Source organism: Aricia agestis, chromosome 14 (assembly GCF_905147365.1).
Source record: "Aricia agestis chromosome 14, ilAriAges1.1, whole genome shotgun sequence".
In the NCBI taxonomy this organism is placed as follows: domain Eukaryota; kingdom Metazoa; phylum Arthropoda; class Insecta; order Lepidoptera; family Lycaenidae; genus Aricia; species Aricia agestis.
This window is the reverse complement of record NC_056419.1, coordinates 12093398-12321410: the sequence shown is the minus strand read 5'-3', so window position 1 is coordinate 12321410 and position 228013 is coordinate 12093398. Positions and strand designations below refer to the sequence as shown.

The window sequence follows — 228013 nt, the reverse complement described above, 5'->3', positions numbered from 1 at the left end:
TATATATTTTACGAAAGAGTTAACGTTTAATCCGGGGTTAACTGTAACCCAGATCTGCGCAAGTGGGCCTTAGTGACTAAACACACTAGGCCGAAGTTACGCGGCGTAAATTCCGCATGATTACGCCCGCAATGTATTTTCAATTACCGATGACACTATTCCGTCGCGTAAGAGCTGGCGCGCACTACGACTTTTTGTCGCGCGATTATTTTACCGACCAATAAAAATTCAAGTAAAATGACATAAGCTATATATTTAATTTTGCTCTACGCCATTGAAAAGCAGTGGCAGCATGGGTCGCTAGACAAATGTCGGTAGAAAATGAAATCTGTAGACTATTTCATAAAGTAACATTTTATTTGAATTTTTGTCGGTCGGTAAAATAATCGCGCGACAAAAAGTCGTAGTGCGCGCCAGCTCTTAAGTCCGTATTTTGTATGCGTTTGACATTGCGGACGTAATCATGCGGAATTTGCGCCGCGTAACTTCGGCCTAGTGTGTTTTTAGTAAAAAACACACTAGGAAAAGTATCTTTTCCTGGGACTCAAAGTATCTCCTAACCAAAATTCAGCAAAATCGGTTCAGCGGTTTGGTCGTGAAGAGGTAACAGACAGACAGACACACTTTCGCATTTAAAATATTATTAGTTTGCACTAGCACAAATAAACAACAATCCATTTTTAATTTGACAACAGACTTCAACCACAAATAAAGAGTATAATTCGTGTGTATACTGTATAGTGTATAGGCTTGTTTTTCAAAATATCGTAGTGTGCACATTGTAGTGTGTGTAATGTTTTATTTATTAAAATAAGGTAGGTATAATAAAAGCATAATTTTAAAACAATATTGGCTCGATGCACGCCTTCTCCATATAAACTATAACTGTGCGAAATTTCATACACCTACGTTTCCGCATTTTTCGTCAAAAGGGGTCCAAAGTTATTTGCTTACGTATATTCATGCCGCCCCCCCCCTGGATCATGTTGACGTCCCTACTAAGTATATTATCTAGTACTTTTATCTATAAGAATGAAAAATTGAGAAAACGATTTTTTGCCATTTGTTTGCAATACTATATTTTTCAACAAAACATTATTAATTTTTTATTCTTTATAAACACCTAGCTTATGAAAAATCTGATTTGCCCCCCCCCCCCCCCCCTGGCCCAGAACCTGGGTAATTTGCGCCTCCCCCCCCCCCCTGGCACCAGAACCTGGGTAATTTGCCCCCCGCTGGCCCAGAACCTGGGTACGCCCATGCGTATATTAATAATATTATGTACAAGTACATAGATTATCATGCGTCCCTTATGTTCTTATTTCTTGAGCTCTGGTTTAAGTGGGCCTTGTTACTATTGAAAATGGAAAGGATAGAAGTGTACTCCTAAACAATAAAAACTTTCTAGTATCAACAGAATTCGTGCTTCACGCAGGCTCCAAAAAAGTTTTTGAAGACCTACTTCATTGGAAAGTGTAGGTGGAAAGAAAGCTCAGTAAATTCGATGTTTCAAGAGATTGGCACATTTGTAATATACTTCTTTTTTATGAAATAAGGGGGCAAACGAGCAAACGGGTCACCTGATGGAAAGCAACTTCCGTCGCCCATGGACACTCGCAGGATCAGAAGAGCTGCAGGTGCGTTGCCGGCCTTTTAAGCGGGAATAGGGTAATAGGGGAGGGTAGGGATGGGAGGGGAAGGGAATAGAGGAGGGTAGGGAAGGAAATAGGGTAGGGGATCGGGCCTCGGGTAAACTCACTCACTCGGCGAAACACAGCGCAAGCGCTGTTTCACGAAGGTTTTCTGTGAGAACGTGGTATTTCTCCGGTCGAGCCGGCCCACTCGTGCCGAAGCATGGCTCTCCCACGTATTATAGTGATTTAATTCAAAGATTAATAATTGACAATTTTTAAGGAAGTACTTACCTAAATTGCTTACTTAAAAAATATCCACAGCCGATGAGCCGAACAACCTCCTCGTTTTTGGAAGTCGGTTAAAAAGACCCCGAGCATCTTTGCAGTGTCGGCAAATAAATATTTCCTATCTAGGTAATACATTGGTGACTTAGTGTGTTAGTCACCTACTTAAAAATGAACTTATTTTAATTTAGAAATAATATTCGGCACTCTAACAGACTACACAGTAAACAATAAAATAACAAAAAAAGGATATGGACGAACAGTCCATAGACGGCCCCAATTTTATAATAAAAAAAAAAAAAAAAACAGACTACACAGAATACAACTCTAATTTAAAAACTACAATGGAGAGAATCAGAGAGGGCGTATGCTAAAAGCAACACCGAACATAATATAATTGTGACTATAGTCTAATATTTAATCCATTTATAGACTATCAAGTCTATCAGTTGGATTAAAGAGTGAGATTGGAAAAATAGGCCGAACGATTAACTAGGATTGTAGAGGTAATTATTGGTGATTTATCCATATTGAGCTACCTTTGTCATAATATAAAATTAGTGGGCAAAGGAGCAAACGGGTAACCTGATGGAAAGCAACTACCGTCGCTTCACCCATGGACACTCGCGACATCATAAGAGTTGCAGGTGCGTTGCCGGACTTTTTAAAGAGAATAGGTACACCCGCTTCTTGAAGGTTTGGTTATCCCCGCCCCATTGATAAGGTTAATGAAAGAACTGGCCAGTGGCCATGGGCGTACCCAGGTTCTGGGCCAGGGGGGGGGGCAAATTACCCAGGTTCTGGGCCAGGGGGGGGCAAAATACGCAGGTTCTGGGCCACGGGGGGGCAAATCAAATTTTTTATAAGCTAGGTGTTTATAAAGAATAAAAAATTAATAATTTTTAGTTGTAAAAATATTGTATTGCAAACAAATGGCAAAAAATCGTTTTCTTAATTTTTAATTTTTATAGATAAAAGTACTAGATAATATACTTAGTAGGGACGTCAACACGATCCAGGGGGATCCCCCCCCCTCCCCCTCGGTATGTAATATGCCAGTGGCTGTTACGTTTTGCTCAGTAAAAAACACTAATTAAGTGCATAATTCCCATCAAAATTTCAAGTTTAATTAAATCTCTGCTAATTGAATTTTCTCAGAAACTTTACGTACGTAATTCCGTAAAGTTTTTTCCTCGCGAAATAATAAGCTTTTAAAGCAATTAAAACTCACGATATAAAATTATTATCTAGCTTTGATTAAGTTTACCGTCTAGTGACTGGACTTTATTATCTAGCCAATTACCAACATTGTAAAAATATAATAAACCTGTTTTAATTTAATGAAAGCTTTTGCACTAAGTAAGTTAAAACAATTAAAACTGCGTACTGATTAGTATAGCCTTTCCCAAAGTGGGCGATTACGCCCCCTTGTGGGCGCTGAATGTCTCAAGGGGGGCGGTGTGGGACCCAGAAAAAGAATGGGTGCGTTGTGTGGAGGATTGGGGGGTAATTTGTAATGTCATATTTCATCTGGATGCATTTTAAATTGAAACAATGGGGGGCGCTAAAACATTTTTTTTCTCAAAGTGGGCAGTGGACAAAATAAGTTTGGGAGCCCCTGGTATAGACCAATATATTTTCTTTAGATGCAAGAACGAAACCGAAATGCAGTTTTATTTTGTAGGCAGCTATTTTTTTTTCTTGCTGGAAAACGTAAAGAAAATATGGTAGATATACTTTTTTAAAGATATCAAGCAGGCTGCAGGAACAAAACCGAAACCAAACAAAACCGAAACCAAAATTGGCGAAGCTTAACAGTTTCGAATCGGAATCATTTTAGATTAGACTTGAATTAAATAAAGTCAAGGAAATCCCTAATTGTGTCCAAAGACCTTAATGGACCAAAACATCGAACAGATACAACGAAAAAAGGAACCGAAGTATGTAAGTACTAACTTTGTTTCTAACTTCCTAACTTGTTACAAAACTCATAAAAACGGAACCACGAACTGACAGTTACAACAACGAAACTAAAAAATCGGCCAAGTGCGAGTTGGACTCGCGCACTAAGGGTTCCGACTTACGTACCGTTGTAGATCAAAAATAGACCAAAAATTGTGTTTTTTTGTATGTGGCTCCCCTTAAATTTTTATTTTATTTTAATATTATTGAAGTAGACATAAAATAAAGGCCTTTGTGAAAGTATCATGTCCCTAACAGCTGTTGCCATTACTAATATAGAGCAAAAAAGCCGAAAAAATCACGTTTGTCGTATGGGAGCCCCCCTTAAATATTAATTTTATTTTATTTTCAGTATTTGTTATTATAGCGGCAACAGATATATATGCTCTGTGAAAATTTCAACTCTCTAGCTATTACCGTTCTTGAGTTACAGCCTGGAGACAGACGGACAAACATCGAAGTTTCAGCAATAGGGTCCCGTTTTTACCCTTTGTGTACGGAACCCTAAAAACGGAACCACGAACTGACAGTTACAACAACGAAACTAAAAAACTCCGATTAAGTTACCAACCTAAAGCAGAAAAATGGACCACAACCTTTGACAAGTGCAACGGGACCAAAATCTTCGATTTTGTTTCCAGCTTGACACAAAGAAATGGGACCACAACAGGTTCAACAACGGAACCGAAATCTCCAATTTTGTTCCGGTGGTTCCGGTATTCGCAAGGTCATCGACCCGCCATTGATGTATCGAGTAAACGTTCGGAACCAGTTCTGCAATTACCGCCGTACACGGAGCTTCGCGTTTTTGTTATATTATATAACACAGGTTCTAAGACCCCATTCGCCCATTCGCTCCGGTGCATCTAAACACTGTTAATAGATGTGGATTCCTCTGATATTATTAGCTGAGAGGTAGTACCGATTTGGAGGGTGTTAGAGGCAACGGGCTAATAAAGCCTTGGCCTAATATTAGAAGACGTATTATGCTTACATTTTGAGGAAGGTCAAAAAAAGAGCGTCAGCGAGCCCCTAGACGATCAATTTTACTGTGCAATATCACGTATTGTGCAATATTATTGACCGTCTAGGGTTAATATTCAATCTTGTTGTCAAATAAGTATTTCATTGATAAATATTGCGTGCAATATTGCGTAGGTAATTAAATTTGATCCTCTAGGCCCCTAGACGATAACGGCTAAACACTGTTATTAATAAAATAAATAAATAAAATAAAAATTGTTTTATTTCTGAATAAATTTGAATCAAATATTTTCAGAACGTTGAACTACATGTTGCCTACCACCGGTTCGGGAACTAACCCGGCGAGAAGAACCGGCGTAAGAAACCCGCACGGGGCCACTTTTTAGTAAAAAAGTGGAAAAGTCTTTTAAAAAAAAAAAATTTACAATGTAAATAACTTAATCTATACAATATGAATACACAATTGTAAGTCACATATAATAAATGTAGAAGCAGCCTTGCAAGCAGCCATCCTACTCCCAAGATGTGCTATCGTTTAGGAAATCTTTGACCGTATAGTAGGCTTTGGCACACAAACGTTCTTTAATTACTTTTTTAAATTTATTAATTGATAGATTTTGAACGTTTTCCGGGATTTTATTGTAAAGGCGTATACATTGACCTTTAAAAGATTTACTTATTTTGCTAAGTCTGATCACTGGTATTTCCAGCTTGTGCCTATTTCTAGTGTTTCTACCGTGACTATCACTTTTAGTTTTAAATTTAATTAAATTCTTATAGACTGTGGATTCCTTTCCTCTGATATTATTAGAGAGGTACTTCCAAATTTGGAAGGTGTTCGAGGCAACGGGCTAATAGAACCCTCAGCTTATTATTAGAAGATGTCTTATACTTAACCCTGTATGAGTATAAATAATCGCTTAGTTTTGTTACAACCTGTATTTCGAGGAGGGTCCGAAAATAGAGCGCCAGTGACCTAGTGGATACTTTTTTTTTGACCTAGTGGATAGTGGATAGACCTTTGATTCACACTCGAGAAGGTGCAGGTATGATTCTATCTGTTGGCTATACACAATATGAGAACTCCAATCTAATCACTTAAGGCCCAGTAGTCCCTAAAATTAGCAGGTCGATGTCTGTCAGTACGAATATCAACGTTAAGGACATTAAAATAACATTCATATCAGCGTTGTACAGTGGCTGTTACGCGCTCGCCACTTGCCTTGATAATAGAAAATAGGAGTAAAAACCTTTTGTTTTTAGTATTACACAAATCAAATATATCAAATCGTTTACGTTTGGTTACGACACATATACTACATTTTTTGTTTTTTCTAGAAAGTGTAATTTAGCCATAAAATGATTTAATTATGAAAAACAGCGTTATAACAGTCATCTTTGAGATTTTTTTCTATCGAGCAGAATTTTTCAAATTGTGTACTGATATACCTTTCCGTATATGAAATTTTCTCAATTTTAAAACGATACTTATTTTATACTTAAATAATGACATTTTCTTTACTAAAAACGTGTTTCAAAAAACCCATTTTACGTAGTTGCAACAACCACAGCGCCTTAAACGTTTAAACGGCCCTACAAAAGAGTGGATACATATTTATAGATAACTAGCTGTCCCAGCAATCGTTTCTTTGCCATATAAAGTATTTCGGCCGTACTATTTTATTGAAGTGACTAAATAAGTATGTCACCATGGCAACGTCCATCGCTATCCCGTCGCACAAACAATTATTTATTCAACAAGTGCACTTATCAATATAAAAAGTACCCAGTAGCCGATTCTCAGACCCACTGAAAATGTATATAAAATTTGGTTAAAATCAGTAAAGCCGTTTCGGAGGAGTACTCGGCCTAACATTGCGACACGAGAATTTCATTTATAAGAAGATAGTATGAGCTTAACTAATTTTGCAACTTATATGTAGTATCAGAGAAGTTGATTCCTAGGCAGATGGGGGTCCTACGTAGTTTGGTCGCGTTACGTCAAACCCAGCCGACAGATCACAATTAACATTGAATTGACATAATCCGACCAAATGACATTGGTCTGTCAATTGCCTAGGAATCAATTTCGTCGATGGTACATTAGCTCTAAACTTGTACAACCTTACCTAAATATACCTCTTTCTTTGATGTCGGTTAAAACAGCTACAAAACATAATCAAAAAGAGATCGCGTAGTTTTTAGTTTTGTTACTTTCATAAATTTCTTACAAATACATACAAACTGTTACAAACTACAAACGCATACAAACTGGTATCGATTGTATGGAAATATTTTTCAGTTTGCTTTGTGGAGCTGTAACTTTTGTCACACTTTTCGCAACTAACAATTCTATTGGACAACTTTGATTGCACGGCGTTTGAATATTTACGAATTGAATACACTATTTTTGTACCCGACTACCAAATAAGAAGGCTATTATTTGTGTTACTTTTGAATTCGTGGGATATCGACCATCAGCTTTCAAGCTAAGACTACAATTAAACTAAATAAATTACCGCTAAATCTATTGATTTATTTGGAAAGACAATACAGATAAATGAAATCTAATATACAAAATTATCACCATGTTCGTTTGCGAATTCCTCGAAAACTTTTGCTGGGCCAATTTCGATAATATTTTGTGAGCTTATCAGGCAGAGCTGAGAATCGGCTCACATCTATTATAATATTGTGCAACATGTTTACCAAGTTAGTAGTAGTTAGCTATTACGTTACAAAATAAGCAGAAGTGGTATTGATGAGCTAAATTGATTTTGCTTTATTTGCAAGTCCAATTTTGCAAAAAAAAGTTGGTCTTGCTTTATTTGCAAGACCAGACTAAACTAACTAACTTGCAGTATTGGTCCTGGTCTTGCAAATAAAACAAGATTAATTTCGCTCAAAACTACCATAGCACTTCTGTTATTTTTCCAATTTTGCTCATAACTAAGAACTAGACATTCCCAAGCATTTCCTCACAGCAAGTACCTATATAGAGAATAGAGATATAATTTAACAAAGAAAAGAGCATGTAGCAGATGTGTGCTCGGACGATATTTATCACCGCCATTTCTCAGGCTTACTTACCTGGGATTAGCTAGGTTACCGTTTTCTTTATGTGTAGCGTTACTGCTCCTCCTATGGCTATAGTTAAGTTAACGTGTTTGAGGTGAAGAATAAGTATAGTAATTATCTGAAACGTACAAAAATAAGATCTACAAGATGTAACAAAACTAAGTGATAATACTTTAGGGCAGGGCTTCTCAAACATTCGGCTCCACGAATGCCTGTTAAAATTTCCAGGTGACAGCGAACCCCTTACTAACTAATGCAACCCCCCCAAGAAAATAATAAAATAGATTGTTGAAGAAACACATACAGTGCCAAGAAAAACAAAAAAGGTGACACATACAGTGCCATAAAAATGTCGCGCGTGCCCTCCACTTATCAAGCCACCATTAAGTAAATCTTGTCGCGAACCCCCTGCCGTCGAATGGCGAACCCCACTTTGAGAAACCCTGCTTTAGGGTGTGTATGTGTTCCTTGTATTGAGTCCACTATGAATACCAGCGCTGAAAGAACATTTTTTTTATTTGTATGGGCAAGCGCCCTCGCGTCATGAATTTTCCATACACAGGTGAAAAGAAAAGTTACTTTTTCATCGCTGCTACTTTCACAGTGAACTCTATATAGAGAACCCATACACAATTATATCCTAAAGTATTATCACTTACTTTTGTTACACCCTGTTTAATGCAATAAAAATTATTGTTAGACCACATTTCCACTTATGTTTATTGGCATTTCGTTAAGAATTTCCCCCATAACTCAGGCTGTTTGGGGGACTGATATTTTTGCAAATTAAAATTTTCTATTCTTGTGCAGAGAAAAGTTTAAGTTGATGATATTATGAGCTATATTTCAATTAAGTACATTAGATTAGGCTTTTCAATTTTATCGTCAGAATCAAACTAGTATTTAAGTTATTTGTCACCAAAGATCGTAGTCGAAATATTTCCAGAACTTAGATACTTACTTAGACTTAAAGACTTGGAAATTACAACCTAAGTTGTAATTTGTTTTGGTGCAATAAAGTATTTTCATTAGGTTAGTAAAATATTAAATATGTATTAAAATAACATTACTAAGTAGTGAAGTTATGTTATTAACTTTTATCAATGTCAATTACACGAATCAAGTTTCACATTTACATTATTAATGATCTAGTAGGATAATAGCATAACAACCTTACCGAGGAGAATTGGTAACCACTTTACCACCTAATTCACGGATTGGTAATCTACATTCGATATGAAGCAAGATGAGTGAGATAAGGTGATAATTTGTGGACGCAATCCGCCAATCAAACGTAGGGCTCCTATTGTTGAGGGAATTGGGCAATCTCAGCAATTGCCCGGGCATCATCTTTGAGCAATCCGAGAGATCATTTCGTCAAATGAAATGTTTCGTCTTACTGTTACAAGTAATTGGCCTCGCTAGAGCTCTGGCCATTTAGCCAAAACTTTTCGTTATCGCTTCGTTATAGAATCGCCAACAAAATATGTATGGAATTGACCTAAGCTTTGACGTTCGAGTTTCGACTCATCTTATGTCAATACAATACATCGGCAATTCTACAAAGAAGCGATAAAGAAAAGATCTTGGCTCACCCCCCAGTTCGGATTGAAGAATTTGATTTATTTTTCTACCAGATGTTGCCCATAATAATTGGAAAGAGGTTCGTTTATTATGTAAAGCCTTATTATTTATTTTATTATTATTTATTTTTTATTAATTTAGCTGACGTATTCTTTACCCCGCATACCTACTACTTTTAGTTTAAATTTTCCTCTCTCGTAGGGTTGCCTGGAAGAGATCGCTCATAGCGATAAGGCCGCCCTTGCCCACATTTATGTTTTTTGTTATGTTTAGTTTTAGTAACATTATTGTATTATTTAGTTAATGTGAGCAATAAAGAATCTATCTATCTATCTATCTATCTAAAGCCGTGCATCCTTCCGCGATAAAAGCACAAAAGTATAATGTCAAGTTTTTTCCCAAAAATTGAAGAACCTATTATACCAAGTATCATCTAAATCGTTTGAGCGGTTTATGTAGAAGACGCAGCAGATCAACAAACATACCATATTGGCATTAATTAATAATATATTAGTATGGAGCAAAAATATTCTTATGATAAGAGTGCTTTTCAAGACTAAAAATACTGATGTTACTTTTATCAGCAACATAAACTTGGCTATAATTAACATGCAAACGAATTGAGCGCAAGCTTTTGGATGAGCGGTCGGTGCTCACCAAAACTCATTTTCTATTCGTTATTTCTGACGTTGTGGTATAGGATACAAGAACAAAACGAATTCCAAATCACCGGATACAAAGTTCAAATTGTTAATTCATACCCAAAACGAAAATACAAACTATCACGAAATGAAACAAAACTTATATTTTGGCCACACGGATGTTTTTGGCCAAGACTGTTTTTTTTTTTTTTTGCATATATTTCATAATGCGAATTAAATGTGCCATCAGAGTAATTGATTTGAAGGGAAAAGGTGGATCTACAAAATTTGGAAGGGTTTCAAGTCCAGCTGACAGATCGTACATATTGATTTGTATGACATAGGGCCACTAATTAATATTATTATCATACTTCCGTCCCCGTACCTATGATTATTATATATGATACCTATTTTGAGCGTTCTGATCGTTTTTAACGTCAAGTGGAACGCGGGGATTGTGTTCTGCTTTTCCTACTGAATTCATTTTCACATGGAGAAATAGACAAAGGAAAGAGTTCAATATGAATCTATGGGTTTGGAAATCGAAGTATGGATTACAAACAAAATTAAATCTTACTGCACTAGAACAAGGCACACTTTTGTACGGGTTTCTATACGGACAATGTTTTATGCAGGTGTGCAAATACAGTTTTACACTCGCATGAAAATTCTATATCCGTAAATGTGTTTTAGTGACATACAGTGAAAATTATGTTTCCGATACTATGTCGATATACAGGGTGTAACAAAAACAAGTGATAATAAATTAGGGTGTGTACGTGTTCCCTGTAGAGAGTTCTCTGTGAAAGTAGCAGCGCTGAAAGACCAAAAAATTTTTTCACTTTTGTATGGGGAAACTCGTGACGCTCGGGCCCTTGCCCATACAAAAGTGAAAAAAAAAATTTGGTCTTTCAGCGTTGCTACTTTCACAGTAAAATCTCTACAGGGATCACGTACACACTCTAAAGTATTATCACTTGTTTTTGTTACACCCTGTATAAAGGGACTTTCTCTGGAACTAATCGTGAACAATCGAACGTACTAATTACTAATGCAATGTGAGGACAGACTTGGCTGCTTCTTGTTTGTATTGTGAGTGGGTGAACGAACTTGGCTGAGTGAAAAATGTTTAATTTGTACGAACATGTACGAAGAATGAAAAGCGTTATTGGATGCTGTTTTGATGTCAGAATTAATTCGGTTTTTTACTGGTCTGACCCAAAAGTGTAATGATTTCGAGTATAAGTTTAATTTGTTGGTACCCTGTAGAGCCTGAGTTGACTTGTCCCATTTGAGTATTAAATTTTAATGTAAGTACGAGGAAGAATTTCTCAATTTTGATAAAGATTTTGTAACAAAATTTATCATGACCCTTGAGATTTAAAACTATCGTCAAATAAAACCGTAAAAAAAACTATACATGTCTGACATATTATTTTGAGTAACCAAAAAAATCTTAAAAGTACTTAATAATTTAGCAAAATAAAAATGTGTGTCTCTACATAAAAATTACAGCAAGTTTTGTAATATAACCACTTTCTAAACAAACTGCAAGTATCACGTAAAGTACCATTTAAACATTAACATTTTATTTACCATAACTATTATTTTATACATATTATAACAGTCTATTAATCATCATCATTATTATTTATTATTACTTATAGATCTAAATTAGCCGATGCCAAAAGGCAAGGTACCTAATGATTGTGGCAGTCCTTATAATATGTGTTATGAATAAATTATAAAGCTAGCAGGGGCTACGTATTATAATGACTTTAATCCGAAAGCAAAAGTAGATAAAGGCCGGATGCGTGTCCAGGGACCAGGACACCACAGAGCTCACGAGAATGTTTAAGCTCAATTTCACTGGTGTATAACCACAGTACAGATATATACAGTAAGCCATCATTGCTAAGTACCCACATACGGTTTTGCTCGATCGAGCAATAACGTCGAGCAAAACCCGCGGCTCGGGATTTTGTCCACACATTCAGACTGCTCGATAGTTTTATTCTATATAGATATATTTTATTCCATCGAGCCGTTCGATGCAAGCGTTCGAGCTGTGAGTTTTGCGGTCCACACAGTAATTATTACTCGATTTAGAGTAAAACTATCGAGCAAAACCGCATGTGAGTACTTAGCATAATAATATGATGATCTTGCATGATTTCGGATAACAAGGTCAATACAGTGTTACACGCACGCGAGTTTTCACAGGAGCTGAGGGGAGGAAATAGGGGAGGGGAGGGTAGGGAACGGAATAGGGGAGGGTAGGGAAGGGAATAGAGGAGGGTAGTGAAGGGAATAGGGTAGGGGATTGGGCCTCCGGTAAACTCACTCACTCGGCGAAACACAGCGCTAGCGCTGTTTCACGCCGGTTATCTATGAGAACGTGGTATTTCTCCGGTCGAGCCGGCCCATTCGTGCCGAAGCATGGCTCTCCCACGTATATTGAGTGACTGTTCGGGTTAAGCTAGCTACCCATAACCCATGTAACTAATACGGCTAAGTCACTCTACTATAATATGATAATTATATTATGGTATAAGTATGCAAGCAACGTATTTGACCATGACCGAACGCACACCGTCTTGAATACAGACTTGGCGACATTTCTCTTCAGTTCATTTCCATGTTCATCATAATTTCAAAAATCGCTTTATCGACTTCAAAAAGGAGAAGGTTTCAATTATTCGACAGTAGACATAATATAGACGCGAACAAATATAAAAAAATACATACATATATTTTGTTTCTTTGCGGATAACCTAACAGTTTGTTGACCGATTTTGATGATTCTTTATATTTTGTTGGAAAGAGGATAGTTCATAAGTGGTCCCATAATATGATCCCAGATGACAGCCCCGGATTTATTAATAGGCCGTTACAAGCCACGGCCCTGGGCCCTAGGGGCGGCAGCGTCCATAGAAGCCCTACAGCTTACGTACACAGGGCGGCGGTAATAAAGCGGCCTATTCTCATCCATACATCTATATATGTATATATATGTATATGATACATGAGGATGAAAGTTTGTATATAATAATACTTCTTAACGCGAGCGAAGCCGCGGGTAAAAGCTCGTTATATATATAAAACTCAAAGGTGACTGACTGACATGGTGATCTATCAACGCACAGCCTAAAGTGCCTAAACCACTGGACCGATCGGGCTGAAATTTGGCATGCGGGTAGATGTTATGACGTAGGCATCCGCTAAGAAAGGATTTTGATCAATCCCCCCCCCCAAGGGTGGGGGTATGGGGATGAAAGTTTGTATATAATAATTAATAATACTTCTTAACGCGAGCGAAGCCGCGGGCAAAAGCTCGTGTAACAATAAATGCGACATTACAACCATAGTTATTTAACTACTCAACCGATTTTGCTGAAATTTGGCATATAGATACTTCGCATTGTCCCGTAAAAATGTGCGGTTCCCGCGCGATGAACCTATTTTGGCACAACTGCTGGCGCCATCTAGTAAAAAATATAAATTGGTACTACCAGAAGATAGTAAGTGAAGTTCTCATAATCGGGTCACTGTACCTAATTTTAAGTTATCACTGTAATAGATAAGTCCATAGATTCTCATCGACACGTCCAGTCTAGATCGTGACTGTCGTGGCCACTTTTACCTGGATTCATGTCGTACTTTTACGAGTTGCAAAATTAATTGTATAAGTACAGTTGTGCTGACATACTTTTTTGTTGTTTGTTATAGAGCTGAGAGCAGTAAACTTTTGTCGTTTTTGTCACACAATATTCTAAAATTACAAAGCGTTATGAACATCGCATGGTCTTTCCAAAAAAAATCACATGTAATGCTCTCCGTTGCGCCAAAATTCGGTTTTCGCACTTGCGCTTTGCATTTTTCCAGGATACAAAGTATTCATGTCCTGTCGCGGATCTTAAAGTTTCTCCATACCAAATTTCAGCAAAATCGCTTCAGCTGTTTGGGCGTGAAAAGGTAACAGACAGACAGACACACTTTCACATATAATATAACATTTGTATACGTTATCGCTTTTAGGGTTCCGTACCCAAAGGGTAAAAACGGTACCCTATTAGTTATTACGAAGACTTCGATGTCTGTCCGTCTGGCCGTCTTTCTGTCTGTCTGTCTGTGTGTCGCCAGGCTGTAACTCAAGAACCGATATATAGCTATAGTTTGTGCGTTTTATGATGATATGCGTGACACATTATAATTGACAACAGTACACCTAACAAAAATTAATCGATAGTTTAAAAATTTATATATAATTTGTATATTATTGTTCTGAACTAGTATCATGTAGTGTAAAACACTTTTCAATGGCCAAAACTATTGCCAGACGTTTTAAAAATAACTTTGTTGCTATTTTTTTTCAAAGGCATTATTTTTATTTTATAAATTAATATAACACCTTAGAAAACAATACGATATTGCAAGAATTTATTTTCTACTAGCTGTTGCCCGCGACTTTGTCCGTGTCAGCATACTGCATAGTATAATAACATAGATGGACAATTTCCCCCTGTTTCCTTACCCAAAGGGTATATGACCAAAAATACTCAATTGTATCCATACTTTAATAATATTCACTACACGTTAGAAAGGGGAGGTACAGTCTGGATATGGACATACAGACAGACGGACAGCCTGAAATATCTTTGTTATCGGGTCCCGTTTTTAGTTTTTACCCTTTGGGTAAGGAAACAGGGGGAAATTGTCCATCTATGTTATTATACTATGCAGTATGCTGACACGGACAAAGTCGCGGGCAACAGCTAGTAGAAAATAAATTCTTGCAATATCGTATTGTTTTCTAAGGTGTTATATTAATTTATAAAATAAAAATAATGCCTTTGAAAAAAAATAGCAACAAAGTTATTTTTAAAACGTCTGGCAATAGTTTTGGTCATTGAAACGTGATACTAGTTCAGAACAATAATCTACAAATTATATATAAATATTAGCCATTTGAAAATAAGTAAAGTAAGACTCATTTTTAGTCCACTTTGGTTCCTGGTACCTGACCAGGTGTCACACTTAGAGCTACACAAATTTGCAGGTATTCTAAGTACACGAGGCACTATTAATAACCTATGGTTTCATCCATCAGAGAGTAAGTTATGTCTTATCCTTCTGGGATCCAGGTCTAAAAGGAATTGCAATCGAAATTATCGATTTCGTACTGACATTTCTGCAGTGGTGCCGGCGATTTAAGATGGCCGCCCTTTTTTATCGATTTGATTTCGATTCAACAGAGTCAATCTCTATTGACATAAGTTCCTTTTCATGCATATGACATTTTACAAATGTTTTCGTAACAATACTTTTATACTCCTTTTTTTCTTATGAAATAAGGGGGCAAACGAGCAAACGGGTCACCTGATGGAAAGCAACTTCCGTCGCCCATGGACACCCTCAGCATCAGAAGAGCTGCAGGTGCGTTGCCGGCCTTTTAAGAGGGAATAGGGTAATAGGGGAGGGTAGGGATGGGACGGGAAGGGAATAGGGGAGGGTAGGGAAGGGAAAAGGGTAGTAAGGTATTCGTGCTGAAGCATGGCTCTCCCACGTATATCCTATTTCACAGTTAACATTTGTAATTTTTATTAATAAGTTAGCATTTAGCATCTTTTCATTTTTATTCATTTACAATAATTATAGGAAACGTTTGTTTTTGTAGATGGAATATAATTTATTACATTTTGATTTTTTTTGTTTTCTTGTAAAAAAACCCGTAGCAAGGAACATGAAAACTGTCACCCATATCATCTTAGAACGCACAAACTATAGACTTCTATATAATTATCCGCTCCGCTATAATAACAAATATACAAAGAAAATAAATTAAATATTTTAGGGCCCATACAAAAAACGTAATTATTTTCCTATCTTTTGTCGATATCAATAACGGCAACACATAGGCACTTAAAATGTTCACTAAATACTCAGTTGTATTTGTATTATAATAATGAATAATAAAAATGAAATAAATCAAATAATTAAGGGGGGTTACTAAATAACACTTTCAGCCTATTTTTGCTCTATCGTGGTACGGAACCCTTCGTGCGCGAGTCCCACTCGCACTTGGCCAATTTTTCTTACACTTATCTAAATTCGATACATAGTAAAATAACAAAAATTTTGTTCACCGCGTTTTCCGCTAGGTCGATCTCTCAATGATAGAATTTTATACAATGTGTTAAAATATTAACTTAGTTCAATGCACGGTTATGGCAATAAATGAAAAATTCGTAAAAATTAGATGCATCTTTGTGATTTTTTTCTATCGAGAAAATTTTAAGATATCGTGTTTTTGCTCAGATCGAATTCTTGGAAATATAATGTAGTATCTAATTTTGGAAAATGAAACAATTCGGAGCTTATTTTCAAGTATAAAAATGAATTATAAAATCGACACTTTAGGGTTAGTCGCCCCCTTAAGTTAGGCTATTGCTAAATATTCGTTTTTGTTTAGATTTGCGATGTCAATAGAAGAGCGAAGAAAAAGATCGGAGTAAGTAATAAACTGTATTATCATAGAGATTACTACATGACGCCCGCAACTCCGTTGCGCCAAAACTCGTTTATCGCACGGGAACCGTACATTTTCCCAGGATAAAAAGTATCCCTTATCCTTTCCCGGGTCTCAAAGTATCTCCATGCCAAATTTCAGCAAAATCAGTTCAGCGGTTTGGGCGTGAAGAGGTAACAGACAGACAGACAGACAGACGGACGGACAGACAGGCAGGCACACTTTCGCATTTATAATAATTATTATTATATTATATAATATTATATTAAGTAGGTACCTATACCTACTTCATAATAATAATTATTAATCCCTATTGAGTATTGGCCATCATTATGATGAGATATACCTAGATGTATTTTGACTATTTTTGGTTAAAGGTAGCTGATGTTGATAATTGTCAATATACAAACTGTACATAGTTCCTAGCCAAGTATGAACTAACTAAGAAAAGCTTTACCAAAACCAAAACCACATACCTACCTACATTTCTTTGGAGCGTTTCATGCAAATTCGCCAATTAAAATTCAGTTATCATGCAATTGGATCCGAAAAATCCATTTCCATTATTTTTTAAAGGAACTGTTTTTAAAGGAATTCCGTTTATATCTTTCATATCAAATGGAACCAAACTTCATAAAATCTTTTGTCAATATTATGAAGTTTTGTAAGGTACTTAAGTGTCGTGGGTTCTTTCAGGCGTATATCGCAATGGGAGGAGCTCATGCGCAAGTTTGCCCAATCTCACAAGGAAGAGTGCAGGTAAGGGAGCATATCCATACTACATGACCCATTTAGGGGGGGGGGGGGGCCGTCTTCAAAATACTACGCTCGGTCACGAGAGGGGGGGAGGGGGTCTAGAGTTTTGTCACGTAGTCAATTTCGCCGAGAGAAACGTCATACGAAAATTTTTTTTCTCGTCATTTAATACATAACACTAGCATTTATTATGGTTATTTATAGCCAACAGGCAACAGCCATTAAAAAAACAGGCGCTGTTGTCACTTATCAGGCATTTTGAAGTTTGGTGAAGCTGTCAAGCTTGGTGATCTTATTTACTATATATTTTAGTGTTCGATTACAATTTGAACTACAGTCGTGACTAAAATAGTAGGTAGCATCGAGGAAATTGATTCCTAAGTAGTTGACAGACCAACGTCATGTAGTTATCTGTCGGTTGGGTTTAACTTTAAACGCGACCAAATTACTTAGGTCCGCCATCTGCCTAGAAATTAATTTCTCTGATTGTTCTATTGTAATTTTAGACTATCACTAAATATTATAAAATAAAGTTTTTCTCCCATGTCCCTTTGTTCCCTTTAATCTTTAAAACTACGCAACGGATTTTGATGCGGTTTTCTTTAATAGATAGAGTGATTCAAGAGGAAGGTTTATAAGTATAATGAATTTCCTTAAATAGTGGAGAAATACTGTTATTGTTGGGGTTTCTAATGTGATGTCGTAAATAATTACATTTTTTTCCGCTTACATTGCAAACGCAGGCTGAACCCTAGGAGATTTATCAAAATAATGTTCCAAGTACTGTACACATTGAAAAGGTCTACAGAAAACTCCGCAATCGTATATGTCTACCTCTTATGGATATCCCACAATAACAGTTTTTTGTCATTTACTTTTAACGACAAAATATTATAATGGCTAATTTTGGAAGCGATTTTAACCAATACGGCTTAATCCTTATTCAATAAAACCACTTTAAATACATTGTAAATTGAATATCTATACTAATATTATAAATGCGAAAGTACCTCTGTCTGTCTGTCTGTCTGTCTGTCTGTCTCGCTTTCACACCAAAAGTACTGAACCGATTGTAATGAAACTTTGTACACAGATAGTATAAAGCCTGAGAAAGGACATAGGCTACTTATTAACTGAAAAAAGGGGTTGTAAAGGAGTGTTTAAAAATTACGTAAATTTGTTCAAATTAAGTTAGTTCCAAAAATTCATAATAGATGACGCTGTGCGTCGTCCTACATCGCACAAGCGCTTACTCAAACCTGTTTCTATAAGAGGTGGTAAGGATAACGAAAGTTTTTCGCGAGGTTATTTGATGTTATAGAAGATTTTTGAAGTTTGAAATAATCGTACCGCGGAAGCATTTCTGTAGCCTATATGGAAACGGGAACTACCGCACGCTACAAGCTGAAGTCCATGCGGACGGAGTCGCGGGCAACAGCTAGTAGATCTATATGGCCCTTTACAGCATATGATTTTAATAAATATATTTTCGAAGATATAACAAATTAAAAAATTGCGAGACTTAGCTTTGGCGGCGGTACCGACTAATGCGGGCCACCAGCCACGGGCTGATATAGATTATAAGTAAAGAACATGAATCAAAACTGCTGAATCGATTTTAATCATTTTTTCAGTGGCTATATATTTTATTATACCCGGGCCGTGCGAAGCCGGGGCGGGTCGCTAGTTATTATACAATATTATACATAAATCTAAGTGATAATACTTTCGGATGTGTATGTGTCCTAACATAGAGGTCACTGTGAAAGTAGCAGCGCTGAAAGACCATTTTTTTCACTTCTGTATGGAGAAAAAAAAATTTGCTCATTCAACGCTGCTACTTTCACAGTAAAGTTTTTTTATTGGTGTCAAGTATTTCTTTTTGGCAATCTATTGGGTAGTAGTATTTTTATTCCCTTATGTAATTAAGTAGTAATAATTATTATAAACATGCAAAGAGTCTTTTGTAATAAATAACTTAATATGCACAAAATATATGAGTCAAATTATTTTCATTTGCTATCTAGTATCTACTCTTTCAACTTGCAAAATGATTATAAATTATTCTTGTCAATACCACGTGAACAATTGAAGGGGGGGGGGGTTTGGGCATATACCACGCGTGGTCACCAGGGGGAGGGGGGGGTCAAAAAATCTTAAAAAGTAGGTCACGTAGTATGGGTATGCTCCCTAAGCATAAGGGAAGGTCTTTATAGACTCTATATTCGTTTTTCTCATTTCTTTGATATCGGATCAGATGGATATAAAAGCTCTCTTCCAGGGTATACTCGCTAGCCATACCTCGAGTGGAGAGGTCTGAGAAACGGTTCCCCACTGGTTCCACCTACTGCGGCACCTGGGATGTTCTCGGCATGAGCGGCGATGTAAAGTATACCTTTCCTAATGGTAAGTGAAGTTCCCAAAACCCGGCCCTGAGCCCTGCGGGTAACTAAAAAATATACATAATATTATTATGTATATTTTTTAGTTTTTTCTTCAAGCTGGTTCAAAATGGTTCCCAATTAGCACATTTGTTAGCAGCTCGTATATCTCGCTATATATGCTAAAGCAGCGTCATTGTAACGTAATATTAATTAATATTCATACAAGAAACATAATATTATTATAAACTGTAGTATATTATAGAATTTAGCTTTAGTGTCGAAACTTCGCCAGTGAGTTACTTTGCCATTTCAATATTATACTCTTCGTGAATACTGCAGCAGACAACGTCGCCATAGCTAACTCCTAGTTAGTTTCAGCACTACAGTCACAAGTTCACAACTCACAACTCTGTCAAGAAGTGCCAAGAAAGTGAAGAAATTCAAAACTTGGCAACATCGTAGTGTCATCCCTTTTTTCTTAGATTGATTTGAAAAGGATGACACTACAATGTTGCCACTTCTTAACGGGTCCTTCCCGTTTCATACCACAAATTTTTCATACCGCGGTATGAAACAGCGAAGTACTATTTTTGATTTGCCTGTTTCATACCGGCGTCAGAAACAGCGAAGACCTTTTTTGAAGTAGTCGATTCGTACCGCAGCGCAGATTTTAGTACAGTCAAGCTCAAAATATCTATACATATTATATAAATTATAAAATAATAAATTATTTAATTTTATTTTATTATTTATTATTATTATTTATAACATATTAGTATTTTATTTGATTATTTAAATTAAATAAATTCATCTCAGAGAAACCAAATACATATTGGGCAATTTATTGATGGTATACGAAAAAACTCCAAGTATTATTGTGCTTTATTAAAAAAACCTGATGATGTAAAAAAATCAAAAAGATCAACACATTCAATTGAAATAAATCATAGAATATGAAACGAGCAACGGTCACCAGATGGAAAGCAACTTCCGTCCTGGGGGACGCAACTGCAGCTCTTCTGATGTTGCGAGTGTCCATGGGTGGACACTCGCAACATCAGAAGAGCTGCAGTTGCGTTGCCGTCCTTTAAGGGGGAATAGGGTAATAGGGCAGGGGAGAGTAGGGAAGAGAATAGGGTAGGAGATTGGGCGGTGGGCCTGTGTGAAGTGCGGTTTCACACCGGTTTTCTGTGAGCCCGTGGTATTTCTCCGATCGAGCCCACCTATTCGTGCCGAAGCATGGCTCTCCCATGTCACAACCATACAAAAATTAAAAAAACTAGCGGTACTACGGAACCCTACCTATATTGCGCGTGGCCCGACACGCACTTGGCCGGTTTTTTTATTTGTATTTTCTAAACTATCTATTTTCATCCAAAAAATCAATGCACGCTATGAGGGCACTTTTTAGATTGACAGCTCCCGGACCATAAGTACATTTATATTCTTTTTGATAATTTATAATGAATTATATAGTGTTAGGTTAATTTTAAAGTTCTATGTGTAATCAATCTGTGATTCTATTGTTAGAAGTCTGATAGTATATAATATATTTTTTGATTTAGAAGGAAATTACATTTCTTTATACAAAATATTGTTTTATTTCTCCTTGTTACCACTTTTCTATACGCCAGTATAAATAAGTGATTAGACTAAAAATATTTAATAAAATTCATGGTACGAATCCACCCATACCAAAAAAGAATTCGTCGTTTCATACCACTCCAAGCACCGCGGTACGAAACAGGCAATTCAAAAACAGTACTTCGCTGTTTCATACCGCGGTATGAAAAATAAGTGGTATGAAACGGGAAGGACCCTCTTGACAGACTATATAGTATATAATTCCTCATTCCAGGAGCAATATACCAAGGTCAGTTTGAGGATGGCATGTTCCATGGTGAGGGTATTCTGAAGTACCCCAGCGGCATCAAGCTTCGCACCAAGTGGAAGAGGGGAGAACTCGTAGAGAAGACTTTGGTGTATTCTGATGGATCGGAGTACAAACCTGATTCCAGCTACTGCGTCTTGCCGGATAGACGGTAAAGACACATTTTTGTTCAGCCGATACATTATCTACGATTGAACTAAGACCGGCTCGGAGGACCATGAAGAGGGTATTGTTTTAGGGGTACAGTTTCAGGAGGTTTGGTTTGGTTCATTGGTTGTTCTGATGGTTCAGTTTATGGTTAACACACGCGCGGTTGGTAGAGTTAAAAGATTTAAAACTGGTTAAATTATTTATTCACTATTACTACACTGGTTTACACTGGTTAATAATTATTATGGTAAATGGCACTAAATAGTAATGGTTATACGCGACAGTATATATTAATGCCCGGTTCCTATATCTAACGAATCGTCACTGTACATCAGCTACCAAACGTTTTACACTTACGGGTAACGAACCGTTAAAGGCGTTTCACAAAGTTATTTTAGCTTCTACCTGCTACGAACAGTCGTTAGTAACGCGCTAACCGAAGCCCTCCCGACGGTAATACTTCGTTTTGATATTAAAACCCTACTCATTTCAAATTTATGGTAACCAATGTTTATTAACGGCTTGATCACTTTAATAATCACTTAAATAATCCGCGTTTTATTTAATTTGGTTTGTTACGATGAAGAAAAAAAACATTTTAGTAGAAAATGTAGTTCGGCAATAATTGGTAAAACTTGGTAAGTTTTACCAATTATTGCCGAAGAGAACAAAACGCAAAATACCTATTATATACTGTGATCATTGATTTGACATTTAAAATAATATTTAAAATTAAAATTTAAAATGCTTAAAATAATGAAATCTAAAATTAATAAATAAATTAACATATCCCTACTTGATCACAGTAGGTTAACCAAATTTGGAAAAAAGTATAGTATTAAGTGTTTATTCAATTGGTATAAACAAAAATAATGTTACTTGATTAGTTTTTTGTAAATTAAATTTTTTTGCAAAATGACCCGGATAAAGGCCAACTTTGACTCTCTTTAAAAAAAAATTACAAAGAATATCGATCTCGGAGTTTTACTCTAATGTTTATATAGCTATCAACTATAATATTTTGAAAGAAAAACAAGGTGGAACAAAATTGAGGTTTTTATCACACTGTGCATCGTAAGTAGGTTCCTTTCCAGGCACCAAAAGTAAAATAATTTTGATCATTCTATTTTTAAGCAACAAATTAAAACAGTCACTACATACATACCTGCAGGTTCCCTTCACTTTTAAGTAAGGGTATATTATATTTTCAGCAAGTAAGCTTTCAACGCACGGTTTATCCAGTCGAAATCTAAGCTAAAAATCTGAATGATCCTATGATTGTTACCACTATTTTCGTCGGAATCAGATCCATTCCAGTCTGATAAAATTTCTAGATCACTAAGATCAGTCTGATCACTGTCTGAATGAGACATAATGAGTATTTCTCACAATATTAAAGAACACAACAACGTTCAACCGCCTGATTTCGCGCGGTATGTAAACAACTAACGTCTAGTAAACTTGGACGTAACAAAATAATTTATAGAAACGCCACATGCTTCCATGCCCATACAATAACCTAACGGTCCGTTATAAAAGCCCTCCCTACCGCCTACCATCCGCAGGTACCAAGCATACGGTAACTTTGCTTACGAAACGTTTTTTATAGAAACACTTTCGGGTTACGCCTCGTCCTCGAATCTACCATCCGTAAGCAAAACGATTCGTTTTGTGTATATTGGAACCGGGCATAAGTCTATGGTTATACGAGCTGCCGAGGCAGCGACTCGGACGGCGGACCGATTGGTTGACAATTCGACAACTCCGCTTGCAAATGCGAAAGCGGTTAATATTATAATGTTAAAAGTGCTAAGCTGTTCGATGTACATCGAACAGGGGTTGACCTGCCACAAAGCATCTGTTAAACTTTATTATTTATAGAGAACAAAGCTAACCATTGAAGATCTATAAGCTGTAACAAAACTCAGTGATAATACTTTTGCTCTTTTACAGTAAATCCTCATATTATAAGGAACATACACATACACTCCCTAAATTAGATATTATCACTTAGTTTTGTGGCACCTGTATAAATCATTTTATTAAAGAGTCCGGCCGTTATTATTATTGTTAATATATTATAATACTTACATCACCATTACAACTGCTCAAAAACAATATTAGAGTTTTCTAGTATCTTCTATGACACCTAAGATATTATACTTAGGTGCCAAGTTAAAGTTTGTCTCGCAAGAAAGCTTAGATTTCCCAGGGAGTGCACTAACAAGTCATTTATCTTCCTTACTCTTGCAGTGTAGCTTCTCAGTTCTAGATGGTTCTAGTGTATGAATTAATAATTGCATTATATAAGTGCAATTGTTTACTTTCAGCTCAAGAATCGTTTATTTGGAAAAAACGTTGTATTATTCTTACGCAATTTGAGACATATTTCTATTGAATATTATTTAACTTGAATTTAATGATGAGTTCATCGGCGCTGAACATATACTTTTTTAAAATTAATAATAAGTAACAATTAAGTTTTTTTTTATGAAATAAGGGGGCAAACGAGCAAACGGGTCACCTGATGGAAAGCAACTTCCGTCGCCCATGGACACTCGCAGCATCAGAAGAGCATAGGGTAATAGGGGAGGGTAGGGATGGGAAGGGGAGGGAATAGGGGAGGGTAGGGAAGGGAATAGGGTAGGGGATTGGGCCTCCGGACTCCGGTAAACTCACTCACTCGGCGAAACACAGCGCAAGCGCTGTTTCACGCCGGTTTTTCTGTGAGAACGTGGTATTTCTCCGGTCGAGCCGGCCCATTCGTGCCGAAGCATGGCTCTCCCACGTTTCTCTGAGTGCGGCTCTTAGCGGCTGAAAATGCGAAGCGTACTTGGAATGAAATGGAATTCAAAGTTAGCGTTCTTGTCCTTATTACAACTGCTACTAACGAGCTCGACCACAGAGCTCGACGTATATATATTACGTGTCAGTGAAAGCCCCATAAAAATCGGTACAGCCTTAGAGCTTAGCCGGAACAAGTAGACAGAATGACCTATTTAAGTTCTATCTTACCAGACTACGTATTACTATCCACTCGAATGAATGCTTAATTTCTCTTTGATTCTGAATACATTCATGAATTCAGAGTATGTAATAGATGAAAAATGTAAAATGAACAAAAAATTATAAAAATATTTGTAAAGAGTCATTAAATTATATTTTATCAACCCTCAAATAACATAAAGTTATAAAGGGGTTCGAACATTTTTGTATGGAGCCTATGGAGATATTTGGAAGTAAAAATCGCCATATTAGTCCAAAGGACACAAATGGCGATTTTTACTTCCAAATATCTTGGAAACATGACACTTTAGAATACCATGTTATACAACATTTTTTGTTCGTATAAGTGTACTCTATCCAAATATACCACTTTTATTGTGCTCGAAAATTTTGAAAAAAAATCAAAATGGCCTATGCCACAAAGGTTCGTACCCCTTTATAATTATTAAAATATTATAAAACAAAACACAATAGAGAATGTAGCAATGGTATTTTTGTATCAAGCATTTTCCGATATCCTCGTTTGCTGATATTGGGGACTACATTGTTGAGAGCTTCTTCGGTTTTAATTCCGTTGGGAACAGCTAGCGGAAGATTTTTATTTAAGATTCGAATTTCTATAAACTTTTACCCTTGAGATTCGAATATTATTACATACTTATAACTTTGTAGAGCAAATACACTGACTTTATTTCAGGATTTTAAGATTTTTACTAAGTAATAACAAGTAATATTTCTACACAATGAATATGGCTCGTCTTGGCGGAGGCACTTCCATGCCCCAGATTTCATATTTTAAGTTTTTTCGAAAAAAAAGGTAAGTAAATAGACAGTACTAGACTTCTTTCTCATAGAAATCGCCTGCTCTAACATAACAGGACCGTCTTCACAGATTGAAAATCTATACATGGTTATAATAAAATCGTTTATTATACTTAACTAGCTGCCCCGGTCCCCGGCAAATGTTGTTTTGCCAAAATTATTTTTCCCTATTTTCCTGCTTATCTCTTGAAGTTTTTTCTGATAATTTTTTCTATAGACATCACGGAGCCCGAGACCTTTCCAACGAATGTAAAACCGTGGAAATCGGTTCGTGCGTTCTGGAGTTATAGCGTCAGGAAGGAAAACCCGACTTATTTTTGTAATATATTAGAAGATAATACGAGTATTATTAATATTGTCTAGATTTCAGGCGCTACAAAACATAATCAAAATTTAACTTAGCTTATCTAGATTTTTATTCGGCAGGTTCACTATAGAACTCGACAACGGTTTACAACCAGCTGGCAAATCATATTTAACAGCTGAGCAGCCTACGAGAGAAATACCGCTTGGTTACTACGACACGGGAGATGGTTTCTACAATCCTAATTCTAAAATGATACATAAAAGTGATAATATTTATGGCATTCTCAGGTATTTTCTTAAATATAAATTACAGCTACCGTCTTTTATTTTATGGAGTCCGAACATAGGCTAACATACTAGCTAAGCATGTATTGGAATCACTATGTATATATAAAAAAAAAGATATAATAAATAAATAAATAAATAAATAAAAATCACAATCTCAGAAAAATTTGGGAATTTTTAGTTTATGGCAACTGGCAACACTGAACATCAAGCGGTACTCCGATCCGAATTTTCAGGTTTATATTATTTTTCTGTGCTAATGACGATTTATATAATATTTACTGATGGTATGTGATGCCAGTACCTTTCTTGTATAAAATATAAATCATATACCCTACTCACCCTTGAGTCTTATCAACGATCGAGAGTTATCGACGATTAATGATTGACTTGGCTAAAAAAAACATGAAAATAATAATATCAATAATAATTTATTTCTATTTCAAATTGTTTCAGGGCTCCCTCAGAGTACGAGCAAAAATGGATTGTAGAAAATTGTCGTAAGTCACCTATGTTGCCTGTCGGTCCTAGAAAAGATTTGTACGAGGAATGGGTGGAACCACCACAAGTACTTAAACGATGCAAATGTGCCTGCCCCAACTGTATTCAAGAGTGAGGTGGCTTATGACTAGTTAGGTTAAATTACCTATACACTTAGAGTATACATTAGCAAGCTATAGAGCGCGCGCATCGCTCGTTCCCCGTTGTGCCGATCGTAAGCAGAAGTTCTATAGATACTTGTCAAACGTATAACGCAAGTCTAGTGATGTTCCATGCGCCATCGTAAGACGCTTATAGGAAAATATGTTCACACTCGTGCTTACAGTTCATACCTTGTTAGAAGCACTCTATAGCTTGCTATAATGTTTACTCTATGCCTATACATTATACAATGGTCAATGATATTGATAATAAAAAAATATGGTTCGTATAACCTCAAATTCAATCACAGTCCTGTGGGTCAAGTGCGCGCATTTAAACTTTGAGCTCAATTAATATTACTAGTACAATGAAACAAAACTGTGTTAATTTGTAAGAATTTATTATTTACGTAGTCACTATCGATACTCGATACCGACTACGTAAATGTTTAGTATGGCGATTTTAGTTCCGCAAGTAACCACTAGAGGCGCTGTAAAATTTGCCATACTAAAAATTTACGGTAGTCGGTAACGAGTATCGAAAAATACTATAGATTTAAACTCATGGTCTAGAGCTACAGGCTCCACAAAAGAATACTGTTCGCCACGTCCATTATTTTTCGTCATTCTCATAATATATCAAGTTCAACTTCGTTTAATATAACTGTTTATTAGGTATATCAACCTCTTGCTCCTTGGTGAATGTCAAAGAGAGTCGTCCCAATCTAGTTGCAGTCTTCCTAGCTTTCAAACGTTTTCGCAGAGTACTTTCCTTTAGTCCGACTTGAGATGCAGCTTTTCTTTTACTGGCACCCTTTGAAATAAAAGATTTTCCGGTTTCCAGCTGCGGGGCTAAAATGGTCGCTTAGTTGAATCATACAATGAATCATTTACGCGATTCATTTTTAAACTTCTCTTAACGTGCAATTCATTTAATGATTCGTACTAAGCAATTCATTTCTTTGACATTTTTCTATGAAAAGTCGTAAAAATGGTCCAATAAATCCGAATTGCTTTTCTGTCAAATAGCAGAATCATCAAATGTTACTATAAACGTCATCTTTAATCTTAGAACTATTCATAAACTATACATTACTAACTATACATTAAAGAAATTGTTTAACTAAAGTTTAAAATTACAAAGTCGGTTTCAAAACTTTGAAGTTTGTATACGTAAACATGACTAAAGTAAAAAATGTTGCCAGCATATAGCATGGCTTCATAACATTATCGATTACTAGAAAAATTACCGTTACGTACCGTTATTTTTATAAGGGTAGCTTAACGATATTTTTAACGATATCTAGTAGGTAACATAACATATAAATATAGTTTAAAAATGCCGTTATTATTGCCGGTAAAAATATCGTTATTTTCTGGTATGCGACGTTGCCAGTTCAACGCGACACATTTCGTTAATATTCATACAAGTCTGTCGGTAACATTTTAGTTACCTATAGGTATAAAAATAACGTTATTAATACTCATATTTCTAAATACCGACCACACCGCAACCACATCGCAACCACAACGTTGCGTCGATGCAACGAAACGCCGCCCGCGCTCTTCCAAAGCAAAAGTTCGTACTGAGTAACGGGTACGCCATCTAGTACGAATTGGCCGATGCGATGCGATGATTTATATTTTGAATAAATACCTATGTAACACGGACATAAAAAAAATACGGACGTAACCTTCTTATAATCACGAGTGAAGCCTAGTTATGGCCGCCCGTGTAGGACGTGTGCGTGATATGAGGGTTGCCATATAAATCATAAATTTCCCTACTTTTTAAATTTTGTAAACTCAGACAAGTTAAATGTATTTTTTATACTTAAACATATTTTTATGTTTTTTTCGCTTCAGAAATGTAAGCGGTTGTTAAAGATGTCATAATGAAAATATTATTTTTATGACACTATAGATAGAAAAAAAACACATGTTACGTACAGAGAAGTATATTATTTACATAACATTATTAGTAATAATGATTATGTACAAACATTTACAATAATAAAATTATTACTAGCTATTTGACCGAGCTTTGCTCGGTATTCGATAAAACACGAATAAAATGACATTTTCTAAAAATAATTCCTAGCTAGATAGATTTATCGCCCCCGAAACCTATATACGAAACCTGTATACGAAAAGATATAAGATACTTATGTCCCGTAACCCGTTTCATCAAACAATCAAGTAATTTTAAATAAATAATGGCTTGTTAAATCAGTTAACGGCCTGTTAGAGCTATCGAGAGTTCTACCATGCGCTAACGTCAAATCAAATCACCTAACATGGTGTTAAATTTATTCCTGGTCTAGAGGTCCATTCAATATTTTCATTCCTACTAGGTCTCAATGACGCTCGGGTGACTACACCAATAGCACCTTTCCTCCCCTACTACTGAAGGAAATCTAAGACAACAATTTTATCTATGGACGCTTACGCCACGTCAGTCTAACCCCGTGCTAAGTACCTGAAGGACTTGTGTTACGGGTACCAGACAACGGAAATATATTTAATACTGTTATACTATACATATATTTAAGATTTTTATTATATGATACACATATTTAATACACACCCATGACCCAGGAACTTTGAAAACTTTTTGTTCCGTTGGCAGGATTCGAACCCGCGACCCCCGGGTTGAGCTACCGACAGCCCACCCACTGAGCCACAGAGGTCGTCAAACAACAATTATATCCACTTTTGTAAATTAAGAAATTAATAGGGGTGTAGACTATTTTTAGGAAATATATTTATTTTACAGATGTACCATCAAGGAAGTTGATTGCTATGCAATTGACAGACCAACGTTATTTGGTCGAATACTTATGTCAATTCAATGTTAATTGTGATCTGTCGGCTGGGTTTGACGTAACGCAACCAAACTACTTATGTCCCCGATTTGCATAGGAATCAACTTCTCTGATAGTACATAAGTATTTTGGTACACCTAAAAATATGTATAAAAAATAAATACACTCTTATTTCAATTAAAAAATCACTTATTAAATATAAAAAATATTATAAAGTTATTAAGTAAAATATGTCCATTTTCGGTAATTCTATAATACAAACTCTCAAAAAAACAATAATTTGTATTAGATTTCGTTTACTGTCTACACCCCTATTATTGTATTCCTGCCTAATTACTGGTCAATAGTATGCTAAATACTTACATGACACTAATAAAAGACAATAAAATTAATTATTTGATTATTTAAAAATAATTTAAAATTTTCCCCGGTTTGGGGAAAATTTCCCCACTTTGTTATGGACATTACTGACCTGTTGAAGTTGAATTAATATTTACATTATTTTATCAAAATACTTTAAAAATATGTTATCTTACCTATGAAATATTATTCCTTGATGTTTTTTGTGTAAGGTTGTATTGTTCTTGCACCATTTTACAACACAAGATGGCATATTTATTTTTATTTATGAATGACAAAGACGTGTCACCGCGATGCAGTCTAATTGCGTAATGGCGGTACGATCGGCTTATTACAGTGCGAGTGCGTGTGCAAGATGTGTACGTATGATCGCCTGGGCTTATTAAGGGTGCTTCACTCATTTCTTAATGGCGATCCGTCCGTATTTTTTTTACGTCCGTGCTATGTAAGTACTTAATCAAAATACGTACTTAATATTTAATAATATTACGTTTCTTGCTCTTTGGTCTCATTAAAATATATGATCCCACGTTCCATTTGATGTTAAAAACGATCAAAACGCTCAAAATGCCTCCTATTTTTAGCGTTTTCATCTTTTTCATTAAATGGAAACGCGGGGATTATGTCATCACTCATCATGACGTTTTTATTTTTTTATGGCTAAATTGCTCCCATGCCAAATACAGCTCACAGCCACAGACTACTACTACTGGATACTACTACTATGCTCACAGCTGTCAAAACTGCTGCGGAGTGCGCGGTGCGGTATTGTGGATATTGTGCATTGATCTAATTTTTCGGATCACAATAACTACATAAATAAAGCGAAATAATTGTTTCATCGAGTTGAAAATCCAATTAGATTTACTTAAAGTATTTCATTTTTATTACTAACATATGTGACAAAAAAATCTTATTTCTGAAATTACCGTAAAAGGTTACATTTAATAAATTCTACCTAAAAATAATGGTTTAAAATCGAAAATGAAGTGCCACTACGAAGTATTGTGTATTGAGAGGGATGCTAATCCCTCGGAGATCAAAAAAGCTTATCGCAAGCTCGCGCTGCAGTGGCATCCAGATAAAAACTTAGATAACTTGCAAGAAGCGAAGGAGCAGTTTCAGCTCGTCCAAAACGCTTACGAAGTGCTGTCAGACCCACAGGAGAGAGCTTGGTGAGTACTTAAACTATTTTAATGATATAAGTAAGACAATTTTTCACCTAAAAAATCCTTTATTACTATCTTTTCTACCATATCCTTTTGTATAGTAAAATGACAACTCATACAATTCCAGGTATGACAACCATCGTGAGCAACTGTTACGAGGTGCTGGCAGTTCTTATGATGATGACAGCCTCGATGTATTCCCATACTTTAGTCCATCTTGCTACAAAGGCTTTGGGGACGACCCAGAAGGGTTTTACGGAGTATATGCTGAGGTATATGTCATTACTCATCACTGCTACATTTCAGTACCTATTTGGTATTTACTGCTCTTAAAATTTTAATTTGATATCATTTATTATTATTAATCAATGAAAATGTGTACGAAATTTTGTGATATGTATTTTTTGTCTTTTCTGTTTACAGTCATAATATTAGAATAACTTTCATTTGTTTGTGGATGCATATTTAATATGTTAAAAAATTCAAACAAGTGATTTACTTACTATATTTTACAGGTATTTAGCAAATTAGCTTCTGAAGAAGCTGACTTTTTGGATGATCCAGAAGAAATCAATAGTATTCCTAAGTTTGGAACTTCTACTTCACCTTATGAAGAGGTGAATGAATTCTATGCATATTGGATGGGATTCTCTACTAATAAGAGTAAGTTTTTTATCCCTCTTACTCTAATATATTATAGTGCAATACAATAAACATAGTTTTTACTTTTTAACCTTTAAAATAAATCATGAGTATGTTTTCTTTTTTTTAAATATTATTGCACCAAATTTTTTCAGGTTATGTATGGTTAGATCAACATCAAATATCACAGGGTGACAATCGTAGGATAATCAAACTTATGGAGAAAGAAAATAATAAGATAAGACAAAAAGCACGCAAGGAAAGAAATGAGGAAATAAGAAGACTTGTTAGTTTTGTTAAAAGAAAAGATAAAAGAGTAATTGAGCATGCAAAGCTCTTGCAAGAAAAAGCAGAGGAGAAAAAGATTAAGGTGACTTGTTCTTTATTTTATTCTATCCACTAATTTGGGCAAAAGATATTACCTTTTTTCTGATTTCAACTTTTATGAACTGATTTGAATCTAACAGTATAGCATAATTGAATGAGTTAAACTACCATTTTAGGTTTTTAAAACATGATTAAAAGTATAATTAAATTAATAAGATTTTGTAAATTTATAGGCTGAACAGTTGAGAAGAGAGAGGATAATTCAAAGGCAAAAAGAGATAGAAGAAGCTAAGAGAAAGGAAGGGGAAACTTCATTCCTGCAAAGTGAAGACTACCAGAAGAAGTTGAGTGAAATCGAATCTCTTTTGGCTGAGGAGTTTGGTTTTTCATCGGACGATGATACTATTAGTGAGGGTGGTATGGAGAGTAGCAATGAAGAGAGTTCTAAAACTGAAGAAGTAAGATATTTTTTAAACATAATACAATACATACATACAATACTAATTAATGCTAACTCCAACTTTGTTGAGCCAAAATTTGTTTCTAAGTTGACATAATCTGACCAAATGATGTATGTCCATCAACTTCCTATGACGTTGGTTACACGATCAGTTTCTCATCAATCTGGTAAAGATTGACGGAAAACTGATTGGAACCCACTGATTGATGGACTGATCATTTATTTACATAAGAACTATTTATAACCATCTATCTTTTTTTTTATTCAAATTTTTTACGAGGCTTAAAATGCACTTGGCATCAATGCCAGCCTCATAGTATTATTCAAAATATTAAAAATTAAACTATGCAACCCTTCATAGACAATAAATAAAATATTATTAAAGTGCGGGCCTCTTGCGAAAGTATTAATTTGCCCCCCAAACAAATTTCCTAAAAACAACTGGCTTCTGAGACCATGATTTTGTCCACAATCCACCAACAAGTGCATTAAGTCTTCTGTAACCCTACAGTGAATACAATGAGGGGACTCTTTCTTTCCTATCATATGATTAAACTTGTTGAGTGGAACGTTCATCAATCTTTGAATCAAGATTGACGACAGATTGATTGTGTAACCTACGTATATGAATCAATTTCTTCAATGGTACATTGTACACACTTTTGCATTTATATTACTTACTGTAGTTTTAAATGTTTAATACATAATGTATCCATGACTAGTTTTAGAAGTATGTCCAACATAATACTAGCCATACACTGGTGATAGAATAGCCTGTATTTCACACTCTTAGGACCTGTTTCACCACTTCCTGATAAGGCTATCCACCAATTAACTTGACAGATCAAGTATGGAGAATCTGTCAAAAATGTTGTGAATAGCCTATTAAGCTCTTTATCAGAAAGTGGTGAAACAGGCCCTAAGTATTCTTGCTTTATTTTCTGTACTATTTCCTCTTGGCTCTGACCTAATATCTAGCTAATTAATTATGTTTTACTTATCATTATAGGTCAGTGACAAACCCAAGTCTGCTACCAAACCAAAACAAGCATTGAAAAACTTGTTTTGCTCAGCTTGTAGTAAGTTGTTTAAGAACATCAACTCATTCGAGAATCACGAAAACAGCAAGAAACACAAGGAGAATGTAGCTAAAATGACGTTAGAATATAATATTGACATATCAGATGCTGAAGAAGATGATGATGATGAAAGCCCAATAAATGAGGACAGTAAAACCAATGGGGAATGTGAGAGAGTTGATAATTCCACTTCAGATATAGAAGATAATGATATACGAGAGACACTCAGTGATGATTCTGACAAAGTGCAAGTAAGTTTTTTGTTAAAATTTTAATAAAAAAAATGCTTACTATTTATAAATTTTATACACTATTTTTACATTCATAATAACAATGTCCTTCTGACCCACAGTTCCTGGATGTTCTATGAAGGTGACATTAGTAGAACACAATATACTTTTTAATTTTCATGGAATGTACTGAATGTTTTTGTTATATTCCAGCCCTTGCCAAAGAGTCACAAGAAAAAGAAAAATAAGAAGAAATCATTTATCCCCATGCCAGAGAGTGAAGGGAATGACAGTCATGACGAAATGAGCTTTAATGAAATCGAGGGGCCGTCACGCTGCCGTAAAGCTAAGAAGTTTAACATGCTCAAGAGTCAAATACAAGCTAAGAAGGAAGCCACACTTAAACTGGGATCTCAATCACAAACGTCTACGGAGAATTTGTATGAAGTGTCCAGTACAACTCCTACCGATGATGTTATTGTGGAATCTGGCTTTCCCAAAGACAGACCGGCTCTTCCTAAGGTGCAACGAAATTTAAAAAGCAAGAAGGTGGTAGACAGGAAATCAGTGCGACCTAAAGCTAGCGAGACCGAGGATTCCAGCAGCACGATAAATCTTAAGTGTGTTGTGTGCAAGACAGATTTCCCATCAAAGAATAAACTCTTTGAGCATTTGAAGAAAACAGGGCATTCCGTGCCGCTCCCTCAAACTAGCTTCACACAAAAGAAAGGAAAAAAGGGTTAATAAGTAAGCTCTATGTGCAATGAATTAGCTAGGTAGATATTGTTTTATTCATTGAAAAATCTGTGGATTTTTGTGATTCCTTAATATTATAATAAAAATTTATTTATTAAATTTATGAATCATCAATAAAGTATACCTCATAAAGTGTGTTTAATACAAATAATAAACCTTATAACAAATTATGAACTAAATACAACTACAAGATCGTTTTTAAAATATCACATGATTGGGGTGCTGTATTGCATAATATGTAAAAACTCAATAGCAGTAAAATTTTACTCAGGGCCCTCCCGCTACCATATGTGCAATGTGTGCATTGCACACGGGCGCCATCCTCTAGGGGCGCCAAATCGCCATCTTTAGGGGCGCCACAACCAAGGACCCAAAAATTTGCCTAAAAGGGGCGCCAAAATCCTTTTTTTGCACACAGGTGCCAGTATCCCTTACGGGGGCCCTGATTTTACTACACTTTCAAAGTGCATAAAAATAATAGAAAATACAGAAATGGAATTGTAACTAATGAAGTGATAAAAACTTCAATGGCCCAAATCTTAGTAAGTATTTTGTATCAAATATCATTATTCTAGTTCAGGTATGTCAGAAAAACTGTAACCTGGATACCCTCTAAAGGCGCAATAAGCGATTCTCATATGATATGCACCTGGCACCATCATGATTAGCCCTAAAACGATTACAGGCCACATCTTCTCGTAGTGTTTATTGTCTAAATAGCCCGTCGCAATAAGGCATCCAACAATCAAGGTTATTGTGCCACCGCCGCATAGAAACGCCGATAAACCTATGGCTTTCCATGGGATCTTCTCCGGTGGAGCTTCAAACTGGGCATCAGAGAAGCCACTATCATCGTTTGGTACTGGTGAGTATCCATCACTTCTCCGAGGCCTATACCTCGACATTTTCATTTGTACTTCCTAAAACAATTCCGGCATATTAAAAACCTAAAAATCCGTTATTATCAAGCATCAATTTAAATATAACACCTACTTTTTATTATTAAAATAAAAATTTTAGGAAAACAAACAATCGATGTCTTCTTCTTCTTATTTTCTTCTTCGTCTTCCGGTAAGTTGTCCGCAAAGTAATAAGCCAAAAAGCAGAGATTGATAATTTACATGTTATTGTTATTATATTACATAAACTTATACGACAGTATAATATAAGTTTATGTTATATTATAACATTTCTATCTCTTGCTTATATTTTTTAAATAATTAGGAGCTTCTTAATTATAAAAGATAATAATTTAGTTTAAAATATTATTAATATGTTTTTACATTTCACGCAACATACTTACAATAAATTATTTTATTGTATACTTACCTTTCAGCGTGTAAGAACTGACGATATACGATCGCCTAAATTCTAAAAGATAAGATAGTGATTGAGAACTCAGATTAACAGCTGCTATTACAAATAGTAGGTAGGTACCTAACTACCTAGTACTTACACTAGATAGACGTAGTACCATGGGTGTAGCCAGGATTCTATATAGGGTGTGGCCATAGGTCTTTGGTGGGGGGGGGGGGGGGGATTCGATCGCGGATTCTTAGAAATCTATTGTTATCGCGGCCCGCTTGGGAGTTGATAGGTTAAAAACAAATTATGAGCGAGCAAACAGGGATTGAATGCCTCCCCTCTTACCCCGCAACTCTCTCCGCTCTACGTTTATGTCGGCTGTACACTCTCGCCGAGAGCTCTCGGGCGAGAGTCTTGTGCGAGAGACCCTTGCCCGAGTGCGATCATGTACATTCTCGCTTAGTTCAATCGCAGTTATAACTCAGAGAAGATGGACCATTATTATTTATTTTTCTCTATGAGATGGACGAAAACACTTCTCTAGCAGCTGCCGTAGCTCTCTGTGCTATGAGCTATAGTAAATTACCAAATATTTACACAATAAAAATAAAAAAAATGGTGAAAACGTATCTACGAATTCTACGATCAATGATCATTGATCACCATTCACCATGCATCGAAAGATATCATTGTAATCCAAATTCCAAAGATCTATAATCATATTTAACTTTATTTCTCACAGAATAAATAATGGCTGATAACGGCGTCTATTATTGTTATTTTTCTGTTCTGCACTGTCTAGCGGCGCGACTAGTAGTGAAAAACGCGAGAGTGTACAGTAATGCGCTCGCTTTCCTCGCGAGACCCTTTGTCTCGGGCGCAAAATACCGACACCGGACCGAGAGGGTCCAAGACAGGCGAGACAAGGCGAGCGCACCCATTTACACTCTCGCACTCGGGCCGCCTCTTTGTGTCTCGGCGAGAGTGTACAGCCGACATTAGGTATGAAACTCGTGAGGATTAGCCAATGATCGCTCTTGTAGGGGGGGGGGGGGGGGGGGGGGGGGGGGGGGGGGGGGGGCTTGCCCCAAAACACCCCCCCCCCCCGTACCTTGCTACGCCCATGCGTAGTACAAGTTATAACTAAGTACAACATAATAATAAACAAACATTAATTAACCAATTAATTAATTGTATATCCTGCAATATGGCCTGAATTTTAATGTAGGTTATCTAATATTAATTGTGTCATACAATTAACATAATAGCTTAGTAATAAAAATCGGCCAAGTGCGAGTCAGACTCGCGCACGAAGGCATAGTAAAAGGAAGAGAAGTAAGTTATCTTCATACAAAGGTACCGCGCGCGGCTTGTATGTGTGCGCCGTAGTATCAGTGCGTCGCCACGTACGGCACACAACAAAATCTCGGCGGTACCAGCCTAGTAAAACTGGCCGAGATTTTGTTGTGTGCCGTACGCGGTATGTAGCGACGCATTGATACTATGGCGCACACATACAAGCCGCGCGCGGTGCCTTTGTATGAAGATAACTTACTTCCCCTCCTTTTACTATGACGAAGGGTTCCGTACCATTATAGAGTGAAAGTATGGAAAAAATGTGTTTTTTTTTTTGTTGTTGTTTATTTTGTTTTTACTATTTGTTGTTATAGCGGCACCAGAAATACACAATCAGTGAAAATTTCAGAAGTCTAGCTATAGCGGTTCTTGAGATACAGCCTGGAGACAGACAGACAGACGGACAGACATCGAAATCTTGAAAGTTTTATGCGTAGATAACCACTACGAGTATTATCTAACCATATTATAACATAGTAAGCGAAATTGTGGTAAATGCTTGCAGTTATCTAAGCGATGCTGTAATTTCCAAACTTTTATTTTTAAAGGTTCAGGAATTCTGTTCAGTGACTTTGGACCAAGGGACCTTCGTATGGAATTTCTCTTATTATTAATACATGTTTAACTTACTAGAAAAAACATTTTAACCACTATGAGTGTTTTGATAAATTTCAAGGATTTCCCTCGATTGCTCATAGATCCCATCATCAGCTCATCACTTTCGTAATTTTTGTACAAAATTAAGATTATATCCTATACAACCACACAAGAATTTTGAAAATCTGTCCACAAACAGCGAAATAATCATCAAAAACATCTACTTCGATCCAAAATATCACGAAAAGTACCAATAATAATTATTGGGTCATAATGACGTGATGACCCATGGTATAATTATGGTTATGATGATGATGATCAATCAAATTGATGAGTTAGCTTATGCTTTCAGTTGTTTAAACAACGCCGAAATTCCCGAACCTGTATCTATACCTGAGGATTCAAAAGTTATCTTCAGTTCCAGGGTATAACCTGGTGCCAAGTTTTACTTTTTGGTAGCATTTTCAAGGAGTTTCAAGGATTTCAAAAAGTCCCCTCGATTCCTCATGGATCCCATCATCAGATCACCACTTTTGTGAGCATAGTACCAAATTCGAAATCAACCCTGTACAACAACAAAAGAATTGTGAAATCGGTCCACAAACGGCGAAGTTATGGTTGAACATACAAAAAAAAAATTTAAACAGACGAACATAATTATAACCTCCTCCTTTTTGGAAATCAGTTAAAAACCGCATCAAAATCCATTGCGTAGTTTTTAAGATTAAAGGGAACAAAGGGACATGAGGGAAAAAAAGCGACTTTGTTTTATAATAATATTATGTACATAATACACCGTAGTAAAAAAGTACTCAGACGAACATAGAACCTCTCTCCTTTTTGGAAGTCGGTTAAAAATAAATGATTTTTTTACTTTTTAGTTTTTGCAGTACCTAATAATGAAGATGTAGAGTCCTACAATGATCTTTTGGCGCGTTGCGAATATCAGAATGTCTGGATTGTCACTCGATATCCCCATCACAATGTAAAAGTGCTACAAGATCGTTGTTAGTTTTATTCAAACAATTTTCTGCACTTTACAGTATTTTTTATTATTTTGGCGTTAGAATTATTTTTATTAAATTGTTCTGTTAATTTTCTTAAAAGCATCCACGAGGTTTAAAACTTATGAAGAAATAATATTAGCTTATTAGTTTGTTACACTCATGTCTTGAAAATCGCTTAGTAACCAGATTGTTAGCGCTGGAATGGCGCCAACACAAAGAACAACCAACAACCGCGGCGAAAGTGGCTGGAAATCAATATTCTACACCATTTCATATTTTACAAGCATCCATAGGATGTAAGTGCTCAAGTCTAAAATGCCTCTCACGTAAGTTGAGTGTGCGCAATACTCAGGTGGCAGAAGCAGCCCCGGATTATAGGCCGTTCAAGACCACGGCTGGCCGGCAACGTGCATAGGCCATAGATGCGCCTAGATTACGTTCATGGAACGGCGGAAACGAAGTGGCATATACTCCCTACCGTAATCAATATGTACCTATAATATTATATATTTTGGTCTTCCAAATGTGTAGAGAGTTCTCTGTCAAAGTAGCAGCGCTGAAAGACCAAAAAATTTTTTCACTTTTGTATGGGGAAACTCGTGACGCTCGGGCCCTTGCCCATACAAAAGTTATTTTTTTTTATTTTATATTATATTAATCTGCTACTTTCACTGTGAAATCTCTACAGGGAACACGTACACACCCTAAAGTATTATCACTTGTTTTTGTTACATTCTGTATAAATAAAATTCAAAGGTGACTGACTGATTGACATAGTGATCTATCAACGCACAGCCCAAACCACTGGACGGATCGGGCTGAAATTTGGCATGCAGGTAGATGTTATGACTAAGGCATCCGCTAAGAAAGGATTTTGATAAATACCAACCCCAAGGGGTTAAAATAGGGGATGAAAGTTTGTATATAATAATACTTCTCAACGCGAGCGAAGCCGCGGGCAAAAGCTCGTTACAATATAAGGGCGTTCGCTGCGTTGAGCGTTTGCGGGCGGCCGCGCCGTGGCCTCGACGGCTGACCCGCGTCATAGTCTACAGGCCCATGTCGAAAAGGGATAGGTCATATGAACCACCTGGTGACGCATATAGGACGATATTAGAGCATAAAATAATAAGATTTAGCACTATGTCGTCACTTGTAATTCAAAAGAGCATGTAGGGTGAGTACATTTTGGTCATATGATTCTGTACGGCATTTTTACCATCGATAGACACATAAAAAATATTAAGAAAGCCCGCAGTGCCGTACAAAAATGATGCGCCACTAAGTCGATATTTTTATTTTATTTTCTGACAATTTCCATGGTTTTGGTCATTTCATTTTTAACGGCATAAGTTTAATACTGTTTGAATACAGCTTCGAATCGAAATCGATTCCGCAACGCCGTACAAAAATAATGCGACAATGGAAAAAAATCGACGGTTACACTTACAACCCTTTTTCAGTGTTCCGGGGGGTGTTTTGAATCAACATAAAATTAATTTATTTTAGCCGAAATCTTTCATTTGTAATCAAAATATACTTACTCGCAGTGTGACTCCTAATTAAAGAATTACCATTAAGTAAGTACCATGAAGTAAGTACCATTTTAAAGAAAATGGTACTTACCTGAAAATCGCTGATATTTGTGAAAAAATGTGATAGCGTCCTTAAGTAATATGTAGTATTTTGGCAAAAATAATTTAGTGAAAACATCGTGGGATGTCTTAATGGTTAGGTACATGAAAGTGCTTGATCACGAAATAAATGTTCAATAAGCGAAAGCCTCGATTTTTTCTATTTCTTCTAAACTGGCCAACATTAAAATGTTTTTAATAAGCTTCAAAGAGTGAGCATTAGGTGAGAATGGCCTTCTGAGGATTAAGTACAATGAATTCTAAAAATATCACGTTTGATTTTCGAGACCACTTCACGTGCACGCTTATTTCTTTTCACGACGACTGACAGGCTTCCCCAACCCCACAAAGCTCAAGCAACGCTCATTGCCAATTCCCTTTAGCGACCCGTCAACTTCATACAGGTGCTATGCTGATCCTAAAGTACACAGTACATCAGGGATGTGGCTACACCACGGCTACACTGTATGCCGAAATGGTTTACAAGAGAAGGAACAACGTGGTTTTATACCCACTGTACAAAAATAATGGATAATATACAGAATGTAACAAAACTAAGTGATAATAGTTTAGGGTGTGTATGAGTCCCCTGACCCCCTGTATTGAGTACTCGGGAAAGTGAATAAAACAACACTAATAAACTATGTAGATGACGCCAGCAACTCCGAAAATTCGTTATTCGCGTGGGAACCGTGCATTTTTCTGAGATAAAAAATATCTTACGTACATTTCCGGGGCTCAAGTATTACCATACTCAGCAAAATCAGTTTAGCAGTTTAGGCGTGAAGAGGGAACAAACTGACAGACACACTTTTTATTTATAATACTAGTATGGATTAACCGAAATTCAAAAAAGGAGTATACAGTCAACCTTGACAAACAATTTTTGCGAAATAAAAATTCTCAGGATAAAAATCCTCGTTTAGCTGAATGCCGCATAGCCTTACTATTTACAAAAGTGGCGCTGTGGTGGCATCAACTTGTATTTTATTCCTGTAATTTGTGTGTATCTGGATTTGATTGTATATGACTGTTTTAGGCCTTAGGGTGATGGCATACTGTACTGTTACACCGCGCGATTTTGTAGAGTAATCATTACCTTAGTACTGTTGGACCGCGCGGTTTAGTAGAGTAATCATAAAACTTAGATATCCATCGCAAACACAAACAAATAATTCGATAAATTCATATTGCATGATCGCTTTCTAAAGAGGTATGCCACTAAATAAGAAAAATATGAAAAGACTACACCGATGATCACATTTCTTTGATATTTCCGATGCACCACTCAGCACCAGCATCGACGTCTTTTTAGACGAATTTGTGGCGAAGCTCGAAGGAAGAAAAATATCGTATAAAAATACTTATTACTTATATTATTCTACACTGGAAAGTTTTATTCAAAATTGGTATATACAGGGTGTAACAAAAATAAGTGATAATACGTTAGGGTGTGTACGTGTTCCTTGTAGAGAGTTCACTGTGAAAGTAGCAGCGCTGAAAGACCAAAAAATTTTTTCACTTTTGTATGGGGAAACTCGTGACGCTCGGACCCTTGCCCATACAAAAGTGAAAAAATTTTTTGGTCTTTCAGCGCTGCTACTTTCACAGTGAACTCTCTACAAGGAACACGTACACACCCTAAAGTATTATCACTTATTTTTGTTACACCCTGTATATTAAGTAAGTATATACTTTTTAAAAGTAGTCTATCTATCAGCTATCTACACCAAGCGCGCGCGCTAACAGGACTTCACAGACCAATTGACGTAGATTTGTTGACCACTTTAATTTAAGAAAAAAAATCATGCCGCATAAAAACCTAACCCCTTCCACAGTAGTCGCAATCGCGTTTAGGGTGCAACCCTTACCTGCGGCAGGGCGCACGCGCGGTGCTGCAGCGCGCGCAGTGCCGGCCGGCTTGTGTGCTGTCACTCCGCTCCGACCACCCCGAGCAGTCGCACGAGCTAGGGCTCGCGGCGCCCTAGGCCTCACCAGTACACAGGCCATCGGCTTCGCACACAGGGCCCGGCGGATAAAAGGTACGTGGAGGCCATCCAACTTCCGGATTACTAAAAAGTTGCCATTTTTGTTTTCCGGATCGAACGCAAAAGCGGAGATTCCCCGACGGAATTTTCAGCTGATTCGAAATAACTTAACGCCTATACATTTCCATAGTAATTGCCAACGTGGTTATCATCCGCCGTGGAATTTCCGCCTGACACACTTAGAATAACCCCCGGTAGCGATTAAAAATCAGTCCCCTAGCTGGGTCCGCCGCCCGTACAGGGGTTGCTCTGTATTGAACATCTATATATTTAATCTCATAATCCTGCTCATATAATCTCATTACTAGACCAAATTTCACCAACGCGACGACTGTTAAAGTTAGTGCTCGAATTAGTATCACGTTAGCTCTTTCGTTTTTCATATGAATAAAAGAGAAGACAGGTCATTTTAACAAGCTGTTAACACTAACAGACGTTGGTGAAATTGGGCCTAAGCATTATATCGATACCAAACTTCACACAAGTTATCGTTGCGTGGAACCGCGTAATTTTATAGCATTTTTGCACAAAATGTCTTTTCTACAGCTGTTTATCTGTAGGCAATGGAGTAGGTTTTCATTGATTATATACTACTAGTAACTCCCGCAGTCAGAATATTAATTACTTAACCGTAGTTATATGAAGATTTTGACATAAACCCCATACATTATATTAGGTACCGTAGCTAATGTTAACGTTCTTAAAATCTACTCAGAAATACAACAATTTTTATTTTTATTTTATGTCAAACTCGCCATTTAATTACAATTTAAGTAATTAATATTCGTCTCTCACTCAGAGACGCATATCACAATAACTGTCATGTTTTTGTGTAGATATTCTGATTTTTTTTCAGAATACTGTTTGCGGACTCTTTGTTTTTATTTAGAATGTTGAGTACAAGATATCTATAGCTTTTATCTTGATAAACTTTTATTACTAGCATGTCGCAAAAATATCTAATAAAGTGATAAATTCGACAGGATATTATATTTTAGCTCGCTAAAACCTAACTTTATGACGATTAAATATATTATTATGTGTCATATATGAATAATGATTGCATTCTAATAAGCCAATTAAATTTTAGAAAAAAATTTAGCAACGATATAAGTAATTTATGAACCGCGTTATTTTAAGAGTTGTGATAAAAAAATTACAATATTACTTACTTACTTGCATAGTTAGTGCAGATTATTTACTTATTAAATACATAATATTACCATAATATTATGTTACCTATTAATTCTGTCCGCTTGTTTATGTGAATCGAAGAATATGCACTTGAATAAACATAGAATTCTACATAAAATTTACAGGGTGTAACAAAAAAAGGTGATGATACTTTAGGGTGTGTATTCTTAATTCTTATACTCTTATTTATTATAGAGTTCGCTGTGAAAGTGTGTCCCTTATATAGTGTTCCCTGCAAAAGTAGCAGCGCTGAAAGAGCATTTTTTAATGATTTGTATGGGCAATCGCCCCAGCGTCATGAGTTTGCCCATACAATAGTTAAAATAAATACTCTTTCAGCGCTGCTATTTTAACAGGTGATTTATATACAGGGAACTCGTGTGCGCATCCCAAATTATTATCGCTTTGTTCTGTTACACACTGTATATCACAAAATCTTGCCTTACTAAGAAAAGTAATCTTATCCTATAAAGAAAGTAAATCGCAGGTACATTTTGTTACAATAGTTTCAAATGAAGCACTTAGCGAGAATCATGGTCTATTGTCTCTCACACGAAAGACCCACTTCAAAGGACTCATCTAATTCAATAAAGATTAAATTTTACTAAGAATTCTATTCTATTTGAAGTGGAGCTTGAGTTATATTAATTCCTATTTACTTATGAAGTAGCCGCCAACTAAAAAAGACTTTGGTTATATAAAGCCGTAGGTTTAATCTACACTAATATTAAATACAAATTCAAAGTACTTAAATAAATAAATATTTATAAAAATTAAATGTATCTGTCTGTCTTTTAACTCCTTACGCTTAATCCGCTGAATAGGTTTTGATGGAGATCTGTCGAGATAATTATTGACATTACGAGATAAAGTATGGTCATAGAAAAAGGAGGGGAAGTAAGTTATCTTCATACAAAGGCACCGCGCGCGGTTTGTATATGTGCGCCATAGTATCGATGCGTCGCCACGTACGGCACACAACAAAATCTCGGCCAGTTTTACTAGGCTGGTACCGCCGAGATTTTGTTGTGTGCCGTACGTGGCGACGCATTGATACTATGGCGCACACATACAAGCCGCGCGCGGTGCCTTTGTATGAAGATAACTTACTTCTCCTCCATTTACTATGGTATGGTCCCTGCGCAACCAAACAAATTGTCGCGCAACTTTCAGCGTTCTAAGGGCCAGGTCACAACACTGCGTTGCGGCGTCGCATCGTAAAAATCTACGACGCCGCAGAACGCATCGTGGAAATTTTCGATGCGACAGTGACTATTTCCAATGAGCGCTCCGACATCGCATCGCATTTCTGTGCGATGTTGTTTTTGCGATGCGACGCCGCAACGCAGTGTTGTGGCCTGGCCCTTAGAACGCTGAAAGTTGCGCGACAATTTGTTTGGTTGCGCAGGGACCATACCATAGTAAAAGGAGGGGAAGTAAGTTATCTTCATACAAAGGCACCGCGCGCGGCTTGTATTGTGTTATGTTAAGAAATGACTTCTCAAAAGCTAAGCCTGCATTTTTAGGGTTCCGTAGTCAACAAGGAACCCCTATAGTTTCGAACCCTGTCTGTCCGTCTGTCGGTCTGTCTGTCTGTCTGTCTGTCCGCGGTTTTGCTCAGAGACTATAGGACCTACAAAACTGTAATTTGGCATGAATACACATATTAATGATGCCGACAAAATGGTCGATGAAATGGTGATGGTGTAAATATATTTTTTTATGGTACCTTCCATCCACGCCATCGTGTGGGGTGTCGTTGGATAGGTTTTGTAAAACTATTATGAGTATTCATAGATCATTTTCCGATTTAGGGATCCGTTATCCGTAGTCCAGTGTCCACCCCTTCTACCAGCTAAAGCTAAACGATTGCTTCTGGAAATGTGATAAAATTAATGGGAGTACGAAATACGCTGAATTAAAAAGGAAAACTATCATGGCTAAGAAGACTTCATAAGTTATTGAGTAATAGTCGATCAACTAAAAAAAGTGTATTCGGCGAAGTATAAAGGAACTTTTCGTTCAAATTCCTTTGTGTAGCTACTTAGATGATGTTGTTACTTAGTGTACGTTATAAATGTACATTCAATGACCATACAAAAATTTAAAAACCTAGCGGCACCTACTACGGAACCCTACATTGCGCGTGGCCCGACACGCACTTGGCCGGTTTTTTATTGCAGAATCTATTTTTGTGCTAATGCTTTATGCTATACTAAAAGCCACGAGTCTAATCAAGGAACTTTACATTTACATAATATTATTAAAGTGTAATAGCAGAGACCAGTATTTTCCTTAGTCTATGGTGTTAGTAAGTAATTCTATGCCTCATTATTTTGATTACCATAAGATAGGTGTAAGTATCAAAATAAAAAAGCCTAGACTCATAAACGTAGAAAAAAAAGGCGGACGGAGTCTTATTATACACAGCACTCTGCACTGTGTCTTCAGTCGGCCAGCCGCCAGGCTCAGAGGCGGCGCAAGGCGTGGGCGGTGTGGGCGACCGCCCACGGCCTCGCAGCCTAAGGGGCCTCGCGCCCCTTGGACCACGAGGTTTTTAAAGGTTTTACGAGTTAAAAACTCAAATATTCATAAATAAAAAGTTTCATAAATTAAACTTTGGGTAAGTAGGTACTTATCAGAAATTATTTCTCTCAACAAATCCGTTCTTTAGCATCATCCATCAGGGGGCCTCGCATAATATTATATTTTAGGGGGCCTCGTAAGATACATCTTGCCCACATAAAATGTAAGGCTTGCCCCGCCACTGGCCAGGCTGACTGCATGTACATTTATTTGACAATCGTAAGAATGTTAAGAATGTGTGCGTGGCCGACTCTGAAGACCATAAAGTTAATATACCTAGCGGAATAGAGCAACAATCTCGAGCTGTCAAACGAAACCGAAATTGGTTTCATCTGTGTGTAAAAATATGACGTGTACGTATACATACACTTACACAAGCATGATTGAACATGAATTCTATGAGATTTAAATTGTCAACGTGCGGCATGTGCCGACTGGACGTCAAAAAAAGAGTGCTGCTGTCATGTATCACACGTCTCTTTTTACCACGCAGTGTTACTGATAGTGACATCTCTCTTGCTCAGGCCTTTGTTTCTCTATTCCGCTAGGTATATTAACTTTATGCTGAAGACACAGTGCTGTATATAATAAGACTCCGTCCGCCTTTTTTTCTACGTTCATGCCTAGACTTTTAACTTTGAGCAAGTATTTTTTATAGCTAATGTATTTTTGTCTGCGCTAGAAGCTTTTCCATTTCTTTACAAATAGATTTATTAAATTGTATATTTATTCTATTACTTGAAAATTCATTATCGTAACAAAATGGAACAAAGTAATGTTTACAAAATTACACGATGCCTTTGAAAGGAATCGGTGGCGTGCGAAAAATAATATTACATCACATCTTAATATTATTGAATACATCTGCAGAATATTATCCAAATGGATATCGAGTGAAGCTTTCGCCTTGAAACCTAAAGCCTTGGATGTTTGCACAATATCAGAAGCCAACGTATATTGCTACGTCATTTACGACATTGTTACATGAACATTAAAAAAATGTGTATTATATTAATGAAAATAAAGCACTATACTAATAATTTAAATTTTCAGACGAAACGTTTCAGAGAAACAAACTATCTAGCTAGGTTCAGGAAATTCCTTTCCATAAACTTCTAGCAATCCCCTCCAAATCCTGATATCCATGGGCGTATATAAGGGGGGGGGGCCCTGGGGGTCCCCCCCCCATTACTATCCCCATCTTACTTGTGAAAATAATTCAGTATTATTTTAGTGTGGAGCGTATTATTTTTTTTTATAAATATATTTAACATTCCGATATTCAAACTTAAAAAAAATAGTTTTGATTTCCTAAACACGTTAGTGACGTTACCTATTTGCTGCTGTGGAACCCTACATGGGCGAGTCCAACTCGCACTTGGCCGTTTCTGTATAAACGCCCGTGCTGATATCCAAGCTGGTCCTTTAAACTTGGTCTGGCACAAGTGGTCCTTGGTTCAGTTTTCATTGCAACGTAAGTAATGAGGTGAATTCGTTACATCTTAAGTAAGCCATACAAAAGTGATCTTTATTTAAGACACATTGTAGCTGTTATTAACACACTTGCCAATTTTGGGCCATTTCACGCATTTAAAAATGCATTGCCTCGGCACGTTGCAGTGTGAAGTGACCCTAAACCCTATATTTTGCTGATGTAACTTTCCGGTTGCCGAGATTAGATCTGTAGATCGCTGGGATCGAGATTGCTTTTCCCATTCGAATATTACTTTCATCTAAAACTGCGAAAATATTGGTGAACCTAGATATCTAAGTAAGGTTTCACAAGTATTTTATTAATGATTTAAAAAGTGAAAATGTCAAAATTTACATCACAACATCTTACTTGTGTTTTAAAAAGTCCAGACGTCAAAATCGAAAATTGTTACCACCAGAGACATGACACAAGCAATGAATTTCCTCAAAAGTAGTAGGAGTCTCGAGGGGATGTAGCATACCTGTATAACAAATTATGAGAATAGTATGAAAGCTACGGAAAAACTGCCAAAACTATCACAATCATTATTATTTTGCTACCCTCTGAAAAAACATTGAGGGCCTGTGTCACCACTTCCTGATAAGTGATAAGTTCCGGATAAGCTATCCACAACTTATCTGACAGATAGAGTATGTAGTGTCTGTCAGATTCGTTGTGAATAGCCTATCCAGCACTTATCAGGAAGTGGTGAAACAGTCCCTGAAAAAACCTCATATACGAATAGCCTTCAAAATAACGAGGCTTAATATCAAAATTTCTAAACGGTTTTAGAACAAAGCATTCGCTCGATGTATGGCCGGCCTTGACCGAGAACACTTTAAAGCTGAAATTAAATGCACTTTCAAAGGAAAATGCGGATAACATTTTAGACAGCCTTGTAGGAAATGTATTTAGTTTTAATTAATGGCAAGGCTAGCTAGAAACGTGGAGAAATTTTTGCTGCGGATTTATGTATGTAATACTACAAATAATAAAAAGTAAAAACTAAGGAAACGTAACCCCCATACTATTTTAAATTGTTTGGTTCCTTTCGAACTGTCGTGTAACTCCAGTGCAGCCTGATATCGCTCAAGGACACTATTGTTGCAAATGTATTAGGCGGGTCCACATTAAGCGAGCAGCCTCGAGCGAGGCGGACGGGCGTACACAGCAAGGTTGCCTCGCGCGAACAGCCCGAGCCATTGCTCACAAAGACACGATGGCACCGCACGTACGCACACCCGTGGCAGCTTATGCTTTTATTCTGCTATACACAACTATAAATACATACATACATACATACATAGTACATACAGGCCAAAATCATAACCCTCCTTTTTACTTCACCGTAGTCGGGTAAAAATAGGAGAATCTCGTCTGTATGATCCTAACAAAGACTCTATTTTTTTAGATCCTTAACAGGAATATTCATTTTGCGGCTGATTTTTCTCCAAGAATCTTCCCTCATCCCTCTGTTAGAGTAATTGGGATCCCTGGCATCCCAAAGCCATACATTTGCGTCGTATAAACTTATTAGTTGTCGACTCTGATCGTTCATTTTTGACCGCGGCACAAAATGAAGCATGTGACGTCCACACCGCGCGAGGCAAACGACCGAGGCACCTTTGAGCTTTTCAAAAAACCGACACCGCTCGGCTCGACCGCGCGCGCGCTCGTCCACACCAAGCGAGCTTACGGCGCATGTCGCGCGAAGCGTGCCTCGGCCGCGGCGCGCGGCGGCTCGCTTGGTGTGGACATAGTAAAAGGAGGGGAAGTAGGATAACTCCGGCCCAATCCGCGATATAATTACCTACTGTCTTAGTTGTCTACTTGTTGCCTAAGTTGTCAACTTTAGGCGGCGCGGAGGCGCGGCGGGTTGGTGTGGGAGCGGCCGTCCGCGCTTCGTTCGCGCAACCGCATGAACAGCGACAACGTCGCAGACTTTTAATAAAAAGTAAATCCTTATTGTGCATATTTTGAGCAAGTATATTTCGGCCATTTTTCGTGCATATTTGCATGCATATTTCGGCACTTTGATCGTGCATATAATCCGATGTCTAAATAAAATTATAAAAATACCCTGCAAAACAACATTAAAAACTAACGCCTGTCTCTTATACTTACTATAAACAAATCTGTTGTTATGATTCGAACTTTGCTTTATGTGTATTGTGATTTACAATTAGTCAATTACTTATTTTTATTTTACGATTTAAAATAAGTAATTGACTGTAAGTAATTAGTTAATATACAGTCTACAACACAGAGAAATCGGCAAATTACTATTACGTAAACAAAGCAATAGCGGCAAATTAGTTGACGGATCAAAAGTACATAAAACATTATCTTATTTATACTATGTTCTAGTGGGAAATTAGCCCTACCTACCTACTTCCTTTGTGTGATAGAAAACTAATACAATAAAAAAAGAAGTAAGTAGGTATCTGATCATCAAGTAAAAATTATTATATTATGCTAGAATAAGTGCGTAGTACTGACCTTTCCTGTGCAACAGGTAATTTAAACAAAGACAATTCTGGAATTCCTACCTACCTACTTCCTTTGTGTGATAGAAAACTAATACAATAAAAAAAGAAGTAAGTAGGTATCTGATCATCAAGTAAAAATTATTATATTATGCTAGAATAAGTGCGTAGTACTGACCTTTCCTGTGCAACAGGTAATTTAAACAAAGACAATTCTGGAATTGTTGCATTACTATTAAAACACCCAAACACACAGCAATATCTATTACTCCTGCGATTATGATCGGACATTTTTGATTCGTTTAGCCGTGGCGCGGCGCGGCGCGAGCGTGCAGCGTAAAGTGTTAGCCCCGACTGGTAATGCCGAAATATTGTCCGAGATTTTGTTGTGTGCCGTGTGACGACGCATTGATACTATGGCGCACACATACAAGCCGCGCGCGGTGCCTTTGTATGAAGATGACTTACTTCCCCTCCTTTTACTATGGTGTGGACCCGCCTAATTGAAATGTGTACCATAGGAGCGATTCCATTATCGCGGGTGCAACATTTTGACGCCCTTAAAGCGTCCTACTGACAAAATAAAACACATTTATTAATAAATTATCTTTTGAAGGGATACATTTTAACTAGTTCAATCATAAATTGTAAATGAAAACTAAAATTAAATCTAAGAAAAGCCATAAAACATGTTTGAAGTACTATCGCGGGTGCAACCAAATTGGTTCTCTATTAAGAGCTCGGACGAGTTCATTTGAGAATACTGCTAATTGTGGAACTTTTAGTAATTTATTAACCCATATTTCAAAAGTGTTTAAGACAAAGAAATGATTTAACTAGATACAATTAATTTAAGTAATTAGTACTAGGAATTATTAACAATTTTCACGATCGCGGGTGCAACATCAGATTATCGCGGGCGCAACGAGTCTAAAGAAATTGAATTTATTCATAAGTCTGCGACTAATTTCTACATTTTTGATATGCAATACATAATATTATTAGTAAATTGTAATAATACTATTTCAAATTTTATTATTTTTTAATTATCAGTCATTTATCGATCTGAGAAAAGAAATCATCTAATTCACTAAAAACAATTAAATAATGTAACTTAAGCAAACCTTTTTTGATGTATTGTTATAAAACCGAACTGCAGCACTCCTTTAATTCAAAATTAAAATTTATAATTTATAAGAATAGGAGAGAATTATAAGTAAAAATATTTTTTTCAAAGAAAATTATTAAATATTTATGATTTTTCCTGTCATTTGTAGCATTTCTTCTAAAATATTTAAAAATAAAAGAATATAAATCATCATTTTGAAACATCTGTTAAGTAATACATGAAATATTTCGAAAAATATAAAACACGATGTGACTCCATTCAAATTTTTATAAATCTTGTAATTACATGTAAAGTATTGGTAACAAAAATAATCTAACGTTATTGTTTACCTTAATAATATGAAATAAGACGAAAATTACTACAATAGTCAAAAAATAATTTGTTGCATTTCCAATTGTACTGCTTCGATCGCGGGCGCAACCACTTTAAAGGTTCTGTTTTTTTATTAAAAATAATAAAATAGTTTGTTCCAATGATTAATTCTAATTTCCCTCACATTTCTCCTTATTTTCACAAAGTTTTAAATTATTAACAACATATTTTAGCGAGAAAACTAAACTTTTGTACCTTTTTTATCGCGGGTGCAACCATGGCAATTTTCCTTTAATAATGTTTGAAAACTATTTCAAAATTGTTGTTTTTTTTTGCACCGAAATAGAAACTTATGTTATACAGTCAATATTATGTAATGAAATTCAACTTCGAGATAGTGATTTAGAGTAAAAATGATCATGTGTGGCATAAGCAGTTTTTCTCGCGCCGTTAGATGATATCACTTCAAAATGCTCTAAATCGTTCAAATTACAATTTTTACTCATAAAAGTTCTTTTGCTAGTAAATATACATCTTTTTATTTATAATTCAATAAAAAAATGTAACAAATGCCATACTTTAAAAATTCGTGTTGAGGGTCGTCTCTAGCGGAATCGCCCATATATAGGCTGCTTTAGGTACAAATTTTTGAAGCAGCCTCTACACGTTGGCCGTGTTTGCCGAACAGAAGAGGACGGCGCTATACTAAAAAAAGATATTGAATTATTTTTTAGCGTCTTTCTTTCTGGTATAGCGCCGTCCCCTTCTGTTCGGCAAACACGGCGAACGTGTAGAGGCCCTATCACAAGTATTGTAGAACATGTTTTTTGCAAAGACTTCTATTTAATAGAAGTTTTTGGTTTTTTGACGGAGTTACTTTTCCTTAGTTTTTATTATCCGTAGATCACGGACGTAAAAAAAGTACCGTAGATGTAATACGTTTATTTTGCTGACATATCGCGTACAACCAAAAAAACAGACCATGATAATAGTATTAATTTACTGTAATAACGTAATAATATCTACTAATTGATTCGGAATACGTGGTTTTGCCATGTAGACGATGCCTAAGTTATTTCGATAATGAAATTATCTTAATGATTTTTTTATTCTCAGACTTACCTAATAAACGTGCAAAATTTCATCAAAATCAATCCAGCCGTTTCGGAGAGGTTTGGCACAAACAAGAATTATTACAACTGGCTTCTATATTTTTCCAAAAGTTTTTGTTTTGATTTACAAGTTTTATTCATGAGCAATTTATAAAAATATTCAAATATGTTATACCCAAAAAATCTTATGCAAATATAATACAATGTTCTACTTTGTATTGTTACTTTTATGCGTTTTATTAACTTTTAATTTGCCAAAGAAAATAATTTTCTTTGTAACAGGCTCCTGGGTGTAATCGTCGCCCCATCTTGTAGAAGCTCACGCTATCCCGACACGCAACCACCCAGAGCCTGTAGCCAAAGGTCAAGATGTTTTCTTTATCGCTTCTTTATTGAATCGCCGACGCGAAGATCGCCGATCAAAATGTATGGAATTGACATAAAGAAGCGCTTACACGGGCAATAATTACGGCAATAATTGCTCGGCGACACGAATGGAGCGATATGGAGCAATTACCGCCGACGGGACAAAAAGTTTTCAATGTTCCCGGGTCTGAATGTGTATTAAATATGTGTATGATATAATAAAAATCTTAACTATATGTATAGTATAAAAGTATTAAATATATTTTTCCGTTGTCTGGTACCTGTAACACAATGTTTTTAGGTACTTTAGCACGGCCTATTACTACCACGGGGCCAGACTGACGTGGTGTGAAGCGTCCATAGATAGATATTAAATCCATTCGCTGCGTACGCTCCGATTCCAATCCGGTGGACGCGCAGCTTAAAAAATTAAAGGAAATGAAACAATGTGCCTTGAAAAAGCATCAAATAACGTGACACATATTATTTTTGTATTGCTATTAAAAGTCGTCGTGTCACGTTTCGCGAACACGTTTTGGTGTGTACTGATTGCCTAAGGCTGCCGGTGGTTTAGGTATTCGATTTCCGAATTCGTTTTCCGTACACAGAAATCCGATTGCAGTAGAAAATACCTTTACATTAACACGTTCATTTTTTTTCAAAGTTAGCGAATCGCGAGTGAAGAAATATGTACGTTTGCGACCTGCGTCTCACGGAATTCCAGATCGAAATTTCACTTTAGGAAATCGAATACGGTAAAAAAGAGGTTTTACTGTAGATACCGTCTTGTTTATGCGATTGATAAATATTGTTTGGTAGCATAATATTATGTTAGCTTGGGGCGAGCGTGTGGCCGCAAGTCAGCTTTTCAACTTTTCCTCTCTTCCGATTAATTAACCCTTTGCACCAGCTACTTTTTAGTTTTCTAGTCCATTTGAATAAGGTTGTGACTTAAGACGAAGTGAATACTATATAGCTTTTATACCTAAAATCTTCACTGATAGTAATTATTATTATAATTGATATGATCAATGAAATAATATCATACATATTATTATTGATAGGGGAAAAAGTATTGTCATTATTCTATAAATACATACAGTACTCCCAAACTAATAATACGCATGGAAATCTTCGCTAATTGTCGTAATCACGGAAACACCTGAATCTATGAAACGTAAGAGCTCCAAACAATGCACTTGCATTTTGCACCCTGTTCAAAGGAGATAGAAGTAATTTATACAAAGGAGATAGAAGTAATTTGTAGTCAATAAGTGCTATAGCACTTATTGACGGACGGACGGACTATATAGTTCTAACTCACCGGGAAGCCATCGCGGCGTTACCATTTTAACGTCCAAGCAACGTCAGGCGCCTCTACGTCGCTGCAAAGCGCTGTTTCTCTTAAAGTTAAATTTAAAACAGCGCTTGCAACGACGTCTTCCGACGCTCGGGAAATACGACCGTTGCCGAAAAATTACGAAAATTTCTATGCGCATTATCACTTTGGGAGCACTGTACTAGCAAGCGTAGAGCATGCTATGCTTTTCGTAGCAAGCCTACGTAGTTATTAATTTGCCTTTGGCGGACTCTGCAGGTTGATATTTTTGAACAATATAACCCCATATGGTTGCGATGTATTCTAGGTATTCTAAAAGTATAGCATGATATTCTTTTATATGAAAACATTTAGTTTAGTACAATAATACTATGTTTGTAGTAGTCACGACAGTCTTAATATTACATAATCTTATATATTTAAACGAGCAATTCTTGTATATAGGTTTATAATTGGAATCTCGGAATCGGCTCCAACAATTTTCATGAAATTTAGTATATAGGAGGTTTCGGGGGCGATAAATCGATCTAGATAAAAATCATTTTTAGAAAATGTCATTTTATTCGTGTTTCATTGAATACCGAGCAAAGCTCGGTCAAATAGCTAGTATAATTATTATTGTAAATGTAATTCCTGTAAAATCTGGTAAGGTGAAAACTGTGCCTCATTATTAATCAAAATAAATGGAGCATGATATTGTTCATAATACCTGTTAAAAACTTAAAACATTCCCAAATCCCGGTGGATTTTGTCTCAAATATTAAGGAGAGCTCCTAATCCTTTATTAGTGCCTCTAAGGTGTTTAGTTAAGGCTTATGAATTCCATAGCACCGAGTAATGAGGCACTTGAATATAAATGCCGACATCGTTATACAGATTTAGGGTTAGGTCACACTGGGACGCGACGCAACTTAGCACGCGCCTCTTAAGACTTATGTACCTGTAGCAAAAATATTAGTCGTATATTATAACTTTATTTAGAACTAATACAACATTTTTACAGCAAAAGCAAGAGATATATGTTATCAACTTTTGTATTTATCTTTTATTATGTGACAGATCTGATTAGAACTTTTCTGTAAAATAATTACGCATGCGAACTTTGTAATTGCGATTTTTATAAGGCTGGCATTGTCGGTTTCGACACGAGCCTTAAAATAAAGAAAAAACTGGCAGTCTGTACATACTTTGAACTCATAGGCAGTACATAAAATTTTGTACATTTAAAACTATTTTTTGTTTTTTCCCGTGACTCGTTGTACTATCTCTAAACTGATTTTCATTTAAATTGGTATAGCGTTCCAAGCAAAAAGTGTCACATTTAGAATGTTATAGTATGGACGTTTATTAATAGTAATAAAGTTAAAACAAAAAAATATAGTAAATTAGCCACGTGATATAATATAATTTTATTTATTACAAAAAATGCACAACTAAAAGCAGCCAACTTATGTCAATGAAAGCAGCACATTCTAATGTCGTGTCGCGTTCCACCTCGGTGTGTCCTGACCTTTATAGCCAGTTATAAAGAGGTTGAAATATATCAAAGGAGTATTTTAAAAACAGCTTTACAATGGTGTCTGGTTTTTATACTTTTTTATATTTATCTCTTTTGCGCATAAACCTCAGTTTGTGAAGCGACTAATTTAAATATTACGTCGGTTTTCCATACCGCTTTTGAATCACTTCTTCACAAATCACAAAGTTCCAATAAAATTACTAGATGACGCACGCAACTTGATTGCGCCAAAATTAGTGTATCGTACATTTTTCCGGGATAAAAAAATTTCTTTGTCCTATCCCGGGACTCATTACTCAACCAAATCAAATTTCAGCAAAATCGGTTCTGCGGCATCTAATAATAATAATAGCTCCCACACCGATTTCGGTGACGGTGGCCGGTTTCATTGAAACCAGGCCAGCTACGCAGGAGTAATTTTATAGTGCCCAAGTGTGTGCGCAGTACACAAGAGCACTCTCTATTCCTTTACTCTCATAACCCAGTGGGACGGAAGACCGACACGACTGGCGAGAGATCAGGCGCAGGACCGACTTTTTACATGCCCATCCGACGCATGGATCATCTTACTTGTCAGACAATCAGGTGATCAGCCTGCATTGTCCTAACCAAACTTGGAAATAACATGTTTCCAACGCGGGAATCGAACCCACGACCTCCGAGTCAAGAGCCGCGCTCTGTACCACTAGACCACGGAGGCGTCTGCGGCATCTATACATATTATGAAACATGAAACAAAGTCGCTTTTTTCCCTCATGTCCCTTTGTTCCTTTTAATCTTTAAAACTACGCAACGGATTTTGATGATTATTTCAGTGTTAGATAGCCCATTCATCGAGGAAGGCTATAGGCTATATTTTATCACGCTAATACTAATTGGAGCAAAGAAATAGAGGAAAATGTGGAAAAAACGGGGAAAATTAAAGTAGCTAATGTACTATTATATTTAATAGTAGACTAGACGCTCTCATTACGTTTATTCGCATTGAGTATATCTAGTGAAACATCAAGCCAAATGTAAGAGTTGACCAATGACTTGAAACATTAACAAATTTTTTTGATTTTAAACTTGAATAGAATAATAATGATTATGGATTTTGTTAAAAAAGTCACTTTAGATTGGCACTCGAAAAAATCGTACAAAGTAAAGTAAATAAAATTGTAAAGAATCTCGCAAAGTAAATATTACAAAATGATGCAGAAAATTAATTTTAAATAGCTGCATCACAAAGTGAAAAAGTTTGGCTCATTTCAAGACGTAGAGGGTCTACGAGATCGTAGCCGCTCGTAGTGGGTGCTACGATTCAAGCACTTGAGCTACGAATAATAAATTTTATTATTCGTAGCACTTGAGGCATTATTTTGCTAATATTAAGCAAAAAACAGCAAAAAAAAAGCCACTGTAATGTTTTTAGGAATTTTATGTTTTTGCTGAAATAAAGAATTTTTGTTATTTATTTATTTTTAATTTTGACGACCTCTGTGGCTCCATGGTTAAGAGTGTGTTCAAGCCGGGGTCGCGGGTTCGAATCCCGCCGACGCGACGGAGCAAAAAATTTTCAATGTTCCGGGATCATGGATGTGTATTAAATATGTGTATGATATAATAAAAATCTTAAATATGTGTATGGTATAAAAGTATTAAATATACATATATTTCCGTTGTCTGGTACCCGTAACACAAGCCCTTTAGGTACTTACCACGGGGCAGACTGACGTGGTGTGAAGCGTCCATAGATATTATTATATTATTTATTTTTGACTACCCGTAATTTTATTTATGGCTTGACTGGCTGGACGTTGCCAGCAACTTTTCAAGCATTTTGTGTATCGCGGTAGCCGTACATTTTGCCGGGAAGTAAACTATAATATGTCCTTTCTGCTCAAAGAAAAGCGGTATGATTACGAATAGCTATGTCCAGACTGTGCACTTTCATCTTCAATTTTCGTCATCAACCTTCATATTGGCGCATTCAATAACTGAATGCGTCAAGGAACGCAACGCCAATATTGTCATTTTTTTAGTTTTGGATACAGTCAGAGGGCATGCGTCGCGGGCATGCCTCACGTTCGCTGTTGACTGCGCTATAACGCATGCCCTTGACGAACAGAAAAAGGCACAGTGTGGACAAAGCTAATAGGTATGAGACAGATTTTATTGATTTCCAAAGGTTTGGTCGTAATAAAATAGAATCTGATGATGTAACGTCATGATAGTGACATAAATAGTCTGCTACCGGTAAAATTTCATGCGAAATTCCGTTAATTAACAACTGTAAGGACAGGCCATGTTCCAATTAGGCACATGAAATGTTTACGAGGCTTTTCATTTTTACGGTTTTTCGATACAGTGGTTACATAGCAACAATTTTGCCTTAAAAGTTCTATAATTAAATACATGACAAGTATAACATGTTTAGGGGCAATAATTATTCTTGGACCTAACAGTAAGAAGTATTTTGAGATAAATCTGCTGTAAAACTTCGAATCTATATAATAAATAGAAATGAAATAAAACCGTTTTATCACAAAGCCCCCGATTTCATGCAATTTTGGTGTAGTTAAATTGTCCTATTTGGGGCAATAATATCATGTTGTTATTTTGAATATCGGTAGAGTTTTGGTTTGTTTATAGTTAAGTTAATATGCTATAACTTTAGTGCCCATAGTTTTCTTTTAAAGATTATTTTTCTCGCAAATACCAAATTTGGTAGGTAAATTTTGGTGGGTAAGAGGGTGTGTAAAACATTATTTTTACAAAATACCATTGATTCTTGAAGCATAAAATATACGCCATTCACTTCATTCTGTCTTAAGCTAACTCGTCTAGGTGGTGGTTGTCGTACCAGTTTCCCGTAAACACCTAATCCCCAATTTTGGTGGAAACAAAAATTTCCACCAAAATTATATAAAAAATGCAAGTTGTTGAAATCCACTCTATTTTCGTTTCGTCTTTATTTAGCTGATTGAACATTTTCTGAAAAAAAAACTGGCCTTCTGGAATGCTTACCGCAGCTCACTTCTATAATTTTATTTTCATAAACTAATTATTCTTTTTCAGCTTTAACAACTATAATTTCATCGTCTAGCTTTAATTGATCAAATATTTGAAAAACAAATCTGGCCTTTGCAGATTCAAATTTCTGTTAAAAAATATACTGACCTTCTCCAATAATTACTGCAGAATTTTCAGTCCACTTGTATCATTTTATTAACATATTATCAGCGGAATGTCTAGCTTGCAGCTGATCGATCGCTGATGAGGACTGCAGTAGTTCTGCAGACTCAAGGGCGCGCCGCTGAGCCAATTTACACGCATCCAACTGTGTTTTTTTTGTAGTCTATGATCAGAGATCACAATTTTCATAAATCGAATGTTTTCATTATTCTGTGATGTGTGAGTGACCAGTGTGACACTGACAGGAACATGTTTTGTTCTTTTGTGCTCTGTGATTACTGTAACTTTTTTATAGTCCGAATAGATTTTGTTTTCTTTTTGTACGTGTGCTATAAACTTTGGTTCTATAAACAAAAGTCTGAATAATTTTCTTGCAACTTGATGATTGGTAACTTTTAAATAGTACTTATAAAATAAACCAAATTCATACAATTAAAAAAGCTGAATTTATCACATAGAACTTCAGATCTGAAGATCTCAAAGATTGAGGATTTTAGCTTTAAATAGTAAAATATATAATAATAATAATAATAATATCTATGGACGCTTCACACCACATCAGTCTGGCCCCGTGGTAAGTTCCTAAAGGACTTGTGTTACGGGTACCAGACAACGGGAATATATTTAATACTTTTATACTATACAATTATTTAAGATTTTTATTATATGATACACATATTTAATACACATCCATGACCCAGGAACTTCGAAAACTTTTTGTTCCGTCGGCGGGATTCAAACCCGAGACCCCCGGCTTGAGCTAACAGCCCACAAACTGAGCCACAGAGGTCGTCAAATAATATGATTATGTGACTTTCTAGGTAAATGGTAGAAGCATAATGTATTTTTGTATCAACATATGACTCCAAGTGTTGCAAAGTGTTTATGATAATGATGTCACTGCACATAAATCGTAATATGAAATTCTGAATGAGTTCTAAATTAATAAAAGATGCTTTGAAATGAACTATATTCTACAAATGTGCTGGCTGCTCATGAACTATTTATATGAAATGCTCTAGTCCCTATTTTAATATTCCTTTTAATAAATGTACAATTACATGAATATATATTTACTTCATAATAATATTTTTAAAATCCTTAACAACTTACTGCTTGTATTTGAATCTATAATAGGGGTGTAGACAGTAAACGAAATTTAATAAGTGCAAAAAATTGTTTTTTTTTTTAGTTTGTATTGTAGAATTTTCGTTAAAATGACATATTTTTACTCATTAACTTTATAATATTTTTTTATTTTACTAAACAAAAAGTAAATATTTTATCCGTAATATCACGTACCTATTCGCGAACCGCCATCACAGAGTGTGACGTCACGATCTCCAAAACATTGTGTGTGACAGTGACATTTCGATGTCAAACTCATACAAAGATTTTTTATTGTTTGGCGGACGTTTGTTTGTGACGAATTGTGACGTCATAGCGACGCCATGATGAACTTTAGCGTTTTTGCGGGATATTTTAAAACGAAATTGAATAAGTGTTTTTTTAAATTTAAATAAGAGTGTATTTATTTTTCATATATATTTTAGGTGTAACAGATGTACATCTGTAAAATAAAATATATATTTCTTAAAAATATAAGTCTACACCCCTATTCATTAAATAAGTGACTTTAGTCCTTATATTATGAATTTTTCTGATTTTCGTTGTAGCTTGTCCTAAGTTTATCTTTGCCTTCAAATTACAATGTAGTCATTTGAATTTTGAAGAGAAAAAAATCGTAGCCGAAAACTTTAAATCTCACTTTAAACTAAAAAAAACACAATTCAATTAATAATAATAATCGATACAAATTCCGAATGCAAAAGTTGTTTAAGCAATAATTTATTTAGAGCAAAAGAATAAATATTTATAGGACTTCATTCAATACGATAAAATAAATATGAAGTTTCATTGCTATTATCCAAGATTAAAATACATGAAACAGCTTTCACGATCTACTCTTTTATTTAATCAAATGATTTAAAATTCTTGAAAAATCTTTAAATAAAAACTGCTTTACTTTTTAAAAGTTTCGTCCATAAACGTCTTTTTTACAAACGATTTTGCGGAGCCTTATTTTGGCTTCCCGCAGGGTACGTCGGCTTAACTTACCATAAAATTGTAATTTTTCATTTTCTTATTGAATTGGTTCTCCAGATTGTTACAAAATATATTTTATCCGAAATACTTAGTCGGTAAATTTGTCATTTGTTTTATGGATGAACGAGCTTTTGCCCGCGGCTTCGCTCGCGTTGAGAAGTATTATTATATACAAACTTTCATTCCCTATTTTAACCCCTTGGAGGTGGAATTGATCAAAATCCTTTCTTAGCGGATGCCTACGTTATAACATCTACGTCCAGTGGTTTGGGCTGTGCGTTGATAGATCACTATGTCAATCAGTCAGTCGAGGCTTTGAGTTTTATATATATATATAGATATTTTTGTCTGATGGTCTTAGTAATTCATTTGAATTAAATTGTTCTTGCCAAAATCTTAATTTGATAGTTTTCTGTAAAATACAAATCAATATTTCTGGCTAGTAATAAGCACAACCACAGAGCACAACAAATCTTAGCCAGAACTTTCCTGATCTATTCCTATGCGAATCTCAAAATCGACTAATCCGATATCGAAAATCCTATCACTGATGGAAACTTACTGTACCTGTGAGTGTAAGTATAATTCAAGACGTGAGTGGAAGAATAAGGTAAGTAACATGAAAAAACTTCCCTTTTTTGCTTAAATGGAGGCTTTAGGGCCGGAAAATTATTTTAAATAGAAAAACTGTGGATTATATAAATGTGTAGCCAGATATATAAGCTAGGTTATGAAGTAGATAAGTTACAAGCTTTATGAAAATAATAAGGAAAAACAAATGAGTTATTGTCCGTACGTTACGAAATGTTACTTGTTCGATTCTTCCACTCTCGTCTTTAATTATTACTTCTATAAAATGTTAAAAAAATAACTAAGTTTGTATGCCACAAGCACTTTCTAATGCGAGCGAAGCCGCGTGCAAAAACTACTATTCTACGTCCATTCCACAGTAATATATTCCACAAAAAGCGATGTAAAATGTAACATATTATTACGTTACATAATTACGAAGGTTGTGCATCGTGCCGCAGAGCCTTAAGGCCTTGACCGTATGCGGGACTGCATGCACGTGCGACCACGTTTCCTGATATAAAGGGCATACTGCAGTGTTAGATTTACGATAGAATTTAAACAAAGAATTTCATGATGGTAAAATATATGTCAGATATGACTTATGATGAAAAACCTAAATCAAAACAAATATAGCGTTATGTTACGGCAACCTTCAAGAAGCTTCCCTTTTTAAATAGTGATAGAAGATACACCGATTAGTTTACTTGAAAGTACTACTCGGTCGAAATGTCTGTAGACCATAAAGTTAATATACCTAGCGGAATAGAGAAACAAAGGCCTGAGCAAGAGAGATGTCACTATCAGTAACACTGCGTGGTAAAAAGAGACGTGTGATACGTGACAGCAGCACTCTTTTTTTGACGTCCAGTCGGCACGTGCCGCACGTTGACAATTTAATCTCATAGAAATCATATTCAATCATGCTTGTGTAAGTGTGTACGTACACATATTTTTACACACAGATAAAACCATTTTCGGTTTCGTTTGACAGCTCGAGATTGTTTCTCTATTCCGCTAGGTATATTAAGAGCTCACCTGACTCTAAAAATCAAACATCGTCCTTCTCTCTTCACACTCACGCCCGTCTTTCATATGCCAGGTGAAAAAGGACGGCGCGGAATCATCGCCGAGTTAGTTTTACTTGAATAAAAGACGAACTATAATGATTATGAAAAAAGTGTTTTGAGCAAATTTAGGTTTTATCAATACCTTTTTAGATATTAAAAAATATTAAAGAAAAGACAGCAAACTTCGAAGATCCAAGCAAAAATGTGTCTAAAACAAGGTTTTTTGTAAAAAAGAAACTATCGTGCATTTTTGAGTAATCGTGTTTTCGTCTTGAGCATTTAATCTTTATGAACTGAAGTTACTTGTGTCAAAAAATCAGTTTTCTAGACCTAACAGATTTTGAGATCTAGGTTAAAGTATGTAGTCAAGTTAGGGTCATATGGGCTCTTAACTTTATGCCGTAGACTTGATTTGATGACGTCATAAGAAACGTAAGACACGTGACGTAAGAAAGATGGTGATACAATTTTATAATTTATAAAAATACAACAAAAATGTTTAAATATTTACTAGTAATCTGCAGAGAGACATTCCCTAGGACGTGTGCAATCGTTTACTTTTTATTATAAAAAGATAAAGATAGAACAGATATAATATTATGATATATAAGTTCCAACTTTTATTAACACCTTTTCTTACATTGATTCGAAATGTGAAATAGTTATCGAGATATAATACTCGTACAACCTTAACTTTAACAGACCTTTTCGAAATTGGCACTATACTTCCCTTGTAAAAGTTCAATATAAAAGGCGTCAGGTACCTATTATTACTTCTATCATATGAATGCTATTGAGATATTATAAAGGCTGCAATCTATTGTCAGCTGAGCTTGAATAATAAATCCTTGCTTTGTAGTTCAACAAAAGTGGTGAAACTTATGTAATATTAACTTACAATTTTTTTTTAAATGAAATAAGGGGGCAAACGAGCAAACGGGTCACCTGATGGAAAGCAACTTCCGTCGCCCATGGACACTCGCAGCATCAGAAGAGCTGCAGGTGCGTTGCCGGCCTTTTAAGAGGGAATAAGGGTAATAGGGGAGGGTAGGGATAAGAAGGGAAGGGAATAGGGGAGGGTAGGGAAGGGTATAGGGTAGGGGATTGGGCCTCCGGTAAACTCACTCACTCGGCGAAACACAGCGTAAGCGCTGTTTCACGCCGGTTTTCTGTGAGAACGTGGTATTTCTCCGGTCGAGCCGGCCCATTCGTGCCGAAGCATGGCTCTCCCACGTTTAATTCAATTTGGGCGATAAGCTTTTAATTTAAATAGTTTTTAGCTAACAGCGCGTGAAGGCCATTATTTTAGCAATGCAATAAACTTTTGTTTTCATATTAAATGGCTTTCTTAACTTTTGAGTATTAAACAATAATAATTTATTCTTCCGTAGTTTACAATTTTTTCTACAGTTTAATCTGCAGTATTCGCAAGGTTATAAGTCTAATTACGACACTCTTATACAAAAGTTTTCACTAGTAATACAATATTCAAACGGGCCGACAATGTATTTCAATTGAATAGAATGGAGCTATTTCTCAAGCATTGTTCTTGTAACTCGCAGAAGTCTTATACAGTTAAACCGCTTTTGTTTTCAATTCCAGACTTTTGTTTGGACTTCTGGCTTTTTTGATAGGTTAGCCGACGTTCAAAAAAACGTGACTTTTGATTACTTTTGATTTTAAATTTAGAACATTTTTATTTATAAACGTATTGTCGTACACGGTACACACAATAGTTATTTTTAATTTAAAAATAGAATACTTAATAAACTTTACTTTTGTAGGCAAATATTTTGTTAGAACTTAGACTACTGTTTAAGTTTGCTAGTCACGTCCTTTATTTTCTTCATTGATTTTCTAGATTTAGAAATTTATTAGTTGCGTTCGTTACTTTTTATTAATTTTATTCTTATCAGGATATACCTAAGTATGATTACAGTCTATATATTATAAGATTTCGACGAATAGCAAGTTTTTAGCGGTATGTGAATTTGCAATTCGTATTGAAAATTCTATTTTGTAAATGCTAAACTGATAAGTGATAAATCACTACCCTAATTATAAAGAGAGCACTTAAAATCTGTAACCCTACTGAATGTTGCTGTTTTTTTTCGATTCAGTTCTTTTCCTGTCAACAAAAATGTTTCCTCGTATTTATTATACTTACAAGCATTATAGCAGTACAATATGAGTACACTGAATTGACGTTTCATATTTTGAACCATTTTGTTGTTGAATACGAAACAGTCGGAATCAAACAAAGCTGCATTAATGTGTTGCATTTAAATAGTAAAATTGGGATACTGTTTAACCAACTTAAAAAAGGAGGTTATCAATGCGACCTAAGTAAGTAAGGTAAAAGCACTAATGGCAGACGCTTTAAGGAAATATAGAACATTTGAATGTTGTAAAATATATATATTTATTAAAATAAAGGATTGATAACTTCTTCCATGTCTTCAGTAACTCTTACAAAATAAAACTATTATGATTATTCATTGACAAATCAATTAAAAAATAAATTATTGGTCTTTTTGTAAACTTAGTCATAACAACTAATATATGACATCACAGTAAACGAACATCACTAATAGTAGACACCAATATGAACTAATAGTTGACATAGAACATTACATTACATTTAACATTTTTCCTATTATTAGGTATTTATTTGCCGTTTTTTAAAAAGATTTCATTTACTTCATCATAGTAACTACATGCATATGCAATATTATCCACGTTGTCTTCTATCTTCTTCCATTCTAAAACTATCTTTCCTTTTATTTTTATATTTCATATATTTTTCTGGCAAATTTATTTTCAGGCTTTAGTCTCCATGCTTCTCTTGTCTCTTCTTTTTTCTTCTTTCTCTTCTCAGCTCTCCTTTTTCTTTTTACTGCTAAAAAACTAAAGCAATCGATTTTTAGATCAGACAAGGTCTAATATGTCAATTTTTAGGTACAGTAGTTCTAATTTGTTAGCTTGTTAATAGAATTATATTTTCAGAGAATATTGATGATATTTGCAGTAGAATAAACTTCAAAATAACTTTAGTATGTATTGCAAAATGATGATATGAGTTCCATGTCATCTATTAGGTTTTTTTACATTTTCAAGAACTAATAGTAGACACCCTTTATATTGTTAGGGAAAATGAATAAAAAATCATAAATAAACATTAATTAGTGTAAACAACATGACCATTAATCCAATGAAATCAATATAAGTAAATTACAAAAAATCCAATAAATGTATTCAAAACTTACGTGCAAAATTTTGCCTCCCTTAATCTATTTGCTAAGAAACTGCCGAGCGCGTGTTGACGCGGTCACATTTTTTACGAAAACTGATCCCATTTTAAAATTTTGTTCCCGAAGGCGTCCCTAATTTATTTTTTCACGTCAACAGATAGCTTGAGAAGCTTATAAAATGTATAGTGTTGTGAAAAAATTAGAGTAATTCTTATTTCTATGGTATTTTTGTCGTAAGTGTCATCTATTAGTTCCGAGTCTACTATTAGTGCTTTTACCTTATATATTATGTATGTAATAATTCCAGAATTTCCTAGTTTTCGTCTAAATCAGCGTCTGAACTTAGGTGCCAAATTTCAAAAGTATATGTATGTATGTTTTTATATTTGTGTTCGCATATCTCCGGAACTCAGACCAGTAGGTCTGATTTAATGTAATTATTTCATTTTTTTTTTGTACTAAGTATTGTTTAACTTAGGGAACACTGCAAGTTTCATCAAAAGTTTAGTAGTTTTTAGAGAATTTTAACTCTCAATTACGTACAATTTTGAAGTCGGTTTCATTCCTTTTAAAATTCTATGAATAATATGGGGAAACGATTTACGCATCCCCGGCAGATTAGTATGTGGGCGTATAGTGACCACTAAAGCCCCAAGGTGCTCCACTCCCCACTCAAGGCAGAGTTGCGGGTACGATATAATTTACTGTAAAGAATTGAGATACTAGAATGTACGTAGGTAGTAGAAAATTATTTGTACTGATTTCATGGGAATTTCGCAGTAGACGAGCAATTGTCTAATAAATTATAACATAATGATTAGTGAAGGCTGGATATATTATATAACCTTCGGATGTCTATTACATTAGAAGGACACGCGTAATGTGCATATGTTGCAGCCATCTGGTTAAGCCGAGGCCATTAATGATTTGTTTACCTATAAATGTTACAAGAACGAAAAACCAAACAGTTATTTAACTTATTATGTAGTTGAACCAACTATCAAGAAGTATCTATATTAAACTAGCAATGAAAATAGACAACTCCCGTAATTTAAAAAATAAATTTAGTGAACAGGCCGAAGCGTCGAAATGACTGACCAGTCATTTCGACGCTTCGGCCAACATCAAAAGAAAACATAGTTAAGAAAAAAATAAGTATATCTTTGTTAACCTTAAAAAAATAAGTATATATTTTTTAAGTCTATCTTTGTTAACCTTAGTCATTCTTACGTAAAAAGATAAAGAACACTTTTGCTTATATCAGCGCTATATTACGTCTTGAAACACTTAACAGGGGTTAGATATGACCTAAGTATTAACATGACCTAGGTATTAAACTGTCAGAACATGAACAAAGGTCATTTTGTGCTAGGTCTCAAGTCTTGCCAAACTAATCTAGGCTATCATCATATATTTAGTAAACTATATTTAGTACTACAAGTACTTGGTAAGTCCTTGTCCTATATCGTACTAATTTTACACTTAAATTTACAACTTGGGAAACCTCCAAATTTAAAAATGTTACATGTATATTATGATATAATAAATTTTTCTTTTGGCTCGACACGGATTTTGTTTTTAGATTAGTCCTAAATGTTTTTTACATTATAACATGCATTATGTGGCACAGTTTTTAATTATTTTAAAGAGCATCATCGTTATAAGAATTGCATTAATCAACTTAAATAAACTAGCACAGAGCAATGCGGGGCAAAAATGGTCGCTTTGAAGAATCATGATGTGAATCATGATATGATTCATTTTTCTCAAATCGCAAAATGCAACTCTGCTTGCAATTCATTTCTGTATTTTTGTACTGATTTGACATTTGTCAGTTTGACAGTTTTGACAATTCATTTGCTGAATTGATTGAGAGGAATTGCTAAATGTGACCATTTTATATGCAAAACTTTAAGGTCTCAAACTACTCACTTGTTTGACTTTCTAAACTGTACCTACTTACACAGACTTACTTAAAGTATACTTAATTTTTTTTTATGAAATAACGCAATGAGCAAACGAGCAAACGGGTCACCTGATGGAAAGCAACTTCCGTCGCCCATGGACACTCGCAGCATCCAAAGAGCTGCAAGTGCTTTTAAGAGGGAATAGGGTAATAGGGGAGGGTAGGGAAGGGAAGGGAAGGGAACAGTTGAGGGTAGGGAAGGGAATAGGGTAGGGGTAAGGGGATTGGGCCTCCGGTAAACTCACTCACTCGGCGAAACACAGCGCAAGCGCTGTTTCACGCCGGTTTTCTGTGAGAACGTGGTATTTATCCGGTCGAGCCGGCCCATTCGTGCCGAAGCATGGCTCTCCCACGATACTTAATGTATCATTACGATCAAATTTCTAATGACTTTAATTTAAAAGTAACTGAATAATGATAGAAAACTAAGGAAAGCGTGCGATCTATGCGTTTGCTACGAAATTTCGTAGCAATCTTAATTCGTAGCGCCGGGTGCTACGTCGCTGTAGCGTCTTCTACGAAAAATTATTTTCTTTACATTTCTAGCAATGTTCTTTTCGTATTTTTTTTCTATTAAAATCTTTGTTTTATTGGATGTTTATTATGATATTAGATTTCTTTCCTATACATTTAAAAGCTTTTAAGGATGGGTGGAAGTTGCACTTTCACGCAAATACTTTTGACATTTGGTAGTAGTTTAAGTTTTTGATGAGCACATAGGCTACTTATTAAATTATTATTTATCCTGTACAGTGTTTCCATAAATTATTGTATATTCAGACGGTAAAAGCCAACATAAAGCAAGATGAATAACGTGTGATTTTTGTTAACAGAGATGGAAATCGTGCCCGAGGGAAAAAACTTTCGTTTGCTGAAAGAAGACGAGCTCCCAGAGGTTGCCGATTACTTGGTGCAGTATATGCCTGAATCACTTAAGGTATAAAAAGTTAATTGTAACCTATACAGGATGTATAAAAACTAAGTGATAATTCTTTAGAATGTCACGTACGAGTCCCTTATACAGGTTGCTACAAATCTTAGTGATTATACTTTTTTTTTTTTTATGAAATAAGGGGGCAAACGAGTAAATGGGTCACCTGATGGAAAGCAACTTCCGTCGCCCATGGACACTCGCAGCATCGGAAGAGCTGCAGGTGCGTTGCTGGCCTTTTAAGAGGGAATAGGGTAATAGGGGAGGATAGGGATGGGAAGGGAAGGGAATAGGGGAGGGTAGGGAAGGGAATTGGGCCTCCGGTAAACTCACTCACTCGGCGAAACACAGCGTAAGCGCTGTTTCACGCCGGTTTTCTGTGAGAACGTGGTATTTCTCCGGTCGAGTCGGCCCATTCGTGCCGAAGCATTGCTCTCCCACGTATACTTTACATTACTTACATTTAGGATGTGTATTGTGTATATGTCCCTTGCATAGAGGTCAATGTAAAAGTAGCAGCGCTGAATGAGCAATTCTTTTTACATTTATATGGGTCCGGGTATGGGTCATGACGCTGAACGCATGACCCAATGCCCATACAAATCACAAAAAAATTTTGCTCTTTCAGCGATGCTACTTTTACAGTAAATTATATATAAAGGACACATACACACCCTAAAGTATTATCACTTAGTTTTGTTACACTCTGTATACATTCAAACAACAAGTCAACAAGTCAAATGAAAATGAAGCCTTTACTTATTAAATTTAAACGGCTTAACTAATTCACTTATTAAATTTGAATTAGCAGAAAATCGGATCTAATAATAACCAAAATTATAACCTTTTCTTGTTTTATCACGGTAGTATTTTAGCTTAATGTTACTGTCGCACCAGAGACATTTAATGACTATTCAACTTTAATTTAACGAAGAGTTTGTCAGAAAATGTATGTAAATATATGACAAAATCCTAATTAGCTTACATAATATTAAATTAACTATGCCGCACTGTGCTGTTTTATATAACGTTGATTTGAAGTACAAAACTTTGTTTGGTTTAAAATGTTATTCGTGTTGATTGCATTATGCATGCAAATTGTATCTAAACATGGAAATAAATAGTATAGAAGCTGGGAATTAATTTTAAAATGAACAAACGTATACATACAATATCATCGGGCCTTTGTAACCAAAGGTTTAAAAGTGCCTGAAAGATTTGTTGCATTAATATATAAGCTTGAAATATCGTTAGATTTGTCTTAGGGACAAACGAAACGAGACACGATTTGACGATGACTAAAACTAAATAATATGCAAAAAAAAACATGTTAATTTTGTACCTCTTCTATACGTTTTATTTTGGACAGAAATTACTCTTAGGTTGGGTTGCACCAGAGGCGTTGTTAAAGTAGAGGTTAAAGTTATGGTTATATTTAAGGCTAAATTTAGCTTTAACTTTAATTTTAACTTTGACCGGAGAAATTGACAGATGACAGCTGGTCCAATAACGTTATAAATTAACGTGGGCGGGGGCGCTGCTGGTAAAGGAGAACTGTCAAAAATGGCGTTTTTGTATGATGACAGCGTTAGTGCCTTTTTTCGCCACGTGCATTTTAAACCTTGTCGAGCTCTATGGTTATGGGTAAATATGGCGTCTTGATGGCGTCCATTTTTAACTTTAACTAAAGATTTGACATTTTTCATTGTAGTTAAAGTTAAAGTTAGTTGGTGCAACCCAACCAAACCAACGAAAACAGTTGTATTGTTAGTTAGACTATTCCTACCTATGTATCAAGAGTTGCTAACGATCTACAATAATGTTATATTTAGGCTAGTTTTGTCAAGTCAATTTGTAAATTGCATAACTTTTTGTTCCAGTTTCATCAGACGATTCAAACATATCTGAACAATAAGGTGTGGGACTTCCATTTTTATGTAGCGAAGAATTGGCCCGAGGACCCCATCTGCTTACATTTCCCTGGCTGCACTAGCACGGTACGTTTCTTTTTTTATGAAATAAGGGGGCAAACGAGCAAACGGCTCACCTGATGGAAAGCAACTTCCGTCGCCCATGGACACTCGCAGCATCAGAAGAGCTGCAGGTGCGTTGCCGGCCTTTTAATAGGGTAATATATTCCCTTCCCTTACGGGTAGGGATGGGAAGGGAAGGGAATAGAGGATTGTCTCCCTGATTTAAATAGAAGTAGAGAAAACTATTATTAACAGTTATCCTTTTTACCTTAGATTTTTGTTTGAAAATACTAGGAATGCCAATAATAGGATTTTCTGCAGTATGAATTCTTAAAGTGCCAAAATTGAGTGTTATAACTTATATACAGAACCATAGCTACTAAATAGTTACTATGTTAGAGCTTGTCTGACTTAAAATGACGCGCCCCTCCCTCGTATGATCACAGTACACCATTTTTCATTTATATCAAGTATCAACTAGTGAAGTGGTGGAGCGCGTCATTTCAAATTAGACAAGTCTAGTATCTCGGTAGACCATAAAGTTAATATACCTAACGGAATAGAGCAACAATCTCGAGCTGTCAAACGAAACCGAAATTGGTTTCATCTGTGTATAAAAATATGTGTACGTATACACTTACACAAGCATGATTGAACATGATTTCTATGAGATTAAATTGTCAACGTGCGGCACGTGCCGCCTGGACGTCAAAAAAAGAGTGCTGCTGTCATGTATCACACGTCTCTTTTTACCACGCAGTGTTACTGATAGTGACATCTCGCTTGCTCAGGCCTTTGTTTCTCTTTTCCGCTAGGTATATTAACTTTATGCGGTAGACCGAGATGCTAAGCTTTGCTCATAGTTTGCGGTCTCGTCGTGTTGACGGACCATGACAAACTAATAAAAGCTATGAAGGATATGTTGTGAGACAAATTATTATTATTTGTCTATGATTACTGATGATTGACGGCGATTGTGCAAACTATTGTAAACTTCGCTATCATGGTATCTTATTTTTTACTCGACGAGGAGGAGAGCCTTAAGTAACACGTTGTCGCGTATTACACGCAGAATAAAAAGATGAAACTCATTAATATGCCTGAGTTTTTTTTTTGGTTACATTGAGAATAAAATAAATAAGAGACAATAGTTCAAGTATACAATATATGTATACACGTACACGACTACACTAACGAAGCGACTAACTGCAAAGTTCTAATTGACAATACCTTACATGACCTACTAAGCTTGACCTAGTACATTTATATAGTATCTATTGACATAAATGTGTCAATAGATACCAAAACAGTAGCTATCAAACCTACATTTTCTTGTTGAGTCAGTTTTTACTTGTGCCATGTCACGTCACGTGTGCGTAACAATATATATTTCTTCTTATATATTATAAAATTCTCGTGTCACAATGTTAGGCCGCGTACTCCTCCGAAACGGCTTTACTGATTATAACCAAATTTTATATGCATATTCAGTGGGTCTGAGAAACGGCTACTGAGTAGTTTTTATATTGATAAGTGCATTTTTTGAATAAATAATAATAAATTATTACAATTCGAGACTGACGGCGACCATTGTTTGTGCGACGGGATAGCGATGGACGTTGCCAAGGTGATAAGTATACTTATTTAGTCACTTCAATAAAATAATACGGGCGAAATACTTTATATGACAAAGAAACGTTTGCCGGGAAAGCTATTATTTATTTATTTTTATCATTACGTCATCTTCATAGATCATCAAAAATCTAGCTTTGTTGTTTGTATCTGCACAGAGTAAGTACACAGAGACCAGTGCCCTAGAAATAGGAAAAAGGAAGAAAGCTAGTAGTCAGTGATTACAAAATTACGCGCAAGAGAAGTTTTAAATTAAACTTAAAAAAGTAGATAGCAATAAATAAATTCGTTCCATTTTTAAAATACTTAAAATGACGTCCCTAGCAACTGACACTTGGCGCTTAACGACGCGTTTGCCGCGTCAGAGCTAACTCGAGTGTGTCGAGTGTTAGTTTCTCATAAGAAATTCTTTACACGTTTTATATGTGAAATCCAATTAAGGGCAAATAAAAACTGTCTACTTTTTATATCAAAGATCTACATAATTATATCTATGGTTAAAAGATCTACATAATTCTATCTATGTACAGATACATCCTTGACAATTTCATAAGACGGTCTACACGAGAATGACTAACATGGGACGAGTAAAATATACGCTACGGTATGATACGACATAAAAGAAACGATAACATTTTGGCATTTACGAAGGTTTTTGAGACGAGTATAATATGTCTGGCCGACTGATGTGGTTTACCGAAGGTTCCGGGGGAGACTCCGGAATGAAGCGCGCGTCACGTCGCCGTTAATTCGTGATAATGTGTAGTTGTTAAGTTTATATAATTTTTATGTATGTTAGTCATTAAGTTATATATTGTATGGGCCTACGTAGCCTGATTTAAATAAATAAATATTACTCGCTCTTAGGCTGCGTTTCCAAACTGCGTTGCGAAGAATGAGTTTTTAAGATCTAATACTAACGAAGCAATATTATTCTCAATAATACACTCCTCGCAATGTAGCCCCGATCGCAACGCATCCTTTTTAACCGACTTCCATAAAACGAGGGGGTTATAAATTATGTTCGGCTGTGGATATATATTTTTTTACTGATTTAGGCAAGACCGCACCAAGCGACACCTCGCTACAGGTTGCAGTGGAGCGAGGCGACAATCCAGTTTCTATACAACTGACGTTTCCTCGTACGATTTCATACAAAGAATATTTAGCCGCATCGTGGCGTGTTGTCTGCTGCAATGTAGTTACGCCCGTTCCCATCTTTACCCTTCACTCACTTACCACTCCATTCTTGCTGAGCGATTGCTACTTTGACACTCTGAATGAGACTGCAGCGGAGTGACGCGACACTTAGAGCCCTGGTCCACACGGTGCGTTGCGTCAGCGTTGCGTCGACGCAGCACTGCCTTTGCGTTGTTTTACAAACAAATAATCAAGGTGTTCACACGGCGCGCTGCGTCGTCGCATCGCACACATGACGGACAGCAGCCCCCGAGACGAAGCGGTAGGAGGTGTTGACATGACTGCTTCTTAATAACGCTGCGATGACGCAGTGCCCGTGTGGCCGCTAACGGCAGCGCTGCATCGACGCAACGCTGACGCAACGCGTCGTGTGGACTGGCTCTTACCCATACCTTTCGGCTTTCACTAGGGTTTCTCTTTAACCCCATGATTCCTTCCAGCCAAACAGTCACATCTACGAGAGCGTGACCATCTTCTGTCCGTCGGACCGCGCGGAGCTGGTGGACCTGCTGACCGACGACGACCAGCTGCTGGATCCAACGCGGCCGCTGTACCTCAACTTCACGCACGAGGCCATCGTCCAACGCTTCGAGCGGTGCTACGAGGCGCACGACAAGATAACCGGCGATGTGTACGTGTGTGACAACCCGCCTGATGATGATGCGGACGAGTGAGTATATATCTCAGACTAGACAACGCCCGAAACTTTGTTTCGCCCAAGTTCGTGTATCGCGCGGGAACCGTACATTTTTTCAGTACAAAAAGCATTCTATGTCCTTCCCCGGGACTCGAAGAATCTCCATCCTTAGCGAAATTTCAGCGTGAAGAGGTAACGGATAGACAGACAGACACACTTTTGCATCTATAATATTAGTGTGGACTTTAAACAAGAGTCTTTTTCTTAACATACGTAGGATAATTTAAGGATCCTAAGTGAATGAAAGAAGAATTCTTTGGTATACATATTACATACTTTTTTGGCTTGATAGACGTATCGTATACGAAAACATAGTTGTTTGCCAGGGTACGAACGGACTAGATCAAACAAAGACAACAGTAGAATCGGGGTTATTCATTTCTAATTCTAATATTTTCAGACTGCCACCGGACGTGGAGTTAGTCCGTCTCCAGCCGGAGCACATGAAGGCTGTTCACGATCTCTACCCAGCCAGCGACATCGAGGGCCGGGAGATATTCGAGAAGCTGGTCGCCGAACTCCCAGCGTACGGCATCTTCGTGGAGGGCCAGCTAGCCGCCTGGATGGTCCAGTCCTACTACGGCGCCATGTTCTCTATGCAGACGAAGCCGGAGTTTAGGAGGAAAGGCTACGGCATCTTCCTGGCCAGGAAACTGACCAAGGAAGTCGCGGCCCGAGGCTACAAACCCTTCGTGGTTATCCGACCTGAGAATGACCCCTCGCGTTCGCTGTACGCGAAACTCGGCTTCGAGAAACGCTATCGGACGGTGCGCGCCGTCCTACGTCCCCGCTAATAAAGTTGATGATTAGCAGATTTTATTTTTTTAAGACTTTTGAGATTAGCTTGCGATCTTTGATCGCTTAGAATAGATTAGTGGCTACAGGGAAACGGCTAGCGGCTCTCTACGCGTAGAATTTTCAGGTATCAAACGAATGAAATTGACTTAGCGTTCACACCGAGATGAGAGGCAATTTTCAAGAAGATTCAAATTGAACTGCATTTACTATATGAGAAAACACACTTTCAATACAATTCGAATTTCCTGTATAATGTAGGTAACTTATATCTTGTTATGAGGTAAATTTTGAATCGCACTAAAAACGCAGCGTATCGATATTATGTTGCTAGTGTCTTCTTGCGCACTATAAACAAGTAACATCATATCGAGCCCTGCGTTTTTATCGCGCTAAAATCGCAGCGTTTCTTGTCTCGGTGTGAGCTGACTGTCGAGAGCTCTGGCCGGCCGCTGAGTTTCGGTGCAAGCCTCAATCTACGAACGGCACTAACCGCGGATTACAAATGTCGTATTCCGATGACCTTCTATGGCCTTTGTTTTTTATTTAAGGCTAATCAGGATTAGTTCGGATACAGGATAAATGGTAATACCAGATGATCCAAAACATTGGTAAATCCACCTAACGCTTAATCAACAGCTGCGTGGCACTACGGTGCATACGCCATTTTAGGCGAACAAATTACTCGCTGATTTGGCTTTACCATGAATAATCTGGATTTACCCTGGGTCCTTTACCCTGATTAGCTCTATATATTCTACGGAACCGACTCTTGTAATCCCTGAAGTTAGTTTCATTTAGGCGATCGCTTCTTTGTCTAATGGAGTGATAGTAGGGACCTGTTATGATCTGTGTGATAGCTAAGGACATAACGAACGGCGTTATCATTATAGAAATCATGTTGATAGTAAGTTATTGATCGCGAATTATTAAGGCCAATTTTACCTCTACACGACTAAACAATTCAGTGGGTCAATGTCGGCATAATATAACTATTTATTATTAAAAATGTAGGACGTTTTTAGTTTAAAACACTCTCTAATTTTAAAAAATGTTTTTTTTTTTTTAAAACAAAATGCCCACCAAAATGACACAAACTAGCACAACGCAATGACCTAAGTGAGCACTTCAAATAAAGAACGAATTCAGTTTAAAAATGGAATACGGATCGACCAAAAATATTTAACCATCCACTTAACATGAGAAATGTAGGTAACGAAGAATTTTGAACATCTATACCTTCTATACATCGCGTAGGCCACAGATAGATTTTTGATAACATCATAATATGAAACATAAGTTTTTTATTCCTTTTTATACTGTAACTTATAGGTTTTGATATTTTATCTTTTTTAGGGAAGCGTGAAGGTTAAAAGCCGGTGTGATAGATAGCGTGTTTTAAACTCACCACCATGTTACTCATATATAGAGAGATTAGACGGTTCTTAGCTTGAGTAGGGTGCCCATCCATGATCTCAGTAGAAAGCCGCCTATTAACTAATATTAATATGTGTCGTAAGTAGTAACACGTACGAAATATCTGTGAACTTGATTTTATAACTTTATTGTATCTAGCCTAGTCCTAGAGATATTTCGCTTGGATAGTACCTATTGTATCACCCTACTCAAGCAGACATTTCGTACTATAGTAAAAATTGACAAGAGTTTAAAAAAAATCAACACGATACGAAAAGTAGGTAGGTAGGATTTCTAATATTATAAACTAAAATATTAAGTTCTTTAACGATTTTACACTTACATTCGATAGAAAGATCAAAAACTTGAGATAATGTAAGCGCGCTATAATTGTTTGCTGTGTCAATTTTGAACTCTGCTACCTTGAAATAAGTACCGAGTAATAATGTCTTATAAAGTAAGAAACGTCATTATAGCGCGATTAGACAATTTTGAGAGTTGAGTTCTATTACTTGTATAAGAACCACTATGACTATGTTGAAGTACCTATGATAATTTAATTATTTTAGACAAAATTGAGTTTGTGACTATTTTAGTATTTCAATTATTTATTTCGTATAAACATAAGGCTATGTCTTCCTAAAGACTGGATAGAAATGACAGTGAATAATGTAACGGCATGGGCTTGGATGATTAAACATCGTTTATAAGCACTTTTTAACACTGGCACTGTGCTTAAATTTTTGCTCAATTGGGAACTTCCACCACTCATTAAAACAACGCTGTGCAATTATTAAAAAAAGTTTTTAATTCAGAACGTAAAAACTATTTTATTACCAGCCCGCAACACGAAATTCTCTTTTAGTGTTTCCTAAGTATAAGGTGCATAACAACTTGCTTATTTTAATAAGTGAACGATTAAAATTATAGTTAAAAGGTTGGTTTACTTTCTGTGTCTCAATCTGGCATAAAATTGTTTAGAAAAGTAACCCACTTTTGTGCCCAGTTGCAAAATTTTACAGCCTGCTTTAAGTATTGTAACTTGCAATAGGATTATTACTAAATTTGACAATGTTTTTTATTACTGATGCAATAGGTAAAGGTACTGGAACAGCGTTTTTTAGACTACTTATGTGATACCAAAATAAACAACAAAAATCGGACGTGTTATAAAACGTAGCTACACAGCTTCATGATGTACACCAAACAAATTATGGACCTAACTTAAAACTTTTCCTTATAACTGGGCAGTCCCTGTTCACGAAAAAGTTTTCAAAGTGGTTGAACAGGCATAATATAGTCGATATGACCGTTTCACCGAAACAGATTTTTTCTGATCCAGTACCAAAAGCATACCTATAAAATCTAGACAGTAATTTCGACTCAATACTTGCAATCGTCATCCTACATGCCATCATGCAATGCTTATTCACTTTCCTAATAGTTAATCCCTATAAATACGAGTAAGTAGTTTGTGATTCTCTCGAGATTAAATATAAGACAATTTTCTCACTCCATTTCTTACAATGAAGCTAAAGGACATGTTCCGTCCTCAATATGGCAGTTGAAATTGTATTTGCGGCATATTTTTGAAATTCAGCAGCTACACAAAAGATTGTAGTTCGTTCTGTATTGTTTATCACATACTTATTATACTTACCTTTCAAAGGTGGAATAAAATGATATATTATACTTTTTGTTTTTTTCACCTTCCTTTATATTAAACTAGCTGTCCCGGTGAACTTCGTGTCACTTAAAAACCTTCCCTGGACTTCTACAAATATTTTAAGACTAAAATTAGCCCAATCCGTTCAGCCGTTCTCGAGTTTTGCGCTTAGCAACACATTCAGCGACACATTTTTATATTATAGATTACAGTGGGGTCCTCACATTGCTAATCTAGCAGGTAGAATCAGTTCTGCAGCATATGCAGTCAGAAAATTTAGAGAAATTTCTGACGAAGACACGGCACGATTAGTATATTTTAGTTATTTTCATAGTAGGATGTCATATGGAATCCTTTTATGGGGAAACGCTGCCGACATTAATACAATATTTGTGCTGCAGAAGCGAGCCATACGTTCTATTTATAAAATGTCTGCTTTAGAATCTCTGAGAGATAAATTTAAAGAAATTGGTATTCTAACTGTTGCTTCTCAATACATTTTGGATAATGTAATATATGTTAGAAAAAATATAAATAAATTTAAAGTTAAAAGTGACATACACTGTAGAAATACTAGAAATAAGCACAAGCTGGACATGCCAGTGATCAGACTTAGTAAAGTCAGTAAATCTTTTAAATGTATACGCCTTTACAATAAAATCCCAGAAAACGTTCAAAATCTTTCCATTATTAAATTTAAAAAAGTAGTCAAAGAGCGTTTGTGTGCCAAAGCTTATTATAAGGTCAATGATTTCATGGAAGATGGCACATCTTGGGAGTAGTATGGCTTCTTGCAAGGCTACTTCTACATTATTATATTATGACTTACAATTATGTATGTTGACATTGTATATAATATTAAGTTACAAAATTGTAAACTTTATTTTAAAAAGAATAATTTTTCTCTCACTTTTTTGGTAAAAAGTGGAACCCGTGCGAGTTCTTCTCGCCGGGGTAAAAATAATTTAAATTAGACTATAAGACAACAGAGGATGTCTCTAGCACAGTGCTAGAGATCTAATTCAAAATAGTAAACTTAGTTCACTTACGCTGGTGCATCAAAATATACAAGGAACGTCAAATAAGGAACTAGAAATTGATTTATTTTTAAATAAAAATAATGTAGATATTTTATGTATTACTGAACATTGGTTCAAGAAAAATGAAATAATGTTAAATTATAGTATGCACCAGCTGGCAAGTTCTTTCTGCAGAGAAAAAGCCATAAGAGGTGGTTCACTCATACTAATTAACAAGAATTTAAAATATAAAGAACGTAAGGACTTAGTGAGCCTCTCTACAGAACGAACAACTGAAATAGCCTGCGTAGAGGTGGGAAACATTATTATTATATGTGTATACAGGCCTCCACTAGGATTATATGATATATTTGAAAAGGACATGGAGATTTTATTAACAAAAATAAGTGCATCTAACAAACAAATTTTACTTTGTGGAGATTTTAATATAAATATTTTAGACAATAATTCAACCATTGTTAGAATCACTTCTTTGTTAATATCATATAATTTGACAAATTTGTTTTATGAACCCACAAGGATCAGTGGCAACTCTGCTACATGCATTGATAATATTTTTACCAATATAGACCCCTTAAAGAAAGAAGTCTTAAACATACTAAGCTCTGATCACTGTGGACAACGAGCTATTTTCCCCATGAACAACAATTTCAAAAAAGTATGTAAAAACAAAAGTACTTGTATTCCAATTAATGATAAACGTATTGAGAAGTTTAGTGGTGAAATTATATCTAAGATTGGAAATTTAGAATATCATAGTAGTCCAGATATGACATTTGGTAATCTTTTCAAATTAATTAAAAACAATTTTGATACTACCTTCACCTCTAAGACAGTTGGAAAAAACAATAAGAGTAAATTTAGTGAATGGGCTACACCAGGTATTATGAAAAGCAGATTAAAACTGTATGACCTTTATAATGAAGTATACTTTATAGTATGTAAACTATGTAAGATTATATTCAAAAATATTTAAGCAAGTCTGCAGGGCTGCCAAATCTATTCACATTAGAAATAAAATTAAGAATTCAGAAAATAAAGTAAAGACAACGTGGCAAATAATAGCAAGTGAAACTGGAAGAGTCGCCAGTCACAACTCAGATTTTAAATTAAATATAGATAACAAAAATATAACTTCCGACAGTGATGTTGCGACTGCTTTTGAGAAATTTTTCGCTGACATTCCAGTTTCAATTACAAGTAACCTAAAGGACTCTCCTTTTTTTTTTTTTTTTTTTTTTTTTTCGCCGAGAAAATGCTTTTAAGCATCTTGCGGGGGATGGGGTCCTATCCGCAAGTATGTGGGTCTCTGCTGCGTCCGAAGATGGTGGTGGACGCAGCCCCTACCCACTAAAAACTTGGCGGTACTCCACTATGCGCCTTGGGCGGGCCGCGGGATCGCGTGAGCCTACACCACGACTCCGCCGGCGAGCGCCTGCTGCTGCGCAGGCTCTTCTCTGTTGGGGCTTTTTGCCCCGCCGAGGCCAAGAGAGGCCCCAATGGGCTTGCATGAGCCATTTATGGCTTACGTTGCGATGCACAGGAGTACGTTGTGCATCGCGACCAACTCGGGGACTCGGTTCCATGGGTAACGGCATCCCCACGCCGCCACCCCGAGCTCCCCTCCTAGGGCGGAACATAGCGGTCATCATGGTTGATCGCCCGTCTTCGCCTAGGCCTTCTCGAGCGAAGTGAACCAAGACGCGCCGCCCTTTCTCTCACGCGCTCGGCCTCTTCCTTGGCGGAGATAACTGCTTCCGCAAAGTTCTCCACCGCCCGCCATTTATCTTGGCTCTCCAGCATTGCACGTATTAATGCTGAGAGCGTTGTGTCTTGTCCGGTAATATTTGTCATGTCCGTTCGATGGTTGTCCCATGCAGGGCACGTCGAAATCGTGTGTTGGGCCGTGTCACATGTCTCAATACAGTGGTGACAGGCTGTTGTCTCTTCCCGTTTAACTATCTCACACAGGTACCGACCGAAACAACCATGTCCAGTCAATACCTGTGTGAGGCGGAACGTCAAAGCACCAAACTTCCTACGCACCCATTCTTTTAGAACAGGACGTAGAGCTGATAGTATATCAATGCTGACTCGCGGTTGTTCGAGCCGCTCCGACCACAAATCGACTGCTTTATCATTTGCCGAGTTTCGCCACCGCTGTATGAGATCAAACGGTGGGATATTCCCCTCATCCCGTATAGATTGGCAGCGCCAGTAGACTTCAGCCAAGGCTAAGGCTTCTAAGTCCCAAGGCACACTTCCTGCTAATGCGCATGCGGCGTCTTTCGAGACGGTACGATAACCCCTTACCACTCGTATCGCCATTGTCCTCTGCAGCTTCCCGAGAACCAAACGATTTTCGGGGCGCAGGTTATCTGTCCATATGGGCGCACCGTACATTACCATCGACTTAATGACGCCAAGGTAAAGACGGCGGCAGCTAAGGCTCGGACCCCCGAGGTTCGGGAGGAGCCATGCCAATGCTCCAGCAGTCTTTTTGACCTTTTCAGACAGCTGCTTGAAATGGTCCTTAAAGGTCAAGCGACTGTCAAGAACCAGGCCGAGGTACGTCATGGTTGACTTGACGACAATTCTGGTTCCGCCAACTGTTATGCCCAGATCTGTGGGCGGCGTTTTCCTCGGTCCATGGAAAAATATTGCCTCCGATTTTTCGAGGGCTACGTCGAGACCCAGCGCGCGGATACGGTGCACAGCTTGTGCAACTGCCGCCGTTGCGAGAATCACCGCATCTCTGTACGTTTTTCCACGCGCGACGACTAGGGTGTCATCGGCGTAGCATTCTAAATATACGTCGGGTGGGTAGACATCTCGCAGTACCCAATCGTAACCGATGTCCCACAGCTCGGGCCCGAGAGCCGACCCCTGTGGGACACCGCACACGACTTCCTTCGTCTCCCAGCCCACCCGCGTCGGGTACTGCACCGAGCGACCACAAAGGTAACTGCCGATGGTATTGCGCAAATATTTAGGAATTTTGTGATACCTTAGCCCCTCTTTAATTGTGGCCCAAGGCAGGGAGTTAAAGGCATTCGCTATGTCTAGAGACACCGCCAAAACTACCCCACCCCGGGGTACGGCTTCTTTTATAATATTGCGCAACTGCGTCACTGCGCCGATTGTTGAACGACCTCTTCTGAAGCCAAACTGGTTAGGACTAAGATTTGGCCCGACTCTGTCCAAATGCTGGCTAATACGAGCAACGATGACTCTTTCCAGGATCTTGCAAACCTCATCTAGAAGAACGATGGGTCTGTATGCCGACGGCTGGTCTGCCGGTTTACCATTCTTTCGGAGGAGTACCAGTTTGCCCGTTTTCCAGCGGGAGGGAACTTGACCCTCGACCAGGCATCTAGTAAGAACATCAAGCACCTGCGGCTCAAGCTCCTTCATTGCCAAGACCCACACGCGCCCTGGCACACCATCAAGGCCAGGTGCTGTGTTTTTCTCTCCCATTTTAAGCACGGCTGCTGCTAGCTCTGCGGACTTTACAGGTGGAACCTCCTCATCATCCGAGTCATCCGATGGTGGGGCCATTATCGGTGGTGACCAGTCAGCTCTCGGCGGAAAAAGTGCAGACATGACATTTTCGCGCAGCTCTGGATCGAGACTCTGGGTAAGAGGTGGGGCGGCAGGGCGAAGCTTATGCCTTACCCATTTATAGGGCCTACCCCAAGGATCCCGCTCCAGAGTCGCAAGCCACTCCTCCCACGCTTCAATCTTAGCATCTCGGATGCTGTCCTTCAAAGCATGACGTGCCGCACGGTATCTATCGTACAGACTGTCTTCCTCGTCTTGGCTTCGATTGCGCCTCCGTCTATACCTGACATATCGGCGCCGAGCAGCTATGCACTCAATTCGCAACTGCTTTATCTCTGGACGCCACCAATGCGCTCCACGCCGAGGTCCAAGCGGCCGCACCCTTGGCATACACGCATCGCAAATTTCCTGCATGACATTGTTTAACCACACTGCGCCCTCTTCGGCCCCTCCGCCCGCAGGGAGTGGTGCCCAGGATGCTACAATCGCAGCCTCCTTCAGGATCTCTTTGTTCAAACCTCTTAATGACCATCTAGGCAATGCGTTTGTGGATACTCGACTACGACTGTCAAGGACACGTGCTGAGACATCATAACGGATATATCGGTGGTCGGATAGTGTTTCTACCTGGTCCAGTACACGCCAGCTATTGATTTCATGCGCGATAGTCGCGCTGGTTAGCGTAATATCGACTATGGACTCACCCCTCTGACGAACACATGTCGAAACGCCGCCCCTATTCAGAACGACAAGACCCAGAGTCGTCAACCAGTTCACCATTACTCGGCCCCTGGCGTCAGTCCGCCGAGAACTCCAAAGCGTAGATTTTGCATTAAAATCCCCAGCGACAACCACCGGATGGGAAATTCCACTTATGAGAGTAGTAAGACGTGAAAGAAACTGCTCGAAATCAGACAACGGCCTATTTGGTGAAAAATAAATGCCAACCACAGTGAAATTTTCGAGGCTAACTGCAACAAATCCCCGACCCCTGACTGTACTACCACGGGGCGAGACTACGACATTTGGGCCAATAACAACGGCCACCAGTGAATCAGCATCGCCAAACCAATCACTCCTGGATGGTATGCGATATGGCTCAGCTACTACGGCCACATCAATAGACCACTGCGCCATAGAATGGACCAGAAGATCCTGTGCTCTAGCGCAGTGGTTTAAATTGGTCTGGAGGAAACGATTATAGGCCATTATTATGTTTCCATTTCAGCTTCCTTCTCTGCTACAGATGATACCGCTGCTGTTTCTGCGGGTTTCCTCTTTGTACTATCTTTCTTTTTTGGCGCACCCTTACCACAGATAGAACTGCCAACTCGATGATCTGCTGGCTTGCCTTTCGACTCGCACAGTGCACAGTGCAATGCATTTTGACAAGACGCGGAGACGTGGCCTGGCTGCGCACAACGGTAGCACAATCCAGTACGATCAACCTCGCAGCCGCATCTCGAACGTGCGTGGCCGGTCTCTTGGCAGCGGTAACACCGCATAGGGCGCGCGGAAAGTAAGGTTACGCGCACCACAGTCCAGCCAACGCACACTCTAGTGTTCGGAGCCGTGATCTTCTTGGCTGCATCCACCGGACACTTCAACCAGACGGAGCCACGGCCGTTCCGATCGCGGCGAATCTTCCCTATTTTTATATTGCTGACCAAGCATGCGCCTGATCTGGCGACAGCCTCTGCGATTTCAGTTGGAGTTGCGGAGTCGTCCAGACCGGTTATACGCAGCTCGACGCACTTTTGAGGGCGAGAGATGCGCACATTCTCCTCACCAAGGACTTCTCGTAACTTGCCAGCTAGGGCATCAGCTTTGTCTTTGTTGGCATTCCCGGAAACCTCATAGATACGGGCCCCGGTGACTGCCTCCCTATATCGTACTCCTGGAATATCCAAAGCGACCAGGTCGACACGCTTCTTAGCCTCCTCTAACACACTTAGGTATGTGATGCCTCGCTTCTCCGCCTCCGGTTGTAGAGTGAGGACTACAGCCGAAGTCTTGGGAGAGCGAAGCTTTCTCTTCTTTCTTTTCTTTGGCGCCTTGACTTTCCTTGCCTCTTCCTTACTCTGCATCTTTTCTTTTCTCTTAACTACTCTAGACCACTCTTCCGTAGACTGCCTTGGTGCCGTCGTTACTTCAGCTACACTACGCCTTGTGTTTGCCGCTTCCGCAGCAGCAGCCGACTGGCGCGTCTTCTTCCGTCTTTTATTTTGTGTTAGACCCGGGTTGGTCGGCGGCATTAAAGTGGTGACCACCGGGCACCGGGTTTCCAGCTCAGGTCCTCTTTTATTCCTGCTCTGTGAAGGCTCTGCGGGTATTGTGGCAGGAGCAGTGCGATCTTTCTTTTTATCTGCCGCGAGGGGCGGACGTATACTAGGCGCTGGCAAAAGCCGGGCCTCGAGACCCTCTAGCCTCGCGTCTAATCTGGCACTTGATAATTTAACTGCCTCTTGCACGGCTTGCTGCATAAAATCTACCACATTCAACTCCGAAGTTGCAATAGTTGTCTGCGGCTGAGCTGTTTGCAATCGCGCATATGAGAGTTCGCGTTTTATTGCCATGAGGTCATTTCTCAGCTCTGAGATTTCCTTGGACAAGCGTGCGTTATCCGCCTCTAGAGCCCTCATCTCATCCGTCTTAGAGCGATTCAGCAGAACCGCACATGCCTGCTGTATAGCAGTCGTGGACTCCTTTAAGATAGTCACAATTGAGGCACTTTTGGACTTTTTAGCCACTTCAACAATGGCGTCTAAATTGGATGTTATAGTTGCATCTAGTGCGCTCATGGTCATATTGTCATCTTTGTCGTTCAGATTCCAGTCCGAGGTTGTGGAGTATTCTGATAGCCGCAAGTTACACGGGATCAGAAACTTCCCTGTCGAGTCCAGGTTCCCGCTCTTGGTCGCGGTTGGTGCCTGGAGCTCTCGCTCATCAGCCAACCCGACCTTCTTAGCCTTATACTGGCCAGCGGATGCTCCAGTATTTGGCGGTCTACCTCTGCCGCGTTTCGAGGTGGTTAGGCCGCTTTCGTTAACGGAGTCCTCATCCGATAGTGTTCCTGGCCTTTTACGCAGAAACTTCCTTCTTTGAGTCTTTGGCATCGGAGTTACTTCGGTCGTGCTATTTCCGTCCTCTTCTCTTTGAGGTGATTCTCCTCTGCCCGGTTCATTATAGAAGAACCGACTTGACCTGTTGGACGCGGGTGTTGACGCCCGCGATATCCATATCGTCTCGTCCATCACCACCTATTAAAACTTCCTCCCTCAAAACTTCCTCAATCTCCTCCTGAGCAATAGGTGCCCCCCCCGTATACGTGGGGCGACCCCCCGCCGAAGCGAGAGTGTGGGATTCTCTCCTAAGAGGACCCACCCGGGGAATATTATCCTTATTGCTGCTGTCCATAGTTGATCATTTAAGGGCTGAATCCTGACCCACGTCCTAATTGCGTAGACACCCTCTCGCAACGCACCCCATCGCCGGACGTTACCAACTTAGGGTTGGGGACCCACAGGTCCATACATCACACATACACACACTGATTTACACAAAACAAACTCACAAAAACGAAGAGTTAACCAAAAATTAAAGATAGCGGAAGATAAAAACAAAGAGTGATGAAAGATAGACTAACCAAACAAAACAAAACCAAAAGAAGAGTAATAAAAAGTAAGGAAGTTATTAACTGAAAAGAACGAAAGAACCGGCGTTCGGCCACCCGCTTGCGTCACCCTGGAGCGGCCACGGTGGTGCAAGCGAGTGTTACCAGGGGCACCAAACGGGGAGGAACCGGCACACCCCCTAAAGGACTCTCCTGATGATGCTATATTGTTACTTAAAGAAAATGTAAATAAATGTGATATCGACTTCAGATTTAAAGAAGTATTTCCTGAAGACATTATAAAAACTTTAAATTTACTAAATATTAAGAACACTACTGACTTGTGGGGCCTATCAATGAAAGTTATTAAATCTATAATCGATATTATCGCGCCCTACTTAGCGACTATATTTAATGATTGTATAAAAAGTGGCGTATTTCCTGATCTAATGAAACACAGTAAAGTTTTACCTCTTTTTAAATCTGGTAGTAAGTTGGACCCGTCTAATTTCCGACCTATATCTATTTTACCGACATTGAGTAAAATTTATGAAAAGATAATACTGAATCAATTACTAACGCACTTTAATATAAATAATATTTTACATAACAAACAATTTGGATTTACAAAGGGACGGTCTACTACAGACGCAGGCGTTGAATTGATCAGTAGTATTTTTAATGCCTGGGAGACGTCGCAGGATGCTCTAGGAGTTTTTTGCGATCTCTCAAAGGCCTTTGATTGTGTGCACTCTGTCACTATGGCATAAAAGGCACAGCACTCCTCCTAAAATCGTACTTGTCAAATAGAACTCAGAGGGTTGAGATAAATGGTAAAAAATCTGCTGGTGCAAAAATTGAAATGGGGATCCCACAGGGGTCTATATTAGGACCCTTCCTGTTTCTTATTTATATAAATGACTTGCCATTCTTAATTAAAGATAAACATGGGATAGTATTATTTGCTGATGATACATCTCTTACATTCAATATCAAACGGCTTAATGCGTGTTATGACGAAGTAAATAATGCTCTCTCAAAGATTGTACATTGGTTTAGCGTTAATAATCTTTTACTTAATAGTAAAAAAACGAAATGTATTAAATTCAAATTGCCCAATGTAAGGCAAACGGAAACCAATGTGCTTTTAAATGGTGATGTTATGGAGCTAGTGGATACAGCTGTAATTTAGGTATTACACTAGACTCCAAGCTTCAGTGGGGCCCTCATATTGCTGGGTTGGCCGACAGACTCAGTTCAGCAGCATAAGCAGTAAGTAAGATTAGACAATTTTCAGATGAAACAACAGCACGTCTAGTGTATTTTAGTTACTTTCATAGTATTATGTCCTACGGCATTTTGCTGTGGGGCAATGCTGCAGATATAAATACAATTTTTGTGCTGCAGAAGCGAGCTGTGCGGGCAATCTACAAGTTGGCCCGTAATACTTCACTTAGAGAAAAATTTAAGTAAACTGGAATCTTAACTGTTGCTTCTCAATATGTCCTATCAAATGTATTATATGTTAAAAAGAATATATATCAATTCACGAAAAAATGTGATACCCATGGGAGAAATACTCTTTATAAACATAAGCTTGAAATTCCGGTGACTAGACTTACTAAAGTCAAAAATTCTTTTAAAGGTCAATGTATACGCCTTTATAATAAGATCCCAGAAATCGTTCAAAATCTCTCAATTAATAGATTTAAAAAAGTTGTTAAAGAACATATTTTGTGTACCAAAGCGTACTATAAAGTTACTGTACACCATGGGAATAAGGTCGCCCCCTGCAGAGCTGTTTCTATATAATATTATGTATAATAATTGTACACTCGTTCTATTTTATTTAGTCACACTGTTATTTTATAATATATTTTTTGTAATTTTCCATCTTTTTAGAAAAAGATGGCCCCGTGCGAGTTTCTTACGCCGGTTCTTCTCGCCGGGTTAGTTACCGAACCGGTGGTAGGCATCTGTGTAGCCCCGACGTTCAGAGAATATTTAAAAAAAATATTCTGTATAAAAAATTTTGAGTTTGAGTTTGAGTTTGGATGGACGCAGCCCTCCCGAAAGGGGGGTGCGTGGGTGCAGCCCCCCGTCAAAACAAAAATGAAACACAATCCAGAAAGTCCAAAAGTTGGTTAGGTTAGGTTAGAACTTAGACCACAACACAGAGGGGGCAGAGCGAGCGCAGCGAGCGTGCTGCGGCATGGGCAGCAGCCGGCGACCGTCATCAAATAAAAGGGGGGCTCGGGGGGCGCAGCTCCCCGCCAAAACAAAAACAAACACAATCCAGAAAGTCCAAAAGTAGGTTAGGTTAGAACTGTGACTGTGTTGCGGCAGCAGCCGGCGACCGTCACAAAACACGCCTCAGATTTTTTTATTTTTACTTATTGCATTAAACTTTTGGTCACCCCTTAAACTTAATCCGAGAATAATATTTCAATAAAATACATAAAGTTTTTCTATTCTCTCAAATTACATATTAAGCTAATGGTCGCCCTAGTTAATTTGCCATTAAACCAGTTGGCTTAGTGTCGTCTAGCTGTAGTGTTGAACGTTGTAGTCAACAAGTCGGCTAAACGACGTATAGCCGTGTGATTGAATGGCGTTGTTCAGTCAAAGGGCTAGCTGTTTGATTGAACGGCTATTTAAACCAGTCGGCTGCGACAGTAGTAGACACTAATACTAATAATATAATAGCTCCCACACCGGTTTCGGTGACGGTGGCCGGTTTCAGAAACCAGGCCAGCTACGCAGGAGTAATTTTATAGTGCCCAAGTGTGTGCGCAGTACACAAGAGCACTCTCTATTCCTTTACTCTCATAACCCACTGGGACGGCAGACCGACACGACTGGCGAAAGATCAGGCGCAGGACCGACTTTTTACATGCCCATCCGACGCATGGATCATCTTACTTGTCAGACAATCAGGTAATCAGCCTGCATTATCCTAGAACCAAACTTGGAAATAACATGTTTCCAACGCGGGAATCGAACCCACGACCTCCGAGTCAAGAGCCAAGCTCTGAACCACTGGACCACGGAGGCGTTGACATCTACATCATCTACTCGTACATCTTCACTATACCAAGGGTGGCCAACACGCGGCCCACATTTTTTAAATTAAAAATCGTTAATACTAAAATTACCTTATCATACCTATTATAAAAAGCAAAGTACAAACACTTCTTTTCTTTTACTTTTAAAATCAATACATGCTTTATCTACATAAAGTGGGGCTGACTTTAAAATAATGTTACTCTAACTAAGTTCTAATAGAAAAAAATATGTATATGATTTTGACTGTGCGCAGACTATCTGGCGCGCACTGCGAGTATTAGTAATTACTAATTACCTACCTACATCAAAATATTTGGTAGTGCGGCCCGGGGTATAATTCTACAAATCAGATTTTTTTTTAAACTAGGTGTTTTTATAGAATAAGAAATTAATAATTTTTTAATTGTAAAAATATTGTATTGCAAACGAATGGCAAAAATAAGCTTTATTATTTTTATTTTTATAGATGAAAGTACTAATATAATATAGGTACTTAGTAGGGACGTCAACATGATCCAGGGCGGGGCAGCTGCCCCCCCTGCCCCCCTCTCGGTACGCCCATGGTAATGCCTGGTACGAAGTTACTGACTTAATAATAATATTATGAATTATTATGATATTGTACTAATAGCCTAAGTTATATCTTTCAAATAAATCCATTAATCCATTATTGAGAATTATTGTTATAATATTATACTAGCTGTTTGACCGAGCTTTGCTCGGTATCCGATGAAAATGACATTTTCTAGAAATGATTCCTAGCTAGATCGATTTATCGCCCTCGAAAACCCGTATATACTAAATTTCTTGAAAATCGTTGGAGCCGATTCCGAGATTCCAATTATATACTTAATATATACAAGAATTGCTTGTTTAAAGATATAAGATTCAGGTAGGTGTACCATCGGTGTTGCGACTTATGACTGTAGGTATTCAGTCAGTTCAGACTCGGATTCAGACTACAGAGTTATTTTATATCTTACAGGATCTCCACGAATCCATGTGTCCGTCATAATGAGTTGGGAGTTAGGACCGTTAGAAGAACTACTTTCGCCTTATATATCGGCCATGTATATAGTGGCAAACTATAAAGTACGTTAAACAAATATAAAAAAAACAATATGTCAAAGTATGCAACTGTCAATCTGTCAAATATTAATAATGTCAAAAATCAAGCCATTTTACAGCAATTTACCAAAATTTTACAATTTTCAATGCTTGTGCTGTGATATTTCCTGTTTTGGAACTCTTGTTGATTTGTAGTTATGAAAAAGATTCTCTTTGCGCTTTAAAACAATATGACGAGCCTAATAGAAAAAATCGAGAAGTTAATCAAACGAGAAAAAACCACTCCCGAACGGAAGAAGGACGAAACAAGTAAATCTTCAAGCGAAATCCTTTCGGAACTCTTCAGCGCTTTTAATGCGGCACCACCGAAAATAGAAGATATTTCATCAAAAAAATCCAAAAAGAGTAAAAAGAAGGTAAAAAAGGAGAAGAAAAAGCGAAGCCGGGATTCGAGTAGCAGCGATTCCGACAGTGACTACAGCCACAAAAGAAAAAAAAGAAAGAAAACAAAATCCAAGAAAAGTAAGAAAGGCGATCGTTCACGCTCACCGTCAAATTCTAGAACTCCGCCTAGGATAAAAGCTGAGCTTCTCGATAAAAAGTTAAAAAAAGAGTCTGTATCCGTAAAGGAAGAAAAAGTTAAATCCGAAAGACATTTCATTGTTAAGGCTGAACCTAAGTTAGACACATGCGTTAAAGTAGAAAAAATCAAACTGCCCGAAGATGGTATTGATACTAGCCTCATACCAATGCCAGAGTCACCCAAGGACTTGTCAAATGACTCAAAATCCGATAAAAAGGACCAGGCTGAAAATGACAAACTAAAAGGAAAAATTCAAATAAAGAATTTAAAGTTCAGTGCCGTATTCGAAGAAACTGTTAAGAAGGCAGAAGAGGAGGCAAGGAAAAAGGCTGAGAAGACAGAAGAGGGCGAATGTACAGATTCTTCTAGCAGCTCGAGTAAAGACGAAGAATCAAATTCTCAGTTCCCAAAATCAGCAGACCCAGGTGGGATCTTGAAAAAAGCAGCTGATCAAATAAAAATGTAAGTTTACATGTTGTTAGTTTATTAGAGTGAACTGAATATATTCTTGCTTATTATTCTTAAACTAAGTATATTATGAACTTTTATCTTAATAAATATAACATGGTCACATTAACTTGACGCATGGTTTAATAACATCATTATGGAGCTGGCATGTTATTGCATTCCAGCAATGTGTCAAGTTAATTTGACTGTATTATACCTGCTAGTTTCATAGTAGATATCTGAAAATTACATAATATTATTGTTTATTGTATTCTATTTTTTAGTGTTGAAGATGGTAAAAACAGTAAAACTAAGAGCAGCGATAAATCTAAATCATCAAACAGAGAACACAGCAGATCTAGAAGACGGTGAGTGTATTCTTGTGATAAAAATATATGTATTTTTTCCCAGTAAGCACAGCAGCTAACCAGCTTGTGCTAAGAAGTTAAATTAGTATTGTAGCAGTAAAACCATTGCATAGCTTTTTTTCTCAACTTATACAATTATAATTTGAATATTACTACTTTTTTAATATATTATGTCCAGTTGCACACAAACACCATGCGGAAGGTATGCCGACCTGGAACAACATTTAAGATGATGCACGGCTTTCAACACAGAACAGCTGTGCCAGTCGGAGTAGATATTTTTCGTTACGGAATTTATTGATTCAATAAAGTCCGTGATGAAAGCAATGCAATAGCTTTAAAATGTTGTTCTATAATACATTCATAGTGTATATTGTGTTGAAAACTTAATTTTAGATCAAGGAGTCCATCCAAAACAACGTCAAGCAGAAAGCAGCGTCATCGTTCCCGCTCAAGGTCAAAGCGTAGGAGTCGTTCACGGCACCGCTCTTCATCGAGATCCAAACGTAGATCTATATCCAGATCTAGACATAGAACATCAAGACATATCTCACCTGTTAGACATAGGAGTCGAAGATCCAGGTAATATTTAGAATTATGCAAAAAGTTAGCTACATATAAAGGTTCTGAAGTCTATGCACTATAATACAATGCTTAGAAGTCTAAGCCTAGAACAGTTTTATAATCTTAAGTATGAACTGATAAGTATTAATTCATGTTAAAAAAATATACTACTTTTTTACGAATTTCACAACACTTAATATCTGATTGTAATTCATCTCTATTCTCTGTATACACTTTTACATGAGTTAAGCCTTAATTCATCAGTTATCCATACTAATATTATAAATGCGAAAGTCTGCTGAACTACTTTAAGTCCAATGGAAGGACATAAATTATTATTTTTATGACTTTTTGTCCCGATAAATGTATGGTACCATGTGGATAAACTAATTTTGGCGCAACCGGCAACGGAGTTGCGGGCATTATCTAGTACTGTATATTTACTAAAATCTCTATCTACCTGCTTACATTATTAAATTGTTTTCAGATCTCCCACCGGTGTCAGACTAGCGGACAGCGAGAAGAAACGTCTGCTAGAGGTGGCCAGACGTAACGCTATCAACATGCTCAAAAACGGCGCCGTGCCGGCCGGCGCCGCGGCTCTACCGCCTCACACTAGGAACCAAGTTATGGCGGCGATACAGTCTGGAGGTAGGTCAGTCGGCACGCATACAGCCTATGCGTACACTCACTCATTTACTTACAGGTTGAGATTTATTTCGGGGAATATTGCTAAAAATAATAACATACTAAATTTTAAATTAAAATTGTAATATCAAATTGTTGAATTTTCACTTTTGCATGCATACCTCTATGTGCCCTATGCTATATTATTGTGAGTAATGAGCTATCTGTTTCCGAAATAATCCAATAAAAAATAGGCATAATTATTCACTGCATTATTTTATCATTGCTTTGGTAATTTTAGTTTAGGTGGAACTTGGTGTTAGGTTACACAAAGTCATCACTAAACCAACAATAATTTAATCCACTTATACAGGTAAATCAGTGGACGAACTAACAGACTTCTGCAAACATCTGTCCAAGAAAGAGGCGTTGGGTGAACTATCATCAGTGTCTTCTAATGATGGTGACATGAGTGAGAATGAAGACACTATAGCCTTCCACCATCCATTCTTGGTTAAAGAGAAAGCACCTATTGTGATGAATATAAGAGTAAGTAGTGTCAATACTGAGAAACACTATCACATTTTTAAATAAACTTAAGAGTCCGGGTGCCATCGCAATTCTCATACAAACGCAATACTAAGATAATTTCCCATACGAGAATATTTACCATATTTGAGTTATTATTCAGCTTAAGTTAGTAATTACCTAGGTTCCCGTACAAAGCAACTGCAAAATATTTACATAACAAAAAATATGAACAATTACAATTTAGTATGTAAATACATATTGTAATTGTTCATATTTTTGGTAGATATGTAAATATTTTGCAGGAACCTAGGTAATTACTATCTTAATCTGAATAATAACTCAAATATGGTAAATAATCTCATATGGGATGCGCCCACCGGGACTCTTTTAAAATGTAAATTTAATAATATAAAAGTTTTAAAATGTATATAATAATTTTGGGAAGAATAAGTCTTATCTTATATCTTTAAACGAGCAATTCTTGTATATATTTATATATAATTGGAATCTCGGAATCGGCTCCAACGATTTTCATGAAATTTAGTATTTAGGGGGTTTCAGGGGCGATAAATCGATCTAGATAGGAATCATTTTTAGAAAATGTCATTTTCATCGAATACCGAGCAAAGCTCGGTCAAATAGCTAGTAATTAGTTGTGTAAAACATTCAAGTTACTTATGAGACAAGATATTGTCCACAACTTTGTAGTGCAGCTGCAATTCATTTATCGTGCAAAATAACAACAATCCGCGATAAAAACTATTTTATGTCCTTTCCCAATAATTGCGTAAAGACACACTTTCGCCTTTTTAACTTTGTTTTTTTTTTAATATAAAGTAAGGGAGCAAACAAGCAAATGGCTAACCTGATGGAAAGCAACTTCCGTCGCCCATGGACACTCGCAGCATCAGAAGAGCTGCAGGTGTGTTGCCGGCCTTAGAGGGAATAGGAAGGGGAGGGTATGGAAGGGAATAAGGGAGGGTAGGGAAGGAAATAGGGGAGGGTAGGGAAGGGAAAAGGGTAGGGGATCGGGCCTCCAGTAAACTCACTCACTCGGCGAAACACAGCTCAAGCGCTGTTTCTCGCCGGTTTTCTGTGAGCCCGTGGTATTTCTCCGGTCGAGCCGGCCCATTCGTGCCGAAGCATGGCTCTCCCACGTCAAACGTGATATGGGTTTCTTTCGAACCCACTTGTAATTGTAACCCGTATTTGTACGTTTGTCAGGGTGGTGCACCTCTCCCCATCAAGTCGACCCTGCCCGTAGCCAATAAAGAGGAACTCAGGATCCAATTCCCCGTGTCGTCCGGTACTCAACACCGAGACAGCGCGAGCGAATGGGTCCCAGTGTCGCCTAAGAAGGATAATATGGTTGGTTTTTAATTATTCCTATATCTATATATATAAAACTCAAAGGTGACTGACTGACTGATTGACATAGTGATCTATCAATGCACAGCCCAAACCACTGGAGGGATCGGGCTGAAATTTGACATGCAGGTAGATGTTATGACGTAGGCATCCGCTAAGAAAGGATTTTGATAAATTCCAACCCCAAAGGGTTCAAATAGGGGATGAAAGTTTGTATATAATAATACTTCTTAACGCGGGCAAAAGCTCGTATTATAGTTTTATTATACCATGTATATAATTTTATACAAGGTGTATTAAAACTAAGTGATAATACTTTAGGGTGTGTATTGTAAGTGTAAGCTCTGGTGTAAGTGACTTTTGTATGGGGAAACTCGTGACGCTGGGGCGCTTGCACACACTAACGGAAAAAAAATTTTGGTCTTTCAGCGCTGCTACTTCCACAGCGAACTTTCTGCAAGAAACGCGTACACACCCAACGTATTATAACTTAGTTTTGTTACACCCTGTATAGGCATAATCAGGGTAATTTTGGATAAAGGTAAATTTGAAAACTTCAAGTTAGGTAATAATGATGTATCGGGCAGATTATGTTTGCCTGGCTCAGCGATATGGCATATCGCACTTTGCCAGACAACAAAATATCAACAGATACAGCGTTTATTGGAAATATCCGGACTTGCCCTGTTTCCGTATTTACCCTTGATACTCTATTATACCAACGGCTCATCGACATGACAAAAATACTGATGGCTGACAATAAAATGTAAAGCACACTGTAGAGTGTGTAGAATTTGGTGTACTCTATATCTTTGCTAAATTTTACCAAAATTGGTGCAACCTAATCGAAGCCTATTTGACACAAGCAAACAAATCTTTATAATAATATACTTTGGCATAATGTTCTTTTTGTTACAGCAAGTTGCAAAGTTAAATTCGAAACCTTCAAAAAGTACTGCGATCACTCCAAGTGTTACTACAACTACTGCGTAAGTATACACAATACATAAGTAGCATGCCTCCCTTTTATAAGTATCAAGAATGAGGGAGACAGCAATATCATAATTCTTACTTAGGGCTTATTTTTCAAAATATGCCTATTAAGTTACAATTACTACAGCTTACACAAAAGATTTGTCAGTACTTACTTCAGGAGAAAAAACTTTAAATTTACCATGTCTTTGAGACTTCTTAAAGATGAACTTCGGCAGTAGTTGAATTTTTTTTTCATTGATTTTTTTCACATGTGCCGTTCGTAGTTAAGCGCTCTTATGTGTAGATTTTACTATGAGTGTGAGTAAACCTGTAAGAATCATACAATTAACGTTAAAATAGTATAAAATTAAATTTTGTTCAATTTCATAATAAATTTTTATACCTTTTTAGATGCAGTGAACCGCTTGCCTTACCTGCCCCGCCGACTGTCGCTATTCCATTGAAGAGTTTTACTTCTGGATCCCGTAAGTTAATAACATAATCTAAAATAAAATCTATAGTTATTTGGCCTATTAGGCTGGCCGCAAAATGTGTGTGTTTTCCGTATTCGTGTTCCTAATGTAGACTTTCGATTTGGAATTCCGTGAGACTAGCGCAAACGTTGATTTTTCTTATCGCGTTGGCTTGCATTCGGAAGTCGAAACGCCCGTGCGAAATTAGTTCCGTTCGGAAAAAAGCGAACATGTGTGTTAGTTACTGTACTTTCTACTGATTCCATGCATACAAATGTCCGAATTCGGAAATCAATTAGGTCAGACGTATACTATGCGGCCAGCCTTACTGTACTTGTCACAGACAAGTATGTTTTTGTCATTAGAATTTGGTTTTGTTTTTGTGCTAATTGGACGAATTAATTCTATTGTATTTATTTTAATTTTATAATAATATGGCGAATTTATTAGAAATGGATAATTGTAATTTTGTTTTTTTTTTCTCCAGAGCTGAACACAGTGCCCGCTATAGCGGCGCCCGGACCACAAGCTTACCCACCAGGCAAAGAACCGGCTAAAATCGTGAGTGTATTATATCCATTACTAATGAAAACAGTCACACAATGTTTTTTTCTTGTCTATGAAGCACCACAAAATAATGAATATAAATTAGACGTTTTTAATAATTAATGTTATTAATTATTATTGCTGAGCTTCACTCTTTTTGTTATATCACTCGTGACTAAAGTGTTTTAAACAGATTCATAACACATAAATTATTAAGTATTATTCTTTACAGGACCTGGCATCAATAGTCTCCCAAAAGCTGTCTATGATCCGCAAAGAGCAAGAACAAAATGAACTTACTACTAACACTTTAGGTGTAAGTATTTTACACTTACTTTTTCTTAATAAGTCCGACCTCATTTTTAAGGTTCCGTAGTCAACAAGCAACCTTTATAGGTTCAGTCTGTCCATCCGTCTGTTCGTCTGTCTGTCCATCTGTCTGTCTGCGGTTAAATACGGGCCAGAGTTGCAATATCTTAAATATTTATTTCCAATGGTAAAACTTTGGCAGCTCATATCTTCGAAATGTGACACTGTACGCGGTTTTGTCCAAGATTATTTTTTGTTTGTATTCATGTTAGCTATCCATTTTTCAAAGAATCATTCGTGAACGCCATTTAAAAAAAAACAAAATGGCGGACTGTAGGTCGGCCTGGCTTCATACAAAAATCTTCATAGGTACCCCTTTGTTGATATTTTCGCCACGAATGTATATCTTAGGAAATTGATTACTAGGCAGTTGCCAGACCGACGTCATTGAGACGGATCATGTCAATTTAATGTTAATTGTTATCTGTCAGCTGGGTTTGACATAACGCGACCAAATTACGTAGGTCCGCCATTTGTCTATAAATCAACTTCTTAAAAAGTTATCACATTATATAAATCACTTTATAGACGAAACGATAACTTGAGAATAATGTGTTTTCAGTTCGGCTGGAGTTCCGGAGCCCTGCCTGCTCCGACCACATCAAAGGGGCTAAGCTCCAAACGCTTAGGGCAGTTTACTGGATCCACTGACGCACAACTACTCACACCGAGAGAGCTAGCCGGCGGCGCACATGCATGGGCTAAGAAGGTACCATTTTATGTACTCATATGAGAACACGAGCGTGTGAACAGTGCGTACGTGTACGCAGATGCGTGTGTGTATACGCCCGATGCGTGTATGTATATGCACGATGCGTGTAAGTATACGCATGATTCGTGTAAATATACGTACGATGGAAACAGCTTGACAGAAAAGAGTAGATGCCCAACAATATTTAAATCACATTCTATGCAATTGACAGACCATTGTTATTTTGTCGAATATGTCAATTCAATGTTAATTGTGATCTGTCAGCTGGGTTTGACGTAACGCAACCAAGCTACTTAGGTCCCCGATTTGCATAGGAATCAACTTCTCTGATAGTACATAAACCTTATTTAAATCTAACAAAAAATGTGTCAGTGTATTTAAAGTGTACAAAAGTTGTCTGTGGAAATACGTGGCGGAAAAACTACTATTTGACCGTAATTAGTGATTACGAATCAGATAATCAGAAAATTTTGTGCAGACTGCAGCGTCTACCCTTTCTTGAGGCTGTTTTCCACGTCATTTTGTGTACACGCACAGAGTTACGTACAGTACGCGTACACGCACTATATTCTATTCAAATGGGTTTTTAATTTCTAGATATTTTGTTTTGGTGTGTCTAGTTATTTTTAAGGCCTGTACATACTAGTAAATCCAGAATATGGACAAATTCTAGTACAAACAGGCCTTATTACCGCACAATATTTTTATTTTCATTCAAATATATTATCACTTTGACATTCATTTCTTAAATTTAAAATTGTATACTTTAGAATCATTATATTAATTAATAATACTGCGTATTTTAAATTATAACTGCACATTATAATGCAAAAGAAATAGTACAAATTCATATAAAAATATATTTTACGTATATACAAGTTTTCAAATATTTCAATATTTAAAATCGATATTTTTATAGCATTATAAATTATAATGATAATCATATATTCATAATTTTTAAATATAAAAAAAATATAATTATATTTAAAACACATAAATCACAATTTGGTTTGATAGAAATGCTTATAGTTTAGTGCTGGACAGAATCTAAGCAGATATATTAAACTGTTTTATGACGATTCTGTTCAATACTATGACATATGCGTTATCATGTAAATCGTCTAGTCTGTGGTCATGAAATAAAAAAATATAATATATTAAATTCATCGAACAAAGAAGTTACTACCCTAATAAGTTCTTTATCTCTTTCTTTCACTACAAGCAGTTTAACTTACAAAATTGAAATATGTTTAAATGATAATATTATGGTCATTCAGACGAGTTATATGATAATTTCAAAGCTGTAAACCTGAGTACGTACTAGCGGAGCTGTAACTAAATAAAAATAATTTGGATGTTCCTAAACTATACTAGTGTTGCTAGCCTGTGCGTTATGACATAAGTTCAGGCCCCGCACTTCGCATTCTAATACAAAATAACGGTGACTTAGTCTCAAAAAACTTAACATTATCTTTAAATTGTCCTTACTTACTATTTAGTGTAGGTTAATTGATTTGAATTGACGCTTACAGCGTGTAATATCTACGTATGCCACAATGACACGTTATATAAACGTTACTTTCTAAGTGTCTTAGTCGACTATAGGTAAATTTTTAACTCTCTCGTAATATAATATTTTAGAGAGAAAACATATTTAACCCAGGGTTAACTTAAACCCAGAAGCAAGTCTGATACTGGTATAGTTTAGGAACGCACAGTTACAGCAATCTGCTAGTGTGGCGCAGGCTTTAGGCTGTCTCAATGACTTTTCTTTCAGCTGCAAGCGTGTTGGGCTCGTTCTCTATACCGACTTCGGGTGACGACGCGGTCAGAACTTATAATACAAAGTATTATTCCTTCTGACCATTACTGTGTGATGGTTATGACAACATTATTATGATTTATGACTAAATCGTCAGTCAGGTGATTCATGATTTACTTGGGTCTACATGTGCATTAAATATCACGTTATCTCTCACGTTCTTTGTATGAAAGAGAAGGCATGATATCTTGAAAAACGATTGACAATAACCCGGGAGTGGGCCTTATTATGTAAGTTTTTCCAAACAAAGTAATTTTTTAAATTAAAAACATTGTTAATTATTTGTTTCTTCAACATTAAAAAGTGTTTATACAAGTGGGTATTTGTTGTTTCTAGTTTTCAAATACATGCACAAATATTTCATAGTATTAAATCGATACTTTTTTTTATGTTGGTGGTCAATGACAATCCTGAAGTATATTCTAATACTATTATTTATCGTTCAAAAACCTATAAAGGTCAGCTCACAAGGACACGACGCACCATTACACGAGGCTGCATTGTTATGATAGCGATTCAAAATGGGACTTTATTTGCACAAGAAATAACGTGTAGTTAATAAACTTCTATTTTAAATCGCTATCTTATTAATATTATGTCCTATCCACTAACATTTATACTGCTAAATATAATAGTGTTGTTTTAACCATCGCATACGAGAATTACTTATGAATGTGTAAACTGTGAACTTATTTAGTTTACTTTTTACACGCATAACTTTTGGATCTTGTGGTAATTTTAATGCCATCGCTTGGCATAATAATTATCACTTTGTTATTTGCATACAAATATTCAGCGTTCCCCAAATAAAAGTGACTTGCTGGATAAGTTTGTAGCATGTGCTTCAATAATATCCAATCTTTTACAAAATGTTTATCTTAAAATTTTATAGATTTATATTATGTCTAGGAAAATCTGACATAATTTTGGGAAGTTGCATATTTTCAGTCACACTGTTACTACTGGCCTAGTTGTTCTTGAGATTTAAAAAAATGCTCTTACGCTTACAAAACCATCATCCAATAGGCTACATAAACGCATTGATTCGCCATTAAAAGGCAACGTACACACACAATTTAACGTGGCATCTGCTTCATAAAGTTTCTACAGGTCGAGATGCCTAGTTAACTTCTACGTGCTGTAATTGTCTAAAAGTGTAAGAGACAATAATTCGGCGGCAGTTATGTGTCTCCATTTTCATTTTTCACACAACTTTCAAACAAATAGAGGCATAGACAATCGTTCTTTCCATTTGACACCACCAAAACGATACCACCAGTGGTGTCATTTGGAATCTCTAGTCCATATGACACCACCCTAGTGATGTCAAGATGACCATTTGAGCGACAGATAAATATAAACTTTACTGCTTGAACTTAATTGGAGTTTTCATATCAACAACTAAGTAACTATGTAACATCACTAATATGTGGTGGTGTCATATTATTATGGACTAGAGATTCAATATGACACCACCGGTGGTGTCAAGTGGAATGATCGTAGACAATCAGTTTTCCCGAGCCCAAAACATAGGGATTTATTTTTTGTCTACTCGGTTTAGTCACTTATTAAAATGGAAACCAAAATATAAAGTGCAAAGGACATTCCGAAATTAAATATTAATCCTACATGCCGAAATCTCTTAGAAAAACTAGGCCAAAATGGGGAATTCATGAATATTTGTTGCAGCTTTTAAGTGATACGGAGACGAGACAACTACCTTAGACGCCGCCGATTAGGTGTCACTGTATCGCGGTAAGTATACAGGTATGGGGCCCGATAAACTTTATCGATATATCGTAACTGTCATCGAAAGAACATCGATATTTTCAAAAAAATCATTGGGTCAATTCTGTACGCTCATTTCGACGTTTGAATTTGAATTTGGAATGATTATACTTTTAAATATAGGACCAACTGGTACGTGCGGCGCCTGTTGAGGGTGGCAGGGGTTTGCACCTTCTGCAGAAAATGGGTTGGACCCCTGGCCAAGGGTTGGGTAAAGAGGGTACGGGAACCCTCCAGCCCTTACTGCTTGAGGTGAAACTGGACACCAGAGGACTGCAGGCCAAAGAGGAGGTGCAAGGGAGACACGCAAAAGGAGTAAGTTTAAGTTGTTTTTTTTTTTAATGGAAGATGGAAATAGTAAAGGTTCATAAACAGGATGCAGCTGAAAAAGTGTATTTATATTGTGTTGTTGGGTATAATATTTTTTTAAAGTAAAAGTTTTTTTATTAATCTCCAATTAGTAGTATCAAATGAAAATTGATTGATGGCTGCACTCTTCTGAGATAGAGATAGTGATAAATAACTTAAGTAGTAGTATCCTACTAATATTATAAAGGCGAAAGTTTGTTTGGATGTATGGATGTATGGATGTGTGGATGTATGGATGTTTGTTACTCTTTCACGCAAAAACTACTGAACGGATTTTAATGAAACTTTACAATATTATAGCTTATACATCAGAATAACACATAGGCTACAATTTTAACCGACTTTCAAAATGGGGGAGGTGTTATGTTCGTTTTCTTATATTCAACGATTACTCCGCCGTTTATTAACCGATTTTCAATTTTTTTCTTTTGGTATATAGGGTATCATCCCAATTTGGTATTATATTCACAAAAGTGGTGATCTGATGAAGGATCCATAAGTAATCGAGGGAACTCCTCAAAACTTATAGGGAAACATGTGGTGACTTCGGTTTCGTGAGAAGCAGTAAGCATATGCTACCAACAAGTAAGATTTTGCACCGAGATATACCTGGTATACCGTGGTTCGGAAGGTGCTGAGAGAACTCCTGATTCTTTATAGATACACGTTTGGGAGTTTCGGCGTTGTTTTAAGAACAGAAAGCATATGTTACTGTGCAAATTACATTCATCATCATCATAATCATCATCATCACTACCATATTATACCATTTCATAGTCTTTTAGATCGAGACTCGAGGTTGTCAAGCGATAATTTAAAAAAATCTATACCTACAAACAAACATACTCTTCAGGTTTATAATATTAGAAACCTGAAGAGTATGTTTGCTTGAACGCGTCAATCTCAGGAACTACAGGTTAGATTTAAAATCTTATCTCAGTGTTAGATAGATCATTTATCGAGTAAGACTTAGCGTGATAATATAATATAGCCTATATTATATTATCACGCTAAGACTAATACGACCGAAGAAACTCAGGAAAATGTGGGAAAAACGGGGGAAATATTTTTTATGGGAAAATGTACGGTTTCTGTAAAATTCCTAATTTACGCGGGCGAAGCCGCGCGGGACATGTTGTAAAATAATAAAGACTATCAGAAATTGACGAACGAAACGATTATAATCTATCTTTTAAGTAACTCCACAATCGTCAATCATTATATTATGCGGAGTGCGGCTGTAAGTGTACTTATATCATGGACCCAACATCAAATGTATCAAATCCATAGACTATAACCGCCGTCCATAGACAACCAACATTGACATCCGAACTTTCAGGCCAAGGTGCCGAGGATAGGACGCCGGGGGCCCGCGCCGCTCATCGCCGGCGGCAAACACCCTGTGTCGCTACTCGGAGAGTACTGCTCTAAACATAAGCTCGGCCCGCCAGAGTATAATCTGTGCTTCGAGTGCGGACCGGACCACAAGAAAAACTTCTTGTTTAGGGTATGTGTTTAGGTTTTGTATCATATAGTATGGGCGCCGCAGACTCGATCGCACAAAAAGTGTGTCTATCGTCTGCGATCTCCCATAGGGGAACGCACATGACACATCTGACATCACACAAACACTTAATGAATCCGATAGCAATGGGGATGATGACATACCATATACATTTCGTATGTCACCATCCCCATTGCTATTTTATCTCACATATGAGAAGTTAAGAGATAGTATAAATTATTGTATTTAATACTTTACACTTATTAGAAACATTCAAGTCTAAATAAATCTTGAAAATTAAAATTTGAACTTGCAGCCACTCAGCCACTCTAAAAAAATACTGTAATAATATAAAAATAGAGATCGCCCAATGTTCGAAATTCGACCCTAGTTTCAACGACATTAGGACTACTATATTTTGTAAAAAAATATTGACTTTATCATAATATATATTTTTTAATCTTGTCTCTGGGACTCAGCTGACCTCAAACTGGCTGTGTAAGCATTGTCTAATAGTTTTTAAGATTCAATAAAAAAAACTATAATCCATTTTCAATTTGTCAACTTGTTGTCAACAGACTTCAACCATAAATAAAAGAGTATAATTCGTATGTATAGGCTTGTCAATCAAAAAGCTGTCATTTGTTTGAGTGTGCACATTGTAGCGCATTGTTGTGTGTGTGATGTTTTATTTGTTAAAAAAATGTATGATAAAAGCATAATTTCAAAATAAGGGAGCATACCCATACTACGTGACCCATTTTGGGGGGGAGGGGGGGTATTCAAAATACTACGCTCGGTCACGAGAGGGGGGAGGTCTAGAGTTTTGTCACGTAGTCAATTTCGCCGAGAGAAACGTCATACGAATTTTTTTTTTCTCGTCATTTAATACTAGCCATTAGAAATGGGGGGGTCAAAAAATCTTAAAAAGTAGGTCACGTAGTATGGGTATGCTCCCTAATATTAGCTCGATGCACTCCTTCACCATATAAACTATAACTGTGCAAAATCTCATGCACCTACGTTTCCCCATTTTTCGTAAAAAGGGTTACAAAGTTTTTCGCTCACGTATTTATATAAGTATAAATATAAATTGATAATTAAGTTGGTAAAAGACACAACTACACAGCAAGGTGAACAAGTGGGAAAAGATAAAATCTATGTCAAATTTTAGTCTATAAGTATTTGTTTATTATAATTTGTAACCAATTAGATAATACTATCGGCCACGGAAGATCAGGCACCAGTGACACCTGATCTTCCGTGGCCGATAGTATCCGCGCTACGGCTTGCCGCGGTCGACGCCTGAGTGGCTTTCCCTTTAAACATGCGATGTGTGCATTGCACAGCCATGACCGAGTACTTTTTAGTTTAATTTTAAGTGGTTAAGTGGTGGTGTTAGGTTAGGTTGTGTGTATGTTGTGTGCGTGATGTCAACTAGTGATTCTCTGTGCTGTTATTAACTCTGGCTGTGTTTTGTCCCTTGTATATAAAGATGTTTTTATTTTATTTTCCTATTTTTACAGGTTAAAGTAGCTGGTGTGGAGTACCAGCCAGCGATGGCCAGTGCAAATAAGAAGCAAGCCAAGGCCGATGCAGCACAGCTAGCTTTGCAGAAGCTCGGCTTGGTCACATGAATTGATTTTACTGATAATAAATTATTATAACATTTCCAATGATTTTAATAGCACCTCGTATGCAATAAAATGGTAGGTAAGTCAATAATTTGTTTGTCATTCAATAATGATAAGCAAATAATATGTTATATAGATATAAGAAGATAAAATATTGAGTATAAAATGTATTTGTTTATCAATATTGAATGCTCTTAAATACAAAAAGTGGCATATATGAGAATTTGTTTATTACTAGGATCTACATTATTGATTATAATAAATAACTATAGTTAGGTTATGTCAAGTCAATGTTAGTAGTGGGCTTCTAACAGCTGGGCTTGTGCCCTCTGTTATAGTTAGAATCTACATTATTTTGTTTAGGTCATGTTGTCATGACCTAAACAAAATAATGTAGATCCACAATCTATAAATAATTTACTTTAGGAGTGTTTTTTTTTTTATGAAATAAGGCTGAAACGAGCAAACGGGTCACCTGATGGGAAGCAACTTCCGTCGCCCATGGACACTCGCAGCATCAGAAGAGCTGCAGGTGCGTTGCCGGCCTTTTAAGAGGGAATAGGGTAATAGGGGAGGGTGGGGATGGGAAGGGAAGGGGATAGGGTAGGGGATTGGGGCTCCGGTAAACTCACTCACTCGGCGAAAAACAGGGCAAGCGCTGCGCTGTTTCACACGCCGGTTTTCTGTGAGCACGTGGTATTTCTCCGGTCGAGTCGGCCCATTCGTGCCGAAGCATGGCTCTCCCACGTAGAAAATAAAAGTGTTAGGTATACAATAAGTGTTAAGTATAATTAAACCTTTGGCAGTTAAAACAACATTCACGTTGAATAAATTTATTTCTATGCAACAATATTACATCTAAATACAGGAGAAAACTATGTCTATAATATTATCACTGTGTGATTTTTTGCTTTTATTCTTCTGATTATAATATTATATTAGCAATAAATTGAGTACTACATTTTTAAATAAGACATTAGACAACCCCCTATAACCATCACAGATCCGTTCCAATTTTCCAAGTTTCATTGGTTATATTTATTTCTGTTCCTTCTGCTGTTGTTTAATTCTATAGTCTGATAATGCAGCCTTGATAGCATCCTCGGCAAGCACTGAAATGTAAACAAAATTTTTATTACATTTGCAATGAAAGGTAGAAAACATTAATTCAGTAAATTTTATTTATAACTGGATGTTTGCCAAACTTTTGGTCTGTCTACAACAGTCTGTTCCTAACCGGTGGTCCCTGGAGGCATTCCAAGTGGACCGTGAAGCCATCCTAATAATATGTGAGAATTCAGAAGTTAGTAAAGAGTATGCACTATGCAGTCATTAAAATCTGTAACTTTTAGATTTTTGCCAAATAAAAAAGAGTGCTAATTATAAAGTTGTGCTTGTTTTCTTTATCAAACAACCCTTAGTTTAGGTAAACCTACCGGGTGGTCCCCGGCTAGACAAACATTAGGTAAAATGGTCTCTCATGACTAAATGGTTAAGAACTGGTCTACAAACTTGCAACTGGTTGTAAACCAATAGTTTTTACTAAATAGGTTAACACAACACTATACTAATATGTACGGACACTGGAACTTACTGGAACAGTGCAGCTTAACAGGCGGCAACGACAGTTCCTTTGCAATATCAGTGTTCTTCAGTTTCAAAGCCTCGTCAACAGTCTTTCCCTTCACCCACTCTGTTGCCAGAGAGCTTGAAGCGATAGCCGAACCGCATCCGAAAGTTTTGAACTTTGCATCGATAATTTTTCCGTCTTCGTCGACTTTTATCTGCAATTTCATGACATCGCCGCAGGCTGGTGCACCGACGAGACCCGTTCCTACATTTTTATCTTTCTTGTCCAGAGAGCCGACGTTACGCGGGTTTTCGTAGTGATCGATCACCTACGAAGTAAATTAGCATTATTATGTGAAAAATCAATACGGAAACCTTGACATTGCACGTGAAAACTTACATTTGCGTGGTAAGACGCAGATTGAATGATCAAAGTCGGACGGCTCCGGAGGCAGAGGCACCGACATAAATTTGGTAGTAAATAAGCCATTTCGAATATCGAGTACACTTAACACGGATTTATTCGTTAGCAAGCATGTGCTTGCAGTGGAAATGTTACTTTATTATTGCACAACGCACTAAAATTCGCCGATTTCGTGTTAGCCAAAATATCAATTCGCTAGATCCCACTTCGCAGTCCAGTCAAAAACAAATGTCAATGTCAACTCAGACAGTGACATTTGTCACGAAAACAATGTCGATGTTTTTTTTTATAAATATGGCTTTCGGCTATTTCACCATTGCCAGTGTCAAGACGGTCGCGGTAGTGTTTTGCCTCGTTTATTCTTTGCGTGCAGCGTGTTTCTTGTGATTTGTGCGTTTCAAGTTAAACTGAGCGTCGATGCGACCTGATCGCACGCGACCTCGGCTCGGGGCGAGGCAGCACATGCGTTTGTCTCGAACGGGGCACGTCTTGACCGACCGAGGATTTGCCTCGCGAGGCAGCATCGAGTTTTATTTTAAAACTAAGTAACAGGTTGAAAAAGATTATGTTACTAAAGAATAATTATTATACCTAGATATCTATAGTCTGTCAAGAAAGTGAAGAAATTAAAAGTGGCAACATCGTAGTGTCATCCCTTTCAAATCAATATAAGAAAAAAGGGATGACACTACGGTGTTGCCACTTTTTAATTTCTTCACTTTCTTGACAGACTATAACTTGACCGGGGTAAATATTCTAATATTTGTTTATTTATTTTGGATCATTATAAAAATTGAGAGGTGTCAAGGGACACCCGGATGGAACGAAGTTATAATTTTTTTAAATAAAAAGTACCGCCACCTGCACTGCCGTCCTTATCATAAACAATGCATCTGCATGGCGGCAACTTTTGAGTGATTCGCGCCTAAAGTTTTATTCCTTTTTTTATTGTCCCTTTGAAACTAACAGGAATACTCCAAATATTTTTATTTTGTTTGGTGCCTTTAAATGTTAACTTTGCATATGCGATGCTATATTTACATACTGGCTGTTGCCCGCGACTTCGTCCGCGTTAGCATAGTAGATCACATCCCAAGTATTTTTTATTTTACAAAAATATTCAATATACAGAATTGACGATTTTTTTATATATAGATGTTCCGCGCGACTTGGCTTGCGTAATTTAGGAATTTCACGCAACCGTACATTTTGCAGCAAAAAATAGCCTATGTCCCTTCACGTGGTCTATTCTTAATGTTTGCCAAATATGTTATTTGGTTCAGTAGTTCATATCCCCCATTTTTTTCCACATTTACTTCTATTTCTTCGCTCCTATTAATCTTGGCGTGATAAAATGTAGCCTATAGCCTACCTCGATGAATGGACTATCTAACATTAAAAGAATTTTTCAAATCGGATAAGCAGTTCCTGAGATTAGCGCGTTTAAATAGTCCCTTTCATATAATTTCCCCCGTTTTCTCCACATTTTCCTCTATTTCTTCGCTCCTATTAGTCTTAGCGTGATAAAATATAGCCTATAGCCTTCCTCGATAAATGGGCTATCCAACAGTAAAAGAATTTTTCAAATCGAACCAGTAGTTCCTGAGATTAGCGCGTTCAAACAAACAAACAAACAAACTCTTCCCAATTATAATATTAGTATAGATATTATATGGTGTGGTCTTAATTTTTACCTGTACAATGTATACTTACCTAAGAACTGTTTCTTAACATTTTTTTAAATTAAGATAAAAACTAAGTGATCGTACGAAGTGCCCTATGCCTGTTAGTGTTAAGGAGCTCTCTGGCGTTTTATAATTTGTTTCCATTATCTTTATTTTTACTTAGGAAACTGCATACTTTGAACTTTGATCTCTTTCTCTGTCATATGAGGTGGTGAACTATTCACAAGAGTTAAAGAATTTTGAATACTTACCTAAGATTACTGTTTTGTAAGCGTGAACCACACCCTAGTATCAAATAGAAAAATGTTGTTTTTTAAGAGCCTATGCAGTCCCACTGCTGGGCAAAGGCCTCCCCCAAGTCCGTCCATTCATCCCGATTCATCGCCACCGTCGGCCAACCTGGCTTGTATGTGTCAAATTCATCGCGCCATCTTTTGCGAGGTCGACCGCGGATGTTATTTTTGTTAAAAATAAACCTAATAATTTACAAATTTTTATTTATAAATGCGAAAGTATCTCTGTCTGTCTGTCTGTCTCGCTTTCACGCCAAAACTACCGAACCGATTGTAATGAAATTTTGTATACAGATAGTCTAAAGCCTGAGAAAGGACATAGGCTACTTTTTTACTGGAAAAAGGGTTGTAAGGGGGTGAAAATATGAAAATTTGTTCAAATTAAGTTAGTTTCAAAAATTCATATTAGATGGCGCCGTGCGTCTCTTACATCGCGCTAGCGCTTGCCCAACATCTTTCTATAAGAGGTGGTATCAGTTTCGATTTTTTTCGAATTTCTTTTTTACGTTATTTAATAAGTCAGTATTTTATAATACAGTGACGTAACCTTAAACCTATCAATGATAAATAGTTTATGGGTAAAGTTGTGTAATTGAGGGGCTAAATAAGCTTTAAAATTTGACATAATATATAAAGTTTAATTTAAAAAAATGAAATATTATGTGCACACTGCACACCTGTTTTGATTTAAAGGGTACCAGGGTTTTTTTTTAAAAAGCTTTTGACACCAATTTTGTTGACTTTGCGCGCTATAAACTGAAGTCCACGCGGACGAAGTCGCGGGCAACAGCTAGTTCCCTTATATTTGCTAAGCATAAGATCACAATTGTGCATTTCCTAGACATAAACAACGCAACTGTCACACATGCGTTGATTATGCTTAGTATTTCACACATCGAAATTCTAAGTAAAATACTTAGTCATAAAAAACACATGTTTGCTTATGATGTACCGTATATTACTAGTAATATTTTTGGAAAATATCACATACGCTGTTTATGACTAACAATAAAATGAAAACTATAGAAGATATTTAAAAATGAGTGATAAATCCTGGTAGATCTTGTTTCAGCGATTCTGAATATTATACTAATAACTCAATTTCGTAAATAATGTCGATTGCGTTGTTTATGCTTAGGACGGCAGTGTACCTCACCCAGCTAAAAAAATCTTTCCCGCCATAGAGGAATGGTAGAATTTTAAATTTCCCGCCACTTGATTTTATCGCCACATCAACGCGTCAACGCCGTCTGCCCCATAAAGTAAATAATGTTAATATTACCTAGGTAATATTAACTTTATGGTCTGCCCCTACTTCGCAGCTACGTACCTACTAAAAAACTGTCGTTACAACTTTTTCCGTCTTGCCACCTTTCGCAAGTCGCAACGCGCGAGAAGGGATTTCGTTCCAATATTTTTCCTTTAGGACCCTTTTCATAAAGTCAATTTACTTAATTTTTTTTCGAGTTAAGTATTTAATTTGGTGCTTATAAATATTTCTGGTGAACGTTTAAATTAAGTATCCCCTTTTTTATAAAATAAGGAGGCAAACGTGCAAACGGATCACCTGATGGAAAGCAACTACCGTCGCCCATGGACTCTCGCAATATTACATGCAAAGTTTAAAGTATTATCAAACAACTTGTTTTACCAAATTCAAAGTTCGTTTGCCTGCTAAATTAGATTGCTATCACCATTAATTCGGTTTATTTAATAGCTATATTATGTAGGTGCAATGTACCCTTAATATCTCGCATCGACTACAAGACAATAAAACCTAATTAACATTTTAATTCTTGTCTTCCTGTAATACCGCCAGTTTCGAAGGTAATCGCCGTTACAATAGTCGCGTTTAATTTGCAACACAGGTGTTTGTGTTGGAATAAAGATAAGTAGGTATTTATTTAAATTCTAAAAGGTAAGTGAATGCACTTATTATAAGTAGGTAATTTAATTTTTAAAATAATTTAATTAATTACTTTCATATTTTAATAATCGCTACATTTCTTTTGCTTTCGCGTACCTGTGTAAACAAAATAGCAATTTATGTGCGCCCAAGTAAAAGCAAGTAAAAGAGAGAAGATATTAGTAAATATTTCCGTCTTCCACAAAGAGCCTATTCACTATTGCTGTCCCGCAGCTGGACAAAGGCCTCCCCCAAGTCCTTCCATTCATCCCGCTCCAACGCCACCGTCTATGCCACCGTCGGCAAACCTGACGATGCACCTACGAGTATGTGTCAAGTTCGTCGTCGTCTAAGTCAGTGGTTCTTAACCGATGGTCCGCGGATCACTTGCACTAGTGGTCCCTGAAGGCATTCCAAGTGGTCCGCGAAGCCGTCCTAATATGTGACGTCGTGACTCGTGACGTTTATACTTCCGTCTACAAAAATCGAATAGTTTTAGATTTTTGCCAAATAAAAATAATGGATTGAATAATTATAAAGCTGTGCTTGTTTTCTTTAGCAAACAACTCTTAAATTAAGTAAACCAACTGGGTGGTCCCCGGCAAGACAGACATTAAGTAAAATGGTCCCTCATGATTAAAAGATTAAGAACTTAAAAGAAATTAAAAGGTCTAAGTCATATTATTATTACTTACTAGATGACGCCCGCAACTCCGTTGCGCCAAAATTCGTTGATCGCGCGGGAACCGTACATTTTTCCGGGATAAAAGTATCCTATGTCCTTTCCCGGGACTCAAAGTATCTCCATAATATAATGCTCAGCAAAATCGGTTCAGCGGTTTGAGCGTGAAGAGGTAACAGACAGACGGACAGACAGACAGACACACTTTCGGATTTATAATAAGTACCTATTAGAATGGAAATATGGATAATTATTTCAGATGTTGGCATCGATAATTCTCAACACCGGCTTGTTTATCATCGGAGTGGGATTCAATGTGGACTTGTATTCGGTACCAAACTTCCCAGAATTGGACCTGGACAGATGGTGGGGCGATGGTATCAAGCCTGATTATATAGACGAAACAATTAAGCCATTTACGATAGACTTTAATGATACGGTAAGGTAAAATGCTGTACCTAATTGATAAAGTTTAGGTATCTGTTATGATTTCAGAAGAATATCACAAGGCGATGCTATGGCTACAAGCTAAACGTAACTTGTAAGTTTTATCTCCCTTGCAAATAGTTTAATTCCTGACTCCTGAGGGCGCCTGGCGACGTCGCATTGCACAGTTCGGGAAATATAACATTATACAGCCCAAGGAAGCCCTGCAGGGCTAGTGGCTACTGTCTACACATTCTGTCCTTGTTCGCCAAGTTCGCTTTTCGAACATAAGTCTAAATTTTTAACAAGGGCATAACATTGTATACCTAACCATAAAGACTGTTTAGACAGAATGGATCTTTAAGGGTAATAATGTGTCAATTACAGATGATAGACGATTTAAGAAGCCGCCTTCGTAACCGAAGACCGTTCACAGCGCCCATGGAAGGAATACAATCAGAATACGGGTTAAACACTGATTACTTCAACAACATTCTTCACTACTGGTCAGACAGCTACAACTTCAAAGAAAGGGCTGATAGACTGAACAGGTTTCCTCATTACAAGACACGAATCCAAGGTCTCGACATTCATTTCATCAGAGCAACTCCCGAGGTGAAGGGCTTGAAGATTCTCCCAATACTCCTCATACATGGATGGCCGAGCTCGTCTAAGGAGTTTGACCGGGCGATACCAATGTTGATAGAGCCAAGAACGGGATATGATTTCGTGTTCGATGTGGTTGCAGTTAATTGACTTACCGGGCTTTGGGTTTTCGGAGGTAGGTAAAAAGTAGCTTTCTTTATATATTTTTTTTTCTTTTTTATGAAATAAGGAGGCAAACGAGCAATTGTTTCACGCCGGTTTTCGGTGAGCCCGTGGTATTCCTGCGGTCGAGCCGGCCCATTCGTGCCGAAGCATGGCTCTACCACGTAAAAAAAAATATATATACCTACCATTGCGGTGTAATGTCCTACCTAAGGGTCAGTTCACAGTTCATACCAAAAAGAGACGTAGCAAATGGCTACGCGACGATGCATGTTAGCACTTAGCAACATATTATATTAAGCGATGTCAAGCTATCTGCTATCAGATAGACCTACCTACTTTAGTGACTGCGGCCGAGTGCCGTCAAACGCGGCTACCATACGGTTATACGAGTTTGCCTGGTTGTGCGTAAAGCTACAAATTGGTAGGTACCTACTAGGTAGGTACATGAATCTATGAAATTCCCTGCGTAGTATTCCCAGTTAACGACATGAGGGAATTTCAGATGAATTGATAAGCTCTATGTAACGTGTCGGTGCAACAAACACGTCTTTTGCTGCAAAATTATGTCCGTGCCTATTATTGTTTACCAACATTTTAACAGGGCACCAATAAACCTGGCCTGACTCCTGTACAAATTGGCATCGTGCTACGCAACCTCATGAAGCGGCTTGGATTCAGTCAGTTCTACATCCAGGCCGGCGACTGGGGCTCGCAAGTCGCCACTCACATGGTCACCATGTTTCAAAATGAAATATTAGGGTGAGTACACGCGTAATGTAGTGAAATGTGCATGTAGTTGCTCAGACCAATTTATAATCTTTTTATTTGGTCTGAGTCTAGTTATTTAAGTTATTTTCTAAGGTGTTGGGATTTGTGACCGTTGGTTAATGGTTGCGTCTAAAACATCTTACAAGCGAAACAGACAAGACAGCTCACAGCAAATACCTAATTATTTAGAAATCTGAAATGGACACAGGGCAGATGTCATGCAGTCACTCTGCAAGGGCGACCATGATAGCACAGATTACCTACTTGACTGTTACTACGTAAACTATAGTTTGCATTTTTATACTCCGAGGGTGGGTTGCACCAGAGGCGTGGTTATAGTTAAGGCTAACTTTAACTTTAACCTTGACCACAGAATTTGACAGATGACATCTAGTCCGACAAGGCTTTAAATGAACGTGGGCGGGGGCGCTGCTGGTAAAGGAGAACCGTCAAAAATTGCGTTTTTGCATGATGACAGCGCGGAGCGTTAGTTCCTTTTTTCGCCACGTTCATTCAAAGCCTTGTCGAGCTCAAAGTTATGGTTATATATGGCGTCCATTTTTGACTTTAACCAAAGATTTGACATTTTGCATTGTAGTTATAGTTAAAGTTACAGCTTTATCCGGCCCTGTACTTACCTAGTTTTAACTATTCCATTCTTTCAGTTTCCACACCAACATGCCGATGTCTCGAATGCCGATCAGCGTCGCCAAATATCTAGTCGTCTCACTCTTCCCTTCGTATTTCGTGGAAGAAAAAAACGTAGAGAGAGTATCCTTCAAGCAGGTGATCACGCAGCTCATTCGGGAGTTCGGATACTATCATTTGCAAGCCACAAAGCCGGATACTATAGGTAAATGTTTTAATGTTTTTAATTTTTATCCGACAGACAGGTTTTGATAGTATGTATTTAACATCATAATATTGTATGGTAGGTTTACAAAACTATAAGGTACCTACTTAAATTGAAAATAATTAAAATTTTAATAATCGCTAATCTCAGGAACTACTACTGGTCCGATTTGAAAAATTCTTTCAGTGTTAGATAGCTCATTATATATAGGCTTTATTATATTATCACGCTAAGACTAATAGAAGCGAAGAAATAGAGGAAATTGTGAAAATAACGGGAAAATTGTAGAAAATTATTTGAAAGGGCTTATCTCACGAACTACTGATACTGGAGCAATTTTAATGTTATTTGGCACTGATAAGAAGTAGACCACGAAAAGCATCACTGTATTTTTTGTGGGTTTATTTGTCTGTGAAATTCCTAATTTACACGGCCGCGAAGCCGTGCGGAACCTCTATAATGAAATAAATATTGTAAAGCTTAAAAGTTATCAAATTAATCATTCGTGATTCCTAAGTATGATACTAATTACTTACATCAAAATAAGCTTTTAAATAGTGCTAGAATCTAATTAGTAAGCTTGTAATTTTCAGGCGCAGCATTGACTGATACACCGTCAGGCATAGCAGCATACATCTTGGAAAGAGTGGGAGCAGGCAGCAACGCTGACCAACTGAACACCCCACACGGGGGTATGGAAAATATCAACATCGACGACTTACTGGACACAGCTACTATCATGTGGGCCAACGAACGTATTACCACGTCCATGAGGATATACGCTGAGGCATACGCTTGGCCTGAAGTCACTACGTTGCATAGGTAACTAGACATTGGATTATTTGTGAAAGTGCCTGTTGCGGCTGCACCGCAACGGGGCGCGCGGGGCGCGTTCTCCTAGCTGCGCCGGCGCATGCGCCTTAGGCGCGAGCGCACACTTTATATATACGATATACTTTTACTTTTAAACTTGAGACAACTGCATCGTGCTTTCCATAATTGTCATCGTAGGCGACCAGATCTTACCTTGTAATATTAGCATCTTATTTAATACAGTCCACTTAAGTTCTTAAATCTTTTATTTAAAACCTGGTAGCCTACAGTGCCGAAATATGCATGCAAATGTGCACCTAAAATGGTCGAAATATGCACAAAATATCAATCAAGTCATACTATTAAATTAAATTAAAATAACTAATATAAGTAAAGGTCGCGGGGGGCATAGAAAGTACTAAAATTGGTTCATATATATTTCGAACGTAGATTCGATCGTAGACTGTCTCACTCACGCGTGAGTAAAGTGACATTCGAAATATAAGAATATTATAAAAGATACAATACTTCTTGGTATAGGGCAATGTACTATCGAGGAAATTGATTCCTAGGCAGTTGACAGACCAACGTCATATTGGTATATCAATTCAATAGGCGGGTCCATACAGAGCGAGCAGCCCCGCGAGGCATTCGCCGCGCGAAGCAGCTCGGTTAGTGTGGACGTGCATCGCCAGAGGCACGAGCGTTTGCCTCGGTGTTAATTACTGTGATCTGTCGGCTGGGTTTGACGTAACGCGACCAAACTACGTAGGTTCCCATCTGCCTAGGAATCAACTTCTCTGATAGCTGTACTTATATCTAAGCGCGCGTGCTTTAGCAGATAAGACTTGACAGGTCATTTACAATAATGCGTTGTTAGTAGGACCACCTTGTATGGAAATGCGTTGTTATACGCACGATATAATGACAACTCTGAATTCTGTAGCACGTAGACGACCTACGTGCTACAGAATTCAGAGTTGTCATATCGTGCGTATAACAACGCATTTCCACACAAGGTGGTCCTACTAACAACGCATTATTAACGCTTAAGCAGGTAGAAACATCCTTGCGAATTGATTTTGACCATCAACTTTGTTCCAGCATCCCAACAAAAGTACCCACAGCGGCGATAAAGTTTAAATATGAGATAGTCTACCAGCCCGATTGGATACTACGCGACAAGTTTCCCAACCTGGTGCGCTCTACGGAACTGGACTTTGGCGGCCATTTTGCCGGCATGCAAACCCCTGCGGCTTTGGTTGACGACGTATTCGCATCGGTTACAGAATTTATTAAGTTCCAGTCGAAGAATGTTGCTAACGAATAAAGGTTTACCTAATTTGTCATTTTTTATTTTTAAAGCTGGTCGCACATTTATATGCATAGCGATAGCTTCATGTAGCTAGCTGCGGAGGATGTTTCACAGAAATACATATAAACCAGTAGTGTCGCGACGACACGTCGCCTGCAGTTGTCGCGTGTCGCTCGGTTCCAACTAGTACCTTTAGTCATAACATTATGACGCATTGCTCAGATCTATGAACTGGAGTATTAAATGCAATTTGGCTACGTACCCATTAGGGTGAGATCGTGACAAGGACCAAGACACCGACGGACGAAGCTTAAAGTTGAGATTTCGAAATCAGCGCAACGTCGCGTCGTGTAACGTGTTACATCATTTACATCTTTCCATCGCGCCTTTGTAAGAACTAGACAAAAAAAACAAAGTATTTTGGCAATATTTATTATAAACATTCAAAAATAATATAAAACAATCAGATTCTTTACAATTCTCCGGTTATAATTTTATTATTATTATAAGTAAATGACAAAATTAAAATAGTTTCATACATTATTTTTTTTACCACAAACGAAAATTCCCTCGTGTTCCCACGATAGAGTTTAGGTGCAACGAAATTGCGGGGAACATCTAGGTAAGTAAGTATATGTTACGCTCAAAGACCGAAATCGCTCAATGAGCGAAAAAATGGCTCACAACGCGTTGTGGTCACAGTGAAACAGCCACGACGTGAAATTCGCGTCGTGGCTCTAATGAAAACGGCCACGACGCGTTCTGGCAATCACAAAAAGACCTGATATGCTATTCGTTTTTCTTGATTTGTTCTTGATTGATTAATCGTCCATAGGTATGGAAGATTATATTTCAATTACCACGCGTACTACAAAATATTTTTTCTTTTACTAAATCACTGCTTAACGTGTTTTTCATTATTATTTGAAAATATCCATAGTTCCATAATATCCGTGCTAATATTATTACTATCTGTCTGTCTGGCGCTGGTTATGGATATTTTATTGTGGCCACAACGCGTTGTGAGCCATTTTTTCGCTCATTGAGCGATTTCGGTCTTTGAGCGTAACATATATATAAAAATTAAAAAGATTTGCGAAAGACATTAACAACATGTCCTTCCTTAGACAGTCAGAAGTTTAATGACAAAGTATAACATACTTGATACTCAATATTCTTACAATAAATATACCCTGTGTAACTTCATAAATCATAATACATTAGTCGCAGCCATCCAGTAAAATAGCCAGACAACCGAATGCCTAAGCCCGTTCAATGTATTCGTTTTAAAATTAAACTTGCTTTTATTTTTTCGGAAAATAATACTAGTCTAAACATGTTTGAATACTAAGCTAGAACATTTTTATAGTACCGTATCTTGGCAGTATTCTTTTGTATGAATAACCTAGTCGTCGAGTTGGCTGGCCAATTCAATTAGATAGCTGCTACATATTTATGCCAATTAATTTCGTGTGAAACTAAAAACAAAATCAAATTCTTAAAAAGATAAAAAAAATGCATCACATAAAATAGAATATAAATACTTTTCAAATCAAAAGCAATGATTCACATGCAACTTATAATTTATATACTTAATCATATTATTTGATATAATTTTTGCCTTAAAAACTATTAATACCGACCAATGATATTCTACATAAACAGATATGTTACGTCCATAATATTTTCCGGCTTAAATCTCTTCCGAACAATTTTCAAATTCAAAATTGCAAACATTGACAAATTTGACGGATAAGTGAAACAAAAGATATGAAAAACCATTTACATAAAAGAGACAGTTCTATTTTTAATCGTCGAATCGTATCGCTGTCTCTTTCTTCGTCTGAGCTATGACGAAAATTCGATTTTTTCCAGATTGTTCAAAAATAATTGAAAATGTAAATAATCGAGGTATTTATTGCAATCAAGGTACATTTTCGAAACACGCACGACGTCTTTTTCAATTTATTTAGGTAAGACAAGACGCGGCACGTTCGTGATTGCGCTCGATGCAGACTAAACAACAGACGGCCCAATTGGGCCGTATTTGAATCTTCACAACGCGCGCGGTAGTAACATATCTGCTTTGAGTTTTTCATCATTGATATCGACGGATTTAAAATTAATATATTTTTTGAGACCTTATTAAATTTCGGTAAGTAAGTATAAAAAATAATTTTAGTCAGTTTTTACAAAAGTTCAAAATTCATAAAAATCTAGACTATAATATTTTGGCATACGCAATATCTAGAAATAAGAAATGCTACTTTATGTCTAAAGAGTAACTAAACGGAAAATCTAACCGTGCATGCAAACAAAAAGGAACAAATATTTCTCATCTTAAAAATAATATCAGTCTAAATGTTGAATAATAATAATAAATCTTACTAGTATACGATAAATAAAAGTGATAAGTATATTTTACTACGTAACTCTTCGAATAATAAATACGGTGACGTACTTACTCATTAATCCACCATTTTGATAGTTTCTTTTATTTGCAAAAATATATCAATGGCAACGAAACACTTACAATCTCTCAGTATACATGTGTTATAACTCAGTGTGTTAGTGTAAACACCGTTATCCTTGAAACCATCAATTAATGAGCCCGTCAAAATGAACAACATTTTCTATAAAAATGCCATTTTCATACCCATACGGATGCCCGGATCGGCAATTTGTATGGGTATGAAGAAGGATTTTTTTGAGTTCCCAGCATTGTTCTCATAGAAAAAGTTGTTCATTTTGACGGGCTCATTTGATGGTTTCAAGGATAATAGTGTTTACACCAACATCTTGTATGTTTCATTGAGAGTGGGATGAGGGATCGCCAAAGTCCATAATTGGCAACAACTAGCGCAGCATATGTCCTACTAAAATAATGAACTGAGGCCCTAGACAAAGTATCTTTCTTTAAATATGATGACAAAATTCGTTATCAAAATGTATGCGGTTTGACATACGTCATCGCTAAATGACATTTCGCTTGCGAAGACTAATGTCTAGTCCTATACATTTTGATAACGAATTTCGTCATCGTTTTTAACGAAAGGGACTTTGATTATCCACGCTACCGCGGTAGTTTTGTTGTAAAACCATTTTTTGACATAAGTAACGTTCCTTGGTATCGATTATTCGAAGAACTCTTACTGCCGTACTCAGAGTGGAACATTAATTACTTAATTGTAATTAATTTAAAATTTTGGCATAAGCCCCATACATTATCTGTCAAACTCACAGAAATGGATTTAGTTAGAACCGCCATGTCGCTCCAATTTGTATGAACACGAGCGTGTCACTTTTTTCATACCTACTGTGACAAGAGCGCTTTAGTGATGGGAATACCCGTACGCGCGGAATCGATTCGAAGGCATCGCCTCTTTTGCCACTTTAATAGGTAAGTATATCGATTTTTTTATCGATTATTATTCGAGTTAATATACAGAGGAATGATAAATCTAAACATACGTGCTTGCCAGGACAGCTAGTAATATATTATATTATTCTAAATTAAATCATTAAACATGAACATAAATACATATTACATAAAATATAATTACCGAGTCACAAAATATCCCAAAGCGAACATTATCATTCCTCTGTTTCATGTCTGTTTCGAAAATCATTTAATTAGAATCGAGAATATGTACAACACTATTTGCTTCATTTGACAGAAAAATGAGAATATTGACTGTACCTCGAAACTAAGCGATGAGTGAAAGTATCGATTGTTTTATTTCCATTGCGCGCTCAATAGCGGACAAACAGAACGGGCTCTATAATTTTCTAACTAAAGCGGCAATGTATTATGAATCATGCGGTACACACGCAGTTACGTAGATTTCATGGTAAAAACTACAACCACCCACGATTAACATTAAATAATTGATTTTAAAATAAAGGACACATGATTTAATAATAAAATTACTTACCGATGAAAAGAAACGTATCCACTATTTAGACCAACGTTTCTAGTCGAATTTCCACAGCCCAATACGGCACAATTAGACATTTTTAGAATTCCGATTGACGTCCGATTCCGCTAACGGTGGAGCGCAGACTTTCGAAATTTTTACATTGTACAACGTTTGGGAACGCGAAGTACATACACATGGCAGTTCTAACTATATCCATTTCTGTGGTCAAACTCTTCATTAAATTGAAGGTTAATAGTACTTAAATGTCTCTCGAGTACGGCGGTTATCTCCTAGCTTATAAAAGTATATTCCGCGCGCGAAATCGAAATATTATGAAAGGAATGTTGTGGGAAGAATTGTGAGGAATTTCGCGCAAGGAGTATTAGTATAAATGCGAAAGTGTGTCTGTCTGTCTCCACGATTATCCGCGAATGTGGCAGCATCGATATTTTTTTAAACCCGAATCTACGTGTGAGGTAAACAACGTTTGCCGGGTCAGTACAACAATAAATACGCCACATTAGGACAGCAAATTGAGTGCCAACTTGGCGGCGACTTACACGCCACGTTAGGATAGCAGCTTGAGGGCCAACTTGGCGGCCGCCCGTTTGGCCTGCTGCTTGTTGTTGCCGACGCCGTACACGGTGTGTTGGCGGCCATCTTTGCTGAATGTCACAGGCACCATCACCTTTGGTATCTCAGAGCTGCTGACTTTCGGGTCACTGAAAATAAAATAAATAGTATAATAATAGACTTGTAGAAGTAAAACTAACATAATATGTATGTAGAGTGAAAATCGCAAAGACAAGGACAAAATGAATAAATTAAATATAATGGACAAAAAGATCATATACACAGCTTGAATTTGTATTTTAAGAAAAACGAGCATTGTAAAATCATTTAAGATAGATATAGGCTACAGGTCAAGAACTGCTCGAGCGGTCCGTGTATTGCGGATATGAATTTAGTATGGAAACTGCAGATCGACGTGCGGCGACCGCATTTCGGGTTTCGACTGCAAAATGCGGTCCGTCTATGGCCGACCTGAGCACTACGGTCTAGACTCTAGGTAGCTACGGTTAAAGCGGACCCTAGACGGTAATGCATGCTGTCATGCATGCATGATGGTTTATTGTAATGATTAATGCGAATGACATGCAAACTACTTATTGTACTGTCAGAGAAGTTGATTCCTATGCAAATCGGGGACCTAAGTAGTTTGGTTGCGTTACGTCAAACCCAGCTGACAGATCACAATTAACATTGAATTGACATATTCGACCAAATAACGTTGGTCTTTCAATTGCATAGGAATCAACTTCCTCGATGGTACATTGATTGACAATTTGTTTAATTTTCCGCCCTGCAATACATGCATGACATGCCCGCATCGTTTCGTGATCGACATGTCATGCAACAATGAATATTGTCACGTAAACGAATGTCATGCAGCATTACCGTCTAGGGTCCGCTTTAGACACTTACCCGAACTTGGCGCACGCGTGCATATTCTCGTGCAGCACCCTGACCGGCTGTTTGGGTATGCACCGCTTGAAGGCGTCGATCTCGCGGTGCATGACGCGGTGTATGACGCCCCACACCGCGAGCAGGTCGCCGCCGCTGTCGAGGTATATCGCGCCGACTAGCGACTCGAATATGTCGCTTAGCACCTGGGAATTAACATCCATACTAGTATTACTAGCTAATGACGAGCTTTGTGAGGGCTCGCGTCGTCATACCTTGACTGACTAATGATAATTACACATCTATACTAATATTATAATCTATATAATATTATAATTGGGAAGAGTTTGTTTGTTTGTTTGAACGCGCTAATCTCAGGAACTACTGGTCCGATTTGAAAAATTATTTCAGTGTTAGATAGCCCATTTATTGAGGAAGGCTATATGCTATATTTTATCTATACTAATATTATAATTGGGGAGAGTTTGTTTGTTTGTTTGAACGCGCTAATCTCAGGAACTACTGGTCCGATTTGAAAAATTCTTTCAGTGTTAGATAGCCCAGGCTATATTTTATCATGCTAAGATTGATAGGAGCAATGAAATAGAGGAAAATGTGGAAAAAACGGGAGAAATTATTTGAAAGGGCTTATCTACTGATGAACTACTGGAGCAATGTTTCTGTTATTTGGCACAGATAAGGAGTAGACCACGTGAAGGATCGTAGGCTATTTTTTGTGGACTAATTTGTGTGTGAAATATCTAATTTACGTGGGCGAAGCTGCGCGGAACGTTATATTTCGCGTGGTCACGACATCACACGTAAACGGCTGGATGCATTTTGCTGAAATTTGGTATTTAAAGATACTTTGAGTCCCGAAAAATGTACGGTTACTGCACAATATACTTTTATGATTTGCGCGTAAACTATTCAATCAAAATAGATGGAATTTGGTATGGAGATAGTTTGAGTCTCGGGAAAGGACAAGGAATACTAATTTTCTCCCGGAAAATGTACGGTTCCCGCACAATAAACTTTTATCGAAAAAATATTTCAGTGTTAGATAGCACATTTATCGAGGAAGGCGCCGCAGACTCGATCACACAAAAAGTGTGCCGTCTGCGATCTTCCTAAACTAAAGTCCACGCGGACGAAGTCGCAGGCAACAGCTAGTCTACATATAAATAAAAATTACTATGTTAAAGCACAAATCAATAGGCGTGATAGATTTCCAGTAGTGTACCACAAAATGTAGAGGTTGTGGGATATACTAGGGCTCGCTTCGTTCGCCCTGATAAATGTATTATGCAAAAGCGTATCTGTCTGTCTGGTACCTCTTCAGGCCCAAACCACTGAACCCATTTTGCTGTTTAATATGGAGATACTTTGAGTTCCGGAAAAGGACATAGGATAATTTTTATCCCGGAAAAATGTACGGTTTCGACGCGAATGGCGCAGCGGGGTTGCGGGCGTCACCTAGTCTAATATATAAAATTCTCGTGTCACGGGGTGCGTGGGTCAAATCCTCTGAAACGGCTCGACTGATTTTCGTGAATCTTAGCGAGCATATCGGCTAGGGTTGAGAATCGAACATCTACTTTTTATATAAGTGCATTTGCTGAATAAATAATAGTAAATTATTACAACTCGAGACTGACGGCGACCATTGTTTCTGTGATGGGATAGCGATGGACGTTGCCATGGTGCCATACTTATTTAGTCACTTCAATAAAATAATATTCTTTACAAAGAACTACATTACAACTACAAATAATTTATATGGCAAAATAACGTTTGCCGGGACAACTAGTAAAATATAAAATCATACCTTAGGCACTTCAACGTACTCGGCGATGTTGCAATCCGCCTCGGCGATCAAGTACAGTACGTCCTCTATGATCTCGTGGTTCCTCTGCTCTTGATGCTCCACGAAATTCATGATGGAGTTCTCCAGGGCCGGGTTGAGTTGGCTGCATAGATATCTGGGAAAAGAACAATCACGTCATTAAAAAAATACTCGAATACAGAAACGGTATGCAGACTTATCAGTTTAACAGACTGAAAGAGACATGCATTTGACCGCAAATATTGCACAATATGACTGAAACCTTTGAATAGTCGAAGTTTTTGACAGCACATATTCTATTCTAACGCCAATAATTTTTGGTGCCCTAAAATTGCAGAAGTATTGATGATTTTGTGTATTAGGCAGATATCTCGTATATGTGCGACGTTATAACACATTAACTCACTTGTGCAGGCCCAGTTTGACGACGTACGAGGCGAAGGTCACGTTGTTGACGAGCGCCGACCTGAGGTCAGTCAGCTCGCCGGGGTTGAGGTCACGGGATATCTCGTATATGTGCGATGTCATGACACATTAACTCACTTGTGCAGGCCCAGTTTGACGACGTACGAGGCGAAGGTTACGTTGTTGACGAGCGCCGACCTGAGGTCAGTCAGCTCGCCGGGGTTGAGGTCGCGGGATATCTCGTATATGTGCGACGTCATGACACATTAACTCACTTATGCAGGCCCAGTTTGACGACGTACGAGGCGAAGGTTACGTTGTTGACGAGCGCCGACCTGAGGTCAGTCAGCTCGCCGGGGTTGAGGTCGCGGGATATCTCGTATATGTGCGACGTCATGACACATTAACTCACTTGTGCAGGCCCAGTTTGACGACGTACGAGGCGAAGGTTACGTTGTTGACGAGCGCCGACCTGAGGTCAGTCAGCTCGCCGGGGTTGAGGTCGCGGGATATCTCGTATATGTGCGACGTCATGACACATTAACTCACTTGTGCAGGCCCAGTTTGACGACGTACGAGGCGAAGGTTACGTTGTTGACGAGCGCCGACCTGAGGTCAGTCAGCTCGCCGGGGTTGAGGTCGCGGGATATTTCATATATATGCGACGTTATGAGGAAGTCGAGAATCGCGTCGCCGAGGAACTCGAGACGCTCGTACGACCGCGTGTAGCGGTTCCTTATGTACGACGCGTGGGATAGGGCCTGTAAATAGTTATAAAAATATGGTTTTGAAGGCAGATTTTTATTTGGAAACATTTTTTTGCGATAAAGTAAAGGAGAATAAACTAAAGTAGTCTAAATGTCTACCAGTAACCCATTGTTGACTTATTATTATCCATTAAATATAGAGTAACTTTCAGTATGAGACAAAATAAAAATAAGCTGTCAGTGAAAAGTTATGCTATTGAAATTGAAATAGTTTATTAAATCAAGTTCAAAGTCATTTGTTAGTAAAGGCTTATTATCATAAATTATGTTAGTAAAATTATCTTTATAAGTTTACTTATATAAAAAATAATACCTATTTTTACTACATGACCATACATGTTATGACCATATATTTTTTTTTAGTCAAAATATTGATATTAAAGTATTTATCTATTTCAGTGAAAACTTATTTTTATTACATCAACAATATTTTTCATAAAAAAACGTAAAAAAACACTTTTCATTCAGCCATAACTTTTCACTGAAAGGATATTTTTTATTGTGGTCTGGTTTTAATGATTCAGTATTTAGTAGAAAAGTTTACATATATATTATTAGGTCTCGTTAGTGGTGGACATTCGGACCAAACTCCATACATTTTTGGTCATTCTCCTTTAAAACTTAAACTATAATGGCTTTATTAACGGCCACTACTTAAGCAATAGCCTAAGTGCTGGTTTACACGTATTTAAGTAGATAAGTAGTAACTAAATTTTAACTTAATTTGAAGTGCCTACCGGAAATGTGTCAAGTGACAAGCCCCGCCTGCCAACCTTACAGAAAATAGTCAAAATTCTAATTTCCTTGTTTAGTACTTAACTAAATTTTAACTTACTACTTGCTACTAAATTATGTGTTTACATGCAATAAATTTAGTTAAATACTTATCTACTGAATACGTGTAAACCAGCCATAACTGCTTATTTTTCTTACAGACGAAAGGCTCTCGTCGACGCTTCGTCTGTAAGAACTAAGAAGCCTTACAAGTTTGATGCGCTAAAACCATAATTGTAACGAAATAATTTAGCACGTTAGTGACCACGGAACCCAATTCTCACTAAAAACTTGCTCAATTTTCCCCCATTTTGTTCACATAATAAGTAACGACATTTCACATTGATTAGCACAATTGATAAAGGCGCGTTCTCACTGACACACATTCCATAAATATTTCATTGTTGTTACTTCTGTTGTTATGACGGCTTATCCTTATCTTATATTCTTCTCCTTACCTTATATTTTATTGTGTTCTTGGCAACGTATGAATTCGCCACATAGTTAGGAGTTATAGTTTGTGCGTTTTATGATGACATGCGTGACACATTATAATTGACAATAGTAGGTCAATTACCTAACAAGAAATAATCGATAATTTAAAAATATCGAATCACTTCGTAAAGGACTTGCAATCGAAATTATCGATTTCGTACTGACATTTCAGTGGTGCCGGCGATTTAAGGTGGCCGCCCTCTTTTATCGATTTGATATCGATTCAACAGAGTCAATCTCTATTGGCATAAGTTCCGTTTCATGCATCTGACATTTTTCAAATGTTTTCGTAACAATAATTTTATACTCCTATTTCACAGTTAATATTTATAATTTTATATTAATACGAGCTTTTGCCCGCGGCTTCGCTCGCGTTAAAAAGTATTATTATATACAAACTTTCATCCCCTATTTTCACCCCTTGGGGGTAGAATTGACCAAAATCCTTTCTTAGCAGATGCCTACGTCATAACATCTACCTGCATGCCAAATTTCAGCCCGATCGATCCAATGGTTTGGGCTGTGCGTTGATAGATCACCATGTCCGTTAGTCACCTTTGAGTTTTATATATTTAGATTTTGTAACAAATCGCTTAGAAAATATAGCATTAGGAAACATCAATATTTTATAGTTTTTGGGAGTAATTAGGGTTATAATATATACGTGGGAGAGCCATACTTCGGCACGAATGGGCCGACTCGACCGGAGAAATACCACGTTCTCACAGAAAACCGGCGTGAAACAGCGCTTGCGCTGTGTTTCGCCGAGTGAGTGAGTTTACCGGAGGCCCAATCCCCTACCCTACCCTCCCCTATTCCCTTCGCTTCCCATCCCTACCCTCCCCTATTACCTTATTCCCTCTTAAAAGGCCGGCAACGCACTTGCGGCTCTTCTGGTGCTGCGAGTGTCCATGGGCGACGGAAGTTGCTTTCCATCAGATGACCCGTTTGCTTGTTTGCCCCCTTATTTCATAAAAAAAGGGTAAAAACGGGACCCTAATACTAAGACTTCGTTGTCTGTCCGTCTGTCTGTCTGTCTGTCTGTCTGTCTGTCTGTCTGTCTGTCTGCCGCCAGTCTGTATCTCAAAAACAGCTATAGCTAGACTTCTGAAATTTTCACAGATTGTGTATATCTGTTGCCGCTATAACAACAAATACTAAAAACAAAATAATATCAATATTTAATTTAATCCCATACATAACAACAAACATGATTTTTTGGCCTTTTTTGCTCGTAATCAATAATTATAAAAGGTAGGCACTTGAAATGTTTACACAGGCCCTAAATATATGTGTTCTTTAATAACTAATAATAATATTTAAATAAAAAATAATAATTAAGGGGGCTTCTATACAAAGAACATAATTTTTGGCCTATTTTTTCTCTATAACGGTACGGAACCCTTCGTGCGCGAGTCCGACTCGCTCTTGGCCGATTATTTCTTATCATGATGAACACTACAATAATAATTATATTGATATGAAATAAAAAAGTTGTCATCATGCTTATTCAGCAATTTCATTGTGTGTCACGAGTAGATAATAAATAATACTATGCTTTATTTCTCAATGTAAATTGAATGGAAATCCCTTTATATAAATAAAAATAAATTCTTATTTTGTTAGTCTCGCTATAACTCGAGAATGGCTGTATCGATTTTGCTGATTTTAGTCTCAAATTAATCGCGAAAGTCCAGGGAAGGTTTATAAGGGACATCTAGTTTATTATAATAATAATATTTTCCTTTATTACTTATATATCCGCTGGATAAGCGACGTAGCAACAAAAGAAAGAATAGACTTTTAAAAACAAATACTGTACCAGCAATATAGTGCCTACTTTTTAATAAGTACATATTATGTTGATTTACTTTATTGCCATACACGTACCTATTAGTCTTACCTAAGAATTACATAGTTTTTTTTTCTGTGTATAACATCGTGCCTGTCTGTGACATACTACTTTCCAAACGAATAACCCGATTTTGCATTCTATTTTGATTTAAAAACAGTACTAACTAGCCCCCCCCCCCCCCCATCGGTGCTTACCTCCAATAGATACAGGGGGTCGTTGAATTTGTACCCCAGTATCTTCTCGACATCCCCTCGTCCGTGGTTGAGTATTCTCTCGACATCTTCCACGGATACTTGGCCAAGTGACGTCAGAGTGGGAACTTTCTTGTGTAGGTACTGCATAAAGTTGTGCTAAAAACAAGACAATTATATCTATGGATATCTATGGACGAAGGACTTCTGTCACAGGTACCAGACAACAGAAATATATTTAATAATATATATATATATATATATATATATATATATATATATATATATATATATATATATATATATATATATATATATATATATATATATATATATATATATATATATATATATATATTTAATGTTGCCACATACTCTAACCATTGAGCCACGGAGGTCGTCAAGATATACCGGGATTTGATATTTGCCTACACAATTATAAAAGCACACATTCCATCTGCTCGTTTATTAAGCCTACCTCTTTGGGCAGAACGTTCAGCCACTCCAGCACAGCCACGGCAGACTCGATTCCGCCGCTCACCAGGTAGGTACCAACCAGCGACTCCACGCAATCCGCTATTGACTGCAACACAAAAACAGTTGTAACTCCATGTCACTTAGGAGTTAGGGCCCTAGAACACCCCGACTTTTTGTAGCGATGCAGTAGCGATATTATCGCGAAGCGATCGCTAGCTGTGTGCCATAGCACAATTTTCCGCAAAAGGTGCGCCGCGGCACACTGGCGTAACGTGGCCAGTAAATACCTACATCTTCTTAGTTTATAAGAACCAAAAAAAGGCGACATCTCAGGACGATCGACGAAAGGAATGGGAATTAAGTAAGATCCAGCGACCTTCAGAACTGGATCAGCTCCTAAATAGCCGCGACCGAAACTCCATAGTTGTTGGTCGCCCTTACCTTTGTCATATACAGGAAAAACTTTCAGTTTTTATAAAATGACGAAAGTCTAGCTTTCGCTGACTCAACTTGTAATTATTCATGATCGGAAGTTTCACGTACGGTCAACGAGATGTCACTCTTGATTCGGATATAGATTTTGAGATAAAAAGAAAAACGGCACGGCCTTTGTAGATGCCTTAGTTTACAGTTTACACGTTTACACACACAAATGCATAAGACTATGCTACTTCGCGTCATACATGAATGGTCGACTGGCCCGCAATAGCATATTCATGACTCACACATGCATGAAGAAACGGTATCACCGTTTTATTCGTAGTGCTCGGTCAAGCTTGCTATTCGGACTGAGTTATAACTATAAGTTTGTATCCCGATTATTAGCCAATCGGGCAACAATACTTTTTGAAAATAAAAATTATAAATTTAAAATTATACTAAAAATTATTCAGTAGTACGGTATTTTACAAGATTATTGTCCCGTTGCTGAAAAGCAATTTATTTCCGATTAGCAAGTACAAGTTTTAATAGGATAACGACAAAACGCATTCAACAACGCTGTTATATAAATTACAGTTCAAAACCTCCAGAATCAAACAACCGATTGATCGGTCAACTAGTCGACCAACCAGTCAGTCTCACCTTATCCGACACAGCCTGCGCCTTCACGTAGCACTGCATGGCGTTCTGCACGCACGCGACCCTCTCCTTGTCGTTGGGACAGTCGCTTCCCAAGATGCGGTCGAGCAGCTCGCTGGAGGTGGCCGGTGCGATGGCACCAGATAACACCTCCTCACGAGAGAAGTTCAAGCTGATGAGCAGGGTCGGTCGGAGCTGGAACAAGAGAATAGTTCGCCGTTAAGCATTTGTGTGTCCACATTTTTTGGAATGAAGTTCCTTATCGCGCGTTGCGAAAGGGGGCTAGACAGAAAAAATTAAGACGGAAAGTAGTACCTAACGACACTTTTTGTTATAGTCGTAGTAGTGATCTACATGGTGTAACAAAACTAAGTGATAATTTAGGGTGTGAACTTATGGCCTTGTCGAGTTTTTTTGTCAGGAATCCTTTAAGACGTAAGAATAGTTTCAAATGTAGGCATGGCCGGACGTGTCCGTGTTCGTGGCACAGTAAAATTTAATACAGACAGACAGACGGCCTGACAGACCGAAACTATAAGGACTTGTTGACTACGGAACCCTAAAAAGTAGGTAAGCACACATTTTCCAAAAAAACTTTGGTGCTCGAAGTTTTATGATATGTTACCTGGGCATTTTCAAAAAAATGTGTACCCCTGGTTTTTACCTTGTCCCTTGACTTCGCTACAGATTATTTGTAAAAAATTACATACTAACATTTTGTAATTTTAATGTAGGAGAAAAAACAAGTTTTCTTTTATTAAAATACATTCACGTTTGTATAAAATTTTATTTAGTATAAGATTTATAAGGGTTTTTAAGTACCGAAAACTATTAAATTCACCTGTCCCCTTCCCAGAAGTTGTAACAAAATCTTTAATAACTATTTTTTTTCTTAAAGTAAGTTACTTAAAAAACATAATATGTTAGATTCCTAAATACTTAATGTATCAATGGAATGTCTTGTTATTGAAAAATCTAACATAATTTAACTACAAATTAATTAAAATTATAATCATGAAAAAACAACCCGACCGGAATGTTCTGTTTAGTGACCGTTTTTTTTTAGTTTTATAAGCATACTACAAAAATATAAACATACTACAAAAATATTTTCGGCACTAAATGAAAGCACTATATTTCATTGTACATTGAGAAACTCCAATTTGAATTTAGTAGTTAAAAATCTGCTACAAGACGCGGACGCAGGTTGGACGGTTCTTCAGGAACGGTTTATTTGTTCAGATAAGTGACCATATTTTGTAAGCATTATTATACTTTCTCCAACTGTTTTTACTGTTGACACGTTGCAAAATTAGCTTAGTATTTAGTATAAAAAATGAAATTGTGATTACTATTATCAGTTATTTACAAACATTTTAAAAGTAAAAGAAAGTAATATTACGTGACTTCCGATTTGTGACTTTTCGTATGGTTACATATAATGGAACGGACAAGTCACAACAGGCGGAAAGCATAAGGCTTAGTTCACATTTTAAATAAATTATTTTTTTATTCACAGATTTTATAAAGAAAATTGGAGATTTTTAAACTGGTACGATTAACTTACAATTAATATATTTTTTATTACTTATGTTATGTTAAGGTGACGCCGCGTTAAAGTAAAAAACCGTTTTGGATATGTTTTAGATTGCTAGTTTTCTATGAAAGGCCGGCCCGGCCTCTCACAGAAAACAAGCAATGGAACAGCAAAAAATGGAAAGGGCGTAAGCGACAAAATAGTTTTTGTCGCGTAATTTAAAACCATAAATACATTTCATATAAGCTATGGTCAAATTAAAGTGTATGCTTGAACCAATCCATGTATACATTTTGGAAGCTTAAATCTTCTCTGTTGGAAAAATAGGAATCCCTTTTTTACACAGGTCTTTTTGATTGATTATTCTGTGTTATAAAAGTTGACCAATCGTGTTATGCTATGGGTAAATCAAAGACAAAGACATGATGAATACTGACAATGAACTTTAATTTCTTAGCTTTAGTCATTGCTGAGAAAAACCGATATCGCTACAACCAAATTATCAAGGCGTCGCCTTTCCTTAATAATAACAAATATACTTACTATTTAAAATTTAAGTACCTAAAAGTTTTATTTTTTTAAATAATTGATTTTATTTCCACTACTTTTCTATCAGTAAAGTTGAAAATCATTTTGTGTCATTGATATTTGCAGATTTATAATAACTAGACATCAGATTATATGCATTTGCATACTTGCATATGCAAATGCATATAATGGCACTTTTTAGGCGATAGTGCATATTTTGGCAATTTTTCGTTGATAGTGCATATTTCGGTAGTTTAACTTCCGTGGGCATTAAAATTGCAATCGGAAAATGTTGGTAGAAAATTATTATTGGCGTATAATAAATAAATAAAAAGTCTTTATTTCAAGAAATTAAAAATCCTGGATATTATGAAATTATAAAAATTTTGTGCATATTTCGACCATTTTTCGTGCATATTTGCATGGATATTTCGGCACTTTGATCGTGCATATAATCCGATGTCATTAATAACTTAGGAATTCGTAGACATGTGAACACATCTTTATGATTATGAGATGTTCGTCCCTCTAATTAATGAAGTTAAATCTATGAAATCAAAGAATTTTTTACTTTTATAAGTAGTGCAACAATAAAAATGTTTAAATAAAAGGTTTTTGTGTTATAAAAACTTCTTTAAATATGTTAAATATTACTCACTCATGTAAAAAAATTAAAAATAACCTAGTGGGTAGGTCACTATGGATTAAAAATAATTGCTACACTTGTTGATCCTTGAAATTATCTATATTTTTTTAATAAACAATTAAATATGCATTTCACTAGATTAAATAAACGAAGAAATCCATTTATTGCTGTATTTTTTTGTATTAAATTATATTTTACATTTAGTCGCACAACGGAATCTGTTTCGTCGAAAATTCGATTTTGTTTCAATAATATCAGAATAATATAACGTTTTTAGCGTTCTTTTTAACTTATTCCATTAGTTCAATATTTTTCCTTGTATATGACATTCAAATAAAGGTAAATAAATGACCTTAAAAAATATAGACATATTTTTGCAAGGATACACGTTTTTTTGAAAATGCCCACCTACTAAATATCGTTAAAAATATCGTTAAGCTACCCTTATAAAAATAACGGTACGTAACGGTAATTTTTCTAGTAATCGATAACGTTATGAAGCCATGCTATATGCTAAAAACATTTTTTACTTTAGTCTTGTTTGGATACAAACTTCAAAGTTTTGAAAGCGACTTTGTAATTTTAAATTTCTTTAGTTAAACAATTTCTATAGGGACCGTGCAGAGCGATGACACTGCCACTAGTGACGAATAGCCGAAACTTTTACGAAAATTTTATTGTCAAGCTCAAGTAAAGCTACGGAAAATTAAAGGATTTCTTGAGAAATTTGAGTATCTATTATATTGAAATGCTTTGTTGTATTCCCGGATGTTCTAATACATACAAGAAAAATAAAGGCAAATCGAAAGATGTAAAATTTTACTATTTTCCTGCCAAAAGTATTCACATGCCATGGCTTGTTAAAAACGAAAGAAATGGATAAAAGCCGGTAAAAACATACGTAAGTATTTAAAAAGTTCCATGAATGTTATGTGTAGACTCGTAAAAACACAGAATTTTGTAGATTATAACCGTAAATCCATTTTGATAAACACAATATGAACCTAACCTACAACCGTTGTTTGTTTCAGTAAACATCCAAACTGGCTTCCTAGATGGAAGAATTTTACATACATAAGCACCGCTCATTTAATTGGCCAAGATCGGAAAATCCTGTACACCCGGCATATAATATACCTACAATTTTTCCTGGAGAATAAAATCAAAAAAACTTAAAAAATTAAAGATAACAAAGACATCAACTAGAATGCAACAAGTTGCATCAAAAGTAAGGATAATTTGGAGAAGTCCTGCCAGGAATTCGTCACTGAGGCATAGAATATAATATAATAGTACTCCATAACCCATCAAGCCCCATAAGCTCACCGGTGAGCGAGACACAATAGAATAACAATAGATTTCCAAGAATCCACGATCGAAAGATTAATAGTGTTGAACTTGAACCATCTCGTCAAAGTGTTGGTTCTCAAAAGGATGATTCTTCAAGTAGGAAAAACATTAATAGTGCAGTCTTTGTGTGTTATATAAAGATACGTAAATGGTGTTTTCACTGATGAGGTCCAGACTGAAATTAGTTAAAAATTGTGACAGAAGAAAGTAGTGATGATGGAATCGATCGAATCGCAGAATGTTGATGAAATAAAAGCATTTATTTTAGTGAACTTGTTATATTTTATTAATCCACAAACATTTTCTGTAATCATAAGTATTTTTTGCATCTTCATTATTTTATTGCAATTTAAAACAAGTTTTTACTTCCTATGCTACTAATTACTTTTTCAGATATTTTCTTACTTAACTAGATAAGCTTTATACATTTTTATTCACGCTATCGATCTTTGTTTACGGGTAGAGTCCTATCTTTAATAATTTAAATCATTTTATAGTCTAAAACATAAAAAAAAAAACACTTATAAACTAGCCGGGGTCAAAGAGAATGCAAAGCCAAAGTCACTCACAAGTTGCTACTTTTACTCGCACCGTGTCGCTGCTGTCGAATTACGACGCCCTCTATAGTTTCTGCACGGTCCCTATAATGTATTACGACATGAGAATAGTTCTAAGATCAAAGATGACGTTTATAGTAACATTTGATAATTCTGCTATTTGACAGAAAAGCAATTCGGATTTATTGGACCATTTTTACGACTTTTCATAGAAAAATGTCAAACAAATGAATTGCTTAGTACGAATCATTAAATGAATTGCACGTTAAGAGAAGTTTAAAAATGAATCGTAAATTATTCATTGTATGATTCAACTAAGCCACCATTTTAGCCCCGCTGGTCTGCTAAATACTGAATCATTATAACTGGACCGCAACCAAAAATATCCTGTCATTAAAAAGTTATGACTTATGACGGAATAATAAAATTTTCTACCATTTTATTCCATAAAATATATTTTTTATATGATTCATTGCATTTTTTAACTACTTAATCTACGTTAAGTCATGCCGCTTGGCATTCCCTATTAGGTTTTCTTTGAAATAGTTGAATATAAATATAAGTATTCTCACTCAAAAAAATATTATGGTCACAGCTTATTTTTATTTTGTCTCATACTAAAAGTTATTCTATATTTAATGGATAATAAGTCAATATGGGTCTCGTTAGTGGTGGGAATTTGGACCACTACTGCATACTATAATCCGTTTCAATTCATAAACACCTCAATGTAAATAAAATATTTAAATAATACGTATCACGCCTTACACTGAAGAGATACAATATAAATGATTTTTTTTTGTTTAAGATCAAAATTAATAATTCATACGGAGCGAGACTGACCAAAAGAATCGAACTTATTTACAGTATTCGGTACCCAAAACGGTTTTTCAATTTATTGATATGAGAATTTACATCCCCTATTATCTACCCTCAAAGTTTATTAAAAAGTGGCAAGTGCGCGATGGTTTTGGCAATGGGTTCCGCAGACATCAATAATGGCTAGCGAATATTATGTCTTGTGAATATTTTTATTTTGGAAGTGTAGCTACTAACTTCTTCATCGTTGAAATTTAAAGCTTGGTAAAATGAAAAAAGCATTATTCAGTTATGATTATGAAAAAAGAATGGAGGGACGAACGTGTAAAAATATTATTTTAGAAACGAGCAATATCTTCATGGGCATGTTTTATTTGTTCAAAAAGTTTTCTGTATGCAAAGAGCAGAAATAATACAAACAAATTAAATCGGCCAAGGTCAAAGCAGATTGCCATGCCAGTTTCTGTTTGCTTACTTTTACGGGCGATATGTGTAATTTACAGACCTGTCATTATTTACAGTGACCGCAAATATCATGCTGCTAGTAATAATTATTTTGCAACACAATAAGTACATGAATGATGTCGTGCAAGTTTTAAAATTTGTAGTTTTTAATTATTAGTTTAAAGTTTATAATTATAGCCTTTTTGCGAATCTGCAAGTCATTTGATGATTAAAATTAAGATTAATATTTACTTAAACTATAATTATTTAAAGGGATATTATTAAATGCACATCAGAATAATTTTGCAGCACACTACCTTAACTCCGCTAATTAACTGAAAGCATACCAGAAAAACTAATGCTGATCGAAAAAAACAATTGATTAACTGAACATGTCCTTCAAAAAAAACTTAAACATCATACAAAACAAGACGACCTTTATAACCGAATTCACACCAAAAATATGGTTCATACATCGGATATATTATTTGTAAAACTAAAATTTAAATTGTTTATCAAAAATACTAACTTGCACTCTAAATTGGACAATCTTACAACGGAATTTCTGAAATTATATCGAAAGGTGCACCACAACAAAATCAATTTTTATTATCAAAACAAGTCTACAAATTGACAATTCGTGCAACTAAAATATTTTTAGCCTTACTTTATTTTCTTTTTGTTTCTCTGTTTTACTGAAAAACATGTTGGGGCCTCCTCATCTAACGCCGCACTCACTCCTTTGCGCTCGCTCTTTACTCTTTAGCGACCATAGATATATCTTGATCTATTTCTGTACAAAGATTTTTGGTAATTATGATGAGATATGGTGAAAGATTTTATCATTCCAAAACTATATAATTCAAGGTTTCTTGATAAAAATTAAGAAAAATTATCAAAATTTTCTACTGTATTGTAATTGTATGGGTTAATAAATTTATTAATGATTCTTAAATAATTAATAGCAATGTTGGCCCAGTACGACTTGATTGGGTTAGGTTAGATGGCTAAGGCGGGAGCGCAGCGTAGCGTAGCTCCTGCCTTAGCCATCGTGGTTATTTTTTTGTGAACCACCCAGAAATAGGAGCCCCGCATAGCGTTGTTTTTTCTTTTTTTTTCTTTAGTAGCTTGTCAACCCCTAGAGTGCAATTCCTAAGCCGGAGGCTTAATTATTTTGCAATATGTCGGTAAGGAACCCTTTGTGCGCGAATCCGACTCGCTCTTAGCCGATTGTTTATAAACTGAGTTACCATTCACTGTGCCAAAGTTTAGTCCATGTTAAGTTAGCACTTGATGATTTTTATGTGTTCTTAATTAAATGAACATAACAGCTTAAATTGGGTTTTATTTAGAATAAATGATGTTCCTAAAAGTAATATAGGTGATGGTTTTCCTTTAAAAAGTTGTAGTATGTTTGTTGAACTAAAGAATTGTTAGATATACAATTTTAATAATAGTTATTCGTTCAGTAAAACAGTTTTGCAAATAACTTTAAATAGTATGCTGAATTCGCATTATTTAGGGTGCATAATTAGTGTGCAAGTCAGTATTTTTGGTGAAACTTTTAAATATTTTGATCGAGAAAAGAGAATATAAAGATATTGATTTAAATACATGCCTTATTTAAACAGCAATTACACTTTTAATTATTATTGGAGTACACCTATAAATTCAGAAGAAAGTAATAGGAGTTACCGGACCACAACATCTGATAAAATCAGTTACAATTTATTTATTTCGTTTTCGGTCCTCAGATAACAGTAGTAAGTGCCTGTCTAGATGAGGCGTTTTACGCGCAAAGTCCATACGCGCGTTTCAATTACAATTGCATCCAGATACCGCGTTTTAGGCGCTTTTTTACGCTAACATGGACTCGAAGTTATCAGGCTCCAATCAAATACGTACATTCGCAACGGACTCGCGCGTAGTTCTGGACGCTGCAATGGTAATGGCACCCAAGTATCTCGATGTTTGAAATGAGGCTGATTTATTTATTGATTTTCAATTTATAATTAATTTGTATTGTACTTATATACCTATAAGGACGGCATTATCGTTCCACGGACTACGATAAAATCCTTTCTTTTCTAGATAAAAAAAAACAAACAAAAGATAGAACGGCCTTCGTTATAACTGCAGTCTGCAGTAGACTTTGTTTACAAGAGCTTATATAAATACACATATAATTATTATTGCGATTTGTAATATAGTGTCATATCACAAGCGTATGTATTTAATTTAAGAATGTGTATAAAACCATTCTTCACGTTAAATTATACCATCGAGGAAATTGATTCCTAAATCCTAGGCAGTTGACGGACCTACGTCGTTTGGTCGGATTATGTCAATTCAATGTTATAGTTTGTGCGTTCCATTGACTTTTATAAGTGGAATCGGCATAATGGTCTCTACCAAATCAAAATACTGTGGCCGATCAGCCATTTTATGTTCCGGTTCTCCGAGGTACATAAACTGTCAAAGTGTCGTATTATAGGGATGTCGAAATTGAAAGAAAATATCGATATATCGATACATCGATATTTGAAAAAATATCAATATCGGTCTCGATATATCGCAAAAAAATAGGCACTTGAAATCAAAGAGAATATAATCACTACGTTTTACTTGAAATGTTCACAAAATACTCAGTTGTATACATACTTTAATAATAATAATTGATGGTAAAATTAAAATAAACTGTAAACACATCGTGCGCGAGTACAACTAGTATTTGTCCGATTTTTTGGGAATTTTTGCCCGATATCAATAATGGCAACTTAAATAATAATTAATAAACTTAAAATAAATTTAATAGTTTTATTAAAATTAAGGAGGCTCCTATATAAAAAAACCATATTAACGTTCGGCTGGCTCTTCTTTTTTTTTATTCTGTCTGATCTCCACAATTTGCGTGCGGAACCCTAACGCTCGCGGCGGTTGTACGGTAGCTTGACGTACCATTGTACTGTGAGTCGGCGCACGCGCACGTGTTCGGATGAGTAATGTTCTAGTGCCAGTGACATAGTGATATATTATCATATAAGGTAAATATTTTTAAATAATCTCGTGCTTTAAAAAAGTTAATAGTATCGGTATATTTTTTGTCTTTTTCGAAGATAGGTATGGGTAGGTATCAGGAATGATTTCCATATTATGAAAATGTTACAATATGCCCGTGAATAGTTTTATTTAGCTAATTCTTATTCGGTTTCGAATTTACTTTAACAGCAAGTGTTTAGAGACAAATATCGTATTCAATAGATCACTTAATATTTTTTGCCTACCGGCAACCTATCGGTGTCGAAAGAATGTGTCATGTATGTATAAATGTAAATTTAAAGCAAGATTTTTTTATAATAAACCTACCGTTTAATAATAAATTTCTGGTTAGTAACGACATCGGAAGTCCTAGCAGTAACAGCAAACATGCATAATTGATTATTGTTCTAATTGTAGCATAATATTTATTCGTTCAGTAGACCATCCTACTATTATAGGTAGTAAATAGTATAGGTATCAAATACTAGATATCTAGTAACTATCCATACTTCCATACTAGTATTATAAATGCGAAAGTGTGTCCGTCTGTCTGTTACCTCTTCACGGTCAAACCGCTGAACCGATTTTGCTCGGCATGGAGACACTTAGACACAGACAGAGAGTCCTGAGAAAGGACATAGTTTTAATCAAGGAAAAATGTACGGTTAAATTTTGGCGCAACGAAGTTGCGGGCGTCGTCTAGTGTAGATATCATTCGTTTTGCATTAGACCTCGGCTACAAAAATATCTAACAAAGACCGCTTTGTATTTTCAACAGACTGCAGACATCTTTCTAGATCTAAAGTCACTATTGTCCAAGAAACCTTCAAAAATTGTTGAAAGTGAAAAAAGAACTTTTTTAACTGTTGAACTAAAAAATATATTAGCGCATGCAAATATAAATTAAGTAAAGAAGATTTTGTCATTATCGAGCCATTGGGTAGGATTTTAGATATGTAATAATAAAATAACACAAAATATAATATTAAAATAAAGATTTTAGTGACTTATTTGAAACTGAGAATGATGTTATAAATATTTACAGTATATGATGTTATAAATATTTACAGTATACTTCCCAACATGGCAAATAATTAATTTTCTAAACTACCTTTTTGCCACCACAGGCGATAGCTCAGTCGCAGGACGGCAATTGCCTGCCCAAGTGACCCAACCCTTGTATTATATATCATCTTTCTTATAAGACAATCAGCTGGTCAGCTCACATGTTCTAGCCAAACTTAAATACAATATTTAGGCGCGTGAATCCAACCTACGACATCTAAGTCGAGAGCTTTGGACCATTAAACTTCGGAGGTCTTGCAAGGAATAAAACAATTAAGCCTACATTAATCACGGTTGCCCAGTCAGCTGATTAGAAAAAATACATTACACGGGCAGTGTAAATAATAACATAATTTAATTGTATCTCTTATTACCATGCTAATATAGAGTCTTACAACTTTTTTTTCCGTAAGTACCTTAAAAAGGTTCACGCTTTATAAAACGCAGTTCCATAATATTATTATTATGTTGTCTTTTTCAAACAACTAGAGATCGCTAAGGTGGCACCAGGGGTCATTGACCATTCTAGTCTAGGAGCTATGTAAAAAATGCTCACGCTTAATTCTGTCAACTTAAAAAAAAAACTCTTAAAAAAGCACAGACTTTATTGATTAATCGGAAAACCTTTTGCCAACTCTTAAAATACGATTTTGCCCTTAGACTAGAAACATCTTTCAGTTCATTGTCAATAGCGGTTTTTGGTCGGTTAGTCAAAAACGATGCAGAATGAAAAGTTTTTATGACAGGGAGTCAATGACCACTATAGCCAGGCTACGGCGTGTGCTATACATATACAAAAAAAGAATAAAACATAGTGTAACCAAAATATTTGTATGCACAATATTGTGTTTTTTATTGTTAATGGGTTTTATATTTTGATTTCAGATGCTGAAAGGGTTATCAATTATTTCAGCTGTAGTAGCAGTTCTAGTAGGTTATTTAATTTATCATCTTCACAAAGTCCCAGATGTCCCAAAATTAGACTACAATAGATGGTGGGGAGAAGGACCACCTCAGCCAGATGATAAAACTATAACACGTTTTGATATTGAGTTCAAAGATGAGGTAAGTAATCATTATTTAACAATATTTATATTAGGGTGGGTAGGGTGGGTAGGGTGGGTACTATACGCGCCGGATTTTTTGCGCGTCGTGTGCGTTACTGTATAATTATAATTCCATAAGTTTTATAGACTAAAAAGTGCGTCACGGATAGTCTGTCGTTTGCGCTGCGCCTAACTATAACTTTAACTTTAACCATAAGTCATAACAAAATGTTAAATGAACTGTCAAATCCCTAGTAAAAGTCCATAATGGACGCAATATTTGACAACCTTAATTTTAACAATAACAACGCCTCTGGTGCAACCCACCCTTAGCCCGGGCGCGCACTAGCGGTCATCGAAAGTATGGTATGGCCGCTGGCCTCCTTGCGGCCAGGTGCGCGTGGTCTATGTGGTCTATGGCGGTTTTATATGGAGGTAGCTCTATCGATGGCCGCCGCGGCCTGGCCGCTGCGGCTTGGCCACTAGTGCGCGCCCGGACTTAGAGGTAAAGAAACAAAATATGCATCGTCTAATCACTAATAAAATGTCAATTGCCCAGTACCCGCAATATTAAGCATCTTGCATCCCTTCTACACGTTAGGTTAGGTTAAGCATCTACACTCTGATGATTGCCATTACGATTGCGAAGCCACATGCACAACCAAATTACATGCATTATTACCGTCGTCATAGGCAATCATGCACAAATATGACCCTCTACACTCTATAGTCTACACGTTTATAATATATGTCCATCATGTCAATATGATGCCGCTTGGAGAAGCCACATAAATCAAGTTACAATAATTATATCAACTTTGGGACTTAATCATGGAAACAATCAGTGTGTTCAAATCAAACTTTGAGATTTTTTTATGGAGGTATTACCTATAAATTGTATAATATTATGTCATTATTGTTACTACAAATTATAATATTAATAGTGGTTTACGTAATTTTACAGATGATCAAAGACCTAAGGACGCGTCTACGCAACCGGCGTCCGTTCACAAGACCGATGGAGGGCATACAGTCACAATACGGCATAAACACAGTGTACTTAGACAAAATACTAAGCTACTGGCATGACAAGTATGATTTTAAGAAGAGAGCTGCGTTACTCAATAGATACCCTGGCTACAAGACGAGAATACAAGGACTGGATATTCATTATGTGCATGCTAAGTCTTCAGCCAAGAATCTAGTGCCTATACTACTGATGCACGGTTGGCCGAGCTCTTCAAAAGAATTCGATATGGTCATACCATTACTGGTAGAGGATAGAAAGCAGTATGACTTCGGTTTCGAAGTGATTGCCGTCGATCTGCCTGGTTACGGATACTCGCAGGTAAAATTTTTATATTTTTTTTATTTCTAATTTTTTTTTATAATTATGAAGGCATAGCAAGTTCATAATAGATATTGCAGCTACCTGCTACAGTATGCATAAATACGTTTATGGGTACTTATAGATTTTTCGTAATCGTCTGTTTTTGCCCATCATTGGCCAACATGGAGAGGCCGTATTACACGTTTCATGTAATATTTAGTTTGAAGAGATCCCGCTATATTATATCACCTCCAATGTTTGCAGGTACCTAGGTATTGACGAGTTCTTCGTCTATCATATCATGGATATTAATTAATTATTTACTATTATAGCGGCGCAGAGGTCGAGGTGTTAAATGTCATGTATACCTCTCATCTATATTTAGAATAATATTATTTACTAATATTGACTAGGTAGTGGGAACATAGATTTCAATGACATACCTAGGGGAAACGTTCAATATTTTAATGGACTAGTCTAGAATATTAAGCTACAAGGTCATGCCGCGGTTCCTAGTTTTGATACGTAGATTTTAGATGATATTGCAGTAAAAACAGGACCATTTTTCGGCATACTTTATATGTCTTTTCAACGTCTGGGAACTAAGGTTAGATCGGACGTCTAGAAACGTCCTATGACGTTATAAAACACTATAACAATGCTATTAAGCTTCGAATTTTGTATTGCTAATATTAATGCTTAATACTATCAAAGAAATTGATACATAGGCAGATGATGACTACGTTATTTGGTCGTCTTATGTCAAGCCCAGATGACAGATCACGAGTCACGACTGACTTGGTAAAACCCGACCTAATAATAGAGGTCTTCCATCTGTTTATGAATCAATTTTTCTATTAGTACATATACATTTTATGGAAATTAATATTAAATGACCGTCATTAATAATAATTAAAGTGAACGTGCCAAGTAATTATTGACTTGAATATCATCACGCGATGACATGATCACGTGAACAGGAAACAATGAACACCCCAGATATTAATATTTATTAGTAAAATTAAGTACCTGGGAGCACGTGCTTTGCTCTGTTCTAGTAATGAGAAAAAAAGGAAAACAAATAAAAAGGAAATGTAAACAAAACCGGAATATTTCCAGTTTTAAGATCTAACTTATACTGATTTAGTCCCATTCAACCTCAGGTTTTAGTAGGTACTTATTTCTTGTAGGTACTGACACTTAAGACTTAGATGAACTTTCCACGAATATTTTTATCATTATTTGTTTTTATTTTGTTTGTACCATGTCTAACGTAATATTTAAATAATGTAAGACAATATATTAAAAACGCAGTTTTAAATAAGCTTTTTTAACCGACTTCCAAAAAGGAGGAGGTTATATGTATGTTCGTCTGTTTATATATTATATTTTTTTATGCTGATCTTTCAAAGAGTCCTAACTACTACACAATCTCGTCTTACGTTTTCAGGAGACCAACAAACCGGGTATGAACCCGCTACAGATCGGTATAATCATGCACAATCTAATGAAGCGTCTGGGCTTCAAGCAATACTACATCCACGCAGGCGACTGGGGCGCCCAAGTCGGCAACCACATGATCACGCTATTCCAGGATGAGATTTTAGGGTACGTAGCGAGTAATCTGACAATTAGACTATTTCTAACGAAAAATCTGAGTGTACTAATTCGACCCAAAAAGCTGAAAAGCTATGTCCAGTGTCCACACTTTGCAATTTCATCTTCAATTTTCGTCATTATCTTTTTATTCAACTTTCGTTTGGCATATTCAATAATTGAATGCGTCAAAATCCACCCGCGTTGAAAAGAAAAGTGTCATAGCGTCGCGAGCATGCCTTACGTGCGATGTTGACTGCGCTATAAAGGCATGCGTTATAGCGCAGTCAACTTGATGAACAAAAAAAGGCACAGTGTGGACAAAACTATTGTACACTAGATTTCCCGGTTAACTTCGTGTCACTTTAAAACCTTCCCTGGATTTCTACGATTATGTTAACACTAAAATTAGCCAAATCGGTCCAGCCGTTATCAAGTTATAGCGTTACTAACACAATTGAAAATCCATTTTTTTTGTATATATAGATGATATTTTGTCAGCACCATTACGCGCCGTACGCGTCGAACGCACCGCATAGTACACGAAATGCGACGCATACGGTGCGGACGAAATATGAATGTGCGAGGTTTCACATCATTTCATACATCTAAACTGCGGCGCGTTCGGCGCGTGCGTGATAAATGTGCGGTCACTTTTATAGCATACTGCAGCGGTCGACAACCTTCTGGCAGGTAAGGGCCACAAGGTGGCAAAACAAACTAAAGGCGGGCCGCAGGCCTCATTCTCGTATTAACCCTAGAATCTCAGTATACCTACACATAACGAAGGGAGATAAGTTTAGTGTTTGTTATAAAATGACACAAACAGCTACGTTCTTAAGAGGCAATAGGCATGATGACTATTTTTTTTTTCTTATCGGTAATTGAAAGACACTTAAAAAATAGAAACAACGTTGAAAGAATGACTCTGATAGCTTAAAAATTCACCAAGATATGACAATTCAAATATCTCATAAAAAAAGACCTGCCCGAAACGCTCCATACAAAGTGCTACGAAAGTATGACATCAGTCTTTCGTAGTTTGTACGCATCGGGAGACAACTTTGTTCGACAGGTATATTAAATATTGCGTTTATGAAAGTGGTTTCATAACAAAAGTTGCTTTTAATTGCATAAGTTATCGAATTGTATACAAATATTTAAAAAATTAATTGAAAATAAAATCGACTTGAATATCCAACTTTGAAGGCGCATAACAAAAAAAATACAAATGCTAACAAGCTGAAATTTTGGGAAGACTTATTTTTTACCGTGATTTCTTTATTTTATTAACAAAATTCGCTAATCTTTGACTTTGTCATCATCCCTATTACTACTGGCAATATTAGAAAACACTGTTTTTGATACGTCATATAACTCATTCATAACACATTCACGGGCCACAAGTAAGACGTTCGCGGGTCGCATGCGGCCCGCGGGCCGCGTGTTGCCGACCGCTGGCATATTGCATAACTTATATTAGATCAAACGGTTAAATTTAGTTTAAATGGTTGTCCTCAATTTTAGTTTTCGTTTGTGCAATGTGCATGTTCTTATTTCTAGTACAAAAAAATGTAATATAAGTAGATAACTACTTATAATAAATGAGTAACTATTATATTTTATTTATTTATTATTATATTTTATACATAACTATGTGGAAAAAATATTAATATGCATAGTTAAGTAATTACTAAGTACATTCACTACATTTCAATTACTGATAATTGTTATAACTTATAACATAATATAAGCTAGACCATTCTACTATTATATTATGTGACTATACAGAGAAACACGATAATGATTTTCACCTTATTAACACAAAGATCCAGATAATGTATAAAGACTTTATTTGCTTGATTGTCGAGGAACTTTTTTACGGAATAGATAATAGTCCGGGTTCCGTAGCACATTTTTTTATTACTACCAAAAAGAGTTTAACATTGTCCTACAAAATATAGAACAATCCATATTTTAGGACAATCAAATTAAACTATAAAATCCTTTCTATCTCTGTTAGCTACCACTTTAAGATTTTTCGCAAATAAAATTGTTGTTTGTCTTATCAAAATGATGGTACTCATAAAAAATTAGCTTGATAGTAATAAAGAAAAATTGTTCTACGGAACCCAGACTATAAAGAAAAAAACATCATAATTTGTATACAGTATTATACGCACTGTGCATTTTCTTATCAGTATGGACTAAAAGAGTGTTTTTTCCAGATTTCACACAAACATGCCAATGTCCTCACGGTCTATAAGTGCACTCAAGTATATAGTCGGATCTTTATTCTTCCCCAGTCTACTGGTGGAAGAGCAGTTCTTAAACAGATTCGCACCGTTCGAAGACATAGTTAGGTACTTAGTAAGAGAGAGTGGTTATTTCCACATACAAGCGACGAAGCCCGATACTATTGGTACGTAATTTTTAGTCTTCAAACTCAAAAACTCAAACTCAAACTCAAAATTTTTTATTCAGAATAATTTTTTTCAAATATTCTCTGAACGTCGGGGCTACACAGATGCCTACCACCGGTTCGGGAACTAACCCGGCGAGAAGAACCGGCGTAAGAAACTCGCACGGGGCCATCTTTTTCTAAAAAGATGGAAAATTACAAAAAATATATTATAAAATAACAGTGTCATTATGACTAAATAAAATAAAACGAATGTAAAATTATTATACATATTATAATGAAACAGCTCTGCAGGGGGCGACCTTATTCCCATGAATCCCCCGCTTCACATAAGCGTTTACGCACTTTGTTGTTTTGTTCTGTTACTACACCTATTTTAATTGGCGTTTGTCTTAGCATGATTTATAAACTTTTTTTATAAACATGAGTTCTTTTAGGAGTTTCGAGACTCTGCAAAATTTTAATATTCGTAAAAGCTTCACTATTGCACCAATTTTCTTACTTGAAAAAAAAAAACAGCTGTTTTATAATATTATTATCAAAGTGTTAAGTCGCTGAAACTTATTGAAAAGAAATATTTTATTTTAGAAAACTTTCTGCAATAAAACTTGCTTATAATCTTAAGAATGTTAACATTCTGCAGAGTGTAGTCTCGTAAGATGTCAAATGTTCACTCTGTAAATTTTACTACCTAAACTATTAAATTAACTGAACCGGTTTCTCCCTCAGCCGCATTATCTCAATAGATGGCGCTATTTTCAGGGGCGGCGCTAACTGACACTCCTGTGGGCATGGCGGCCTATCTCCTCGAGAAGATAGGCATCGTCTGTAACCGGGATCAGACGGATACCCCTCACGGAGGCCTCGAGAGCGTCCATATAGATGATCTGATAGACACGCTGACTATAATGTGGGCAACCGGCCATATCACAACCGCCACTAGATTGTACTCCGAAGCGTTGTCGTGGCCCGAAGTTTTCATAGTGCATGAGTAAGTTTTTTTTCATAAACTTTTGAGCAGGGGCGGCTAGGAAGGCTGTCCAAAATAGCGACATTGAGAATTGTGCAATGATTTGGATAAAGTTGCTCCATCTATAGGAACTGTTAACAATAGTGTCTTTTAAAAATTGACAATATGTATTGATGTTTCATAATGCAACTCACAAGACGTAGCCATCTCATGAAACAAATTATGTATTATGAAACATCGTTGCTATTCTTAAGTTTTTTTTTTGCGATTTTTGCACACACAGTGGCTTTTGTACTCATTTTGTCATTCAATATTATGAATTAAATGATAAAATGAGTGTACAATTCAGAACTTGGCTCGTGTTTTGGACCTATTTACTAATCAGTCTGGCCACCACCAAAAAAAATTTGTTTCAAGAGTGAAAAAAACATTTTTTTTCAGGATTCCAACTTACGTCCCGACCGCCGTGATCAACTTTCGCTACGAGGTGTTCTTCCAACCCGACTGGGTTCTACGCGACAAGTTCCACAAGCTAGTGCGATCCACCACCGTCAACTATGGCGGGCACTTCGGCGCTTTGCAGAACCCTAAAGAGCTAACCGAAGACATATTCGAATCGGTATCATTGTTCCGCAACTTGAGCAAATCTGATTAAATACTTTTTTTATTTAAAGATTCGCAGTTTTGTTTGAATAAACGTCCTTAAACTAAATGTGAGACCGCAAGGCAGGTTACAAAAAATCGGCCAAAATTGTGTTTTTGTATGGGAGCCCCCCCTTAATATATTTTTTTAAATCATTTATTGTGCACAAGAAATATTCACAAAATAACAATTTACACACAGTAAGACGACACAATAGGATCTGCTTATTTCTAATAGAAATCTCTTCCAGCAACCCTACGGAGAGAGATTGGATTAGGATAGCAGATATGACATGCACAAACATGAATTTAATATTGCATCAAAATAAAATAATAGGATAATGACAAAATTAAAAATTACAAGTACATATATATCGATATCTACAACAACAACATACAACAAATAATAAAATTTGAATATATAATTATAAAATTAAATTCATGTTTTTATTTTATTTAAATATTTTTAATAATTATAAAATTACACATATAATAATAATAATTATTATTATATGTGTAATTAATATGGCCATAATTATTATGGCCTTTGTGAAAATGTAAATTGCCTACTTGTTTTCATCATTGATACTGAGCAAAAAACGTTTGAAAAATCATGTTTGTTGTATCGAAGCCCCCCTTAAATATTTAATATTTTTTTTGTATTTGTTGTTATAGCGGCAACAGAAATACATAATCTGTGAAAATTTCAACTCTCTAGCTATTACTGTTCTTCAGTTACAGCCTGGAGACAGACGGACAGACGGACATACATCGAAGTCTCAGTAATAGGGTCCCGTTTTTACCCTTTGGGTACGGAACCCTAAAAAGTAACTATAAGCTACGTGAGCAGTGCCTAGTAGATACTCGTAGTACGCCAGTCTTCCATGCAGGAGCTATAGGCGGTAGCTGTGCACTAGTCATGTAAACAATTAATTTTAAGCTTCAGATTTGTGTCACCAGTGGCAGCACTTTCTTTGTGAAAGGACACCTCAAATAAATAAATAATAATAATAATCAATTAAAGTTTCGGATTGGCGGCACCAGTTCGCTTAATCTACTTCCTGTCACCTGTGTATATACATAGAAGTGTTACTAACTTATTCCATGTAAATAAAAGGGCATCACTAACCTACTCCCTCTGTATAATGAAGTTTCATTAACTTTTTCCCTGTGTATAAAGAAGTATCACTATCCTACTCCCTGTGTATAAAGGACCATCACTAACCTAGCTACTTCCTGTGTATAAAGGAGCATCACTAACCTACTCACTGTGTATAAAGAAGTATCGCTATCCTACTCCCTGTGTATAAAGAAGTATCACTATCTTACACCCTGTGTAACCTAGCTACTCCCTGTGTATAAAGGAGCATCACTAACCTGTACACTGTATATAAAGAAGTATCACTATCCTACTCCCTGAGTCCCTGTGTATAAAGGAGCATCACTAACCTACTCACTGTGTATAAAGTAGCATAACTAACCTACTCACTGTGTATAAAAAAGTATAACTTAACTGCTTCCTGTGTATATAGAAATGTCACTAACTTATTCCATGTAAATAAAAGGGCATTACTGACCTACTCCCTGTGTATAATGAAGTTTCATCAACCTTCTCCCTGTGTATAAAGAAGTATCATTATCCTACTCCCTGTGTATAAAGATGCATCACTAACATACTCCTTGTGCACAAAGAAGCATCACTAACCTACTCCCTGTGTACAAAGAAGCATCACTAACACTAACCTACTCCCTGTGTATAACAAAGCATGACTAACCTACTCCCTGTGTATAAAGATGCATCACTAACGTACTCCCTGTGTACAAAGAAGCATCACTAACCTAATCCCTGTGTACAAAGAAGCATCACTAACCTACTCCCTGTGTACAAAGAAGCATCACTAACCTACTCCCTGTGTACAAAGAATGTGTACATAGAATATATATCAAAGCATGACTAACCTGATGCAAATGCATCACTAACATACTCCCTGTGTACAAAGAAGCATTTCTAACCTACTCCCTGTGTAAAAAGAAGTATCGCTCACCTGTTCCCTGTGTATGAGCTCTATGAGGAATTCCGGTGCGAAGAACCCAGGTATCACGAAGTCGTTGGTCGGCGTGAACTGTTCCACCTTCATGCGACCACCCAGGTTTATCTTGTCGCCAGCGTAGTAAAGGTTTCTGGAAGTAAATAGTAATATTAAAGGCATGTTAACTTTGTTGTGTCACCAATGTAAGTAAACTTGAGATATAATAATAATAATATCTATGGACGCTTCACACCACGTCAGTCTGGCCCCGTGGTAAGTACCTGAAGGACTTGTGTTACAGGTACCAGGCAACGGAAATATATTTAATACTTTTATACTATACATATATTTAAGATTTTTATTATAATTATGATACACATATTTAATGCACATCCATGACCCAGGAACTTTGAAAACATTTTGTTCCGTCGGCGGGATTCGAACCCGCGACCCCCGGCTTGAGCTATCAATGCGCTCACCACTGAGCCACAGAGGTCGTCAACTCAGTGTAATGGCCACACTCATGTATTATTTAATATGATTACTGATTACTTATCTTTAAGTTAAAGTATTTAACAGAAATTGTGTACAATGATATAATCGGTAAAATAAATTCATAATCAGTAAAGTATATGTCACCGAGTGCAGCTGCAAAACTCACTTTCGTTAGTTAAAAAAATATTTTGAGATTGAGTTTGATAAAGACTGAAATGAAAAGGACTCATATTATGCCTGTTTTCACCAACGTTCTCCTAACGCTAAGTGTTCCCTAGCGATCTTTGCGGGTCAAATATCTCTTAAAACAAACACATTTTTTATAAAAAGTAGTGTTTTGCAAAAGTTCTTACGCCCTAAGGACGAACGTGACATACAAAAATTCGTGAAATCTTGAAGGATATGTACCCTAAATGGCCGCTAGGGGACCACTTAGCGTTAGGAGGAGGTTGGTGAAAAGTGCCTCTTTTACATACACACCCTAAAGTATTTTCACTTAGTTTTGTTACGTATAATTGCCAACTTACCTATTACCGATGAGTCGGCCTTTGATATTGGTCAGCTGCCCCTCATCCATTGCCGGGAACCGGTGGTATAGATACAGACTGGCTGCGAACTTCAGGAAGGAATCTCCCAACGTCTCCGTACGCTCCAAGTTGAAGTTGTCGTGCGAGTTGATGGTCGTCAGCGAAGTGAGTATATCACGTAGCTCCGGCCCCCGTGGCGATGGTTTCTTCAGGAGCAGCTCAATTGCCGGAGTGTGGTATTTTCTAAAGCAATTGAATAATCAGTTAAAAGTTACTTCCTGACCATTCAAAAGGTTTTATTCATAATAATACTCCCCACACTGATTTCGGTGACAGTGGCCAATTTCATTGAAACCAGGCCAGGTACACAAGAGCACTCTCTATTCCTTCACTGTCATAACCCAGTCCGGAAGACAGACGGAAGACAACTGGCGAACGGTCAGGCGCAGGACCGACTTTTTACATGCCCATCCGACGCATGGATCATCTTGTCAGTCAATCAGAAATCAAATAGCAAAGAGAATCAAAATAAAATATCAAGCCTCAGCAAGCAGATACGAGAAAATATACGGAGAGACAGAAAAGCAAGAAGGACGAAAAAACTAGAAGAGGTAATTAAAAAAACAGGCGGAACGAGAAAAGCCTTCAGAGAGCTAAGAGAAATGGGAATGGAATGGATACCCAAACTAAAATGTAAGAAATCCAAACAAGTGACAAACCGCAGAGAAATCCACCAACTAGCTACTATAGATCTCTCTACTCGAACATAGACCCGGAGCAAGGGAACAACACAAACACACACCCAAACAAGAGTCACGAGGATGTACCACCAATTATAAGAGAAGAAGTAGAGAAAGCAATAATGTCACAAAAGCTGGAAAAAGCCCCAGGTGCTGACAACGTTACCAACGAACTGTTAAGAGGCACCATGGAAGACATAAGCCCAATTCTGACTAAGTTATTCAACGAAATATTAATAACAGGCAATATCCCAAACCAATGGCACGAATCATACATTATTCTGCTCCACAAGAAGGGGGACAAAGAAAACATCAGCAATTATAGGCTAATCACCCTTATCTTAAATGTGTACATATTTGCTAAAATAATATTGGAAAGAATAACGACGACACTAGACGAAAACCAACCAATCGAACAGGCGGGATTCAGAAAGAACTATAGCACAATAGATCACATCCACACAATAAAACAAGTAATGGGAAAATACTGTGAGTACCAAAAACCACTATATATCTGCTTTATTGACTACTCCAAAGCCTTCGACAGTTTAAGTCATAAACACATTTGGCTTACCCTAAAAACACAAGGGGTAGATGAAACTTACATAAATTTAATTAAATCAATATACAGAAACAGCAAAGGTCGCATTAAAATGGAAGCAGAAGGTGACCCCTTTCCAATAAATAGAGGTGTGAGACAAGGGGACCCATTATCCCCTAAGCTGTTTAACGCCGTGCTGGAAGACATATTTAGAAAACTGGATTGGGTAAACTATGGCCTCAATATCAACGGCAACAGACTCAATCACTTGAGATTCGCGGATGACATCATCCTACTTGAGGAAGACCCTAGAAAACTGGAGTGCATGGTCAAGGAGCTTGCGGAAAAGAGCAGAGTCGTAGGCCTGGAAATGAATGCTGAAAAAACAAAGCTAATGACCAATACTACAGAAGCCACCATAGAAGTAAACGGAACCCAGCTTGAGTATGTAGCAGAATATGTCTGTTTAGGACAAATTATATCTCCACAAGATCCAATGACAAGCGAAATAAATAAAAGAGTCGCCTGTGGATGGAAAAAATACTGGTCGCTAAAATAAATAATGAAAAACAAGGATTTAAGCATACACATCAAAAGGTAGACCTTCAACACCTGCATTCTCCCTTGCATGACGTACGGCTGTGAAACATGGGCACTAACAGACAAACTCAGACAAAAACTAGCAATTACACAAAAAGCAATGGAACGTAGTATACTAGGGATCAGACTTAGCGACAAGGTTAACAACCAAGAAATAAGAAGGAGAACCAAAGTTACGGATATAATAACACGCATCGAACACCTGAAATGGAGTTGGACAGGATATTTATGTTACGCTGTAAAAATAACAAATGGAGCAAACAAGTAACTCTGTGTTATCCTAGAGAAAATACCAGAAAACAGGGCCACCCAAGAGTGAGATGGAGAGATGACATTCGCCTGACTTTGGGTCCTTACTGGACAAGAGACAGAGAAAAGAAATAGCAGATGACAGAGCTCAGTGGAGAGCACTATGCCAAGAGGCACACCGAATTGCGTGATCTACTATAACACTAGATTAACCAAATTAAAAAGAAAATGTAACGCTTTTCGGAAACAAAAGGGCTATATTATTATAACTTGGAAATAACATGACCTACGAGCCAAGAGCCACTCTCTTAACCACTAGACCACGGAAGCGTTTTTTATTACTGAGTTTGTGACCTCGTATGTAATATCTGGATCGGACTCGTACACCGCTCAAGCATTAATTACGGAAGGTCCATCGTCCCGTTTGATCCAATTATGGGTACTTTTCATAGCCTTTGATAATATATCACTTAAACCGCGGCTAACACCGCCGGGCACAGCTAATAAGTATTATATAATCCAGAATTCGGCAATTTGAAAATAGTAGTAATAATCTCACGGTGTAGGCGGCGGCAGTATGGCGGCAGGAGGAGGGACGCGCGGGCGCAGAGGGGCGGAGTCGGCGCCGCTCGCGACGCTTATTAGCGGCGCGCCCACAAACGACTCGTACACCTCGACGTCCATAACCGTCACAGTGGACAGGTTGCGCTCGATGTCCACGGGCTCGTTCTCCTCCTATAGAAGAAAATTTTATTTGATGAGGGTTCCGTACCCAGAGGGTAAAATCGGGACCCTATTACTAGGACTTCGCTGTCTGTCTCCAGGCTATATTGTCTCATGAACCGCGATAGCTAGGCCGCTCAAACAACCGCAACAACAACAAATACTAAAAACAAAATAAAATCTAAATTTAAGGAGGGCTCACATACAAGAAACGCGATTTTTAAGCATTTTTTGGTAAATATCAATAATGGCAACAAGTAGGCACTGGAAATATAAAAATAAATCATTACATACACTTGCTTGTCTTGCGATATAGCCGCAGGCCGCATATAAATCGAGCGATACTAGCTACTAGCCAAACAATGCAAATGTAAAAAGTGGCCCAAAATGTAAACATATTCAATATTCATGCATTCTATATAATATTAATACTTACCGGCCAGGGGTACTCTTTGCTAATTTTCTTTTTCTGCAGCTGATAAACGCTTTCCCTCATCGTAATTATGTTGAGTTTTCTCGGGGCGAATTCGTCTATTGGATTGTTTATCCTGACAAAAAAAAAAACATATTTAAACCCAAAAGGCGTATAGAGGCACAAAATTTCATGTAAATGGTTAAAATCTCATCGTTTTGATTAACTATAATAATAATTAGAACAGAAGTTTAATATCGAATAATTAGTCTCTTATAATATGCTGATAAGTTTTTTGTATGTCGAGCACGAACCACCATGATATAAAGTAAAAACTTTCAAATATAATATTATATAATATTTCATCTAAATATTTTTAGGTGTCTATTTAGACATACAGACAAACTTTCCCATTTGAAATATTAAACCTTACTTATAATAATATTCCTACAGCGAATAACTGGAATTGAAATGAATTCTTCTCATTGGAAAAATTACACGACAGACAAAAACAGCAAATTTTGAATTTATATGTTGCATGAATATTTTTATTGACACTAACGCCTCTAGTCCACCGACGCTGCGAATTGCGAAACAGCGGCGAACCGATTTACTGTCTCACCCGCCACACGACAATGCGTTATATTGCATCTCGCTCTATTCCTGTTTCGCATTGGTTTCGCAGATATTTCGCAGTTCGCCGCGTCGGTGGACTAGAGGCGTAAGGAGGTAAAATTATTTACTACCTTACCTATCAACACTCATGACAGTGGAAGGCGGTTCGATGTCTGCCAACAAGGATCTGGTTGCCACTCCAATGTCCACCAATATTGGTTCCCATTTCTCAGCTGAAATCATCAAAAACCATCAAAGGTAAACCAAATGTTACCCGCTGGGTGATAATGTATATCTACACCATTGCAGCATCCGATTGACAGCAGAAATTGCACACAAGCGAAAATTTTAGTTTGTAAATAGTTTACCTATTGTAACCCAACAATAAAAAAGTTGTTACTGTACATTTACTGATTTATCTTTTATAAGATAGAAGATAGATATAGATATACTAAAACACTAGTAAGTATATTATACTTACAGGGTGGTAAGGTAACATGGCCTCTTCCAATTTCCATCTGTATCTGCGCGCGTAGCTCATCCGCTGTCAGAAGCATGGTCACCCTAAATTGAAATTAAAAAAGGATTATAATTAGATTATAATGAATATAATATTATTGTAGTTAATGTATGCAAAATTTATTCGTGTCATTGTTATATTATAGGTTTATTGCTGGCAACAAAGTCAAAACTCACAAATAATTTAAATGCAACTCTGAAACGAATTCTCATGAGCACTACTGAATTCTATCTCCCTCACCAATATAGGATTAGAAAGAGACAGCTAACCTGTGCACGATGCTCGGTAGCAACGTCGCTTTTAGCCACATGGCGCCCGGGTAGTCGAACTTGATACAGAACTCCGGAACGAACATTTCCGGGAAACCGCTAAACTTTTTATCGCCTTGCGCCTCTGCGATCAGTTTTCTTTGCTTGTCAGTGAACGACCGAATAGTCGCCGCGCGCGGTAGCAGGCAGTTCGCTCGAGTCGTTATGTTTCTGACCTGAAAAAACAAAAGGGTGATACATATAAAATATACCTTATTAATTCTTAAAACTCTTATTTTATTTGTAAAACAATGTAAACGTACAATGTAAAAATATTGAGGTAATTTGTTTATCCCATAAAGTTAATATACCTAGCGGAATAGAGCAACTATCTCGAGCTATCAAACGAAACCGAAATTGGTTTTATCTGTGTGTAAAAATATGTGTACGTATACACTTACACAATCATGATGGAACATAATTTCTATGAGATTAAATTATCAACGTGCGGCACGTGCCGACTGGACGTCAAAAAAGGGTGTTGCTGTCATGTATCACGCGTCTCTTTTTACCACGCAGTTACTGATAGTGACATCTCTCTTGCTCAGGCCTTTGTTTCTCTATTCCGCTAGGTATATTAACTTTATGGTTTATCCCAATCAATATTGATTTTTGATTAAAATTGTTATATAAATAGAAAAACTTGTTTGCAAAAATTTTTTTTTCAGAACCCTCTCTCTCTCTCTCTCAGTTTACAGAATCCATTTTGTAGTTCTGTCTATTGAATATTTTTACCATTAATTATACAAGTTCAGATTGTATCTGTTTTCCTAACAAAAAAATAATAATTAAATATCAAAATCGGTGCATAAACGACAAAGTTATCCGCGAACAAACATTAAAAAAAACAAATATACAGTCGAATTGCGAAGCCTTCTTTTTTAAAGTTGGTACAATACCTCAAGCATTGGTTGATCTTTACTGCCGAGTATCTCAAGGTTGTACTTGGTGCGGTAGTAGTCGGCGTAAGTCGGTATGTCGGCCGACTCGAACCACGACATCGGCGTCGTGTACTCGAGAACATTCGTCACAATGTATCTGTAACATAAATCTGTGTTAGGCTCTAAACACACTTGCCGAAGTTACGCGGCGGAAGTTCGGTATGATTACGTCAGCAATGTCAAACGCATACAATATAACGCGGCGTAATTTCAGCATGGTGTGTCATGGGTAATTTAAAATACATTTCAGGTATTATGCCGCCTTTTTTCGGCTTAGTGTGTGTAGTCACTTATAGTATGATTTTAAATATACTATCACAGAAGTTGATTCATAGACAGACGGCTTATTTCGATCGGTCGGAAGGTCGGGCGAAGCCGCGCGGAGCGTCTAGTATATTACTAGCTATTTAACCGAGCTTTGCTTGGTATTCGATAAAACACGAATAAAATGTCATTTTCTAAAAATGATTCCTAGCTATATCGATTTATCGCCCCCAATCCCCCTATATACTAAATTTCATGAAAATCTTTGGAGCTGATTCCGAGATTCCAATTATGTATATTTATATACAAGAATTGCTCATTTAAAGATATAAGACATCCTATTACAGCGAAGTGCTATTCGCTTTAAGTATGAAGTGCCAACCCGACGTCAAGTTGTGTTATTGATCAAAGCTTACCAGCGACTTAACTATTCAATATCAAAGCCATCTCATACCTATCTGGACGAACGTTGGGCCTGTAATATGGAGTGACCACCGCATACTTATATTCCTCCACAGTCACTCGCAGCGCTTGCCTTTCCTGAAACATAATTCATTTTGAGTATAATGTGGACATACATATATTTTTTAATTGTTACATGGATAGTTAGATATTTTGTTATGTTATTCGTCACAAACAAGGCATATCGGGACCATAGTTTGGCACGATCACTGTCCTATTTTAACAAATGGTTGGTAAAAATAGCATTAGCAATAATAATTAATTGTTAAAAGCCAATTAGCAATTATCTACTCGTACTTGCTAAAAAATACGATTTCTAATATTATCGTGCGCAGCAAAAGTCTACAATCATGAAAAAATTGACGTCCGCGCTGTTTCGCACCGCGGCGCTAACTGCTATTATATGTACTTGCTATATTTCACTCGATGCGAAATAATACTCGACGTGAGCGCTGCGATGCGAACCGAGAGTTCACGATGACGCGATTTTAGCAAATAAAAAAGCAATAGCATGCTATGACATAAAAATTAGCACGTTAATGAAATTAATAGAAAATAGCATTAATTCCGATTACTAATTAATAACTTTCACATTCCACCATACAAAAACAAAATCTAGTCCCTCGAGTCCACTCCAATATTCATTGTAAAGTATTTATTTATAATAGATTCTATAGATTATTATTTTATTTAGTAATTTTTATATGCTCTAGTCACTAGTGTGTAGTGTGTGTTCTCTAGAACTTATTGTCAATACATCCTTTTGTATACATGGACTCCACGGTAACCACGTTTTCGTATCCGTTTAGATACCACTGTGAAAGTGGTAAACTTCACTTCACAGTCAACTCTATACATTATACACCCTATCACTTTGTTTTGTCACTCACCGCGTCAGTGGGTATAACAACTGGTGGTATCGGTTTGTACGTCTGCAGCAATTCCCAGTCCACGTCGTAGTCGTCGTCTATACGGCGCACCGGAACCACGTATAGACAGTTGACGTTGCCGTGGTAGATGAGAAACTTCTTAGCTATGTCCAACACTTCGTCGAACACGTAATAGTGAAACCTGAAAAAATTGTTGAGCATAAATCTGCGAATGTTTTACTACAAATATTGCTAAACCATACTAATGTACAGTGTTTTTCAACCTTTTTAGGGTTACCAGTACTCAAAAGGTAAAAACGGGACCTACTAAGACTTCGATGTCTGTCTGTCACACTGATATACACAATTTTCATAGATTGTGTATATCTGTTGCTGCTTTAACAACAAATACTAAAAACAAAATAAATTAAATATTTAAGGGGGGGCTCCTATACAACAAACGTGATTTTTTTGCTCGATATCAATAACGGCAATACATAGGCACTTGAAATATTCACGAAATACTCAGTTTTATTTGTGATTCAATAGTATAAAATAAAATTTAAATAAAATAGACCCAAAAACGTTTGATGATACGAAGAACCTACCTTTTAATAACCTCAAACGCTTCGTCGTCCAAAGGTAGTACAGCGAAATTGACTTTGATGGAAGTCGTTATTTCCCCCGCTGATATAAACATGGGGAAGTCGCATAGTTTCGGTAGCGGGTTGAACGTCAAAAGGCCGTATGTCTGGTCGTTCCTCAGCAAATTATATATGACATTCTCCCTCGAATCCTTGGGTTCGTCGTAAGCGACTTTCAACTCTATCACGTGGAGATAAAGAGGCTTGCTGTCAAATTCGTCATAGATTGACGGGCCGTTGAGTACAACGGGATACTGAAATATAATATTGCAGAATTGTCAAGAACATTATCTATTTTCTATCTTGAAGAGGATACACCAGGGGCTAGAGAAATGAAAAAAAAGTACGTGTAATATCTAAAGTCTCCCTTCTCCCTTACCTCAAGCCTATACCGCAGAACGCGATAGAGACAACTGCAGAAAATCAACCATTCGTTGTCCCCTGATTCCTTCTCCAAAACTTAACAGATTTAAGTATGTACTTTTTTCATTAAAGATTAAAGAAAGGCTTGAGCTGTGTTCCTATGTTTTTTTTTTTTGTATAATCTTGCCAAATCTGTTTACTGGATGTTTAAACACATCAGAAAATCTGGCCATTTTTTTGGGTTTTTCAACGTTCATATCTTATTTAATAATTAAATTATGAAAAAAAATAAAACATACGGACATTCTATTAGTGGCCGTAGATATTCAGGAAAAAAATTATAACTCTACTAGCATTATCCAGGGAGGAAACAGGGGACAACGTTTGTATGGAAAAAAGGGCGATGTGGACTCCTCTTAAAGTTACGAATAATAAAAACTAAGGAAACGTAACTCAACTCAATCGTTTCGAATTTGGTTCCTTTTCGCACACTAAAAAATGGCAATAGCAACGAAACACTAACACTCAAATTTACGAAATAAAGCCGCTGACATTAATTGTCACTTCTATATTTACACAAAGTACCGAATACATGCATAAAGTACGCATGTATTTGGGACACATTTTGAAGACTCGAGGACAAGTTTTTTGACACAGTTACTCTTTCTTAGTATTATTATTCGTAGACCGTAGTCAAGAACATTATCAATTTTCTATCTTTAAATATAGAGACATAAAATTTTCAAAGGTTCATGATAGTAAAAAGTACAGGTTCCCTAGAACATTTTTTTGACCTGATTACTATCAAGCTAATTTTTTGTGAGTAGCTTCATTTCGATAACACGAACAACAATTTCCTCTGCGAAAATACTCGAAAGTGGTAGCTAACAGAGATAGAAAGGATTTAATATTTCGATTCGATGGTCCTAAAATATGGATTGTTCTAGTTGTAGGACAATGTTACTGTTAAATTATATACCTATTAACCTATCAATTACAAAAAATCTGCTGGTTAAGGTTCCGTTTTGGGGTTCTGTAGCTCTACCATGAGTTCAAAGCTATAGTTTTTATCGATACTCGATACCGACTACGTAAATTTTTAGTATGGCAAATTTTACAGCGCCTCTGGCGGTCACTTGCGGAACTAAAATCGCCATACTAAAAAATTACGTAGTCGGTATCGAGTATCGACAAAAACTATAGCTTTAAAGTGTTTAAACTCATGGTAGAGCTACTGTAATCAACAAGTCCTCGTTGACACAATAACTTACGTGTCTATTATATTTTCTTATCCTGTGTTTTGTGCCAGTCTTGGGAAGGTTGTCGTCTGTTTCGTCATTTTCCTGATCCCAAGGCCAGTTCGGGAAACACGCTTTTACGTCCACTTGATCAAAGTCGACTTTTCTGTAACCATACATAGTGCAATTATACAATATTATATTACACAAGTTTAAAATTATGAGAAGTCACAAAAATGTATACCTCACATTAATTCATATTATGAATAGTAAGGGACCATCCATAAAGTACGTCACACGATTTTCATAATTGACGCGTGGTCACATTTGTGAGGCCCCCCCTCCCTAGTGTGCGTGTGTTTTGCCGTTCAATTTATAAAAACTAGCTATTTGACAGAGCTTTGCTCGGTATTCGATAAAACACGAATAAAATTACATTTTCTAAAAATGATTCCTAGCTAGATCGATTTATCGCCCCCGAAACCCCCTATATACTAAATTTCATGAAAATCGTTGGAGCCGATTCCGAGATTCCAATTATATATATAATATATATACAAGAATTGCTCATTTAAAGATATAAGATTAAAATGTGGTGTCACAAAACTTAGGACCCCCTCCTCCTCCTTGTCACACCATGTCACAGTTCGTCGACCCGCTCCCTCCCCCTTTAGGTATGACATAATATACGGATGACAATTGATGACAAAACACTTGAGCTATTTTTTATGAAATTTGGTATGGAGACACTGAGTACTGGAACGGGACTAAAGTAGTTTATAAATGAATTAAAATATAAATGGTGTCTCAACTAGACTAAACAAGTAATCTCACCCATATTTCCGCGGCAGCAGTGTCACTTCATCCAACTCCCCAACTTCATGTAGCTTCATGCACGCTTTGAGAGCCGCTGACCGTTTCGCATTTTTCAGTACCTCGAAGTAATCACCCTGAAAAGCAAAACTTAGTGTAACAATATCAGAAAACTCTTGTAGCCATAATAATTTTTATTCAATGAAGAAATTTAAAAAAAGATTTGGCTTTAATAACTGTCATGAATCGGAATGCAAAATATTGAACCCAAATATTCAGCACTGAGTGGGTTAATGATGAACTATAGCTGTGAAAAGTGACATGATCGAAAGTGTTCTTAATACTTTCGATCCTGTCAATTTTTTAACAAAAAAATAGTTCAAAATCGGGCCACTCGTTTGGACACTATGATGACACGGACAGACTTTACGCCCAAAACGCTGAACCGATTTAGCTGAAATTTGTTATGGAGATACTTTAATTCCCGTGAAAGAACAGAATACATTTTATTCTGAAATTTACAGTTTCTACGCGGAAAACGAGTTCTGGCGCAACGGACGTCATCTAGTAATAATATCAATCAAAGGTCAGCAACGCATTTGCAACCCTTCTGATGTCGCGTGAGCCATGAGCGAAAGTAATTGCTTTCCATCAGGTGACCCGTTTGCTTGTTGCCTCAATTTTATAATCATGATGAACAGGTCGTGCGGCAGAACGCGGCAGTAGCGGTTCAGCAGAGATATGGCGGAGCCGGCTGACAGACGAACTGTGAAATTACCACTATATCCTCCTTGACGGGGCACGCTAGCGGCAGTATGATGATCGTGCGGCGCAGTTCGCTGTTCTGCGGCCGCTCCTGTATCCACATGGGCGTAATCGCGGTGAACAGGTCGTGCGGCAGAACGCTGCAGTAGCGGTTCAGCAGAGATATGGCAGAGCCGGCTGATAGACGAACTGTGAAAAAAAAATCATATTAAGCCCCATAAGCCCACTTATGCTAAGTACTCACATACGGTTTTGCTCGATAGTTTTACTCCAAATCGAGCAAAAACCACAGTGTGGACCGCAAAACTCACAGCTCGAAGGCTCGCATCGAGCCAGCACGAAGGTTCGATGGAATTAAATATCACAGTAATAATATACACTTTTCATGCACTTTTTCCACTTTTATTGATAACAATTATGTTTTACACGACCGGTTTCGATAAAATCATCATCAGGTGTAGTGCAGGTAATTTTAAATTTTTAAATAATTGGTAAACAAAAATAGGGTTGTCAGCGTCATGAAAAATTTCTACCATTTAGTACAATTTTCTACCAAAAACAATACTTTTCTACCAAAAAAACAAATAAAATTTTAAATGTAAAACCTTTCATATAAACCTTTGATATTGATAAATTAATGACTAAAATAGGAGTTGTACTTAAATAGCAACATAAATATAAAATTAGTCAGAAAATCATCAAATTAAAAAATTAAATATATTTAATTTCCTTCGATTTGGAGTAAAACTATCGAGCAATGCTGAATGTGTGGAAGAAAGCTCAAGCCGTGGGTTTTACCGTTTACGTGATTGCTCGGTCGAGCAAAACCATATGTAAGTTTTTACAGACAGACAGACACACTTTCGCATTTACAGGGTGTAACAAAACATAGTTGTTATACCTTAGGTTTTACAATAAAAATAGAAGCTGAAAGACTAACTTCATTTTTAAGGTAGCATTCGAATCAAGACGACCGCGGCGCGACCGTGACTCACTGCTTTTTATAAAATATGAATTAATAGGAAGTGCTGACGGGTGCAAGTTACCAAGTCGCGCGACGTGTGGGCGTGGCCTGCCGGCAACTTGCGTCGCGCGACCCAGTCGCTCACAAGGCAGTGCCGTGGCGCAACAGATACAAAATGGCCGCGTTTTCTTCGCACAAAGACGAAATTTTTACGAGTTTCGTATGGGTCGCACGACTCGGTCGCGTAGATTCATAGGTAGCTGTCGCGCCGCGATCTGCGACCGGTTGCTGGTCGCGGTCTCGGGTCGCGGAAGTCTTGATTCGAATGCTACCGTGCCCAAAGGGTAAAGCGGGACGCGGAACGAAACGAAACGTTCACGAAACTGGTGAACACCCTGCGCGACTCCGGTGCGAAACCTTTTAGATTATTCCCGCTCTGCCGACGCGAACGTCCCGCGTTGCAAACGCTCCCGCTTCGCAGTCACTTTGGTCGCATAGGTTTGGCCGAAGCTTTAATGATAAGAGATTCGAAAGCATTTCTTTATAACACCTAAAAAGAATCTCTATAACAAATATTTCAATTCGGCAATATAGTAATTTTACCTCCATATTTAGTGACGTACGGTGGAATTTCTTCCTCGTACAAGTCCTTTTGAATGTCCTCCTCGGTAGGAGCGTCACGCTCCAATGTATTTCCTACCAAAATCTGGAAAAAAAAAATTACACAAAATAAGAATAAGAATGCATAACATAAAAAGAGTAAAAAACGTTCTAAAATAAGGTAATAATGAGATCGTTGCGTTGTTATTCATCTCTATAATAATTGTTCTATTTTTGAATTACTTTCTGTTATGAAAAAATCGGCCAAGTGCGAGTTGGACTCGCGCACGAAGAGTACCGTACCGTTATAGAGCAAAATTAGGCCAAAAATTGTCTTTTTTGTATGGGAGACCCCCCCCCCCCCCCCCCTTAAATTTTTATTTTATTTCCCTTTGACCCCTTTTTGTCCCATATCCGAGACGTAACCCTTGCATGTTGTGTCTCAGATATGAGCCCTCAAACCTCTACCCGATTTTAAATCATATTATCGTTGCTATATGATTTAAAATATTATTATTATTATATAGCCAAAAAAATCACGTTTGTTGTATGTGAGCCCCATTAAATATTAATATTATTTTTAGTATTTGTTGTTATATCGGCAACAAATATACAATCTGTGAAAATTTTAGAAGCCTAACAATAGCGGCTCTTGAGTTACAGCCTGGCGACAGACAGACAGACAGAGGACAGACAACGAAGTCTTAGTAATAGGGTCCCGTTTTTACCCTTAGGGTACGGAACCCTAAAAATTATAGATCACATCGTCGCGCGCTGATGCTCGCGTTTGCTCTTAGACGCTCATTCGCGCTTCCATATTTATACAGCGTAGTTTTGACTTAAGTAATAGAACAATAGAGATGAATGTGCTGCATGCGAATATAACACGTCGCGTCGCTTAGAGGCGGCGCCAGTGTGAGTTGAGCCTTACCGCCATTATCCATAATATATTTGTCTTTCTGCTAACTAATTTACGCTTCATCCGTTGAACCAACTTTAATGAAATTTAAAATTAGGTGTAGTCAAAATAAATTTTTACGGTCGGTATTTCCAATCGAATAGTAAATTTTAATTAGGACAGAAAGTATCATAGTTTATATTATTAAAAAAAATACGTGTGGCACTCGAGCTATTGCATTATATTAGCATCTAGTCTACACGCATACGTCTAGTCGCACGCACACAAACACCGTGCCAAAGTCTACCGAACTAAAACGACGTTAGACGATGCACGGCTTTCAGCGCCACACCGCTGTGCCCCACTCCAACCACACGGTTGGAGTGGGGGGGTGTTAGGTTTATTTTCGTTACGGAATTTCTTGATTCTTAATAACTCGATGTGAGAGAATGATGTTGCTGGCAATACATACTACGAAAATAAAAATATTTTAATATTTTTAAAACTAACCTTGCTAATATAACGTTCTATTTGTTGGAACTCTGAGTATCTGGCTGAGAATTTTCCGCGATCGCCCGCATCGACCAACATAACGAAGCTAGATTCTGAACTCCTAGCTCGACCTGAAATTTCAAACAAGTATATATACTCACAACTTTTAAATATAAATGTGAGCGTAATATGCATGGTGGGCCAATAATTCGTTAACAGTTAAATCTACACACGCACTATATATATGATGTAACTAAAACAATTACTGATAATAGTACTTTAGTCAATGATATATTATATAAAAAACTCAAAGCAGATATGTTACTACCGCACGGGTTGTGAAGCTTCAAATACGACCCAATTGGGTCGTCTTTTATTTAGTCTGTCTCTTTTATGTAAATGGCATTTTGTATCTTTTGTTTCACTTATCTGTCAAATTTGTCAATGTGGTTCGGAAGAAATTTAAACCGGAAAATAGCTAGTATGAACGTAACAGATCTGTATAAGTAGAATATCATTGACTTTAGTCAACTTTAGTAGTAGCGGTGCTGTAAGGGCGTTTGCTGCGTTGAGCGTGTGCCCAGCGCGGGCGCCCGCGACAGTCACCCGTCTCTCGCAGCGGCCAGTATAATTTCGATCGCGAGGGTGTACAGTCGATACCTATGGATTTTTTATTGACATATTACAAAGCCAACAGACAAGGCCGACGTGTACAAAGGCGTCAGCCAATCAGCCCATTTGTCACGTCTAGATTGTTGACCCGTCGCCAGCGGGGCGGGCGACGGCTGAACCGCCTCACGCAGCGCTGCTCTATGTGATGACATGAAACAAGCACGCCTCGCGGGTGGCCGCGCCGGGCGCACGCTTAACGCAGCGAACGCCGTAAGAGTAACTTTTTTAAATATACGATTTCATGGCAATTGTATAATTTAAATCCCTTATAGCTCTTCCTACTCCGACAAGTGATTATTTATTTTATTACATTAGGAAAACTTACGGCTACATACAAACGTAAACAGAAGAACACAAACATGCAGGCCAATTAAAAGTTGTGACACAGAATAATACTAAAGTAATTAATTTCTTACCTTTGCTCTGTATGTACGATCTGTATTCTTTGGGCTCATCGTATCTCAGAACTAACAGACACTGCGGCACGTCTATGCCTTCTTCAATGACGCTAGTCGATATAAGGCAGTTCAAGTCCCTGAAAATTAAACAAAATTTGAAACACCACGATCTAAAGAAAAATTTACCAAGTGCGAGTCGAACTTCCGTACCATTATATAGCGAAAATAGGGAAAGATTGTATTTTTTGTATGGGTGCCCCCTTAATTATTTATTTTATTTTAATTGTATTATTAAATATTAAATTACACACATAATTGAGGATATTGTAAAAATTTCAAAAAACAACATTTGTTGTATGGGAGCCCTTAAATATTCACTTTATTTTGTTTTTAGTATTTGTTGTTGTAGCGGCACTAAAAATACATCTGTGAAAATTTCAGAAGTCTACCTATAGCGGTTCTTGAGTTGCAGCCTGGAGAAAGACAGACGGACAGACATTGAAGTCTCAGTAATAGGGTCCCATTTTTACCCTTTGGGTACGGAACCTCTCTCGAAATTTCACTACACAGCCAAATATATTATATATTTGGGTAAATAGTGAAATTGCTTTAGCTTGGTTATTCGCTTACAGTCGGGGCAATTTAATAGGCCACATTTGACATCTGTCAGAATAATCTCCATAGTGAGGTAAGCTGCTTAAAAACATCGACCAAAACGAATAAATCGATACGGACTTGAAATAAAATATTTGAATTTTATGTCATTTATAAAACCCAAAACGAATTCCTGTCCTATTATTACTTTTTCTTTTGTAAATTCAAGGAGCAAAATAAGACAAGTACATCATTTACTAGAAAAATTGCATTTATTCACTTGAAATATCAAAACTGTTAAATTTTGTATTATCATTATTCATTTCACATGAATATGTGTTACTTTTCACAACGTGGTTATGAATTTATGGGGATATATCGTTACAACTAATCAATGCATCTGATTCTACTTATTCGCTTTCGATTTTTAGAGTAACATCCCTAGAGTTTAAAAAGAAAAAAGGTCAGCTGACGTAACATTGTACCGACGTTCAGTTCTTTAAATCATAATTTGTTTTTTATGTTAAAAATTGTTTATCAGTGAAAATAAATAGTAAAAGAACTCGTATTGATTATGTTTATAATAAATATGTAATCGTTATTAGAAAAAGTGAATAAATTGTGCAGTAATAACAATGACAAAATATTTATTTTTTTATGGCGTCGTTACAAGGCTACCAGTCTCAATTTTGTTGAACTGTCAAATGTGGCCTATTAAATTGCCCCGACTATAGTCACTCTTTGCCCATCTAAGAAGAAAAATTATATGTACCCGTTTTTAAATTTCAAAAGGGCTTGGCAGCTTAATTTCTTCGCATAGTGACTCTCTCTGGTATTGTTGAACGGGTTAGTATTAAAGCCGACGATGAAATCGTGTTTTAAGAACCCAAACTCGGCTGGATTAGCCTCTTTAACGCTTTTCAAGAGATTGTATAATATTTTACTCGTAAACCTCTCTTGTGTGAATATTATACCGCATAGGGGCTTCCTCGATTGGTTGACGACCAAGGGCACTGAAAATAAAATATTTATATTAGAAAGCAGTTGAAAGAACATACCTAGAAACCACGATAAATATTTTCACAATGTTGAGAAGTTTTTGCTTAGATGCCAAGGCAAAAATAATTTAGACAACATAGAATTGAATGAAATGAATGAATAAAAACAATAATTATTATATAATTATTAAAAAAAAACAGAAATCGTTTCAAAGGCGGACCTACAAAATTTCATCGGTTTTTTGCCTAGTCGAAAGATTACTAACATTGACTTCTCCTGTCATACTCCTGTTGTATAGCTATCGCAAATTCCATAATAATCATACCAGACAAATAACGTAATTCTACCATCTGACTATGAATAAATGTCTTATAAACGTCGCAGTTGTCTGCTTGAATCTGCAAATTTATTGAATGGCTAGTGAATTAATTTTATAAAATCATTTTATTTGCAGTCAAAGACTTGACGAGTTGGCCTTTAGTTTTGATGTTAAACGTTTCAATATAAGACTTGAACGGTTGGCCTTTAGTTATTCGACTAGATGGTTACATTCAATTACTTCGCTAGTCATTCAATTAAATAGCAGAATCAACCAGATGACTGTGACATATTTAGTCATTCAATTAGATGGTTTCATTCAATCACTTTGCTAGTTATTCAATTAAATAGCAGAATCAACCAGATGACTGTGACATATTTAGTCATTCGATTCGATGGTTTCATTCGATGACTTTGCTAGTTATTCAATTAAATAGCAGATTCAACCAGATGGCTGCGACATATACACTGAAGTGAGTTATAACATTAATACCTCCTCTCTTGTTGTACACTTCAGGATTATACTCTCTCAGTATGTTCAACAATTTCAAAACTTTCTCTGATGAAAATTTCACAATCCTTTCGTAGCCTTCATATTTTTTCATGCTTTTTACTAACACTGTACGCGCCCTGAAAATAAAAATCAATACTTTCATCATCTATCAATATCAATACGTGTTTTTTGGCTAGAAAAAGCAGTATGAATACTTTCTGTGGTCTAATCTACATCTGTGTCACATTTTATCAAAATCGCTCTAGTTACTTACACATGACACCATGAACAAGGGAGATTTTGTTTTCATAGGGTCAATTACAATTGCGCGAATGCGTTGTGAATTGTGATGCATTTTTAATAATCCATTAGAATATTGAACCATCAGCCAAAAACGCGAGAAATAAGTATACTATTAAGTATGTTAATTCAATGTGTATCTTATTATGTAGTTTATAAAGTTCAGATCTAAATGGGTCATTTTTTAAGACCCATTTTGACTGCATTGCCACGACACGTTGCAATATATCCTGACCTTTAGACGAGACAATTATATACTCACTCAATACATCGAGTTAACGTGAAAGAATACAGTAACTCCTCCTCCTTAGTTTGAGCTTTTCTCTTGAGACGTTCCAGTAATATCATGTAGGCTAGGATACTGAGATTCCCGCCATACGCTCCCATAGTTTGTATAGCAGTTATGGCAGACGCCATCAAATTTTTCACTGATTTCACCGTCTGTAAAACATGATAATATAAAATAACAATAATATCCTTCTTGTAGCTTAGTCGGAAAATATAAACATGACTATCAAATAGAATACATGGTGTAATAAAACAAAGTGATAATACTTTAGGGTGTGTATAATATTAGAATTATGTATGGATGTTGACATTGTAAAATTTTAAGTTACAATTGTAAATTTTATTTTAAAAAGATTAATTTTTTTCTCACTGTTTTGGTAAAAAGTGGGATCCCGTGCGAGTTTCTTACGCCGGTTCTTCTCGACGGGATAGTTCCCGAACCGGTGGTAGGCACCATTAGCATCAACGTTCTGAAAGTATTTGTTACAAATCTATTCGGAAATAAAACAATTTTTATTTATTTATTATTTATTTAAATTTAATATGTATAAAGAGTTGACTGTGAAAGTAGTAGCGCTGAAAGAGCAACATTTGTTTTGTGGTTTGTATGTGCAAGTGTTTAAGCGCCATGAATTTGCCCATATAAAATTCAACAAGAAGTTACTCTTTCAGTGCATGCTACTTTCACAGTGACCTCTATACAGGGGACTTATAAACATCCCAAAGTATATTGCTATGTTTTGTTACATCCTGAGAATTATAAGGTTTAACACTCATAACATATTGGATCGCTTAAATATGGATCGAGCAAAGACAGCATTCGAATCAAGACGACCGCGACGAGAGGCCACGACCCGAGACCGGCAACCGGTCGCAGGCTACCTACGAATCTACGTGCGACCCATACGAAACTCAGTATTCTTGCGTCTTCGTGCGAAGAAAACGCGGCAATTTTGTATCTGTCGCGTCACGGCACAACCTTGTGAGCGACTGGGCAGGCCACGCCCACACGTCACGCGACTCGGTCGCTTGCATCCGTCCTATTAATTCATACAAAGCAGTTGGTCGCGGTCGCCGGTCGCGGTCTCGCGTCACGGTCGTCTTGATTCGAATGCTACCTTTACTGTCAAGTGTCATTAAAATTGTATGACCGACCTGGGTATGACAACAAATTAAATTAACATCATTTTGTAAAACTATTTTTTGATTCGGTTACTCTTACGTATTTCGATGGTCATCACTCACCACTATGACATTGACCATTAACTAATGAAACATAAAAAGTAAAAAAAAAAGCATATTCAGTTACCTTCATGGAATCCCTGCTTATGTCTTTCTGTCCCGGCTTCAGTTTTATATCCATGATCTTGAGTGTAGGAGGCAGTTGTACGGACATTATGAGCTTTTGTAGCTCTGTCAGCAAGCCTATTGCGGAGTGAGCGTCGTTACTCAACGCAGGCGGAAGGTAGTACTGTATGTACTCCTTTGGATTAGTAGAGTAGCTGTAAACAAGAGGTAGAGAGGTATCGAAATACTTTGGATCCCTTTTCACGAAAAATGCGGAAACGTAGCTGAATGAAATTTTGCACAGTTATAGTTTATATGGTGAAGAAGTGCATCGAGCTAATATTATTTTGAAATTATGCTTTTATCATACATTTTTGTTACAAATAAAACATTACACACACTACAACACCCACACTAGGAGATTTTGATTGACAAGCCTATACACACGAATTGTACTCTTTTATATTAAACTTCGCCTTGTATTAGGCTTCGCCCGCGTAATTTAGGAATGTCACGGAAACTGCGTCTGTCTGTCTGTCTGTTACCTCTTCACTCCCTAACAGCTGAACCTATTTTGCTGAAATTTAGTACGCAGATACTTTGAGTCACGGCAAAGAATATAGGATACTTATTATCCCGGAAAACTGTACGGTTCCCGTGTCTTAAACGAATTTCTGCGCAACGGAATTGCGGGCATCAACTAGCGTAATAATGTTTAGAGCCATCGCAAACAGGGCGACTTGTCGTCGCGTCTAGTCGCCGCGTCAGACGCGGCGTTGTCGTTTGCATCTAGCGTCTTGTCATCGCGTCTAGTCGCCGAGCTGTCGCTGACGCGTGTCGCCTAGTGTGCGCCTACACTAACAAAGACGTGCACCTTCCTAGCGCTCACAGCGAGACTGACGATGCACTATCGCGCGACTCTCGTCGTGTGTGCGCGTGCACAGCGCTACCAGACGCAGCGACTAGTAGCGAGCGCGCGCGACTCCCCTAGCTTGTCGTCGCGACTCTGACGCCAAGTGTGCGGAGCTTAAAAGGCCCATTCACGGCAGGACTGCACGGCAGTCCTGCAGTGAATGGGCCCTCTTAAAATTAAATATATGAAAATTATCGGCCGTAGCCTGTCGTCGCGTCTAGTCGCCGAGCTGTCGCTGACGCGTATCGCCTAGTGTGCGCCTACACTTATATTACAGTTACAGGAACTGAGCATGAGTACAATGGTTCATATTCACGCTATAGCGATTTCTCTTTATCGATATGAAGTGAATGAGCCATAACTCAAAACGCATGAAATAGCCCCATTCATGTATACGCATTAACACATTTAGATAAAAATGTGGAACGAAATAAAAGTTGGGCCCGATAGCACAACAATATAGGCAATGTCAATCATAGTAGTGGGTAGCTACATCTGGTCCATTCCTTTTTGTCTTTGGGCACAGAATACAATATATTAGTACAAGTAGTTTGGATGGCGGCCCCAATGGTTAAGGTTTACAATCCATTCACAATAGCCCGGCAGAACAACGTTTATCATAATAATATGAAAACTAAGTATTGCCTGCGACTTTGTTCACGCAGACATATATTTAAATCATGTGCTATTTATTTCGTGATTAAAATTATCCTATGTATATTCTTTACCGAGACTCAAAGTAGCTAAACACACCATAATTGGTTTAGCAGTTTCAGCGCGAAGAGGCAACAGATACGTTTATAATATTAGTTTGTAATACGTATTGATGCTTCAACTCCCAAGCGGCCACTTGAAAGGTGTCTTGTTTTTCCACGATCGAGGTATTAAAATAAAAAACAGATTGTACTACGAAAGTACCGGCAAAAGTGGGAAAAACGAAACAGCAAGTGCAGGCATTTTCATGACGCGCGGTAGAAAGACAGGGTTTCAGTCTACTATATAATAGTTCCGTCTTACGAATTTTCGAATAAGCACGTCCCCTGATTTCACATTTTTGGCCATCCCAAAAAATGCGCAAGGCCACTAAATATGTTTTACTTCCGTCTTCGTCTTATGAATTTTCGAATATGGCTGCGTTTCCAACAGAGATGTGTTGCGAGGAACGTGTTTTTAAGATCCAACAGAATCGCTGCGCTGAATGTTGTCAGGCATATGAAACGTTTCTATTGGTTCTCAAAAACATATTCCTCGCAACACATCTCTGGTGGAAACGCAGCCTAAGTCTTGATTTAAAATTTTTGGCCATGCCAAAAAATGCGCAAAGCCACTAAAGAAGTTTTACTTCAAAATACATCACAACACTACTAAAGAAATTTAAAAAAATCATGTAAAAACTTACGTTAACACCTCCCCCATTTCATTGACGGTCGCAATCGTCGCTTGGAATGTCTTCTCCAATGTTTTAAGTGTATCCTCTACTTTGCTGTACTTGATGTTCGCATTCAAAAGCGTTGCTGTCAAACCTGTAAATAAAGTTAATGTTAGTAATTATTTTATAAAAAAAAATAACTTGGGCTCTCCAGATTGGTTAAAAGTATAGAATGTGTTAAGGTGCTCCCTCATTCATTCGGGAGCATTCGCGTGTAATGTAACGTTACAGAGTCGAGCATTACACCAGTGAGGGAGGAGAACCGAGCATTACAATGCGCACCTTGTAAAGATACATAATGTTTTGATATAACTTGTCTACACTACTATTATAAAGAGGAAAGATTTGATTTTTTGTTTGTTTGTTTGTTTGAGTCGAATAGGCTCCGAAACTACTGGACCGATTTGAAAAATTCTTTTACCATTGGAATCCTGCATTATTTCTGCTGAACATAGGCTAATTTTTATTTTGGAAAAATATAAGGTTCCGTAAGATATTTGGGATTTTCGGACGCAAGGTTTAAAAAATCAACCAGAAAAGTTACTTATTTTGCGTACGCTGCCTAAACTATAAAAGATAGAGGCATAAAATGTTCTAAGTAATTATAGATCTTTTAAATATCTACAAAAAAGTCCGCGACACACTATACCTATCTATGTTGAGTGAGGCACAATAACCATTTTTTTATTAAAAAATCTAGAATTTTTTTTGGACTATATTTAAATGCGTTTATTTAAATCATGCTATTGACCCTTATCAAAATAAATTATTTCATCACTAAGTACAGTTAATGTAGATAATATTTGGTCTTTGAATGATTAAAATTGGACGTTTGGTTTTAATGTTATGGCGAAATTAAAATATTACGATTTCTGCTGCACGTTGCGAATTGGGCGTCAAGGCGCGATGCGCGGGTGTGCGTGCGGTAGGGGAGAGATTTAATTATCAGTGCCACAGACTCGCCCGGAGAGTCCACGTAAATATTACCTCGATCGTGGGAATCGCAGACACAATAGATTTTCAATAGTTATGCGACAGCCGGGTGCTGCTTTATTGATTTGATATAGACTATCGTGCTTCATTATTATAATCCTAATTTCAAAAAAGCTTTAAAAGTTATGACTACGAAAGTAATATTTTTAGAACTTTTTAAAATAAGTTTTGAATGACTATTATTTTTGATTGCTATTATAATTAATTAATTTCTTTAACTATAAATCTCCAATAGCGGCAGCCGGCTGCCAGCATAACAATTGAAGATCTATTGTGTCTGCGATACCCACGATGCCGATGTACGATGGAAGTATTAATGCATATTTTTTAATCCACACTATTTCTGCTGAATATAGGCTATATTTAATGAGAGAAAAAAGGGAACCGTATTAAGTGTTAATAATTGTGTGAAAAATCTACCAAAATATTCCTTCTTGCTTATGCTTTATAAATTATAGACTATACTTACTTATCGCAAAGTGATGTACTATAGTCTTATAGTTCTGCAGGTAAGGATAAAATAATCAAACATAACACTTAAAATATAAAAATATAAAAAAAATACAATAAAAATGTGTTATATGTACATAATAATTATAATATAGTAGTTGCAGGCTAAATAATGTAAACTATTTTTATGTTCTGCGTAACTTAAAGATTGACTACCTTTATTTAAAAAAAATAATTTAAAAACCAATGTCCACCCGTGCGAAGCCGGGCCGGGCCGCTAGTAACCAATAATTTGACATTACACGAGAATGCTTGTCGGTCAGGTAGTTGTAATGTGAAGCTCAAAGTCGAATCTATAATATTACAATACACGCGAATGCTCCCAGTGAGGGAGCACCTTAACAAGAAACAAAAAACCCAACTGTGTTTGTCTGATACTTTGGAGAGTTAAGGACTAAACTTTATATAATACTAGCTGTCCCGGCAAACGTTGTTTTGCCATCTTTTTTTTTGTATGAAAAATAGATGTTGGCCGATTCTCAGACCTGTTCAACATGCTCACAAAATTTCATGAGAATCCGTCAAGCCGTTACGGAAGAGTATGGCAACGAAAACTGTGACACGAGAATTTTATATAGGTATTAGACAATCCATACTAATATTATAAATGCGAAAGTATCTCTGTCTGTCTGTCTGTCTGTCTTGCTTTCACGCCAAAACTACTGAACCGATTGCAATGAAATTTTGTACACAGTTATTCTAGAGTCTGAGAAAGGACATAGGCTACATTTTGATGTGGGAAAATATCTTATTTCCATGAAAATATCGATGAAAATTAATTCGCATTGCGCGTGGCCAGCGCTCATCTCGGGGGTCCTGGGTTCGAGTCCCGCAGGCGGAACAAAAAGTTTCCAATGTTCCTGGGTCTTGGATGTGTATTAAAATAATATTTCAAAAATCTTAAATATATTTTATGTATAATATTATAAAAAATCCAGAAATATATCGATGCAATGAACATTTTAGTTCTAATACGATTCAACAGATGGCGTTTTATTTTTTACTTCATTGTAACATAGAACTAATCATACTTATTAGTTATTATGTTTTTGTTTATAGTTTTTAATACGTTAGAATATTATGTTTAATAATATTATCACTTGGTATAATAATAATCAATCTATCTTATCTTATAGAACTCCTGAATTTCTATGGAGTTCGAGTGTACCGTGTTGGCCTATATTCCATCCAGAAAATATATCAATGCAATCAACATTTTAATTCTAATATATGAAAACAGATGGCGTTTTATTTTTTACTTCATTATTGTAACAGAACTAATCATACCTACTTTATTATATATTATTGTTTTTATTCATAACTAGCTGTTGCCCGCGACTTCGTCCGCGTGGACTTTAGTTTATAGCGCGCGGTGTCAACAAAATTTGTGTCAAATTTAAAAACTTTTTAAACCCCTGGTAAGTGGTACCCCTCTTAGGGCCGCGCTACACCGGAATGGCAGCGCTGAAAGTGCTCGCCTCGCCGCTGCCATTTCGGTGTAGCGCGGCACTTAATTAATCAAAATACCCAAAAACAGCTGTGCACATAATCTATACTAATATTATAAATGCGAAAGTATCTCTGTCTGTCTGTCAGTCTCGCTTTCACGCCAAACGCCAAAACTACCGAACCGATTGTAATGAAATTTTGTATACAGATAGTCTAAGGCCTGAGAAAGGACAGGCTACTTTTTTACTGGAAAAAAGGGTTGTAAGGATCGTAAATTTGTTCAAAAAATTCATAATAGATGGCGCCGTGCGTCTTCTACATCGCGCTGACGCTTGCTCAAAAGTCTTTCTATAAGAGGTGGTATCATCTTAAATTTAAGTCTCGATTTTTTTCGATTGTTATATCTATTCTACGGTATTAAATAACTCAGTACTTTATCTGTGCAGGCAGTGACGTAACCTTAAGACCAAATTTCACCAACGACTGTTAAAGTTAATGCTCGAATTAGTATCACGTTAGCTGTTTCGTTTTTCATATGAATGAAAGAGAAGACAGGACATTTTAACAAGCTGTTAACACTAACAGACGTTGGTGAAATTGGGGCTAAACCTATCAATGATAAATAGTTTATGGGTAAAGTTGTGTAATTGAGGGGCTAAATAAGCTTTAAAATTTGGCATAAAATATAAAGTTTCATATAAAAAATTAAGTACTTATTGTGTGCACACTGCACAGCTGTATTGATTTAAGGGGTACCAGGGTTTTTTTATAACAGCTTTTGACACCAATTTTGTTGACATCGCGCACTATAAACTGAAGTCCACGCGGACGAAGTCGCGGGCAACAGCTAGTATATTATAATTCTGTACAGTGTACACAATGTCTATACAGTGTGTAACAAAAATAAGTTATAATACTTAAGGGTGTGTACGTGTTCCTTGAAGAGAGTTCACTGTGAAAGTAGCAGCTCTGAAAGACAATTTTTTTTTCACTTTTGTATGGGCAAGGGCCCGAGCGTCAAGAGTTTCCCCATACAAAAGTGAAAAAAAATTTTTGTCTTTCAGCGCTGCTACTTTCACAGTGAACTCTCTACGAGGAACACGTACACACCCTAAAGTATTATCACTTATTTTTGTTACACCCTGTATAATTTTATCTGTTAAAACAATGCAATGTTTTTTTTATTATTATGGGGTTACAGTATAAGCATGCTTAGCTAAATCCATACCAAGTACTCTCGGATGCTTGTCCGGAGGGCAATGCTCGAAGTGTTTCATCACAGCTCTCATTGGATGGTCCTCCACCGCATGATGGCATTCGTCGAATATTATCAAGTTTATGTTCTCAATTTTGATGTAGTTGTGTGTGAGCATGTCACTCAGTATCTGAGTTGTCATTACTATTACCTGAAAAAAAATGTATTTGACAATATGTGTGTAACTAAACCAAGTGATAATACTGTTACGGATACGGACACGTAGTGCCATCTAGCGTCAAACCAGCGATACTTATCGAGGGAACACAGACAACATAAATCCCCTACTCAATACTAAATGGCGTTAGGTGTACGATTACAATATGCGCGTATTTTCTAGAATAATTCCACACTTGTTTACGCGAATTGGGTACGATCTAGAATCGAACTTTACAGAATTCGTCTCGGCCGTATAAATAGCCGCAGGTAGACGAGACATTCAATCAGTTCATTACGAGCGATCTTCAAGGCAACTTCGGAGTGAAAACAAGTGATCAATAGTGAGTGAACCAGTGAAACCTACGAATTGGCTACGACCTAGAACAGTGATAGTGCTTAGTGTTTGGACCTAGTGCTTAGTGTTTGGACCTAGTGCTTAGTGTTTGGACCTAGTGCTTAGTGTTTGGACCTAGTGCTTAGTGTTGGACTTAGTGCTAGTGAATAAAGTCTTCAGAGAGTCAGCAGGTCTTTCTCTCCAAATCCTTCGAACCTAGAGTTCGAAGGATTTGGAGAGAAAGACCTGAAAGTTCGTAGAGAGAACGTAGCAATACTTTAAAGTTTAGGGTGTGTAATGTGTATGAGTCCTCTGCATAGAGTTCAATCTGAAAGTAACAGCTCAGAGGAACATTAATTAATAATTACTTGACTATTATAACTAGAGATCGCCCAATGGTCAAAATTCGACCTTAGTTTCAACGACATTAGGACTACTACCTATATTTTGTAAAAAAATATTGACTTTATCATATTTTTTTCAACTCTTGTCTCTGGGACTCAGCTGATCTTAGACTGGCCGTGTAAGCATTGTTAAAAAAATGTATGATAAAAGCATAATTTCAAAATAATATTAGCTCGATGCACTCCTTCACCATGTAAACTATAACTGTGCAAAATTTCATTTACCTACGTTTCCCCCGTTTTTCGTCAAAAGGGATACAAAGTTTTTGGCTCACGTATTAATATATAGATTAAATTAATGCCTCCGTGGTCCAGTGGTTTAGAGCGTGGCTCTTGACTCGGAGGTCGTGGGTTCGATTCCCGCGTTGGAAACATGTTATTTCCAAGTTTAGTTACGCCAATGCAGGCTGATCACCTGATTGTCTGACAAGTAAAATGATCTACGCGTGGGATGGGCATGTAAAAAGTCGTTCTTGCGCCTGATCTCTCGCCAGTCATGTCGGTGTTCAATCCCACTGAGAGTAAAAGGAAAAGAGAGTGCTCTTGTGTACTGCGCACACACTTCGGCACTATAAAATTACTCCTGCCTAACTGGCCTGGTTCCAATGAAGCCGGCCACCGTCACCGAAACCGGTGTGGGAGTTACATATTTAATTAAATGAAGATTTTTACATAAGCCCCAGACATTATTCAATTGAATCATGATCATCATTAATTAGTGTTCGTTCGTAAGCTTATTATTTTTTTTCAAGCTACTAGTACAGACAGTGTATATTTTTTATAAGGCTATGTGATATGTCGTACAATAAACATTTACTATTAAACGGGATTAGGGAATGCAATCTTGATCTTGCAAGATCAAGATTCCACCAAGATCTTGAGTGATTTTCCAAGATTCAATCTTGAAAGCCATCAATCCTGAATTTCGAAATCCTGTTCGCGATCTTGACAAAATAGTCCAAGATTGTAACAAGATTTCGAGATTTTCAGATTGTTCATACCTGAGCGGCAAAGCGCGGACCACAGATTAGGGTATATATAGTAGACAGATAAGGGTCTTAGAAGAGTTTGACGGCTCACAAATCGAACATTTGATCTAAATCCTGTGGTTTGATCTAGCGCCATTTGTAGTTAAAACAAGTAAACTTCAACGGTGCGTATGTGTGTGTGTTAGCGTTTGTATGTATGTATATTGCGTGTAGGATAAGGCACATGCCGCAGCGCAGACGACAGACTATCCATGACGCACTTTTTAGTCCGTGGAAATAGAACCTATGCAATTGCCAAATTATATGCAGTAACGCACACGTCTGAGCTGCGCGTCGTGTGCGTTACTGCATATAATTCCATAGGTTATATTTCCACGGACTAAAAAGTGCGTCACGGATAGTCTGTCGCCTGCGCTGCGCCTTAATTTGTCAGAGTTTTATGTTTTAAAAAACTTGAATTTGTAAAAACTGAGTTTGTTGTGTTTAGTTTAAGTATATAACAATACCCAATTTTCTCAAAAACAAATTCTTTGAAACATTACATATTACTCAATAATAAAATACTGGTTACTATCAATTTGCAGCAAAAAAACGCATTTTTTTCAATTATTCTGCTCAATCTTAAAAATCTCGAAAATCTTGATTCGCGACCAAGATCTCGACCCGAATCTCAACAATATCTCGAACTGACCACTCTTGGTTCAGAAAAAAGACGCCAAGATCTTGAGTAGGTAGTCAATCTTGATCCAAGATTGCATTCCCTGAACGGGATATACCCATACCTCATGCTTAGACAATTCGGAGTCCCATTTCCTTTTGTCCCAAAAATCAACGCCATCTTCGCCGCTGTAGCAGCCAACGCCATTTACAGGACATCGTAATTCTATCACTTTTTTCTGAAAAAAGAATTCCAGTCATAACAAATAAGTTGATAATATATTGAGTGCTCTAATAATTTGACATTTTCACTTTTGTTATTATTAATTTAACCCATCAATCCCCAAGTGGCACCTGGCTGCCACATAACAATTGAAAATCTACTGTGTCTGCGATTCCCACAAATGAGGTATTAAATGAAGATTGATAAACAAGCTATAATATTTTACGTTATTGTACGGCCACGGGAGCAGAGGTTGGGCATAGGTATACTAAAGTTTTGTTACACTCTGTATATTAAGGTAGGCAGTGAATCCATTTTTAATGTGATCGAGATCATGACATTTTATTAGTTGTTTAAGATGTGTAATGTACATGTTATTATCTATGTTAGATTATATTTTATAGATATCTTATTAATATTATTATGATATAACACACGTTTTCAAGGCATCCACGCTGAGGCTATTAAATAACTTTTATATACCTGTTGTCGAACAAGGGGCACCGTGTTAACAAGGAAGAAGCAGCGTTTTCCCCCTTGGCCCCACGGTTTTGGATTTGGCTCCTTAAATCTTTTGATTAGTTGTGTAGCAATTAATGTTTTTCCAGAACCTGCAACAATTTACATTAATAATATATACACTTTTAACTTATAGCAATACAATCAATTGTTTATTTTTTAAATTTATTATTAACCTCTAGCTATTATGTCGAGTTACAGCCTGGAGACAGACATACAGACATTGAAGTCTTAGTAATAGGGTCCCGTTTTTACCCTTTGGGTATGGAACCCTAAAATGACAATCAATGAGAGGCAATCATTCTCCTGACATTCCTGACCAAACTGATTTACTGAATTGATACCATACCGACTGTGTGCCTGACTTATGAGACTTTGATCACATAATATCTTTTAATATAACATTCAAGTGATTAATAAAATATTATGCATTAAATGAATTAAGTGCCTTACATAATAATATGCAATAGAATAGAAAATGTTTTAAATTTTGTATAACTCAAAATTAAAAACACAAAAAATTGGTGGTTTTACTATATTTTACTATATAATATATTATTGGTAATATTATATATTAATACGTGAGCCAAAAGCTTTGTAACCCTTTTGAAGAAAAATGGTGAAACGTAGGTGAACAAAATTTTGCACAGTTATAGTTTATATGATAAAGGAGTGCATCGAGCTAATATTATTTTGAAATTATGCTTTTATCATACATTTTTTTAACAAATAAAACATTACACACACTACAACACACACACTAGGAAAAATTACAGATTTTTGTGACAAGCCTATACATACGAATTATACTTTATTTATGAATTACTCTTTTATTTATGGTTGAAGATGGATTAAAGTTTTTTTATTGAATTTGAGATACTATTAGACAATGCTTACACGGCCAATCTGAGATCAGCTGAGTTCCAGAGACAAGAGTTAAAAAAATATGATAAAGTCAATATTTTTTACAAAATATAGTTAGTAGGTAGTCCTAATGTCATTGGAACTAAGGTTGAATTTCGACCATTGGGCGATCTCTAGTTAACCTTAACCTATCAAGCCCCAAGCGGTCGAATCCGACCACGATAACAATAGAATAACAATAGAATCCACGATTGAGGGATCAGCATTTTTTTCAGACAACCAAAACATTACTAATATTTTCATATAAAAAAATTACCAGTAGGCAGGTGTATCAGAGTGTTTTTGGAGTAAGCTATCTCTTCAAGTTGAACTTGGTAAGCTCTTGGTATTATTTTATCTTCTTTGTTTTCCATACTTGAAATTCTTCATTTACCTGTAGAAAAATTACAAATAAGTAGGTTTTTATACTTATCAACAATAAAAAAGTTAGGCAAAAATCTTGAAGATCTTTTTTTAGGGCTTCGTACCCAAAGGGTAAAAACGGGACCCATTTAATAAGACTTTGTTGTCTGTCCGTCTGTCTGTCTGTCTGTCTCCAGGCTGAAACTCAAGAATGGTTATAGCTAGAGAGTTGAAATTTTCACAGATTATGTATATCTTTTGCCGCTATAACAACAAATACTAAAAACAACATAAACTAATATAAATTTAAGAGGGGCTCCCATACAATAACCTGATTTTTTGGCCTTTTTTTGCTCTATATCAATAATGGCAACAGGTAGGTAAGTACTTGAATTTTACTATAATGGTATGGAATACTTCGTGCGTGAGTCTGACTCGCACTTGGCCGATTTTTTATCTTTTAAACTAGATAATATTACAATATTTTTCACAAACAAATGATTCCTCCCTCATTAGTAAATAGTCATAATAAACATTAACAAATTAGTAGCCTCTAGCTCCTATCTATATAAATATAGATAGGAACACTGGATCCAAAGGTAAATGACGAAATATTCAAGAGTACTTGTAATTATTATGAAATTTAACAAAATAAATTTTATATTACTCCCATTTTTAAATTTTATAATAGTCAAATTAATTTACCTTTATTTATCTGATGATTCTTTGCAAATGATCTTGCTTAGACAAGTTGTGGCTTGCCGGTTTGCGAATACAAAACAAAAGTGAGTTTGCACTTTGCAAGTCGCAATTCGCAACACAAGTCACAACAATCACTGACCAATTTCTGCATTAAAGTTTTTGCAGTTGGGACTGCAATGAGGTTGAATGATCGGTCTTCACCAGTAGTTTCATCATACAGTCTTTACTTCAGCTAAAAACGTGTACTACTCCCATTGGATAAGTTTAGGGACTTACCGGCCACGGACAAAAAAGAATACAGAGCAAAGTGGAAGACTTGTCCTGGGTTCAAGAACTTTATAGTTTATAGTACAATATATAAATGAAACATCACTACGTTTTTATTAATGAAGCATATTGTATTATTTTTAATATTGTTTTAAAACCATTACCTTTAATTTCACGATGTTTTCAAATGTTTTGAATTCGGAAGAAAAATGTTCTTCTTCTTCTTCTTCTTTTATTTACGGCAAACCTAGAAAAATGTTATGACTTGTGATTGACACTGTCAACTTTGACAAATTGGCATAGACAAAAGTGACAGTTTTTTTTATCAATTTCACAATATGGCTAAATAAACTGTTGCCAATGTCCAAAAAGAGAAAATTGGAATATTGATCGTAAACTTGTAAGTCGTAACTCGTGTAACCAATGACGTTGGCATTTTCAGCTTAGAATCTTGACATTCTAATCAAATCATCTTTAACTATATACTTATAATAAAATCGTAGAGGTTAAATTTTTGTACATTGAAAAGAAACTTGAAAAATCGAGTCAGGGGCATAGTAGAAGAGTAATAGAACACATTTTAACTGTTTTTGAAATTTTTGTTTCTCTGTCTGTTTGTCTGTTTGTCTGTTTGTACAGGCTAATCTCTGGATCCGCTAGACCGATTTCAATGAAATTTGGCATGATGATACCTTACATCCCTGGTCAACATCTTAGATACTTTTTAACCGACTTTCAAAAAAGGAGGAGTTAATGTTTACTTTGCTGTTTGTGGTCAGATTTTCAAAATTCTTTTTTGTTGTATAGATTGCCCGAATTTGATACCATGTTTACAATAAAATCGGCCAAGTGCGAGTCGGACTCACGCACGAAGTGTTCCGTACCGTTATAGAGAAAAAATAGGCCAAAAGTTGTGTTTTTGTATGGAGCCCTCCTTAAATTTTAATTATATTGTAATTTTATTATTAATTATTAAAGTACACATATAATTAAGGATTCTGTGAAAATGTCAACCGCCTGCCTGTTGTCATTATTGATATCGAGCAAAAAAGGCCAAAAAAATCATGTTTGTTGTATGGGAGCCGCCCTTAAATATTAATTTTATTTTGTTTTCAGTATTTGTTGTTATAGCGGCAACAGATATACACAATCTGTAAAAATTTCAGAACTCTAGCTATAACGGTCCTTGCGATACAGCCTGGAGACAGACAAACGGACAGACAACGAAGTCTTAGTAATAGGGTCCCGTTTTTACCCTTTGGGTACGGAACCCTAAAAACGGTGACTTGATAAGTAATGGAATTTAAGAAACTTCTCGAAATTGTGGTTTCATTGTAGATTATGAATCTGAGAATAAGAGGTAGGTAAAAGATGGATAGATGCGCCTACATTAAATCCCGTCTTCTCAAGTCTATCCTCTATCTCCGTCACATGTTCATTTCCCTGTCCTGTGGCCCCCATCCCCTATCCACGACATGCGGTCTTTGAAGAAAGGATTTTTCAAAACGATAAGTATCTGAGGTTCAAGTTTTCTGGGTCTTTGATGTAAATTAAAAATTTCGTGTTTAATATAGATCTAAATAAAATAGTCGTAGATGGGTGTTCAATTTTCTAAATCTCGATTTTAATAACATACATTCACGCGGACGAAGTTGCGGGCAACAGCTAGTTATGATATAAAATCAGTGCATCAAAATGAGGAATAAAAATGATGTTGACGTTTTATGTTCAGGGTTGCCAAATTGTAGAAAATTTCTCAAACTGTGGTGCTCCCAGAACTCTGAAGTTGATTGTGGATTGATCTTCTTTTAATTTTTTTCGTAATGAGGCATTTTCTTATTTTTTTTAACTTGATTGTCGCGCAGTTTTCATTTTAGTAACTATAATGGTCGTTTTATATGGAGTAAGTAACTGACGCCAGTGCCTCGACAGTGCTAACGCCAAAAACTGTCGCCTACCGTTTACACGCGATCAGTAGTGAAGACAGCGTGGTCCGACAGTACTGAACTATCTTCGAAATCGTTTTACACGATGGCAGTGGCAGGTCAGCGCTGGTCTTGCCTGTGCACTGACGTCAGTTACTACTTACTACTGAAGTGTTTATCGTCGCGCCCTCTGGTGCAGATTTAAAAAAGAAAACAACCTCTAGGCAGGTATTACATGCATCAATATTATCATGATTCTAGTATCACGCGATTCACAAGTGTACTGTGATACTGCGATTCGGCCTATTACACTATCAATACTATCGCGGAATCGTGATAAGGGTTGGCATTTGAATCACGCATTATAGGGAGAGGGGAGGGAACGGTGGTATTTTATAGGTGTTAGTAATTAGTTACCCCTTTCAAATGACACCTGGATACGAAATTACTACTCAGTTATCAATGGAGAAGTGAGTTTTGTGTCACATGATCACTGGCTGGCTGGAAAATAGACGTCGTGGTACCAAAATGTTCAGTATTCTGGCTGGTTTTAAAAGCTTGTGATAGAGGCCCTGATTTGTGTCTAGGAGATGCATAGTTTTTTTTTAATACTTGTTTAAAGTTACGTGTGACGTAACGTTATTTTTTGTCAACGTGTCTTTAATATTAATTTTTCACTGTAGTTACATTTGTTTTACGCGTAATTTGTTGTAAAATGTTTTTAAGTGTCATAAACATAAGAACAGCGGGGCTAAAAAGGTCGCTTTGAATAATCATGATATGAATCATAATATGATTCATTTTTCTAAAATCGCAAAATGCACCTCTGCTTGCAATTGATTTCTGTATTTTTGTACTGATTTGACATTTGTCAGTTTGACAGTTTTGATAATTCATTTGCTGAATTGATTGAGAGGAATGTGACCATTTTAGCCCCGCAGTATACAATAATTATTATTAGGTAATGAATTATAGCAATGTATCACTCCGACCTCTGTGCTGGCCCAATACGACTTGGTTGGGTTAGGTTAGATGGCTAAGACGGAAGCGTAGCACAGCGAAGCTCCCGCCTTAACCGCCCCGCGTAGTGGGGCTCCGTCGACTAATAATTGAAGCCATTGATATAATATAATATATCTATAAAAAATATAGAGGGTGCAATTAAACCTTTAGTTAGTTTGGCAGGGTGCAAATAAGTGCCTATAATAATTTGTTACGCAAGGGCGATAGGGCATTACAGTCCCGCAACGTCGGTGCTGTATATTTACAATATAAGACATAGAACCGAGTTTGCCCACACCCAAAAAAAGGCTAATTTTGTCGTTAGTCCACTAACTTGGTTGTTTTATTGAACATAAACTCAAAAAATAAAAAAATAAATTTTCGTGGTAGCTACTGATTTCCTAACTTTAGGAACACCCCTCTCCCCCCCCCCCCTCCTCTCCCGCACCCTCCCTATAATGCGTAATTTAAATGCAACCCCCGTGATAATATTGATGCGTGTAATACCTGCCATTTATGCCTGCCATTGCCATATTATTTTAGTGTGCGAAAAGAACATTGAGAGCCAAATTTAAAACGATTGAAGTATGGGGGCTACATTTCCTTACTTTTTATTAATATTTTGATTTTTGACCCTACTTAATGGGGGAGGAAATCGATCCTGATTTTTGGGAAATTGGATAAATTAACATTGGCAACCCTTTACCCTCCGACTTCCGACAATTGACATTGGCATTTCACATACCGTATTTAATATTTTCCAAAAAATCTTGAACTTGTGTTTTGTGAACTTGTATTGTAGCAAAACTTTACCTTGTGCAATATTGTGTAAATAATTTCATAACAATAATGATCCCATGTGAATCGTCGATCGAAGTTTTCATATTTAACTAAAAAATCAGATTTAAGTGAACACTTAGTAAAAATGTTAAGCAGAATTCCTAAAGTGGTGAGGTATGGTTTGTACGGTGGTGTAGCTATAGGTGGTACAGTGGTGACTTTAAAATATAATGGTACAGATTACAATTCATTAGCTATTGTGAGGCTCAGTAGGACTGCTTATACGGCAGTGGATATCGGTAGGATGTATAAGAAAATGTTGTACAGTCAAGAATGGGACAAATCATCTAAGGAGTACATAAAGGTCAAAAGAGAAGCTCATCAGATCGGGGCGAATAAGTTACTCGAACTGTGCATAGCTAATAAAGGAGTGTATATCAAGGTCGGACAGCATGTAGGAGCTCTCGACTACCTGTTGCCCAGTCAATATGTACACACGATGAGAGTTTTACATAAGGATGCCCCAAAGAACACGGTTGAAGAACTGTATAGAGTAATAAAAGATGACTTGAAGCAAGATGTAAGCATTTTTCTTTAATTTTGATATCATTATAACGATTACTAGTTGACATAAACATTGTTTTGCCATTTAAATTATTTCTTGTATCAATATAAAAAGTAGATAAAAATCTATTCTCAGGCCTAACAACTGTACATGCAAAATTTCATTATAATCGGTTGAGCCGTTTTGGGGGAGGAGAATTTTATATATTAGATTTGGGTCATTGTATTTATCAAATATATTTTTTGTATTTTTAGCCAAATGAATTATTTTCGGAATTTGATGCAGAACCATTGGGTACAGCTTCATTAGCACAGGTGCATAGAGCTAAGCTAAAGGATGGCACAGAAGTAGCTGTAAAAGTACAACATCACTTTGTCAAAAAGAACACAAAAATAGACCTAAAATGGATGGAGTTTATTATTTACACAATGTCAAAAGTGTTTCCCGACTTCCAATTGCAATGGTTGGTGGACGAGACGAAGAAAAATATTGCCAAAGAATTAGACTTTTTACAGGAGGGTAAGAATGCTGAGAAAGTGGCGGAACTGTTTAAAGATTACAAGTGGTTGAAAGTTCCAAAGATATTTTGGGACTACAGCACCTCGAGGGTTCTGGTTATGGAATATGTGAAGGGTGGTCAAGTCAATAATGTGAAGTATCTTGATGTAAGTATTAAATTATTATAATTGTAATTCCTAACAAAATGTAAATTTTCTCTCAGACCTAAAAATATGTCATTTCCCACTGAAAAAAACTTGCCTTACTTTTTGCTTGATAATGCAGTTGTTTTACTTTTTTCAGTCTATTTGTCCATATGTGACTAAGAATTTCGTGCAACATTAGTTTTTATTTGTAAAAAATAATTTAACAAAGTTTCTCTAGTGAAGTGCACAGTTTGAGTTGTTGCATAGCTTCTTTTCCTAGTCGTTTATACAGGTCTCTTTTACTTTAATAATGATGTATGTTTTATTTTAGGAGCACAATATAAACAGACCTGACTTATGTAGAAAGTTAGGTGATCTGTACTCGCACATGATTTTTGTTACTGGTTTTGTACATAGTGATCCACACCCAGGAAATATTCTAGTCAGGAAGGACCCAGACGATAAAGATGTTACTGTTTATTTATTGGACCATGGATTGTATGCTGTAAGTATTTTTTATTACCTTGGGCTGTATGTAACGGAATAATTGAGCACAATTTTCACCTATTTCCAGTAGTCGAATTCATTCGAAACTTTGCTTGCGTATTAAGAGTTTAATTTATTAAGATTTTTTTAAACAAAAGTAATAAAAAAGCATGTTTTTTCGGTTTTTTTAACTACATGTGTTATTATTATGTTACCTTCTTGAATATAAAAAATCCTGTCTATCTAGATGTTTTCCCAACCACAAACCAGTAATAAACTTTCTGTCTTTGCTAATGAAAATGATATTTTTCAGCAACTAACAGACAAATTCCGCTACCACTATTCAAAACTGTGGCTCTCAATAATAGCTCGAGACAAAGATCAAATTAAGGAACATGCAGAGCATCTGGGTATACAAAAGGATTTGTATGGACTATTTGCATGTATGGTAACCGGACGACCTTGGGACGTTATAATGAAAGGGATTGACAGAACAAAACCATCAGATTCAGAGGTATGTTATTGTTACTTGCTAGGGTTCGAAGGAATTGGAGAGAAAGACCTGCTGACTCTCTTGAAGACTTTATTCACTAAGTCCAGGTCACACAAGCACACACTAGGTCACAACACTTAGCACTAAGTCCAAACACTAATCACTAGGTCCAATCACTAAGCACTATCACTGTCCTAGGTCGTAGCCAAGTCGCAGGTTTCACTGGTTCACTCACTATTGATCACTTGTTGTCACTCCAAAATCGCCTTGATGATAGCTCGAAACGAACTGAATTCCGGGCCGTCTACCTGCAGCTTTTTATATGGCGAGACGAATTCCAGAAAGTTCCCGATTCACGTAAACAAGTGGAACATTCTAGGAGGCTCGAGCATGTACCACCTAGCGCCATCTAGTTTTGAGTAGGGGATTTATGTGTATTGTGTCCCCTGATAAGTTTCGCTCGTTTGCCGCTAGATGGCACTACATGTCCGTATACCGTGTACCATAACATTATAATATAAATAATGTAAAATTATAAACAAGAAAAATATCCGAGATATTTTCATTAATTAACTCTTAAAAGAATGAAAAACAAACTGTAAGTATGCATAATATTAAATTAAATAAGTTTTTATAAAATAAATGATAACTTATTGCAGCATGTTTAAATGACCTTTAACAAAATCATTAATAAGTTTAGTGTCTGTTATTGATGTACATGATGCGGCGTTAGGGGGATATTAGATTATCATATACAGTGTGTAACAAAAATAAGTGATAATACTTTAGGGTGAGTACGTGTTCCTTGTAGAGAGCTCACTGTGAAAGTAGCAGCGCTGAAAGACGAAATTTTTTTTTCACTTTTGTATGAGCAAGGGCCCGAGCGTCACGAGTTTCCCCATACAAAAGTGAAAAAATTTTTTGGTCTTTCAGCGCTGCTACTTTTACAGTGAATTCTCTACAAGGAACACGTACACACCCTAAAGTATCACTTATTTTTGTTACACCCTGTATATTGGATCCGAGATCATTGAGTCAATGATATTGGATAATGTAATATAGACATATGATTCATTTCTTCCTTGATCATAGATTTTTGACATTTGCTGAGAGATTGGATCCAATACAGTCATAGAAATAGGTGTTGCCAGTTATTTTTTTAATTTCTTGTTCTTTAATATGTTTCAAATAATGTAATGTAATTATTTTTCTAATTATATACTTGGATAATTTTGCTGAAATAACAAAAAACAAGCCATATTAAAAATGACGATGTCTTTTGACAAATCGAATTCTCTGAGATCTAGTAACCCTGACGTCAATACCTGTCAGCGTTACCGCTCTCCATTGGCTATTGAAACCACATATGACGTAAAATAGGATCAATGAAATATGATAATGTAATATGCAGATATGATCAAATGATCATATACATATATTGGATCCTATATATGATCATAGAAATGATCATATATAAATGATAATGTAATACCCCCCTTAGGGAGGCGACGCCCCAGGACGCCCCGGATAAAAAGGGGCGCTGAAAGCAAACAAAAGGGCGATCTTTTTAGCACTACCAGCACTCTGGGCGCCTAAAAAATCTCACCCAGGGCACTGGTAGTACTTACTAAAACCGGCACTGAGTCATCAATCAGTGTACATTAGAAAACCCATTTGATATCATCACATCAAATGGGTTTTCTAACATACAGGAAAGTCCTGCATATTCACATACATTATTCTAAACAGTATTTTCCATTGCAGAAGTCGACATTCCAAAGCGAATTACCCAATTTCTTACATCATGTAACACAATGCTTGGAGCATGTTGACCGACAAGCGCTACTGGTGTTGAAAACTAATGACCTCATACGTAGTATTGAATATGCGTTGGGTATGCAGGAACGAATGTGCGGATTCCTCGTCATGACTAAATGCTGCATGGAGAGTATATACCGACTTGAGTATAAGGTGTGTATTTAAAATTATAAAGTTTTGGAACGAAGTTCCTTATCACGCGTTGCGAAAGGGGGCTAGACGGAAAAAGTTGTAACGACAAATTTTGTTATTATTTGTTGTTAGTATTCCTGGGCGTCAACTAGATGGCGTTTTTTTTATAACTTCGGTCCATCCGGGTGTCCCTTGACACCTCTCAAGTTTTATTTAAAAGAGAAAACTGCTGATTTGATTTTGATGAATTTGACCACACCACAAATTGGAATAAACTTTATATAACCGCCACAAAATGTTTGCGATTTTTGTTGCGCGAACAAAATGGCGGGGTATATATACTTAGTTATTTTTTGTATTAAACCCTAAGAATTTGCTTGTCATCTAGTGGTGTAGACGCCAAACCGCGCGTTCGCGCTGCCGCATATAAATACAGCCAAATATATGTTTTGTTTGAATAAAAATCAAATAATAAAATTCAGTTCAGTATTAGGCACTTATTAATAATTTAATAAGTTCCTAATACTGAACTGAAGGTGATCTTTTGTTTCCTCTATTTAATATTCAGATCATAAAATCTCGAAAAGGGAAGTCGATTCCTTTTAAATAACCAACATCGTCGGTGTCTGAGTGAGCTTTTGAAGACGTGAATAAAACATGACGCAAGGCTGTTGATAGAATACGAAATTATTAACAATGACGTCACAATGCGTAGAATAATCAATGAAGCTAGTGAAAATTAAATAAAATACTTACTTAGATGATATTCGCAACACCGTTGCGCCAAAAGTCGTTTATCGCGCATTACCGTACATTTTTCCAGTATAAAAAGTATCCTATGGGCTGTGTCCTGTCCCAGAACTCAAAAGTATCTCCTTGTCAAATTTCAGCGGTTTAGACGTGAAGAGGTAACTGACAGACACACTTTCGCGTTTATAATATTAGTATGAATTGGCGTTCGTTGGTTTTGGCGAGCGATCTTTAACTTGTGCGCAGCCTACACCACAAAACGATCCATAAGCAGAGTTAGATTTTTCGTATTATTCGAAGGTTCGATTGCCGAAATATATCCGTCAATATTTGTTATACCAGCACACCTAATATGTTTATTATGCAAACAGTTTACCTAAGTACTTATATGACGACGGCCTAACGTTTGGTGCAACCATAAAATTAGCACTTAGCAATTTAGTATTTCATATTGACATTGAATATTAGAATAAAGATGTACAAGATGTATAAAAATAATAATTATTCACTTAAAATATTTAAACCATTGTCAATAATTTCAAATTCATTACAAATTCCCATGTATTTATGAATATTTATGTTTAATTTCAGAACACCAAGTCGACAGCGAAGAAACAGTATCTAAACACAAAATATTGGTGGTCAGTATTCGTCCTGTATATCTACAGCTACTATTTGTCTCTACGCAACATGTTGGCGCTTAGCTAACACTTTTAATACCAACGATTTCTTGTTAATGTATGTTTAAGGCATGAATGTAAAATATTTTTTATCACGGTTTATATTTTCTGAATCTACCTAAGATTTATACAATGCAGACAATATTTGTAATATTTGGAGGCCATTAAAACGTCAGTAGATAGTAAACCGTGATAAGATTACTTATAATAGTTTTATTTAGTAAGCACACCAATGTTATTGATAGCCAAAAATTATTTATTTTCTTATCATATTCTGACTATATTTTTAGATGTTTTATAGCTTAAGCCGACGACAAAAGTTGGTGTACATCAGAAATATGAGTGTAATGTTTTAGAAGTCAATTTAAATAAATTTGATAATTTGCCGCATAACAATTGAAAATCTATTGTGTCAGCGATACCCACGATGGATGTGCTACAAAGGGCGTTACTTGGAAGTTGAGTACTTACCCACTTTTTATTTGGCAAAAATATACTTAGTCATTTTCTCTTTTTATTTAAAAAGAAAGAAACAAAATAAATCAGCCTTTATCTTTTTTTTAACTGTTCAAAGAAACAAAAAAAAAATACTTACTTCATATTTCGAATAAAGCCTTTTCAAAGGTTCTATCATAATAATCCTTGTCGGTAGCATAAGGTCCTGATCATAAAGGTAATATACCTAGCGGAATAGAGAAACAAAGGCCTGAGCAAGAGAGATGTCACTATCAGTAACACTGCGTGGTAAAAAGAGACATGTTCAATCATGCTTGTGTAAGTGTATACGTATACATATTTTTCACACAGATGAAAACCAATTTCGTTTTCGTTTCACAGCTCGAGATTGTTGCTCTATTCCGCTAGGTATATTAACTTTATGGTCCGAGTAAATAGAAATGGATTGTAAGATGTATACCAACTTTTTCTGTGTGCTAGTCACATGTATTACCTCATTCACTCTGCGATCATACTGTATGTTATACAGGTTATCAATTTAATCTTTATTTGTAAATATTGGGTATGTGTTTTATAATCTTTTGTTATTGGCCTTTTTAAATTATTAGAAAAATGTTGAGTAATAAAAAAGTATTGAGAAAAAGTAGTTTTATTGTAACATTGTGAATAAAATATATTTATCGAAATAGAGGGAGAACGATAATATGACACATACAAACATACACTTTTTTTATACAATCGGTTAACCTAAACAGGTATGCGTTGCTCTAAATTGGATAATTTACTACTCAATGTTGTAAGATCGCTCTGTATTTTCAGTAGAAGATGAGCGAAATTGTCCCTACTCTTTTTCCCGTGTATTTTGAAGAAGAGCGTCGAGGTGGACATTCTGCAGGACAGTTCGGATTTCTTGTACGACAAAGTATCATATCGAGTTGATTTGTTGCCTGAAATAACAGTTTAATGCTTTAACGCCTCTAGTCCACCGACGCTTCGAACTACGAAATATCTGCGAAACCATGCGAAAAGAGCGAGATGCAATATAACGCACTTTCATGTGGCGGTTGAGACAGTAAATCGGTTCGTCGCTATTTCGCAGTTCGCAGCGTCGGTGGACTAGTGAAAAAGAAAATGACACAAAATATTATGAACTTTTGAAAAGACAGAGAGTACCCACTAGTTTTTACGTCGCTATATTATACAGGGTGTAACAAAACTAAGTGATAATACTAGGGTGTGTATGTGTTCCTTGTAAAGAGTTCGCTGTGAAAGTAGCAGCGCTGAAAGACCATTTTTTTGCAGAGGCGAGCGCCTTAGCGTAACGAGTTTTCCCATACGAAACTCAAAAGTGAAAAAAAAAAGTTGCTCTTTCAGCGCTGCTACTTTTACAGTGAACTCTATACATGGGACACATACGCATCCTAAAGTATTATCACTTAATAGTTAGTTTTTTTTACACCCTGCAGTATATTACTGCAATTTTTCACGCTACAGAGCAGCACCAACGTAGACAGTAAGTAAACAGTTTTGTTCGACGTTTGACAACGTTTCTGTCAATTTATGACGTGTAAAACATGTAGGATTTTGGTCGGATTGCTTGTGTGCTACTAGCGCCCTCTGCTCCGACCCTTGCGAAATATTCCATATTGTGGGGGTTTATCTACTATGTATATTCTATTGCTAGTGTCTTCATTTTATCAAATAAGTTTTTAGGGTTCCTTACCCAAAGGGTAAAAACGGGACCCTCTTACTAAGACTTCTATGTACTATCAGAGAAGTTGATTCCTAGGCAGATGGGGGCCCTACGTAGTTTGGTCGCGTTATGTCAAACCCAGCCGACAGATCACAATTAACATTGAATTGACATAATCCGATCAAATGACACTGTCAATTTATACGTGGGAGAGCCATGCTTCGGCACGAATGGGCCGGCTCGACCGGATAAATACCACGTTCTCACAGAAAACCGGCGTGAAACAGCGCTTGCGCTGTGTTTCGCCGAGTGAGTGAGTTTACCGGAGGCCCAATCCCCTACCCTATTCCCTTTCCTACCCTCCCCTATTCCCTTCCCTTCCCTACCCTCCCCTATTACCCTATTCCCTCTTAAAAGGCCGGCAACGCACATGCAGCTCTTCTGATGCTGCGAGTGTCCATGGGCGACGGAAGTTGCTTTCCATCAGGTGACCCGTTTGCTCGTTTGCCCCCTTATTTCATAAAAAAAAAAAATTACCTAGGAATCAATTTCCTCGATTGTACCTATATCCGTCTTTCCATCTGTCTGTGTCTAGGCTGTAACTCAAGAACGGTAATTTAACTAGAGAGTTGAAATTTCGACTGATTGTGTAGGTTCTCTATTGCCGCTATAACAACAAATACTAACAACAAAATAAAATAAATATTTTAAGGGGGGCTCCCATACAACAAACGTGTTTTTTTTTTAGCCTTTTTTGCTCTATATGAATAATGGCAACAGGTATGTACTTGAATTTGCCACAAAATCCTTAGTTATATGTGTACTTTAATATTTAATAATAATATTAAAAAAAAGTAAGGGGCATACCATACAAAAAACACAATTTTTGGTCTAATTTTGCTCTGTACTGGTACAGAACCCTTCGTGCGCTAGTCCGAATCGTACTTGGCCAATTTTATTAGATACTCACTCAAATAATCCTGACTAAGCTCTCTGTTCTTTTGTGGTTCCCCCTTTCCATTTTCTAAAGTTATTGTTTTACATTCGCTGCTTAGGGACCTCTTGTCTCCCAAAGTAAGCATTTGCAATCTTGAAGCTGCAAATTAAGCACTATGCTAATGAAAAAAAAAAAACTCAGACACCGGTTTCAGTGACGGTGGCCGGTTTCATCGAAACCATGTCAATTAAGTAAGTGGAATGGTTTCAATGAAAATTTTATAGTGCTGAAGTGTGTGCGCAGTACGTTATTATGTTAGCATTTCAAGTGTTGCGTCGCTCCACTGCTGCGTATTTTCGCCTAATGCAGTTTCTCTTTAGGCTTGTAGTGACTCACTGAATATCTACTAAGCAACTCAATTCGAAATCGGGTGTTATGGTGAGCGTTGATGGTATGAGTGAGCCGAAAAACATTGCCAATATGTTCCTGAAACATTTTAGGGTTCCGTCATCCGTATCAGCTGATGAGGGCGACGCAAAGTGGTCCGAAATCGCTAAATAGTAGACATTCGCAAAAAAGATCGATTTTGATGTGGAAAAAAATACCATCCGATAGATTTTAAGAGGAGTAACAATAAATCCTTATTAAGTTTTTTTAAAAATGTATACTTAAGGTGAAAAAAAATAATTACGAAAATGTTGTATGGAAAAAAACCTATAAATAGATTTTTTGCAAAAACTACTAAGTCATTCTGGTTCATTTTTGAAACAAGTAAAGTTCTAGTGGTATATAAAGTTTAGAAAAAAAATTACGAAAATTTACGTGCAGCCTTTTGCAGTAGAAAGGGTTCAAAATTTTGAAATAACTTTACTAAATTTTTAGGTGTGAAAAAAATACTATTCGAAAGATTTCTTAAGGAGTAACAATAAATCCTTATTAAGTTTTTTATAAAAATGTATTTTTCAAGGTGAAAAAAAAAAAATTACTAAAATGTTGTATGGGACGGAATCTATAAATAGGGCTGGTTTTATTGTTAAGAGGATTCCACACCGCCGTTTTTCCATACAAACGCTGTCCCCTGTTTCCTCCCTGGATAATGCCGGTAGAGTTATGATTTTTTTCCTGAATATCTATGGTCACTATTAGCATGTCCCTATGTTTTCTTTTTTTTCATAATTTAATTATTAAAAAAGATAAGAACGTCCAAAAACCCAAAAAAGTGGCCAGATTTTCCTCTGCGTTCAAACACCCAGAAAACAAAACTGGCTAGAATATACAAAAAAAACAAAACATAGGAACACAGCTCAAGCCTTGCTCTAATTCTTAATGAAAAAATTACATAAATCGGTTAAGTTTTGGAGAAGGAATCAGCGGACAACGAATCGAAGTTTTACTGTTCTTTTATTTCAACTTTTGTCGTGTTGTCTCTATCGCGCTCTGCGGTGGGAGACTTGAGATTGGTGAGACAGCAATACATTTTCAAATACCTATTTTCAATTTCTCTCGCCCCTGGTGTATCCTCTTAAGCGTTTCGGCAGCGCCGTTGGAGCGCGCGCGTTCTAAGATGTAACGAACATACGGGCGAACGGCGCTGCTCAAGCGCGCGACTTAGAAACGCAACTACTACCCCCATACATCTTCGAACGCGCGGCGCTCCAACGGCGCTGCCGAAACGCTTAACTATAAAACCAGCCTAGATTTTTTGCAAAAACTACTAGGTCATTCTGGTTCATATTTGAAACAAGTAAAGTTCTAATGGTATGTAAGGTTTAGAAAAAAAATTCGAAAATTTACGTGCAGCCTTTTGCAGTAGAGGGGTTCAAAATTATAAAATAATTTTACTAACTTTTTAGGTGTGAAAAAAAAAATACTATTCGAGGAAATCTAACAAATTGTATTTTTTCCCACACCTAAAAGGTTAATAAAATTATTTCAATTTTTTTGAACCCCTCTACTGCAAAAGGATGCACGTAAATTTTCGTATTTTTTTCTAAGCCTTACATACCATTAGAACTTTACTTGTTTCAAAAATGAACCAGAATGACCTAGTAGTTTTTGCAAAAATCTATTTATAGATTCCGTCCCATACAACATTTTAGTAATTTTTTTTTTCACCTTAAAAATACATTTTTATAAAAAACTTTATAAGGATTTATTGTTACTCTTTAAGAAATCTTTCGAATAGTATTTTTTTCACACCTAAAAAGTTAGTAAAATTATTTCAAAATTTTGAACCCCTCTACTGCAAAAGGCTGCACGTAAATTTTCGTAATTTTTTTTCTAAACCTTATATACCACTAGAACTTGTTTCAAAAATGAACCAGAACGACTTAGTAGTTTCTGCAAAAAATCTATTTATTATATTTTCCCATACAACATTTTCGTAATTATTTTTTTTTCACCTTAAATATGCAGTTTTATAAAAAACTTAATAAGGATTTATTGTTACTCTTCTTAAAATCTATCGGATGGTATTTTTTTCACAACAAAATCGAACTTTTTTGCGAATGTCCACTATTTAGCGATTTCGGACCACTGTACGACGGTGGTGGGACTTTCGGGGCCGAAGACTCCGTCCAGGTACCGGCTCGTGTCACAGCGAAGGAGGTTACTAATATTATCAAAAGCATGACACGAGGACGATCTCCCGGCCACGACAGTCTCAGCATTGAGCATTTTCAGCATGCAGGTCCACATTTGCCGAGACTTTTAGGTCTTTTATATACGTTTTGTATAAGACACTCGTACCTACCGGACGACCTTATGAGAACGCTAGTAGTTCCGATTTAAAAAAAAAGAGACCGGGGACTTATCGGATAAGGCCAATTACAGACCCATCTCTCTAGCTACAATTACTGCCAAAGTATTGGATGCGGTGATTGAGAGGCAGCTTGTCAAACATCTCCGTATAAGTGATGCGAAATTTGGGTTTCGACCTAAATTATCTACCGAATGTGCAATATTGTCGCTCAAACACACCGTTAGGTACTATACACATAGGAAGACTCCGGTGTACGCAGCCTTTCTAGACCTATCAAAGGCGTTTGATTTAGTCAAATACAAGGTCCTCTGGACTAAATTGCGAAGGGCAGGAGTACCCGAACCGCTCATCTGCACTTTCGAATATTGGTATAGCGAGCAGTTAACGAATCTATTAAATATTATTAAAAAATATACAAAAATCTTACGAGTATCCCCCTTTTCTGGAGGCCAAACTTCTAATATAAAAGGATGCTGTGGATCGTTGCCTTTACGGAAATACGTCAAGGGAATTTCCTCGTTATGTTCAGTTTTGAGAGTCAGAATCTCTTCGCAGTAATCCGGTAGATCTAGCAGATACCACAGTTTTTGTCGGATATGCAGTAGAGACGCGTTTGGTCTGACGGCTAGGTACCGAAGCTTTTCGTTGACTACTGTAAATTCAATATCTTTTTATACATGACATGTATGATAGTAGTATTACTCGCGTTAAGTTTCCAGTGATCAGAGCAATAATGTAAAAAAATAGTGATGTAATTTATAGGGCATTTGATCAAATTAAACATATTTTATACTGATGATTTAGTTAAGTAACGTTAACGGTTGTAACTTGTATGGTTTGTGAAAACTGTACAATGAACAGTTTAAAATTTAAACCTTATGTTTATATAAACTATAAAATAGAAAACCTACTGCCCAAGTCATGTCTCCTTATTATTAGGAATGTAATCACATCTTTCTTGAAAATTTTTGCCGGAATCTGAAATAACTTAATAAGAGACATAGCTTACGTTTACATATTATTTTAAGAATTTAAATTATTACAGCCCATTTACAGCCAATGTTGGACATAAATTTTGACAAAATAATTATGAAGCAAATGATTCTTTGTCAAAATGTCGATGTTTAATTTTCTCTATGATCATAGACAGTTCGAAATTTTTTGGGGTTAATTAATAAGTGATAAAGGCTATTGCTTGAAAAGAAGATTTGGCTAGTAAAATATTATAGCAATAACATTACATAAACTTTTTAACTATTAAAAAAATTTAGTTTGTTATTATTTTTAGCAATATTCCGCGATTCGCGGAATATTAAACTATATATAATAATAAAAATATACGCGTTCGTAAAGTCCACATCCTCAGGATGTGGACTTTACGTTAAGACGTTCGTAAAGTCCACATCCTGAGGATGCTCCGGTGTTGGGGCGAAACGCGCGTCGAGGATTTCAACCTGCATGGTGGTGAGGGGCCTTGCACGGATTTGCCAACATTATTGCTTGTGTGGTGGTGGTGTTTGCAAGTTCTTGCATGCGAGTGTACGCATAGGCAGTGTGGGAGGAGGGAGGTGCTGTACGCATGCCTATGCGTACACTCACTCATTTACTTAAAGGTGGAAGTTGTTTTCGCGGAATATTGCTAAAAATAATAACAAACTAAATTTAAATTATGGATTTCCGCAAAGTAACGCCTGATTCCATTAACTATTAAAAAATACATAGATAAATAAATAATTTATTCTGCTTTCTCTTCACATTTAACAGCCTGCAGTGCAAACATCATAATGGGTGAGTTGAACCATTCCCAGCGGTTGAGCAGAGGATAATACATAAGCCCGAATACCGCTTCCACATGACAGTTATCTGGAAAATATATTTTAAAGTAAAAAATAAAATGGTTTCAATTTTTCTAGGACTAACCTAGAATTATTAAATTAGAAAAAAGTCTGAACACTATACAGTAGTAACTAGGCCATTATATTATGGCGTTATAATCTTAATCATCGGAAAATATGTAGATACTTATACTTACCATTAAATACAACAATAAGAAATTCCTGTTTTGGCAGTTAAAGTTTCAATGAAATTAAGACAGCATTTAATTTACATACATAACTAGCTTATTATATTGTTTAAAGGAAGTGCTTGATTATATTGTAAAAATTACTTACTTCTTTCTAACAAGAAAGTTAGTTCAGTGGGTGTTGTCAATTTCTCATAGTCATGTGTTCCTTTTGGTACAAGCTTCATCACATATTCAGCTACACAAATACCAAAGACTTGTGTTAATCTTGTCCTGTTTGGTGTGGTGAAGAAAATCCTTCCCCCAGGTTTAAGTGTATCTAAGCAGGACTTGATAAATAGCTCCTTGTTGTTGACATGTTCAATGATTTCTGATGCCACCACACCATCATAGCATTCCTTATTGTCACAAGAATGTTCCTAAATATAAAGTTTGAATCAGAAATAAAATATAATCAGAATAAGAAAAAGGCAATTTTTCTGTAGTGAATTGTAGTAGTGGTCCAAGAAAATATGTTACCTCAATAGAGGTACAAATGTATGAGGGCTTGGTTGTAAGTTTGGCATTCTTCTGACTATGTTCTGTGGCAAGATCTATCAACTCTTGACTAGCATCAATTCCCGTTACACTGGCACCTAGTCTTGCAAGAGGCTAGAATAAAAAAACTAGTTAAAAAAATATTATAATACTTAAATTAAACAAAAAAAGTTTGTGAATAAGCAGAGAGCTTTTAAGTTAAAATTTTGTGAGCATTCAAGGCAGTTATGATAAAAGAATTAGCACTTATCTAATTTCTTTATTAGTTTTTCTGATATTTTTTTAAGATAACATTAAATTTGAAACAGTAAAAATACAAAAATTCACTATACGCAGTTGAATTAGAAATAATTTAAAAATTTCTTACCTCTGATAATATTCCACCACCACAGCCAACATCTAATATGGACTTTCCTTCCAGAGGTCTTATAGGTCGCTTATTTTCTGGATAATAGACTAAACCATCTCTAACAAATGGAACTCTGAAAAAATAAAATGATTAAAATAGCCATAATTATTCAAGAACGGTTAATTATATTACCTCAAAAAATAGTGGCAAAATTTTACCTGATATTGTTAAGACTATGCAGCGCCTTCATACTCCCATTAACATCCCACCAATCTTTTGACATCAGTGTATGTTTTCTTATCTCATCTTCATCAACTGTACTTTGATTAATGTTTCCTAGCGCCTTGTGCACACTTGTGATCAAATTCGCCCTGAATCTAGGGGTTAATTGAATTTTTAAAATCAAGTTTTAAGACAAGTACTTACAGTATTGCACAATAATATTAAGTTATATGTATTATAGAGAAGAAAACCACAAGAATTATAACATATTATTATACTTACAAGTTGGAGGACAGTAACATTTTCACAAACGGTTTTTGTATTATTGTATTATTCATTTTGTAACTACACAAAATTATTCAATTTTTTTTATAGTTATGTAGATAGTCAATATACGAACACTGTCAGCTGAAAATTATTTACCTATTAAATGGTTCTATTTATTTCGTTTTAGATATTGATTTTTGAATAGGTATATTTTTTCAGTTTTAATTAAGCGGAATTTCTATCAGAATGATGCAGGTCACATCAGCTGGTAATAATTGTGTATTTTCATGGTATTCTTTTACAAGCCCCAGTTAAAGAAAGAGAAGTATATTAGACATATTAGTAGCCAATCCAATAATTTTATATCATTTGACAATAACTTCATCGTACATTATAAGAACACACCGATTGTCAAATGCCAAACGAAAAACGTCAATGTCAATTATTTTTTTCTGAATATGGCTATCGGCTAATTTAACCATTGCCAATGTCAAAAAATCAGCCAAGTGCGAGTCGGACTCGCGCACGAAGGGTTCCGTACCGTTATAGAGAAAAAATAGGCCAAAAATTGTTTTCTTTGTATGGGAATCCCCTTAATTATTTATTTTATTAAATATTATTATTAATTATTAAAGTACACATTTATTTAAGGCCTTTGTGAAAATTTCAAGTGCCTACCTCTTAATAATATTATCATTTTTGATTACGAGCAAAAAAGGCCAAAAAATCACGTTTGTTGTATGGCAGCCCCCCTTGAATATTAATCTTATATTGTTTTTAGTATTTGTTGTTATAGCGGCAACAGATATACACAATCTGTGAAAATGTCAGAAGTCTAGCTATAGCGGTTCTTGAGATACAGTCTGGCGACAGACAGACAGACAGACGGACAGACAATGAAGTCTTAGTAATAGGGTCCCGTTTTTACTCTTTGGATACGGAACCTTAATAAAAAAGGCGAGAAACCAAATTTTAGTAAAAAGTTTATAAATATTATATCGTCGTTTTCCCAGATTATGGCCAAGTTAAAAACTTAAAAGTCTAAAAAGTAGCTGACTACTTTTTAGACTTTTACTAGACTTTTAAGTTTCAACTTGGCCATAATCTGTAAGTCAACGAGTCAATTCATTTGTTTTAGTAAAGTGGTTGACCGTTTACTATAAGTTTCGACCACAGAATAGATAATAGTACTAGTAGTTTCGATGGAGTTTTGGAGGGAATAAAAAATAGAACGTTTCTGGAAGTTGCATCACTTGCCTGCACTTGTGCATGATAACGAATATCTAATAGTTAATATTCTACCAACATTATACAAAAAAAAAATAAAAACCAAGTTAATACAATGAATAGGAAAACAAATCTGGCAAAACTCCAACTTCCTCTAGTAATCTATAACATGAAGGAAATATTCTTAGATAATAATTATTATTATACTTACTTCTAAAAAAAATAGGTTGAGCTTAGAGTAGGGCGTTAGGTTTTTTTTCGTTATGGAATTTCTTGATTCGGTCGCCGCGGCGCTCAAGCACCCCGCCCCGCCCCGCCCCATAATATGTGCAATGTGTGAAATGCACACGGGCGCCATCCTCTAGGAGCGCCAAATCGCCATCTTTAATGGCGCCAAAACCAAGGACCAAAAAAAAATTGCCTAAGGGGGCGCCAAAATCCTTTTTTTTGCACACAGGCGCCACTAGCCCTTTTACGGGGCCCCTGCGCTCAAGTAAAAATAAAAACACCCAAGTATCTAGTTTAATTCCTTTATTTTAATTTTACAGCTTCTATGGCAAAATGAAGCTTTTTTGATTCGATCCACTCCCATTTGTTCGACCAGAAATGGTACGCCATTCCTCTGATCGACTGAACATCGCAATCATCTGTAATAAGTAAAAAAACGAATTAGTAATTAACTTTAATGATTCTCTTTAAAAGGGGTTTTACCGTACTTTATTATTCAAGTTTCACGACTAAACATAGCGTTAAACAGCAACAACGCCAGCGGCGGTGTAATGCGTGGGCGACGTGGGCCACCGACCATCGCCCACGGCCTTGTGGCATCTTGTGGTCCAACTAGCCTCGCACCCCTTGGACCACGAGGATTTTTTAAGGAAAATTCTTTCTCTCAACAAAATCCGTCTCCTTGCGTCATTCATCAGGGGGCCTCGCAAAATGTATCTTGCCCACATCAAATTTAGGTCTTGCTCCGCTACTGCACAACGCAATGCGAGAGACCAAAATTTCGTTGGATCTTTCAATCTATGTAAACACTTTATTGTTTAAATACACTCACTTATCTCTAAGAAATACTTGAGTTCATTAGGCGTCATGAATTTTTCATACTGATGCGTCCCTTTCGGTATGACTTTCACAATGTATTCGGCGAGGAAAATTCCTAGAACTTGAGTGGTTCTCGATCGAGTCGGCGTCGTGAAGAAAAGTTTTCCGCCGGGTTTGACGGCTCTGACGCAGGCTTCTAAGAATATGTCTTTGTTCAATACATGTTCCAGAACCTCTGATACCGCGACCGCGTCGTATTGCTCTGGGAACTCTTTTACGTGGTCCTGTGACAATCAAATATCAATCATATTTATATTTTCCTGTATACTTATTCTACAATCAGTACAATTATTGAATATACTTAAATATATCTTTTGAATACGTTTTCAGTTGCATCATGCATGGTGAATAAAATCGGCCAAGTGCAAGTCAGACTCGCGCACGATTCACGAAGGATTCCGCGAGATGTCTAGCTATCACGATTCACGGGCGTATATATAGCTTTGATAAGGGGAGGGTCCCTAACGTTAAAAAGCGGTCAAGTGCGAGTTGGAATCGCCCATGAAGGTTTCCGCTGCAGCAAATAGGCAACGTCTTTAGGAAATCAAAAATATGTTTTTATACTGTCAAAAATATGTACTACACCGATTTTAATCGGCGAGGTACATATATTATTGTCGAAATTGGACAAGTAAGATAGATAGTAATTGGGGGGGGGGGGGTCCGGACCCCCAGGACACCCCCGTTATATACGCCCATGCTAGCTATAGTGGTTCTTGAGATACAGCCTGGAGGCAGACAGACATATATGGGCGTAGCCAGGATCCCAGTTCGCTCGCTCTTATTTTGATTTTAATTTTTACCTCACCTTCAATACTCATATTGTGAGATACTCATTAAGTTAAAAATCTCGAATTCGAAGTCTAGGATTTTCTTAATCCCACCCCCCAAGTTTTATCCCCCCCTGCCCGTACCTCGCTACGCCCATGCAGACAGACGGGCAGACATTGAAGTCTCAGTAATTGGGTCCCGTTTTTACCCTTAACCTAACTAAACCCTAAAAATGGCGTCGTCTCTTTAAATTTCGAAATATTTTGAGTAATAGAGTAAGGCACTAAGATATCAGTTTTCTCAAAAGTATTTTCAGTCAGCGTATAATAACGACGACGACGATCTCCGCTTAGTTGCAGGCCCATGTTGGATGCGAGTAGCAGGAGATCGGTTATCTTGGCGTTCATTGAGAGAGGCCTGTGTCCAGCAGTGGACGACTATAGGCTGATATGATGATGATGTATAATAACGCAAGTCTTGTTACTAGAATAATATGCAGTTTCATTGAGACACTCACCTCAATAGAAGTACAAATGTATTGCGGCCTGTTGTTGTCAAGTCTTTTATTGTTCTGGCTATGTTGAATCGCCAGATTAATGAGATCTTTTCCTGCATCTATACCTGTCACTTTGGCTCCAAAGTATGCTAGATTCTGAAAATTTTAAAAATTAATTATTCTTATTTATACCCGAGGAAATTGATTTCTAGGCAGTTGACAGACCAACGTATTACTAATGCACTACGTCATTTGGTCGGATCATGTACATTGTACAATGTTAATAGTGATCTGTCGGCTAGATTTGACGTATCACGTAACGCGACCAACCTACGTAGGTCCCCCATCTACTTTTTTTTTATAAAATAAGGGGGCAAACGAGCAAACGGGTCACCTGATGGAAAGCAACTTCCGTCGCCCATGGACACTCGCAGCATCAGAAGAGCTGCAAGTGCGTTGCCGGCCTTTTAGAGGGGATAGGGTAATAGGGGAGGGTAGGGATGGGAAGGGAAGGGAATAGGGGAGGGTAGGGAAGGGGATTGGGCTTGGGCTTGGGCAACTTCTTTGATAGTAGGTACATGATACAGCATAATATTCTAATTGCTATGGAAATAATAATAATTGCTTATAAATCGTTGTAATATGAATAATATTTAGTTTTCCTACAACAATTTGCAATAAAGGTAGCATTAGTAATACGAGTAGGTACGTAATTGAATTAACTTTAATAAATTAATCATAATTGAATGCCATACTATTATTATCGTTATGCGTAAAGCCATGATTGATATTGTACCCGAGCCGAGTATCTACATTTTTAATGGAAGTCAAACGACCTAATAGACTGCACCCTGATGGGAAGTGATTACTTTTGCCTAAAGAACCCAGCAATCGGCAGGCGCGGTCGGAGCCTGAAATTTTGGGGGGGTCACTCACTATAATCACTACACTAATATATTTCTTTTATCTGCGCCCTCGGACGGTTCTGGGTGGACAGCTGTAGGTCTAAGGATGCAGTGGTGGTTAGGGGATAGCTAGAAATTTCCTTTTATTATTTAATATTTGGTAAGATTTTGAGATTTTTCAATTTGAACTTAGATTTGGGGGGGGGGGTGGGTCATGTACCCTGTGACCGCGCCTGGCAATAGGAGGAATTGCTGTGTAAAGGTTCAACCTTTACACAGCAATTCTTTGCCCGCGTTGATCATTAATTAAAGATTAGATAAATGTTTATAAAACAATTATTGTAATTTACTTATTATCTAGTAACTTTTAGGGTCAATTTATAATAGCGCAGAGTCGAATCGAAGTGAAGCGAATTCCCAAAAACTGAACACAGAAAATTCAACCTTAAGAGGGCGACTAACCCCAAAAATCAAACATCGTCCTTCTCTCTTCACACTCACGCCCGTCTTTCATATGCCAGGTGAAAAAGAACGACGCGGATTCATCGCCAAATTAGTTTTTTCTCAATAACTCGATAAAAATACAAAATTTAAAAAATCCGCTAGGTCGATCGCTCAATGATAGAATTTTATATAATGTGTTAAAATATTAACTTATTTCAATGCACGGTTATGGCAATAAATGAAAAATTCGTGAAATTTAGATGCATCTTTGTGATTTTTTTCTATCGAGAAAATTTTAAGATATCGTGTTTTTGCTCAGATCGAATTCTCGGAAATATAATGTAGTATCTAATTTTAGAAAATGAAACCATTCGGGGCTTATTTTCAAGTATAAAAATGAATTATAAAATCGACACTTTAGGGTTAGTCGCCCCCTTAAGAGGATACACCAGGGGCTAGAGAAATGAAAAAAAAGTACGTGTAATATCTATAGCTGTCTCCCTTACCTCAAGCCTATACCGCAGAACGCGATAGAGACAACTGCAGAAAGTCCAGAAAATCAACGATTCGTTGTCCCCTGATTCCTTCTCCAAAACTTAACCGATTTAAGTACTTTTTTCATTAAAGATTAAAAAAAGGCTTGAGCTGTGTTCCTATGTTTTGCTTTTTTTTGTATAATCTAGCCAAATCTGTTTTCTGGACGTTTGAACACAGCAGAAAATCTGGCCATTTTTTTGGGTTTTTGAACGTTCATATCTTATTTAATAATTAAATTATGAAAAAAAAGAAAACATAGGGACATTGTATTAGTGGCCGTAGATATTTAGGAAAAAAATTATAACTCTACTAGCATTATCCAGGGAGGAAACAGGGGACAACGTTTGTATGGAAAAAAGGGCGGTGTGGACTCCTCTTAACTCCAGAGCGTAACGCATACATTACTTCTGCGAGGCCAATCAACGTTGGTCGGGCGCATTCGAGCGAAGTAGTAAATGTAATAGTAATTAATGTTTTGGAGTAAGGTTGAATTTGTAAAGTTCAGTTTTAATAATTCGCTTCGATGCGCTTCGACTCTGCGCTAGTATAAATTGACCCTTAGTCAAATATTACACAGGCATGTTATTAAGTAGACGATTTTTCATATTTTGTCTTAATAACATGATGTTAAATTACATCAGTAATTCCAGTAAGAGTTTCTTGCTCCAAGGCACTGTCTCGAGATGTAATTTCGTTTATTTTTTTCGTAAATTTTAAACCTTAACTGTGTTTTGAAGGCAGTTTTATCACTGGAAATATCCGGAAAAATAACATTTATTTTTCTGTGCTTTCACTGTAAAGACGTCGCTTAGTAGGGTACATTTTTTCGCGATTTCTGCTTTGTGCGGTAAAACCTAAGTACTAAAACTAATTGAGACGAACGATGAATCTGCGGTATTTTCAAAATGTCAATAAAACATGGCAACAGTACTGTGCTTTCCATCAGCCTACTCAGTGCTTGTTAGTGTCAGTTAATCTACATCATAAATATATATTAAACTTACCTCCGAAAATATGCCACCTCCGCAACCCACATCCAGGATTTTGAAATCTTTCAAACATTCTGAATACTTAATGGATGGTGTTCTCTTCACTAAACCATCCCTTACATGTGGTACCCTGAAAATTAGGTCAGTAAACCTTTAGGTCAGTTATACAGGGTATAACAAAACTAAGTGCAGATAATACTTTAGAGTGTGTATGTGTCCCTTATTTAGAGTTCACTGTGAAAGTAGCAGCGCTGAAAGAGCTAAAGTTTTTTTTGTGATTTGTATTTTGTATGAGCAAACGCCCCGCCCCCACCCCACCGTCAAGAATTTTCCCATACAAAAGTTTAAAAAAGTTACTCTTTCAGCGCTGTTACTTTCACAGTAAACTTTATACAAGGGACACATACACACCCTAAACTAATATACCTAAGTTTTGTTATAATAGTAGGTACCTTGTATAAATACAAGATGTTGCTCGAAAATTCGTTGAACCGTGTGTATTGCGACTTGCGATTGATTCTCTACTTACTTTTCTGAGTTAAGGTGACGCCGATCGTTTTGGATATGTTTTAGATCGCTTAGAAAACAAGAAATGGAAAGGGCGTACTTAAGTGACAAAATGGTTTTTATCGCGTAATTTAAAAACCATAAATATATTTCATCTAAGCTATGCCTAACATTATAGTGTATGAATGAACTAATCTATGTACAAATTTGGGAAGCTTAAATCACTCTCCTCTGTTGGCAAAATTAGAATCCCTGTTTATATAGAGGTCTTTTTGATTAATTATTCTGTGTTATAAAAGTCGACCAATCATGTTTTATTTGAATTAAGTAATTTATTTGTTCAATTTGGGGCCGTCTATGGGCTCTGCACCCATATCCTTTTTTTGCGATCTTTGTATTGTTTTTCGCACCAAGGATAAGTGAAATAAGTAATATTATTAATTGTTATTATTATTATTATTTTGTCTTAATAGCATGATGTTAAATTAACTACTGTTTGTGGTGATTAAGTTGTCGTGTACCTTCAAAAATTTTATTTTCAGGTGGGCCTTGAACACAAAAAGTTTGCAGAACACTGCAATTCAGTTCTGTACTCACATGTGGTGATGATGATGCTAATTAAATATGTAAGAAATCCCAGACCTGAGTATGTTGAGGGAGTGGAGTGGCTGTATTATACCGTTGGGGTTCCACCAATCCTTCAGGAGGGTTGTATGAAACTCTACATCTTTTGTGTCCACGGTAGACCGTAATCTTCGCGCGGCACGTGTATCTCTGAAATGTCACTTATTTTTAGACTCCAATATTGACTCGACATCATCAAGGTATAAAGTGTAACAAAACTAAGTGATAATACTTAAGGGTGTGTACCCACAGGTTGCAAAGCACTGGTTTTCGTCTAAAACTCTATCTTATCAACGCACAGCCCAAACCACTGGACCGATCGGGCTGAAATTTGCCATGCAGGTAGATGTTATGACGTAGGAATCCGCTAAGAAAGGATTTTGATCAATTCTACTTCCAAGGGATTAAAATAGGGGATGAAAGTTTGTATATAATAATACTTCTTAACGCGAGCGAAGCCGCGGGCAAAAGCTCGTATAAGAATAAAAGTGACCAAGAGCAAGAACCGAGATAAAGTAATATTATTTTACAAGTTTTTAAATAAACACTGCACGAGTTTTCATAGGCACTTTTCTAAAACAATATTATATTGTATTATGTTTTTTTTTTTACTTTTAATAAATATTAATTAAACTGACTCACTTTACAATAACACTGAACAGCCTTCTTGAAATCATTTTGAACGACTGAGTTACAATTATTGTAAGCGAATGGGAACCTTCAAGTCAAAACTACATAACTATAATAATATTATTATATATTATCAATGACAGAAACCTGTTTTGATAATTTAAAATATAGTCAGAGAGCCTTAAAACATTTTTTTTATTACTATCAAGCTCATATTTTGTGAGTAGCTTCATTTTGATAAGACAAACAACATCTTTATTTGCGAAAAATCTTGAAAGTGGTAGCTAACAGAGATAGAAAGGATTTCATACTTTGATTTGATGGTCCTGAAATATGGATTGTTCTATTTGTAGGACAATGTTACTCTTAGATTATATAACTATTAACCTACCAATATACAAAAAATCTGCTGGTTAGGTTTCCATTTTAGGGTACCGTAGTCAACCAATAACTTTCAAGATTTTTTGCAGATAAAAATGTTGTTCGTCTTATCAAAATGAAGCTACTCACAAAAATTTGCATGATAGTAAAAAAAAGACGGGATGCACTCCGGAAGTGCCGGCAGAAGTGAAAACTTGATTATTAACGTTGTGCATTTATTTCGATTTTAAAAAAATCGATTTTTTACACCCTTACAATCGATTAAATTTTTAACCCATTTTTTATGAAAATCTATTGAAAAAAACGATTTTTTAATTAATCGATACCCTTACAATCGATTAAAAAATATCGACAATCGAAAAAAAAAAAACAATCGATTGTTCGATTAATCGGTTTCGATGTTACAACACTACTCTCCAACCGTCTTACGGTTTTTCGATTTCGGCATTAAACCCGTTTGCCACCACGCAACGTAACGATGCATTTTTAAAACTGAATTTTATTTATTACACAACAAGATACAATTTGAAGTGGCGTCTCCCACAGCTGTTTATTCTAATTTTGAATGGCTCATTTAAAAATGAATCGCATAGCCTCGTCATGTTGCAATGAGAGCAGACCCTTATGTGTCTTGAAACCTTCAGAGTTGGATCTTATAGTTATTTTATTATCGGCTACAAAAAATTGCATAATGAATTAGAACGAGTAGGACTGTAGCAACTTTAAAGCCTCATAATATGGAAACATTTGCAATTTACTAAGCAGGTTTATTATCTAGGTCATTCAAAGTTTTAGGCTAGTTTTAGGTAACTATAGGTATAATATGTTTATTAAAATCAAACGCCTTTCAATGTTGGCCAGTCATTACCTGGGGTTTGGTTTCAAGACCAGCCATTCGAAACAATCAACCCAACATTTTGCGTGTATCTAATTAAATATGTTAAATAGCCATTTATGTGTATATAAATAGCCATAAACGAGCCCATAAGACAGCGTTGCCAGATTTTTTGTGCTAAGTCGGGACTTTGGAACTTTTTGAGTGAAAAAGCGGGATTCTTCAGTCAAAAGCGGGACAAACACTGATCTCCATTATACAAGTACGCAGGATCTATGATACCCACTTTTTTTTGTGCCATTTGAAGCGGAATCAGCGCCCCCATTATTAGGACCGAGAACTAAATTTGACGTAACCATTGGTAACCATGTGTGTATTTTAATTCTCTATGGCTTAATCGTTCGAATTGTTTTCGTGTTTTTAAAGTGTTTTAAAAGGTTTTACGCGATTAAGTAACACTAGCTGTTTGACCGAGCTTTGCTCGGTATCCGATGAAAATGTCATTTTCTAGAAATGATTCCTAGCTAGATCGATTTATCGCCCCCGAAACCCCCTATATACTAAATTTCATGAAAATCGTTGGAGCCGATTCCGAGATTCCAATTATATATATATATATATATATATATATATATATATATATATATATATATATATATATATATATATATATATATATATATATATATATATATATATATATATATATATATATATATATATATATATATATATATATATATATATATATTTAAATCGCCGAAGACTTGTTGCGTCTTTTCAAAGTCGAACCCTATGGCGTCTACCATTTCCAATGACTTTTTAATTGTTATTCGTGCGAATATAGTTATATTGCTGTCATGTGAATTCTATTGTCGACGAGAAATTTTGTTTACGTACGAAAATCAGATATTCAATTTGAAATAATTCTCGCTGGTTTGTTGCTTCCGTTCTCGATGGAAATCATGTGACACATTGTATATTTTTGTATTCGTTTCATGCATTTAATCGTTTTTCCTACATCCATTTAAATGTATGGTTATATTGATACCGTATATTGTACTATATTAATTCCATGCATTCTACTAATTAAATGACTCCTTACTATATTTGAGATTATATCGGTACCGTATATTATTTTTGTATGTACGCCATAAACTGTTGAGTTTGTTGCTTCCTCCTAACCTTATATGTTATATCGATACATACATAGGTACCTATATAATAGATCCCAATAAATTCATTGCGTGATGTGGTCTCTGTCTACCCCAATGAGGGACAGGAGTGACGATATGTATGTATAAATAGAGAATCATCCCTCTTTATGAAGTCGATTAAAATGAAATACTTATTTCTATAACTTGGAGTACATAACAGACATTAAAAACAAGTTATCCCTATATTACATAGATTAATTAAATTTTAAATTATAATTAGGTAAGTCCTCTAGGCTAACTAAAAAATATTAAGGATAATTATGATAGATATGATCATTTTATTTATGTGAGCGTGTTTCTTCTGAACTTAAGTATGAACACAAAATAAAACAATTGTTTCGGTAGTAGGTATTTTTAAGTTTTATTGTTTAAAATCAAGTAGGTACAATAATAAACCCATAGTCATAATAATCAAAGTGTCGGACAAATCAAATACACCGAAATAGGAACATAAAAGTAATTTAAGAAATTAACAATTTTAGGAACGACCAGTTGAGAGGCTAATTTACTGTGACATTGACTATAGTTAACTTGTGTATGTAAGCAATACCAGTTTTCAATCGTGGCTCTGCCCACGTGACAAGTTGATAAAATTTAACAAATTGAAATTCGTTATTAGCCGCTTAGGCGTTAAAAAAATAAAACAAAAATGCTTAGAAAAATATTAACCTGAAGAATCACATATCAGACATACCTATCAGTACAAAGTCTCAAAAAAAGGCCCTTTAAGCGTCGAAAAGAAAAATAAAAACGTTTAAAAAATTATTAACGTACCTATCAAAAATAAGATAAAACAGTCCAAAATCTCAAAAAATTACACAACTACACAAAAATTACACAACAATATATATACTTTGTTTGTAAATTTAAATTATGGTTATTATCTATAATAGTACCTATTATTTCTGTTTATTTGTTTTGTACAAAAAGAGGACGGTATTTGATTATAATACAAGTTCACAATAATAATAAATTTTTTCGTAAGTAGTAGGTTAACGCGCGCGCGTAAACAAACACGACGCAACGTTGCGTTCTGTGCTGTGATAGTCATAGTCAATCATGGTTGTCGTGATTGATGTAGATCGTTTCGATCGTTTTTTGTATTGTTTATTGTATCTTCTTCTTCCTAGTCGTATCCTCATGGCTGAGGGACGTGACCACCAAAATTTGCTTTCTGGGATAGGGCTCTCCACTTGTCTCTATTTTTGGCCTGATGAAATGCCTCCTGGAACGTGCAGTCAGCAGCCTTGACAATCGCGTCTGTCCATCGTGTAGCCACTCTGCCTCTGCCTCTTTTCCCCTCTAATTGCCCAACTAGTATGAGACTCTCAAGATTATTAGGCTCCCGGCGGGCTATGTGGCCAAAAAGGGCAAGTGATCGTTGTAGACAAAGCGTGGACAGGCGGGTGGTAATTTTGAGTTGCTGAAGTATAGACGTATTGGTCCGGTGTGCGGTCCAAGGGATGCCGAGCATTTTACGCCAGCACCACATTTCAAAAGCGTCAATCTTAGCTCGAGTACGTGCTTTTAGTGTCCATGTCTCGGAGGCATATAAAAATATTGAAAAGATTAGGGAACGCATTAGTGTTATTTTTGTGCTACGATAGATGTTCTTATTCTTCCATATCTTTTCTAAGCACCCAACCGCAGATTTAGCCATCTGAGCCCGTCGGACAACCTCCCTCTCGCAGTTACCATTGTTGCTAATCAACGATCCCAGGTAGACAAACTCCTCTACGGGTTGAAGATCTTGTAGTAAGGATGTCTTTTGTATTTGGTTCAGCTTATCGACGTACATCAGTTTGGTTTTATTGCGATTGATTTGGAGGCCAAAGTCTCGACTATTCTTTTCGAGCCGCGCTAGAAGTTCAGCAAGTTTCACTTCGCAAGTACTTATAAGCGTGGTGTCGTCAGCGAACCTTAGGTTGTTGAGAAGGTATCCGTTAATTTTAATACCATCCTCCCAATCTTCCAACACTCGACGCATTTTTCGCCTACGAGGTTGAACAGCTGTGGAGAGAGGATGCAACCCTGTCTGACACCACGCTCTGTAGCAAACGGCTCTGACAGATCATTGTCTAATCGCACCCTTGATCGACCTTCCAGATAGAGGTTTTGTACCAAAAATATGAGATGATCGGGGACGCCCAACTCTCTCATCACCTCCAGCATTTTGGACCAGACGATGCAGTCAAAGGCCTTAGCGTAATCCACAAAACAGAGTACTATTGGGACATTGAATTCTCTGCTCTTTTCTATCAGCTGACGGATGTTTAGGATTTGTTCTCGGGTACCCCTGCCCTTTACAAATCCCGCCTGCTCTTTGGATATCTGTCTAGTTATATAGTGTGCCAATCTGTTGTTTATGACATGGAGAAGAATCTTACTGGCGTGTGAAATTAGTGAGATGGTCCGATAATTTCCACACTTTTTAGTCGACCCTTTCTTATGTAGTGGTATCACGAGAGATTCTGTCCAATCGTCTGGCCACTGTCCTGTTCTCCATGCTTTAAGACATATTGAATGCATTACTCTGATTCCAGACTTACCCAAGCTCTTAAGCACTTGTGCCTGTATAGCATCTCCACCGCAAGCTTTTGTTTTGAGCTTATTTATAGCTGCTTCTACTTCATGGAGAACGATGTCGGGTTCTTTATCTGTAAAATCTAATCTAGTGTCAGGTTCATCAGCGTCATATTTGTACAGGTCTTGGCAGTAGTTCCTCCATCTTGTCATCACTTGGTTCTTGTCTAAAATCAGGTTACCCTTTTCATCTTCTATGTTCCAAGATTTTGATTTTCGTTCCCGTGTGAGAATTTTTACCTTTTGGAACATGTCTCTTGGATGTAGTGTATCAGAGTGTGTTTGTATATCTCTACATATGGAATTGATATATGCATTCTTGTCATGTCTACAGAGACGCTGTACTAGTGAGTCAAGTTCAGAGTATCGCTGTTGTTCTTCCTTTGAACGAATTCCTCCAGTCTTTAGAGCCTTTCTTTGTGCGATTGCCTCCCAAGTGGTCATCCACTCAGATCTAGGGTGTTTTACTTTCCGTCCATTTGTGATTGTTCTAGTTGTCTCTTCTAATGCGGCCTTAAGCTGATTCCATGATGTATTGGCTGAGTCAAATGGGCAATACGTTTCACTGTCCAGTCGAGTTTGTAGTGTGTCCTCAAAAGCTTTCGCTTCTTGTGTTAGAAGAATATTTTTGGATGGTGGAGGCTTTGAAACTACTTTGAGGCGGACTCTGTATTGAGCTATTAACAGCTGATGGTCGCTGCCACAATCTGCACCCGGAAAAGTCTTTGAGAGAGTTATGCACGACTTCCATCTGCTGCTGATTAATATGAAGTCAATCTGATTTTTATGACATGTTGGCGATCGCCATGTCCATAAGCGTCTTGGATGTTGTTTATATGCCGTGTTAGTTACGAATAGTCCTTTTTCAATGCAAAACTCTAACAACATATCACCTCGACTGTTGCGGGCTCCTAAGCCGTATTCCCCAATAACATTCCTTAGGTGTTGATCATTATCAGTGTGCCCTATCTTAGCACCAAAGTCTCCCAGGATGATAGTACATTCCTTCTTTGGTAACGCTTTGCAGGTTAATTCTAGCTCGTGGTAAAATTCCTCCATCTCTTCTTCGGTGGCTGCAGTGGTCGGCGCATAGACCTGTACAAAGTTAATTGGGTGTGGATGGGCTGAAATTTTTAAGGATAAAATTCTATTGTTGATGGTATTATACCCCAATACCTTGTCTCGTAGCCAGCTAGCAACTATGAAGCCCGCACCACTAAAACTATTGTCTTGCCTGTCAGAGTAGATTACCATATTTCCTTCAGGTGTGATGTGGTATCCGTTATCTTTGACATGGGTCTCACTCAATCCTAGTATAGCCAGATTATAGCGCTCCATCTCCGCTTCAACAACTTCGATTTTTCCTGGCCTTAAAAGTCCACGGACATTCCAGGTTCCTATTGTTATTGCCCTTCCCTTGGGTGTTAGTTTGCTAGAGTAAGATGTTATGTTTCCAACAGTAGCAGAGTTTCTGCAAGCAGCCTGCTGGTTAACTGACCTGCAGCCGGTAGCCAATTTCACACCAGTCGGCCCGGAACCAAGCTGGCGCCGAGCGTTAGTCGGGTCGCATGACATCATATTATCTCTGGTGGCGTTCTTAATCATGGTGGTTTTCTTGGGATTATAGTCGCGGTAGTTTCCCGTTGCTTTCCGCGCTAGACTTTTTGAGGGTATTTAGTCCTCAAGGCCACTACTGCCTAGGAGTCAGGTTATCATATCCGCCGCCTGAGACTCGGCGTTGTTACTCGTTTAGCACCACCCGGGGGACACGTGTAGGGTAGTAAAAGGTAATTCCTACGGACGCGAGTAACCACCGCCCCCGTTTATTGTATCAAGTTTGATTAATTTTAAACATTGATTTGATTTGTAATCTAATTTTAATTGCCTGAAATGTAAAATCAGCGATATGCGATCAGTAGTTGGGAAAGGGTCCGGTGGCTTTAACACAGGTTATACTGTAACCTAGCTAAGCTGCCGGTTGCGATCTTAACATTCTAATATAAAAAACCATTGAAAATAAAATAGTTTGCATGTTGTAATTGTCTAGATTAAGGTTTTTATGTTATCGAGCTGAATAAAAGTACATTATTATTATTATAAGTATGCCATCACAGTTACTATAAATCTTGTCAAGGGTGTCGATTTATGAATGAAGAAAGTCAAGATTAAAAAAAAAACTCAGAACACTGTACAGTGTACAGCCTAGCCCATGACCCGGTAACCACTTGACGTTGAGTTTCGATGCACTTGTTTGGGCTATTTTCTCATTACCGTGGCTTTCTAATAGCGAAAGAATTATTTAAATTGGTTCAGTAGTCTCGTAACTCGTAAGTTAAATAGTAATAAGCAAACGATTAAATATTTCGTCTCTACAATATTAGTAAGTATAGATATTTAAAAATACATTAGTCCCAACCCAATTCGCAGTCTAAACTCAGTCACTGATGGGCTTTTGTTTAAAATATACAATAGGTAAGTACTTATCAAAGAAAATCATATACGTACTGTATGTAGGTAGGGACATAGTAGTTAATACAATCGATCCAAAATACTTTTAGACAGGTAAGTATATAAACAGTTCAACAACAAACAGGACACTGGACGTCAGGATAATGATCGTAAATTGCATATTTATTTGTAAATAAATATGCTGCACCAGAAAAATGAAGATTTATAAAGCGATTTTATGTTCTTTCGTTTCATAGGTAGAACAAAATGATTTGTAATAATATTGATATTATTCTTGGTCGTTGCACCACAATTAAAACATTTTTTTTTGTATTACAAAATGGGTTGACGGCCAAGGCCATTTTATTTTGTCTTTAAAATAGTTTTTAAAATCACTTCTTTAAAAAAAAAAAAAACGATCTACATCAATCACGACAACCATTGACACGACAATCTAACACTGAAAGAATTTTTCAAATCGGACCAGTAGTTCCTGAGATAAGCGCGTTCAAATAAGCCCTTTCAAATAATTTCCCTTCGTTTTTTCCACATTTTCCTCTATTTCTTCGCTCCTATTATTCTTAGCGTGATAAAATATTGCTTATAGCCTTTCTCGATAAATGGGCTATCTAACACTGAAAGAATTTTTCAAATCGGACTAGTAGTTCCTGAGATTAACGCGTTCAAACAAACAAACAACCTCTCCTGCTTTATAATATTGAAGTGTAGATAACATTTTTACTACTTTTCTTACTATTCTACTACTATTTTTCGAAAATGTGTCAAATAACTACCTAATTGTAATATCGACATTGCATCGATTCGATATATTTGTTCCTGTTTTCCTGAAATACAGTTACAGATTTGATCATTATTCTGAATGATCGTCATTATGTTTTTAGGGCTATTCAGGAAAAAAACGTTCAGGAAAATGAGGAATTCACTAAATTCGTTTATAATTAAGTATTGATATAAAGAAAATTATTAAGAACTTAGAAATGTTGCGGGCCTTTATAACTTGGTATAAAAAAGTAGTGAAAAACAGACAAATGTTGGCACACATCGAGAAATGTAAATGACGTCTTATTTGGAAATTTTTGTAGAACGTATTTCAAAGAGAGAGAGAGAGCATAAAACGAAGAGCTCTATCCACACCAAAGCACTGCGATCAAATAAAGTGAGCCAGCAGATTTTATCGCAAAATAGGTTTCAACCCCGTCACGTTGAGTATATCGGCAAGGCATTCAAAACAAACAATGCGCAGGACAATGATGCGAATTTTATGAACATTTTAAAAATATAATTTTTAGTTATTTAATGTAAGTTGATGTGTTATTTGTTGGTATCGGATTCTTCTCTTCTTTATCTTCAAATTAACATTCAATTTTTAATCCTTTCTAGCTCATTTTTTTTATAAATAATAAATTGTAAGCGGCAGTATCGAAACGACACTCAAAAATTTCATAATTTGGTACTTTTTTTTTATAATAACTTTTGAAATATTAACTCTACTTTCAAATAGTTTAAGCAGCATTTTTGTAAGTTAATTAGACATTGAAATGTGTAATGTTACATCAAATTTACGAAGGCATTGTGAACCCAACTTTGAAGACATGAATTTAGTCTCTCTCAAATATTCGCCCCACTACATAATATTTATACCACAAGCGTCATTACGTCCGCGCTGGCCGGCAAAAAATATAAACAAAAACATGCCCTTGCATGTCGCGTGCGAACTCCGCCCCCTCGCCTCTGTCACCCCCGCGTCTCCTCTGGGACGATGTCGTTTTGTGGGACGTAATTAAATCACACATTAGAATTGATAAAAACTTTATTATATACAGGAATCCACATTATCGGCGTGTTATACGTAAACAAAGTATCGAATATACGCCACCGATATACGGCGCACAGTAGCGACCTCCAAAATTCGCGCGCCAAATAGCGGAACTAAGAAATACGCCGAAATGCACTCCGGTGACAAAACAACGTCCATGCCAATATTTCACCCAGCCATTGTACTAACCTCAACACTACTTCTGGCTGAATTTGAGAGATGGTCAATCTTGCGTCCGTATACAGGATGCAACAAGTCAGTCGGACGCAATATCATCGGTAAAAACCGCCATGTAGGACGTAATATCAACTCCGGGGTGGAAATATATATATATATATATATATATATATATATATATATATATATATATATATATATATATATATATTTAAATCGCCGAAGACTTGTTGCGTCTTTTCAAAGTCGAATTCGCACGAATAACAATTAAAAAGTCATTGGAAATGGTAGACGCCATAGGGTTCGACTTTGAAAAGACGCAACAAGTCTTCGGCGATTTAAATATATATATATATATATATATATATATATATATATATATATATATATATATATATATATATATATATATATATATATATATATATAATTGGAATCTCGGAATCGGCTCCTATAATAATCGGCTATATATATATATATATGTTATGTAAAACACGGTACAAAAGGGATGTGGGGTTACATTTCACAAGTAAGTGATTTTAACAGCTCATTTCTACGATATTAAACTTTTATTGATAATATGTGACTCGTGACCGCTTTTCTCATATGATTCTCATACAAGTCACTGCACTTTTTGGGTAATTGTTTATATTTTTAGCACAATAAAAAGTAATGAGCCAAATTATTATTGATTGTGGACTTCATAATATTTCCGCAGACTTTTTCCGCGGAAAATCAGTACTTAAAAAGAAAGCTATATTTACTTAAATATACACGATCATGAAATATTCTTTCAAATTAATTGAATATGATTTTTTACTTTGTATTTATTTATTTCTAAGATCATCTTCTTAGTTATTACTTATTACTAAAAACAGGTTGTTTACCTAATTAAAAATTATAGAGCACAAACTAATTCCAAAGCAATCATGTTCATGAAGTCTTCGAAATCCATGATGATGGAGAACGAATCATCCGTGTAAAAGTAATACCACAGACCAGAGTAGGTAATCGACTGTACGACGTGAAAGTGGAGCTATGTACTGAATAATCTAAATATATTTTCAGCAACTTTTCAACCATACATGCAAAATAAAAATGGAAAATGCAGATATGTATTTCATTATCAAAGAAATTTTTCTTTGATTTTTATGATTAATATGTAATCTATATATATAAAAGAAAGTCGTGTTTGTTACAACACTTATAACTCGAGAACGGCTGGACCGATTGCCATGGTTTTTGATTTGTTGGATTTGTTTCCGTTCCGAATAGCAGAATACATCTTAAAAATAATGAAAACTCGATATATGTAATGAATACTTAATCATTTCATGCTGATTTGTTTATTACATGTCAAACATTTGTTGTCCAATGCTGTCAAATAGTGTAACAACTATTTTTTTTTTGGAGCTTATGGCCTGGTTGCTGAGACCTTTAAGCCATAACTTTATTTTTTTCTGAAGACATCATGTGTGCGTTCAGAAATTTATTTTTTGTAAAATGTCTACAAAGTTCAGGTACTGTTATATTTGTTTGTTTTAGACATTAATTTTAGAAAATTATTTATTAATTATTTAATTTATAATTCCCGAAAATAATACCTAAGATTTATTCTACAGTAAAAACATAAAATCATCGGAAAGGAACGGAATTTAGGCTGCTTTATTTTTTGAGGGTAGGTGTGCTTGAGTAAATACGAAGTTTTAAGGCCTCCTCAATTAAAGTTATTATTTATTAATAATATAAATAACATTATGTAAAAAAGTTTACCTGTGCCTACCAGTGTCACTATTTCCTTTATTGGCAATAAAAAAAAAAAAAAACAACACTAAATTCAAGATTTATTCACCACCATCACTTTGTAAGAATACACTTTTTACTTTCTTTAAAATATGAATATGGATTCCCTAAAACAGTCTATCAATCAAATGAGCGAACTGTTTAATAACAAAATGACAGAGTTCCAGCAAGAACTTAACTCTTGTCAACCTTCGAGCACCACTTCAGCACTGGCATCGGAATTCAGTACGTTCAAGTCCTTTGTCCTGGAGGCCCTTAAATCATTGCAGTCTCAGATAGAAGTCTTAGTAGAAGTGCAAGACCAAAATGAGATGAGGCGAAGGAAGAAAATACTTTTACTTCATGGAGTCTCTGAGGCAAAAAAGACTGAGCTTGAAGTTGTCCAAACTATATTTTCAACACAGCTTCGACTCCCAGAGGTTGATATAACGGCTGTGAAATACTGCCATCGCCTGGGTAAAGTTAATGAGTCCAAGCCGCGACCAATCTTAATTAAATTTCATGATAGTGCTATCCGGAACAAAGTGTGGGCGGCTAAAACCAACTTGAAAAACTCTGGCATCACCATGACGGAGTTTCTTATAAAAAAGAGACATGACGTGTTCATGATGGCCAGACAACGTTTTGGGATCACAAAGTGCTGGACAAATAATGGCTCGGTCCTTGTAATTGCACCCGATGGCTCTAAAGTCCGTGTCCATAGCATGGCTGATCTCGATGCCATTTCAGGAAGTCATTCTTCTGATAATAATATCTCTTCCGTGAACATGACCAGAGGCACAGCTGGAACCAAGACAAAACGATTAGCAAAAAAGTAACCACTTAATTAACAATTTCAATTTCTTTTCATAGTTTACATAGAATTATATTTACCTGCTATTAGTATTGCTTCTGCATGTTTGTTTTGTAGTGTTGCTTATTAATAGTATTATATTATGGCTTTGGTCAGACCTATTTGGGTCAGACCCATAATTGCTTGCTGAGTGTTTTTTTTTCCAAGTTGCCAAATGACTTTGTTGTTTTATCTTATAGTGCCTGCTTTTCAAATCCACTGCTTTATATTATTATGCTGGGTATTATTATAAATGTAGGTAATTTCACCCGCAATTTATTTCTCAGAAATACCGCTTCGTTTTTATCGTAAAGCTAATGTTTTTTGTTGTCATTGTCAAACAAACACAGCTTGAAAATATCTATGACGGCTGACAGTGACAGTGACAACTTATGACAAAGTATGTCAGTATAATTCATTCCGTTTTACGTTAAGAACATGTTTTGATTTTGTATTGTTGATTTGACTAGCGCTTGTTTAAATATACATATATTTTAAATGTAAATCATGATACTATATGACACTGTAGTAGGTATAAGGTGTTTTTAAGCAGAGTAATTTTTAAGGAGCTTTATAATTTTATATTATTATTGAAAGTGTTATATCATTTGTATATTTTATTATATTATATATTACTAGCTGTTCCGGCAAACGTTGTTTTGCCATATAAAGTATTTCGCCCATATTATTATTGCAGTGACTAAATAATTATGTCACCATGGCAACGTCCATCCGGATCTAATGTAAAACATTCCAAAATCAACAACTCCTTATAAATAAGAAATTAATTGAAAAAACATTTTCCAGTAGACCAAACTGTAAATCTAAACCATTCTCGAATCTCCACGAACACACACAAAAAATTTCATCAAAATTGGTCCAGTCGTTTAGGAGGAGTTCAGTCACATACACACGCACACAAGAAATATATATATTAAGATTGAGTACGGTACTTTATTAATATTTTAGCTATTTATATTATACATAATATATTTTATTTATTTAACATACTTTTAACTTTGCCATGAATAACAGTTCGGACACATCCTTAGATGAGTTTTTTTCTGCTTCCTCATTATGTAGCAACGACAGTTTCCTAAGTGGTTCGTTTACTCCACTAAGGGATACCATTTTAAATAATTTTGCTACAGTCAAAAATTGTTTTAAGGCTGTACATATTAATGCACAAAGCATTCCGGCTCATTACTCAGATATGCTGGCTTCCTTTGATCAAGTTGATGTTCATGCCATCTTAGTGTCGGAGACGTGGCTTAAACCATGCTTGCCATCCACCTGTTACAGTCTGCCAGGTTATAAATTAATTCGCAACGATCGCGTTGGAAGGGGTGGGGGTGGGGTTGCGATCTACTTACGTTCCGACATACCTTTTACAGTTATCAGTTCGTCAGCCCAGCCTCCGCCACTGGATGCATTAGAATATTTAATTGTTGAGGTTGAAATATCCTTCAGCACTAAAATACTTCTGGGCGTGTTCTACTGTCCATCAATGCATCACAACTACTTTCCATCCCTTGAGAACATACTTGAATCATACAAACCCGACTACACAAATTCTATCATAATGGGTGACTTTAACACTTGTATGGTGAAAGATGACAGTAGATCAAAAACCCTCAAGTCTATTTTAGACTCCTTTGACCTGAGTTTATTGCCACTCAATCCAACACATTGCTCTCCAGGTTGCCGCCCTTCCTTGTTAGATCTCATCATTGTATCATCGCCAAATTCTGTAGCTAGGCATGGTCAGAGTTCAGCTGAAATGTTCTCTTACCACGACTTGATTTATGTTGCTTTTAACGTTCGTGTACCTAAACGAAAACGCAAAGTGCTTTTTCAACGTAACTTTTCCTCGTTGAATATTGATAGTTTGAGAGAAGACACACTCAATGTTGATTGGTCAGCACTGTATGCATCGGAATCGGCTGATACTAAGGTTGAAATGTTTAATGGCCTTCTTAAGTCGTTATACGACAAACACGCTCCTATAAAACCAGTTAGGATTAAGCATCTTCCGGCTCCTTGGTTGACCGATGATATTAGGTCTCTCATTAACGCCAAACATGCTGCTAAAGCGAAGTACAAAAAAACTAATACCATTGAGCATCGCGATCGGTATATAAAATTGCGAAACAAGTGCAATACTATGTGTCGCGATGCTCAACGTCGACATATACACTCATCCATCGAGAATGGCGACCCCGCGAAAACGTGGAAGTTTCTGAAGTCCCTCGGCATTGGCAAAAGTCACAACTCTGATAACTCGTGTAATATTGACATTAACTTAATTAATAAACATTTCTCTTTTTCTTCTAATTTAGACCCGGACGTTAAATCACAAACATTAAATAAAATTTCTCATATGCCGATCTCGATCTCTGATCAGTTCTGTTTTGTTCCATTTACAGAGTGCGAGGTTGAGAGACACGTCATGGCGATATCTTCGAATTCCGTTGGTGATGATGGCATCAGTCGCAAAATGATTATCCCGATCCTTGACCTAATTTCACCCGTCATTTTGCATATTTTCAATTATTGTATATCCACTTGTTCCTTTCCTAATACTTGGAAATCTGCCCACATTATTCCCTTACCAAAATCCATTCGTCCTAAAGTTGCTTCTGATTTCCGTCCAATATCAATCCTCCCTTTCCTATCCAAAGTACTAGAGCGACTCATATATCACCAACTTATAAATCACGTTACCGAAAATAACCTCCTTAGCGCCTACCAGTCCGGATTTCGTAAGGGCCATAGTACCACTTCGGCCCTGGTTAAGGTGGCAGACGACATTCGATCTGGTATGGATAATAAGAAGCTTACCATTCTTACTTTACTTGATTTCAGTAACGCGTTCAATTCTATCGACCATGATGTACTTGTTGGTCTGTTAGCGTCTCTTAATCTTTCTCCTTCTGTGATTCAATTACTTCGGAATTACCTTGGGGGTCGTCGGCAGAGAGTAAAAATTTCGGAATCTTTTTCAGACTGGACCGATACTACTGCCGGTGTTCCTCAGGGTGGCGTCCTTTCTCCATTACTTTTCGCGCTTTTTATTAATTTTATCACACTGATTATTTCTGCTTATTTTCATTTGTACGCAGATGATCTGCAAATTTATACCCAGTCAACTCTGGATGCATTACCTGCAGCTGTGGATGTTATAAACCGTGACTTATCAGCTATATGTAACTGGAGCAAAGAACATGGACTTCTGATCAACCCCGTTAAGTCGCAGTTAATAATACTGGGCAGTCCAGGGCTTGTATCGAGAATTGACTGGGCCACTCTACCTTCAGTGACTATGAACGGTATAATAATACCATACAGTAAGATTGTTAAGAATCTTGGCGTTTACTTTGATGAGCATCTATCCTGGTCATATCAACTGAAGGAGATTAGTAGGAAAGTTTACTCAACGTGGCATTCTCTGAAGCGACTTCGGTATTTACTGCCGGTACCTACTAAAGTAGCCTTGGCAGAATCACTATTTTTGCCCCTTTTCGACTACGCGGATGCTTGCTTCATCAACTTGACCGAAGACCAACTTAACAAACTTCAGAATCTTTCAATTAGGTTTATTTTTGGCTTGCGCAAATTTGATCGCGTATCTGAGTTCCGCAAGAGGCTCAAATGGTTACCCATCCGCTTTCGTCGCAATGCCCGTGCACTCTCCTTCCTTTATAACATCCTATTTGATTCCAACAGTCCTAAATACCTAAAAGAAATCTTTAACTTCCGTTCCCCCGACAGGCATGAGCTGCGTCCTTCAAAAAAAATCCTTCTTGATATCCCTATTCACCACACCAAGTATTTCCACTCATCCTATACCATACAATCCGTCTTACTCTGGAACTCTCTCCCCACCAATATAAGACTATCAAAAACATTAAACACATTCAAGTCATCCCTGAAAGAATACTATCTCAATACCTCTTCGTAATGGCATTACATTAATTGATTTGGAACTGTGCATAATTTTCATGTGTTATTTTACGCAAATCATATACCTAGTATTTATCTTATGTTATCTACAATATTAAATACTCAGTAATTATATATGTAATAGTATTATTGATAAAATATTTATTTTATAATATTTTGCGTGTAGTATTGTATTATATTGTAATATATATTATATTACTATTATAACATATATTATATATGTAAGTATTTTATTTATTATTTATGATTGTATTTATATATTGTTATTGATAGTGTTTAGTTTTAATCTTTTATTTCTAATCTTTTTATACTTTAAGCACAACGCCCTTTTCTCCAGCAATTTGCTTCTATCTTTCAAAGGTTGCCTGGAAGAAATTGCTATGTAGTAATAAGGCCGCCTTTGTGTGCTCTCGCCATTTTATGTCTTTTTATTTTATGTATATTGTTATTGTAACTATGATTGTGCACAATAAAGTATTCATTCATTCATTCATTCATTCATTCATTCATTCATTCATTCAAACACTAGAATCACGACATTTTCTAGCGAACACTCAAAAATACAATGTCTGTTTCCAAATGACTTCATAAGGGATACTTTTTATCCCGGAAAATGTACGGTTTCCGCACAATAAACTATGATTTTCACCTAAACCATTTAATCTATTTTGATGAAATTTGGCATGGAGCTATACTCATTTTAATTATGGTTAAATCGTTAAGACAGGACAACGTCTGTCGGGTCAGCTAGTATGTAATATAATAAATTTACTAGATGACGCCCGCAATTCCGTTGTGCCATAACTCTTGCACAACCGAGTAACCGCGCGGGATTCGGGAACCGTACATTTTCCCGAGACAAAAAGTATCCTACGTCCAGTGGTGTAAATATAGGGCTGGCAAAATGCCACGGGCCCTTACCCAAATGGGCAAAAATTTTTAAGTACTTACATAATATTGTTTTTTTTTATTTTTTTTATTTTTTTATGAAATAAGGGGGCAAACGAGCAAACGGGTCACCTGATGGAAAGCAACTTCCGTCGCCCATGGACACTCGCAGCATCAGAAGAGCTGCAGGTGCGTTGCCGGCCTTTTAAGAGGGAATAGGGTAATAGGGGGGTAGGGATGGGAAGGAAAGGGAAGGGAATAGGAGAGGGTAGGGAAGGGAATAGAGTAGGGGATTGGGCCTCCGGTAAACTCACTCACTCGGCGAAACACAGCGCAAGCGCTGTTTCACGCCGGTTTTCTGTGAGAACGTGGTATTTCTCCGGTCGAGCCGGCCCATTCGTGCCGAAGCATGGCTCTCTCATGTCTGAATTTTTTTCGTGATTTGAAGTCTTAAAATTAGGATAAAGGTACGAATGTGAGTGGTTATAATATATTATAACACCGTATACTATGCTTTTTTTTATGAAATAAGGGGGCAAACGAGCAAACGGGTTACCTGAAGGAAAGCAACATCCGTCGCCCATGGACACTCGCAGCATCAGAAGAGCTGCAAGTGCGTTGCCGGCCTTTTAAGAGGGAATAGGGTAATAGGGGAGGGCAGGGAAGGGAAGGGAATAGGGGAAGGTAGGGAAGAGAATAGGGGAAGGTAGGGAAGGGGAGGGAATAGGGGAGGGCAGGGAAGGGAATAGGGTAGGGGATTGGGCCTCCGGTAAACTCACTCACTCGGCGAAACACAGCGCAAGCGCTGTTTCATGCCGGTTTTCTGTGAGAACGTGGTATTTCTCCGGTCGAGCCGGCCCATTCGTGCCGAAGCATGGCTCTCCCACGTATAAATGCTTCAGCTAGGTCATCAGGATTCTTTATTTTGGCGGATTTTGCTAAGTATATTACTGATTTCAAGCTTCCTGGGCCAATTATTCACGAAAAACCATGCCTACAGCCTATCTCATCATAAACTAATAATCTTAGCCTTAACTTATTACAGTATGAAGATGAATATTCAATAAAATATCAGCTTGAGAATTGGGAGCAGAGAAGAGTTGTTTGAATAGGTGAGAGAAATCGTGTTATTGTTCTCGTATGTTGCAACGAAGCCTACAGGGAAATAATTCTTTACAACACCTAACAGAACACGACCGGTTCAATTTATCGGAATATTTCAGTTGTAAAACATCTTTAAAATAGTTCCAAAGGGAATGAACTTGTTCGAACTCAGTGACGCTTGTACAAAGTTTGTTCGAAA

At 36.7% G+C, this 228013-nt stretch overlaps 13 protein-coding genes across 21 annotated transcripts; 8 read left to right on the top strand and 5 right to left on the bottom strand.

Moving 5' to 3' along the window:
- The first annotated feature begins 11629 nt into the window (after positions 1-11629).
- Positions 11630-26944, top strand: LOC121733675 (MORN repeat-containing protein 5-like). 4 transcript variants are annotated; one of them, XM_042124003.1, is made up of 7 exons: positions 11630-11718; positions 16641-16679; positions 17394-17456; positions 19735-19859; positions 21696-21879; positions 26133-26300; positions 26754-26944. In XM_042124003.1, exons 2-7 carry the CDS (start codon positions 16648-16650, stop codon positions 26911-26913), a joined length of 732 nt encoding a protein of 243 aa, XP_041979937.1. In that variant the 5' UTR covers positions 11630-11718; positions 16641-16647; the 3' UTR covers positions 26914-26944. The 4 variants fall into 4 exon arrangements, with proteins under 4 accessions (XP_041979937.1, XP_041979935.1, XP_041979938.1 ...); XM_042124001.1 differs by having other exon boundaries at positions 11630-11729; XM_042124004.1 differs by lacking the exon at positions 17394-17456 and having other exon boundaries at positions 11630-11729.
- Positions 26945-30865: 3921 nt separating this feature from the next.
- Positions 30866-34918, top strand: LOC121733674 (dnaJ homolog subfamily C member 21). The gene is made up of 7 exons (XM_042124000.1): positions 30866-31298; positions 31420-31564; positions 31808-31955; positions 32090-32304; positions 32495-32719; positions 33731-34051; positions 34244-34918. Exons 1-7 carry the CDS (start codon positions 31108-31110, stop codon positions 34772-34774), a joined length of 1776 nt encoding a protein of 591 aa, XP_041979934.1. The 5' UTR covers positions 30866-31107; the 3' UTR covers positions 34775-34918.
- A 7688-nt stretch (positions 34919-42606) lies between these two features.
- Positions 42607-78726, top strand: LOC121733627. Its single transcript, XM_042123939.1, has 5 exons — positions 42607-42727; positions 69224-69327; positions 71202-71318; positions 74567-74796; positions 75224-78726. Exons 2-5 carry the CDS (start codon positions 69226-69228, stop codon positions 75615-75617), a joined length of 843 nt encoding a protein of 280 aa, XP_041979873.1. The 5' UTR covers positions 42607-42727; positions 69224-69225; the 3' UTR covers positions 75618-78726.
- Positions 78727-91160: 12434 nt separating this feature from the next.
- LOC121733843 (protein Son) lies at positions 91161-105765 on the top strand. 4 transcript variants are annotated; one of them, XM_042124223.1, is made up of 14 exons: positions 91161-92093; positions 92363-92446; positions 92843-93028; positions 93498-93661; positions 94011-94186; positions 95393-95536; positions 96455-96525; positions 96923-96996; positions 97472-97545; positions 97763-97846; positions 98462-98608; positions 102345-102536; positions 103930-104097; positions 105621-105765. In XM_042124223.1, the coding sequence occupies exons 1-14, from the start codon at positions 91279-91281 to the stop codon at positions 105729-105731; spliced, it is 2490 nt and encodes an 829-aa protein (XP_041980157.1). In that variant the 5' UTR covers positions 91161-91278; the 3' UTR covers positions 105732-105765. The 4 variants fall into 4 exon arrangements, with proteins under 4 accessions (XP_041980157.1, XP_041980159.1, XP_041980160.1 ...); XM_042124225.1 differs by lacking the exons at positions 103930-104097; positions 105621-105765 and adding an exon at positions 102123-102188 and having other exon boundaries at positions 102345-102445; XM_042124226.1 differs by lacking the exons at positions 102345-102536; positions 103930-104097; positions 105621-105765 and adding an exon at positions 102123-102262.
- A 780-nt stretch (positions 105766-106545) lies between these two features.
- Positions 106546-107948, bottom strand: LOC121733846 (iron-sulfur cluster assembly scaffold protein IscU). Its single transcript, XM_042124229.1, has 3 exons — positions 107698-107948; positions 107323-107626; positions 106546-106840 (listed from the first exon to the last, which is right to left on the bottom strand). Exons 1-3 carry the CDS (start codon positions 107785-107787, stop codon positions 106767-106769), a joined length of 468 nt encoding a protein of 155 aa, XP_041980163.1. The 5' UTR covers positions 107788-107948; the 3' UTR covers positions 106546-106766.
- Positions 107949-111596: 3648 nt separating this feature from the next.
- Positions 111597-117262, top strand: LOC121733844 (juvenile hormone epoxide hydrolase-like). Its single transcript, XM_042124227.1, is given in 8 exon segments — positions 111597-111617; positions 112547-112726; positions 113101-113466; positions 113468-113494; positions 114086-114243; positions 114918-115105; positions 115699-115927; positions 117023-117262. Coding segments are annotated over 7 exon segments (1374 nt in total). The 5' UTR covers positions 111597-111617; the 3' UTR covers positions 117249-117262.
- A 4180-nt stretch (positions 117263-121442) lies between these two features.
- Positions 121443-183202, bottom strand: LOC121733842 (endoribonuclease Dicer). Of its 3 annotated transcripts, XM_042124219.1 has the most exons (35): positions 183154-183180; positions 182726-182777; positions 181935-182051; positions 180719-180846; positions 180138-180251; positions 177443-177620; positions 173233-173356; positions 170943-171135; positions 169608-169786; positions 169046-169182; positions 168008-168248; positions 166660-166778; positions 165590-165702; positions 164185-164287; positions 162631-162806; positions 161874-161989; positions 161073-161205; positions 159403-159692; positions 158816-158996; positions 157918-158003; positions 157158-157296; positions 156220-156434; positions 155912-155994; positions 155567-155663; positions 154840-154951; positions 154240-154415; positions 151551-151793; positions 150544-150679; positions 130511-130702; positions 129429-129533; positions 128954-129109; positions 125418-125629; positions 124446-124599; positions 122639-122823; positions 121443-121875 (listed from the first exon to the last, which is right to left on the bottom strand). In XM_042124219.1, exons 3-35 carry the CDS (start codon positions 182029-182031, stop codon positions 121722-121724), a joined length of 5067 nt encoding a protein of 1688 aa, XP_041980153.1. In that variant the 5' UTR covers positions 182032-182051; positions 182726-182777; positions 183154-183180; the 3' UTR covers positions 121443-121721. The 3 variants fall into 3 exon arrangements, with proteins under 3 accessions (XP_041980153.1, XP_041980154.1, XP_041980155.1); XM_042124220.1 differs by lacking the exon at positions 182726-182777 and having other exon boundaries at positions 183154-183202; XM_042124221.1 differs by lacking the exons at positions 182726-182777; positions 183154-183180 and adding an exon at positions 182999-183056.
- On the top strand, positions 139322-148529 carry LOC121733845 (juvenile hormone epoxide hydrolase-like). Its single transcript, XM_042124228.1, has 7 exons — positions 139322-139432; positions 141378-141557; positions 142503-142886; positions 144319-144476; positions 146693-146886; positions 147649-147877; positions 148298-148529. Exons 2-7 carry the CDS (start codon positions 141378-141380, stop codon positions 148509-148511), a joined length of 1359 nt encoding a protein of 452 aa, XP_041980162.1. The 5' UTR covers positions 139322-139432; the 3' UTR covers positions 148512-148529.
- Positions 183203-186663: 3461 nt separating the features above from the next.
- LOC121733740 (aarF domain-containing kinase 1) lies at positions 186664-192787 on the top strand. The gene is made up of 6 exons (XM_042124090.1): positions 186664-187276; positions 187516-187926; positions 188237-188410; positions 188705-188905; positions 190649-190855; positions 192176-192787. Exons 1-6 carry the CDS (start codon positions 186842-186844, stop codon positions 192290-192292), a joined length of 1545 nt encoding a protein of 514 aa, XP_041980024.1. The 5' UTR covers positions 186664-186841; the 3' UTR covers positions 192293-192787.
- A 556-nt stretch (positions 192788-193343) lies between these two features.
- Positions 193344-199173, bottom strand: LOC121733637. Its single transcript, XM_042123951.1, has 4 exons — positions 199023-199173; positions 198539-198763; positions 195384-195509; positions 193344-193667 (listed from the first exon to the last, which is right to left on the bottom strand). Exons 1-4 carry the CDS (start codon positions 199111-199113, stop codon positions 193468-193470), a joined length of 642 nt encoding a protein of 213 aa, XP_041979885.1. The 5' UTR covers positions 199114-199173; the 3' UTR covers positions 193344-193467.
- Positions 199174-199830: 657 nt separating this feature from the next.
- On the bottom strand, positions 199831-201659 carry LOC121733787 (ubiquinone biosynthesis O-methyltransferase, mitochondrial-like). Its single transcript, XM_042124141.1, has 6 exons — positions 201525-201659; positions 201239-201397; positions 201039-201153; positions 200654-200785; positions 200283-200553; positions 199831-199974 (listed from the first exon to the last, which is right to left on the bottom strand). The coding sequence occupies exons 1-6, from the start codon at positions 201578-201580 to the stop codon at positions 199847-199849; spliced, it is 861 nt and encodes a 286-aa protein (XP_041980075.1). The 5' UTR covers positions 201581-201659; the 3' UTR covers positions 199831-199846.
- Positions 201660-203247: 1588 nt separating this feature from the next.
- LOC121733788 (ubiquinone biosynthesis O-methyltransferase, mitochondrial-like) lies at positions 203248-209893 on the bottom strand. The gene is made up of 6 exons (XM_042124143.1): positions 209759-209893; positions 209135-209266; positions 208001-208115; positions 205132-205266; positions 203797-204067; positions 203248-203383 (listed from the first exon to the last, which is right to left on the bottom strand). Exons 1-6 carry the CDS (start codon positions 209791-209793, stop codon positions 203268-203270), a joined length of 804 nt encoding a protein of 267 aa, XP_041980077.1. The 5' UTR covers positions 209794-209893; the 3' UTR covers positions 203248-203267.
- Positions 209894-221024: 11131 nt separating this feature from the next.
- Positions 221025-222347, top strand: LOC121733737. Its single transcript, XM_042124088.1, has one exon. The coding sequence runs from the start codon at positions 221120-221122 to the stop codon at positions 221843-221845; it is 726 nt and encodes a 241-aa protein (XP_041980022.1). The 5' UTR covers positions 221025-221119; the 3' UTR covers positions 221846-222347.
- Positions 222348-228013: the final 5666 nt, after the last annotated feature.

What these genes read in the sequence shown, in the direction of transcription:
- LOC121733675 (XM_042124003.1), top strand. Translation starts at nt 16,648, where the DNA reads ATGTCAATAGAAGAGCGAAGAAAAAGATCGGA. An exon ending in AAAGTATACCTTTCCTAATG is followed by an intron (nt 19,860 to 21,695) that starts GTAAGTGAAGTT and finishes TCCTCATTCCAG; the next exon opens with GAGCAATATACCAAGGTCAG. An exon ending in AATATTTATGGCATTCTCAG is followed by an intron (nt 26,301 to 26,753) that starts GTATTTTCTTAA and finishes AAATTGTTTCAG; the next exon opens with GGCTCCCTCAGAGTACGAGC.
- LOC121733674 (XM_042124000.1), top strand. Translation starts at nt 31,108, where the DNA reads ATGAAGTGCCACTACGAAGTATTGTGTATTGAGAGGGATGCTAATCCC. An exon ending in TTTACGGAGTATATGCTGAG is followed by an intron (nt 31,565 to 31,807) that starts GTATATGTCATT and finishes TATATTTTACAG; the next exon opens with GTATTTAGCAAATTAGCTTC. An exon ending in CAGAGGAGAAAAAGATTAAG is followed by an intron (nt 32,305 to 32,494) that starts GTGACTTGTTCT and finishes GTAAATTTATAG; the next exon opens with GCTGAACAGTTGAGAAGAGA.
- LOC121733627 (XM_042123939.1), top strand. Translation starts at nt 69,226, where the DNA reads ATGGAAATCGTGCCCGAGGGAAAAAACTTTCGTTTGCTGAAAGAAGAC. An exon ending in TCCCTGGCTGCACTAGCACG is followed by an intron (nt 71,319 to 74,566) that starts GTACGTTTCTTT and finishes GATTCCTTCCAG; the next exon opens with CCAAACAGTCACATCTACGA. An exon ending in CCTGATGATGATGCGGACGA is followed by an intron (nt 74,797 to 75,223) that starts GTGAGTATATAT and finishes TAATATTTTCAG; the next exon opens with ACTGCCACCGGACGTGGAGT.
- LOC121733843 (XM_042124223.1), top strand. Translation starts at nt 91,279, where the DNA reads ATGACGAGCCTAATAGAAAAAATCGAGAAGTTAATCAAACGAGAAAAA. An exon ending in TTACTACTAACACTTTAGGT is followed by an intron (nt 97,847 to 98,461) that starts GTAAGTATTTTA and finishes ATGTGTTTTCAG; the next exon opens with TTCGGCTGGAGTTCCGGAGC. An exon ending in CACATGCATGGGCTAAGAAG is followed by an intron (nt 98,609 to 102,344) that starts GTACCATTTTAT and finishes TTTTAAATATAG; the next exon opens with GACCAACTGGTACGTGCGGC.
- LOC121733846 (XM_042124229.1), bottom strand. Translation starts at nt 107,787, where the DNA reads ATGGCTTATTTACTACCAAATTTATGTCGGTGCCTCTGCCTCCGGAGC. An exon ending in CTGCGTCTTACCACGCAAAT is followed by an intron (nt 107,627 to 107,697) that starts GTAAGTTTTCAC and finishes TTTACTTCGTAG; the next exon opens with GTGATCGATCACTACGAAAA. An exon ending in TGTTAAGCTGCACTGTTCCA is followed by an intron (nt 106,841 to 107,322) that starts GTAAGTTCCAGT and finishes TTTACATTTCAG; the next exon opens with TGCTTGCCGAGGATGCTATC.
- LOC121733845 (XM_042124228.1), top strand. Translation starts at nt 141,378, where the DNA reads ATGCTGAAAGGGTTATCAATTATTTCAGCTGTAGTAGCAGTTCTAGTA. An exon ending in CTGGTTACGGATACTCGCAG is followed by an intron (nt 142,887 to 144,318) that starts GTAAAATTTTTA and finishes TTACGTTTTCAG; the next exon opens with GAGACCAACAAACCGGGTAT. An exon ending in GAAGTTTTCATAGTGCATGA is followed by an intron (nt 147,878 to 148,297) that starts GTAAGTTTTTTT and finishes ATTTTTTTTCAG; the next exon opens with GATTCCAACTTACGTCCCGA.
- LOC121733842 (XM_042124220.1), bottom strand. Translation starts at nt 182,031, where the DNA reads ATGGAAAACAAAGAAGATAAAATAATACCAAGAGCTTACCAAGTTCAA. An exon ending in TAAGCAGGGATTCCATGAAG is followed by an intron (nt 169,787 to 170,942) that starts GTAACTGAATAT and finishes CATGTTTTACAG; the next exon opens with ACGGTGAAATCAGTGAAAAA. An exon ending in ACTGTCATGAGTGTTGATAG is followed by an intron (nt 154,952 to 155,566) that starts GTAAGGTAGTAA and finishes TTTTTTTGTCAG; the next exon opens with GATAAACAATCCAATAGACG.
- LOC121733740 (XM_042124090.1), top strand. Translation starts at nt 186,842, where the DNA reads ATGTTAAGCAGAATTCCTAAAGTGGTGAGGTATGGTTTGTACGGTGGT. An exon ending in AAGATGACTTGAAGCAAGAT is followed by an intron (nt 187,277 to 187,515) that starts GTAAGCATTTTT and finishes TTGTATTTTTAG; the next exon opens with CCAAATGAATTATTTTCGGA. An exon ending in TGGACCATGGATTGTATGCT is followed by an intron (nt 188,411 to 188,704) that starts GTAAGTATTTTT and finishes GATATTTTTCAG; the next exon opens with CAACTAACAGACAAATTCCG.
- LOC121733637 (XM_042123951.1), bottom strand. Translation starts at nt 199,113, where the DNA reads ATGTCTCTTATTAAGTTATTTCAGATTCCGGCAAAAATTTTCAAGAAA. An exon ending in TCCAGAAAAGGGGGATACTC is followed by an intron (nt 195,510 to 198,538) that starts GTAAGATTTTTG and finishes CTTAATTTGCAG; the next exon opens with CTTCAAGATTGCAAATGCTT. An exon ending in GCTTAGTCAGGATTATTTGA is followed by an intron (nt 193,668 to 195,383) that starts GTGAGTATCTAA and finishes CTGTTATTTCAG; the next exon opens with GCAACAAATCAACTCGATAT.
- LOC121733787 (XM_042124141.1), bottom strand. Translation starts at nt 201,580, where the DNA reads ATGAATAATACAATAATACAAAAACCGTTTGTGAAAATGTTACTGTCC. An exon ending in ATGTTACTGTCCTCCAACTT is followed by an intron (nt 201,398 to 201,524) that starts GTAAGTATAATA and finishes ATTAACCCCTAG; the next exon opens with ATTCAGGGCGAATTTGATCA. An exon ending in GTGGTGGAATATTATCAGAG is followed by an intron (nt 200,786 to 201,038) that starts GTAAGAAATTTT and finishes TTTTTATTCTAG; the next exon opens with CCTCTTGCAAGACTAGGTGC.
- LOC121733788 (XM_042124143.1), bottom strand. Translation starts at nt 209,793, where the DNA reads ATGATTTCAAGAAGGCTGTTCAGTGTTATTGTAAA. An exon ending in CACTCCCTCAACATACTCAG is followed by an intron (nt 208,116 to 209,134) that starts GTCTGGGATTTC and finishes CCTAATTTTCAG; the next exon opens with GGTACCACATGTAAGGGATG. An exon ending in CAAGTATTTCTTAGAGATAA is followed by an intron (nt 203,384 to 203,796) that starts GTGAGTGTATTT and finishes TACTTATTACAG; the next exon opens with ATGATTGCGATGTTCAGTCG.
- LOC121733737 (XM_042124088.1), top strand. Translation starts at nt 221,120, where the DNA reads ATGAATATGGATTCCCTAAAACAGTCTATCAATCAAATGAGCGAACTG.